The 288,358-nt window shown below is 43.7% G+C and overlaps 1 protein-coding gene and 1 long non-coding RNA gene across 3 annotated transcripts; both read right to left on the reverse strand.

Moving 5' to 3' along the window:
* Window positions 1–37,263: 37,263 nt before the first annotated feature.
* Window positions 37,264–177,114, reverse strand: LOC135253907 (cadherin-12-like). Its single transcript, XM_064333750.1, has 12 exons — window positions 176,798–177,114; window positions 111,426–111,889; window positions 93,203–93,497; window positions 82,230–82,349; window positions 78,824–78,991; window positions 76,801–76,988; window positions 65,762–66,015; window positions 57,084–57,220; window positions 51,623–51,744; window positions 45,961–46,078; window positions 44,412–44,663; window positions 37,264–38,801 (listed from the first exon to the last, which is right to left on the reverse strand). Exons 2-12 carry the CDS (start codon window positions 111,657–111,659, stop codon window positions 38,203–38,205), a joined length of 2,487 nt encoding a protein of 828 aa, XP_064189820.1. The 5' UTR covers window positions 111,660–111,889; window positions 176,798–177,114; the 3' UTR covers window positions 37,264–38,202.
* A 73,643-nt stretch (window positions 177,115–250,757) lies between these two features.
* LOC135253908 (uncharacterized) lies at window positions 250,758–254,240 on the reverse strand. 2 transcript variants are annotated; one of them, XR_010329717.1, is made up of 3 exons: window positions 253,326–254,123; window positions 252,663–253,113; window positions 250,758–251,682 (listed from the first exon to the last, which is right to left on the reverse strand). It is a non-coding gene; the product is annotated as an uncharacterized LOC135253908 (long non-coding RNA). The 2 variants fall into 2 exon arrangements; XR_010329716.1 differs by having other exon boundaries at window positions 252,663–254,240.
* Between the last annotated feature and the right edge of the window lie 34,118 nt (window positions 254,241–288,358).

The following is a 288,358-nucleotide window of genomic DNA, read 5'->3' on the forward strand; positions in this document are numbered from 1 at the left end:
TTTAAGTCAGAAGAAACAACATATATTGATTGAACCCTTTCTAATGTTTTGTTTGAAAGTCTGACAGATGCCCTTTCTCAAACATAATGGTTTCAAACATATAGACCTGACAAGTTGATTCCAGCATCCTATGAGTCACAAAAAAGGAAAGACAATAACCTCTGAGCTGTCAAAAACTTTCAAAACCAAAAATGTGTATAGAACTTCCGCTTTACTAAAAGGCTAGGCTGATGCTAGCTAGCCACGGCCGGAAGACTATCGAGGCCTAAAACATGTAGCGAAGCCTGAGGTGCCTGCAGCTACATTGCGAGTCCCTGTGTTCTAATCTGGTCAGAAATAATAAGCCCTTGCTGTCAATAAAGTTTTACCAGTTATATGTGGATAGAATGGAGTGGTGGGGTGAAGATTCAGTGGTGGGTGGGTGTCTCTATTTGTAACCTCTCATCCAATCGACCCCTTTATACTCTTCAAATATAAATACATTAATAATACCGATAATAAACAGCAAGTATTATCATTATTATTATTATTATTATTACTATTATTATTATTATTAGTAGTAGTAGTATAGTAGTAGTATTAGCAGTGGCAGCAGTAGTTGTAGTAATAGTAGTAGTAGCATCATTGTAGTCACATGGTCGTTCGTTTGTTTTTCAGGAGTCATTATCGTGTACTTGCCGATTAGGATGAGAGCTATCGGGATGCATTGAATTGGATGGGACAGCTCATTTAGATTTGTTTTACATTCCCCCAAGTGAAACAAAACAGAGGCCAAAAGTACGATGTGACTTCCTGCTGGACAGAACATTTGACAAAACGAAAAGGGTGCTATTCCACAAAAAATAAAGGACGGATTTGGCAAAGAGGTGACAGCCGGCCGCATAACTTAACAGCCCTCGTTTGACAGCAGCTGATTTTCTAAGCCACGTCAGAGTGTTAAAAGTATACTTCCACGCCACAGACGGGAACTTGAACATTGTTGTTTTTTTTTTTTTTACAGCGGCAAAAACAATTACTATTTTCAAATGCGCCTGCCATCAAATTGATGGCCTGGCCTGTTCTCGCGCTAGCTAAAAAGATTGCAATTATGCTAGCAACCTGTCTACAATCAAAGCAGTTCACTTGTGTTACCATCAGACTAATGCAATCTGGCCTGAAGCAGTTTATTTGTGTTTGTGCTTTAAATAAATAAATAAATAAATAATCTGTGAATTTCAAAGGTTTTTTTGTTTTTTGTTTTGTTAGCTGTTTTTCTTTTTTTCCATTAAATGGATGCCATTTTTGTCCTTTTTGGTGAAATGTGACTGGGAGAATAACATTAGAACAGAGGTGTCCAATCTTATCTGGAATGGGCCAGTGTGGGGGCAGGTTTTTGTTTTAGCCCAGAACTATTTAGCATTTAGCTGATGCTCTTATCCAGAGCAATTTACGCAAGCATTGTGCATTTACACTGCATCCGTTTATACAGCTGGATGTATACTGAAGCAATACAGGTGTGTCTCAAGCCTTGACAAATGATGATTAATGACTAAAAATACGTATGATATTCAAGGATTTAGTATGTTTGAAACGCTCCCCTTTCTAGTCCCAACACCCAAACTCAGTCTCACGTGTTTACCCAAAGGAACATGCAGAGAATGAGCAATCCAATGGACAGCCAGCTGCAGCTAATGCATGCAGAGAGAGTAGAGGGAGAGAGAGAGAGAGAAAACTGATACAGCAGCAACATAGAGTGCTGACTTGTATTGTTCATGCACCATGCAATGTGTGTGTGTGTGTTGAGTGTGTGTGCAATGCTCCTGTTGTGAACTAGTGTGTGTGTGTGTGTGTGTGTGTGTTGTGTGTGGAGTGTGTGTGTGTGTTGTGTGTTAGCGTGGTGTGTGTGTCGACCGTGTGTGGGGCTGCGTGCGTGCGTGTGTGGTGTGTGTGTGGTGTGCGTGTGCGCTGTAGTATGTGTGTGGTGTGCTGTGAACGAGTGTGTTGTGTGTGTGTGTGTCGTGGTGCTTGTGTTGTGTGTGTGTCGTGTGTTGGTGTGGGGTGTGGTGTGTGTGTGTGTGTGCGTGTGTGCGTGTGTTTGCGTGTGTGTGTGTGTGTGCGCGTGTGTGCGTGTGTGTGTGTGTGTTCGTGTGGGTGTGTGTGAGCATGTCTACATGTGCAGCCCCGTGGGGTGCATGACTCACTCCCTGGAACACGCATGGCGGATCAGCCGAAGCGGACTGTGGGCTAACCGCAGGCAGCCCCTCATTAGCAGCTGCGGAATGGCCTCTCCCAGGCCCTCATGCATAAAGATGCCCTGTGCGAGGAGCGCGGCTCCGATACCAACACCGCTCGCCTCTGCGCGCGGCTAGCTGCCCGGTATGCTAATTCCGTACCTGTGAGACCATCGCAGCACCCCTTCCTATTTACTGAGTGCTGTTCCTCATGTTTTACACACACCACCCCCCCCCCACCACCCAAAACCCCCCAGGAGCATTAAATTTTAATTAAAGGCAGGCCGACATAAATGGAATAGAGAAGAAATTGAGACAGAGAAGGAAAAATATTTTCAAAGTGTGTTCATCTAAGTGTGTTCATGCGTTCAGAGCGATTTCGCCAGCGTGACGGTCGCGTGAGCTTTCATTTGCGACACGTATCTGTGATGAAAGTTAAGAAAAGAGATGCGCTGTGGATGTGGTAAGGTGTTGGGAAAGCACGCGCCTTGAATGTGTATAGTTTCATAATGAACTAAAGCTATGCAGGCGGACTGATAATGTTATTGCAGACAAAATAACATTAAAATTAAAAACTGGCTCTACAAACGTTAATTCTTAAGGCTTTAATTCATAAACTGATCCCCAAGCATTCCTGAATTGCCTTTCTGTATATTTACGGGACAAAATGTTCTTTTCTCAGGAGAACATGTATTTACTGACCGTCCAGGGAATGTGTCTGCGGGTGATGGTGGTGAAACTGGCATAAAATGCATCTCATGCATGGACACCTCTTTTTTTAACATTCACAATCAGTGTGATAAGTACTGCACGCCCTTTCGTTTAAAAGCCAGAATAGTTTTCCTGAGAAACAATGACCATTATTACTCTATTTGGTAAGAAGGAATCTCTCTGACTCAAGTGAGTTCATGACACTTCTTACGATTAATCCACAGCTTTAGGGCCTTCTCTCTATGCCTGCTCTCTTTCACAGAGTTAAGCCATCTGGCTTACATTATGTGTCATACGGGAACCAGCTTGATCCAGCATTAACGGTAAAACTAAAATAGCGTGATATCTATGGAATTAAGTAAGCATTGCCCCATGGTGCATTGCAATCCGGAATTCTTTTGACGTCCGGTCAATTGAGTTATTTTCCGTGAGTGAGAGTGTGTTAAGTTCACCAAGCAATTCATTACAATTGCAAAAACCAAAACATACGATCTGCATAGATAGGGATTAACTTGAACTCCTCTGTGGAACCTGTTGTTAATTCTCAAGGCAAGAAGACTCATCTCTTCAAACTATACCTGGACTAGCTAACTATTGCCACTCTCCAGGGCATTCACAATCTGGGATCATTTTTATTATACCAGTCCCTCTACTTTCTAACTATAGCACTTTCATGTTACATGTACCTCCATCCAGCACTTATATTGTATCGTTATCTTGATGTTGTAGCTTTTCATGCAAATATTTGACTAAAAAATGTGGGCAAGCATGTGTGTGCATGTGTGTGCATGCGTGTGTTTGTGTGCGTGTGTTTTTGTGTGTGTGTGTGCATGTGTGCGAGCATGTGTGCGAAGGTGTGTGCGTGCATGTATGTGTGTGTGTGTGTGTGTGTGTGTGCGTGTGTGTGTGTGTGTGTGTGTGTGTGTGTGTGTGTATGCATGTGTGTGTGTGTGTGTGTGTGTGGGGTAAAATCATTGCTGATATTTCTGATAAATTTCCGAAGACAAGCAGAGGAAACCAAGGCTTTGCAGGGAAAAGGTAACCACGGTAACCTCCAGCACCTGCACAGTGCAATCATCCCGTCTCTCCCACTGACAGCAAAACAAGCAAGAGAGAGGCCTGCTGAGTTACAACAAAAACTTTCCGGAAGTTTCCCCCGCATCCGCGATCAGGAACTCTCTGTCCAATCCCCACCATTACGCATATTTATTTCCATTACAATGTCAAGGTCCACAGCCGGCTCTCTTCCGTCTGCATTTCAGAGCAAGAACTGCGCTACGAGGGGGGGTTTAATTTAATTCTGCGGTTCCGCCATTAAGGACACTTTAAATGAATATTTCAGCGTCTGCAGCGGGTTCTGATTACTGGATTCCAGACTAAGAACATGGCCTGAGGAGATTCTGGGAGGGATTCTAAATTACCGGGACCCACAAAATGAAACTAATATGTATATTAGACAGGCGGGGATTCTCAAAGGTACACAGGATCCCCGCTGAGGAAGGAAACTGAAATATAAATAAATAAACAGCGGGCAGGGGCCAGCTTTGATGCATTTTTATTTAATGATCGCCACTTTGGAAATCCAGCGCCCGAACACTCAGGAGCATTCATTCATCAATGGTGCTTAATTAGACACAGAAACAGTTTGCTGGTCAAAGTGAATTTATGTATGCATGCATTTGTTTATTTATTTATTCATGCGAGAGTTCTGCAGAGGCAGGCAACTGAGCCGAATCGAATCGATCTCTACGAGCCGCGCGGACCCGTCGGTCCGTTTGATGCAGAGCTGCAGAGGACATTTTGGGTCGTCTTTTATGAGCTGACCCTGGAACTTCCCCGTGGCCTTGTACAAGGCTTGGACGGATTTACTTCAGATGTGATTTCAAAGAGCTGCCGGGCCTTTAAAGAGACAGTGGAAAGAGATGCTTTTTCATAAACACGGGCCCCCATGAAAAATAAAATAAACATACGCCAGCCGAAAGAGTCTATAAAAGAACTAGATCAATAATTATACAAGAGAACTAGTAGTAGTAGTTGTTGCACACACACTCTCTCTCACACAGAAACACACGCACGCACACACACTCAAACATGCACACACACGCACGCAAATACACACACATGTACACATGTGCATGCACGTATTCAGTATTGAGAAATGCTTGTCACCAATTGTACATTTAAGAACACCAAAATGTTTCGATTTTTTTTACATTTTATTTTATATTTTATTTTAAATTCTACATTGCTCCTAGTCCTTTTACTAGACCCAATATGTGGATGCGTACCAACCCTAGTGCCAGTGGCTTCTTGATTGGATTTTGACATACTGACGCTTGGTTTTAAAACCTTATAATGAATAAAATACCCAGCTATCTTGCTGAATTAAGGATTCCGTCTTGGTGCCACTGTACATTTGTGATGATTGATGATGATGAGAAGGATGGAGGCGACGATAACAATGATGACTCATCATATTCCCGCTTTGTGAAATGCAGTTTTCCGAACAGACATGGCAGCTCTGGTGTTCCGGATGGTATTAAACTTCCAACGAGGACCCATGTTCAATCAAAAATTGTCCTTAAATTTGACTTATGAATAAAACATAACGGTATGATTTATCTCTCGCAAGCATGACTCGGCAAGCTCAGCAGCTACCAAAACTTACTTTCTAGACTGTTTGTGAAGTAAACTACAAAGTGTGCCCAACTGTGGAATTCGGTTCCAACAGAGAAGTGTCAAGAAAGGATGACACACAGGGCCATATTTTCTAAGGACTGTGTTTTTTTTTGTTTTTTTTTACAAAGAAGCCAAGAATATTTTGAAACTGACAGACTTTTTCTTTTTGTTTTTGGCTCAAATGATCACTATGTGATGCTTGGCCGTGATGCAGGATTTTTTTTTTGTTTTTCGGGTTCAAAGGTCAAACAAGTATGGTTTGATTCCAGACCTCAGTTTGACAGAGGGGGGTCCCAGCCTGACACAGTCTGACTGTGTGTGGGGGGGGGGTCTGACATTAAGCGCTATGCTGATAATTTGAGAACGAGGAGGAACATTTATTATTTTATTTTATGTCAATTTAATTTTCCAGCAAAAAATAAATGAAAACATTTTTTAAAAAATGAAAAAAAAATGCATTGTAATATTTTCCATTCTTGCTGACAAGGTTGCCAAGGAGACCTCAGAGATAACATTAGGAACTGCTGAGCAAGGGGCCCATCAGAACACAGGTGTCAAACAGGATAAATCGCAGCACAGTGAGTCACTGTTTGAGCCGCACAGGTAAATAAATTTGCTTTTCCTCCCTTTTTTTCTTTCTCATTAAAATCATTTGTTCTATTTTTAACTCCCTGAAATCCACATTTCCCCTCTGGGGAGTCTGGCACACTGGCTCCTGAGGAATTCCACTAATGTAATGAATAGAGGAAATGCATCACACTTCTCTAAACAGAATGTGATTTAAAGTGACAGCTGCATATGCAGCGATCAGATGACATAAACAAGTCAGTGAGAATATCAAATAAACATTGACAGACAGTGCCTACATTAGTTTGAATCACAAACTTGTTTTGTGGTTTTCTGTTGACTCTGCTTTCTGTAAACTTGTTTATTGCATATCGAGGGCATTTAAATTTTAGCCAGTTGTCTGCACCACACGGTTGAGCAGTATGACATTGTCAGCTTCACCACTTCATGTTTGAAAGTGTGAGTACATAAACATAGCAGACGGAAGACTGTAAACATGTTTGGCTAAGTCCTCCACACATTAGAGTGTAGATTGTTCATCAGCGGTGTCCCTATTAGGACAATACGAAAATAATGTGCAGACACGGAACGTGCACACGCAGCAGTAGGCTGTTCGTTTGTCTTATAATTCGATATTTATTATGCGTTTATCGAATGTCTCACTTCTAATTCATGCTGACATTTTTAAGGAGAAGCAATCAAACTGTTTAGACAGATAACTCCTGTTGGTAGACTCTGATTGTCTGACATTACCCGCTTGCAGAAAATAACACAATGCCCACGCCTAATTATTTTGATTGACATCTATGAACATAATTACCGCTACTCAATCTGACGCCATAACTTAGTTTAGAAAGTGCAGTAGCTCCCTGCCACATGTAATGATGGAAACATCGGCGTTCTCATTGGCTGCCCTGCTCTCCCTCAGGTAAGCAAACCCGTAACGTCCCGTGGACAGAGAAGGTTAGGCGTTCTCTATCGCTCCCTCGTTCTGATGCACTTTGAGGCCACGGGCCTGGGGTACGATGCCGTGAATTTTAAGAGGACATTTCAAGGTCGTTTCTCGGCAGCGTGGTGCATTTGCAAGCAGTGACCCACAGGACAGCGTCTGAGCCCGGGGGAGCCCTGTTCCAGGAGAGGTCAGTGTCCGTTTCTGGTTTTTGTTTTCTGCTTGGTCAGTTAGATCGGGGGGGGTTTCCAATCCGGTCGTGTCCAAAAAGAGCAGGTTTGGGTGCCGCCTGGGTGCAACACTACAACACCTGATTCAGCTGATCGACGAATCGTGGTCTTCGATCAAGACTTCAGTAATTAGAATCAGGAAAACTAAAACAAGAAAAAAAAGAGGGTGAAGGAAACGCTGCATGACATATTTAGAACACAGACGACACACACAACAAAATGAGAGAGAGAGAGAGAGAGAGAGAAAAGTTATGTTTTTTTTCTTCCTCAATCACCACAGTTTGACACAAAATAAATAAATAAAAATAAATAAAATACTTTAACTGCTGATTGGGGACACGATGCCTTTGTGTGAGAGTAAAAATGATAGAGAACTTGAAAGTACCCAGGGTATGAAGATAAATGTTTTATCTTTTCTTTTTTTTTTAGATTTCACGGAATAAATCTATTTTCAGTTAAAAGGACGTGTTTTGAAACACAATTTTTATTACCCCAGAAGCCTCTGATAAACCAAGTGAAGATTAAAGAGTGATATACTGCGCCAGCTCTGGCTGACTTACAGAACATTCGCTTTGAACAGGAACAATTTGCATTATGAAGCCCTATTTTGTTGTATGTAGCTGAAGTATGAAATGAAGGTCATAGATGTTTGTAATACGCAATATCTCAGTATGCCTTACAATGGACAACTGACTAATGTAATCAAAACATGTAATGCTGTATAATACATTTGCCTTTTTTTTCGAGAGGGATGTGGTATCAATGGCTGTTGGTTTGAAGAAAAGACATTAACTGAATGTGACTACACACAGTTTCCTCTACTTACAAGTCTGCTGACTTTGGTGGCAATGTGAAGTTGCCTTTAACGCTATTTAGAATTTTTTGCAATTTACAATTTAATCAGTCGGCAGCAGATGCTTTTTAGCAAAAGCTGCATTTAGCGTGATAAGCAAGCACCAAAAACTGGAGCAGGAGATCAAAGTTATAATCAAATGAGTGTCACCACGGAGGTGCTTCAACACCTGCAAAATTAACTCACAGGCTAAAATTGTTTTTCTGAAACACGCTGAAGTTAATCAGCTTTCTTGCTCATCTTGCATCTTGGGTGACAGCAATTTGCATATTACTCAGCAGTTGCTACCAGGGGGATCAGTTGTTTCATCCATCCATCCATCCGTCTATCTGTCCATCCATCCATTTTTTAAAATTGCTTACACCGGGTCAGGGTCGTGGGGGGCCAAGAGGTGGGGGGGGGGGCAGGGGTGCTGGAGCCTACTGTATCCCAGCGTGAATTGGGTGAAAGGCGAATTAGGTGGTTGCATCATTTATTTAATTTTGTATTTTATTTATTTATCGTGAGCGTTAACCCAGTGAAATACAATCTAGCATGACATGCATACACAGAAAGATTTTCAGTGTTAAATCAGCTCTTACAGAGTGCATAATGGTCCCGGTCTAACTCACACGTACACTGGAAGAGCTGCAGTGACGCTGGATATACTGTGTGGCTGAACAAGCGTTCATACGCACTCACACATTGAATGCACTTGCATGCGTTTCGGGAATATAACTAAATTATTTACGCATGTGAATTTTATCACCACGAATCCTGCTGATGATGCCAAGAACACTTTTCAGTGACATTTCATTCCGCAATTGGCTTTTTTCAGCTCAGAACTTGCTAATGTGTTCCGTGACGCCGCGAACTCGATGTGCGAATACATCTCTGGGAATTGCCGGTACATCTCAGTTGCTGAAACTTCAGAATGTTACTTTTTCAGAGGTAATGATGCCAGCGCTGTTTCATGGGCCTGGAGGGTGTGTGAGTGTGCTTGTGTGTGTATAAGTGATCTTGTGTGTGTGTGTGTGTGTGTGGGGGGGGGGGGGGGTTAATGATTTGTCAAATGACCGTGTGCTCTGTGTGTGCACCCTGCAGTTATTTCCATATGCTGTGACAGACAAACTGTGCACACAACGTGGGCCTCCAGGAGCCATCTCAGCCAAACTCAGCATGCATACGGTAGTCTCAAAAATTAGCTTTCCAAAATGTCAATGGGAAATATGTCTATTTAGGTCACATGTGTGGCAGTGCTTGCAATGACAGTCTTCTGGAGCTATGAATTATTGGCTGCTTTGCCTGTCTCAGTCTACGGTCTATGTCTATGGATGAGCAGGGCTTCATTATACATGTCAGATTGCATTATTTAGACAAACGTTATATTTAAAACGTATATTTAAGTTCTGAAGCCAAAAGACAAACTTGTGAACTTTTCTGTAATTGCGTTTCAAACGACCAGACCCACTTCCGTTATTCGATACCACACAATTGAAAGCAGTCGGCCTTGAAAAATGAGAAATTAAAGTTGTAAAGCAGGCTAGTGTGGCCATGTTTAAATGATAAATAATAGCCTAAAAAAAAGCAAACATTTGTTGCTTATTTGTCTTCAAACATCCTTGGTTAACTACGGTTATTCAAAAACATATAGAGGTCTGTTTTTATTTGCACACCAGACTAATGTCTTGTTTTGTTCAACAGGCAATAGCCTAATCCATTATGCTGAATAAAGCGGTTGTTAGTAGTAAATAGATTTTGGATGAGGGCAGGAGTGATTTAGGCAGCGAAGTAAAGTGGTGCGAGAATGGAATTTAATGTTGTGGTTGTGGGCAGGAGTGGGATGCAAAAAAGCAGTCCCGCACAGACATCTTCTTCTTCTTCTTCTTCTTCTTCTTCTTCTTATTATTATTATTTTATTGTCATTGTTGAAAACGGATTATTGACATAATGTGGGCATGGCATTTAATTCGCTAAAAAGATGTCTCTGTTTCCCTGGAAACAGGAAAAAAAGAGAGAAAAAACAAAAAAAGGACTGTGACACTAAATGTTTTTATTTCTATTTTTTCTTCGTATTTTATTTCGACGAAATACCCAGCACGACAAAATCCGTTTTCACCCCTGATTATCCATTCAGACCGCGGAGAGCTGGGAGTTGAGGCGAGGAGGGGGCGTAAATGAATAAATGCTTTTTTTTTTTTTTTGCAGAAAGTACACAGCGTGCGTGCGATATCGCCAGCGACTGGACGCGCGGAAATCTTCGAGAGGTTCTCCAGCTGCTTCTCGCTCGGCGCTTGATTGCCGGGCGCGGGAGTAGCGCGTGACTCCAGCGTTTGTTTTCCAATCTTCGTCTTCAGAGGGCCGCGCGGCGGCGGCGGCTGACGCCGGACCGTGATTGGTTCCCGAAAAAATCAAACGCGGTCACAGCGTTCCGCTGAACAGCGCGCGCTCTAAAATGTCCAGCGTTCGGCCAAATTTCAAACGAATAATGAATGGATTCCGTCGGAACAATTTTTTTATTTTTTTTAAAAAGAATTTTGAGGGAACAAATCTTTTCTCATTTTCTCGCAATCCAAGCAGGGATCTAATTTGCATCGTTCCCACCGCCCTGGAAACATCGAATGTCCAAAAAGAAAACAGAAATAAAATGAAATTGAATTAAACAAAACAGCATTCCATTAAACATGTTGACTCTTTCGTTCAGTTTGTGTACAAAAATTACTAAATGAATCGCCAGGCTGTAGATAAGACTTACAGACTCACAGAATAAACATTACAAACTAAGTGCAATGTTGGTTAAAGATTAAACTAAGCAAGTTTAAAACTTCAGATATACATCCACTAATCACTCATCCTGATAGAATACTGAATCTACAGAACTATGATCCGGACTAAATCTAGAAACGTTTAAAAATGGCAATACCCCAGTAACCATCTGGCCACTATTTACACATTAATTCATTTATGTCTGATACTTCCTTTTTGCAGACAGTCAGAGAGGATGTGGGATTCACGTGGTAAACATGGGCAAAGTCAGCAAAGTTATGGCAAGCCCTAAACTAGAAGTGAGGCATGATTACAGGAGATGTGGACCAGAAGTGAGGCATGATGATAAGAGATGTGGACTAGAAGTAAGGCATGATCACAGGAGATATGAACCAGAAGTGAGGCATGATCACAGGAGATATGAACCAGAAGTGAGGCATGATCACAGGAGATGTGGACTAGAAGTAAGGCATGATCACAGGAGATATGAACCAGAAGTGAGGCATGATCACAGGGGGTATGAACCAGAAGTGAGGCATGATCACAGGGGGTATGAACCAGAAGTGAGGCATGATCACAGGAGATATGGACCAGAAGTGAGGCATGATCACAGGGGGTATGAACCAGAAGTGAGGCGGCTGTACAGTCGAGTCCAGGCTCCCGGCTCTCTGGAGGAGCCCAGAGGACAATATGTCTGGGGCCTGCTGGGCTGAAGCGTGAGATGAGCGCGCGTGGTTCCGAGTCCGCGGGTCTCGTATCGGTATTTTTAGACCGGCGCAGAATGGCCGCGGCGTGGCGGACCGAAGACGCAGCTGGGCGCAGATTCCCGGGGGTGTGGGCGGGAGCGGGGGAAGGAGGCGGCTCCCAGGTCTGCACCGCGCGAGCGCAGGTGTGCGTGTGACAGAGCGAGCGTCCTGACGCGACGTGCACGCTGCTGATTGAGCCTGGGGCGTGCCCTAGCCCCCCCCGCCCGCGCTTCGTTTGGGCTGGGCCCCCATGTGTGACAGAAAAGTGTCTGCAGTCTCTCCAGTTACTCCCTCCCCTTTTCCTTCTGTCCTCCTACCTGATCCACCACAGGTTTATCCTCCTGGACAGGTTCCTCCAAAAAACAAAAAGCAAAACACTTTTCAAAAAATATGATCTATTAAATTTTTATTGAACATCCCTTGTAGTGTCTGTTTCAGCACAGTAGAATATATGGTTTGTGAGATTATGACCAGAGACTCATGTCCCATACAAGGGACAACAATTAATTGGTGGGTCCCAGGAGGGTATAGCAGTATTGACTGGAGGGTATTGCAATATTGACTGGAGGGTATTGCAGTATGGACTGGAGGGTATAGCAGTATTGACTGGAGGGTATAGCAGTATTGACTCGAGGGTATTGCAGGATTGACTCGAGGGTATTGCAGAATTGACTGGAGGGTATTGCAGTACTGAATGGAGGGTATAGCAGTATTGACTGGAGGGTATTGCAGTATTGACTGGAGGGTATTGCAGTATTGACTGGAGGGTATTGCAGTATTACTGAGGTAGCGATGATGGACTATTGCAGTATTGACTGGAGGTATTGCAGTATGACTGAGGATTGCGACTGACGAGGGTATTGCAGTATTGACTGGAGGGTATTGCAGTATTGACTGGAGGGTATTGCAGTATTGACTGGAGGGTATTGCAGTATTGACTGGAGGGTATTGCAGTATTGACTGGAGGCTATTGCAGTATTGACTGGAGGGTATTGCAGTATTGACTGGAGGGGATTGCAGACTTGACTGGAGGGTATTGCAGTATAGATGTGGTTGGTCGCAGCTCTTTATGATATTTCTGAAGCTGCGTTAGATTTGAATGATTCAGCTCTGTGTCGGCATTGGGGCCACAGAGTTTAGAGCCTGCTGGGGAGAAAATTGGGTGGGAAAAGTTCTCTGTGACTGTGTGAAACTCTGCACAGCGGGCCACATCACTGCGGAGGAGTATTTAGAGAATCTGTGAGAGAGAGGGGCGGGAGAGGGGGGGGGGGAGAGAGAGAGAGAGAGAGAGGGGAGAGAGAGAGGGAAGAGAGCGAAGACAGAGGAGAGGAGAGAGAGAGTGAGGGGGAGAGAGAGAGGGGAAGAGAGCGAAAGACAGAGGGAGAGGGAGAGAGAGAGGGGGAGAGAGGGGGCAGAGAAAGAGAGAGAGAGAAAGAGAGAGAAAGGGAGGGAGAAAGAGAGAGAGGGAAGAGGGGGAGAGAGAGGGAGGGAGAGAGAGAGGCACTGGGGTGATTAATGGGAAAATAGTGGATGAGGAAGTCTGAAAGGCAGAAAGAGAGGTAGAGTTTGAACAAGGCAAAGAAATGTAGATTCTGCAGAATAATTTTGGAATCCAGAAAGGGTGTCAAGAGGGTGGAAGGAAGCGCTAGAATGATTGAGAGAAAAAGATGAAATAGAGAGATACAGACAGATTGAGGGAGGGATAGAGAGAGGAAAAAGAGGGACGCGGAGAGAGAGGGGAAAGCGTCAGGCAGTGAATTCCCGCAGGGTGTGACAGTAAGCAGGGAGACACGGGTCCACTGGAAGAGTTGAGCTGCCATAGTAACCAAAGGTCCTGCGGAGTTCCCAGCCAATCAGCCGGCTCCTTCAGCCGGGCCAGCAGTGACTGACAGCACTTCAAGCATTCAGTGCTAATTGAGCTAAATTCTTAGAGTTTTATATAAAATATTATTTATTATTTTTTTGTAGACTTTATATTGGAGGCGACGGGGGGAAGGCTGAAGCTCTGAGCTGAGAGAGGAGCAGAGCAGGCAGGTTTTCGGAGGACGGGAGCAGAGGGGGGGGTGGGGGTGAGGGGGGGGAGGGGGTGTCAGGTGCTTCCCCCCCGCTGGGGAGGCCCGCCGTCCGGGATTCGTCAGCGCTGACAGACGAGACGCGCCGAGGGGCAGATAACTCTGATGCATGCCTGGGGCAGATAATTACTTCAGCTGCTTTACTCAAATGCAATACACCTCAAATATATTTACAGAATAAATATATAATGAAGATCTGAAAGTATATTGTTGCACTATATTGATGTTTATAGATTAAGTATGTTGGAATCAATTCAATTGAGAGTATAACCCTCCAGAGGCCAGTATAAAAAGTTTTTTTTTTCTTCCATATTAAGAACAAATCCTGTTTTTTATGTGTTGTTTATGTTGGTTGTTGAAGTGTTTAGTTTAAAATTATCTACAGGGATCTACAGAAAAACTGAACTGTATATAAAGTGAGTGTTTGCACTGTGTATTTCGGCCAATTTCTACTTTCTTGAAGCGAAAGAACTGATATATCGCACGCTCTCGAAAGGTACTGTGGAATATGTGATTTTCAGATGAAAATAACACATTCATCTGATTTTTCTCTGGGTAAATAAACCTTAGAAGATTATCATTTCCAGAGAAACTTACAAAATTGATATGGATTTATGCATTAAGCAAAGGGCATGAGGATGTTTGCACTTGACATAGAACATCTATAATTGATGTAAACATCAAACCATCAAGCTGTACGTTCCACTGAATAAGCGCATGCTAAAAATGCCAGAAGCTCATTACAAATCAATAACTAGAGCTGCCGACTCTCATTTGAGAAATACGGATATGCAGTATCGGGCCGGCAAATTCAGTGCCGTCCAATTTGCTTTCACGTCTCTGTGAAGTCAAATTGTTAGCTTCGCAGTGATTCAAAATTGACTGGGGAAGATATCGCTGCTACGTGTCGTCACCGTAGACCTTCTCAAAGGATGAAATACTGCCTCAGGTTTTCCTGTTGATTAAAGGTGACTAAATTGGGGCACCTGTGAACCATCTGATCTCCATGCACTCCAACAAGGGTGGGGGGGTGGGGGGAGGGGCATACTCGTTAAGCAGCTGCAAACTCAGGAAGCCAAAAAAAGGATTGTAAGGTCGCAAAGGCCTGGAGGTGCAATATCCTGAGGTGATGGAGTTGCCATTGTTTCACTCAACTTTTCCTCTTTCCTGCTCTATGTCACAAGGAAAGGTTTCCAATATGGCACAGCAGACAGACTTGGCCTTCTTGCCGTACGGTTTAATTTTTAGTTGGTGAAACTGCTAATGACTCACAAAATAAACTTAAAAGTCATCTCTTTCTGCGCCATCTTCATGAGCCAGAAAGACCATGGTATCTAATCGCTGTGGTTCAACCATGAGTTTAGAAAATGTTTGGGAAAAATACAATAATGTGTCATGCATTTCAAAATGATCAGTTCGGGTTATTCTGGCCCACTGAAACCCAACAGGTTCTACATTTTTAAAGAGCCACATTTTAAATGTTCCAGGTCAGTAATGCAAACACACTCAAAACTAACTGCAGACGTCTATACTATTTTCAAGAAAAGTGACACATCTGGGTTTGATGCTGACATACTGGTTTTTTATTTATTTATGTATTTATACTATATACAATATAGTATAAATGTAGTACATTGTATATATTCTATATCAAAGTAGTCAGACAGGGAAAATACATACTAACACCAGCAAAAATAGGCAAAGTAAGGAATTTGAGGATTGCAGCCCACCAGCAGTATTGTGCTCAGGTAATGTGTGTGTGTGGCAGCCCAAAGAAAATGACCTGTAATGAGAATCATCGCTGACAGCGGAATGTGGGCCAGCTCAGCTGATAAAAATAGCAGAACCTAATTTGGTTGTTGAAGGTCTCTCACCGAACATCTTCTTCTGAATTTTATTTTTTATGTCTGTTTGGACATGTTGGACTGTTTTCTAGAATATGCGAAGAAATCCTACAAGAGTAATTATTTTGGCAAAGGAAAATTACCCCTGTCTCGCATTAAATTCCTGAGAACCCCCAACTCTGAATCTGTAGACTGTAAAGCTGAAATATCATATTCATACACCTCTCTAAATACATAAAAATACATAAAGAAATAACTGCAAACCATGTCACACCGATATGTTCGAGCTGAATTTCAGACAGACATATGCAGTCGATAGCTCTCCATTTGATGTTGACGTGCTTACCCCATTTACTTGATCGAAAACTGTTCTGTGTCAAGCCATTAACCTGTCACGAATGAGATATATGTATTTGTTTATCCCTAAATCTGTATTCATATTTCTTTCCCCGTTTCCCCATTCTCTGGCATCACGCTGTTATCAGAACTGAAAATGATGGCCTCGCTATTGGAGAGAGGTGGATGTTCGTATCCTTCTCCCTGTATTTATGAGAGTGAACACCAAGGGGATAATGAACACGTTTTCCAAGATGGTCAATGGCAGCTGAATAGTGCACTTAACTTCATAATGAACAATTACCAACACTGCCTAATGTGTCCATGCCAGTGATTCAGCCTAACTACCATGCGCTATGGAGCCAATTTAGAGTAACACATCTCAGCCTGGTCAAAGGCCAGGCCAATGATTACATAGCGCACAGGGCCACTAGTTCTGTTCACTGAAGGGCAAACTCACAAGGGCAAGGCCTGACTTTTACACAGACCGTTTCACAAACTGGGCAGTGATGGCATTACATTGCACTACCATTCATTACATTACATTACATTACATTACATTACAAAGACTAATGCAGATTATCTTATCGAGAGAGACTTACAGGACTGGAGGACATCAGTATTAGTCTCCGAAATACAAAAGTGCCAGGCATCACCATAATGCATGGCTTGTGTATTCATAATCAAGGCAGGAAGTCTCTCCCAGACTCAAAACAATTGGTCAGTGCTGCTGTTACACAGCTTGTGTGTAGTCATGGTCAACAGTCAACAGTCAGTGAACAGTTAACAGTCATAGTACATTCCATCTTCACCTTGCATGCTAAAAAAAATTAGGATTATTTTACAAAAAAAGTGATTCTTTCTGTTTTGTCAAAGTGAATCAAACCATCTCTGTTGTCAAGCATTCCCTTTTCAAGTAATTTAATTTTCTTTTCTTTTTTTCTGTGTTCTTCCGTGCATAACTGCAACAATATATTATTGTTAAAATGCATTGCTCTGCAAATGCAATTGTCAAAGGCTATTTGCATAAGAGTTGGGGTCAAATTAATTTCAATAGATTCATTTCATAAAATGAAGCAATGTTCTATGGGGATTTTTTCAATCCCCATTCCCCCCCACCCCAACTGACCCCTAACTAGATTTACATAGCATGGTCTGTATGACTGATCTGTTTTTAAAACAACTCCTTTTCAAGTAGTCAAGTTCATTTAAATAGATTTATTTCATAAAACGAAATAATGTTCTATGAGGAATTTTCAATCCCTATTCTCCCTACTGACCCCTAACCAGATTTACACAGAATGTTCTGTACAACTCCTTTTATACTGAATAAAAGCCAGTAGTTCTTTACCCACTTACACACAAAGGCAGACCCTGCACTTCCCTGCATGCCTTGGGAACTAGGCAAAAACCAGCTTCTGTCCTCCTAATGAAAATTACTATGTGCATGTCTGTACCATAAAGAAATAATAATAATAACAATAATAACCATCATCATAATCATAATAATAATACATTTCATGTTTAGTTTAACAAAGTATTCATCAAAAATTAGCTGGAAATGACCCATTAAAAAAGGACCACAATGGAAATAAGCTATTAGCTTTATTATGTCTATCCTTGATAGTTTTTTATTTTAAATAATGTGTGCGAGAAGCTGGCTTCAGATGCATGTTTTTCTTTTTTTTTAAATTATCAATCAATCAATCAATCAATTACATTTGCTCACCCCCAGTTAACAACTACAGCCATATCGGTGGAGCTAGCATGTCCCCTATTGTGTGGGTGAGAAGTGGTGACATGGCTAATGAGATTTTGGTAACGAACCATGTATTCCCATCGGTATTGTGCTAGCCGGTGCCAGGGACACATTTGGTGTGAAGACAGGAAATTGCCTAGCCTGGGGTTGCCTGCCGTAATGAGCTTTGGTTTATTCAAAAGAGAGAGCAAAGAAAGCCTCCTCTGCGTGTGTTTGGCAAGACCCATCTGGTGCAAAAACCAATTTGGTATTTAATAGAATTTATAAATTTCATAAGTGTTCATTTGCTTGTTAAGACCAGGTGTTTGGGTGAGGAAAAAGAAGGATTTTTTTTGTAATCAATGTTCTGCAATCATTAAGGGTAAATAAGAAGAAAAGGAAAGGCTAGTCAGCTTTGCACTGCTTGAAGACCTTTTTGAAGGCAGTGAGAGTGGAAGTTGATCCTATGTTCTGGGGACGCTGTCCATTCTGAACCACGGAAGAACAGCAGCACCATGGACAGCGCCGGAAGATGGTATTATCATTGCACATGAAAAGTGAATACAGAAACGACGCTGAACATGAAATAAAAAGAATGAATAAACCATTTTTTTTTAAACGAAAAAAAAAAAATTAAAGAACCAGAATGACAGGTAGAAATAGCACATCGTTGACCATGCAACTCTGCACACCTCTCCTGTTGTCGGGTTGGGCGAGACTCAATTTGCCTTCACTTTCAAACTTCTTTGCTTTCTGTGAAGCCTTCATGTGAAGCTCTGTCTGCTCAAAAGGGTGACATAGCAGCTGTGTGGATGTGTCACTCTTCAAGCAAGAGTGCATTTGCGCGCAATTTGCTTAAGTGGCAAAGTCAGCCCCTTAAATAAGCAGCAGGTGTGCCTCGCACAGCGAGATCTGCGGAGGAGGAGGGGCCGTCCCAACCGGCTGAGCCCGGCGCTGCTCGCTGCACGAGCGCGTGGGAGGGACCGAGAGAAGGGCCGCCGTCTTAAATCGCTCGCTCCTTAAAGCTCGCCCCCCCGACAGCTTACCTGTAAACGTTAAAGTGTGCCATCTGCGGCAGGAAAAAAAAAAAGCCGTTGCGTTTAAATTTTGTCACAGTTCGTGGCTCCATTAATTTGCAAAGCCTGTAACCCGAATGTTTACACATGAATACCGGTTTGCGCGTATACTGTAGGCATCGGAAGCTGGTGCGTTCTTATGTAATAATGGGAGGCGAGAACCTGTATTCCAGAACACCCACTGCTTAAGATCTAAGATGATAAGACCATTCTGGGAGGTGAAATTAATGCTCAGTATTCCTATGTCATGAAGAAACAGCTCAATCTGTAAAACATCTAGGTCCGGATTACAAAATTGAGAGTTATCCCAGGGAGCGAACTAACTAAGGCTTACTCCATCTGGTTAATGTGACCATCTAAATATCCCAGGCCATGACCCCTGTATCATCTTATGAAATATCACTAGGATCCATCTGGACACTGTGACTAACAGCTATCTCAGAGCAGCTGCACTTTCGGCTGGTGAAACTATCAATATTCCCAGTGAGTAATCCAGTAATGGGGTTTCTCCCAAAATCATATTTCCCCAAGCCAGTGCACTGCTTGGTTCTCGCAGAGATGCACGCTCCGGTCGACAAGCCGTAAGAAAAGGAATGCTTCATCAAATGGCACACCCCAGGGGAGACCCCCCAGGAAAGAAGGCCTTCATCCTGATCTCTGGCTTTCCAGTCAGATAGGTATTTGTGGGTGTCCTCTCCATCGTGCTCGCCAGGAAGAGGCTTCCTGTTGGTTTGTCCCTTATTGTTGCCTCGTTGTGGGCGGCATGGTGGTGCAGTGGGTAGAAAGAAGAAAGGCTTCTGTGTGGAGTTTGCATGTTCTCCCTGTGTCCTTGTGGGTTTCCTCCGGGTACTCCGGTTTCCTCCCACAGTCCAAAGACATGCAGGTTAGGCTAACAGGAGACTCTAAATTGCCCATCGGTATGAGTGTGTGAGCGAATGTGTGTGTCCCGCGATAGATTGGCGGCCTGTCCGAGGTGTATTGCTCCGAGAGCCCAATGCATGCTGGGATAGGCTCCAGCACTCCCTGCGACCCTGCTCAGAAATAAGTGGGTATAGATCATGGATGGATGGATGTTGCCTCATTGTTTTGGAACGACAGGGAATGCTCTCTGGCCTCTGGCGCTTGTGTCGCCTGTGCTGTGCGTATCGCCTGCGCTGTGTTGATTGACTGTGCTGTGTTGAGCTGAGAAGAGCACTGTCCACTTTTTTGTCTAGGGAAGGGTAGTTTTTTTTTTTTTTTTTAAGAGGATTTCAGAGATACAGGCTTAGCTTGCATTCAAAAAAAAAAAAACGAAGAAAAAAGAAGTAAGAAATAGAGGAGGCCGCTCGCTCCAACACTGCCCCGCATCGCCCGGAGAATCGGAGGCCTCTGCCATGAAGCGCGTTTCGGGTTTGAGGGAACACTTCATTCTCCACACATTTGGGGACGGATGATTTAGGGGAGCGCGGAGGGCCGGTAGATGCAGCGTATCTGAGGCGAGGCACGGCGCCTGTTCGCTTTTCATACCCGAAAATTTACATTCCCCCCCCCCAGAAAACCGGGACGGCCCGAATCCGATAGCACTCTACGACGCTGGAGGGGATGCGGGACGCTTTCCTAAAGCCCCTCTCTGTGGGAAATTGAGTAATCTGTCTCACACCGAGTGCCTTTCGCATTGTCTCCAGGGCTGAAGTGTACACCATTCTGACTGTTCTTTTTTGTTTTTTTTTTTGGGTGAGGTAGGATTCAATTACTTTTTCTGGGAAATACAGAGCTCCTCCGGCCATCTTATTTCTATGAGCGTTGCCGTGGGAACGCCCCCCGGGTGAAGTGGGGGGTTTGCGTCTCAGTTCATAGAGGGGAACTGAGGAATGCGCTCCTAGATATGTACCTATAAACACACGTATGCATGCACACACACACACACACACACACACACACACACACGCGCGCACGCACGCACACACGCATGAACACATGTGCACACACACACACACACACACACACACACACACACACACATTCTCACAGCCAAAGCGTTCTGGACAGCCTCTCACTCTCTGCCTGCCTGTAGCAGGTGGAAGATAAGCCAGATCGGGGTGCTCCCTTCTGAGTCTTTTGGAGGTGAAGCTTGCGCCTGCGTCCACTCCGCAGACGCCGCTGAGCTCTGTCAGAGTGAGGGGTGAACTGGGGGCAGCGGAGTCTGCGCTGTGTGAGAACTGGAGCGTAACCGAAGAGGGTGAAACGGCTGCAGACACATTAATGACTAATACAGCGGCGGCCTGAGCCAGAGGGGCAAGGGGCTGTGTGCTCACAGTGCAGCTGCGGAGACACCTGCCATTAGCCCGCGATGAGCAAATTTAAAACAACCCCAGGAAAGTGTTTCATGGTAAATTTAATAAACTGAAAAATCAATTAAAAAAAAAAAAACAGAAAAAATAAAAAAACAGTAATGTAATTAAAAGCCTTGTAATTAACGCCCTTGATCTTTTTTGATGAACACTTTTGATGGGGATTATTTTGAAGCACTTTGTTTACCTTCATGATAATAGTTCCTATCCCCACTTAGATAAATTATAACTGTAGATAACTTTCTTTAAAAAAAATAAATAAAAACATTTTCACAAATTCTGTTCACACCCATTGCTTTGTCACACATCGTAAACAAATCAATTTCAACTGAAATATTTTTTTTTTCTTAATTATTAATTATTAAACTCACATAAATAAAAAACATTTTGACATAAATAAAGTAAAAAAGAACAAAAAAAACAGCACGTTCAGCAGTTTTCGTCAGCCTTGTAACAGTTTTGTTTTCTCTGTCGGTTGTTGGTCGGCATGGAATCGATTGGAAATCATAAACAGGACCATACTGTCAACAGGGAGCTGCCTTTGGACAGAAAATGGAGCGTTCTGGATCTTTGTGGTACTTTCGGTGGACAGGACGGAGGCTGACGGACATGCAATGCTTTTAGCATTTTAAAGGCCTGTAATAAACGGCTATCGAAGTTTCACATTCAAACATTTTCAAAAAGTTTTACAGAAATTGGCGAAACTCAGAGAAGCGCCGTCAATCGCGTGCGAGGCGAAGGAGCCAATCAGGCGCGAGCACAGCCCGACGCCGTCCTGACGCCTTTGAAGCAGTGCTTCCGCCGTCAACGTCTTCCTTCGGTTTGATTGGTTGTCACGTGATGATTTCTTCCCATGTGCTCATGGGATATGCGGTGCTCCATGAGTGAGCTCTCCTTTAGCGGAGTCATAGATGAGCTGACTACAAAACAGCCCCCCCCCCCCCCTTCCCACTATTCTCACCCTCCCCTCCCTACCCCTGAAAACCTTCTAGAAACTTCTGAGACGTATCACAGCTTTGCTTTCACAGAAAATCCTTCAGAACCGGGGACGATGAGGATGTCCAAAGCCGCTCAGGCTACCGTCATCTGGGGGTTGGCGACAGGGCCATCAGGGGGATCCCCCCCCCCCCCCCCCCCAACCTCTTCTCTCGAATCTCAGCACCCGCCATTGAAGACACGTGGATGATGTCTTCCTGAAAGCGCAGGGAGAAGAGAGGCAGGGGGAGGGGTCATCCACACAGCGATGAGTCCTTTCCTTCCCAGCATGCCCCCCCCCCACCCCCACACCGATTACATAAAAAAAAAATTTACAAAGCACAGCCCAATAAACAAACAAAACTGTATTGAAGGAGAGTGGCGACACCACAATCCACGATCATTTGCATTTTTTTTTCCTTTTTTTCATTTTGCAAGGCACCTTAGAGAGACAGAGAAGCTGTGAACGACATCAGACAGGATCAGCTGAGGTAGAGGCGGAGAGAGCGTGTCTCTAGCGTTACCGGCGAGAATGAGACGCCGCTAACAACGTGGGTGGGTTTTATTCCTTTTCTTCTGATTCTTCTTTTTCTTCTTCTTCTTCTTCGTCCGCCGCCCCCCCTCCACCCCCCACGTTCTGTACCTCGCACTCAAATGAAATCGTCAGAACACATTTTTGCATCTTGAATGAAAAAGCACAGACAGAGAGTCCACACTTTTTCATTTTATTGTCCGTCTTTCTTCTTTCTTTCTTTCTTCCATTCATTATTCAGTACACACTGAATCAGCCTCATTGCTCAAATACTGGCCAAACTTAAAACGGGAGTCGGCATTGAAATTTTGACTGGGCTTTTAACATTTTTAACAATAATGGAATCTGCCTGTTCACCTATTAAGAAGTACAAGATACAAATGTATCTAGAATTTTTCTTGTTTCATTTCCAATATTCGATCATTTGTCATGACTGGAAAACAAAAAAAAAAAACATTCTTTTGAAGACCAATTTCATAATAAAGTCATTACTCTGCTGCTGCACTGATCTGTATTCACTATTTTCTGTATTCATTCTGTGACAGAATGCATTTTAACCTCTCTAACCCTAAGGGATTTTTGGCCGTTTTTCACTATCTTTAGTTTTTTAACATGGTAATGAATACATTCTAAAGGTATTAATTGAATTTGTAATGAAGTAAAGAGCCTGCAAGCTGACTAATCTATGCATGTATGCCTATCAAGTTCTGCCCTGGAGAAAGCACTCATTTAGTCTTCCAGGATTATTTGTGTTCATTATTTTATGATTTTTAATGAATTTGAACAACTTATCTGACCGTTTAGGGACATTTTATTATATTATTATGTCCTTGTGCCCTGTCATCAGTGCCTAGCTGGAAATATGACCGTAAGATGAGGTATTTATTTTCGCTTTATTTCTGTTTTATGAATTTTGTCAGAGACCGTGCACAGCGCAAATACATTAACCACAGAGACGAGAGATTCTTTGTGCCATGTTTGGCTAACAGCTAAATTCAATGCGCGGTCTCTGAGCAGGTAGATTTACTGTTTCGTGAAAAAGTGTTTCCTTCAGAGAAATCACACTCGAAAGGAAGCACGTCTATTTTTAATGAGCTCCCGCACCTCACATTTGGTGGGAAGTGCTATATCTGCAACGATTTCCTGTTGTTGTCTCTCTTATGTTAAATATCCCTAAACAAAAAAATATATAAAATAAATTGCTTTTAGTTCTAAATAATTATTTTCAGAAGCAAATGCATCATCCAAAGTGTTAATTCTTGATGGTCTCAGATGCAATTGAAAAAGATATATTTCATATCTGCATAGAAGCTCTGTTTGTTTTACAGTTATACTTATAATTTTTTATCTTGGTTTTTGTTCTTGTAACATCATTAGTAATTAATGTAGACTTCTTGGAAATGTACTGCAAACTCTAAAGTGCACTCAAGTTAAATTCAGTACAAACCCAGGGCTAGCTCTTGGTCTGTGGTTACCCTCCAGTTGGCAGGGCCTGTTCTCGGCGTAGACGACAAGGGTGGTTGCCTAGCGCAGCATTAGCGGTGAGCCAAATGAGAGGAGAAAAAAATAATAATAATGTATATGATAATAATAATAATGATATGTCTGTGCCCCAGCCCTGGTCCACAATTGCTGAACCCCAGTTTGCAGTTGCACACAGGGCAGAAGAAAGGCTAGAGCCCAGCCTGCTATCATGGATACAAACATAACTGACATAACTGTTAATAGATGTAACTGTTTTGTGAGCAGCCTGTACGGTGGTTGGGTAAATGTGTTTGCTAGCTGCTAGAGCAGGTGAGAGGTCGGTCCCAACTGCAGCACATCCCTGTGAGGGGCTGCCTGAGCCCTTCAATGGCGTGGCTGTGTATCCCCCAACATTTGAAAAAGAGAAAGGCAGCACCACAAGCAGGCTGATCGTCTGCCTGCTGCAGACTGGCAGAGAGCGAGAGACTGTCCAAAAACAGAACGCTTTGGCTGGCATTCAACCAGAGAACGTGTGTGTGTCTGTCTGTGACCTGTGTGTGCATGCGTGTGTGCGTGTGTGTGAATGCGTGTGTCGGTGTGTGTGCATGCATGTGTGCGTGCATGCGTGGTGCGTGTGTCGGTGTGTGTGTTCGTGCGTGTGTGTGTGTGTGTATGGATGCGTGTGTGTGTGTTTCTGTGTGTATAGTGTGTGTGGTGGGAGTGGGCTTTATGCCTGACTAACCTAATCTCTGTATCTTGAAGACACACTAGCACACAGGATACCAACCCACCAGCCTACCAACTGGGGACTGGGGGTCCGTCTATCGAAACGACTGCAGCTGGAAAATGATGGAGGTTTTAAATACAGCTCCTGTACTCTGGCCCACATTAGTATCAGCCCACATTGTTTCCTCTCAGAACAGAGCCTGACAAGAGATTTTCTGCTTTGCTGGTCAAAACTTTTTATGCTTTTACTAAATCATGAAGGACATTTCTTCTCCTTCTACATCTTGTCCTTCTACTTCTCCTGCTTCTTCTTGTTCCTCTTCTTCTTCTTTTCCTCCTTCTTCTTCTTCATATTCCCCTTCTTCTTTTTCTTCTTCTTCTCCATTATTTAGTTATTTATATACTTGAATGACATGAATGACTTCAGTTCATATCCAGCTGTATAAATAAGTTGCATGTAACAGACCGTAAACTGTGTTAGTCCTTCTGGTTCAGACCTTCCTGAACTAACACTCCTCCTACCCCCCCCCCCCCCCCCCCAAAAACACTCCAAAGAAAGGATATATCACAGCTCGCTTTAGAACCCTCTTCAGTCCTCCTTCCAGTCTGTGGAGTGTGACTCTTTTGATGGCATTTTTCTCCACCCCTGTCCGCAATGTCACGCCGCCTGTGCAGGAAATCCACTGCCGCCACTTCTTATAGCATCAAACCATTTTCCCTGCCGGCAGGGGGGCATATTACTGACGCCCTTCTCACGCCCGTCACGCCCGTCACGCCCGTCACGCCCGCGACGCTCCGCGACGCTTTGGAAAACCCGGGATCGCAGTCTTCTGGGGAGAAAGAACGGGGGATTTAATTCACCTGCTTATTTATTTATTTTACTCGCTTTCGCGTCTCACGATTCTTGTCAGTTTCTTGAGAGATATCGGAGGTAGCACGCAGGCTAACCCCGGAAGCATGGGATTGTGGGACGTGGCAGGCTTCGGCACAAACATGTTCAGGAGACACGTGTAGACTGCCCAGATAAAAGCAGATGACTGAGTCCCTATATCTGTCGTTAGAAAATAATTTTAGAGAAGATCCACACACAGCCTTTATTACATAACAAATACATAAATGCAAATACATTTATGTTAAAACCACCCATCTGTGAAGATAAGGTGCATAACAGATACAAGCAGAGGTCTAAAAGCTTGGCTTTGAGCTGGCTGGAGAGGATCGATTGAAGAGAGAGAGAGAGGAAGAGAAACGGAAGTGACATGCGTGTCCGTGTCAGAGAGGTGTATCTGTCGGAGACTTTATACCGAAGGTGGGTGGAGATCAGAGTCTCTGTGGGTTGGGAGGGGCTGACGGGGGGGGGGGGGGGTGTCATGGAGGTGGTGATACCCTTGAAGACGGGCTTGGGGTAAAATCTATCCCGACAGAACACTGACTAGGAGTGCGAGCAGCCAGGCTGAGAGAAGCTGAATCGCAGGGAGGTCCTGGCGGGGGGGGGGTTGAACAGCAGGGGTTTGGGAAGGGTACCTTTAGCGTTAGCGCCAGCACCTGAGCTGTGTGCCAATCTAGATGCACATCATGACATATGATTTTTAAACACTGCAAAAAAAAAATTGAATAAAATACATTTTCCCAAACCTAGCATCATCTTTGCTGCCTCTTCAACAACATTACCTTCTTTGGCCTTCCTTTGTCTTCTTCAAAGGGTCTTTTTTGGCTTTTTAAAAGAAAACACTGAATCATCCCTTGCTAGTTTTAGAAGAGAAACAAAATGACTTGATGCACAATTTCCTTTGATGCTGCGGTAGCCCGACAGTGCTGGAGGAGCTGGGGCCCTGCTAGCTGGGAGCTGGCTGGATCATTATCACCTGCAGGAATGTGTGTGTGTGCCACAGGATGTGGCTGGGATGAATAACTGATGTTTGAATAAACTGAGTCTGACAGTTTAAAACTTTTTTTCTTTTCTTCCTTTGCTCAAACTACCTCCCACTCTTCTTGCACTGCAGAGCTGGCTAGACGTTGCTACTTTTGCATACCGTCTTAGAATAGCAGTCAAAAGACTGAATGATACTCAAGAAATAAATGCAGACGTATCTGCAATTGCTGGATTATTATTATTATTATTAGAGAATGTACTGAATAATTTGTCAATTTGACCATCACTAAAGACCTTCAAAAGTGCAGAGCTGTATATAGTGAAACATACTGTACATAGCAACAGTTGTCCAGTAAAACACGAATGTTCAGTCACCGCCATCGGGGACGACATTTAACAACCTGCCTCCCCACTCTGCCGACGGCCAAGTTTTCTATGTCAGTTAGAAAGGCTTTGCCGTCATAACAAGGCCACCCCATTAGCGTTAGGCCAGAGTTTCAGTACATGACACGCTCAGCAGGGAGCCATTACAGCCTGACCTGGGCAAACTTCTCCTTCCTCAATCCCTCTAACACCCCCCCCCCCCCCACCCCACCCCCCCACCCCCGTCTTACACCTGTGAGCTCCTCATTCCCTGAGAAGACTCCTTACTCATTATTTGGTTTAACCTTTTGAGGAGTATTTTTATTTTTTTTTCAGATTTCAAAGTCAGTGTTCTAAAACTCCATTGCTTTTTGATTGATACACCCGAATTAGAAGGTTCAGCTGAGAACATTCTAATCACACATTTGTGACCTCACACCTTAAAGAGTTCAGAGCGTTCCCTGTAAAAAGACAGCCTCGTCGGTGTTAAATAAATGCTTCAAGGGGGAAATGATGCAGGGTAGTGTTAGAGTTTTGTTTTATATCCATATATAGTGAATCTGTCTCACATACTGACAGATATCAGTCGCCATATACTTATGTGTGAACTCAAGTGAAATAATATGTTAATTTTAAAATGATATATTTAATTTTTTTTCTTTTGAAAGTGCCGTGAGGTAATTTAGCACAGCTGCTTCCTATAAAAGCTCAGATCACATGTGGAGAGGGGAGAAAAATGCACTTGGAGTCTGCAAAGGGATCCCACGGATCTCCAGGAGAAAGCAGCTCGCATTCAATCAGCATGTGTCCTCAGCTTTGAGTCACAGCAAAATTAAAACCTATTCGTCTCTTCAGCCAAAAACAATTATCAGCGCTCGGCAAAATGTTCGAGAAAAAAATTCATAAAATAAATAGAAACATTTGCATTCAAAATGAAGTTGCAAGCCTGCGGAGCTCGTTTAATTAACTTGTGTACTGTTACAGGAGGAAGGCCCTTGAACCTCCTCTCAGCGAGTTCAGCTCAGAAGGACGGCACTGCCGTATAAAGTGCTCGCTGTGTGAGGCCAGCGAAGACGAGGGAATCTGAACGAATTGAGCCGACTGACTGAAGGGCTTCGAATAAAAGCATGTTGAATACATACGCACGTGTTATTGTAACCTTGCTGCCTGCGCCTGGCGGTTTCTGACTTCCGGGAAACGCCCACCTCGTCATCCTCTCCACCTGTCCATCACCTTCAGGTGGATCTGCTGCCTGTGCTCTTTAGCTGAACTCCAAGGCTTTGACGGGGGGAGGGCGTCGGCTGTAATTGAGTTAGGCTACGGCCAAGCGGGTGTTCGCCCAATTTAAAATCGCATCTGAAAAACCAAAAGATGACTTCAAGGATTTGGGAGTGAAAAAAAAACAAAAAAAAAAACAGGTTGTTACGAGTTAAGCTGGACAATAATGTTCTCAGGACATCGACTGAACACATCCTGGACGCCACTATCGCAGTGCTACCACACCAGGACTGTAGAGCTCTTAAGGGATTACTTTACCGTCCATATTTACTGTGATTTTTATCCGTGCAGGGCTGCAGTCTCCGGAATACTTCACTCTCCACATTTACCGCGCTCTTATTTATCTTCTCCGACGCCTGTGGGGAGCTCATTTAAAAATAACCACCGGGGGAAAATGTTCCTGCAGGAAGCAGCATGACTTCCATGTAATTTCAGGCAACCCGCGGAAGCTGAGGCCGCGCATTGTCTATTTACGTACCGTTTAGTTAGTGCGTACTATTTATCTATTCAATCATTTGTAACTTTTCAAATATTTTCTTTTTTTTCTTTTTTTTTTTTTTTTCGCTTCCCGCCTTACTTGAGAGTTTTACGAGAGCCGGCTGATTCGCAAAATGGCCGCTCAGAGCAGCGGTTGGTACGACGAGCCCTCCCTGTGTGAGGCAGTGGTCTTTCACTGCACTATGGTGTGGCCATTCACCCCCCCCCCCCCCCCTTCAATATGGCAGCATTTGTCCAATCCCTCCCTGCCGCCCTTACAAACCCCGCTCCCCGTCTTACCAAAGCCCCACCACCACCTCCCCCCCCCAACTGAAACCAAAAACTTCAAGTTTCAAGTGTAATAAATGGTGTCGCTCATGGCCTTGTTTAAAAACAGCGCTTTGATCGTTTCAGATTTATCAACTATTATACGGCTCAAGAGCCTTTTTAAAAGGGTTCAAAATGAAAAAAACGAAGAAAGAAAAAAAAAAACATTGTTTTGGTAGTGCACCTTGCCTAAAAGAGGGTAGCTTTCAATGTTCCTCAGCTGCACAGGAATATTTATTGTTTAAAAAAGAAAGAATTTTTCAATTAATATTACGATGTAACAATAGCTATTTATTCTCAACAATAAAAGTCAAATATAAGCAATTGTAAGCGCTTGACTTCCACTGGGGTGAAGATCAATCCAAAGCCAAATTAAATGTGTTAACTGGCAAAAGCCAGCTGAGGCAATGCTTATCTTCGAGTTAATACCCTTAAGGTTCTTTTCATGGAGAGAGGGGAGATCATTGTTAGTGTTCATTGTACCTGAAGCTAAAATAATTTGTTCGATTTGTGAGGTAAGATTGAGCAGTGCCGCATACCGGATCAGCACATGAATGACTAAATCTTTTTTTGCCAGCATCCAGAGACTGTTTTTCCTGAGGTGAAAGCATTAAATTTGAAGGGAAATCGCCTTGTGCAGATGTGAGGTTTGTTTATGTATTTGATTTATTTATTTAAAATCTGGTAATGTAGTTTTGCTGATGAGGAAAACCTTTCTTCGACAAACAACGGATGGAATTTTTACGCATGCATTTGTTTGTCGATGTCCACGTGCACTTTTGCATCGTATGCAGGCGTGTTGTGGTCTTTGCATCTCCATGCTCGATTAACATGCAGAGATAAGTGCTAATCCTGTCTGTCAATCAAGGGTGCACACAGCTTAGAGCCCACGTTTTTCCTTAGTGCTGCGTTTCTCAGCGGAGTCAAAACATCGGTTTATGCGTGTGATGCCAGTGCTTGGATGGAAGGTCACAAATGGAAGCAAACACGCAGTAAAATGCTCAGTGCTAACTCAGTAACATTTATAGAGCACGTATGGTCCCTACTGGACTCACACGTACTAACCCTAACCCCTAACCCTAAACCTAATAACAACTGTCATTTCAGTTAAAATATAACTTCTATAGTTCTACAAGGGAATCCTCTTCAAGCCTTTTCTTCAACAAGTTTGTTCTCCAGTTTTCTTTAGCACTCGCCGGAAAATCTAAAGTTGAAAAACATAATCATGTTACTGTGATTTACATTATGTTTGCATAATAACAAACAGCACAGTATATTATGGCTGTATTCAATTATCATTTGCCCTTAACATCCCAATTAAGAGCATGCTAAGCGCAGTTATATTATGTACAGAAGACAAGTGTCACATAAGTCTAGAAATCATTACTTTGTATGCACACACACACAAACACAATAACACGCACATGCACACACACGCACACGCGCACACGCGCACACACACACACACCCTAACCTTGCTTGTTAAAAGCAGCAGCACTTCAGTTTAGAGTGCTCTAACATTTTAATTACTTTGGAAGGCCAGCAGCATCGCCTGCTCCCTGCTCCCTGTTAACGAGGCCCTTCCCGTTTTATTGGAAGGGGTTAGATGGCGGCGTTATGAATGTTATCCATCAGGCCGACGCTCCCGAAATGCGCTACTCTCCTCCAAACGGCTCCGTCTCCGCGGCCTGGCCAATCAGAGCCCTCCCGCCGGCCCATCGGTGATTAATGGATCGTCGGCTTGTTAAAACAACATTACGGGCGTCGTCTCCGTGTCCAAGCCTCACCTCGGATCGCAAGCCCCGTCCCGAAAACAAGGGGCACCTTCACCTCGGCGTGGGCGGCGGTCTGGCTGGAAGTGACTCACCGCTGGCCCTGCTGCACAAGCCAATCATCACACAGCTCCAGTGCCATCATGGAATATACTGCAATATACTGGAATGCAATATATATCCGAGATATTTATAACCGCTTTGCAATGTACTGGCAGATGGTTCCAGGGTGGAGTCTGTGCTGCTTCAGAGCCGATAAGGTGCAATGGTGGTCACAACTAAGGGAGTTTGAATTATTCTGCAATACTAAACAGAGATGCCTCCGAGGTGTAGCAGGTGAGAGTATTTTATGAGCTTTGTTATACTGTAGAACTGAATTATGGGATCCAGGGTGTCGTCTGAGGTTAGAGACCAGATTGGTAGGCGGTAAGAGACAGAAGAAAGAATAGTTTTTTTGAGTTTAGGTAAGCATATGAGGCTGAATAAGTAAGATAAGGCCGAACTCTTGGAGATAAAGATGTTTTGACTGAGTTGCTTTGTTGGAATCTTGATATCCGTTTTGGATGTCAGGTGAGGCCTAGGCATTCCTACTCATGAGTAACTGCCAAGGGTTTGGAGGTGAAGCCGATTGGACCCGATGCATGTGTGGAGAATGCAAGAGCATGCATTCAGTTTTCTCGATTGCTTGAAGTCAGATGATGATGTCTGAAGCAGGAGTAAACGGTGTTCATATCAGTATTTAGTTTTGAAGTGATTCGATTTGGGGTCTTATCTGAGATGTATATAACTGTGTTATCAGCAGGAGACAGTGCGAGTTTGGACAAGCATCCAGGAGATGATTAATCTATGAAAGAAAAAGTAAGGCACACAGTTTATACAGTAGTTGTATTGAATAGGTGTGTGTGTGTGTGTGTGTGTGTGTGTGTGTGTGTCAGTCCGTCTGGCTGTCTGTCTGTCTGACTGTTGTGAAAACATACATATTGAAAATAACAGTGAATCATACAAAAATATGTTGGATGTATTATTTGAAACACGGTGAACCGGAATTTTATATGATTACTGGTTTGATAATCCTTTTGTCAAACTTCTTTGCGAAACGTGTTGAAAGACTCTTCCGCTGAGATACATCCAATTATCTGCTTCTTCTGTGGCACCATCGGAAGGCTTTGTTTCCTGTGGTAAAGTAATTTTCCACATGGCCACCAGTAATGTAACACGGGAGTATTTCATAAATCGCAATTAATTTTCCGAAACAAAATTTAAACTGAATTCATGCGGAAATAAGGATGTCTGTGACTCGAACTGCGTGACGTGAATCAGTGAATCTGACTATTACAGGTCCAGCAGGCCTTTAAATCAAGACACAGCAAACAGAAAATACGCACGTACTGTATGCAGTAAAATAAACACTGATAAAGTACATGTAGTTACTGAAATATTCACATCAATACAAATATACAGATTTTTATTAGATATTGTGATGCAAATGGTAACCAATATAATTTCCTATAAATCTGAAGCATATCATAACTTACAGAAATGCGTGCTGATTTACGCAAATTTCTATGCATTTAATTTTTCAAAATGCTATTTGTCCCGACAAGCAATAATTATTTAGAACATTTTACATTTTAACCAAGTGTCATTTTCCATGTCGATGACACTTGGTGACCAAATTGCAAAGTGTCATTTTCCAATAATTATTCCGAAATGTTACATTGTATTAACCAAGTGCCAAGTGCCATTTTCCATGCATGTGAACAGTCATACTATAAGAAAGCTACATTCATGGCTTCTTCACAAGACTACAGACAAACTGTAAAAATGCATGGAAGGAAAACACAGGAAAAATTCATTGAAGAAATTAAATCGGTGCATCTAATATTGCAGTCCTAAATGAAATAATGATGCGTCAGGAGTTGTAGCACAGTAATGTTTGAGCGAGAGCATTATCAAACTACATTCTGTTGGCAGAGTGAAATAAGATTCATGCTTTAATATAAAAGCTTACTTAGGGTTTGTGAAAGAAGTGCTTATGATTGCATATCCCTGAAATTATTTTAGCATGATGAGAAAGAAAGACAAAAAAAGATTAATGGCACACGGGACACATAACAAATGAGGGGGACTCATACTATTCAGCCGAAGACAAAGACAAACTGGTGTCATTTGCACATTAGGGCATCAACTCAATCAATCAATTTACTTATTCACATATTTATTTATTTATCTATCCATCCATCCATCCATCCATTATACATACCCGCTTATCCTAGGCACGGTCGTGGGGGGTGCTGAAGCCAATCCCAGCATGCATTGGGCGAGAGGCAGGAGTACACCCTGGACAGGCCTCAATCTTTCACAGGGCACACACACACCGCTCACTCACACACTCATACCTATGGGCAATTTAGAATCTCCTGTTAGCCTACCCTGCATGTCTTTGGACTGTGGGAGGAAACCAAAGTGCCTGGAGGAAACCCACGCGGACACAGAGAGAACATGCAAACTCCACACAGAAAGGCCCCAAGCCAAGATTCAAACCCAGGACCTTCTTGCTGTGAGGCGACAGAGCATTAGACAATTGATCACTAACATCAACCCATTTCAAAAGCACTTCCAGGATTGCCTTGTTGCTTGTTTTTTTTTTTTTTTTTTTTTGGGGGGGGGGGGGGGGAATAACAACCAAATTCAATAAAGACTGATTTGTTTCATGTACATTACACAGGCTTAATCCTCAGTGTTTGGCAGCCGAAACTGCATATTCAGCTCTTTAACTCAAAAAAGAGAGAGAAAAGATTTTAAAAATCCACATTAAAGCTCCACCCCACTGTCTTCTGTGCATACGGCACTGGACCGACTTCAAAGCAAATGTAATCAACAAACTGTTAAATGAAGCAGGCCCAGCTGAGTTACAGTGCCCTTCAAACGTATGGTATGAGTGGAATTTGTTATTTTTGATTTTTGCTGTATATTTAAGGTTTAATATGAATATCATGTATGTTTTACTATTACCTAAAAAACAATTCTCACTCTACCATTAACATACTTTTGGAGGGAACTTCAAATCTACCTTGTAGCTGAGGATGTTTAACACAAAAGCTGTGCACAGGCACACACACACACAAATGTGTGCACACGTGCACCACAAAAGTCCTTGTACACTCTAACCATATACCCCAGATTGGGCACAAGCGTGGGTACATGGAGATGGTTAATATACTGTATACATAGTTCAATATAATACAGACAGCACAAGGTTTTGCCAAGGTCTTCCTCACTTAATCACTTTCTCTTTGCCATGTAAGACTTGCAGTCACACGCCAGGGTCAAATAAATAAATAAAAAATCAAAACTCAACAGGCGCAGAGCAAACAACTCCCCTCCTTCCTTTGACCTTCGTCCTCCTGGCAGGACTCCATCTTGGGTGAACGCTTCTTTTTCGAAAGGGAGCCCGTCCAGACGGAGGCCAAGAAAACTAAAGGTTCGAAAAGAAAATTAAATCAAAAATAGAGTCCAAACTAATTCTCAGTAGATGGCAGATGGTGTCTGTCAGAAATAAAATAGCACTGACAACGTTCCCTGGGCGTCCTGAGTTTTACTTCTTCCTGTTGTTTTTCTCACAGATTCTGAAGTGAAAGGCGATGGAAATTATGGGAGAAAAGGGGGTATTAATATGTGGCAACTGTTATGGCAGAATAAAAAAATTAAAATTAAAATATAAAAAAACTGCCCCCAAGCTGACAAAATAACTCTTTATTCGGTATTTGAATCTAACAGGCGGCAATTTGTGGGGATGTCTCCAGGTGCATGGCTTCAACTCATTTACAGACAGTTCTGCAACAACAGTTCTGCCTTTCAGTTACTGTACAAACTGCATGTTACTGATACACCTCAGCTTGGCCCAGAAAACAACTCACGCAACACAGAATGGGCAACGGCAGCATTCTGGAAATGAGTCATTACAAATGCAGATGGGCTGAGACGTTCGTTTGGTTGCCTGCAAAATTGATTCAGACAGAGGACATTGTGCTGAACAGCATCTGGGCCCCCCACCCCACCCTCCCCGCCCCCCACCCCGGCCCCCTCCCTCCCCTCCCCTTCAGTGAGAATGAGATCAGAAGGCCTCCCCTAAGGCTCTCATAAACATATCTCCGGATTCGGGAATTGCCGTGGAAGTGCGGCGTCTGTGGGGGGGCTCCCAGATTGAGGGAGCCCCCCTCCGAGATTGAGGGAGCTCGTGAAACACCTGTAGTGCCTTTTTCCTTTCCGCCACGGCGAGGCTGAACATCTTTAACTTCCCACCGGGCATAAACGATCCCTGTGTGTAAACACATTTTTTTTTTTTAAGTGTTGGCTTGGCTAAATAATCTCTCACGTATTTCATATGCAACATCTTAAATTTATGTAGAGAAGGGTATGAGCTATTGATGCAGGTAACCTGGTAAGCTGCAGGTCCTAAAGTCACATGGCTAGGAACTGACCAATCAGTGCTTATTGACTTCAACCCCTAGATCTTTTTCCCTGCCACTGGCACACTTGAGAACCAATGCCCAACTGCAGCAGAAGCCAGTCTGCTGAAAAAAATAAAAATAAATAAGAGAACTATGTTGAGAATGGTTATATAATGGTGAATGGTACCTTCCAGGTGGGGATTATAAAATCAAGTCCTCCCCTACCCTCGAAACCTGTCACAGCTCATACATTATGTATAATTATGGCACTGTGCGCAGAGTGACATGGTATTAACACAGTGTGGCATTGCTTGACTGCAGTGCTAATTATTCATTGTTTTTTTGTTTTTTTAGAAAAGAAAAAAAAACACCAGATTGAAAACTTACCTCTGACAGTAATAGAGAGGTTGAGAGGCAGGACACACACAGACGCACACATATATGCAAAAACACACAATTCTACAAAAAAGTTTGCTCATTTTTTTGTATTTTTGTTAATTACATCTGACAATTAAACAAACACCTATGCAAGCAGTGCATATATTATCGCCAGTGTAATATAACCGCAAATAGGCATACATTGTGGGTTGCCACAAAGTTCAAAAGTTCAAAAAGTTTTTAGTCATCAGCTGTCCCCCCCCCTCCCCCCTTGACTGACCTTGACTCTGATTCTGTTGGAATGCATGACTTGCAACAGGAATGTCACGTTCATGTTTAAAATATAGCTACGCACATCATAAACTACAGCCTCGTGTTGGCAAATAACGGACAGTGTAAATTAGCTGTGGCTGGAACCCGGGCAGGAGAAAAACGCAGGGCAGGCGCTCTGGCTGTACGTACTGGTCTGGTGTGGAAAAGAACACCGCCGTGCTCCGCGCGGGCGAACGCGAAGCTTCCTTTACCCGAACGAGAGAGAGAGACCACGTGACCTGAGCGGCTCCACGCGGCCGCGTCTTTCACCCTCACCGTCACCGATGCCGTGACGACAGACTCCGTCCTCGTGGATGACGTTTCTTGTCCGAAATTTAAATAGCCCCCGTGGCTCGCTTTGCTACTTTTTTTTTAAAATAAATAAATAAATAAATAAATACCAATACGCGTTTGTGGTTTCCCACGTCCCAGGGAAAGGCCTGGCTTCTGCAGCTGCTGTCCTGCTATGGGCTGGCTCCAGTTCCGACTGTCTGCCCCCGTTACCATTCCCGAATAATGGCCGAGCTGTCACTTCCCGGCGTGCCCGACCGTAGCGTCCCGGTTTTCGCACCGCCTGAGAGCTGTTTTTTTTATTTCTCGACCGGTCACAGCACAGTCCGTCAGAAGGATATATCGGTAGAGGAACCGCATCAACAAAACTGAGGTTAAACCATCACCCCGAAAATAGTGCGGGAGATTAACTTGGATTCTGAATCCTCAATCGCGTAATCATACGACACGTGTACGATCGAAAGAACACCAAACCTCGTTGTACCCTTGGCAGACTGATTGAGATTAAATAATGAGACATGTTAAACTGTAAGCTGTGTTGTGCTCACTTACCTGTTTGTGTTTTTTCTTTTTTTTTTTTTTTCTTTGTGCTTCCATGTCTCCCCCCTCTCAGCTTTAAAGGTGCGGGACGGATTCCGCGATGCTGTGAAGCCTGCTTCGTATGGCTCATTCAGGGTTGGTGAATATAACACATTAAAACTGACAGTGAACTTGGTTTTCATAAGACAATAAACGTGAAAGGTTTGTAATCTGAAACAGAAACTGGTGAGCATTATTTATGGAATATTATGTAAAATACTATTGCAAAAACTGACACACAAAAAGCCACTTGATTTATGGTAATGGGGGTGTGAAAGCTTAAGTGATTAATTTGTAGTGCAAAGTGTAATCAACATCACTGCAACAATCGCAGTGCATTATTTCCAAATGAGTGGCCAAAGAATTTACAGATTGGTTATTTAAGAAAAAAAAGTGTTTATTACATGACCTGAACCTCAACGTTTCCATGTTTAGCCCTAAATGTTTTTTTTTTTCAGTCTTTCCTTCTTTTCTGACAAATACAAGTCTGTACAGCTGTCCCATGCGATCAAAATGTCCTTTGCATTTGGGACAGGAATAATTACAAAAACCTCAAGTGTCTTCAAAGATAATAAACATTTAAAAACAATATATAGTGATTGAGAGAAATAGGTTGATAAATAAATGAATAAATAGCAAATAAATAAATAAATAAATAAATAAATAAATAAATAAATAAATAACTTTGGGTCCTAACAGGACCGCAACAATGTACCGGGACCACTTAATGGTGTAGAGAGACACTCTATTGCTTCTAACTCTAATTCATTCAACACATTAATCTTGGCCTTCGTCTGGGCTTCTGAAGTAAAAGGAAAAATAAATGCTGTATTGTAACGTTACAAAATCATTTTGGACAAAAATAAATGAATAAATAAATAAAGAAAAGAAAAAAGAAAAAAACAATTCAACAAACAAACAAAAACTGTTGTCTTGAGGCACTTTTAAGAATGTTAAAGAGGATTCTTGCATTTCCATGGTTTGAAGAACTTCCTGTCCTCTAGCTGTGACAAATAAAGAAGAAAATAATAGAATAATAAAAGACTCTGGAAATAATAACTGAATGGCTGGCTGGCTGTATCTTTAACTCCTTCAATTCTTCTTCTTATTCTTCTTCTTCTCATTCTCCCGCCCCGCTCTCTCGCCACAATAATTCATCTTGGCAGTGAGAAAAACAAAGTCCAAAAAATAAAAAATAAATAAAATAAAATTTAAAAAACGCTGAAACGAAATTAAACCCTGAATCGGTAAACTGATAAAAAGTGTCTTAAACACAAAAGAAGAAGTTCTCAACATCAGGTGTGTTCTACTGGTACTAAAGTTTGTTTTCAGTCGACTGAGTGTTCGACTGAGGGTCCTGCTCCCCGAATATTCCCGCCAGGGTTTTGAAACGGGGCCCCCACTCGCTGAGGTAATCGTAGTCCTCGTCGCCGTCGACGGCCGGCGACTCGATGGAGCTGAGCGACTCGGCGGCCGACCCCTCCCCCTCGTAGGCGTAGGTGGCGAGCGAGTCGTAGGGCGGGGCCGAGCCGTCCGCGTCGTTCTCCTGCAGCCGCTGCCGGATGTAGTCGCGGATGTCGCCGTTGTCCCGGGAACCGGCGGCCGCGGCGGTGGCAGCGGTGGCAGCAGTGGCGGCGGTGGCGGCAGCAGTGGCGGCGGCAGCAGCGGCGGCGGTGGTGGTGGCGGTCGCGGCCCGGGGGCAGGGCGGGGCCTCCGGTTTGACGTCCCGCCGGAACCCGCTCTCCTTGACGGCCTTGGGGTTCCGCAGCGTTCCCATGTCGAAGGCGTGCGTGTCCTCCTCCCCACCCCCCTCGTCGTCGTAGTGGATCACGTTGTCCCGCACGTCCTCCTTGGAGGTCATCAGGGTCTCCTTCTTCTTCTGTCTCCGCACGCCCACGTACAGCACCACGATCACTGCCGAGGAAGATCAATCAACCAATTAATCAACCCCCAATCAGCACCAATCAGTCAACAAACTAATCAACCAATCACCAATCACCATTTAATCAACTACCAATCACTCAATTAACAAAATATTTGGCAACCATTCACTCAGCTAACCAATCAGCCAGCCACCAGTCAGCAAATTAATGAATCAATCAAGCACCAATCACTCAATTAACCAATCAACCAACCACCAATCACTCAATTAACAAATAAATCAACCACCAATCGCTCCATTAACCAATCAATCAACTATCAATCACTCAATTAACCAATCAAACAAACCCACAAGGAAGCACAAACGGAGACACTGTCCCAGACAGACGGCCACCTACAGTTCAGTTCAGTTCAGTTCATTAACGGTCGTACAGAACTCTGTACAGAACTTTGGGAACACAAAGGACAGACGCCTCGAAGCATTCTGCAGACATTCGGGGCACAGTGCCAAGAGCAAGCCAAGGGCGACAGCAGCGATGTTCCATGGAGCTACTCACTCCCCGCCCAGGAGGCTCGGCTAATCCGTATAATCCCCAATCAATCAATCAAGCAATCTCTCTTTCTTCCTCTCGGTGCTATTTTCAGAACAAACAATATCGCTGGGAGTTATCACTGCGAGTAGGGTATGGATTACACATGTGTGTGGGGGGGACCAGAGTTTTACAGCGGGCTTAAAATATTGTTTGTTCATTTAAAGGCCATTTTTGGTTTCTGCCTCCAACCTCCACCCTGTGGACACGGTCCTTTTGAACACAGAACATCCGGTAACAACAGATACAAGCCGGTCAGCTCCTTCAAACCAACATTATCTGTTAACAGGAGACACCACAGGACTGTGAGTATAATCACTTAGGATCTACATCATCTGGCAAAGAGAGTAAAGATGCTTGTGGGCACAGCTTCTACGGTTAGGGAACCGGAGGCACCACACACCTCACACCTCTGGAACCAAAAATCGGCATAAGCACGGGTTTCCCTATCAACACACATTTACCCAGGTGGAGGTATAGAGCACATGGATGCTTTAAGGATCCAAGTTCCATGACCTGGAATTCCACTGTTTCCACAAACCTCCTTGCAACTGACATTTAATTCCTTATTCATGTGTATTTAAATTTTTTTATCCACCATAAGCAGGGCTAGAGGGAAGTGCCGTCTCACACCGTCCGTGAACACATTGTTTTAGTCAGTTCTGCGCTTGTGGGGAATGAGATGTGAGGATGCTTCTGTGTGCTTTCATCAAACTTTCACTTGCAAAATGGAGTCCTAGACTGAACCCAGACTTCACACAGAAATGTAGTGCTGAGATTAAAGTATTAAATTACACAAAGTAAAATTCCTCAATCATTCATATGTATATTTATAATAATAATATATAATATTATATATTGTAATATATAATAATAATAATAATAATAATAATAATAATAGTAATGGACTCTTTTATTATATTAATTTCCATTTTTTTCATATTTCTGTAGCAGCCTTACCAGCTGGTCATTCTTCCATTACGAAGTGTAGGCAGTTGTATTAGATGTGTTCCTATTCATACAGAGAAAGATCTGTTGACATTATTGATAATAAATATATTAGATTCACACATTGCGTGTTAAAGTCATTAAGAGGATAAGCTCTGTAAGCAAGAATCAAGGGCTTGTGTTTATTGCATTATTTTATTTGCTGGAAACCAACGCTCCATCAAATAAACTGTCACTGCGATGCCAGTAAATCGTTTCAGTAAGAGGATTTCACTCTTTGCTAGAGCACATCTTATTGGGTTCGTCTGCGCAGATCAATATATATTTGACTGGCATGTTTAACGGAAAGGTGTATTTCACAAGTTAAGGTCACACTACTGCAAGACTAATTATAGTTGTTCAAGACTTTACTGCCCTCTAGTGGCACGAGTGTGTCATTTTAGGATTGTGTCTGTCAGTATCAGAGGTGTCCTAGTGGGCTCCACCATGACTTGCAGAGCTGTGTAGTTTCTTTTCAATCAGCAATCAGCTGAGGCCTTGTTAAAGTGTGTGGCACATTTAGCCAGCCAATCACAAGCGCTAAAGCACACTGAGAAGCAGCATTCTCCTTAACAACATCTTCACATACATCGCCATATACCGATTGGATAAGAAGCCACCTGTGTGGTCCCATATAATGGATTCACATTTTTAATTACAGTGGCTTTGGACCTGGGAACTGAAGTAATGATTTAATACCCTGCTACCAAGTAACATTACATTGGTATTGCAATTAAATGTTAGTACAGTGTTAATTACATTGTAATAACACTGTAATAATCGTTGCTGCATAGTGTTGAATCTACAGTAGCGCGTGTGTTTGTTCCCCAGTCAGCTCTCTCTCTCTCTCTCTCTCTCCCTCCCTCCCTCCCTCCGTTTGTCTCCCTCTCCCTCCCCATAACTGTGCAGCTGAAACGTGTTCAGTTTAATCTCCGTGGCAACCAGTCAGGTGTCCGGCAGCTGTTGGGACAGCGGCGACTCGCTTCGCCGGCCCCGGGGGCGGCTGGCGCTCCCGCCGTGGCTTCCCGGAACATCCCGCAGACCTATTCGCCGTCCCCCTTAAAGGACAAAACAGCCGGCGGTGTGAGGGGGAGACGACGGGGCCGCTCTCTCTGTGCGCTTCGACGCCCGGGAGAAAATAAAGCCCTTCCCTTTCGCTCTCGAAAACCTGCCGTCGCCGCCACTGCTGCCACAATTTACGATGTCATTTGCCGCTCTCACCAGGACAGACTGACTGGGAGGGGGAGTAAGACTTACAGCACAGCCCGGGAGACATGCTGACCTTCTTTCTTTCTCTCTTTCTTTCTTTCTTTTTTTCATATTTGGCACCGGCACTGTCGAGACTCAGCGCCTGACCAGCTCCACACCCCTGCACCGGTACAGGGCTTTAACAGGATTAGCCACCCGGCAACCCCCTTGTTTACACACTTCCATTACTGACCTGTGCCAGAGGCTGTTTCTTTTTCATTAGTCAGGAAACCCTTCGGGTTTCAGTCAAAACGGACAACGATAGCAGAAAATCTGAGGAAATTGAAACAAAACCTCTTTACCAGCATTTCCCGCACCCTCCGTGTACGATAAACAGTCAGCTCATGAATAATTCATGAGCTGACTTTCTTAAAATGCTTAAATGTTACATTTTGTTTTTCCTTCAATGGCCTCCTCTCTTCCCCTGATGCTGTAACTGTTTTCCTTCCCTCTATCCATCCCTCAGCACTCAGCTATTTTCTTGGCTGAAGGTGAATTAATCACATGATAAATAATGCCTGCCATAAAGGTTTATTCCACCATTTTACAGTTTAACTCAATCACCCACTAAAGGGTCAGGGAATATATTTATTTATTTATTCATCTACCGAAACTGACTAAACGTTTTTTTTTGGTTTTTAAAAATTTCCTCCATTGTGAAGCACTGTGCAATAACCTGCTCGTTAAAGCTCATCCATGAAAGCAGTGATTGGCTGATTGATTCGGGATGCTCATGATTAATGCGGGGCCACAGACGGAGAGAGGAGTTCAGGAAAAGACGGCCGTCTGACGCCGAGTAATCGGCTCTCTCCTCCCGTCCTATCGGGACCCACGTTGTGGTTAAAAGAAAAATAGCCATTTGAATCGACGGAGGGCCAGACAGGAAATGATGTAATAAATGGTATTTACATCCCTTTCGGTGATGTAGGTGAGTATGGGAGGGGGAAGGCGGGTGGTTAAAGTCATGACCTTGGAGGGATAGGTTACAGTGGGAAAGGGGGGTAATGAGGCATGAGCTGACTCCATGACTCTGTGGAGGAAGGGGGGGGGGGATCTCAGTGCTCGGGCTAGAAGGCTGGTCTCTCCCAGCCTCCACATTATCAAACAGACAGTGGGGTGTCTGAGGACCTGTCTGTCGGCCTCTGGACCAACCCACAGTTCTCTGTGTGTGTGTGTGTGTGTTCGCGTGTGCGTGCACGCCTGCGTGAGTGTGCACGTGCATGTGTGTGTATATGTGAGTGTGCATGTGTGTGTTTGTGTGTGTGCACGTGAGTGCATGCCTATGTGAATGTGTGCACGTGCATGCGTGTGTATGTGTGGGTGTGCGTGTGTGTGTGAGGATCTGAGGTTCCTCTGAACTGTATGTGTGTTTGGAGGACCCTGTGAAGTGTATGAGCGTGTGTATGAGTGTATGCCTTTTCTTTCTAAAGAGGCAGATTTAGGCCTTATTGCTTGAAGCACTCAGCGAAATGACAGGACAGAGGATATGGGCCAGCACATCGCCCACGCCTCGCTTCTGGGCTGTTAAACAGCCCCTCCCACAGAAATATCTAAAAGCCACGTCTTAACGACCGCGTGACAAAACCCTCCGTAAACGCACAGCAATAATTTATTCATCATCAATATTGCACAAGCGTTCGCATTGTTACGTTTGCGTGCGTGGCTCACTCTAACGGGCCAATCCAAAATATTACGCTCAATTTGAGCGTTTGATCAGTGTTACCAGCCAGAGAGACGGACGGGAGTCCGTGTCCCTTTCTTCAGTGGTTGGCCGTGTAATAGAGACCCTGCTCGGCCTCATGGCATCAATGGTTTGCGTCGTGGCGCCTGACGACGATGTGATTACAGGGAAGGCGATGCATCGTCACGTCCGCACCCCGTACCTACGCAGCACCGAGAGTCCGCCGCTTCTCATCAGAAATAATTTAACCCTTTACAGAGCAGTCGGCATTCCCGCAGATCGCGGACGATTTTAAAGTCGAACGCTGTCCGGGCCTCTGGAATGAGGGCAGAGACAGTGATGCAGTTTTCACACTCGTGCTTTAGTATGGACGACACGTCCAGGAGCGCGACCAGCAATGGCCAGGAGCGCGATAGCAAAGTCAAAACGTGATACGTATGCTATGGCACTGTCTGGTCCCGGATGGAAGATTTCATTAGCATTGGGAGAACCAGCGGAAAATGCTAACCATGGTGAGGACCTGTCCAGGCTCTGGTCACTGGTGTCTGTTGGAGGTGACACACCTGGCAAGGTGACACCAAGGTCATGCGACCTGGGCTGTGTGCGAAACAGCCTCCTAACTACTGCGTCCGCAAAATATGTACTGTCACCTAAACACACTGCCTGTTTTTTTTTTTTTAAATATGCAATGGGCAATATGCTAAATAATGCATATTACTATAATCCATACTATTTTCCAACGGTACTGCAGAAGTGTCATAAGATGTCCCACCCTTGTAAAAAAAGGCCCCGCCTCTTCCTATCTGATTTATGAGACCTTCTGGTGTGGAGCAGAAGTATGGTTTACTTTCTTCAAAGTGAACTCCTGAGTACACTCAGTGGAAACCCCAGAAATAAGTATGTAATCCTGGGATTTTAAGTGCACTACATTTATGGAACCTTTTGCCAACTTAACAACTTCCTCATCCAGTGTACTCAACTTACATACTAAACAGTGGGCAAGTAACCTGCTTTGGACACGGCCTGGGCCAGGTCTCCGGTCTTTGTGGAACACACGACCTGGAGTTAGCCGAAAAAGCCAAAGGCGCCAAAGCGCTGGTCCCCGGAGCGCGGGAGGCGGTTTCCGCGGTTACGCACCCAGCAGGATGATGATGCAGAGGAGGATGGCGATCAGCGCCCCGGTGCTCAGGCCCACCGGGAGGAAGATGGCCTCCGCGCTGCAGGTCAGCAGGGTCCCGTCCGACTCGCACCCGCACACCCGGACGGTCAGGGTCCCCGTGCTGCTCCGCACCGGCGGGCCCCCGTCCTCGATCGCCACCGGCAGGAAGTACATCTCCTGCAGCCGCCGCCGGAACCCGCTCCGATTGGCCACGATGCCCGCCGTGTTGTCTGCACGCCATTAACACACGCGCACAAAAAAAAGAGTAAGAAGAGCAAAAGTTTTACCCACCTTGATTTTTGGGAGAAAATAAAAGAAACGAGCAGATACAGAATAATTTAACAAATTAGGTTAATTTAAAGATTTTTTTTTATTAATTTATTTTTTTATTAGACAGCACCAACCAAACAAACTATGGCGGAGAACCCAAATATCTATTCTGAATTCTTGGCTGACAGACTTCATTGCAGACAGAAAGGAATCGATAAAACAGTAACATATTCAGCTAGAATACAGGGCAGAGCCAAGGTCTTGCACTTGTTTGCAAATAAAATCGAAGTGTGATGTGCTTTGACCTCAGTCTGCCACAGGGGGGCAGTCTCACACGCCCAGCACCGTTCCCGGCAGAGCTGACCCAGAGTCACCTCAGCCATCCTCTGAGCCGGAGCTTTTACAGCATCGGCGGACTGGCCAGCGACCTTCGACTCCGGCACGTCTTTCTACGAGCGGCTGTCCCGCCTGACTCGGGAAAAGGTCCGGGAGGTTAATACTTTACAGAAGGGGTGTAAAGAAATAAATAAACAAGGAACAAAACGAAAGAAATAAATAAATCAGAGTGACAGAAAATAAATAAGATGAGTCGTGTAGAGTCTGGAGCAGGGGCATTATGGGATGTGATGAGAACTGCACACACAGCATTCTTCAGGCAAGGAATATTTACCTGCCTGGATTACCTGCTTCATAGGGCATTATTTTTATTATTATTAGTAGTATTATTATTATTATTATTATTATTATTAGCAGCAGGAGCAGTAGTAATAATAGTAGTAGTAAGAGTAGTAGCAGAAGTACTAGTAATGGCAGCAGTAGTATTAGTAGTACCAGTAGCAGTAGTACTAGTAGTAGCAGTAGTAGCAGTAGTAGCAGTAATAGCAGCTGCAGCATTTTGCATAGAAACAGACTCATGATGAATTGTACAAAAAAATGAAATATGTTACTTGTACACTTCAGAGTGGAAACAAAATGTAGGCACAGCAGTACAGTGAATGTAGGGCCTAACACCCCCTCCGCCCCTCCCCCCCCCTTCTTAGCGTGCTAACCTCAGATACACGTGTTTAAGCACGATGCTATTTCATGCATCCTGCTTTATCGGGACACGCACCCGAGCAGCACAACCTTCAGGAAACCTCTACGAGCCCCAGATGATTTTTATTTTTTTTTTTTTTTTTTTTTTTCTTCCGCCGCTATCTCTCACATTCAGCCCAGCACACGTCCGCATATCAGAGTCTTATCGGAGAAGCCACTCACTTCCAAAATCCCGGACCGTGAAATTCCTGTTCCTGACGTCTCCGGCCGCCGACTTGAAGGAGAACCTCTGCCCGGCGGAGGGGAGGTCGCGGTCGGTGGCGCTGACGGTCTGAATTACCTGCGGGGAGCACACAGATCACACGGGCGGTCAGGCCAGGTCAGCCCCGGCTGTCCCGCGAGGCTCGCACTACACCAACCAGCGCCTCTCCGCTTAAACTCGCTGTCGTTTGGGCCGTGGAGCGGGGTCGGTCCTGCTACGCTCTCAGGGAAAAAAAAAGGAGGGGTTCCTTTGGCTCATCGCCATGGTCACCGGGGAACCTTGTTTAGTTCCTTATGGAACCCTCTGTGGTAGGTGTGGAAAATGCAAAAGCTCCCAGGCTGAATCTTTTTTTTGTTTTGTCTGACAAAGAATGCTTGAACTGGACAAGGTTCGTCTGTGGAGAGGAGCCTTTTGGAACCCTTTCTTCTGGAGAACACCCTGCTGAGGAAAACGCACAGACCAGTTCTAAGTGGGTTTGACAGTGCTGGCTTTACGCTGCTCAAACCGATAATGAAAAGCTTGCTGACTTAGGCAAACTGGTAATGTGATGGTCACGCTGGTTGACTGGCGTAGTCAAACTGGTAATGAAAATTGCCGTGCTGGTTTACTGGTAATATGATGGCCATGGTAATAGATACACTCGGTCATGCTAGACCAGCAAGACCAGTTACAGCATGCTGGTCACCAGCAAAACCATATTCATTGATCTACGGTGGATTTAAAAAATCAGCATAATGTTTAAATTCACTCTGCAGATGTACTCTACAGTATATCACTGTAATTATTACAGTACCAGAAATACGACTAGCATAACTGTTTATATTATGATACTGCTTTTACTTTGTACTGTATTGATTGCAATGATTTCACAATATCCATTAATTTGTGAATCCAAAACAAGTAATTTGAACTTCTACACGGCAAAATGGGCAGTTTAAAATCAAATGTAATTGAGTGCTTTTAACTTTAATAGAGCGCATGTGTTTCCTTTTGGACCCGAATTGACTATAACAATTGATTTAACGCTACAATGTGGCTACACAGAGCCCTTCAAATACCCAGTGTACATATTGGGAAATGCATTGAAGTTGTATAATACGGAAGTAAGTCAATCTCTCTTGTTAATAGTCTGCTTTGTTCGCCAGCAAAAAATAAAGAATCCCCTCAAAACCCTTGAGTTCAAAAAGCTAAAATGAATGCAAAGCAATGAACGTGACCGCAGACAACAATAGTTCAATTTGCGAGTGTGACGACAGGAACCTACAGGTAGTTGAGGGCACTAAATTCACACAACAGTTTCCCACTCTGGAGATAACAGACATAACTCTCCCTGAACAATAATAGAGGCTGAAGGAAATGAACAGTGCGGAAGCACCGGCCGGGCCAGGAACACAAAGGGGCAGCCTCCGCACAAAGAGAAGTGCTTCGCTGTAATGAGCGGCGGTAATGTGCCGTTTCGCACGAAGCCACTCACATCGTAACGGTGTTAATCTCGGTATAATGACGGGCTTCTCGGTCGGGTATCGATTGGCAAAACCCGGGCCCGTGTTGAATGAGCTGCCGGACCCCCGGGTCAATATGTAATTGGCTGGACCCTCACCCAGAGAGGCGGGGTTTCAGCCCACAAAAGGAACATCACCAATAGAGGTGGGGTTTCTGTTGACAGGTGGAACATAACCCAGAGAGGCGGGGTTTCTGTTGACAGGTGGAACATAACCCAGAGAGGCGGGGTTTATGTTGACAGCCAATCACAATGAGATGATGCAGTGGCCAGCAGAACAGAGAGCAGAGCTGTGTGTGTCTGTCCTCTTTCAAACTGAGAGTGATGAAACAAGCCTTCTATTGGGAATTCTGCTTTTTTATTTTTTTTAATAAACAAAAGTGAATAAATGTAATTGTGCCAGAAACAGCGATAGACTGTGACAGAAACACATGACTCTTGAGTCAAACTGAGGGTTAGAGTCACAGATGTAAGTGGATGACATACAGTGGCATGTGCAGTGAGGTGTGAATGTTCTGTTTAAACAGCTGCGATGACATTATCAGATGCACACACTGGTTCCACACACAAGAATGCATAATCAGAATTTAGAGTGCGATCACTGAGTAATTATGCCCATTACAGTGTGCTCCCAAAGGAAGCACGCATGCAGTCAGCAATATGGTCATTTACAACTGTTAATCACTGTGTGTGTGAATGTATGTGTGTGTGTGTGCCTGCGTGCGTGCGTGCGTGTGTGTGCATGTATGAGTGAGTGTGTGTGCGTGCGTGTAAGTGTGCATGTATGAGTGAGTGTGTGTGTGCGTGTGTGTATGTATGAGTGAGTGTGTGTGTGCGTGTGTGCGTGCGTGTGCATGCGTGTGTGCATGCGTGTGAGCATGTGTGTGTGCGTGTGTATGTGGGTGTGTATGAATAAATATATATATTTAACTTGTATAATAAATATAAATAAATTGGAAGTTCCATATTCGTCTTCGAGCTTTCTGAGCCGTGGAAACACGCAATATAATAACGACAACATCGCCCTCTGAGCTGACACAAGCTGCGAGATTCCAGGAGGACATGTTTTATCGCCTTTCCTGGCGGAAGGAATGGTCTTTTTTTCCCCTCTCCAAGTGAACATATTTCCATAATCAATCATATGTAAATATTACCGGGCATCGGTTTCCAAAGACACCGAGGCAGGTTTTTGGGCATCAGATCTGGTCTTTCGGTAACAAATCACAAATCGATAACACGGTGCGCGTTAATGCCTCGTTATAGTTATTTATAATATCTGTAAACGCGTTAAGTGAGAAGCAGATAACGAGTATATACCGCATCGGAAACGCAGCTTCATAATTAGGGATGTTTCACGAACACGACTGCAATTGCCGAACGGGATACTGCTCTCGTGAAAGTCGAGAAAGGACCGTTAAGCTACTGAGAAAAAAAATAGAGAAATCAAAGTCGTTCACCTATAGAACGCATAGACAAAAGTGGTTAGTGAGCCCAGGCGTCTCGACTCCACTCAGTTGGGAATGACGTTCGGCGTTGTGCATAATTTCGGTTAACCCGTCTTCCACATCGTCATCATCATCACGAGGTCATGCAGCTGCTGTCATGGCAGCTACGCACCACGTGGGGCGGAGCCAAACTCCCAGAAGAGCGAAGCCCCGCCTCCTCGCTTGAGCCTTTTCAATTCATGAAAGGTTTTAACAAAGTGAACCACCAAGGGATTCTTCAGGTAATACGTAAATAGTGTATTTGTTACACAAAAGTAGTAACTTTGACGCAAAATGTGTCGAAAGTAACACAAAGGTGGGATCACAAAAAGTGATTTCACGCCCGTAACACTCTTAACATTCCGTAACATTCTTCAGGGGCATTTACATGCACATGTGAAGTTTTTTTTTTGGTTGACTCCCCCTCAAACCCCCCGCCCCCCCCAACCCCCATGACATATCACGTTACATGACGCTCCCTCTTCCATCCAGTGATACCAGTAAAATCCCCTTCTCCCTGTCAGCTAAGGTGCCCCACACTGTTGTGTGGCTTCTGTTTGACAAGAATCCGATCCCCTCTCTTGTTGGCCTCTTTAAAATTCCTCGTCACGTGGAAATGTGCCTGCTGTTCGTCCGACGTTAAACTGTTTTGAAAATGATTTTTTTATTTTTTTATTTTTATGGCAGATGAGTTAACTTGTGAGGAAAGCTCTCTGACAGAATCAGTCTTTAGAAACAAACATAGGAATAGATTTGCATTGCTTAAAGTAATTTTAAAAAGCTTGCAGCGCCTTTATCCTCCTGCAGTACCAGCATTTATAGCATTTATATGACCATGCATAACCTTCCTACGGCCATTATGACTGTGGATATGGCACCATTATGTTTAAACTGCCGCCTGCCAGCACTGGAATTTCAGATTTATTTTAATATGCGTTATAAGGGCACAATTCACCTTTGTATAGTACATGGAGGAATGAGCATTAACAATAGGATTTTCTTTTTTTTAAAATCCTGCCATCATGGGCAGTCCTCAAAAAAATGTAAGTAAATGTAACTAAATACAAAATTTTAGTCTTGGAAATAAAATAGGCCTGTCTCATCACCTGCTCGTTCGTTACCATGAAAGGGCAGAAATATCTACCTGCAGGCGGAGGATTACCGCGGTCTGAAACCGCCATTCCGTGAGACCGAGTAGCACATTAGTGACGACTCAGGCGTAACAGACACGGTCATTATTGCACAGGAGTTAGCGGGGAGAAAGAGAGAAATGAATAAATAAACGAAATGCACAAGCAGCTGGCTATCTTAAATGCATCAGTATGTAGCGCCGTCACGGTCGAGAAATCCGCAGAATCCCTCGCCAAGCGTGTTATTAGAATCCCTGACTATCTGATTTGAACCCCCCCCCACCCCCTCCCCCCCACTCCTCTGCCCCCCTCCCCTTTCGTACCCGGCGTGTACAAGGTTGATCCCGGTCCTCATGTGCAGTCACAGGAAGGGGCGGAGCTAAGGGGGCGTAAGAGGGGAAGCTTTCCTGGGTGCTAGCGAGTCCAGGGGTCCCCTAGAGGTAGAGGATTGCATGCGTGTATGGATGTGTGTGTGTGTGTGTGTGTGTGTGTGTGTGTATGTGTGTGTGTGTGTGTGTGTGTATATGTGTGTGTGCATGTGTGTGTGTGTATGTGTGTATGTGTGTGTGTGTGTATGTGTGTGTGTGTGTGTGTGTGTGTGTGTATGTGTGTGTGTGTGTGTGTGTGTGTGTGTGTGTGTATGTGTGTGGAAGGGGGATTAGAGTTACAGGGCAGTGACTGAGGGGTAATTTCTCACTCATATATTTTTTTTTTTCCCTACACAAATCATTTCTAGATCCTTCCCTGGTCACAGGGGGCTGGCAACGTTGGCCGGAGTACGCAGGGTCTGCCTGGAATGTCAAACTGTTAGCGCGCTAAGCTATGCTACGCTAATGCACCACTAGGCTAACACTATGCTATGCCTCGTGAGGCTAAGGCTACGCTAGGTTAACGCTATATCATGCGACGGTGTGCCTGTCCTGTGGCGGTTTCTCAGCAGCCCGCACTGTGAGATGCAGAGGGAACCGCTCCCCCCCTAACCCCCCCAACCCCCCCCCCCGGTGCCTCTGTGCGCTCCCAAAAGGCAAAGTGGTGACAGGAGCTCCACCGAACAGCTGCTTCCTCGGACAGGAGAGCCTGTTGATGCTAATGCCTGCAGACGTGTGTGCGCTTCTGCACCCACGCTTACGTACACAGTAGTACCAAATCCTTGTATCAAATTCTGTTCACGATCCGTCTTTCCCTCTCTCAACTCTGTGCCTTATACTCTCCCCCGTATCTCTCTCCCTCCCTCTCTCCCTCTCTCCCTCACCATATCTCTCTCTCTCTCTCTCTCTCTCTCTCTCTAGTCCCCCTTATTACTCTCACCCCCTATCTCTCTATCTCCTCTGTATCTCTCTCTCTCTCACACACACACACAGAAACACACACACACACGCACACATAGGAGGGGAGCCGGAACACGACTGTATGATATCATCAAAAGACACGGAGAGCCCATTTATAATCTGTACGTGTGAAGTCAGCCAAACAAACCGACACAGAATGCCAAAATGCAGCCACTTACCTCTCCTGCTTTAGCGTTTTCGCACACAAAGGTCTCGTACGGCACGGCAAACTCAGGGGGAAACTCGTTGACATCCAGAACGTGGACGGTGACGGCCACTTTACTGGTCAGGACGGGATTATCTGCAAGGAATAAACAAGGCAGGATCTCACCGATAACTCACAGAACCCAAACATCAATTCATACATCTTTAATATTACTGTAACGCAGGGACTTACGCTCTGACAATAAAAGAAAACTAAATGAATGACCCTGCATAAAACAGGACGAAATGGAAAAAAATATATATATATATTGGCCAAAATAAAAGATGCATAAAAGAAACAACACTGACATCATGTGGTTATACTCAGAACTGCAGTCTTCATTATTCTATTCAGTGAAAGGGGACAGTGCACTACTGGCAGACATTTTTATTTATTTAATTTCGGTATTCTTTGGCTGCATTTATTGAATCAAAATAATGTAGTTAATTATGTTGAGAGTTTCACTGTGCAGACAAATATGACCTGCAACATAACGTACGTACTTATTGCAAATTGACTGAATGGCCTGCTCTTGACATAATACGTTCTTGTGAACAAATCTCTTCCTGTTCGTAAACGTCGATGTAATCCATAAAAAGCAGAGCTCTGATGGTTAGGAATCTGGTTGGCGATGTCTGGCCTGAGAAAAGTACTCACCCCCTAAACAGTGATAGGGACACTGTCAGAGGAGGGGCAGTCCTTCACAAGGACCACTGTGACTTCTCGATTGTGACAGACTACATCCTCAATAGGTTAAACCACATGACTACATGATAGACTACATGACTACATTATAGACCACATGACTACATTATAGACCACATGACTACACGATAGGCTACATGACTACATGATCAACTACAGTACATGACATCAACTGTAGAATGGCAATAGTCGTGATGTTACATTTCTGCTCTGGAAAAAAACTGAGGCTAGAAAACAGAGAGTTTAAGTGCTGCACCACAATACTCTATCCCATTGCGCAATACATGAGTTTAGCCTCAGTTTAGCTCTTTCAAAGACCCTGCAGAACCCGACACGCAGCTCAACACTTCAGCGGTGAAGTGTGCTAACCATGGCGATTACTATGGCAACCACATTACCTGTACACTCAGGGATACTGAAGAGTTATGAATTCCTTTCAAAGTTGTACTCTGTGAAGAGCCTTTTAAGAGGCGAGTAAACGATAAAAATCCAACGACACACATGGTTTTGAAAAAAAAAAAACAACACTGCTCTGTGCAAATGCTGAAAGGCTGGTGTAAATATTAGCCTCAATATTATTGACAAATGTGTGCATGATTCATAAATAATAGACGAGTCACACATGTTCCGCACAAAACCATCAATACACGTGGTCTGACCTCGAAACCCGTGACTTGAGCAGTCAGCTATGCAGGCAAAAAACATCATATTCCATATTAATACACGCAGACATGGGGTGTGCTTGATGCGCTCTCTCCATCTCTCTCTCTCTCTCCCTTTCATTCTCTATCCCCCTCCCTTTCTCTCTCTCTCTCTCTCCCTTTCATTCGCTCTCTCTCTCTTTGTTTTTCTTCCGCTGTATTTTATAAGATTCTGTCAAGGTCCTTGGGTCTCCTGCAGTCTCAAAGACAGGTGCATTTAGCTTCCTGACACATTTTTACTGATGGTTGTAATCTGCTCTCATGACATCAAAATAAGTTGACCTTTGTGTGTGTGTGTGTGTGTGCGAGCGTGTGAGTGTGTGCGCGTGCATGTTTGAGAGAGAGAGAAAGAGAGAGCATGTGCACATAAGCTAAATATAATCTGAAATTACCATTTCATTATGCATGCACTGTCTCTTTATCCGGAACAAGAACATAAATTAGAATGCCATCTCTGCCTTCTTATTTTCTCCACTAGATGGCGTCGTGTACCCTGCAAAAATAAAGTCAGTACAAATCTGCTGCAGAAAGAACTATTAACACTGCTTTTTAGAAGTTGCTAATTATTCGTTCTTTTTTAAGACAGTTGCACAAAGTCAAAGTTAGAGGTTACAGGAGACAAATTTAGTACATTTCATGCATTTTATTCATTAGTGCATATGTATGGTAACACACGCACACGCACACACAAACGCAGTGCTTCTCTCTCTTTAGATCTTTCGCTCTTAGATTGAATCACACCTTCTTCCTCCATGTTTTATGCAGTGTATCCCTCCTTGACACAGTCAAAAAAAAACAAACGAAAAAAAAAACAACAGCTACAAAACAGGAAATCACACAGAAAAGTACACGCACAGCGCACACAATGCCACCCGCGACAGTTCCATGATAACAACAGCCCTCCTTCACCTCTATATTTAAAAAAAAAAAATTTTTTTAAAAGAGCGTGCGTCGCTGTTGAAGCACCCCGCGGTTAAGCACAGCTGGGGTATTGCTTTTTTCGGGAAAGCAGCACGGCGCGGTACGCCAGAGCACTACAGGATACTTCACATCCCTCGCCTCGGCAGAGCGACGGGCGAGGAGGCGGCACTTCACCAGCTCAGCGGCGGGGTTTTTATTATAAAAAAAACGCGGCATTCCGCCTCGCGAAAAAAAAAAATAAAGCGCAAAAAAACCGAGCAGCTAATTAAAAACTTTTCAGCGGCTCGCGTCGTCGCCTTTTTACGCCGGAACGCGCTTCAAGGGGCGTCGAGTCGAGTAACCTCTCTTCGCTTTGGATCCGTCCAGGAGCCCGCTCTCCTTTTTTTTTTGGCATGTGCGGAGGTCACGCGGGCGGCTGCGAGGAGGTAGCGGTCAGCGGCGACTGCGTTAGCTCTGAGCGGAAAGCGCAGGCTAGCCGCCGGCTACGAAAGCGCGCGCGTGTTTGCCTGAGAGTCTCGCAATCTGCCACTTGGCTGGGCTGGGTGGGATAAGAGCCGCTAACAGGCTATCAAACGCTGGTGCAGATTAGCCGACTAGCCACCTGATAGTGCCGCCCCCCCGGCCCTCCTCCTCCTGATCCACCCCCCTCCCCCCTCCCCCAGGGACCAGATCTAGCAGTAGGAACAAGCACTGCAGGCATGTAGGGACGGTCTGACACATACCTAGCACTGAGCAGCCAAGGTGAGGTTTACTCGGTCTGGTCAGAGGGGAGTAATCCTCTCTCTATTCCTGCTCAGATCATCTCTCTCTCTCTCTCTCTCTCTCTCTCTCTCTCTCTCTCTCTCAGATAAGTTCAGCTCAGTTGAACTGTGGTGTGTTTCGCTGGCAGCACAGACCAACCCTCAGAGCAGTGATGCACAGCGGAGTGTGAGCTGCAACAAAGCAATTACACTGCGCTATATAACAGGACCATACAAATACATGGAACATCAATCCACTTTTTCTCTCCATCCATCGCTTCTCTCTCTTTATGTCCGTCTCTCTCTGTCTCTTTCTCTCTCTCTCTCTCTCTGACAGATCACAGGGTTCATGAAGAAAGCATGTTTTGCATGCAACAGCCGCTGTTGCACGACTTTCGCCAATACGTCCCTCAGCACCTCTCAAAGAGATGGCTCTTTTCCAGGAGCGTGTGTTCCCGTCCCGCGGAGTTTTCTGTGGGGGGTGGGGGGGTGGGGGTGGGTGACGGGGGAACACACAAGCTGGGGAGGGACTGGGCAGGGACGGGGGGATGGACGGACTTCCAAACCGATCCGAGAGCAGGACGCGCCGCACTCTCTAACTGATCTCCGTCCTTGCCCGCGACCTTGACGTAGTGCGTAGAAACGAGCCAGCAAGGCAGTAAAGGCTCAGTGTTTAATGGTCTCATTTCACATTCCCTGCTAATTAATTTACTGCACGTGCGATTTTGATTGAGCGCCACAGAGTTAGGATGTAATGACTTCCTCAGACTATCAGTGAAAATTGTAATCAATCAGTTTTTTCTGGACACAAGCAGTGTTTTCACCATGTATTGTTGTCACACATGCTTTGAAATTCACTATAGAAACATGTGTACATAGACAGAGCGTGCTGGGATATGTTTATGGGTTACCGCCAGCAGCGTCTGCTTATTTAAATTGCACCCAAGGCCCCATTATAAATTATAAAGACAAGAAATATGTATTTAGTTATGAATGATCATTTAATATGGGATATCTAATTCATGCTCTGAATTTAAGCCTATGACTATTTTAAAATGACCCCCGGGGAGGGTAAAATGTCTTTGGAATGCCAAGCGCGCACCGTTAAAAAGGATTCCAGGTTATTTAGAATAGGAACCCAGCCGATTTAACTATGTCCAACCAGCAGCAGAGTTGTTATGTCACAACGCTTTCTTTGCTTATTTCCCCTGCACTTGCATACAAGAAAACAATGGCAATCTTTACAAGGGAAGGATATCCCATTTCACCACGGTTCTTGGACAAACAGGTACACAGGTAAGATGGAAATATCCCACGGAGGGACTTAGAAAATGAAGCTGTACCAGAGGATGTGCCTATGCAAGCACTGAGAAGCCCAGTCAGCTCTGGCATTCAGAGTACAGAGGGGCATAAGAGCTTTGCAGCCAGTATTAAACTGTAAAGCACAGTGCTAGACAGAATCTAACATCTGTAAGCACTGGGCTGACACAGTCCTATACAGCACATCACCATACTCAAACAGTGACACAAATGGTGCTGCCATCAGGTATTTCCTAGCTGGAAAGGAGAAGCAGGATTTATTTCTGAAACAAAGACCTAATTCAGAAGGCAACTCTCTTCATTTACTAAATGATATAAGCTAGGTTTTGTCTTGACCAAATCACGGTTAAGATGATGGACTGTGCAACATCAAAAGCAGACCGTAAAAAAAAAAAAATAAATGCTTGTAAAACAGAAGACAAAGAACAGTAAATAATGGCATCATCATCATAAAAAATGGTACATTTTGATATAGAATTATCACATAGGCTATTGACATAGATGGAGACAAGAATAGGGCCTTGCACTGAACCTTGGGGCACACCTTGAAAACAGTCAGAAAAAGATGAGGCAGACCCGTCAAAGTGTATTTGCTGAATTCCAGCAGAAAGGTAGTATACCACCCTGAAGCGTGACTAAATAAGAAGTACCGAGAAGCCTGTTTATCGCGATGCCAAGGTCAACTGTGTCAAATGCCTTAGACAAGTAAAAGAATAGAGCAGCACTTTTTTTTTTTTAAGAATCCAGTGGTTCAATAATACTAAAAGTGCCATATTGAAAATGGAAAAGATTGTGTGTGTCCGTGTGCATGCTTCTCTCTTTTGAAAAAAAAAAATAAAAATTTGGGAAAAAAAAGTGAAAAGAATGTGACTAAAGGATGGCCTTGGTCTGAAATGGGCTGAGATGAATTATTCTTTATGAAAAGACAATAAATAAATAAATAAATAAAATTACTCCAGTGAAAATTGGCTTGACTAATGACCTGGGTAGAATCTAACACACACAATGGCTTCTGCGTAAATCACCATTGATTTGTAGTCATACTTACTAACTTTAGTCGCTACCACGGAGATGTTGTGCTGGGCGATGCTCTCTCTGTCCAGGAGCTGATTGGTGGAAATGGTCCCCATCACAGGATCAATGCCAAAGTAGCTGTCCAAATCACTCTTCCAGTCGATAGAATACCTGACACAAAAATAGATAAATAAATAAATAAATAATGTTTTGAAAGCTTGTACATTTATACAGTGAAAGAAAGGTATATTGGGTATTGCATTCAGCTTTGGACAAATGTATTGAGTTTAATTTGGCATTGCGGTGTGGTAGATGGTAATAATTTCTTGTATCTGATTTTTCTTCTTTTTTTTTTTTTTACCTTTGGTAAATATTTATAAGACTTTTCTAAGGGGATTTCCTTTCCCCAGCCTCAATTATAAACTTTATTTGCTTTAAAACTATCTGAAACAGCTGGTGAGCAGGGAGAAACTGCATATTCAACATATCTTTTATCGGTGTTCATAAAACATGAAGTTCTACAAGTAGGCGAACTGACTGCAACACCAATCATAAGCATTTTCTATCTCCAGACATGCAGCGGTGTCAATCAATTTTGACTGTGTTCCGTTAAGAGGCACAAAAACAATATCACACCAGTCAACTTCCCAATATTAATATTTCTTACTTTAATATCTTATGACATACAGATCTGAGAGAAGGGTTTTTTTTTTAAATTTGTTTTACGGAGCAATGTGTCATTTTCTGCAACTCAGCGATTTGAAGGAATATTGCACTTGCATTCCCCTTTCGGATGTCATATCACCCTAACTCTGCATTATTAATTGGGCACGTCAATGAAATCAACTCTCCCTAAGTTACTCTGAAAGAGAAAGGGAATTTGAACCGGGAAGACTCAACATTCATATTGATATCCTTTTTTATTTTATTTGCACAATGCACTAAACTAATGCAACAGTAACACTAGAAATGCTCCGGTTCCCCTGCATTGAGAAGTAATATTTTCATAAAGGAATCTCAACTTTTCAGCATGCCAAAGCTAATGAAAAAAAAAAAAAAAAAAAAAAAACTTTTGTAAAATTTTGAACATCAGAAAGTTGGCTACTGCAGGAGTAGTTAGCTACCTAAACATGCTCCGCTCATGATCTTACTCACGGGATATTATTACATAGCTAGCGAGTAACGAGCTCAAATTTGCGCTCTACTCTCCTGGTAGCTGAAGGATGTCAGAAATTTCTTCCTGGCTCTTCTCCTTTTCTATTTGACTGTGGCACATTTCTGAAGAAACATCTACGAGAGATTGATGCTCAGTTTTCCCTCATTTTGTGCATACGTCTGTAACAGTTTGTTACAGTACTGTTCAATATCGTGCTTAATCTGCAGCAGGTATTACAGCACGGCAGGCATTCACTTTCATAGTAGACATTTATCATGTGACTTTATTTGACCAATGGGATGCCAGAAAATAGCAGTTATGACAGTCTAGAATGTCAGCAGATGTCTTACACAGTTCTGCACTCAAAATAATTTTTATATATATTTAAAAGCGAACCTGGCAAATCATGTTTCTTTCATTGCTCATTTGAAATAATCACAGTAGGAAAGCATGAAGCACACTCAAGGCAGAAGACACTCAGTCGTGATATTTACCACTACCTTTAGACAGAAAAAAGCCATGCTGAAATTAAATGGTGGGACATGTTGGCATGACGACGTGCCAATGACAGTAGTGACTACTGGCTCCAGCAGGAGATCCCAAGCTAGCTGCTGGGCCTCCTGTGTATGCAGGTTTTTTATTCCAGCCATAACTGCAAGCCCAGAATTGCAACACGCTGAGAATAGCTCATCAGACACTCTTATAAAATTGAAGAGAAGACTCTTTTAAAATTGCCTTAGTGACCCCAATCTGATCTCTGTGGTTACACAGAAGAGAAGGGCTGCATCATTGGCACAGACAAAGCACATTTTATTCAGCACATTATTCATTTACAACAAAGGGAGCAAAGTGAGAAGGCTAAGGTTAGTACTGATAAAGGCAAACACTTGTTATGCATTAACATACATTGAATGGATGGATTGTGCCTTTTTTCGTCTGATTTCTGGGTCCTGGTCACTTTGTTTACACATGCTAAATGTAAAATGCTGCAAGAAAAGAAAAACAAAACTGCAAATAGATATATTCAATATCTGCTTCAAATGACAAATTTGCACAGATTAGCCTACACTAACAAAAAAGACCAATTACCAACTCATTCACTGAATTCCATCTCCGAATTTATCTGCAAGTGTCATGGTTGTGGGTGATAACAACATTTCTTTTACATCGTGCGTCATTCTGTCGTTTATTACGGCCTTTTTTATTTGCGCATTTTCTTTAGTTATTACGGTCATTGGTTTTATCTGCGCCTTTTCTTCAGTTAATATGGTCATTACGTTTTCTTCATTTCCTTGATTGAATTATACGCGTGCAAATCTCTTTTTACAATTTGCACCTGTTGGCTTTCTATTTAAACCCCTAGCAAGCCGATAAGCTTTGCTTCAGTGTCATTTACGTTACACGAGAGCCGGTAATCTGTCAAGTGTGGTAAAGGTATAGGATCGCGAGTTTGCGGTATTGGATTGTTGTAGCTACAAAGTTAGCACAACAGTCTTTAGCTTTATGGGTTGTTGGCAACAAGTTATTGCCACAACCTAAACTCAGAATTCTTCTTTTAGGGTGTTATTTTTTCAGCCTCGGTTTGAGGTCCGTTTTCTATGAGTTACCCCCGTTTTCTACACGGGCAATTTTGTTTTATGTTCAGAAAGTTCATACTAAAGCCTTTTTTTTTTTTTTTTTTTTAAACCCAGTACGCGGGTTGTTTAGAGCTTTTCTTTGGGATACTGTCCCCTAGGAGTATTTTTCTTCTCGTTCTTTTTGCCTGTCCTTTTGTCTCTTGAGACTTGGTCGTTATACTACCTCTGGTGAATAGCTTAAAGAATCCCTGCTCAGTTGCGTTTGATCTCCCAAAACCCCCCCCACCATCACAGCAAGGACAAGACCACCAGAGGTTTTATTCTTTGAAATAACAAATGTAGCTGCTCATCCGCAGTCAGCCAATACAAATCGCAGAACATTCGGTTCGAAAACATACTTGTTTTGTAAACCCCGACTGATCAGTACGACCGCGGCCATTGAGGACTTTGGTATCAGCGCGACACCCCCACAGCACAGGCACACTACAGGCGGGCCTTGGCCCACTCAAAGATTTTAGGCAGAATGTCCCATTTCACTGAAGCAACTCCAGCTCTGATGTTCCCTTCTTCCCTCCCGTCAGCCTCTGAACCTGGGAGTCTAAAACAAGTCTGGTCCTTGCGTTCTCCCTTCAAAGAAAGTCACTTGTTTTGAAACCCTTGACGTGGTGGCACCTCAGCCACCGAATTATTCAGGGGATTTGGGAAAACCAAATTCAAAAGCATTTTTCAACACTTTTTTTTTTTTTTTTTTTTTTTTTAAACCGATAAAGTTTAGAAAAGCACTAATGAAATGTTTTCCCTGCTGAGATCGGTGAATGATACAACATGTCACGATCTGAGATGATGCGCACGTTGCAAACACTGCTGGGGGTTCGAGAAACTTTCAAGGTCACAGCAATTTTGTTTCAAGATGTCCTTTAAAATGGTGCATTCTGGTTTCCAGCTGAGGCTCTCTGAATGTGATCGATTTACTTATTTCTCTCTACTTGCTACAATCACTGACGTAGCCATTTGAAGGTTGACGCACAAGGTTTTGAACGTCTCTTCCGCAGAGTAAGACACCGGGTTCATTCCGATGGCTTGCTGTAACTCCTTGCATCTCTTCGTCTTCCTCTCGTTAGCTCCACTCAATGGAGGACGGGAGGAAGAGTTGCACGGACTACAAGGACTGAGTAATCCAGGCAACATGTTATCAGGCAAACGGGACTATTGCAGTGAACCCTTTATCTGGACCGACTCTGCTTTCATACGCTACCCAACAGGTCTATGTGGTTCTCATCCTGAAACATCCTTAAAAAAATAAAAATAAAAAAATCAGCAAAGAGGCTTCTAGCAAACAGTCCTTAAAGGGCTTCTCCAGGGAGCTGTCCTAGAACCTCTGCCTTCCGACATCTTATTTAAAATATTCACAACATCAAAAAAAAAAAAAACACTCACTGTAAGCAGAGAACCACCACCATGGCCTATGACCAGGAAAAAAAAACGAACAAACTTTATGATCACCGGTAAAGCTGTCCGGATCTCATCGCAAGGGGGCTCCTGTGTGCGAGTTTGGAGACTCAAAATGAGGACCACCCGCAGAGGCTTCTGCCAAGTCGGCCCAACCCGCCAACTCAAACCTGAGAATGCGCTGCGCAGTCAACACCATTCCATTTCTTTACCTTCGAGTCACCATGGAAACACCTTCTCACGTACGAAAAGACAGGCTGTCACTCAACAGGCAGCTGTATTAATAGATTGAGACGATTTGCGCTGCTTTTGATTGGCTGGGCTCTGGCAGGGAGCCAATCCCGTTCTCCCATGGTCCCAGTGTCCTCGGTTTCCTCAGTCTGAACTCGGATGCTCCGACTCCTAAGTTTTTATTTTTATAAGTGCTCAAGGAGAGCCGTGTGCCTTGTGTATCCTGTGATACATACTGCACTCCATCTTCCCAAGGCCTGGCTGTCAGCATTGCTGTAATACTGTTCACTAGAAACAACTGTGCATCCGTCTCCTTTGTAACGATGTACAGGGAGGGAGGGGGGGAGAGTGAGAGAGGCACCACTCAAATCAGCTCACATCCTCTATCTCTCCAAATAGGCTTCACCTTCACACAGTTGACTAACTTTTCTCTACCTTCAAAGGAATCACCACGTAACTGTACAGAGAAACTGTGTGTGGGCTAATGAGTGGACACAATGTCCAGAACCTCTGGATGCTATTTCAGCAACCGCACAGACAGACCTGGTGTTGAGAACATACCCAGTGTTGTCAGATTTGTTTGCCACTGTTTTTTATCCTTGAATAATACAAATTTTGATCACAATCAAATAAATGTATGTTCAGATGTAATCTCAACTTCATTCCTTCAAAAAAAAAAAAAACTGGAAACTAGTTCCACTTCTTACCATGTCCCTGAACTTTAAACTTGTTTTTCTCCCTTTTGTTCATGATTTTTTAAAAAGGTAAATCTGGGCAGAGTGGCTTCTAAAGGAGAGAAGTAACTGTTGAAAACTGGAGAATAAGATTTGACACGCCAAACTCTTATTTTCTTGTCTTCAGACAGCTCAGAGGCACGGTTACCTTCGGTCCATAGCCATTTAAAAGGCAGTCTTTGAAAGTAAGGAAAGAGTCTGGAAACTGACAATCGTCTTTCTTTTGGGGAGAAAGACGAGAAACCCATCATACAGACGTTGTAGTTTTCTCAGAATTCCTCCAGATTCCACCCCAATGGGCTCAGTACATGTTCGCCAGGGCAAAATGTAAAGAGATTAAAAGGTGGACATATGCAGTGACGGTGTTCCACCACTAGAGGCTGAGGGGGTGCATTAAGGGGCTGAGGGTCAATGATACAGTCTCACTCTAGTGTCATTTCCCCTTCAAATTATTCTTTAGTATTTAACACTCTTATGATTTTATTTTATTCCATGTTATTGGTATTTATCTTTGCATGCAGAATGTATTGAAACAATGCATATACAGATCCATACTAATTCAATTACACTTTCATTATCCAAAGTGCTGGACTTTTCTCCATAAGGGATTCTCCCCACATTTTAAAAACAGATTAATGCACCAGCTGTGAGCAGCAGCACAAAAATAAAAAAAATAAATAATAAATAAAATGCAGGGAACTCCAAAGCTCATCAGCCGGTGTGATTAATGTTCCTGTGCGTCAGATTTCCTTCCTTTTGACTGAAAAGCAATCTCACCTTCAGGTTGGTGTCATTCATGTCTGAATGGGACAGAGATGCAGCCTGGGGCTCTCCACTGAAGAGCACTCGAACATTTCCCCAGGAAAACAACTACACACAGAATCAGAAGGGTTTGGTTTTGACAAATGGAAAACGCATATTACTGGGTTTAATTTTAATATGTATTTATTTATTTATTTATTTATTTATTCCCCATTTCAATGGTGTTTTTGTGAATGCATTGATATGGACACGATTTAGACTCAATAGCTAAGTACAAAAGTTGTGTGTGACTTTGAGTAGGCTAACCGTAGTGATAAAACACTGCATAGGCAGAGCGCGCCGTGTGGTTTGGGCCCATCCTAAAAGCATGATTCTGTATGCATGGTAGATCCTCGGGAGCATTGTCCTGCGTGCCCAGGCTGCTACTGTATGTGTAATCGTACCCCTCAACAAAACAATGCCGACGTGAAATATTAAACACCCAAGACGAAACAAGAAAAAAATAAATAAATAAAAAAGCAGGCTTTCAAGCATATCCACGCCTGTTCCATTTTGTCGCTTTTCCTGCCATAAAATATTGATATCAAAACAATCAGTTCTTTCAAGAACTGATTTATTTTTTATTTTCTTTGTGCCTCCCGAGTGGGGAGAGTCGGCCTTCGGCTGCGTTTAACACCAGCGCGCCGGAGCTCCACAGCCTTTTTCTCACAACAAAATGCGACGATAAACACTGGTGACAGCCAACGAAACGGCGCGACAAATCGTCCAAGTGCCGCCTTTTTTTTTTTTTTTTTTTTTTCCCCGAGCGGCGCCCGGCTTCTTGTGTGAAATGCCGAAAGTCCGATCTCTCCCTCAGCTACCGTGGTGTCTGCTCCAGGCCACATTATCGCCTGTCTCTACGCGTTCACACCGCGTCGCTTTTATATTAACTACAGGCGAGCTTAATGAGAAAATTACCAACCATTTTCTACAGAAAGGCAAGGGTTAGCTTCTGTTCTTATTTCATAAATCCTTGTGTTTAAATTAGTATCATCTCATCACTAAAAAGTATTCAATGATAAAGTAAAAAAGCTGTTAACCTCACACATGCAATTATTCTTAAGGCAATAAATAAGGGTAAAAAGGTTTCCTATGTTGAAAAATTAAATACATTAATACTGGATTGAAGGCCTTTTGGGTACATTCACTCTCAAAGCAGATGTGCTAGTAAAAAACACGTCATTTTTAATAGTTCCATGTCCAGTTAAAGACAGCTCATGTTGTGCTACTTTCAACACAGTCTGTGTTTAAAAGTCTCCTTCTGTAACATACAGTGAACTGCATGTGTGTAACACAAAAGTATTAACACGTGTTGAAAGTAACACCAAAGTAGTTATACACAAAGTGTGTTGATTATTAACTCCTCCTTTGAGAGTGTTGTGTTGTATTTTGGAGCAACACGATTTGTGTAACCTAGCTAGTTCTGTACCTCTGATCCAATCAGAGAATGCCCCTGAACCTGGTCTGCTGTCCCCTTCGCACTATAATTCCAAAATGACTAACTAAAACCATGGTGTCGGCTAGGTGCTGAAAGCAGCTAATGTCAGCCAAATACATTTCACAAGCTTTAAGTCTGGGTTCATATCAAAAAATGTGAGAACAAACAAAATTTAAACTGGCAAGTTTTCAAAAAGCAAGATCTCCGGAGGCCCGCACAGGCCGTCCACATTAAAATGGCGGCCATCCGTTTGAGCGACTGCTTTCTTTAACATCGAGCTACGGGTCAGTCGAGCAGACCCCATTTCATTTACAGTGGATTTAGTCTTCAGCAGGCATTATAAAACTCCTATATAGTTCAGCCTGAAAAAATATTTCTGTGCAAAGTCTAAAGCCTCAGCAGTTGGTTGATGACTTCTTAAAGTGGCTGTGCATATTGTTGAACTGGACATAAATAGCCTGCGTGTTAGCGTTAGCATTCCGTTCAGTGCAACTCTTTTAATTACAGCTTGGCTGTGTAGATCATTGCAGGTCATCTCGGAACATCCCCCACGCGCACTCCAGTGGCTCTCTCTCTCTCTATCTCCTGCCCTCGTAGGCCCACGCGGTGGCTGCTCTTTCTTTTCAGCGTGCGAGCAAAAGGCACTCGAGGCCCAGGAAATCAGGTGAGCGGCATTAACTGCATAGTGAAGACTCTTAATTGCGCGCTCGGTAAACGATGAACACAATGGAAAAAGCAGCAGGACCGGCAGATGTCCAAGGGCGAGAGTGAGGACCTCTGGCTTTACATCAGTGCTTCAGTTTATGAAGTGAGTGGCCATTCAGCAACATAAATCAATCAATTAACTATCAGGTAGAAAATAAAGCCAGCAGTAATACTCTTCTCCAAGGGCAGGAGTTTATGAAACTGGTGCACTCCCTACAGTATATATCAGGACCGTTCAAATCTAGCCAGTGTGGCTAGTAGTGCTGGATTTTGTTTTTTCTTTATCTACCTGATAATTTATTGGTTGATTCACTGAGTGATGTCACTGATTGACCAAAGATCCCTCTCACCTGGGGGGGGGGTGTCTCATGAAGCATGATTTACTGAGGAGTTAGCTGGATAACTGCACTGGATAACATTTGAGTTTCCCTCAAATAATCACCAGGCAGTTCACACTAGAGAAAACAGGTGAGGTGAGTTAATCGCATAATCAACTGCTCTAACTGGTAAATTAAGTTTCGAGTAACACCGAAAATCAGAACACCCTGCACCCCCACCAGGACCAGGGTCGTGGGGCAAGACCGGCACGCGACTCGGAAGCAAGCGGGCCCCGGTCCTTACCGTACGTGGCTGCTCCCGGCGTCCAGGTCCTGGGCGGTGACCGCCCCGATGACCGTCCCCACCACCGTGTCCTCCAGGACGTCCATGCCGTAGGACGCCCGGCTGAAGACGGGCGGCTCGTCCACGTCCAGCACGTTGATCTTGACGGTGGCCATGTCCTTGTAGGGGCCGAAGTTGTGGAAGCGGGGGTCCAGGTGGGCGTTGGCGGCCTCCACCTTGAAGGTGTAGGCCTTCTTGGTCTCGTAGTCCAGCGGCTGGAGGAGGAAAGGAAAAGGAAAGAGAAGCAAGTCCATGGCTGAGTAAACACAGAATTATGGAATTCAGAGGCCATGACAGGAAGACTATCTATATCCATATAGCTTTTTATATAACCAATTTGAGAGTATATGGTTAGCAAATTTAAGCAAAGGTTATTCTTCTTTCTTTTTTTTTTTTTTTTTTTTTTTATAAAGGGACACCGGCTTTTACATACTGTTTTGGAAGCAATGAAAAAAGACGAGGTGTAATACTGTAATCCTCACAACTTTAATATTTGCTTACATTTTCTGTTCAGAGTACAAAAGCCCACAGGATTTACGGCTCAATCCAGGCCAAAGTGTGTTGGACACTAAAAAAAAATCCCTGACAAAGATGTATTCCTTTTAATAATCCTGTTTTTATTTTATTGTTTTTTATTTTTATTTTTTCCAAATGGGTGCAGGTTTTAGAAAGTATTTATTTGTTTATTTGCCCTTGTAAAAGATATAAACGAGGTGTAAAATGGGCTGCATCTCATGCCAAGGTGGAAGGCAGCGCAATAGCTGGTAGCCTGTAGCGGTGGCCGTGTGTTTTGCGCTGGAAGTGTTGCCTGGGGGCGTGTGATTGGCTAGCCTGCGGGTACCGGGGTTCTTCCTGTGTTAAACAGCGTCTGTTCGCTGTGGTGCTGTGAAGGGGGGGGGGGGGGAGTGTGGGACATGGCACGCGTGTGTGCTAGGTGCGTCTCAGAGGAGAGGTTTTCGTTGGGGGGGGGTGTAAGCTTGTCGTCTCGCTCCACTGACCCCCCCGGTCTCTCCGGGGGAATCTGCTTTGGCGTGCTCTCGCTGACTCACAGGCCTCGTACCCACCAGGTGTCTGTCAGCCCCACAGCCCTCTGGGAGAATTAGCATTTGGCTTGAGGTGAAGAGAGAAGCTAGCTGTACTGGGGGGTCTGGGTGGGGTTGGTGCTAACAGGAGTGCGCATGACTGCGTTTTCTGTGACGCACCTCGTTGGAGGTGGGGATGGGGGGTCCGTTTTGGGCATTGCTAACGGGTACGCTTGAGTACAAGGAGGCTGCGTTGTCTGTGACGCACCTCGTTACTGGTCTGACTCAAGCCCGCTCCCACTCAGCTCAGAGGGGCGAGTGAGTTTGACAATGACAGGAAAGAAAAAAATTTTAAAAAAGTTTAGTTATAGTTTCTGTGGGTGTCCCTTTTCAGTCGGACGTCCTTCATCTACTTGCGTCATACCGTGAGAAATATTTTTGTAAGCATTTCAATCGCTTTTAAATTGTTATTTAATCGCTTGCATATGTGTGTGTGTATGGGTTTCTGTGTGTGTGTGTGTGTGTGAGAGCGAGAGAGACACTGCTCCAGTGTGTAAATGCACTCCTCGGTCTGGCATTGATCCGGCCCGCTCCAGCCCCACAGGTGGCCCGTAATTGGCCACAGAGAGAGCGGCAGTGCGGAGCGCGGCAGGTGAGCTCCATTAGGCTTTCCATACCGAGGTTAAAACAGTGAGGGACGAGACACTGAAATGGTTTTGCATGGATTTTTCAACATTTGACCTCACCTCACACTTTAGTTTTTTTTTTTTTCTTTTTTTTTTTTCGTTCGCCAACAGATTTTGAATTTAATCTGCTGTCGCTGAACCTGCCCAACTGCGCTTGGGAAAGAAGGGAATAAAAGTAAAGCTTTTTTGGGCTCAGGGCAGATGCTAAGTGAATCCAGGCCTCTGCTTCTGACTGAAGAAAGCCAGAGGAATGGCAGTGTGTTGGGCTAGCAGCGAGGCTAATGCTACTGCTCCTCACACACATCAATGCAAGCCAAATAAATACAGACTTCACAGCTGTTATTTTCGCCAAAATATGGACCGTCTGCACAGAACACAAAGCAACGAACAAGCCCCCCCCCACCCCCTGTTGGGACTCAGCGGGGAAAATTTTAAAATAAAATAAATACAAAAATAAATGACAAAATTACACACAGCGCAACCCCATACTTCTGTGTTCCAGCCTGATAAATTGCAGCCTTTATTCACGTATTGTGGCACGCAGATGTTTCCCTTCAGAGTCGAGCATGGTGTATCGCAAGGTCACAAACAGGCCGTTGGGCATTTCCAGCGCGGTCAAATTACAGTGTTTGTAAGCGTAGTAAAGTCAGTAAAATATGGCACTGGATGTAGCTTCACCTTGCGGAAGGACAGTGACCCCAAACGTACTGCTAAAACAACTTTTCTGGGCTTGGAAGTGTTATGACTGGCCTTGTCAATCACACATCCGGAATCCAACTGAACATGTGTTTCACTTGCTGAAGAAGACAAGTCTGAGGACAAAACACCCCCAGACACAAGCAGGAACTGAAGATGGCTGCAGTACACGCCTGGCAGAGCATCACCAGGGAATATAACCAGCGTACGGTGACGTCTATGGTTAGCAGATTTCAGGCAAAATAAATTGTGAAATGATCCGAATACATATGGACTGCACTGTGTGTGTTGTATGTAAATGACACAGTCATTGTTTCTGATTTTATTTTATGTTTTTAGTAATAGCCCGCTTGTGAGAGGCCAGGCAAGCGTGCAGCAGTAAAGATGAGCAGCCCTGGAGGCTCAGAGCTGGAGGAAATGTCAGAGGAGCTCCTCACATTAGCCTGGGTCAGCCGGGCCAGGGCTGGGAAAATGTCAGGAGCTCCACTGGTCTTCATGAGCGTCTGACTGGGGCGGGGGAAGGGCGGGGGTGGGGTGGGCGCAGGGGCTGCCGTGGGTCGTCCTTTTTAATGACTTCCGTCTTAAAGCGTGGCGCGGGGAACACAAAGGGGTGACGGAGAAGGAGGAAGGGGGGCTGGGGGCATAACGAAAGGGATTCAGCTCTAATGAAGAAAGTGGATAATGTGTCGACGGTCGGGCTCAGAGGACTCCGGCTCAGATTGAAGGGCAGGGGGGGCGACTGAGGAGGGAAATAGCTGTGAGACTAGGGGTTTTGTTTTTCGTTTTTTTTTCTGTGTTAATCTCTGCTACCCTCTGCTATGGTTCCCTACCCAAAATTTACATGTAGGCTAAGTTAATGCGCTAGAATGTATAAAGCGATTAGCCCCCACCCCCCCCCCACCCAAAAAAAAAAACAAAACAAAAACTGTTCAACTTTGTTTTTTTATCACAAAACAAATCATGTTTATGAACATAGAGAATTCTGGGAAAAAGCCACCGGTTGTCCATGGCGACGGTGCGGCCCGAGCCGAGGAGCGGCCCGCCTTTCGGTCCCGCAGCCGGTCGCCAGTCGTCGGCCGGGCGACCCGGAACGCGGCGAGCTTTAAATTCCGCTCACGCGAGACGAGCGCTCTAATATGCTAATGTACAGCTTCGCTGCGCCCAGCGGAATACAGTGGAGGATAAGAACTGAGCCTCGCAGCTGAAGCCCCACACTATTACCCATAAACCCCCTCTTTATTTCTAACAGCAGTCACATGGCAGACATTACGGGTCAGAAACGTGCTGGACGTCACCTTTTTTTATTAATATCAATTATTTACTTATGTGCTGCTAGCTAACACAGAAAGCCGGATCTATTCAGAGCCTGTCTGTAAGTACAGAGACGCAGGTATTAGCGTAGCATAGAGAGAACGCGCTGGCGTGCTGAGGTGATCCATATTTATAGCTTCAACTCGGGCTGAAGGCTGCTTCTGTCTGCCATTTGGAAGCCTTTTATCGAGGCTTTTAGAGCCAGAGAACCGGCCGGGCCAAGGCCCGCCATCGCCGCTCTGGAGGTGGAAACGGGGCGATGCATTTTTAATAGGCTTTCCATTCCATTTGTCTGCGTAGAGTTCAATAACACAATGCCATACCTCAACTCTCCCCGCACCCCCTTCCCTCCACCGCCACACCCCAACGTACAGACCGGTCGCCGTTGTTACACCCGAGCCAGGTCAGCGCTGCCGTCACCGTGACTACGCCCTCTGACCCCGCTGCAGTCTCAGACACAGGTGCCTTTTGGCTTTCTGGCACATTTTTACAGCTGGTTGTAATCACTACTCAAGTGACAACAAAATTTGTCAGTTTGTAAGTGGGTGTGTGTGCATCTGCGTGTCTGTGTATGCGCTGTGTGTGTGTGGGTAGGTGGCAATCATGCAGTTTAGCTGAACCACCACGCTGCGATCTGACATTTACATTTTCCTGCGGTTCGTCCGAGTTTGCAGCAATTCCCGCCTCGCAGTAGAACCTAAAAAAACGTCAATCATTAGGTAACCGTCTACATAAACCCTATCCCGGGGGCGGTGAGGGACCCGCCCAGACACCCCCCCACAGCCGGGGGTGTGTGTGGGGAGGGAGCCGCCAGACGCCCCGTGCCAGGGTGCGAGACAGACGTGTCAGACGGGGCTCTAATGAGGGGGTTAGAGCAGGACGCGTTCTATAATGCAAAGGGACGGAGAACGCCCAGCCAGCGCAGGGGGGCGGGGTTAATGCCCGGTCCGCACTCACGCCACTGCTGGGCCCAATTACCATGGAAACGCCTCTGTCTGCTGTCTCACATGCACGTGAATGAACTGTAAAAAACTGTATTAAATTATATTATATTCTTTAATATTAATGTGCTGATTGTTCCAGATGTGAATTTTAGATGTGAGAATTTGAAACTCAAATTTATGGCTGACAAAACTAGTAACAGTTTTTAAAAAGACCTACAGAGGGCACTGTTTACTACTTTTGTCGGTGGAATCTGCCACACGACCCCTTAATCTACAGTCACTGCTCTACCACAATACCTTTGACAAAGTCTTTGTTCCCCATTACATAATCTGGTTATTACATTTCATGTGGTTGGCAGTTGCTCACTGAGACACCAAAGGTCGTGTAAGATAATATGCGGGATCCTGTTAAATTATTTAATGTGCACACAGCATGAATATGACATTTTTAATTCAGAAATATGACTGTAACCACCCAGAGGATAAAATGATCAAGTGAGGTGACAGGGCTGTCTGCTGAATATTGCACATGCGGTTATTTTCGATGTTTTAAAAAAAAATTTATTTCATTTTATATTTTTATTTTTTTTAAAGCACAGTGGGTGATCTCCTCTCTCCTCTTGATTTACTCTCAAAACAAAACCCAGCCAAAAACTCGGCGGTATTTTATGGTGCCCATTGCAGTACCATTCATAGCTTGTTTATTTTTTTCCCCACTGTGGTGTTAAACACACAGTTTTATCAGAGCAAAACAAATGTTCATGAACTCAGTGAAGACGTGCCATCTCTCACGTAATAAAGGGACCATGTCAAAGCGGCCCCTTCAACATGCGATGCCAAGAACTTTTTCGCATCAACCGTTATTATTATTATTATTATTTTCATCAAATGTGGTCCTGGTCTTTATGACCCGTCCTTGCTTAGTAAATCCGAGCAGCGAGTTCTGCAGACGCGATCCTCCGTCCTCCCGGATCACGCCACGCAGACGGACGCGATCCCCTGTCCTCCCGGCGTCGCGGGCTCGTACCCCACGCGGCCGCGCGGCATGGCGCCGGCCCGCCAGGCTTATTGCTTTTCAATTACCCGTCTCCGCCGACCCGCCGTTTACCAAACGAAAATCTTACCGGGGGGGGGGACGTGGACGTGGGGGACTGGGGGGAGGCGCTGAAAATGGTGGCGAATGCACTTGAACAAATGTAATCTGACAACGAGCTTCTTACCCCGGGAGAGCGAGAGAGAGCGAGAGAGGGAGAGGAGGACGCTTTACATTAGAACCCCTTTATTTACCCCTCTGTCAGAGAACGGACGTGTGCGACACTCTCTCTCTTCCCCGGGAATTCCTGCTGGGACCAGGGCTTATTGTTTCTTCCTCTAATCTCTTATTTTGAGGGGGGGGTGGGCTGGGGGGTGGTTTGTAAGCCAGGCCTGTCTCTCAGCAGGCCTGGTGTTATATCAGCAAGACCCCCCCCCCCACCCCCACCCCACCGAAAAACAGATGATTACCCTCCACAGCCCATTACAGCCGCTGATCCGATTATCAAATGACAGACCCCCCCCCCCCCCAACACCCCAACACATTTACTGCCCTTGGTCTATTCTGGGACTTATGGGCAGCAACCCACACACCACACACATCACACACACGTCACATCTCTCACACCACACACACACACACACACTCAGCCTTAGCGGCGGCTCTGAGCTGCAGTCCATCAGTACTGGGGAGCAGCGCTACGCGTCTTGCGCTGGTGTTATTGCAGCTTGTCGGCCACAAAGACACACAGCGGAGGAAACAGGAAGCCGGAGGGTCCCTGTGCAAATCGCTCCTGCTTTCAGCACATGAACGAACGTCCGTCCATTTTACATCACTGCTTTTCTTTTCCGTTTCCATTACAGGTCAGCTTTAAATGATCTACAGCCATTTAATGGCCTCCATGGTTCTCAGTTCTGCATATCTCCAGAGTTGGACTGGATGATGATGTCACGTCTCGTCTTGCCTACGAGACCTTGCCTCACATTACATAACATTACACTTTATTTGGCAAGGCACTTTTTTATCGAAAGCAACATTCAATATGTGCGTACCAAAGGTAACTGGAACAATGACAGAACACGTCAGATATGGTACAATTCTCATAAAGCATCAGTATCCATAGCACGAACATCGATACTAGTTCACACTGTAGGCAGTAGCTAATTCAGTAAAGTTTTGGCAAATCATAAACTAGACATGAGGCATGATTACCAGACACAAAGAGCTACAACATCAAGATGAAGGTACAAGGGCAATATGAAAGCGTTAAATTGGAGGACAAATGAATGAGAAAAGCTCAACTTGGCTAAAACTGAGACTCTACTCCCACACTGTTAAACATTTCAAGGAGGCTCTACTTAAGATAACAAGTAAACTTGTGGCCTTAAAAATATTGAGCTCGGCGAACAACAGGTGTTCAGTTCTTCGTACTTCTGCGTGAACAGTTGTACTGAAGATCCATTGTTCACCTAACTGAAGATTTTAAGGCAGCCAAGTTAGTTATTTTAAGTAAAGGCTCCCTGGAATTTTTCTACAGTGCAGCTAAATCACCTCCCCCCCCCTTGCTGGATCACCTCTCTGGGGGGCAACACAGTGGTACCCTCTTCATCTGCCAGGAAGCTCGGAGTCGACTGGACAACAAACTCCGAATACATCACAACATTTTGCCGGGTGTGCAGTTTTTTTTTCTTTTCTTTTCTTCCTGCACAACATCCTGAGAATCCGCCTGCTCTGATCTACAGCCTCCTCGGGCTCAGCCATGTCACCCCCAGCCTCCCCCCCCCCCCCAATCTCCCTCCACTGGCTGCCTATATCAGCTATCTGCTCACATATAAAATTGAACACCTAGGTGTTTGGACTAGCCTATTGGACAGCCAATGTTGGATAATGTTATAGGCACACGTGCACAAAGATGGGCTCAATCTGAGGGCATTATCTGAGACTGGTAAGCTATTTTGTTACGATACAAATTGTTGTTTGGGAGGTGAACATTACACTTATTGATTTCAAATGGGCCTCGTTGCCTGCTTGGTAATACTGCATTTTTGTACTCCTGAGAGTAACACTGACGTTCCCCACTACTGTACGTCGCTCTGGAACACATCGTCTGCCAAGTGATTGTAATAGTTGTAATGATCATTTAACTTTTATGGTATGGATAATCATATCACTTATGTTTTTTTTGTACCCTGAATACCCTAAAATTGTATTAAGTGTTGCAATTTCTACATGGTGAAACCAAAGTGTATGGAGACACACCCTTAAATAAAAGCTGAGAATGTGCACTTTAACCACATGTAAATTGTTTACAAATCTAAATTGTGGAGTACAGAGCCAAATAAAGAAAGTATTTTACCCAAACATTAAGCAGTTCACTGTATATATTTCATCTTTTATTTAGAATTATTTTATTTTTATGTATTTTTTTGAGTAACCAAGTCAGTCTGTCTGCTGTTAGTAGCCGATGTTTCTGTCTCAGGTCACTGCTCATTCAGTTGTATAAAAAAAGGACTCAATTAAACAGCGCAAATATTACTCAATGTATTCATGTATCGGTGTGTGTGGACAAAGCAGATGGAGAGGTATTCTCCTAACAGACACTTTGCAAATCACACAGGGGTGTTATTTACATGCCACACAGAAGGAAAATTAAACCAAGGGAAACCGTTAGACCTGTCAGTGAAACAACAGCTACAGCTACCGACCGGATATAATATCTCTCTCTGCCGCTGTACAAACCCGCCAGAAACGCTAACAGCCGGAGAGAAGCCCGCTTCCTCTGACATTTTTAGGTTGAGCTACAGACCGTGTGCGTGTGCACCCTCAGGGAAACGCGCTTAGCTGTTTGCATATGAAGGGGCAAGATTTTTTTTTTGGTCCAACAGCGACGAAAATAGCCCAAATTCCAAACAAAATAAATAAACAGGATCAGGGTGGGGCCGTCACCCCGTCTCTGAACATAAATAACGGCAACGGCACCGCCCCCGCCTCTCTGTTGCCGAGGCTGTCTTTCTTTCTGACTTTGAGTGCCGAATTTGTGCAAGTTTCGTATCACCCCCCCACCGCCCCCCCCTCATTTTACACCTGCTGACGCGCTGCAAATTCTCTCACGCTGGGGCTGTGGAAACGGCTCTCGGTGTTTCATTACGGGCCCTGCTTCCCCCAAAACCCAAAACGGCTTCAGTCTGTCACCCCCCCCCCCCCGCTCTTCAGTACCGCACAACGGCCCACGTGGACGTAAACAGGGTACTTGCCAAAGATTGGATTATTCAAATCTTTCCGCAGGCTGCAGTCAATATTTTCTCCAGGAAAAAATTTAAAAAAACATTTTAAGTCGTAAAAAAGGCCTTGGCTTGGGTTTTTAACTGCCGTCACCTGGGAATTTTTATTATTATTATTTTTTTCTGTACTCTTGACAGTCACAAAGGACGACCAAAGACAAGAAAAAAGTGTCTGTGCCAGTGTACTTAAACGATTCCAAAAAAGAAAAAAAAGAAAAGTAGCGTGTCACCTCTATGGCACCTGCAAGGGCATCACACATTACATTATTGTGGAGGCATTATCGGCTGTGTCACTGATGACTTAGCATCATCTTCACTTTTTCCATGAACGTTTAAGTATGAATTTAATGGCTAGGCATAGATCAGACATAACAAGGAGAGTGGCAAATGTGTACTGGGGGGTGGGATGGGAAGGAGGTTTGAGGATGAGTCCGACATTTGGCTACAGCTCCCTGATTGGCTACAGATTGACCTGCTCATCACTGTAAAATACAACTCAACTAACAAACCAGGAAACAAAATGTCACTATATGATTGAAATACAGCATTTAAAAAAAATAAATTAACTTTTTGTAAAAAAAACAGCTGGCCATTACATTTAGAAAACTTTTATTAATTAAATGATTTATACCCATAATTGTAATCTGCATAACGGTGATCCACTAATGAGGTTATTACAACTTTATTACAACTTTATAGAAGCTTATAAAGGTTGCATAATGTTCTATTTGATGTGTTCAGAGATTTGAAATGCTATTGTGTATGAAAGTTTAGCACACTCAGCTTAATTATGTTAGCTAGAAAACGCAAACTCTTCATTATTTCTGGCATTGGATGGCATTGCATTGCCTGTGCATGTTGTGACAATACCATAAATACCTTTTTTTAAGACACTGATGATTTTATATCGTAAACAGATACTGACTGTCTCTCTTGCAAAGCCTCTAATAGATGAGATCGCTGGCAAGGTGACTAACTTCATCAACACAAGTTCCACCCAAACTTGCATTAATTAGTGTTCTGTTATTTATTTATAATTCTTGTAAGCTAACGTGTCAACTTATACACTGGCCTTTTGCCAGCCACCTTAAAGTTTGTCTTCAAACTTTCCTTTCCAGTTCAACTGGCACACAGTCTTCACCGCTGCAGCACAACAGTTAGTCCGTGCTCTCAAATCACGGTCCGGTTTGTTTCGTTTCGGTAACGCCAGCGCTGTTCACGCTCCGCTACCTCTCTCACGGCAATCGGCCTGAGGGGGGGGCCGGGGGGGGGGGGCTACCTTTCTCCGCAGGTCCTCTGAAAGATCAGGCCCGGGCGGCATGCATTATTCAGGGACGCTTTTCATTTATTCATTGTTTAACGGAGACGGAGCCTTATTAAGCGAGAGAAGGGGAGCGGGCGCATTCGCCGCTCGGCGTAGCGGTGCGCACCGAGGACCGCTAACCGTTGAGAACAGAGTGGCACAGACGGCAGCGGTAAAACCCGCCGTGCGCTCGCACCGGCAAGACGGGCGGTAAGAGATGGACGGGCTATTCTCCGTGCCCGCTCAGTCTCACCCTCCCGCACTCACGCGGTTTCACTAACACGCCGGAAGCAGAAACGCGGCCTATGATGGTGGAGCTGCTGCGGCAGACTGGCGAGCTCTCCAGGGTGTATTCCTGACTCTCGCCCAATGCATGCTGGGATAGGCTCCAGCACCCCCCGCGACCCTGACTGGGATACGTGGGTTTAGGTAATAGATGGATGGATGGGATTGTAGATCCTGTACCCCAGTGAAGGGGCTCCAACCTTGAGCCGGGGCGGGGCCACGGTGTCTTCGGGTTTTTGTGGTTTCCTGTTACAGCCCATTACGGTATTGAGAAGGTGTGCAGACTCTTCACAATCAGCCACTTAAACTGATGATAAAAAAAAACAGACACTGTGGCCCTACAGAACTAGTCTGCATCTTCATGGACTCATTTTTGTTTAGGTCACATGGTTCTGTCCCTGGGTGTGCAGTGAGTCAGGGGTCAGGCGGGGTCACGTACCTTCTTCAGGACGATGACGCCCTCTTGGGTGTGCTCGTGGGTGGTGATGTCAAACATGGCGCCTCCGTCGCCCGGGACGATGCTGTACTCCACCTCGGCGTTCTTGCCCGTGTCCAGGTCGTGCGCCTTGATCCAGCCCACCGACGCTCCCACGGGAGAAGATTCCGGAACCTTCAGGTGAAATATGCCTTTCACAAAAATAAATAAATAAATAAATACAGAATAACTGTGAGCATCATGCAGGACAAAGCATGACAAATCACAGACAAAGCTTGGACAGAACACCAGCTGCGCCAGAAATACACAGACAAGTGGTTTAGGAGTCATATTTCCTGAGGTGAATAAAGGACAAACAGAAAGACATGGAAAGAGAGAAAAAGTTGGGTGGGGGGGCTGGGGGTGTTGCGCGTTGGGGCATCCTTGGAGAGGTCACCATGACGACATTCAGAATGTTGTGCACCAACCTGAGAATATCTCAAAAAAAAAAAAAAAAAGATTTGGTAATTCCCTCTTGATTTGATAATTCCCTCCTGATTTACACTTTCGTACAATTCACAGGGTGATTAAGTGGAAGTAAGGCATAATTATTCATAGGCAGTGCACTTTGGTACTGAATAAGCTAATTTTCCACTAATTCGCAAAATAAATGCTTAACCTCTTGCTATGGTGAATCAGTCTTGCTTGATTTATTTATTTATTAATTTATGTATTCGCTTTCCGTGGTTTGGCTGCCAGAACGGACAGATTGTTAGCTGTGAAAATCTGCCATTGTATTTCAGTGTGACCTTAAACAGGCTAATCAGTGATGTATTGTTGGCATATGTACTCGTTGATGAGATGACTGTCATTGCTAAAAGTAATATGCAAAAGGTTTTAAAATACACTCTGTACCTTTACTGGCGAGAACAGTCTTCAGTTATGGCTTTCCATACAACTGAAATTTCATTATTAGGGGGGTCTGTGCCTGTTCCCTCCAAAAGTTAATGACGTGAATGTAAGTAAATAACTGCTCTGAATGTTTGAAATTTCCTATTTTGAATTATGTGGCATGTTATCCTGTGATCCCTGCACAAAGGGATAGAACTCCAACCCCAAAATAGTACAGTCGTAAGAAAGCAAAACAAAAACAGACCGAAACCAAAGTGCACTTTAAAAAATAAATAAATAAATAAATAAATAAAAAAAAACAAAAACAAACAAACCAAAAAATCGAAAAGATAAAAAAAGATGTGTGTCCATTCTGCTTTGAAAGATAGTGCCTATCGGCAGACTCCGTGTCCAGTTGTTCCTGAGAGAGAGGCCGGTGGTTTCGATGGAACAAACAGATAAAAAAAGAGAAACTGACGCGTCTCCCGTGCGCGAGCTTCCAACCGCGGCTCCATCCGTTCGCCTTGTCGTCTGTTGGGAACCACCAGCGAATTTCACACCAAAGGGAAATCTTTTTTTTTTTTTTTTTTTTTTCCTGTTTTCTGTTGAAATCCTTATTTACTGCTGCTTTATAGCAGCTGCTTTCCTTTGGTGTCGCGATTAAACACTCAGCATTCTCTCAACACTTACAGTAGCATTTCAGCAATATTGAATCTGGGACAGAGAATCTTGAATTGATTTTCTTTTTTTTTTTAATTACGTGTTTCTATATTGTCCCTAAACTGTCACAAGCTAACTGTACCGCCTTGGCTAATTTAGGTTCCTTTGTTCTGGGTAACTTAAGGAAATGATGACTTACATCTTGAGGTAACGGATGGTCCGGAACTAGGCTTTAAACTTTAAAAAGATTTACGGGTTTGATTCCTAGGTGATACAGTGCAGTTGTACCTTTGTGCAAGGTGCTTACAGTAATTAACCTGAATGAAAAACTACAGGATGGTACATCTCCAGGAACAGGGTTGGGTGGCCCTGCTACCTACCTACAGACAGACAGCTTTGTGTATTCCAGGCAAGACAGTTTTGTTGGAGTAGTTTTTTGTAGGCAGTAAGTGTAATACCTGTTGAGTGTAATGAAATGCAGATAGAAAGCGCTCACTTTTGGAGAATCTGGGCGGGTTGTCGTTGACGTCGCTGAGGGTGATGTTCACGGTGGTGGTCCCCGCCAGACCCCCCAGCTGTCCTCCCATGTCTTTGGCTTGGATCAGAACCTGGTACAGCTCCTTCACCTCCCTGTCCATGTTCGGGAGCGCCGTCCGGATCACTCCTGCCAATCAAGCGCTAAATTAACCAACTGGCTGACCAACCAGCAAATCAATCAGTGAACCAATTAACATGTCCTCAATTGATCAATCAATCTGTATTGTCCATAATGGGCAATTCACTACGTTGCCATTTAAACAATAAATTACTGTCCGTACTCCAGCACGTTGAATTTATAATGAAACCATGAATATGATGTTAAAATGCAGACTGTCAGCTTGAGGGAATTTATACCCATACTGGGTGAACCATATTGGAATTGCAGCCCTTTTTCATACATACTCCTCCATTATGTCCCCCATAAACAAATTCATTTTTTAAAACAGTAAGCCATTAATTCAGGGATCTTAAAAGAGCCTCTTCATGTGGGCCGATCTAAGATCGTTCACTAGAAAGTCTGCCTTCAAAGGAATATCTCTGAAATTCTCTTTGAAAAGCTAATCAGCCGTATTGATCAACCCTCCCACCAGAGCTGGGGTCACGCTGGGGGTGAGGAAGGGGGGGGGGGGGGGGGTTTGGGTGAGAAAAGGAACAACCGAACGAGGAAAGAGAAAAGGTCAGGCTTTCCTTCCGTTTGTCGTTTAATTAGCATTCGAATGCGTGGCGCGCTCGGGCGTGGCTCACGTGGGCACGCGTGCGTTCCCTTTGCATTGGAACTCGCCCTGGTTTAAGAGCGCGCGCTAAACGAATGGACCGCGACGCAACCTGGCCTTTCTGGAGCGCTGTTCTCGTGACGGACGGATGAACGAGCGGTGGGGAGGCGTGGTGGGGGGTGTGAGGCACGTGCACCACTGGGAGCGTTTGGGGGCGGGGAGGTCCGGCGCAGGGGGAGTATTATTTGGGGAAGTCCTTTTCTCGCCGTTCCCGGCCTCGTTGCTCCTCTTGTTTGCCCGGGCTATGGGGGGGGCGGCTCAGTCTGGGCCCCGGCATGGCAAACATTTGATCTCTCTCTCATATCTCTCATCTCTCAAACAGTCGCCGCGCGGAAAATGGCACAGAGCAAGACGGATCCTCAGAATGCCGGCTTTGTTCGGCGCATGATAACACGCGCGTTCCGTTTTGATCTCCGCGGTCAGCGGTAAACTCGCGGAAACTTACCACCGGCTTTTCATCAGGGCGATATAATAAAGGGATGAAAAGAACAAAGGGATGTCATCGTCAACTATTTATTTATTTAATTATTTTAATATGCGTATGTTAACGATGATTTCCCTTTGTTCTTTGAAGGACACCACTCAACATTATGTATTCTATCATATAGAAATATGTTTGCTGCTGTTTTATTTTTGTTTTTTTTTAAATATGTAACATCCATTTATATATCACAGATCATATAAAGCAGAGCATGGTGTGTGTGCTTGTGTGTGTGTCCTGGCACATTCGCTAGCATGCTCAAATTAACATACAGGCCTTTCCGAAGTTGGCGGGAAGCCCTAAATGTGCCCGATGCTTTTTGAAAGCCTTCCAGAATGATCATCATGCACCATTCCCATGCAGCGATATCTGAGGACGGTAATCCTTGAACAGACACCCTTAATATGCATGAACAGATGTTGTATTATTTCTGCTCTTTTCAAACTTGTGCGTAGTTTGAACAGTGCAGAGAAATGCTAAAGAAAGTGCCAGTGTGTACAGACACTGCTCTGGCTCACAGAGAACACCCAGCTGTGCCACTGCTGATTGGCCCAGCCCAGATGCTCCATATCTCCAGCACAACTCTTTGAAAAGACTCTACAACATAACTTCAGATTTCTCCCAAAGTTTCAAATGTTCGTGAATGCACTACTGCTGTAAAACTATTTTTTTATTTTTTTTTAGCTTCTTCCATATCCCCTTCTAAGTTCCTAACGCTGAGCAGTTCTGCGCTTGCATTGCCCCAACAGATGCAATGCTAATTATAGCGAGGCTGTTTGATATGAGATTGCGGCATTTTACTGCGTCAGAAGATGGAGCCTGGAGTGCGGGATGTGTGCAAACAAGTGACAGCCATTGATCGGGTTTCTGAATGTCAAGGTAATCACATTCCTGTTTGGGGTGGGGGGGGGGGGGGGTGGGTGGACTGCTCGCAAGATTTAATCAGCATTGATGCCCAGTCTTGTGGCGGCGTTGCCGAATCCAATCGGCCGCGCCCGTTCGCTCGGGTCGATAGTAATGAATCACAGGGGGAAGTACCCCAGGAACAGGAGCTCGAAAAGGATGTTCCCTGAGCGCGTGCACCCAGATAAAGTACCGGATCGGGATCACGGAGTCAAGCACCGGATAATGGCAGTGCGCTAAAGACAGATTAGCAACAAGTAAAAGGCCACCTCACACCAGTCGTTCTCTTCTGCAGAGCGGTGCATTGTGGGAAGAGTGTGAGAGAACCCTCCAGGGAGGGCCAGCGTGTCGACGGGGCATCGCTGCTCGATTCAGACAAGTTATGATATCGCCGTTCGCTCGGATTACGATTTCCCCAGGCTTCTGCCACCGTGGAGAGGGACCGCAGGCGTCTGATAAAGTTTATTCCTGATTCTAAAAAAAAATAAAATAAAAAACTCTTTCCGAGAGAAACCCATTTCGGCAGGCGATTTATCTCTGGCATTCTGCGCCGATAGGACCAGCGCTACACTGCTATTGTTATACCAAACGTACAGACCTCCTGAAGCCGTGTCTCCCCCCGCCCTTAAGTGAATTGTTATGAGCAGGAATTCGATTCGAAGGTGGCTACATGAGCCATGTTCTTCCACATATTCACCTCTTCTGTCAGTGGCATTAAGATGCCAGCAGTGGCTACGCGTTTAGCGAGCTGATTCCACCTGCAAGTCCACCGTGCAGATAAAGGATCCCTGGTTCTCTCTGTGACCAGCTCACTTTGACGATCAATGATAAGGCCAAATATTGACCAAATCCAGGCCAAATGGCTCATGAAAAGTGCTGCAATTCAATTACTCAATATGTATGGAGTCATTATTCCGTCATGTTCACAAACTTTTTTTTTTTTTTTTTTTTTACTGTGTGGAGTAAAGCTTTACTTGTTTAAAGCAATTGGCGGGACAAGCTGCTACTGTTACTGCTACTGCTGCTACTACTACCACCACTACTACTAAGGTTATGGCTACTGCTAATACTACTATTATTACTGCTACTACAACTATAATGTCATACAGTAAAGTAAATTCATGTAATGTGGAGACTTTGCTTAAAGGCATCACAGACTCCCTGTTTGTGATGCCTTTGTGCTCAAGCTGCACCACGCCCGTTACCTGTCTTGGGATCGACGGAGAAGTACGGTTGCCCGTGCAGAATGCTGTACACCACCCTCGCGCTGTTCCCGTAGGTGGGGTCGTCTGCGTCCGTGGCCGTCACCTGCATCACGTAGGTACCTAAGAGAAAGAAAAAAAAAACAAAAAAACAAGGACGCGTTTAACCTTTGGGGGGGAAGAAAAAACAAGGACCCATTTAACCTTTAACCTCTGATTTTTCAGCACAGTGGGGTTTGTCTGGAAGGAAACGGTTGTGTGTAATGTCCCGTGTCGAAGGAAACCATTCCAATTCCAGGGCAAAGCAATCGAGCGCCTACCGGACCGCGATCAGGCACAGCTGCAGGCCCCACCTGCATTCTGAAATTGAGAACTGCGGCGGCAGCGCCGGCCATTCGCCGGCGATTCTCCGCTCTCTAACGCAGCTGATTCTCGCTTTTGACTCTCTCCCCTTCGGCGGGCCGCTGTAGAGCTGATCTGCACGACCGCTGATAGGCCAGCAGCTGCACCGCTGACAGGCAACTAGGGCACTTGTTAGCTGGTTTTCTTTTTCGGAGATTGGATACAGTTTTGCAGCTGCAGTTCTTCGGCACTGGAATGTTTAATCATTGCAGATACAAGGCTTCTGGTGCAATAGGTGAGATGATAAGTATGAACTCAGTCATATTTAGGGGAAACAAAGAATAGCGGTTAAATGGACAGAACATGAAAAAGATGGCGGCTCTGCTCTAGGTTTGTATTTTGAGGGGGACGGTAGGAGTGTTTTCTGAGGGAAAACATTTGCCTAATTAAAAAAAAAATAAAATAAAATAACAGCACTGCTTTTGCATATTTGGACAGAACTGAATTTTTTTTAAATTTTATTTTGGCTTTGTGTTTACACTCATCAAAGCAACCTCGTCCATTTCAAACAAGGCACACAGACAGCACTATCCTCACAGAACTTCACACACTAAGTTTTGACTCTCCGTTTAAACCAATGTTAAAGCAATATTTTTCCCTTCTCCTTTTTTCGCGCGTTATTTTGTCCGTGCCGTCCCCCCCCCATCCACCGAGAACAGAGGTGCGCTGCCGCGAAGGCCCAGCCCGGAACGGTCTGACGCACTGACTCGCGTCCCTGCGATCAGTCTTCATTTGGCTTATCGCGCATGGCGGTAAACACAGACCCCGATCGCGTAATTGCCTGTAACCGGCGGCTTCCCGCCGCCACTGGCAGATGGTTAACGAGCGTATTAAAAGGGGAGGGTGATGAAGGTCGGAGAGCCCTCCATCTTGTCAGCGGCTCTCGTTCTCTCGCGCGCGACCGTGAAATGCGTCGCCGTTTCCCCTCGGCCTTGCGTGCGGACCACGCCCGGGAAAAACTTTCGCTGCGCAGGTCGCTAACCTGCCAGGTCATGTAGTAGAGGCCAGAAACTCTGGGGGATTTTCAAGACTAGGCTTGATACGGTGTTAGATACCATCTAGTCTGTAGGTACACAGAGCACTACTTCAATTAGGAAAATGGCGAGCATCGTTGGGCTGAATGGACTGTTCTCGTCATTATAAGTTATGTTATGTTTCTTTGCATTTACAGTAGCTGACAGCTGGATATATACTGAAGCAATGCAGGTTAAGTACCGTGCTCAAGGGGTTCTACGCAATCTTAAGAGCAGAATTTAAATCACCCTAACTCCTGCCAATTAAGTTAAACAAAGGAAAGGGATCAATACTTTGTACAGTTTCCCCATTGCGCAAAAGGGTAAAACAACCGGGGAGCTAATACAGCTGATGCAATTTTCACATTTCAAAGTTACACAATAGGTGCAAATACATTACTGAGATCTTCCACCTGCTGCGTTCCATAAGTGTGACTTCTATTGGCCACAGGGGGGTTCCAACGGAAGCACATTTACTCGTCACTTCAGCCCAGAAAAAAATAATAAAACAGTGGAATTTTAATTGTGGAATATGATGGTGGTGGCAAAAAAAAATCGGAAGAAAACATAGAAATTATTTAAAACACCTCGGGGCGGCACGGTGGTGCAGTGGGTAGCACTGTCGCCTCGCAGCGAGAAGGTCCCGGGTTCAGATCTGTGTGGAGTTTCAGTGTTCTCCCCGTGTCTGTGGGTTTCCTGCGGGTTTGTTTTCTCCCAGAGTCCAAAGACATACAGGGAGGCTAATTGAAGACTCTAAATTGCCCACGAGTGTGTGTGCCCTGCGGCAGACTGGAGACCTGTCCAGGGTGTATTCCTGCCTCTCGCTCAGTGCACGCTGGGACAGGCTCCTGCGACCCTGACCAGGGGGTATAGATAAGCGGCTATAGACACAGGGTGGGTGGATTGAAACACCTCAAAAAGAAAGAAATAAAAACTTCAAAGTCCCTCCAGAAGCTGGAGAAACAAATTAGATTTTGTCTGTTGTGAAAAGACTCATTTAGCCATGCCAGAGCGGGGCAGTGGAAATCACAAAGGCAGGAAATTTCACCCCGCTAATTCGGAGGGGTGGGGGGCTGATTGTCCTCTCAGGACAGTGGGAGATTTGTGGGTAATTCTCAAAGATTTATTTTTTGACTTTTTTTTTTTTTTTTAAAGCATTATTGCTTTTAAGTTTCTTCCAGACACACACAGTAAGCAAAGTAATGAAATACCGTGTGGTGGGGTGGCGCCAAACGCCACGCTGTGTCTTCATTTCTGTCCAATTCGCCAGCAGTGAGCCAGCGAGAGAATTTCAATAGCGATAACTGTGAATTATAAGCGAGGCTCAGCCCATTGATTTTCTCTAAAATTATTGGTGCAATAAAGGAGGCTGGAACACGGGCTTGCCTTTTTTTCAGTTTTGACCACGAGTCGCTTTCCCGATTAGAACAGTTTACAGATCAATTTTAAAGGCTTTATTCAGATGTCAAAAATGCCCAATAGTGCATTGGCACATCAGTTTTGCTTCAGAACAACCAGTGACATTTTTTTTTTTTTTCTGTTGCTATTGCAGATGTTGGAAACTACTTGGACAAATGATCTGTGTATGTGTGCAGTACACTTAAAAAAGCCATCACTGAGCTTTGTACAGATATCACCAGCGAAGGGCTATGCTCAGAATGTATCCTGCATGGCTCCAGTATCGTGTATACGTAGCTTTTAATCTAAAGACACCACCATGATCAGTGTCCCTCTCACCTGTACTACAGCACCATGAGCAGTGTCCCTCTCACCTGCACTATAGCACCATGATCAGTGGCTCACCTGTACTACAGAACCATGATGAGTGTCCCTCTCACCTGCACTACAGCACCATGATCAGTGTCCCTCTCACCTGCACTACAGCACCATGATCAGTGTCCCTCTCACCTGCACTACAGCACCATGATCAGTGTCCCTCTCACCTGCACTACAGCACCATGATCAGTGTCCCTCTCACCTGCACTACAGCACCATGATCAGTGGTCCCTCTCACCTGTACTACAGCACCATGATCAGTGGTCCCTCTCACCTGTACTACAGCACCATGATCAGTGTCCCTCTCACCTGTACTACAGCACCATGATCAGTGTCCCTCTCACCTGTACTACAGAACCATGAGCAGTGTCCCTCTCACCTGTACTACAGCACCATGAGCAGTGTCCCTCTCACCTGTACTACAGCACCATGATCAGTGGCTCACATGTACTACAGAACCATGAGCACTGGTTCACCTGTACTACAGAACCATGACGAGTGTCCCTCTCACCTGTGCTACAGAACCATGATCAGTGTCCCTCTCACCTGTACTACAGCACCATGAGCAGTGTCCCTCTCACCTGTGCTACAGAACCATGATCAGTGTCCCTCTCACCTGTGCTACAGAACCATGATCAGTGTCTCACCTGTACTACAGCACCATGATCAGTGGCTCACATGTACTACAGAACCATGAGCACTGGTTCACCTGTACTACAGCACCATGAGCAGTGTCCCTCTCACCTGTGCTACAGAACCATGATCAGTGTCCCTCTCACCTGTGCTACAGAACCATGATCAGTGTCTCACCTGTACTACAGAGCCATGAGCAGTGTCCCTCTCACCTGTACCTGTAAGGCACTACCACTTTATACCTAGCAAGTGGGGATCACATTTATTTTTACTACATTTTATCTGACCTCTGCGGTTTTGATTAAGTTTAATAGTTTATAAAAGTTTGCCATTCACGACAGCCTCCAGACAAATGATTACTTTATAAACTCAGTCGTTATTACACAAATACATATAATCAGCCCGCATTTTATGAAACTACAGTGAAGAGAACACATTTTCTAAACGAGAGAAAATCACTCATCTAACAATGGATAAATCAACAATTTTTTTTTTTTTTTTGAAAGTGCATTTTTGATTTTAACAGCGGCACCGTCATTATCCAAATGCCGTCGCATAATACATGAAACTATAATGATGGAAGCCAATTGTGCAGATTAAAAAAAAAACAAAAAAAAAAACAACATTAATAGAACAGCATTCCAAATCCGCCAGTCCATAATTTTGAGGCCGGTCATTTAAATTCCGCAAACACAGCTCACGGCATGCCTTCCGCTTCCCGGAACCCCTGCGCCTCTAATGCGCTTCCTGGAAAATATCGATTTCGATACAGAGGCTTTCTCGAGTGGTCTCCCTGGCGGTGGTGTGATTCGTTTAAGAGGGGCTCATTGCACATCCACGCACTCGCACTCGACTGCTGGTGGGAGCGGCGTATTTCAGCTCCTCTCGTCGATGTCGAAGGTCCGAAACGTGAATATTTAAAGGTCACCTCTCTCTGCGCAGATGTCACGCCGATTATAGCAACATGCACAATGCACACATCCTGTAATACCCATTCGTTTATTTTCAGACGACAAACTTTTTTTTTTCTTACACTCAAAGAGCATTTTAATCAATTAGGCTACGCCCATGGGACTTCTCTTCGCCAATAAATCCCCTCCTTCAGTGGTTTATTAAGTTCACACTGCAGTTCCTGTTTTGCAGAGGCATCTGTTCTTCTGCTGAAAAAGCAGTATTATGCTCCTGATTGGCTGCTGTTTGTAATTTGAGAGGGTTCTTGGTGGCCTTCTCCCCAACCAGTCTAATTCTGCATTTCTATTCTTAGACCTGACACATTTTTTTCTCCCTCTCTCTTCTCCATTCTCAATGTATCCCATCCTCTCTCTCTCTCTCCCCCTCCCTCCCTCCCTCACTCCCTCACAGGTAAGGGGAGGGTGTCAATCTTTAAGGATTCGAGTAAATGTGGAAGGTCTTTTTTTCCCGTTATGTTTTATAAAGGAGCATCAAAAGTACAAAGCCCTGCAGCTTTTTATGGTATAGCTTAGTTCCAATGCCCTAGACAATTCCTAGGAGCCAGCAAATGCCGTTTTTATGAACTCCACTAACCTTCTTTAGAAAACATTTATTTTATCTTTCTTTCTTTGGATTTTCTTTTGGGTTAACGTTATAGTTATCTGTCTACTGGCACTTTCTTTAGTTATGATATAAATTGCCGTTGCATGTCTGTGAAAAGCTGGACGTCATGGTAACTGCACAACCGGGGGAAAAAAAAAAAAACGTAGAACGTTCAATTGACGTTGACCAGATGATCTAATGATTTAGCGTTTCATGTCTTCTTTGCCCTGAATTTTTAACCGAGGCACGGATATCCCAGTCCCGATCATGGAATTCTCGCTTTTGTGCCCCGACATCCAATGAGGTCTCTCCTTCTAGCCATGGCGGCCAAAGTAATGGACCAATGGCCAGCAGTGTAGTATAATGGGTAAGGAGCTGACCTAAAGGTCACAGGTTTGGTTCCAAGGTAGGACACTGCTGTTGTGCCCTTGAGCAAGGTACTTAACCTGCACAGCTTCAGCATATGTCCAGCTGTATAAATGGATGCAATGTAAAAAAAAAAAAAAAAAAAATTGTGTTAGTCGCTCTGGATGAGAGTGTCTGCTAAATGCCCGTGATGTAATGTAACAGTGTTTTCATACGCAACCGTGTCATGCAGTGACGTGTACTGCTTAATTAACTAAACGGGCTGAAGTTTGAATTTTTAGATGGTGCTGCAGAGCCCTTCTGTTGTACTTCTGAATTCTGGATTCCTCCAGCATATGCAGTATTCTGCCTCATAAATGAATAAACAGTTAGTTTGAAATATGAGCTGTGTATGTAAGTGGATAAGGCTCTGTGCGAAGGGAATAATTATATAAATAAACCATTTGTTTTTGTTCTTTTTTTTTTTTTGTGCGCAGAGCACTCTTATCTGCCAGCTAACACAGCTTGTGTTTATGTCTTTAGTGTATACTGTGGTGTAAGCATAATTTTTCTATCACAATACATAACAATGCTAAAAATAAATGGATTGATGTGGTGATGCCTGAACATTTATTAATAAACAAACACTTATGCTTTTTTTTTTTCCTCTTTAATCTTCTACTTTAGACCCATGCTGGCTGAAGATTCTATCTTAAACCAGCCTAAACTGGTCAAGCTAGTTGAAACTGTGTTTTCAAAACCTTTAGCAGGTCGATGGCAGCTAGTTGACCAGCTTACTCTTCGCTTATACGGCATTTACACTTTAACCAGCTTTGACCAGCCAAAAAACCAGCTATGAACAGCCACAAACCAGATATGATCAGCGAAGCCTAGCTTGGAGTCGCAGCTAGTTTTAGCTAAAATTTTTGGCAGCGTTGCTTGCTAATAATAACAAGCAAAGTGCTATCGACAGCAATCATTGTTGAGCTGAACCTCTTGTTCTCATAATTGTGTCATATGATGTTATGTTAATACTCGGTTACGGAAATGATTGAATGATTTAAGGAGGGGCGGGGATTCTATCTTGGCTTGCGGTGAGATTCCCTTTCTGACTTTGACCACTTAACATCCGTTCCATTAAAGAAGCGAGCCTCCCGCTCTGTCTGAAAATGATGCTTGACCCTGTTTTTAACCTCAGAGGAGATACAGCAGGGTGATGGATGCAACCAATGAGAGAGCCCCGTTTAACCTCAGGGACAGGAAGGGGATCCCTGGAGCCAATGAGAGAGCCTATTTAACCTGAGGGTTAGGAAGGAGATGGCTGGAGCCAATGAGAGAGCCCCGTTTAACCGAACTTATACATATGCTTGAGAGGAGAGCACTTGTTTGTCTGAACTCACCTTAACCAACAATAACTGCAAAAATGAGACCAGCTAATAGGAAAAAAAAAAACTAAAAATCACTTCAACTCTTTTCTAACTTGAGCTTCTGCAAACTTAACTTCACACCTCAGGGAAAAAAAAAAAGCAATGAATGTTCCCCTATGGAATTAGCAGCACTTTCAACACCCCCGATCCTCACTTTGAAAAGCATCGCACGGTGGATGCTGACGCTTTCTCCCAGCCAGTTTTCGGTGTCGTTGCAACCACTGCAGTCTGATCACCGTGGGACGCAATCCAAACCCAGAACGCCGAAAATCCCAAAGAAACGTAATTCAGAAACTGCTAGAGCAGTTAAAAGAATACATAAATAAATAAATAAAAACACGCTGAACTCTTTACCTATTGCAGTTGTGGCAGTGCGCCAGAGGTAACAGAAGACCCACTGTCTGTTTTCCACCGAACCACATCTGCTCTCATCGCACCTTGGCTCACCTGACAGTGAACCCTGAGCATTCATTACACACATCCTGGCCATACCTGTGCGGCGCAGAGAGCCGTGTGCTACCGTACCTCAAACCCCATCTGCCATTCAAAAGACTGGATCAGGGAAGCTGCTCAAATCTGCCCCCTGAGATTAGTACTTCCTTTCTTCACCTGACAGTTCATTGATAGATTAATGCCTCTGATTGGTGTTTGACCCTGCACCTGTGATGCAGGCTCGCGGCTTTTGTTTGGTTATTTCTTCGCCTTTTTTGTGTGGCGTTGGACGGGGAATGTCCTTTTACTTCCGTGCGCGCGGTTTTCCACCGATCCCCGCACTAGGTTCAGTCCTCCTTCTCGATTTTCTATTTGTTAATCAATTAATATTCCACCGATGTCTACAACAAGATTTTGTTTGCTAGGAACTTACTACTTTGCGGAGTCATTTGAGGGACAAGCTGAATGGCAACTCTAACACAGTTTTTGCAGTTGGATTTCTTTTCCAACCACCAATGCTTTACATCCCCCGAGCGCTGAACTATGAGAGTGTGTCATGCATGAATTTACTAGCACTACCTATTCAATATCTAATATTCTATCCTCAACCCCATCTGCTACTTAATGCACTATATCCTCAACCTCCATCTAACACCTAGTAGGGCACTTAGAACATAAACCTAAAACATAATGCTATTGCTATCCGTTGTGATAGTGATGACTTGGCATCTGTTCTATTCATTGCCTAAAGCTTTATGTATAATACTTTTTTTTTTTTTTTTAAAGTTCTGGATAAGATGCAAGTTCTGCATATGAGTGTCTGCTAAACGGCTAAATATAAAGTTAGCGTAACCCCCGAGGAGGGACGGGACGTGATTAGTGCTCTGCTCAGCATTAGAGGCAATGCCGTAATCTCTAAAATGGCTTCCGTGACCGGGGCAGAAGGCTATATGCGGCAGCTGATTTGAATGGATGTGTACACGCTGAGCGTGACTGTGCTAACTGCTGATAGCGCCGCGGAAGGTCATACGTCCTCTTAATGTGCACTTTATTGCCTGTTCAAAGCTAATGAGCGCCCATTAGCCTTATCTGAAAACAATATTAATGCGGGGCGTTTCACGGGGAGGGGATTCAAATGCGAGTGAATTAAAAACTTATCGATGTGGACTGACAAATACGCTTATTGATGTGAACTGACAAACACAGTAAGATTAGCACATTCCACATACAAACGCAGAGTGGCATTTTATTTTAATGCACAGTTTTATTCGTGTGTTTATTTAATCTTTTTGTTCTTTAATGAATATCCCTGCAGTATCCTCAGTTCATCTATAAGAAGTCCGCCAGGCAACATATGTGTCTGTCAAATTAAAATGGCGGACGGTGGACAGAATTCCGTGCCAGTGCCGACAGTGGCCATTCGCTCCACAGGGCGACACACAACGGGCGAAAAGAAGCAGCAGGTGACGCGACGCGTTTTGGGGAATCCCCGGATGTCCGTCAGTGGGGTTCCACAGTCGGGGCAGATAAATGGACATTCCAAATTAGGGTGAAAATTGGAAATGTACAGCCCCGCGATGGGTGCCAAAATGTATTATTATTTTTTTTCTTAAATGACTGTATCCGGTAAATATGAATAATATATGGAGGAAATGCAGAGGACGTGGGGGGGACTGTGAGGTGCCATGGACTATCACCCCCCCACCCCCACCCCCACATGTGGTCTTATATATCTTGTGTAAAATCTTGTATGAACAAAAGAGTTCCCAGTGAGCAGTAATAGGAGGTTAAGGGGTACGTGTTAACAGCAGGCAGAATGCGCTGATGTTAATTGGCTCGTATGTATGCCACATGTTTAAACGCTAAAGAGAGAGAGAGTGTGTGACAAAACAACATAAATAGCAATTTCCTCCATGCGAGGAACGTCATATAACACATCATAAAGATGTCAGCGCTATCTAAATGAAATCGCTATCTAAATTAGCGGCTTAATTCACACCGGCACGTTCCTGATAAACGCGCTTGCGAGCCCTTGTCGGTGTAAACACTCGCTGCATATTTCTAACCAACAGTGAAATATTTGAACGGTTAATTGTTTCAGATGTGTGTTTAGCCGATACGAGACTGCTTTTGTAAATTTGCGCATGGAGGGAGCTCTCCTCTTTCCATCACAGACTACAAGCTAGCGGGTCATTTCAATTAAACTCAGAAGGGAAGGTGGCTGTTTTCCATTGAGAACTCCCCATCCCCCACGATCCCCCAATTAGGAGTGATAGTGTTTGGAGAGGACAGCGAGGGTGGTAAAGGGTACGGACCAGGGGTAGCCCGGCTTTAATTACACTCAAACGAAACAGGCACCTTCATCCTCCTGTCTGAGCCACTCTGGTCTACACCGTCGATTGGTAGAGTCAATTACACTGCAGTTTCAGAAAGGAACAGGGCAGTGGGGGATCTACCTTAAAGATACAATGTGATTTCCTTTATTTTGTAATTTTCTATTTCATATTAGAAACATCCATCCATCCATTATCTATACCCGGGGGGTGCTGGAGCCTATCCCAGCATGCATTGGGCGAGAGGCAGGAACGCACTCTAGACAGGCTGCTAATCTATATATTAGAAAAATTATTTATTTCATTTTTTAAATTTTTTTGTTTTGCCAAAAACTAGCAAAAAGGCAGCAAAAAAAAAAAAAGGAAAACTGAAGGAAAGGCACATTGCCTCTGGTTTTCTGGCTCGTCGCAGGTGGGTCACTTCTGGGCGGTGACATGTTTTATTTCTCCGGGTCTGCTGGGAGATGTAGTGCTTTTAATCTGGTGCATAACGTGCTATTAGTGGGATCTTTTTTAAGGCTCACTCCAAGCGTGTTTTCGGATAGTCGTGCAAAGACTATTGAAGAAGACAGTAGTAGGGCAGAATATGGGCGTGGTGGACTGAGGTCTCTTTAGAAAGGTTGTGCAGTACATTAATTCTGCTTTTCAGAACACTTTTTAAATACAGAATTAAGTTATGTTTACAAAGGCAATAAACAGCCACGTGTCTCAGTCTTTAGTGGTGAAACACCAGGTTTTAAACATGTACACTCTCATACGCTACAGAAAAGACCTTGATAGAAATAAGTCTTTATGACTGATATTAATTTTGTCATATTACATAACATAAAGGTCAGCCTTGCTGCAGTGGACTACAGTCATATGAGTAGGACAACATAAATAAAACTAAAGCAGTGAATGGCAATATAGACTAATCGATGGGAGACTTCACATTTCTGAATGATTGCTTCACATAAAACATTTCTAATGCGCTGAATGGTCTAGTCTCGTCATTATGTTATGGTATGTAACTGAACTCAATAAGAAAAGGCACTAGCAGTAGTAAATAGGTGAATACTCACCCACGGGAGACATCTCCGGGACACTAGCAGTGTAAGGTCCCTCCAGGAACTTGGGCTCGTTGTCGTTGATGTCCTGGACCTTGATCACGAACTCGGACTCGGGCTCCAGGGGCACGCCCGTCTCCACGTCGACGGCCTGGGCGCGCAGCGTGTAGTAAGGCTTCTCCTCGCGGTCCAGGCTCCGGAGGGCGTGGATGTCGCCCGTCGTCTGGTCGATGGTGAAGATGGACCCCGCCCCGTCGCCCGAGAGCGTGTACTTCACCTCGCTGTCGCCCTTGTCCAGGTCCGTGTGGAGCTGCGGGACAAGAGAGGAGATCAGTGCCCGCCAACCCGCCAAATCACCCGGATTCTCAGAAAGAGCGAAGGTTCGGCGGGGTGGGGGTGTAGGGGGTTGGGGGTCATGAAGCTCACTGCGACAACCCACTAAATCAACCAGCTTCTCGCATAGAGGGAAGGTTGGGCGGGGTGGGGAGGGGCCATTAAGCTCAGTGCCCCAGCCCACCAAATCACAGGTTCTCACAGAGAGCAAAGGTTGGGTGGAGTGGGGGGTGGCGAGGTGGGGGTGGCTGAAAGCAATTTGCCAAAAAATGTTTTAGAAAGTGTCATTTCTGGTCCTTGCTATGATACGCGAGCCATTTCCGAGTTTGCTGGTATTCAGTACGAAAGCTGGAGGAATGTCTCAAAATGGCAGGATGGGCTGACTCACTCTCAGCAGTGATTGAGCGGTGAAGTTGTTGGTCTTCAAGATTATATTAAGAATGGCAAACCTCCTATTCTTAGAAAAACAGACTGTACTTGTCTGCCACCTCCTACCTACACCTATATCACACCACTGAAACGCAGCTTACACCTTTACAAAATATGAAATGCTGGATTACACTGCACTCAAAAACCTGTCACCAGTGTGTCTTTCTGGTAGTGCCTGTGTGCTATACTGGTTAGTTACCTGGACAGAGCTTGCAGGTTCAACTCCCAGCAAATGCTGCTGTGCCCTTGGGCAGGGTACTGAACCCGAATTGATTCATTAAATAGCCCACCTGCGCAAACAAACCGCAAATTAAAGAACACAAAAAGTGTACACTACGTTCGTTTCCCTGGGTCACAGTGACAGCCAGATGTTTCATTTTGAATATATATGACGACAAATTAGCATTTTGTACACATTTTGAAAATCAGACGCCGGTGTTTGACCCCCTCGGGCACAGAAGGCGTGCAACGTGATTAAGACCCGATGTGCCGTTTCCTAGTGCCGTGCGCGGGTAATTGGTCTTTGAATTACTCTGGTAGAAATGGCCATTTGCATCGTTGTGTTTCCTGTGAGCCATATGCTTGGCTATCACTGGAAAATGCTGCTGTTGCATCTGCACACTCGTAACAGCTTTGGGTGAAAGTGAGATTGTACTTTCACTGGTGACTCAGTCAAGTCTGTGGGTTAGTGTGACTATGGATGCCCTATGGAAACGGGTACTGTGAGTTTACAGGTTGCGATCGTGGAGTGGGGGGGTGGGGGTTGGACATGTGGTTGCAGTGGAGGGAGGCGGTGGGGGGGGTGTCCGATTCTTCCTGGGGCTCCAGTCAGTGTCAGGGCCTCTTGAAGCTTTCCCATCGCTCAGGAAAAAGCCCCCCAGTCCAAATCCCCCCCCCCAACAATTACACACATCACAATTACCCCATACACACCATAACTTCCCCTACAAACGCCATACCTGCCAAAAGACACCATAACTGCCCTCAGACAAAACCACTTCCCTCACACACAAGCTCCACACCTGCCCCTTATACCCGCATAACTACATATTTACCACCAATAATAACAGCTGCTTAACAGCTTTCTATTTGGTGACTGTCACCTCCCAGCAAACACCAGGAAGACACACTCTCTTATCTCCCCCCGTATTCCCCAGCACGGTTTGTTTACCCGAAACGCACCCGTCCCTGTTTGTTCTCGTCCCGGGCCCGTCGCTCATTCCCATGCAAACGTAAGCACGGCCTTGTTTTCTCCCCTTCGTTTCCATGAGAATGAGGTCGCTGCCATTTTGAGCGGGATGTTGTTTTAACACGGAATGCGTAAGTGGAGGTCCCGCTCGCCGCGCCCCCCCGCCCCCCCCGAGCGACCGCGAGCCGGCTAACTGAATTTTAGGGGGCCGACGGGATTCCGAGCACGCGCCCGCACCCTGTTTGTTCTTTACCGATATTGAATTCGACTCGCTGTTAAATAACTCTGGGAAATGAATAAACAAAGAAGCTGGCAAACGTTCCGCCCCCACACCGCATGCAGATGTGAGCCCTTCCACAGCAGAGCGCTGTGGATTATCGGGCATGTACAAAAAAATAAAAAAATAAATCCTTGATCCTGTAATGAATCTCTTTTCAAACTTGAACAGGGCCATGAAACAATTTAGAATTTTATGACTGGCTTTTACCAAGGAAATAAATATCACTTGATAAACATGAATATACGGGCCGATTCATCAAGTGCACCATCATTATCCGGGCACATTTGAGGTATGATTTGCACATTGTAATTCAGTGTGCACGGCAGTACATTACGGCCACGTCTGTCAGTGATGAGCTGCGGTCTGGCCAGCTGTTTGTTTTCAATGGTTCTTTATCGGTGGATGCATTCAAACTTTAACCAAAAATAACAAAATAAGACCAGTGCATAGAGGATGTGCACACACACACTCTTTCTCACACACACACACACACACACAGTGTCACACGCACACACTCTCACGCCCACATACACAAACACACAAATAATTCCCTGTCCCCTATTACAAGCAAAGAGCCCCAGGCAAAGGCCCATGGGAGCTGTGAAGAGCCTCTATGAAGTGTGTCTCATTGAGAGAGTGTGTGTGTGTGTAAGAGAGATATTGTGTGTGTGTGTGTGTGTGTACTGGATGGGCCTTCTCATGCCCCACCTAAAGCCACAGGATACTGGAAATGCATATATTGTACTCTGCTGATTGTCAGTCATTACGTTACATTACAGCACAACCATTTGGCAGACAATCCTATCCACAGCAACAAACAGCAGTGGAGAACATCAATGTTACTCTCAGGAATACAAAATGCAGTAGACACAGAGGTCCATTTATAATCCCTAAGTTCGATATTAACCTAACAAACAACCTTTTGTATTGTAACAAAAGTAGGTACAATTCAGACACACAACCTTTTACACAGCTATACCTACAACATTATCCAGAAGGACATCCAAGGAGAGAGAGAGAGAGAGATTGAGAGAGAGCCACAGGGAGTGTGGTTTACCATTTGTAGACACATGAATTTAGCACCCTCAGGTTACTAATGAAATCAGGATAATAAATGCACATATGAGTGGTGTTTTTATTAAAGGGAACCTCCCCTTCCTGTTCTTTGCAACACATCATAATGTCAGGCACAAGAGCTCACAGTATCATCCACATGAGTTGCAGTAATTAGATCACTCTGTTTAAAAACATTTTCATTCAACTGTTTTTGTTTAATTTGTCTTTCCTGCCTACAGTGTTATTTTTCCACACGTTCTTGTGAAATATTTCACACAGCATTTCAATGAAACAAATTCTAATTACAGTGATACTCAACCGTTATTGCGTATTGTGCATTACTGTTCCTTGTAAAACCGGTTTGATTGTTCCAAATGATTTAATGAAACAATTATTTGCCACCAAGAAAATGGCCAACCTAGATTTTGAAGAACAGTAGGGTCTCCTGGCATTTATTTGAACCTTAACATAATCAACTTATTTAGACCCAATTTCGAGATAAGCTAACTGTTTAATCAACTGCTTAATTGATTAATTAAGTACTGTGAAACCACAAAAACCCACCGGCCCTCCAGGACCTCTGCAAGGTACAAAGGTTTGGGGGCTTGGGCAGAACGGTGAGCTTAAAAATCACTTGTTTTTGTGCTCCAGACTAATTTTTTTTTTATAAGAGTGCAAAAATATCCTGTTTGTGTTTTGGTAAACCCCCTTCTCCTGGAGAATTACCACCATTTTGATTCTAAATTATACGGAATGTGCAGAGAGATTGAACAGAATGAAGCTTGATTGAGCAGAGACTGCTCTGTACGGGTTACCCCATCTCATTTCTCGTGTTTATTTTTGGATTTCCTGTTGGGATATTAACATTATACATATACGATGGCTGTTAGGTTCACTATGGAGTGGCATTTTATATTCCTTCATACTGCACACTGACTTCACTCTTGATTATAACAGGCCCCCCGGTGCCTTCTGGGTGATGTAGTACTTTTGTATTCCTAAGTGCTTCCATGTGAAGTTCCGCACTATGACGCAGAAGCTTGGACAAGCCACCAAGTGATTGCCCCCCAAACCCCCACCACTGTGTGGGGCCGTACCGTTCACCTGCAGACCGATCGACTCGGGGGAAACAGGGGTTCCCCGTTGTCGCATAAGATACAGTAAGTCACCTGTGAAGCAGTGAGCAGGGTTTGCGATAAACTGTAACTGGTCTCCGGTGAACATTCAAGTCTGCGCTTTCCTGAAATAAAGGTTGAAGAGAGAAGAAGTTTAATGAGAGTTCCTAACAAGTGCAAGTTCTTGGTTTTCTGCCAAAAATAAAAAGTATTTTTGACCTTAGTCTCTGAGGTATTGTACATCAAACACATTAAAAATTAATGAGAAGGTGTGACCTCATTAAGACACAGTTCAAATGTTGGGAAAAGTTCAATGTATAAGCTGAGAGAAAAACAAAAACAATCTTATTTTCTGCACTTGTAAAATATATGTAAAATAAGATATGAAAACAATAATTAGAAAAGCTACATAGACAATTATGTGATGTTCCAAAAAGTTTGTTTATTTATTTATTTATTTTAATGATTTATTTTTGCACCAAATGGTTCGAACCACAGCATTTACATGTAACCCTCGTTCCAATCAACTTTTGCCTTTAGCTTTGAGTGAAAATCAAAGCAGGTAGTTTTTTGTATGAACCCATTTTTTTTTTTAAATTTTTTTATGAATTCTGCATTTGTTAAGATGAGAAAGTAACTACACTTGAGATGGTCTAATTACAGCAAGTATTTGCACAGTGTAAAAAAAAAACACTTAGGATGTGTGGTTTAAACACGATAGTATATTTGTGCAAGACAGGCCGCTCAAATTCAACTGGTTTCAGGCGAAAACCAAAAGAAACGTTTTGATATCAGTGCAGCTGCACCCTTGCTACAGTGAACAGGGCTGTGTGTGAAGAGCCCTTGGGGAACTGAAAAGTGCGATACAAATCAACGTTTAAACTGGATTATTACTAATACAATGTGAAGGGTCCTCTGTGGCAAGAGTACCTATCTATATCTGTATGTATCTATATCTATATCCTTTTGTAGTGCAGGGTCTGCTGGCTTATACATAGCATTGCGGAAATTAATTATGTGGTTTTATTCACTCACAATACAGCAGAATGTCAAAAAAGTATGTATTGTACTGTAAGCATTTATGAAAGTCTTCTGAAGGCCTACTTTCTGGACATGAAGTACAGTTGTTTAACTGTTGTTTGATTGTAATCAGCAGTGAAAGTACAGGTTTGATTCAAATAATTTATTCACACAGTGGAGTTCATCAGCAGTTTTCCTTGACTTTGATTCAAAACGGACTGAAAATGAAAGTTTCGACTTCAAATGCAGTTTGGAAAGTTTACCTCCAAAATAAAAAAGTGCGTGCATTGAAAAATACAAAAATAAATAAAAAAAACAAACCGATTAAGGGGAAAGGGAAAAAAATCCAGGCTTTGGTGTAAAATGAACAGAAAATCGTAACATCTCCAATTGTCTGAATGATCTGAATAGTTTCACTTAAAAATAGATACATAAATAAATACTGCCCACACCGCTCGTTTATGTACGATATCATTCTATTACAAAGAACATTATGAAACAGAAAAAAAAAAAACAGAAATCCCCCATGAGAAATTGCAGTTCAGTTTGCCTTGGTAGATAATAATCAAATATCTCAAATGTTTCCTCGATAATTGCTCCTCTGTGTAAATGCTCAGGAATGACTCAGAACACTGGCAGGGTCCTTCAAATGTGAACTGTGATTTCCCATTGTGGGCCTGCCCGATTCATCACGCCACGGGCCAGCCTACTGACTAATCTAACTGATTGAAGAGCTCAACGCATCCAGCCTCTGTATAAAAGGGCCTAATTGGATTGGGGAGAATGGGGACGCTTGCAGTGCATGATGGGTAATGCTGAACATCACAGCAAGCTCAATATGAGCAAGCAATATACCTAGGAGAAATTCAGAATACTGCTTGTACTAATACGACACGTGTTATTATTATTATTATTATTATTATTATTTGGCCTTCCTTTTTTATCGCCCTTGTAGCCCAAGCCATGTTTACAGTAGGATATGAAAACCAAATTTACGATTTTCGGAGAGAATGCAGGCCTCTGTTTACACCTGCGTACAGAGGGTAGAAGCTTGTTTGTTTACAGCAGCAGTGCTGTTTAGTGATGTAAGAGATACTCTGACACTTCCTGGAAAAGAGGATGTCCTCATCCCACCTCCTCTCTTAAGAGGCACAAAGACCTGCCAGGCTACAGCGTAAAAAAGTCAAACGAGACGGTACAGCATTGTGTGAACTCCAAATGTATTAGAAAGCCCACATCCAATTTGAATACCAATGTCCCCAATTGAGCTGAAAATTATTCCCGAAGAAAGGGTTGAGGTGAGCATTGTCTGACTGTGCTTTCAGATATAAAGGTCCTCAGAAATGCATGGATATATTAAATCTCTAACCCTGATTCTTCTGACTAAAGCTAGAGGAGCCCAGAGGAATTTAATAAACACACACACATGCACACACACGCACACACAAACACACACACACACCGCACAATCGCAGTTTGGCCGTCCGTGGTGCTGCCCTACAGCAGCAGTTACATGTTTGTGTTCCTATCACTCAGTCCTGATGCTCAGCGAGGCCTCACAATAAAAGCAAGGCTAGTTTGCCGTCCTCATGAAGCTGATTTATTTCTGCTCTGTTATTGTGGATACTGTCAGACTCTGCTGTCTGGTGAAGACCTTGTATGTGTCAGGTCAGGGCAATACCTGCTCCACACCGCAGCGCTCAAAGCCCACAGCATGGTAATGGCTGCATCAGTCCTGTCCTGGCTGCGGGATTTGCAATGCTGACATTTTTCTGCAGTAATCGTTACAGTTTAAATGGATTTCCGATGCGTGCCGTTTATTTTACTTTTGTTCACCCACTTCCAGTTTGCACACTGTTAAATCCGATGCACCAAGCATGCACCTTTGCATGCATGCTTGTGTGTGTATGTGTGTGTGTGCGAGTGCATGCTTGTGTGTGTGTGCATTTGCATGCATCCTTGTGTGTGTATGCATTTGCATGTATGCTTGTGTGTGTACAACTAATGTAAACAAGTTCAACTGTATAGCTGGCAGCTCCAATCACATCCCGTTTTAGGATTCCATTCTCTGTACCTGTCATGCTAGGGGGAAAAAAAAAAAAAAACATTTCTCAAAACAGCTCAGAAACAAAGAGCTCCTCAGCTTGAAGAAAAATCAATGTCCCACAGGAGCTGCGGTAAATGTGCAAAATGACTGAGCGGGAGGCCTCGTCTCCGATCTCAACCAATGGCGACAGAGGGGTCAGGAGAAGGCCTGTCCCTAAGCGGAGAGGAGACAGCTACGCCCATTAGCCCCGCCTTCCAACTTACACTTATAAAAACCGGCGTTCCACTCCTCAACGGGGAGTGTTATCAAAACACTCCACTGGCGTTACAGACGGCTGAACCATGAACAAAAAATAAGCTCAGAACATTAACAACTTGGTCTAACCCCACTTTGCAAACAGATTAAATGAAAGCAAACAGAATAAAAAGACTGTCTCTGTTAAAGTTTTAGTGTGGCTTGACTTTGGTTAAGGTGGCACAGCGGTGCAGTGAACAGCACTGTCATCTCACAGAGAGACGGTACCGAATTCAAAACCCCACGAGGACCTTTTTGTGTGGAGTTTGTTATCCCCGTATCCACGAAACTCCGGTTTCCTTCCACAGTCAAAACGTGTGCAGTACGCTAGTTAGAATTGCCCAAAAGTATGAATGTGTGGGTGAATGGTGTGTGGGTCTCGCCGTGGATTGGCGACCTGTCCAGGATGTATTCCTGCCTCTCGCCCACTAATTCCATGTCTCCAAAACAAAATGACTACAGAAGAGCGGGGGTAAAGATGGTCAAATCTGTTCTCTAGTATGTCATCTGTCATGGCTGTTCTGTACACGTTCCCGAACAACATTACATCCGTGATCCTTGCCAAGCTGGAATCCGTTTAGTCGCAAGCAAGAGGATCAAGGTTAAAAATGTTTACAGTCAATCTGCGCGCGATTAAAGAACTCTAAGCGGAATCGATCGACTGCAGGGTTCGGGCGGGAGGATGTTGACGGCGGATGACAGAACAGCTGACCTGGTTCAATGTAAATCAGGCTCGCTCCCTCTCTCCTTGGCAAGCGCGGACAGATTTATCGCTTTTCCCTCAGGCCGGCACTTCAGAGACGCTCCCTTGCGTCTAAAAAACCCAGCACAATTTTCCCCACTCAAAAAAAAATTCTACAAAAGTACAAAGAAGGCAGGTATGACTATAATGCTGTAATTTCTCACATGCAGACATGGCTTACATTTTTAAAAAGGGAAAGAAAACATTTCACATTTATCCAGTTAAATGTTGAGGGGTGCTGAAACTCCTTAAAATGCAAACATTCCTAGGCCAGAGGTGTTTTAGAACTGCACTAGGACCATGTCAGATTTCTGAATTACAGAAGCCCTCGCACACTTTACTGCATCATGTCTGAATTAGTCCTCAAGTTTAGTGCTGTTCATCGCACAAAACAAGCATTTTCTTCTGCATAACACAAACTCACTGAGATTCCAAACTGAGCTAAGCTAAGGCACTTTAGCAGCAAGGTGACATTTATTTATTGCTGTAATTTCTTTCTGCAAATGCAAATATTTTTTTTCAAATTGCCACACCGTCGAAAAGTAATAGAAAGTGTCATTGCATTCGGCTGGCAAATTACTAGCCAAGTAATCTGGGTTATTTATCAGCAGATATTAATTGAGCTCAGAATATCTAGATGAATGAAAGAAGGGAGTTACCATGGGACTCTCTTACAGTACATATTATCAATCTGTGCCCATATGCTGGTGTAAAATGGCAGACAGCTCAATAAGTGAAACTGATTGGGACATTAGCGCGATGGAAATTCGCTCCATAAGCAATGCAAGGAAAAATACATTAATAAAAAGATAACGATAATAACAAAAAAAACATTACATTTAGCAGACACGGTTACCCGTGAGTGACTTACACAGATTTGTCCACCTTCTTTTGCATGCAAACCATTTGTACAGCTGACTATTTCATAAAAACAACCCTCTTTATTAAAAAGCCAGCACTTCGGAGTTATGCACCTAGTTTCTGGGGCTGCTGTGTGGTTCATTCGGCACCATGCTGAAACTCATTTGGTTAAGGTACCACGCTGTGGCTCATTCAGTTGAAGCGCCACACTGTGGCTGACTCGGTTAAAGCACCAAGCTGCGGCTCATTTGGTTAAAGGATCACACTATGGCTTATTTGGTTAAGGCACCATGCTGTGGCTACTTCGATTAAGGCACCACATGATGGTGCATGGATAGTCAGATGAAATTCAGACCGTGCCAGCTCCATACGACGATCTGCAATTGCCAAATGCATCAGCCAGGATATGGGAGAGTTCAGTTAGTTGGGAATCAGTGTTTTGTTGCTCTACAGTGACCCCTGGTGGTCGACTGGGTGCCCGAGGACTGCATGATTTGAAAGGTCTTCCTCCAACCCCTCTGTGCGTGCTTGAAAAAGAGCAGGTGAGTCATGGATGTACTCTCTCAAATCAACATTATAAAAAATAATGATAACAATAAATAAATAAAATAAGCCCAGTTCTCTAATCATTGCACATCACTGCCAACCAATAATAATAATAACAATTATTATTATTATTGAGAGTGCAGTACAGCTGGGAACAGGGTTTATTTTATTTCTTTAAAAAAAATAAAATATACGCGCATTATTGTCAACGGTGTGAGTCATAAACATTCTCAGCAAGCCGCACAGTCATTACAATCGTTAATGCCTTGCAGCTCCTAAACACGTTATAATGAGGAGGCAGAATCCTGCCAAATCCTGACACACAATTTTATGTGCAGCAGTCATTCCAAATTGATTCATGTCGGAAACGTGGAGGGCTCTAGCAGAGCCGCTGTCCTAAACGTTAAATCGAAAATTAAATTATTTGAGACATAATTTCGTGCGGGAGATTACGTCACTTCCAATTCAGTGTTAAAACGAAATTCTTAACGATGGCGTTCCATTCCAGTGTCAAGGCACACGTGCATTTAAAATGCATCTAGGTCCACAATTCAGTTCTTATTATTCAGGTAAATGCTCAAACAAAATGCTTTGCAACATAATTCCTATTGTATTCGGAAACTGTCAGACACAATCGAATTGAAACTTTATGCTAAATAAATGAATAATTTATTTGTTCGTAAGACAGGTCCTTGTGAAGAGCTTTACTTTTTTGGAAGCTTGATTTCGAGCAGAAAAATCCTACGTTCTCCTTAATTGCCCAATACAGTGCCAAAACTTAATGTTATTTGAACAGTACCGCACGTTTGCGTGTGTGGTGGGGCACAGCTACCTTTGTCAGTCATACACGCTCAAAACGTTCAGCGTTAAATCAACACTTATGAAGTACATATGGTCCCAATTAGACTCATATACTCTGTTAGAGTTGAATTAGCAATGGACGTTTTACTGTGTAGCAATAATGTGTAGGCTGTCGCAGGTGATGTAACTACCTGACACTCACTGAAAGCTCCCAAGTTGAAAAGCATGTGCCTTTAGCCAAACTGGCTAACGTGCTTTTCAACAGTGCCATTTTGCTTGATCTCTCCTGTTTCACCTTCCGTTTACAACTGAGGTATGTGACCTTTAATTGTTGAGCAATATTGTTATGCATTTGTACAATTTTATATTATGAAAAAGTATATCTAATTAATGCAAATCTGTCTTTTGGGGAACAGGGCTACAAAGTATTCTTTTTTTTCCACATAAAATGCACAAATTTGTTCTCTGTAGGAAGAACAAACAGGCCACTTGGTTAAAAAAAAAAAAAAAAACATTCTTCATTTGGTAGTCCCTCAAGGAAGAAAAGACAAAACAAACAGGATCGTTTATCTCCAACCTGACAACAGGGCTGGGAAGCCGATTCCCCAGGCAAGCTCTCTCTTTATTGCGAAGCAAGTGTAATCCTCTTCTGCTCAACAAGTGCTACTCCAGCAGCCATTTTGTGCCCTCGCCCTCTAGTGGTGAACAGGCAGCGCTGCGGTTAGCTTCCACGGTAGCCGCTCCCTCTCTCTGCGGGCAATTCAAAGAGGACCTCTGCGTTTCCTGGCCTATTCTCTCCTGTCAGAGCCAATAAATCAATCCCCTCGATCTCTCCGCGCACAGACGCTCCGTACATTAGCCGCGCCGCATTAATGGACCGTCCCGCCTGGCGTCGGATACTTCGCCGAACACGCTGACGTCATTTCCATTAGCGTAAGTGTCACGGGCGGGATCGTCTTACAGCGGGTTTCAGCCGCCGTGGACGCGAGCGATCTCGAGATCGCGTCTCGGAGACGTACGAGCCGACGCAGGCGAACCCCCGGGCATCACGATGCAGCACGCGACCACAGGCCCCTTCTGCACAGTTCCAAACGCGAGACCGTCTGGTTTTTTTATTTTCTTGGAATCGTTACCGACTGAGCGGCAACTTTATTTCTTCCCACCCCCATTATACAGTGCCTGAAACTTTCATTGTTTGGAAGTGGCAATCAATCAGCTCATAAAAGCAGCATAAAAAGGTTTTATTGCCTGAAGATGGGATCTTGCTGAAAGATGAAAGGCGCGTGGGGAGGAACGCCGTAAATCTATCTTTAATGTTGAGAAGGAGTACGCCGAGGGGCTGTGGGGGGGGGGGGGTGGAGGTTGGGGTGGGGGGGGCATTGATAAGGCAGGAAATACAGTCGGCTGTCATCTCCAAAAAAAAAAAGAAGAAAAAACAGTGTGTAAACAAGATGTTATAGAAAATGTTATCGGCCCTTCTACAAAGAAAAAAAAAAAATCAAAATAAAAATAGTATTGACTTTTATTCAAATGAATAACCTTTATGAATTCCTCTCTATTTAGCGAGCCCTTTGAGACCCACACGCCCAGCAATCACGTTGTTTCCGTCTGCAGTCCATCAGCCACCAGCGGCCCGTTAAGCCTACGGTGTTAGCCGTAGCCCAAACAGACCGCTGGTGCCCATTCAACCGGAGGAGGTGTCATGTAAATCTGTGTGATGTCATGTCCGTCAGGGGTACAATACGAGCCCCACCCTCTTACAACAGATAGAAGACAGCCCCTTGGAGCGATGCATGCTGGGAACTTGATGGACTTCTCCGGGATCTCCCAGTATCTGTGAGCGGGTGTGTGTTTCACTAAAGGGATAATCTCTGTATTGAACTGTAAGCTGATTGCACGCTGATCTGTTGCTTGCTGGAACGAGTTGTACGTTTCAATGTAATGCCATCAGATCATGATACGGACTCCACAGCCTGCTGTGGTGTCACATTGAAAGGAACCAGTCTTGATACTTGAGAGTTTGCATGCAGGGAACAGCAGTGATTCCTGAGAGAGAGCAGTGTTTTCTGGGGACAGCAGTGATTCCTGGGAAGATCAGTGATTCCTGAGAAAGAGCAGTGATTCCTGAGGAAGAGCAGTGATATCTGAGGAAGAGCAGTGATATCTGAGGAGAAGCTGGATCAGTGATTCCTGGCACGACAGCAGTGGCACAGGACAGCTGCTGCAGTCTGGATGTTGACCTCAACTGCCTGTTTAATCCTGACTGAGCAGGCCTGACTTACCACAAAGAATGGGATGACAGGGTTTAAAATGTAATTTTTTTTATTTTTTACTTTATTTATTTATGTTGCGACTACCCATTGCACCGTGTGGGAGATGGAACATGGCGGGTGATTTAATCGTAAGAGCAGAGCCTGGAGAAACTGGTCCCCAGGGCCCGATGGATCGGAATCGTGCTTTAACACGAGTCATGCGTGCTGAACACAGAGTTAGTCCCCGAAGGTGTGTTTTTATTTTTTATTTTTTTTTTATTTCTGGTTACGAGTATGCAATGCATTTTAAATAAATTGCTGTGCAAGTTTTACGATCCGTCTTAATAAATTAAGCAAATTTACCGCTGCTGTGATTCATGTCCCGGAGGGATCATCAAAATTATAGATTACGGAATGAGCGAGAGAGGCTGTATTCAAGTGAAAGAGTCACATTAAGGAAGTGTAACGGGTAATCAAGTGTGAAAATATTGACTTAAAAAAAAATCAAATATAACTTATTTTTTTCTCTCTTCTGTTTTCCGTTTGTCATTGGCAGAAAGACTGCCAACACGACTCGGATTTGGAACGAAAATACAGTATTTTATTTACAACAACAATGAATAAATTAATGCATATACAGTATATTAGCGTATGTGTATGTGTATATATATATATATATATATATATATATTAGTAAACATTAGTGATTAGTAAAAATTACATTTTTAACTATTACGACTACTACTAAAACAACTACTATAACTACTACTACTGCTGCTACTACTGCTGCTACCATCATGATTGAATTTGCATGAAGAATGCAGTGCATGCTGAAGGGAAAGCACAGGCTGTCAGGCACAGCCATACATTTGAGTTTCAAATTGCCCCCAAAATCCAGCTGAGTTTCAAACTGCCCCCAAATCCGGTAGAGCTCACGAGTAAAAAGCAACTTAATTTCCCAAAAGCCACTTCCTTCCTGGCTAGCGCGAGCCTGGGCACGGGCTATTTATTGCTCCTTTTTAAGATACTGCACACGTTGCTGTTTCCCGCCATCTCCCCTGATCTGTCACATAAGTAAACAGCCAGCGCCGCTCCGTATTAATGCGAATGGAACAAGGCCTGACTAAACGAGTGAAGAAAAAAATTCTACACTCGGTTCTCTGCTCTTGCGGCATCACTTTATTGATCAGCGGTGGTGAAGTAGTGCTGTATTCCACAGACTTCTTAAAAAAAAAAAAAAAAAAAAAAGCTTTAAGTATAATACTTAAAAGAAGTATAAATGAGTGTTGGCTGACAAAGTTAACAGGGAGCCAAACCTTGATCCCACAAGGACAATTCAGTTCTCTGCCACTGCGGTGGGTTCCCCAGATGTGTCATAATCCTCAAGTTCTTTTCATCATTGCGACCAACCGTCAAGCGTAAATGTCCTATTTCCTGAGATCTGCTCTTTAACAGAGTTTAAAAAAAAAAAAAAAAACACCCACACATCTGTGCCTGAACCAATTCTAAGTTATCTCTAAAGTACGGACAACACCAGCTATGACCTCTCAGCCTCTCTGTCAGTAGGGGATGTATTTATTTATTATTTTATTATTTTCTTCATTCTTTTAGATCCCCTTTCTGGAAGTTCCGGCTCGTTAACGTCCTCTGAGGCTGGACAAGGTTTAAAGGGAGGAACGCTCTGTCCTGAAACACCACCCGCCATAGGCTCATTATTCGCCGCTGAGCAGCAGATAGCGTCTCGGCGTGTTCGGAATCCGAGCTCCCGCCGCGACCGGGTCGCGACTGCAGGGCCACGCGCGCGCCCGTCTGATCTCTGCGGAGGCTGCGGATAGGACTCCCATGGTGCACTGCGAGTTCTGAACATACGCTGCGCCTCTCCAGGACGAAAGGCTACCGCCTTGCAGAAAGTACTTATTTTGGATTATGCCTTAAAATAGATAGCTAGATAGATAGATAAATAAATAAACAAATAAAATCACCTCGTGTGAGGATATCTACTGTTGTTTCAGCACAATAGTTTATTTATTTATTTATTTTTTTTAATAGCTGCCATCCATAGAGCAGTGTCAGAGCTACCTGTGTATCACGTATGTTCCAGTTTCAAGGCTCCTCATTGGTTGATTGCTAATTTCTGCGCCTGGATTTTGTATGGGATTACCCAGGTGAAGGCACAGCCACATTCTGTCAGAAAAAAATAATTAATAAATAAATAAATAATAAGCCAACCTGTCTGAGCCAAGGGACGAAATCAGAGGGAAAAAAAAAAAAAAAACACAACATGACTAATGAGCCTTCTGGTAGAGCGTGTCCTAGGGACTCCTCTGGTGGTTAAGATGACCGTGCCCTCGGTCTCCACGGTTACCTCTGACCCTGTCCTCCGTTGCCCTGGTCACGGTCCCCCGACGGACCTTTGGCCGGGAACACGCTGTCTGTGCCCGTTCGCAATTAAGCCCTGACCCAGCGGCTAGACTCCGCTCGTTTGGAGCCTGCCGATCTGTGGTATTTAAGGTTCTCTCACACCGGGCGCGGTGATTCACTCCACAAATGCCTCTAATGGAAATGGCAGCAAGCAATCAGTCACTTATTTTCTAGCGCAGCTTCTGTGTGGATTTGAAAAAAAAAAAAAGTATATAAAAGAGAAAGTGAGAGAAAAAAACAAGACCAGGTTAAAACCTAGTATATGGCTGGACCTAACACACGTGATCCGGCTGAAAAAAATGGTGTAACTTCCTAACTTGGCCGACCAGTGTTGTAACTTCATCAGTCAGTCACTCAGTCACAGACATTTGTGTTTGTAGGGCTGGTCCTGCCAAAAACCTGCAAATGTTGTAGGCCATTCTTAGCAACTGAAAAGACTGCAAACGGCATGACTGGCCAAAGCTGGCTTGAGCCGGCTCTGAAGCTCATCCGGGCAGCTCTGTGACAGATCTGAACAGGGCAGATTTTGTACCGTGCTGGGGCAGATCTGAACAGTGCTGTGGAAACTGTTAAAATTTTACATAATCTATATGCAATTTTATTAATTTATTTCTTTATTTTCATTTTACTTTAAAGAGATCTGACTACTATGCTACTACAGCTGCTAGCACAGTTGTCGCTCCTAGCAATGACCTTGAATAACCTTCATTTGTGAAGCTCTGTTCCACAATATACTGCGATCATATATTTCAAATATAGCGCATTATTATTAATACACTGTCAAACTGCTAAATCACACGATTCAGCGTTGATGTATTTTTTGCAGCGTTGATATAAATTTGGGCAAAATGACAAAGATCTGCAGAAGTTTCTCAGAAGAAATGCACAAGCATGAAAAAAACACTGGACTCATCTTCCATGCCACCTAACACATTTACTAACATGCAATAATGTTGGATTACACATCAATAATGTGTTTACAAAGCATTTATAATGTAAGTAGCAATGTTCTATTACACATTCATAATTGCCCTGCATTCTAAAGTGCTCCCAGAATAAATATTTAAAAAGCAAGGAGTGGAAATTGAGCAGGAAGGCCTGTCCGTTTTCTAAGAGTCATCATTTTTCTTCACTTCACTCTTCGCAAAGTCATAAATTCACAAACCGCTCGTTTTGCTGTTTATACGCCTGCTGCGCAATCAAAAAAATAAACATAGAACCGCTGGCAGGCGCCCAAAAATATATTGATTTCACCCCCTTCGCCACAAAATCCTTAATACACTCTGAAATTCGGAAAAAAAAGAAAAAAGGGAGATACGCCACGCCGGGGCGAATAAATGAAAATATTCAGGATCACAGCAGAAGGCGGCGGCTGAGGCAGGGGCGGAAAGCGGATTAGACTGGATCAGCAGCGGAGAGGAGCGGCGGAGGGCATGCGGCTCTGTCCTCCGCGCTCACGGACTCCCGCTCGGGTGGGTGGGTGGGGGGGGCGGGGGGGTCTGGGGGGTTTGGTGGGGTTGGGGGGTTACAGTGTGACCATGCTGAGACTGAGTGATTAAACATGAGAGAGACAAATCTCTGTCTCTGTCTGTCTCTCTCAAAATTAGCTTTATCATCATCGGGGGAGGCACAAGGCACTGCACTGCACTGCAAAGACAAGTTTCTCTGTAACTTTCTCCCTCTCAAATATCCCATTCAAAACAATAATAATAATCACACTGTTAATGAGGTTGTAAAAGTTTGACGTCCCTCTCTCTCTCTCTCTCTCAGTTCTGCAGGCCCAGCAGGGTCCAGTGGTATCACAGATTGGACCATGTCCTTGTCTGACTCAGCCAAGTGCAGTGAGTTCAGCCCAAATCCCCCAGTCTGTGATTATCAGCACTTTCTGTTACCTCTCCACTGCGCACACACACACACACACACACAGGTACACACACACACACACTCACATACACACACACCCACCCATACACCTACACACGTACACACACACACACACAAACACAAACTCACACACACACACACACACGTGCGGGTGGATGTGTGCCAGATGACAGGCGTGCGCCAGCATGCGACCGTGCATCATCGGACCCGCTGCCGTGACTTTAATGAGCCGTGTTCCCCAGTCAGCGACTCGAGTCTGGCCCAGATTACTTCTACATTATTCACACTTTATTAATTATCCAGGCTGACCTCAATATCTTTTAAGCGGATTTTAACATTTTTATGCCTTTTTTTGTGTGCGAAGCAGCTCAATTCATATAAGACTCAAACTTAAAATCACCTCTTTTTAAAGACTTGAGCCACTGAAAATCAGCCCAGTTTTTTAAAGGTAAAGACAAAGAAAATATATTATTTATCTACTAGAGCCAGTAACAATCTAACTCTTGTTAAAAAGATTATGACCACTCACAGCCCATCCCTTGCTGAGTCATTGATGCTCCAAGCCTAGTTATAAATACTGCTGACGATATACCATGAGTTTTCAAAGACTAAGCAGATGAAATCCACAGCTTGAGCTACTGACAATACACCATTTGCTTTGAAAGACCACAACCACAGAAGATTAACCATTGTTTAAAAGGATACAAGACCAGGATAACACACTTGTTTTGTGAAATAACTAGACTACAGCTACCAGCATGCCACTACAACCACCCATCTACCATGGGTTTTAAACACTGGAGTCACTCCGAGACAATCAAAAGCTTGAGCAACTGAGAATCTATACTTTTCTTAATAAAAAAAAGGACTATAATCACAGGGAATTCAACTCTTGTTTTGTAGAATACAGCCAATAACAATCCTTAGTACAGGTAAATAAGTGAATAATAATTTGTATAGCGCCTTACCTTGCCCACGTACTGGGGGTCGGACCCCATGTACTCCTCCAGCACAAAGAACTGGTTCCACACCCATCCTCTCTTTACCCTCTGGAAGCCCTGCGCTCCGTTCCTCCTCAGTCCCAGCATGCTTCGGGGCGGGTCCTTTCCCAGCCTGCCCTGGGGCAGGGAGTGCAGGGGAGACAGCAGGCCCCGGTCCATCAGAAAGCAGAGGAGCAGGAGCGAGCAGTTCCTCGTGAGCATTGGCAATCCGGCAGGGACAGGGGGAGGGGACCCCGAGTTAGACTTAAAAAAACAAAAAAGAAGGGGGGGGGGAGGGGGTCCCTCCCGGGGAGGGGTCGGGTCCCGGAGGCGGGGCAAAGACAGCTGCTTGGTGACGGACGGGACAGGTCCGACGCCTCAGGATCGTGGGGTTTGAGCGTAACCGTCACTGTTAGCGTTGTCTTTTTTTAAGTGCTCAAGAGGTCCATGACCTGGCAGAGAACAGGGAGAAAAAAAAAAAAAACAGAATGGATGAAATGTTCAGTATAATGAACTATACATTAAATACACAGTATTTCAGTGTAAAGTAGTCTTTTGGAGAGTACATATGGCCCCCATTGCACGTATATGTGTTCGGTTAGAGTTGAATTAACACTGGAAAGTTTATTGTGCATCCACATGTAGATGTGGCTAATTTGTGTGGGAAAAAAAAAAGATTATTTTCTTTTTTCCCCCAATTAGATGAGTACTATTAGAGTTGTCAGGCTGGATAAGCACCAGAAAACTACAACTGCAGCGGAATGCCGATAGCGCAATTCTTGGCTGCTTGCGTGTCAGTTGTAGTTTTTGCATTGACTTCTGATAAAAGAAAACCGAGAAAAAATAAGAAAAAAAAATCTGCTGAACAGAACATTACTTTTCCCGTGTGTCTGAAAAAAAAATAAAATAAAAACACCAAGTGTGGAGTTCAGTTCCTTCAAGCACACAGGTTGAAACAATACACCTAAGATGTTATTTCTGGCAACGGTTACAACTCATTGCATCATTTGCATTATTTTTGGGTACATCTAAAATAAATGTGAATACAGGTTTGGTGTCAGGTGACTAGTCGTTAAGGCCACGTGCTGAACGCTATAAAGTATACAGATTGGGAATGTACATGAATGGATCCTTAAAAGAGCTTCAGTTAGCACTTCAGAAGTACAGAAGTACGATTGAGGAGTAGCAGGGTAGTAAAAAGTCTAAGGAACTGGGCCTATAACTCAGAAGTCACAGATCCAAACTCCCTCGTGGGGCATTGCTCTTTCTACCCATGAGAAAGGTACTTAACTTGAATTGCTTTAGTAAAAAAAAAAATACAAAGTCATAAATGGGTAAGTGTGAAAAACAATAAACTCCAAGTTGCTGCTGATAAGAGTGTCTGCTAAACAAATACATGCAAATAAGGATAGTGACATTATTTACTTCAGGGCCCTGAACAAGACCGAGGGTAAAGCTCATCCTTCTCCCTTAGCTGTCGGACATCGATTAGAACTGCCTTACGGCTGTAGAGCGCAGAACGCTCTTATTACAGACCCACCTTCCCCTATATAACATTTTCTCATTTAAAGTTACTTTTCTCTGCACATTGTAGAGAGAAAAAGAGATAATGCATTTTGTAGATAATGCCAAAAACCCTTCCTCCATATTCCCACACTCAGCGAGAGGCAGAGAGAGAGAGAGAGAGAGAGAGATTAAAGAATTTACCACCAAACTTGTGATCTTATCTTAAATCTGAAACAGGTGAAGAGAAAGATGTCATCGTGCTGAGCCAGTATTTCCCACTGAGCTGTAAAGTATCTCAGATTACCCTTCGTGTAACCTGACTTAAAAAAAAACTCTTTAGATCTAAACCCTGCTTTAAGTGGTAAACCATGATTATTCTGCACTGAATAAAAGGCATTGTGTCAAAGATGTTCTGATTCTCTTCTTTCATTTGCCAAGCTTTAAAATAGTTTCCTCCAAAATTTTCTGTCCTTTTTACCCCTGCCCACATGAGATTATGATGTAACTCAAAGGGGCATGATCCAATCTTGATCTTACATCCTGTGAGGTTGGTAAGGGATGTAGGGTATCACTATTTAATCAGGGACCCCCTTATCTCCTAGTGGTCAGCCACAGGAAAACAGTGTGATGAATAGAAGCTATTACTTCTCCCACTGCCTACCCAATCACTTCAATTACAGACCTAGCTTTAAAAAAAATAAATTGCTAGTATCCCAAAACACAAAGTACATTTAAAACTAAAAAAAGCTTTTTGTTCAGCTGCAAGCTTAACTTGCCTCCAGAGCACAGTTGCACGCAAGGGCAGTGATCCCTGTCCGATTTTTTGGACCCAGACAAAATGGCAGAGCCCCCTCAACAACGGCGATGAAGACAGACTGCTGTGTCTGTTTATGACTGCGGTCCGCACCTGCTGCGCCCGCCAAAATGAACAGTAAGAGTGAGGTCACAGTTGAAAAACGCTATTCCAGAGAAATGCAGGAGCACGTCCTTTTTTTTCTTTTCTTGTCTTTTTTTTCTACTGGTAGCGGATGTGTATATATCGCATTCCCACCCTGGGTTCGGAATGTACGACTGTCCGCAACCGCAGCAGTGCACCATGGGAGAACCGGGCCGTCGGCTCGGGAGAGCAGGGGCATCGGCGGTTCTCCTCTGAAACACACGCTGTCCGGCTGCTCCTTTTCACATCACAGACCACAGCTAAGCTCTTACAGGGTGGAGTCAGAGGAAGACCTTTCATTGTTTGTGTTAGTGTTAATCAGTTTAACCTACAGGGTCCAAGTTGAACTACGCGGTTGTTCCCTGCACTTGAAACGGTACTTCTCTCTAGGGGTTTCATCATACTTGTTCCTGGTTATGGTTATAGACTTTGTTGTACGTCGTCCTGGATAAGAGCGTCTGCCAAATGCCTGTAATGTAATGTAATAATGTGTGGCTTTGATGTGCAGTCTTAGAAGCACACTTGTAGGCAAGGGGGGTGGGCTACCAGTAAAGGCAAATCTTAATGCTACAGCAGAGAATCACATTCTAAATGATTCTGTGCTTTTTCTTAGGCACTTCAAGTTTTGAGGCATTATTGATCGTCTTAAGACACATTATTTTAGAAATGACTATTCACGCCATAAATAATAAAAACCCCATTGCCATACTGTGCCTACTGCGCTTTATTGCAAATGATTACAAATAAATTAAAGACTGAGGTAAATCAATAGGCTCTTAATTTGTGAAAATGTGGACACCAAGTCTCTAAAACTCAGCATTTAGTATATAATAAATAATTCAAAGACAACATAAATGAAAACAAGCCAACCCTGCATTGTGTTAATAAGTATAAGGGTAAAAAAAATGAATTTGAAAACATGTGTTCAACTACCTTAATTGAGCAAGAGACCGGTTGTTAAATAAACAGCAAACAGTTCAGGAACCACTGGTGTAGGGGTGATTAGGTGGAAAGATGCGGAAAGCCAGTTATGCAGGAATTTGACCAAGTAACTGGGGTGAACAGCCCAATACCATAGTTCCACGAGACCATAAGGACATTAGATCATCAAACGAGTGTGAAATATTGATTAAGGCAAGCTACGTAAATGCGTGGGACTGTTGACATCATTATATAAGTGACAGACCACTGGTTATATAATCTGGAATTTGTCGAACATGTCCTGCTTATTCGTTTTTATTTTTAAAATTTTTTTTGCTAATATAAAGGGTTAAGCCCACAATGGGTTTCAAATCAAGTCCCTCGCTAGTCACACCGCACAACAAAAGACATGATTAGCCCACTGAGCTAACAATGAAGGTCTCTGGCCAAGGGAACAAACCATGTTCTTATTATTTCTCAATGGGTCGCATTGTGTAGCAGACAATCTCTCGCTAGGTCTCACGCTACAGCAAGTCTTTTCCATGCTAGCGTGACTGAGCAGAGACACGCAAACATCCTTGATATTTTTTTCTGCTTTCCGTTTAATTGCACGGTCCCCAGTCCATTAACTTGTAAGTGTTCACCGGGGAACGTATGATACAGCACTGACACATTGCAAAAAAATAAAAAAAAGCTTGTCGTATTCAGCGTGGTCTGTAATAATGTTGAGCACAGCAAGCGTGTTTGTTGGAAACCGGGAGACACAAGCTAACTCGCTGACAGAGATGATATGGAGTCGGTGTGCATCAGGGCGTGCAGCGCAGTGTCTGTGCGGGGGGGGGGGGGTTCAGACAATGGCGGGCGATTCCAGATGCCCAGGGTCAAAGGTGATGAGCGTCCTGACTTTTGCTTATTGTCTGTTCATTTCTCCTAATAGGAAGAGAGAAAGAGAGAGAGATGAATAGAGAGATGTAAGGAAGACAAATTCAGTAACTACGTGTAGAGATTATGATTGGTGATGCTGTCACTCAGCATTCTACTCTTTTTTTCTTTCCCTTCTCTCTCTCAATCTGTCTGTCCCCCTCTTCCCACACACCTCTTATCCGTCTCCCCCCTTCATTTCACATGCTCCCCCTCTTTCTCTCTCTCTCCTTCCTGTTTCTTTCACGCCCCTCCCTTCTGTCTGGCTCCCCATCCTTATTTCACACTCCCCCCACTCCTCCATCTCTCCATCTCTCTCTTCCTCTCCGTCTGAGAGGCAATGCGCCGCTGCATGCATAATTATGTATCTGTGAGGTGCGTGTCAGACCTGATAAATGGAAACCCGGGCAGGGAAATTGATTCATTCCATTTTGTGAAATCACACTGCAGCCGAGGCCGACCTAACAAGCCACCCGGTAAACACGAAAAAGAAAACCAACTTTTCTTCTACACACAGTCTTAGAGGGGGAAAAAAAAGGGTTATTTGGTTTGCCTTGACAGGGGGATCCCTTTGTAATTCTGTTGGGAACCCTCTACGGTAGATGTGAAAAGTGCAAAAGCTCCCAGATTGAAGTGTTTTACCTGCCAATGCAGAACTTTACAGGAGCCGGATTACATTACATTACATCACTGGCGTTTAGCAGACGCCTCATCTAGAGCAATTTAAACACAACTATGTATTTATTGAGTTATTTATTTACAGACCATCCATCTATACATCCGGGCAATTTGGATTACACCGTGGAATAATTTAGGTTATGTGCCTCGGTCGAGGGTACAACAGCAAGCAGCGGAGTCAAACCTGGGAAGTTGAACGGACAACCTTCCGGTTACAAGCCCAGTCCTTTTACCCATCATATTGCACTACTGCCCAGCTGTAAGCACATCTCACAGGCTCCACACGTCCGGTAAACAAACCATGACTGTGCAATCCTTTCATACAGCACCACGGGCTCATTAAAAAACACATCCTGGTTCTAAAGCAGTCAGTATTCATTTACTTCATTTTGTGAGTGTGTATATATATAATATATACACACTCCTGCCTAGTTCTACCCTGCTCTTCTTTAATTAATAAACAGCTGAGACAGCATTCTGGGAAGGGGAAGCCTCCACAACACTGTTGTCGCAGACACGGGGTTGCACTGTAGACGCAGTGTGGCAGTGCGTTGCCACGGTGACGTGACATCTGCAGAAGCTGCCTCAGAGGGGATTACCTCAGCTTTTCGCTCTTTCTCTCTGCCACGGCCCCTACCCTGTGCTCTCTCCCTCTCTCTCTTTTGCTCTCTCTCTCACTCTCTATCTTTTTCTCTTCCACTGCCCCTACCTTGTGCTCTCTCTCTCTCTCTTCCACTGCCTCTACCTCGTCCTCTCTCTCTCTATCACTCGCTCCCTCTATGTATCTATCTCCCCCTGCACCCTGTGTTGCTCTTGCTGTGTCTTTCATTCACTCTCTTGCTCTCCCCCCTCCCTCCCTCTCTCTCTCTCTCTTTCTCTGTCCCTCTCTTGCTGAGTGAGGTAATACAGAGGCAGACTGTCCCGGGACTTGGCGCACACGCATCAGACCGAAAAAAACCGCCTCGGCCCCGTCGCCTTCAGTTGAAAGCCGACGACGCTGGAAACGATGCTGGGTTTTGCCTTCAGGCATCTCAGTGCCGTTTCATTATCGAAGGCACACATTTCCCTTTCAGAGGCCGCAGCCGAGCGGAGTTTTCTCCCTCAGATCGTTCTCATGGAAGGATTAAAGCTCGCCCGTTCCCGGAAAGCTGCACTCGAACCGGCCAATTATTATCTTTAAATCAAAAGAATACCTGAGCAGCCCTGACGCATCACGCCATTTGGACCAATTAAGCCAAGTAATTGATCCGGTTAAGCAATTAAAGGACTGGATTAAACTAAATCCTGAAAAAACACAGTCGTTCTCTCCGAAGCCGTCTAGTTAAACAGCTCGAGATTAATTAGGGATGGGGGAGTGAAATAATTTAAAGCACTTAACCCAAAAGTTCCCTCAAGCACGAGAATGACCTCAGGGGTGAAAGATCGACTCAAATCAATTGGCTTTGCTCACTCAAAGCAAATCATTCCAGTTTCCACAAAAATAAATAAATAAATACATAAAATCGCAGACAGAGCAATTACCAAAAAATGGTTTCACCTCCATTTTGCTATTTAGTCTCAAGGCCACACCAGTTTATCACAAAAAAAACAAAACACTGGACATGGGACAGTAACCTGCTGCAGCTGCTGTCTTTTCTGGATCTTACAATCTTAAATCCATCCTTTATCTATACCCACTTATCAAATTCAGGGTCACAAGTGTATCCCAGCATGCACTGGGTGCAAGGCAGGAACAAGTCCTGGACAGGGTACAAGTTCATCGCAGGGTGAACACGCACACGCACACGCGCACTCTCTCTCTCTCTCACACAGACACACAGACACAACCAATTTAAAGTCTCAAATTAACCTAACCCCCTTGTCTCTGGACTGTGGAAGGAAACCAGAGTACCCCAAGGAAACCCACGCTGACACAGGGAGGATACACACAATCTCAAAATGTTTCATATACCATTCCGCCAAGGAGTACCCATCATGTCCTGATTTGACGCCGTGAAATTGATATGAAATTTATTTAGATAACGGTAAGCTCTAGTGTAGGTTCCCGCCTGTGTGTGCGTGTGCGCATCCAAGCTGGTGCTGAACAGTCGCTTTTTAACTCCTGGGAGCTGGGGGAAACAGACAGAGCGATGCTGGGATGCTGTCCTACTCATGGATTGAAATGTGTTTTTGGCCCCCTGGGGGGGGGGGAGAGGAAACACACATTACTTTTTTTTTCATACACACAATCATCCCATTTCTCTGCTGGTGGTAGGCGGCGGTGGGGGGTGGTGGGTGGGGATGAAACCATTGGAAGAGAAAAGAGAAGCTATTTCACCAGCGGTTGTAATTTCATTATCTTACATCTCATTGACATCCCATTGTCTGTAGTTAATTTTATGAGACGTGGCACACCAATGAAGCAGAGAGAGAGAGAGAGAGAGAGAACAAACTAGATAGAGTGAGTGTGAGAGCAAGAGGATGAGAGAGATAGTTTATGTACACAATTGCTTTGGCAATACTGTGCTGATGTGTCGTCAGACCAATAAAGCATATTTGAATTGAATTACAGAGAGAGAGAGAGAGAGAGACAAAGAGATAGAGAGAGATCATTCGATCAAGGTTAAACTTTTCACCCCTGCTTAATTTATTTTCCTGCTCACTATCTTAAAGTCAAAACTAATCAGCGAGGTTCCCCCGGAGATCGGGACAGGCCGCCTCTAAGGGTCGAGCGAGCAACCCCGCAGGGGCACTCCTCATTTCGGCTGAGCGTAATGGGAAACGACCGGTTTGGGTAATTCCCGAAAGCCGCGCAGCAACACAGCGAAGCTCCTGCCCGGTCTCCTCATGCATATTTAACGAGATGAGTGTTCATTAGCATGTGTCAGCAACAGCACCCCCCCCCCCCCCCCCCGGTACAGAGCCTTGACCCACGCCCCACGCGTCCGCCTCAGAGAGCATGACGGAGAGCGCCGACAACGGTCTCACCCGTCGCCACCCCATAATCAAACGAGCATATGGCGTTCCCGTTCCCCCGGTCCGAGATCAAAAACCGCCACCATCACCATCACCAGCGGAAACCTGTGAGCTGTCTGTGGGCCCGTAAACACGGAGAGAGCTAGGTACGTGAAGTTCGCCCAGGGGCAAAATAAATAAATAAATAAATAAGACGAATTAAAATATGTTGGACGCGTGTGTGAGAACAGGTGTGTTCTCGCGCAGGCCAGAACACCAGAGGAGTACGCCATTCGCAAAGTGAGAAGAATGCTCGGGATTTTATGAAGCATGCATATTCAGCGGGCTACTGTTTCAGAATCGCTGGTTCACGGTCCTCAAATGAGAAACGACGGAGATTAATCGGACAGTAATGGATATCAAATACCGAAAAGCAATTACTCACATCGCGTCCTTTTACATATTCATAAGGCAGAGGTCACAGTGTGATATCCGTTTGACCTATTTGACATTGATACATCATTGGTTGTCTGCACTGCTGGTCTGTCTGCATGCGTAATCTCTACACAAAAATGATCTGCAATAAGATAGCACACACAGTGTTGCAGTGTAGTGGTTAGGGAAGAGCGACTTACCCAACTTTTACGTGGCGTTCGTAGCGTTCAGATCTAGGGAGGGACACTGTTGTAGTACCCTTAAACAAGGAACTAATTAACGGAATTGTTTCAATAAAATACGTGTAATTGTAGTGGCTTCACAAGTCGCTCTGGACAAAAGGATACGCTAAAATGTAATATTATTTAGTTTCATTGACCGGGTTCTACAATTTTAGCCTTGAGGATCCCCCTCTTTCCAAAGTAATATTTTGGGAACAACATCATTATGTGTCCAAGAGCCCTGAAAAGAATATGGAGCATTTATACAGCGCGACATGCACAGGTGACATTCTAACGTAATGTGGCAAAAGGGGGCGAATCACCCCGCAGTAGACATCGACAGCGTCTAATTGAGAACAATTAAGAGCTCGTTATAGTCTGAGAGTTGCAATCATGTTTGGACCTACAAACGAGCATACACAAGTAGGCCCCAGGATGTGAGTCTAGAAGGCCCTGCATCCAGGCTTTAATGTGCAACCTATTGAATGACAGCCCAGTCCATTACTGTGTGCCACTCAGGTTCCAGACACACCGGTGCGATACAGTACAAACCGCAAGCATCGGTAGATAAAGTGGCTTGTTTTACGGCGTCCGGCGCATTACACAGATGGCATAAAGAGACAATGGAGGCCCGCGGCTATCACCGCGCCAACGCTACCCTGTTATTTTATCCGTCGTATTTACGGACGTGAATTACGCTCCGTTCTCTCCGCTCCGTCAATATAGACCAATAAGCTGCCCGAGTCTGTCTCTACCTGCGGAAGGGCCACACAGAAATCATCTGCAAAAATCGGCAGCTGTCACGGTAACGAGGTTAGCTCTGAGACGGTCGTTTTCAGTCTAAAGATATACGAGACACTGCATTACAAAGGCCTGCTTCTGAACCTCTCTATCAACAATGGGAAGCAAGCAGGGCCACCCTTAACCTTTTGGGAGCCCAATATGAAATCGTATTTGGGTCTCTCTGAAACAGGTGGGAGAGAGGGGCGGGGGGTGGAATTGTGACTTCAGATTTTTGGCAAGGGAGGGCGGGACTGGGGGGTATGGACTGGGGTACCTGCGGTTGCAGACTTGTGTGTTCCCTTTTGGGTCCCAAACAGAAACAGGGCCCCCTGGAAGCTTTCCCAAAACCCATCCCCCAACCCCTTGCATGGGCATCCTGTTAATTTTTTGGGAGGAAGTACTTATTGTGGGAATTAACTTGAACCCTAGCCAGCATAAGCCAATTCTACCACCAACTGTGACCTGCTAATGCAAAACCTGGCACATGGTATGAATAACAATAATATACACCATCACTGAAAATGTCCTTTTATGAGTGAATTTCAATATAAAGCAAAAAAAAAAAAAAAGCAGCGTGTTTCAGTGGGATAAGCTAAGCTGTATAGCACAGTTAGTTCGACCGTCATAAGTTGTGGAACTTTTCTATTGAGAAAACAAACTCCAGGCTTACATTTTCACCTCTTCATCCATCACCCAAATTTCAACCAGATTCAATTATAGTGTTTGGGGTTGTTGCTCATATTTGACATATTTGACAAATACCTCATTCCACAGGACCCTAGACAGCGCTGGCTTGATCTCGGTCACCTTTTGTGGCCTTGAGTTCCATTCCGCGCTCTGTATTCCATCAAGGCTTGTAAAAATGTGCACTAGGCCCCTAGAGGCGGTGTCACATTATAAAGTGTCCCCAAGAAGAAAAACAGACAAACGAACAAAAAAAAAAAAACAACAAATCAGATGACTGACCAGTTTTTGAAAAGTGCACACTCCTGTGGCGTCGGAAAGAATACGTCCACCTCAGCAACCCAGTGCCATCGGAGCACATAAATGTTATTTCACAGCTGGTTTGAAGAATGCTACTGCAGCTGGAATCGTATAGTACTGGAAAAAACGGACATTTCAGGGCTGAGCATAAGCCAACAATTCACCCTCGGTCTGCCCATCATCCCGCGCAAAGACCCACATATGTTGACTCATTCTGAATTATCTTTGTGCTTAAGTGGACATTGCACACGTTTAATTGCTTCTGTGTGTCTCTCTTCTCCTGTGAAAGGGCAGATCGTCCTCAGGAGACCTAATATAAAAGGTTAAACGTGTAGGTATCTGGCTAGTACTACTGGGCGACTCATTCTCATTCTGTTGAGGCGCTGTTCTAGAGCAAGCAACAGGCCCCACGGTCTGACATCAAATGTGGAGGGCGCCCGTGCTGTCTTTGGCTGGGGGTCTCTGGAGCCACCCTTAAATCAGTGAACGGATTAATAACCATCTTGCATTAAATAAATAAATGTTTAATTTATTTAATAATACATGTTTACGCGCAGTAAATTGTGCGTTGAGTCATTGCAGGGTGCGTGCACGTCTGAGAAGAGAAGATTGGCAGGGAGGAATAGCCCGAGAGGATGGTGTAGCGTGGCGGTATTGGGGGAAAAGGAGAGGAAGAGGAAGAACGGGGCATCTGGAGAATACGAGCATAAAGCAGAGGCAGGCAGCCGGGGGGACGTAGAGAGTAATGAAGAGTGAAATGTAACAAGCTCGTCTCTGGGCTAAATAAATAACCAGGGTGTAGTTAATGAATAAATGATGGAGGCCCGTTAAGCGTGCTGACTCTGGCGGAAGAAAACGATAGCACGTTAGCGTAGCGCAGGCAGGGCGTTGCTAGTTGCAGGGAGTGGAGACTAAGGTGTCTACCTGGTGGAAGGAAACGATGACACGTTAGCGTAGCACAGGCAGAGCATCGCTGGTTGCAGGGAGTGCACTCAGGTGTCTCCCTGGTGGAAGGAAATGATAACACGTTAGCGTAGCACAGGCAGAGCATCACTGGTTGCAGGGAGTGCACTCAGGTGGCTCCCTGTGCTACTAATAGCTCCTTTGGCCAAAACATTCAGCACTTCACCTTCATTGCTGATTCACCTTCCATGTACAGCACATACACTTTTGTCCAGTATTTTTGTGTGCTCTGGCCTTATCTTATCAATTGCTAAGTCTCGTTGTTAGCGCTGTGTTGCATCGCATTAAAGTCTCTGTGTCTAATGAGTTTAGCGAGGCAGTTACCCAGGCCTGGCAGGAAACCACTCTCCACAGAGAACTGAGTTCACAAGACAAGATGAAATGCCTTTAATGTCGATGAAATCCTACAGTTTTTTTTCCAAAGGTATTAAGGAGGTGTATTATGAAAACAGGAGGCAAGCTCATTGTTCTGCAGAAAGATTTCCACAATGCAGCAGAAGCCACTCGTTCCATTTTTCACCTTCAGAACAGCTCCACTTGTGTCAAGGCTAATCAAGTGTTGACAGTGCGGCAAGAGCTATGTGTAGGCTACGCGTTCCGATTAAATTATTTTTTATTTCTTTTATTTTTTGGCACTTAAACGCAGCGCCACAGCCTCGTTCGATAAGCGGTGCGCTTCGACGGCGGCACAATTTAGCATACCACAGCTTCCGCGCGTCCGTGCGCGAACGTCGCGGTTCTTCTGCTTAATTAAACGGAAGGCGGGAGACTCAATCAAAAAGAGGTCGCTCGTCGAGCGGACGGGCTGATACACCGCAGGACGGCGGAGGGAACTGCCCGCGTCAACTGCCAGGGAATACACACCTACGGGGGGCAGGTGTGCGCGGGGGAGAACACACCTACGTCAACGGCCGTCGGCGCGTATTCAGGCTCCCGTTCCCGAGCAACATTAGAGTCCGAGTCCTATTTGCGGTGGAGCGTCATTTCAGACATTGTGAGCTATTTTGTATTATTTCCAACGCAGAGGGCACGGTGCCGTGAGACGCAAGCAAGAGGTTGAATAAGGATTCTGCCTTTTACCACAAAAACAAGACATGCTCCTCTCAGCACCTCTTCCGAGCTTCGACTGTGCTTCTTTGCACACGGTTATGGAATAGATGCTGCAATTGTGTCGAGCGCACGCCCTAGCACAAAGCAGTCAGTCGGGACAGCCAGGGAGACTACAACGTCTGAAGGCTGCTTACTGCATTCAGAGCTGTACAGTTTGTGAACAAAAGAACAGGAAACCCTGTCTAATGTCGCGTAATCAGCCACCATTTACATTTGAGTATTCTTATTCGGAGATGTACAAAGGTTTTTAGCGTGGAAATTTAGGCAAGAGCTGCTGCCAAGGTATCAATATCTGAACTGACACAAGCAGACACTGTGTAAATCTGCAGAATAAAATTAAATTCTATAAGCTAGCCTAATAAGAGGAAAAAGCTAGGTGTGTTGTCAGAGCAACCTGTACCCACTGTGGATTAGAGTCTTAGAGTCTTTCAGTGTCTGGAATCTTACAGGAACACTGTGACATCACTCACAATCAACGAGAGAGACAATCAACGTATGATTGGGTAGACGAGAATAAAAATCGTCGTCTTGGTTGTGATTCTGGATTGTTCCATAAATGCTTGATTGTGTGCAGACCTGGTCGCTGAGAAGGAGGACGGCAGTTGAATGCTCCTCAGACCACTTCAACCACTTGTGCTCTATGGACAGAGACAGTGTCACCTTGAAGGACAGACACTATTATCTGCAGGAAAGAAATGCTTCTACGCAGAGCACAGATGATTGCTCAACGCTATTTACTGACAATTGACATTGAGCGCATCTTAATTCACCCCCCAAATAATTATAGAACCACCGTTACTCTTTGTTGTCAGAACTTTGTTCTATGCCAGTGGTTATTTGCTGTGTGTCAGTGTTTGTTACCCTGCGAGTTTAAACTGACTGCAACGGTGGATGAGGCTGAACAAGATGAGTAATTCACCGAGGGTCGCCACGGCGAGAGCACTTGACCCCCGTGCGAGGACTGTTCCTTTCAGCACGCAAGGTTTTTTTGTTAAATGGCAGCGTGCTGAACATCGCTTCATTTCAGACGACGAGCTCTTGGCGCTAACGTCCGCGAGGCTACGCTATTGAAGATAAGAGTTCATTTTTGCGCCAAACGGCACCCTCTCTTCACCGGTGAGGAAGATACTGAAGGACTCAACCAGGCTCGATTATCCGAGCATACCGATTTGCCTGTCCATAAAACGTAAAGAAAACATGACATTACAAGACGTTAGCGCCGGTTACCTCCCTTGCTGCTAACACAGGCACGTGCTATGGGATGTCCCCAGCTGTGCCTATCAAAAGAAGATGGGAGAAGAAAATAATATAATCACTACACAAACTTTTTTACAGCAAGTGAATATTGCCTTTCAGCATGCAGTGCATTCCCCGACACTGCTGAAAATGAGATTCTCAGTGATGTACTGTTTTTCCACGATGAGATTGAGATCGTGGTGTTGACAAAGAGGTATGATGTCTTGGCTCATTAATGGAGTTAAGCAGGAGTTTAATAAAGCTTTATTATTTTTCTTATGCGGCCCAGCTGGTAGTTTTAGCTGATACAATCTGCAGCAGAGCAACATCACAGAGGAAGAATAAATGTTTCTCAGTGTTTCTTTCTCAGATGAAATGGATAATTGTTGTTTATGAAGCTATTCTGTTCTGCGCCGAAGCATTTCCCAGAAGTTCAGCTCGATCGGCTTTTAAGTATTGAATCATTTCAGAACAATTGAATTAATAAAATAACTAGAATAATCTTCTTCCTTTTTTTATTCTTATAATTCCCTCTGTGTAATGCCTACTGTGAAGTGCGTACAACCTGTTTGTACATGCCACTCAAAAAAAAAAAAAAGAAAAAGAAAGATTAACACTGATTGATGGATAAGACAGATTTGATGCCGTATCCCACTGAGGGAAAAAAAAGGTGTTTATAAGTGGTTTATTGTTTCTTTCTCAGGAGAGAAAAATGGGTGAGAGGGGAGGGGGGGGGGGGGGATTTATTGAGCTTACACTCTTTATGCAAAGTCCATTTATTCAGCTGGGGTATTTACTGAAGTAATTTCAGTTAAGTGCCTTGCTCAAGGGTGCTATGGCACTGGCTCACCTGGGGTAAAAAACACCTCAGAATCGTAAAGCCTGTTCCCGAATGGCAATGCTACGTGCTACGAGCAACTTCAGGATGAAGGGAGAAAACTTACTGAGCGCCGTGTGGCACGACAAGGAACTACCGAAACGAAGGCCGATCCTTAAAAATACCTTCGCGTTATTTCATGTCAGTTTGAGACTCCGCGCGGCTGTTCTTGCAAGGTTATTTCATATCTTTTTTGCTTCGGATTCTGTTCACACCATGCTGAGCCTAAACTGAGATCTTACTCAAGAAATTTGAAAGAATATTTTTTTAAAAAAAAAGCTTGCAAGAACTACTGTGCAAACTGTCAACATTTTAAGGATGGACTTGGATTCCCAGATTTCTCTTGATTGTTTAGTTGTAGTTAATTAGCTGTGTTGCAGTGTGTCTCCCTCTTGTCAGCTTTTGCTGAGTCTTAAACTTAGTAGTGCATAACTGTGGCCTCCCTCATGCAGAATCCGTACGAGGTCAGCAATACCTAAATGCCAGGAGTACCACCAGGGGATTTTGGGTCACACTTTGGGCCCCACCATCCCAGAAGAAAATCCTGTGTTTGAATATTTTTGAGGACCCCTTGTCAGTCAGGGCCCTTAGAATCATCCTAACTCCCCCCCCCACACATAGCTCTCAGTACGTATCGCCTGTGTCTTTTCGATGAGAGGCTGAACTCCATGTGAACCTCCCCTAAAGACAGGGAAAGGCTTCGCTGTGCTGACAAAATGACCGCAGGCTACAGCAAAGGAAATGGAGGAACAGTAAGAGGAGGCTGGTATCCTTCCAGGGACTGGCCTGCATTGCGTTGCGTTGCGTTGCTTGGGGGAGGAATTCTTATGATGCAAGCACTGTGAAAAGGACTGATTAGCCAGAAGCCACCAGGCGGCCCAAAACACAATGAGGCATCGTTTCCTTTATTCTCTCGTACCCGGAGGCGGGCGGCGGACAGAACGGCGGGCATGCAGACGCGCGAGTCGCGTCGCCTGTCTGTCGAGGCTGTCGCTAACGGCGACGGAGCGCAGCGGCGCGTCGGAACACCGTGTTCTGCTCAGAGCCGCACGCGCAGGGCTCTGTGATCTCCCCCTGCCGAATGCCGTATTGACGCAAGGCCAAGAAACAAAACGCCTTTGCCCAGATTTCACCTCTTAGCAGCGCTGCGGCCCCACAAAACCGCTCAGTGCCTGGCCCGGCGGCTCCTCAGCATATACAGTAGCCTCCTGTTTCCCAAACTCCCTCCCGGGGAACCTCTGTGGATGCTGTTCTTACAGCCAGTTACTGGGTCCAGGGGAGTCCAGTCTCATCCAGAAACGGCTGGTGTGGGTTGCAGGTTTTGTGTTTTAGCCCATCCTTTTGACAGCTGATTCTACTCATCAAGGTCTTGATTGAAGACTGTGGTTTGTTAATTACAGTAGTTGAATCAGGCGTGGTAATGGATGAAAACAAAAACTGGCACCCACCTCGGCCCTTTTCAGATAGGATTGGACACCCCTGACTTGGTCATTTTTGAATATTTGAAAACAGGTGTTTAAGTACGTTAAGGACATTTTCCTAATGAGCCGCCTAAGCGTATCTGTTGCTTAATACTGTAGGTCAGTGAACAGTTATCCACTTGTTACAATTTAGGAATTGCAGTTGTGGACTTGCGGTCTCTCTGTCTTTCGCTCTGTCTTTCTCTCTGTCCTTCTCTCTGTCTTTCTCTCTGTCTTTCTCTCTGTCCCTCTCCCTCTCCCGATTCAGGAGGCATGGTCTGTGGAGAGCTTCTTTATTTGCCGCCTGCAGCATGAATTTAGATGTTCACAATTTATGGTGCTGGAGATTGGCTCGGGCCACACGTACGCATGTGCAGTGCATCAGAGCCTGCCCGAGCGACCGGCTCAACGTTCTCTGTATTTCTTTCCTGACTAATGAACTAATAAATAAAAGATATGTGTGGAAGCATTGTTACAAGATGGGCCAAAACAAAATGTTGCCGTTATGCACAGTAAAATAACTCCATCCTTGTAAAAAAATCTAAAAATAAATAAATAAATAAAACCAGTTGAAGAAAGTTCATTCATTTGTGTTGGAAAATAGTCTAAACATGTTAACCGTAGTCATTTGCAGCCATTTTAATACATAACGGGTGGCTCCACTGTGGTGGTGAATGTTTGCTCCTCTGTTATTTTACTTGCAGTTCACTGAGTAGATGCAGAAATAAAATGTGTGACGTTTTTACTGCAGATATATATTTTTTCCATTAGTAATGTTCCTTATTTGATTGCAGTCCTTCCACCCCCAAATGCATAAGTATTCATGGTGCCCTGCGAAAGCAGAGACAATAATGCTCTTCCGTGCTCCATTGGATTGATGACTCTACATCTGTCAAAACTAAAGACGCACTATTGAACGCAGTCAGCCGTGACCTAGCGTCTTTACAATCTTGTTAAATTAATTGAGCTGTTCAAATGTAAAGTGATTGAATAATAGACCTGACTGTGGAAGGAAGATGAAAAATGCAAAAGAGAGAGAGTGAAAAAAAAAAAACTGACACACGACCTGAACCAATCACTGCATTTTGTTATGAAGAACAAAGTCATTCATTGGTGCATACAATTAACTGACAAGTGAGTAGTCATAGGGAGCTGTGCAAAAGAACAAAGACACATTGCATGGCTCCCTTAAGACAGGAGTCCTGGATGGCATTGTACGTAGTCCCTATTATACATGGGGGGGGGGTCGCTTATACGTTGACCCATTGCCCGTCGTTTCGCCCTCAGGTCGTGAAGTTTGTGAAGACTGTTCTTGGTTTCCATCAGAAATGTCACCGCACTTACACGTGTAGCGGCATTTTTTTTTTTTTAAGGGTGCGTGAGAACCTGCTGTGCTTTGTTTCGTAAGACGGCACCCATTACAACGTATTGCGAGTCGAGGGACAAATGCAGACGTAGTGTCACGGGTGAACCTATGCCCAAGAGGAAGTGATCTAGTGTTTATGAATAATTATGTATTGTTGTTCAACGTGCAAGAACCTAACTAGGCTACGAGAACAATTAACGATGATTAAAATAAGAAGAGTAAGAAAACATTCAGTGGAACAGCTGGATGTAGAAGCGTGTGCTGAGAATAGCATACTTTAAATGTATATATATATGTATTTAAAAAAATGATTTTCTTCCCCCACACATTAATAATTTCCCCAGTGCCTGTGCATTATTCTGAATGCCTGATTTAAAATCCAAATGCATGTCTCCCACCCAAAACATGTCGCTGGTCGAAAAGCATTTATTAGTCCGAACTAAATTAAATCTTCCCAGTTTTAATAAATCGGCAGCACATCTTGTTCTCTGTATTGTATTTTCTCCCGGCAAAATGAATTGCTTCATTAGGCTAAGCGAAAGCTCCCATTCCCTTGTGCTTTCCCAGAAGAACCTCAGCCATGTGAATCGTAATTGTTTTAATTAGTAATGGTTTATTTCATACACTTTTTTTTCCCAGACAGTACATTCAGATATCTTGTCTTGCTGTTATTTAACAGATCCCCCCCCCTCACCACCGACACACACACACATGCATGCACGCGCACACACACATACACCTATTTTCCTATTTTGTTTTCAGGAAAATCACCCAGTGTGTCAGGAGCTTGAATAATTGCTGTTTCTCCTCTATTTATTTATAAATGAAGTCATTATTGTCATGTCTCAAGTTCTAAAATCCTATACATAATGTAAATCTAACTAGGCAATAAATAATTCACATTGTTATTGTTGCAGATGATACCTCTAGATTGACTATAGTGGTTTAAAATTCTCCAATTACGGAAGACTGATTGCATGTCCTATTCCCTGCTGTTGACCAGATGTCCACTGATCTGAGCATGTATGCATGTGTGTGCGTATGTGTGCACATGTGTCTGTGTGCCTAATAAAATATGTGGCACAACAGGCACTTCTGGAATGCCAATACATTTCTCACTTTACATGTACAGTGAAACCATCTAGTAGACTGTTGTTTTCACAGGTTAGGATCTAGCCAACATCAGCATTCATCCAAGAGAAGTGCCATAAACAGATTGGAAGATTTGCAACATGTGTAATTTATTTCCCCCATGTAACAAGCTGTCTCATTTATTTTAAGTTGTGAACATGCTAAACTGTGTCTTTTTTTTTTTTTTTTTCACTTCCAGTCTGTCAGAAGTTATAGCCTTTGAAGATTAAGTGAGGTGTCTGGAGTAATTATCGTTTCATGACTGTCATATGGTATGCACGAATCGGAGGACATTAAAACAAATCACATGATTTGAAAGTGTAAAAAGCATATGACAGTTATTACGTTTAGTTCTTTTCAAAACAGCATAAACATAATTTATATGTTCCTATTTAACTCTTTGTTCAGTAAATGCCTGATTTTAAAATGTCACTTCAGTTCCTGAGATCAAGCGTTCCTCTTAGTGGTTGAGGAACACTTTTCCATCCACATTGGACGTGTCCTCGCCACTTGACGGAAAAGGGGGTTCCAAATTATTTCTGACGTCTCCCTCTAACTACTGTGACCGGAAATGGTACTAATCACTGACACGAGTCGGATTCACGTCCTGGACTGCGATGCCTGCTGCATCAGGTTTGAGTATTCCGTACATATATCCCCTTCTCAGTTACTTAGATGCTAACATGCAAAGACAGAGTCTCAACGAGTCATTGTTTAGTCTAATCTAGCATCCATATATCCGTATAACAGATTGCATTAGACAGCTAAATTGCTTTAGACAGTGAGGGTAGAGAGAGAAAGGGAGGAATAGGGATCAATCACTGTGTCTGACTCCATTCCATGTGAATGGTGGCTACAAAACACCCTGCTATTTCTATTTTTGGTTTTTTATCTCATCCCTGAGTCTGTGGAAGATGGTTCGGATCTTTCTCGCATTCAGATCAGAAAACTCTGCATACGGACCAGAGAGAGAGAGAGAGTGTATGAAGAAAAACATGAATAATGGCGCAGTTAAATTAAATTCTCTGAGCTATTCAAAATTTTCTCCAAAACACAAAACGAGTTACTTTGAAGCAGCCAGCGCGCAAGGTTTTTTTCCCCCCTCTTCACAGTGACATATGTTACTAGAAATGACACATCTGAAGACTCCACAGCCCGTGAAAATTAACAGCCAAGTAATAGGATCAAATCACATCAGTCTGTTTGAAGATCCTCAGGCAAGGAAATGTGGCGCTTAAAAATGAACCATTTCTCTCACGTCTACAGACACAAGATGCCGAGACAAGGCTCCCGTTGCGATGTCAGATTTTAAATGAATAAATACAAAAATAAATAAATAACAGTGTTGGAATCTCCTGCTTTGAGACACGCATAGAGATTTAGAGATATAGAGATTTGTGCCTTTGTGATGACACAAAATTGAAACAAAACACAACAAAAACAAGACCAGGTTAAAACCTAGTATATGGCTGGACCTAACACACGTGATCCGGCCGACCAATGGTGTAACTTCATAACTCGGCCAACCAATGGTGTAGGTTCATTGAAAAGTGGTGCAGCGGATAGCATTAGCTCGACTGTTTCTCATTGAAAAGTGGTGCAGCGGATAGCATTAGCTCGACTGTTTCTCATTGAAAAGTGGTGCAGTGGATAGCATTAGCTCGGCTGTTTCTCATTGAAAAGTGGTGCAGCGGATAGCATTAGCTCGACTGTTTCTCATTGAAAAGTGGTGCGGCGGTTAGCATTAGCTCAGCTGTTTCTCATTGAAAAGTGGTGCAGCGGATAGCATTAGCTCGGCTGTTTCTCATTGAGAAGTGTTGCAGCGGATAGCGTTAGCTCAGCTGTTTCTCATTGAAAAGTGGTGCGGCGGTTAGCATTAGCTCAGCTGTTTCTCATTGAAAAGTGGTGCGGCGGTTAGCATTAGCTCGGCTCTTTCTCATTGGAAAGTGGTGCGGCGAACAGCATTATAAGCCTCCCAGCCGGGGCCTCTCTGTGTGCCGTTTACATAGCCTTTAGCGTGTCTGCGTGGGTTTTCCTCCGGGTTTTCCTCCCACAGTCCAGTCATGCAGGTCAGATTAATTTGAGAGTCTAAATTGCCCGTAGGTATTAGTGTGTGAGTGAATGGTCCTGCCTTTAACCGAGCGTCTGCTGGGATAGGCTCCAAACCCCATCTCCTCTTATCCATTAGATAATGGATAGATGGGTCGTTATCCATTTTAAGCAGAGTCGATCTCTTGATGAGAGGCATTGACCCCATTCCCAATGGGTGAATTTAACTGGCAATCCCTGATTATTGCTAATGAGCAAAGACAGAGTGAGTTTTCATAAACCCATTTCATTGAATGGAGCTCCTATGACCTGTCCAATAAGGCCCCGGGCTCAAGTCACTGATGTCATACATGTCTATTTAGTTACCCTGTTTGTTCATTTTAGTACAGCAAAAATGTTCGGTCATCCCATCAGGGGGTTGCAATACAGAAATGAACCATTTCATTTAAAATGTTGATTACACTAATTAGCATGAAAGTTTCATACTGAAAAAATAATTTTAAGTATTTTTCCTAGATTTTCAAACTTTAAAAAGGGTCAATTTGACCCGCAACATAACAGGAGGGTTAATAATGTAGTTCACTTTAATAAGGACACTGGTGTTCACAGCAAAACACCCTGATTGGCTCAAAACAGTTTGTGTCGGGTGGAACATGTCAGTGAACCCAGTTTGCAGTTGGTGAAGTCTCATGACCTCATCTTTAAGTATGTCTTCCTGGTGGTTCAGGTTCGCAACTGACAAGTGCGAATCACAGATCGTCTCTTATTTCACATCATTGACCCCTCGAGGTAATTTGGCCTCTGCATTTGATTTATTTTCACTGACCCTTAGTTTCTTAGGATGAGTGGCCAGCCACGGTGCAGCATCCGGGGATCAACTCCAGTTCTGAGACCAGTGCCTTGGTCAAGGGCAATGGCTGGAGTATACCTAAACTGCAAGAACATGAAAATTCCACGCAGAGAGGATGGGAGCTGGGACTCAAACCTGAAACCGCCTCCTTACGAGGCCATCGTGCCAACCACCCCTTTTTTTCCAAACGATGAATGAATCCTTGTCCATGTTTCTCGGCCAAAAAATTACACTGGAGCTCTTACAAGCCCAGCAAAGTTTCTGAGGTACTTAAAAAAGGAGTACTTTTTTTTCTTTTTCTGTGCCAGTAAAATGGACTCAGGTGCTCTCATGTGCTTCAATTTAGTTGCTCGAGCCTGTTCCAAGTATATTCCATTCCAGCAATTTGGATGTTATTTATTTATTTATTTATTTTGTAAAACTAGGCACAAAAAAAACAGCCACAGGCGCTTGATTGATGAATTGTTCATTTGCAAATCAGAGTCCCCCGAAGCAGACACTCCACGCTTTACTTCAGCCCCAGAGCCTGTGCTCCCGTGATTGGGGAACAGCGGATACAGAAAACCAATCAGGAGAGCACAATCTACCAACAAACAGCTGGATTGGCTCTCATGAATATGAACAATTCTCTAATGAATCTATGCTGATTCTGTACGCCCAGGCCTTTGCTGGAGACAAATAGATCGTTCAGTTGCATGTATTTATTCATTTCATTCCTGGGGTCAGTTTAGGTAAAGCAAACAAGACCAGGCAAATAAGCAGGTCTGGAATGACTGGGCACAGACAATGTGCAGTAAAATGTGCTGTGACTTCATGGCGGATTTGCGCAAAGTACACCCTCGTCATCTTGTCAATCATCTCTCTCTTTCTTGCCTTTTCTTGTCCCGTTTATGAATCAGGACAATGCCAATGAAGCGCATTGTGGTGCCTTGAAGATTTCTCATTTTTTTTAAATTTTATTTTACAAAATTGACTGGGAACTTTTTCGCAATCACTTTTAAAATTAATTAGCGCGCGTTCTCTTCGAGTTTTTAAGTTGTGCGCTTTCTTTTCCGCATACAACCGCATTAGTTGCTTTTGCCGAACACGATTCCTGCTTACGGTTTTCCATTAAAACAGTAATCTAAATGCAAATTTGAGCCGTCTTTCTTTAAAGCCAGGATGACACTCCGGGCACAGGATCGCGTTCTTAAGAATTCCATGTTTTTTTTTTTTTTTGTTCTTTTTTTCCCTTTTCTTTTTCTCTCTGTGTTACACAATAGTTTAATAAATAATTAGGGCTGCCCATTAAAGGAACTTTATTTAACAAATAACAATAATAATTATTATGTACACTTGCTCTAAACTGCATCCCAGGACAACTAAAGACAGACTCGAATGAATGGAAACACTTTCAACTGGAAGCTCCTTCAAATGCACACAACGGGCACCACCAGGGACAGGCAAAATGAGAGCATTGATGAAGTAACTGTGCTTGAGATCAGACATTTCGGCTCTCCGGCTATGTGTATTATGGCTGTACTGATTAACATATGAATTGGTCTGATTAATCAAGCAATGTTTCAATTCATAATCACCAACTAATTGCAGATAAAGAATTGTCATTTCAATGTGAAATTTATTTTTTGTTTAATATATAATGCAGTTGCTGTAATTTGGTAAAAAAAGAAAATTCAAAAAAAGAAGAAGGAGAAACACAAGCTAATTAACATCTACTGTAGGTCATTGTATCTGTTAGCATTACACTGGTCACTGGGATACCAACACATCAGTGGGAACTTTCATGGGTTTTCAAGTTATATGCAGAGGCAAACACGACCATGAAAAAATAAAATACTGCCTGCCTTGTTGTCAGAGCTTTCTGGACAAGGGCAGTGTGGAAAGTGTGCAGTATCACATGCAAGCAAAACACCACTTCATAGTTTTCATTTTCACAGTTAAATGAAAATGGCAATGGATAAGCAATGGACTCTAAAATGACTGCTGAACCGACTGCATACAATATCAAGCAAATTATGTCAACAGCACTGATAGAATTGAAAAGAAAAGCATTTACGAGCTCACAGTAGCAGCCTGGATTGCACAAAATGGCCGACCAATTAATATGGTTGAGGACAGCAGGCTATAAGACTATGGCTAGCACAGGATTCCATAATAGGGACCAAGGAAAAACCTTGCAGTGATAAAGGTTTGCCATGTTACTGTGGACCTGCTTTATGATTTACTAACCTCTTGCAGGTGCCTGTAATTGAATTAATTAAGGAATACTTCTGTTCATGCCAAGGGGGAGATGATAACAGGTAAGAATGCAATTAAATGAATAAAATTATAATTGCTAATTAATAAAATTAATTCATTGTGTGCTTAATCGCTAAATGAAGTCCAGCGTTAATGCTGTTGTGTCCATTTCTCACCAATGTCAGTTGTGCTGTTGGGAGTTCTGGTATTCAGATGCCTGTAGGCAGTGGTTCACTCCATAGCGGGCATTGGAGTGGAATGATTTCAAATTTCAGATAGTGTGTCCCCCCTTCCAAGCTCATCTTTAACATCGTCACCTCTAATGCGTTAGTTGTTTCCAACATAACTATTCCATTTAATTCAATTAATTACTATTTGTATAGCACTTTCACATCGATGCTTCGCAGAAGAAACAGACAGAAATATTTGGCAAAACCAGGTTGGAACCCCCTACAAGTAATCACAAATCTACCTCAGCAGAATGTTCCTTTTTACATCAAATCTGCAAGAGCAGATTTTTCTCTGTCAGAATCCATGATCCCCATGATCACTCATAGAAACCATTACAGTGGGATAAACGCTTAAAAAGTTACTTTTCTACAGCTCAACATCTTCCAATGCTGCCAGGACACCTCTGGTCATGCTTCAATTTTCAGTTTCAGTTCAATTTATATTTGTTCAGCGCGCGTCACTCGAAGGTGTACTGAGGCGTGGACGAGTTCAAATCGTTTTGCAGACCCAGAAAGCGAGTCGCTGTTCTGTCCGTTACCCACAGTCCCACTAAAAAAATAAATAAAAAATGTAAAAACAACAATGAAAAAGGAAATATTTTGAGCTGAGACTTAAAATGAGCCATTTTTTTTCCCCCAGCAGTTCTAATCTTAGCACAAAGAGAGTTCTATAATCAGTGACCATAGCAACTCAAGGATTGTCCATTTGAAAGTCCACCCCCAGTGTCTCACCGGCAATAGAAATGAATGTTCATTTGCAGTTATGGACTGCAGCTTGATGTTCCTGTTACATATATAGCTTGAGTACCTCGCCATGACACTCGTGTAGGATACACTGCAGAAGAGCTTCTGCCCCATGCCTAGACGGCAGACAGGTAGATTGATAAATAGATATGTTTTCTTGTGCTGTACATCTTGTTGTTGTTTTCGTTTCTCTCTCTCTCTCTCTCTCTCTCTCTGCAAGCCAGTGTTCTTTTTTGTTTTGTTTACCTTCTTTGACCTGAGATATACTAAAATTTCAAAAATACTACAATTAAAAAAAAAAAAAGTGATATCGCCCTGTTGATTTTAGGAAATGACAGTTTAAATCCCACATACAGGATTCAGCAGCAGGTAGCACTGTGCAATTGTGGGACCTGAGAAACAAACAGCGCATGTCCCCTGCAGGTACAACTGAACTCCCCCTCACCTGCTCGTCTCTTCCCATTCCCCCACTCACAAAACAACACAAGGCCTCACCTCATAAAAACGTGCGTGTGTTTTCGCTTTACAGACACCATTATGTGATTCCATAGTTCTGATCCCACTGCCTCGATTAAAATACTCCCAGTGATAGTTTAAAAACCTAGCCCCGCTCCAGGAGAGCCACAGGGTGCTCTGTTGTTTATCATAGTTTTTTTTTTCAGTAATTGGCCGATCAATTAAAGTACTTCTTGAGCAGTTAATCGCCTCATCTGCTAGCTAAATTTGCGTCCCAACATAATTGGGATTTTTATTGTGAAAGTAAAAACCAGGAAGCCCTGTGGCACTCCAGGACCAGTGTCTCCAGGATCACCTGCCGTATGCTAATGATTTGCTGTTTCCTGATTTTCTGCAGGATGACATGTGCATCAATCAAATCAATTGGATGCTCTGATTGGCCAGCCATTCTAATCTGCTGAGCTAGTGCTTAGGCTCTGCTGAAAAGACAGAAGTCAGTGGGATGGTCCTTATCTCATTCGCCAAGAGCAACATACTGGCCAATCATGCGCCTGCAGTTCTTCTCTGACAGCTCAGCAAAAAGTGCACTCTCTGACACAGTGTCTGGGATTCAATCAACAAATTGAATAACCATTAAATTATATTAAAAATAAAATTATATATTTTTTTATTCACAAGCACAATGACAATTTATGTGATCACTCTCGCTCGCTGACTTGCCAAAGTTATTTTGTGAAGAAGAAATTATTGGGTGAATGTGTGTTATGGACGACAACAGAGTTTAAAGCAACTGCTCTACTGTGACTTTCAATTTGCTTAGCGCTATGTAATATTACTTTGGCATAAATAACCATAAAACCTCAATGAATAGCCCGGCCATTTAATTAGGCCCTGCTGTTTGTAGAGATTGGCTGCTGTTCTAGACCATCCATAATGTTTCTCGCTAATTAAGCTACACACTTAAGCTGCACCTCACTAAAACTAGGCTCATAGTCTAAGTTTTCACAGTTATGCAAGACGACCTTATGTTCATAAGGATGACCGACAAGATGAAAGACTTAAGATGCATTTATAAAGGTAATGGCAGTCGTTGCTTTGAACCATTATTCAAATGCTGATTTAAATAAGGCTAATGACTAAACAGCTCAGATGGGAGAAGGGAAGGGGAGGCTAACAGTATGAATTCCAGGAACAAGGGGCTTGTCTACTCCACTGGATCGAGGACATTGCTTTGGGACGGCACTAAGGCTACAAGTGGGCATCCATGTCGATTAATTAAAGACACCTGACCAGGGAGGTTACGAGTCTGAATCCAGTGTCGTGCGATTGCATCGGGCACTGCTCTGTGAACAGGTAGTAAGGCATCCCATCGCAATATCTCACTTATGTAAGCCGCCCCTAGATGTGACTGTCGACTGAAAAATAAAAAAAAAGAAAGAAGAAGAAGAAACGAATGGCAAAAAGTAATCTGGCTCTCGTGTCGCTTAGACCACTTTGATATTGCACCGGGGGACCAATCGCATCGCACCGCCAGCACAGCTGTGGCTCCCCTCCGCAGCAGGGACAAAGCCGACACTGCTTAGAGAGGCACAAATCCTTCATCCTTCCCTCTTCCTGTCAGCTTGAGGCTATCAATCCTCCCGGGAGTGGAAGTAGCAGGAAGTGACACGCGGGGAGAGTTCTCCACTGATCTCTCCCGTCTGCAGTTCTGCTGCACTAGCGGAGGGGGTGGAGCCTCCCGGTGAGGGTCGGTGGTCTGACGCCTCAGATCAGCTCCTGGACAGAGTACTCTTAATCACCAAGGTGCACCGTGGGAATAAACTTGGCGAGTCAAGTCAGCTCAGCAGACAAACTCTTTCGTCTTTCGGCATGGCTGCGATTCGCAATGACTTTCTCTCTCTCTCTCTCTCTCTCTCTCTCTCCCTTTCCTGGAGTCTAAAACCCTTGAAATGCAGATGATCAGGTGCCAGCCTTGACAAATCATAACTACAGAGAGATGGCAGAGGCTCTTAGAGTTGTGTCTGGCACATGCCTTCTTTTCTCCAGGGCACTGAAATGCTCAGTTGTGTGTAATGTAAGCTGTGTGAGGCTGCCAGTGTCGTCATCTCTGCTAGGGCAAGACCCACTGGTGCATTGTGGGATGATTTTAGGTGGATTCTGAGATTACAAAGCATGTCAAAAAATAAATAAAAAGAGGAATTAACAGCACACCAGTCAACAGAGGCTGCTGAAGTTATGGTGCACATGTACTGGTGTTGAGATACATTAAAATGTTCCATTTTAATGTGAGGTGAGTCACAGAACATGTTTTCCCTATAATGATTCTAGATGATTCTTCTTCTTATTCTTCATTATTATTAAATTTATTATCATTACTATTATTTATCAATGCAACATTCCTCATTCATTGATGAATATGTGTGAAAGGATAAATCAGGGAAACATTAAACAAACGCATTGGATTTACAGGAACGGAGAGAAAGCGCAGTGCAATTAGATTATCTCCCGGCGCCCGGGTTTAATATCGTTAGGACTAACAGGGCGTTTTTCTTATTTTTATACGAACGCCAGCCATTATCTCGCACGATCTCGTTTTTTTTTTCCTGAGTCAGTTATTTGCGTATTCTCCGGGGTTTTTCCGAACGCGCTGGAAAACGCTCTGCGCTAATTGCACTAATTGTTCTGTGTTCGTTGAGCCTTGCGCTGCTATAATCCCTGACGAAGGCGCGTTGTATTCTGCCCACCGCAAGGCCCATTAGACACAGGTGATTTCCGATATGATGTACCGCTCCGCGTAACCTGTGGGCAAGTTCATCAGAGGTTGAGCACACAACCGGGCTCGTTAAGCTTTAAATATCCGGGCGCATATTAAACTTTCAGTGTGGCTTTTAATTTATTTCTGTTCTGTCTGGGACCGGACTTAGAAATCAAATAAAACGAGGGGGAGAGAGAGAACGAGGGAGAGAGAGAGAGAGACAGAGAGAGAGAGGTGTATTGTTGTGAAGATGAGAGTTTATCTTGCTGCAACAGCCAATGCTGGTCTGATCCCCCTCTACCTTTGTTTCCTGGGTAGCCTAATTGCACTTTTAATGAATTACTGTTGGTACCAGAGCCTCCTTGCTCCATTGACTGTGCCCTTTTTGTACTTAATGATCAAGTCAGGGTCAACAGAATGATTCAGAAACTCTCTCTTCTACATTCACTAGTATTTCATTATAAACTACTATACTATGTACGCTCGATCTTCCATTTTTCATGATTGGGCACCAGTGCTCTACACCCTATGTGACTGAGAATGCTACACTGAGACACACCGCCTGAATGTAATTTAAGGAATCAGACAAGATGTTTTTTTTTTTTCTTCAAATGACTATCTGAATCATATGATTTTCAAAGGAAGACAGATTGCTCCCATTTCATCAATAAGTTACTGAGCTAAAAAATAATCCATGGACACATCAAACTGTTTCTTATTTACAGTCCACAGTCTGAGCTGGACAGTCTTCGCATATGATTTCCTGTATGTTAGCTTAATATATATATATTTTTTAAATATATTAAATTATGGAAGTAATTTAATGCTGCCCTCAATTGACTCAGAAGTGCTTTTCATCACCATTTACTGAGTTCAATTTAAGTTCAATTTAATTTAAGTAGGCATTTAAGTTTGAGGCTGGAATATGTCACTATCTGACTATGACTGGGAGTCCACTGCAGCAGGGCAGAATTGGCTTCTGGGATTTTTTTTTGTAAATTTAAATGGGTTCCTTAGTGTCCCGCAAAAATCATCATCCCCCAAGTTACTGAGTAATAGCTGCCGGGTAACCTGTTCACAGCAGCGCGAGATGCCTCTCTCTCTCCCAGTCTTTGTTAGCTTGTCCGCGGCTTGATGTGTGAATGCGACGACTGGGATGCTCAGAAGAAAGCAGGGTGATGTGTTTCACCCAAGGCAATCGCTGTTCAGGCATGAACGGGACCGCGGCGAGTACACAGTAAGACTGCCAATTCCAAAATTCCAACTCGCGATGCAAGAGAGGGGGCAGCAATGGAACTTATTTCCATTCTGAAACTGGACGGTGAACTACAAAATATTCTCTCTGAACTTTTTTTAAGTCTGGTAATGAGACTTAATATCTTTTCCTTTCCTTTCCTTTTTTTTCTCAAATGGAAATTATTCACTTGCTTTTAGTTACTACTTGCTTGACGAGTGAAATGTTAGAAAATAGAAATGAGTGAAACTGTCTCACCTCATTGGCTGCATTCTGGCATCTTATTTAGCAAAAGATATTTTAAGTTTAAATATAAGATTAAAATACTTGAGATTTTTAAACTTTTTTTTTTTTTTGGGGGGGGGGGGCATACACACAAATTTTAAAATGCGCAAAGAGAAAAAATTGACCCAGTAAGAATTAGAAACACTACTTTTATTTGATGAGAGTGCTAGGGGGTGGAACAAAGAGCAAACCTAAAAAAAAAAGTACAGGTCTTCAAAGTATAGCTTATATCTGGAGAAAAAGAACAAAGCAAAGTGGCGTGAAGTGGTCACAAGCGAAGCCGAACATCCCTGCACTTGCGGGGTGGACGGGGGGTGCGGTGGGCGGGGGTGTCAAAGCGAACAGAACGTTCCCATTAGCGCAGGTAGGGCGGGGCTCGAGCGCCCTGGCGCATCTTCAAAAGCGTACCCGCCGTTGTGGCTTGAGGAGCCGTCGGCGACCCCCTGCCCTCGTTAAAACTGAGCGCCCTTGTGTCACGTAACGGCCGCTATCAACCGCTCACCACCTTTCTTTCTTTCTTTCTTTCTTTCTTTCTTTCGCTGCTTGTGTCATAACGGGGTGTTTCTCCACCCCGATCTGGCCTCGGGCCGGATGCCGTTACCAAAGACTGACCAGCCAGCGAAGAGTGGTGAGATCAAGGACAAGGGCAAAAAAAAAAAAAAAACAGATGTGCAATCGAAAGAACGCATCCAATGAGCGATCAGATCAAATACAAGACAAATAAATAAATAAATAACAGCCCACTCAGTCCATTTTTCAGCATTCTAATGAACCAACAGATTTTTTCCCCCCTTTTTAAATTTTTTTTATTTTTTTCCTCAAGGTAAGCCCCATTGAGCTTTAGACTCTGGGCGGCTATGGCGAACAAAACTTTAAATTACTTTTGCGAACTGTTACAGTCCCTCTTTCCCATTCTTTATGGTTCTCTTTCTTTAGAAGCCCATGCAATACAGAAAAAGATTCAAAGAGCATGAAGACCAAACAGCCTTCACCGCCAACACAAAGGCAAACACAAGGTTAATGTGTGAATAGAAGGCAGGAAAACTTGAATTTTGTAGTGATGTTTTAATGTACCTGTCTGAAAACCTCTAGTCTGTTGCTCCGGTTGGCATCCATACAACCAATTAGTTGTACAGAAATCGTAAAGTAATTATACTGCAATTAGCTTTTTCATTAGACAGGACTGCAGAACTACATGAGCATAAGCTAGTATAATTACAAACTTTCTAATTGGCCTCACAATTAAGCAGAGGTTAATAATGGGGAGAGTTATACTGTATGTTTTTTTAAAACCACAATATTGTATTTCATTTTTAGTTCTGAGTTCAATCATACAGAGGAAATGTAAAATCTGTGCTTACTCAAGACAGACAACAGAATGCATTGCAATGTGTAATTCCACAGAACCAAGCACATTATCATGGTTACACAGAATCCAATGTATGAAGATACAGGACAGTACAGGACAATGTATTTATTAATTAATTTAGTTTAATTTAATTTAATAAAATTGCAATAAGTAGTAAATTACCTGGTTCATCTCTCACACGCTACAGAAAACAACTATTCTGTTTGATATAACACACAAGCCTCCACTCTGCTCACAGGTCAAAGGTCAGTCCCGGCATGCCAGCGCCCCCCAGTGGACATGACTGTGCCGTGCAGACTTGAACCACTTTGCCAGAAGTAGTCAAATCGGGCCCTCGAGACCAGTAGTAGTGATGGCTTTCTTTTTGTACCTGATAGTTAATGAATGCCACTGATTGGCCAGAGATTTAACTCGTCTGGTGTACCAGGTTCAAATGAATCCTGATTAGAGGGGAAGAGTGATAGCCAGCAGTATCACTGGCCCATTAAGGGTGATATTTGAACATCCTCACCCCACAGCCACAATGACACATAGAATAAAAATAAAAAACCCTAGACTGCAGGGTGAGGGATTTACTGTTGCAACTGTGGTTTTGTTGTCTGGGGCAAATTTATAAGCAAACATTTAAAAAAAATAAAAAATAATGATAATAATAATAAATACAGGGGTAATTATTTTAAAAAGCATCTTTAAAATGCTCTCATATGCATGATGAATAAGTGATGAAAAATGTGATCTTGCAGAAAGGTTTTGTTAATAATTTATAGTAATAGATGGAGTTGCCATTTTACCTCAGTTGAGTTATGGCTTAATAGCAGTATTTATTTATTTATTTATTTATTTATTTATTTATTTATTAGTGAAATTGGGAGCATGGAACAGAACTGTTGTTAAAAAATAATAACATTTATAATTTTCCAATATACAGACACCCACTTTAAAAAATGTCAAACTTGTACTAAGTTGTGATATTGTTTTAAAACTTTATTTTTCCGTCACCTGACTCAGACCCCGGTGCACTGTAAAAGTTTGATGGGAACTCATTGCAGCACAGGTAAAATGAACAAATATCCCAGGGTGCTCTGCTGTATGCGATCTGTTTCACCAGCCATTTATCAGCTCAAATGTCTGCTGGCTGACATTTTGTTTGATTTAATGCAAATAGAGGTATTGATTTTACTGGTGTGTGCCACAAAGTTAGGGTGGAGGTAAAATTAAAATGTAAATCTACACGATGTTCCAGAGCACTTTGTTTATACTGCTGTAAACAATCTAATTCATTAATTAGTTGATGTTGACTTTCATAATCATGGTAATCCTAACATTGATTCAAATCACTGAATCAGAACAGGCAAAAACTTTTCTTTTTTTTTTCTTTCTTTTTTTCTTTATTAAAAATGCCTAAAATTTAAACAAAAAATGCCTACAGTACCTCATTTATTGATGGCTCATTATTAGGTTGCTGAAAGCTTATAAAATTAAATCACACTTAATTGGCAGCTAATGATGCACCAATAAACTGTCAGTACATGCATAGGACCTTTAACCCTTTAACCTCCGTTTGTAGCTTGTGCACGATATGTGATTAGAATGTTAAGTTAACATTCTAATGCTGATTTAACAATCACTACTAGGGTTTGAAAGAAATGGAGTTGTGTAACACTGACACTCGAAAACAAAACAAAAAAACAAACATTCCAAATAACCTACTCTTCAAAGGGACAAGCACAGTTAGAAAGTTATTTCAGAATTGTTTTGCTGTAGATTGGATGCTCCTGTATTGAAAGCATGCAGTGTTAGCGCAACATTGGCGTGCTGTTCCAAGTAGGGACCAGAGAATGATTCTCTCAGAATGTGGTTTTCCATTTTGGTCTCTAAGCACCAGGCAGGAAGTAAAGTGTCCCCCCCTTAATTGCATGCATGAAATCAATAGGCCCATAAACAGACTCCAAGAGCGAGAGCATCCCTTCTTCTTCTTCTTCTTCTTTGCGGCTGTGCGTTTAGAGCAAACATTGCACAGATCCAAAAGCTATTACTCGTATATGGAAGCAACAGCAGTCGGGCGTGCCTCCAAAATTTACCGTTGACAGTTCAATTATGATAGCAGAGCATGACGCATAGCGTTCCTTTTCAGAATTGCCGGACATTATAGATGGAGACAAGACTGAGACCGCGCAAGGTTGTGCCACATGACTAATTTTGTCCAATAAAAACAGTGGATTTGGAAGCTGCTTTACAACACATGTATGATAAATGGAGCTGTGCCCTTTGTATACTGTAGGACGGTGCTGTGCACAACTTCTGCAGCGTTGCTGATGCATAGCATCGTTCTACGATAAACAGATGGCATAGCTACTTCAACTTAAATGGGTAGCGTTCCTTTTTATGCTTTGTATCTACACGACATGTTGTTTGGCCATTTGACCACACAAGAAGCTTGTGTGTTGATGATTAGCAGACGGAGATATTGGGCAAAATTGTGATTCAGGCTTTAAATTATTTTCAGTTATACCTTTTTCATTGTAGACTTGAATCCAATTATGTAATGACTAGCGGCAGTTATGTATTTATAATCTTAAAGATGACTGTCCATTTTCAGTGTTACCGTGATCATCATCCATTAGCATAATGTGCTACAACAGTGTCACAACCAGTGACTGTCTGTCATGGTAGTCTGTGCATATATGTGCGTGTGCGTATGTGTGTGTTTGTTCTGTTTGTAGCTTTCGCATGAAATGATATCTCATACCCCTCAGTTCTACTGTCTACCATTACCGCAACCAGGAAAATACACAAAATATGTGAAAACATGTCATTGCTTTGCGCTCAAACACTCACCTGCATGCACTGAGTTACAAGACTGCAGCTTCCCAGCATGCTCTGGCTGAATCAGGTGTCAGGTACCAGCGTGGGAATGTAGGATAACAGTTGGAGAACTTGACTTACGGTACTGAAAAGTTTTTCGGCTGGAATCCCATCAGGGGTTCTCCTTTCGTACCCCTGAGAAAAGCACTTAACCCAGATCGCCTCAGTAAATATCCAGCTGTATAAACTGCTGGTAAGCACAAATGTACTCTGTGTACTGTAAGTCACTCTGGCTAATGCCTGCAATGTGCGGTTGTGTAAAACACATATTAAAAATGTCACTTGCACGCCATTCGTTACATGGAACAAATCTTCTCTACCACCCGCTTTGCAGCACAGATCCAAAATGGTGGGACGAATTAGACTGCATGGGATTTTCATCATAGTCTTCTCTGCCACTGACTTCACGACACAGATCCAAAATGGTGGACGTATCAGACTGCATAGGATTTTCACCATACGGTCTTCTCTACTGCCCACTTCATGACGAAGATTCAAAATTGTGGACAGGACAGAATGTATGGGATTTTCACCAGCAGGCTTGGAGAGGCCAAGGCTCAGCATTTCACAGAGTTACACACTTTCATAAACATCCTCTAAATGGAAAATCTATGTGTTATTGACTGAGAGCGGTTGTGCAGAGAACACATGCTCTTCTGTGTAGCGCATGGGGAAATGATAATCAATAAACCATAACCTGTAGCTCCCATCTCTATCACCCTCCTCTTTCATCTCCCAGAACCAATTTCTGATTCTCTACCTGTGGAATACAAATAATCTGTACAAACAATATGTAGGAATTTCATATCAAACATAAAATGTAAAAAAATGTCCTATAATGGATCCTCCTTTAAATCTGCTTCAGCCAATTGCAATTGACAAAGGGTGTGTTACATTAAAAAGTTCCTCTGCTAAGAATTATTAGCGTTTTCCTTGAAAAGAGCGCAAAAGGGCAGTCAAATCCCTGAAACAGCATGTGTCTTACGGTGCGTTTGTATCACAGTTTGTTGTTTACTCTCTTGTCCTCTTGTTTACTGCAGTCAGCCCTTACCATAGAGGGAGAATGCCCCTGAGCACCATTAGGGTAGGTTAGCGGAATCAGCCTGTGTTTTGACTTTACGCCCTAATGATTTTTTACACAACGGTATAATGAGCTTCTTACACCTGCTTGCACATGTCTTGGCCGGGATTGGCTGTTTGCTCATGGGTGGGCTGTTTAACTTACTCCCAAATGCTTCCAGAATAAATCTACGCCGCTGCACCCCGCACCATTTCTTTTGGGGGGGGGGGGAGCCTTTTGCTTCGTTTGCTGCTCCATGTTCCGGCCGGTTTGAAGCACTAATATCTCCTCCACATCGGGGGTTTATGAAGACAAAACATTGTCTATTTTTACAGAATCAATTTCATGGCACATTTCAGCGACAGCCCCTGCTGAACTAGATTTTTTCTTCTTTTTTTTCCCCCAAGCTTGAGATCTATTCAGCAACTACTTTAACTTTGAAATGGGCAACATTCATTATTTAGCATGTCTTGTTTTTTTGTAATGTAATTATGCAAGCCACTGCTTTTCTTTAAGGAAACAACAACAACAAAAAAAAAACAAATGAAAAAAAAAAAGCTAAGACATTAAAAAGCTGAACTAAATTTGTACACTGAACATGCTGGAGCGTTGGAACAGTGGTATAACAGATACCAGACCATGGGGCCCATCCACACACTGGAACAGAGCCTTAACAGATACCAGACCATGGGGCCCGTTCACACACTGGTACAGGGCTTTAAAAGATACCAGACCATGGGGCCCATCCACACACTGGAACATTGGTACAACTGATACCACACCATGGGGCCCGTCCACACACTGGAACAGAGCCTTAACAGATACCAGACAATGGGGTCCATCCACACATTGGAACAGCGGTTTAACTGATACCACACCATGGGGCTCATCCACACACTGGAACAGTGGTATAACTGATACCACACCATGGGGCCCATCCTCACTAACACTGGTATACTATCCAGACCTGGCCTGTCCCCACAGGAACAAGTTACGATACCACACCATGGGGCCCATCCTCACACTGGAACAGTGGTATAACTGATACCAGACCATGGGGCCCGTCCACACACAGGAACAATGTCTTAACAGATACCAGACCATGGGGCCCATCCACACACTGGAACACAGCTTTAACTGGATGAGCCACCTTTTATGCTTTTTTTCCCTCCATTTCTAAGTCATCTAGGCATCTTCCTATCACAGCGGTTCTTTGTGGCGCGCCCTATGAAAGCTATCATCGTCAGGCAAGACTGATATCAAGGTTCCCTGAGTTTGAAAGGCTGTCAGGACGTGATTGCTGAAAGAACGTCACATTTATGGACAGAATGACAGAATGGTGCATTACATCCACCCCGAAATGTCATTTCTCAAAGCCAGGATCCAAGATGGAATCTAAATGTCACCATCCACCAAAAAAAAAAAAAAAAAAACGTTAGCGGGAATGTAATTTTATTTCTTTATTTTCGCCTGCAACTTCCTGGCACCTGTTAAAATACACACAGAAGTTAAAAACAGCCTTGTTTGAGTAAATTGATAAATGTGTTTCTTGTAAGTGACACACTCTGGCTTTGGCCATCTGTGTGAACAATTGTGTGTGGAGTTTTGTACCGGAACTTTCTTACAAAGGCTGAAGACCGTCCATAAAATGGAAGGATATGAAACTTGCCCCACATATCAGTTTTCTTGAAATTCATTCGCAGTATAATTCCGTTGCCTGTTTACTTGTGTAAATACAGTCTCGCAGGAACACGCCTTTTGTGTCTGCATTCTTCTCGTGTAAATAACTGTTTCAGTGTGTTCTGGAAGATGGAGCATTCAAATTTAGGAGAAACAGCAGACTGTGTTTTTTTCTTCTCATTATACCTGAATTTATCCGTTAAATTTTGAGTTTCCGGCACTGATTACACCTTATTGTTTTACTTTGAAATAATGCGGACGAGGTTTCAAAAGGCAGAGATCTTACGACAATGTCTTATGACGCATTTGAATCACAGTCTATTCATTCAACAAGCTTCATTTAACTTTCATTTTCTTAAAAAGAAAAGAAAAAAAATATTACCGGCCATTGTTCTCAATTGTTTTTAACTCTGGCTTACTGCAGTCAGTGCTTACAATAGAGGCAGATTACCCATGAGCACCATTACCGTAGGTTAGTGGAATATGCCTGTGTTTTGATGTTATGCCCTAATGATTTGAGCACAATGGTGTAATGAGGCTCTTATACTGCATGCTTGCACATGTCGAGATTGGCCCTTTGCTCATGGGTGGGCTGTTTAGCTTATTCCCAACACTTCCAGAAGAATATTACGTTAAAATTATTTTTATGAGTACAGCAGACAGGTATACATTGCCCTCCATAATGTTTGGGATAAAGACATGTTTTGTGATGGGGGGGCAATGTATAAAAGTGTGCAGTAATTTCTACAGGGTGAAATCAATATACTGTAATACCCTTTAATAAAAGCTGAGAATGTGCACCTTAACCACATGTGAATCGTTTTATTACAAATCTAAAATTGTGCAGACAATTCATTTTTTAAGTCTAATCATAATGAAAGGTGCAATGTGCAAAAGAGATTGATGTAAGCCAGCCAAAAAGCATATTATCTCAATGAACTCACACCGCATTATATTGGAAACAAGCCCTCGTTTCCTGCTAAGTGGGCGATGTAAGCAACGAAAAAGGGACTTGCCACCTGTGCTTTTGTTTTCTCCCTTACATCCTGTCCCGTCACCTCATTGTACACCTTATTTGCAACTCTAATGAGCCAAAAACACCCATCCACCTATGAAAATATTATTTTGGTCCAGTGGAAAAAAAAAAAGTAAGAAAGAAATAAATACACATAAAATAAATAAATACATAAATAGCGCATCTACCGACACTTTCAGATCTTCACTGTCACCATGCAACACCCAATCACGCGTCAGCATCCGGTATCAAAGGTGATCCGGCGTGCCAAGGCCCTGTTTGTGACACGAAGCGCAGCTGTCAGCCGTGTTTACAGCGGTGGAATGACCCCGTTTAACCAAACGTTAAAAAAAAAGCACCAGCGCTCAGAGGAGACGAGCGGCTATCCCACGCCGGTCAGCTAGCTGACACGAGAGAAGCAAAGCAGAAGCTTTTCACCTTAGGAGAGTGTCCTGGCGTCTTCATTTTTATACAGGGACATTCTACTTTAATATAATGGGGCATCATACCGAGGAAGGGAAAAGAAGAAACTCAACTGCGGCCTCAAGCCGCAACCTCTTTAAGCAAGTCATTTATTTATTTATTTTATTATTTTAATATTTATTATATTACTATTTCCATGTAAAAAATAAAAATAAAAAATCACAAAAACCAGCAGGGACTGCGGCCCTCCAGGACTGGAGTTTGAGGCCCTTTGTTGACAGCAGGCGTGCCAAGCCGAATCCCAAGGCGGACCGCAGTGTCTGCAGGTTTTTGTGGTTTCCTTTCAATCAGCTGCCAGCTAAGGCCTTGAGAGCAAGGAGTGTGGATTCCTTAGCCAATCAATGACTTAAATGAAACACTTGTGCCGAGAACACCCCAAAAACCGGCAGACACCGAGGTCCTCCGGGACTGGAGTTTGACACCTGTGGTCTACGGGGATGAAGCTCTATTCCATGAGCCTCACTAGACAGGCGTAATTCTCCCTTTGAAACCATCGCTGGTCAGGTAGAGAGAATAGGCCCACGCGTATTGGCACTTTTCATATATCATCTAGTGGCTGCTCACTGCTGCCTTTTCACTGCTGACTTTCCTTCCTAACCTTTATTTCTTTTACTTCTTTTTCTACTTCCTGTTGTGTTTATTTATGTTCCCTTCACACCGCTGTCACTGGGATATGAAAAAAAAAAACAAATATTTCTCTTCTGCTTTATGGATTATTAGCCATTGATGGTCTTGTTATGATGCCAAAGAATAAAAAAATAAAATAAGATAAAAGTCATTTTTAAAAAGCAGGGCTCGGCTCTCTGTGGCCACGCGGTGTGTGTTAATGGATCGCCGTGTGGTTGCCAGACGACGCGATCAGGGCACGCATCAGAGTCTCCGATGCGCCAGCCTGTTGTGGTGACATCATGTGACCAAGGGCGGAATCCTTTCCCCTGCAAAACTTTCAGTTATTTTTCATCCGAAAGGAATATGGGATTCAGTTCTCGAACCTCATCCGTTAAGGCTAATGGGCCTTAACGCACTGTGGACCTTCAGCTAGATTTCCATTAATTTGTTTGACTTATTTTTTCCCCTAAAAAGAAAATCTAATTTAATTATGAGTTTAACATAATTTTACTTGACTTGACTGTCTTCCTGTGGGCAGTACTGAGGGGTAGCATCCTGGATGAATAAATGCAGTTAGTGCTGCATATTGCTCAGGAGCTGCGAATGCTGTCCACTCCAAGGCATCAGCCAGTCCACTGAAGTGCAGATGAAGGTCAGGTGACCATGCGGCCATGCCTAAAGAGCCTTCACAGGAAACACTTTTTCTTTGATGATCGTGCCAACGTTTATCTTCTCTGCTCCATTAGTTTGCATTTCCGGCTGCATCTCATCTCGGATGCCTGAGCAAATGTATTCATTTAAACTGAAAAAAGAGGTTCTGGCTTCAGGTTATCGCCTCATACGGAAAGCAAGTAAAAGGATGGTTCTGCTGGTTTTTAACACCCATTTTTGAAGTTGAGCAAGCACTGATTCAGTCGCATTCATTGGAAACTTGCCTGTCGTTTTTACACGGGACTCATTTTAATTTGTCGTACATACTGTATAATGGTGCAGCACGAATGATTATGACGAATAGGCTAGCGACCATTGAGCCACAGATGAGACATGCTGAACAACCAGCCAACTGACCTCTTCTTTATTACTTGGAACAACTTATTGTCGCAATTCTCGGAATTGAACCATTTTGAACGCAGGATTTTATTAAAGTAACATGGTTGAAGGACAAATGTAGTAGACTATGTCTAAATGTGTGTCTTTGCGCAGTGAAATAGCCTATGCATCGTGATCCTTTTCAGCAGAAAGCAGATGTACTCGAGCATTCGTTCAGTTACAATACATTTGTAAGTGAATTGCAGCTTGAATTTAGCTCCATAATGGCATTCATGAGAATGCCTCCTTTTATTAGTCTACAGTGATGTTTAGAACAAATTTGGACTCATTCAATGAATGTGTATCCTTCATTTTGAAAATACTTTTCTATGAACACATTTTATTTATTTTTATTTATTTATTTATTTTTCATGTTAAGCCACCATTTAAGCCACCATTTCTCAAGGTACACATTATCTGATAACTATGCAAAAGACGGTTTTATACTGTATAAAGTTTGCACAAATATATAGTGCTCCTTCACAATACAAAATACATTTTCAAAAAGTCCATGCTCCTACCTCTGTGCCTTGCATGCGGAATAAAACCAGGCTTGGTCCTGAGAGACTGATTCACGGCACTGAATAAAATAAAAAGCATTGCATATTTTTTTTTACATGTGAATTCACACTAAGACCCACAACGTCTGCTTTTTAAACCTTTGCACTGGCTCAATGATTCACAAGTCTGTCATGTCGCTACCGTAATGGAATAGCTAGCCTGACATAAGGGAGCAATAAATATATCTTTTAATGCAGGCTCATGGTTGGCTGTATCTTACAAGTGCTTACCAAGCAAAGCCTGCAATGAATTGTAAGATGATCGATTTAGATGCTCTAAATTGTGTTTCCACAATAATTTTATTTGCATGCGCACTGCCACACTTGCATTTGGAGGCCAGGAACACAATAATACACCAATCGCATCTGTCACTTCTCAAGTGATGACCACACACATTCATATTCACACGCTGTCTGGGTTACTGTCATTGTTGTCATCTGCCACTCAGTGTTTATATAGCACATTGCATAGCGGCCAAGTCAATCTCTCTATCGCAAAACATTGTCATTTAAACCGATCCTGCACAGTGGCAGTGCAGCGGATAACCAGGTGTCTTACCTACACTCAGAAGGCCCCCAAACTTGACCTTCAGCTCTGGCGCGTTGCTTACAATTCTAATGAGGGGTTTAGTGTTCAATCTCTCCGTGATGTCGCTGTCTGTGCACAGGGAAGACAGCCAGGTGTGTTAATCTTCGTTGAGTCGCCGAGTTCCGCAGCCAGGTTTTCAACCGACAAAGGGTAGAAAAAGGATTTCTCCGATAAAGCAACAGATGACAGGGAGACAAGCTCAGCTAACTTTGTCCACTTCTTTGAGCTGTGTGCTAGATAGCAATTCTAGTTAAACTAACTTATCTGCTTTGTTGAGCAGTTGGCAGATAGCAAGAATAGTTCAGCTAACTTGTCTACTTCTTTGAGCACTGTGGTAGGTAGCAAGAGCTTGTGTGAGAACACAGGTCAACAGACACAAAATGTCAGACTAATTAAATTTCTTCTATTGGTGGTTGCCTGCATGGCACAACTTGGTCTTTTATTGATCTTCAGAAAAGACACACGTACTGTCCTACGCCACACAGTTGTTCACATCAGATTCCAAATTGGGGGCTGTCCCGTTGCATGCTGGGAAGTGTCCGGGCTGGCTTGCCGGTATCAAGGCCACTGTCACGCTGAGGTGATCAGCAGCACGAGGCCACCGAGGGCCAGAGCTTCTTAATTAAACAGGAAGTCTTCCCTTCATTTTGGATGTTTCACCTGTTCCCCCCTGAGAGCGACTGCTTTTAGAATCCCCCTTGCATCGCAAAATTTAATAAAGGTTCCGTAAATAGGGTCCGGTTTCGGGACTCTCCAGGGTATCCGCACACTGGAGCCACACCCCCTTCCCCTGTCCCGCGACCAGTGAACACGCATGTGCCATTACTTTAAGCCCCCAAAAAGGCTTGGCGTGTGATTTCAGGGCTGTTTTAAATTTTGGAAACATTTTATAAACTACAGATGTTTATAGGGGCGTGACTTCATAACGTGTGACATCAGATCAAAAGATCACATTCAGATCACTTCTAATTAAGCTATAGCACTGTGGAAGCACACTGGAGTAAATTAATCAGGTAAGTACATGCTGATAGGCTTAGATGCGTGTCATACTCAAAGTGCATAGTCTCATTACCCCTAAATCCGGGGTGATTCCCTTTGTGTTGTTCATTCCAGGAATTTAAAAAGCAAATTCATAATTTTTTTACACAGTTTTCATTGAGTTATTTCATGTGAAGTCTGCTCAATAAATGTGAAGAGGCAAAAAAAAAAAAAAAAAAAACTGACATGATTTAGTTTCCCTCCCTCCAAGGCGGGCCCTTCCCCGCAGCGGAAGGCCTTGCCCCCGGGAGTGCCGATGCGAGTGGCAGCCGCGCGATGAGCGGGGGGGCCACCTCGCTGACAGAGGTTAGCTACATCATTAAGCTCCGCCTTCTTCTTCGCCACATTAACACCGCCTGCCTACGCCGACGCGCGCGAAGCCGCCAAGAACAGGCGCGGCCTCCTCCCCACGAGTCCGAGGAGACTGCACGAGAGCGCTTTCTGCTCTAATAGAGTATGCGCAATCCATAATGTGGATTTAAAGGTCCCCTGTCATCCTGTTTTTTTTGTTCAGCAATTTTATTATTCCACAAGGTCTGCCAAATGTGTGAATAAGGTTATTTTTTTTAGGGGAAAAAAAAAAAAAAAAAATATATATATATATATATATATATAAACCCAGTGAGTTGCTCATTCTTCGAACTGAACATTTTGTGGGAGGGGCTTGCAGGTTGTTTACTCATGCTCTGTGCTGATTGGTTAGCTGATAAAGAATGACACGAGCGCCCCTCCCATCTCCTGCCTGCACGTCCTCTCTGGGACAGTGAACAAACAAAGCTGTGGAGGAGAACCGGGTGCCTGTTCACGAATCAAGGGGCCCCATCCGGGCCTCCTGAGGGTGTCTACTGTTAGCCTATACTGGCTAGGAGATGCCTCGCACACATACAGAACAATAAAGGAACCACAACGCCAGCTCTTGCAGGAGAAGGTGGACAAAGGTTCGCATGTGTCTTCATCTTTAATACCCATAGCTGGCTCTGGTGAAACCAATGAACTTTTCCACTGTTATATTTATTGTGGGGGCAGACGGGGGTAGGGGGGCAGGGGCTGGGGGTCAAATGCCCCCCCCATATCAAACTCGCTCCTACGCCCCTGTTTAGCACTGATCATTGTGCTGTGTAATGACCATTTTTACTCTCTCAGAGTTGAAATCACTCTATGAGAGTTGATTTTACGACTGGGCATTTTGCAGTGTATGTGCACCTGAAGCCACTATCTAGGGACATTGTTTTCCTTTTTTTTTAAATAATGTGGATTGAGGTTGGGTTCATGTTTCCCTTCCTCAATATAATGCCCCAAAATACCAAGGGACACCCCTCCGTATAAAAATGGTGACACACGGAGACTCCCCTAAGGCACAATGTGCTACTCTAGTCCTCCTCAACAGCTGGCTGACTGGGAACAGGTGATATTAATGCTGGCAGAGAAGGATTTCTGGGAGGAAAGTCTTTCTGAACATCTATCCAGGGACATAAGACCCTTTTTTTATTTTATTTTCAGTTTTTATTCAGTTGAAGCCTGAATGTAAGTGGCAAGTCAAAGGATTGTTCCGTTATGGGCGATGATACCCTGACATCTTAACAACCCCTCGATGGAACAGAGTTTCCAGTCGGAAAATTGGAGGATTTATGAAAATATCCCACTCCCTACTGTGAGCCTGTGCTGCAAATGGCCTTCACGCAGACAGAGTTATGCAATTCTATTAATAGAAACAGACTAGACATATTTTGTCTCCGGGTAATGCCTCATAATGGGTTCAAACCAGCCTTAATTGGGAAGAAACGGCAGCCAACACAAATGAAAAGAAGCAGACTTTCATGCTGCACTTAGGCTAATTTGATATTATATTCAATTATCCCTGATTTAAACCGATTCTGTGCTAGATTTGTGTGACTGATAATAACCATTGAACACATTTTAGATATAACATTATATTAATTATATATATTATATACAATAAAAAAATTGTATAAGTTTTCCTGTCATTATACTATACTGGCGTATCTTGCCAGTAAGTCTAAGGAGATGCTCTACCCATGAAAAGTATATTTTACACCCTACAGCCACCCCAGAACTCAGGAGAGCCAGTGCTATTTTACACCCTCGGGCCACCAGTACTACAGAGAGCCAGTGACTATTTACCCTCAGCCAAGCCAGTACTACAGGAGAGACGTGCATTTCACCTACAGGTCACACAGTACTACAGGAGAGCCAGTGACTATTTTACACCCTACAGACCACAGCCAGTACTACAGGAGAGCCAGTGACTATTTTACACCCTACAGACCACAGCCAGTACTACAGGAGAGCACGTGACTATTTTACACCCTACAGGTCACACAGTACTACAGGAGAGCCAGTGACTATTTTACACCGTGGAGTTCACACAGTACCACAAACGAGGCAGATGCTGATATACTCTGGACAGACCACACGCATTTCTACCAGAGAGCCCCATCACAGGAATTGAGATGCTAAAGACCCTGGCATTGTTTATTAGTGACACAATTATTGTATAAATACTGCATGTGTTATTAAACTAATGCAGTGATTACACAATCAACTCTCTGCCTTACCATTGGCTGTATCTAGCCAATCCTGTCCTGCCATTGCAGATTCTGGGTCATATTCATCTAGTGACATCATCCCACCTTAAACCTGCAGTAACAATAGCCTTTTTCAACTGACTGAGTGGAGGTGTCCGTATGTTAAAGTAACAAGCATTGATTAAAACATGATTCAAATACCAATTAACAGCTTTTCAGCCGAAGGTTTACATATCACAGTCATCATCCATTGTGTTTTATGGGTTCATTATATTGTTTGGATTCAGTTGTTTTACCACAGGAATCATTTAATGTGCTAATACGATAGCAGGTTGCCTGAAATTGATATTTGCCTCAAAGGCAAATCCACTAACTTTCCATTCTGCATTTTCCACTTTTCACAATTCCATTGAAGCATTGAAAAGCTTTAGTCTAATGCTGACAGTAGCTACAAAAGGCTTATGAATACCTTTCCATTGAAAGTTTCACTTTCATTGAAATATTAGTCCATGGCTGAGTTCAAAAGTAGTCTTTAAAAATGAGAGTTTTTCAGAGGGGTTCGAAGCACAGAAAAAAAAAGAGGTATTCAAATGATTATGCAGGCATCTATGGAGACCTAGCATACCAACGAACATGTCTGTTACTGTTTATGTTACTGTGAGTTTAGTCATATGTGCAATGTGAGTCACACAGGTTCAGGTTCAGGTTCAGGTTACTTTATTTGTACCCGCAGGTAGGTTTGGTTTGCAGTAGACATCCATCTTGACACACAATTTAGAAACAACACAGACAGTAGACAAACATAATAAAAGCACTCAAGGTTCACGCACAGACCCTCCTGCTAATTCAGTTTAATCTGGACTTTGTCTAAACGGTTTAGCTGTAAAATAGAGTTCCACCCAAAGCAACTGTCACCGTTTACAGGAAAGTTATTGCACACCTTTGCAATATGACTTTGCGAAATGAGTTTTCACCGCTGGAAACATGTCACTCGTTAGCATACGTTGGTATTAAAGTAGAAATTGACGTTTGTTAAAACAGGGACAAATTGCAAGATGTATATAGTCGGAGTATTATAGTACACACACCCGATGCAGTCGCTAACGTCCGTCCATTAGGCCATGCTAAGCTTGCGGAAGGCACTGGCAGAAATGAAAGGTGAGCTCGCGCGATAATCATCATTAATCAAGCTACTCAAAATCTTGAATTACGTGCAGAGCTTATTTATTTGTCTGGGTACATGCATTAGCGCCCGGACGAGATGTCAGAACTAGAGATACGACGAGAAGATATATCGATTTAAAAACTGGAAGCGCACAGAGAGGGAGAATTCTTTCTTTCTTCAAGATCAAAGGGAAGATTCAAGGTTTTTTTCCCGTGCTGATGACAGATGTGTAGTTTTTCATATAGCGTGATTCTCGTTGCCGAACCGTGTAGAGCCAGTCTTGCTCGACTTGGCGATTTCACTTTTAAACATCAGTGAACGAAGGTGATGTTTGGCATCTGTCATCCATGTAACTCTATTTCATATAGCACCTCTCACAGACAGAGTCACAAAGTGCTTCACAAATGCTTCAGACAGAGCCACCAGAAGACAATTCAGAGTAAGAAACCGATCTTTCTGCAGACAGACATCACAAAACAGGGGACATTGGGACACTTCCCCTCCCAAAAAAAAAAAAAAGAAATTTAAAAAAATGAATGCGTGTCATGGTAGCTTTCCCATGATTGACATCTCCCTGTGGGGAAAAACAGCACTCACGGCCAAAGAGAGGTTTTTAGAATGCAAGACATCGTCATTTTATTAATAAACGCCTGTGGGTGTTGGACCCCCTGCAGTGCCAAACGCGTGACTCAAACGACTGCCGAAGAACAGAGATACCTCACCAAGAACCGCAACTCCGGCTGAGTCACCATCTTGGAAAATGCATGCAGTTAAAATAATAATAATAATCTTTATTTATAAATACACCAAGAGACAAAGCTGGCCCAACCCAATAAGCAACATAAGTGGAGTCTTAGGCCCCAGCAACTACCTGGGGGCGGGGGGGGGGGGGGGTAAACATTCCAATTAGTATTTATTATTTAGGGGGTGAATGGGTTGGGGGGCACCCAAATAAGATCTCTGATTAGGGGCCTCAGAGGCTAGAGATGGCACTGAGCAGAAAGAAAACAAAATAATTCTTGCCTAAAAGCAACTTTTTCCCACACTTGAACTTAACACTTGCCAGCACCCTTGTTAATATACTGTAGCGTCATTATTTATTTGTTTATCGGGGTTGACCGTGACTTATGCACAAAACATCAGCAGCTGATAATGTTGCCGTACTACACAGTGCAAACACATTACTCTCAGAGATATCTTCCTTTATGCTTCTAACCCTAACACACACACACACACACACACACACGCGGAAAGAAAGGAAAAAGAGAAATAACTGTAGCTTGCTGTTGAACCCCATTAAAAGCACATTATTGTGAGTAATGGTGTCCCAATCGCAATTTGACCCAGGCTGACCATAGTTATTATTTGTTTGTTGGCTGAAGTGAACATTCAGTGGATGCCCCAGAGGATTCTGGGATATGAAGCCACATTCTTCCGGTCTCAGGTAAACTATGTGTTTTGTGCTCGTTCCCCCCCCCCCCCCTTGTGGGACCAATATGGAATTAGCCAAGAAAGCCAGTAATATTCAATAGTACGATACTGTTCATAGGCCCAGGGAACAGTTCTGTGTGATTTATTAGTTCCTACCAACATTTACCAGCAGTTTGTGAGGAGAAAACCTAGTTAGCAAACTGTAAATTGTAACTGTAAATTGCAGTAGTGGATTCATACTATGCATGTAACATTTATTCATTAATAGTAATAATGAATTAGTGTCAACGACAGTGTATCAGGCTGCCAAACACAGGCATTGTCCTTTCAGAGAGTCTGTAAATGTTGTTGAGACTGTTCTATGCAGGGTGGGCCTGTCCACAGGAAATCTTGTGGCCTCATGAGAACTTTGTGTTTGCGTGTGTGTGTGTGTGTGTGTACATTTATGCGTGTGCGTGCGCATTTGTGTGTTGCTATTTGCCTGTTTCTTTATGTTGTCTTTTCATTTAATTATTATTATTATTATTATTAATTTATTTTTTTTAGTTTTATGGAGAAATTTGCATCTCATATCCATGCTGTTTTGGAAGCGAAATCATTCCGGACACCGAAACAAAAGAGAAATGATTGAAAATAAACACACCATAGAAATGCTGTCCAATGAGAAATTCTTAATTTACATTTAAATTATTGTTTCCTTTACAAAGCCTATCCGCTGACCATGATGGGCGGAGGGCATTTGAACATTGAGGGGACATCTGTTGCAAATCGTAACAAAATGAATCCACCATTGAATCCATTTTTTTTCCTTTTTTTTTGTGGTAGTATTTCCTCTTTGTTCGATTGAAAGTATACTTTGGATGCCCTCTGTCACATTGGCTACACGGCATTGTAATTATATTTAGACCCATTACCAACAACTCTTGTAGACCATGATAAATGGCAAAAGTCATTCAATTTTTTTTTTCTTTTCTTGAGCAAGTTTTTGACTGAGAAATATTGTCTGCATGTTACAGTATACTGGAACTTACAATTACTATGCTGCAATTTTAAGTTCAACTTGATGTGTTTGATTGATCTGCTCTGTTCAGTTCTGAAAAGAAAAGAAAATGAATTGAGCACTCAATATATGTAAATAGTCAGAAATTATGCATTCATTCAATTTTGTGCGAAGATCAAAAATTACAAATAAATAAAAAATAGAAAATGTCACATTGTCGAAGGTTTGAATGTGCTCATTGGTTTGTATGATTTCTGCTTTCAAGTGATGTCGGGTCGTAGTTTTCCCTGAATCCAGAATATGTCACAACACGGCCAACCGACTTGCTCGTGTGGAAGCATTGCTTAATGGTCGGACAACTGAAAGAAAATTTATGTCTTGGCCAATTTATGTCGCATTGAGAATTTATCGTGTGACATGACATGGTGTTCATGTGGAATTTTCTGGTGGGAAACTCGAAGCTCACACAGACCACAAGTCGGACATCATTTGGAAGCAGCCAAATGTGTTAGGTGTGAGTTCATAAAAAAAAATAATAATAATGAAAATAAACAGTATTCATGTGAATATTTTTCCTTGGCTGCATTGCTAGTGCAACTTATAAGTAACTGCCGTGTAACAGGGTAGTTGGATTCTTTATTATATTGTTGGATTGTTACTTTATTATACTGTTATTCCCGTTATGTTAATTGAAGGCTAGACGTTCCAGCTCTCTCTTGCTCATAACAGCAAGAAGCCCTTTTCCCTTCTGAATGACTGGACCTAATCGAATTGTGGATTCTCAATTGCTGAAACAAAGAACAGTCCTGAAATGGCACAAGTACAGCGACGGCATAAATGTCTGAGAAAAAAAAAAAAAAACCGTAATGGTTTGAAACTGCTCTGCGTGTAATAGGCAATATCCGTGTGTGGCTTTGCAACGATGCCAACATCGGACTCAAATCGCTAATTTGGTTGGCAGCCACGTCGGACGAGAAGAGACTCACCGCTTGCACATCGCCAGTCTATGCAGATGGGCGTTTTTCGCTAAAGCAATTCAGGTTAAGTGCCTTTCTCAATGGTGAAATAGCGATACTCTGCCAAGAACTTGAGCATCATCCAGATCTCTTTTTTTGTTTTGTTTTTTTTTGTCCTCCCTGCAAGTCTATGTATATATATGATCTACCTATTACCCACTTTGTCTGCATTGACAATGAAGTAAATAAATAAATAAATGAGAAAGAGCAGTGTTTACAGGAGCGGGCCCAGTTACGGTGTTGGAACCGAAGCGTGAGGATTGTGTGTCTGGGTTTTTTTTTTGACGTGGTGCCATGGAGACGGATTAGGCTGTGTCTCTGCAGAGCAGCAGGGGCGTGGCATATTGAGCTGTCCGGCCTGGCTGGAACAATTGGCTCAAAATTGTTTTCTGCCACCACTGGAACGCCCCCACCCCCCGTTTCTCTCTCTCTCTCACCACCCACCACCTCCCAGCAGGCTCACAGGCCAAGATGATGTCTGTCGAAGCAGAACACCTGGTCTTTTCCCTGGGTTCAGTCCAAACGTGGCACTGACCAGAATCACCCCAACCCCCTCCCAACCCTTGGGGTTCCACTTCATCAGGAAAAGTAAGAAGGAAAAGAGAAAGAGAGAAAGAAAGATAAATACGGCTCGCCGTACTCGTCTGGAACTTTTTACGGGTCCATCAGGAGCCGGCCGAAACACAGATTAACAAGACAAACAACCCGAGGAGCGCGGCACCAGCGCACCTGTCGGCATTACACCCCTGCCTCTGCTGAACTGTCTCTCTTCTCTCTCTCTCTCTTTCTCTCTCTCCTCTCTTCTCTCTCTCTCTCTCTCTCTCCTCTCTCTCTCTCTGTGCCCCACGTTCTCTGGAAAACAAAAGAACATGAGCTCATTTTGTGTCGTGATCGGCCTATCGGGGCTCTGTCTGAGCCTGTCATTTTCGCTAGCGAGCACAACAGGGATCCCCTAACTCCGGTACTGGAAAGCCGCACAGCTGGCTAGTTTTCAGTAACAGCCAAAACCTAGTAACCAACCAATTCAGACCCAAGGAACCGGGCGAGGTAGATGTAAAATCTGCTTTAATTGAGCAACTGTGAGATGAATGAGAATGAATCACAGCATTTCTTGCGTATCTACAGCAACAGGATTTGAGATCTATGAGCCAAAGACAATCCAGCACTGTGTCAAGCCTGCTGTTATACTGTTTTCAATTTAGTCATTTACTAAACTTTTCTTTTAGCCGAAGCGTGGTCTTGAGCACCAGGAAGCTGACGTCCTTGGGAAAAGTAATACCTTTATCTTACTACCAGTTGTTCTTCGTTAGACAGCAGGTAGCCTCTACCCAATAAACTCGCATTAAGGGCAAAACAAAAAAAAAGAAAAAAAGAAAAGACCTCAAACTGAAAACTCTCCTCCAGGTGCCTTCGGAATGTTACTTATTCGATCTTTTAAAGGGGATTAGCGGTAATCCCTCCCCCCCCCACCCCCCCCCCCTCCCTGAGTGAACCTTGATGCAGCATTACAATTTCACAGCATTGATCAGCCTTGAGGCGGAAGACCAGACTAACCGCAGCTCTCTCTACCCCGTTACAAAAGAACGCATTGACCCTTTAAGGTGCGAGATCACAAATACGCGATCACAGCGCTCTTAACCGAACATTCTAACGCTGATGTCACAGTCGCTGCTGGTAATCAGAAGCAGTGGAGTTCTAGAACACTGACTTAGAATACTGAAAAGAAAAAAAAAAAAAAAAAACGTGGGTTAGACATCCCACCCCCTTGCACCCTCCACCCCACCGTAATCGTATGGGTGACGTGCTCCATGAGGGAGTGAAGATGACCCAGCCATGGGGAGAACTCAGCGGGGAGGGGCTGGGTCCGAGAAGCAGGGTGCGTCAGAATGATTTCTGGCTCCATTCTGCTGGAGGACCGCAATGTTTTATCACCGCTTGAGTTGATGGATTCTGTGAAGCTCTGAAGCCCTCCCACCCAGGAGGTGGGAGGTCTGTTTGGGGACAGGGTGCGGCATACAAACATCGCCCTTCCCCGTCAGAGTGATTTAGGAGTACCGGGCAAGATACTGAGTAACTGCTAAATCCCCTGCCTCCCGAATAATAATACTAATAATAATAATCATAATAATAATAATAACAACAACAACTATTATTATTATTATTATTATTATTATTATTATTATTATTTCCTATATGCTGGCTGACATTTTTTACCTGTCTCTCCTGAGATAAAGGACATTTAAAAAAATAATTTATTTATTTAAAAAATAAAATAAAATAAATAAACACAATGCCTGTGTCCTTGTGCCTTTGTCTGTGATGTGTTTCCCCGGGAACACTGGAACTCTCTGCTCTCTGCTGCTCGCCTCTCGGTAATAGATTTCAGTGGAACTGAACTGTAAGTGACAGGACGCTGGTTTAATTGTGCTGCTCGCGTCGTTTGGCTTTCCTTGGCTTCGCCGCATCGGGCAGGAGCTTCGATCGCTGCACTCTGAAAGGTCACCTTTTCCAATCAATCAAATGTGTCTTTTTCATTTCTTTTTTAAATCTAATATGCTGTGGCATTTGTTTTTTTTTTTGTTGTTGTTTTTTTCGCACTGTTCTTCTGTGAGAGCTCTGCAGGAGTAGAGCCTTAAATTATTACCGGTCCAACAGATGAGCAGCGAAATGAGTGACGGACAGCCATATAAATGAAAGATAGAACACATTTCAAAGGGAGTCTTTGCAAGCAGTGATCAATAAACTTTGGTGCGATGTATTCGACTTATCTACCCAAAGAGGTTCTGACAAAATAAATAGCCGTTAATTGAGATGTGTTAGTGGGGGGAAAAAAAAACCCAATTATCATCAATGGAAGAAATTATTATATAAATTAATCCTTTCCTAATTTTAGGGGAAGTTTGGCTTTTCTTCTGGGAGATCAAAAAAACTTTGGTGACCTCAAAGAATGAAATTACACACGATTGAAAACATTCATTATATTATCACATATCAACACCAGAAGCCTCAGGATTTTCATACAGTGTGCCCGCATATAGCTATGAGAGAGAGAAAGAGAGAGACGGAGCTTTTTGGCGGTTGCAAATTGCTTTGATCTAAACTACAAGGATCAGATGCGCAAGCTTATCCACGAAATGATGTCACCACTCCCAAACGAAGTGATTCCTGGCTGAGCCTCCAGCTCACCGTTCATGAATGAAACGCAATATGCCCTCAGACCCCCTGCCCTTTGTTAACTGTCTAATGTGATCCCTTCTTGAGTAAGCCACCTGCGTGCCCAAAAGTACCGGTGGAGGTGACCGGCACCCTTGCGTCCCGTTCCCCCCAAACCCCCCCTTTTTTTTTTTCTCTGGGGTTCGCCGAGGGATCGATGCATGCGCGTGTGTCACCGTGGAGACCGCGGGAAATCCTCGGGAGACGGCCGAGGACAGACGGACCGGCGCGTCCGTGCGAAAGCGCCCGTGCACTTGACCCCCGAACGACACGAACGAGCTCGCTGCGCGTCGGCCGGGAAACGCGCGGTCGGCCTGGCGACGGCGGCCTTCGGCGTCCAGCTCTGTGCAGAGAGAGAGACGTCGGTAACGCGGGTTATAAATCACAGCACGACGCTCTATGAGTGGGCTACATGCAGTAACTCTGTCCTACATGCTACACAACATCATCACCGACAACACGTGGTCATTCAGCACTTATGAGGACAGAGACATGGGTGACGAGGGTTATAAATCACAGCACCACGTTCTATGAGTGCTCCTTCATAAGGGCCACATACAGTAACTCCTACATGCTATACAGCGTCATCACCATAAATACATAGCCATTCAGTACGTATGTCAAAAACTGAAAATAAGCACATAGTGTGTCACTTCTTAGTATGTCATGGTACTGTCACTTTCTGCATCAATGGTGATATGACACACTGTATTCCTTCTTGTAGTCACTGACATGACATTATATGAATGTTTATGTAGTGCTATTCACTGCATATGAATGGGGCTATGCAGGATCATTGCCAAAACAACAAAAAAATACTGAATAAGCTGTAAAACAAAACCGAAGACTAGATGCTTAGGAGACTGTGATTTACTGGAAAACTGGTCTTCCTGCAACTTGCTCAGTGCATGCTGGGATAGGCTCCAGCGCCCTCCCGTGACCCTGACCAGAAATAAGTGGGTATAGGCGCTTATGAGAAACATAAGGGGGTTTAATGGAGAGAACAGACCATTTATCTGCACCAGCTCACCACAGCAGTTGAGCGTTTCCAGCTATAAGTGATCAGAAATAGATCTGTCAGGTTTCTTCAGGCTAGCCGTTTGGACTGTTCACATGAGGTCTGATAACAGCAGCTTTCTATATAAAAGACCTGGCCTCCGTCTGGCATCTATCACAGTCATTTAGATCTCCCATTTTCTGTAAGGAGTCTCCATATCACTGCCCTCCTCAGCACACGGGTGAACACACACACACAAACACACGGGTACACACACACTCACAAGTACGCACATACACACACGCACAGGCACACGGGTACACACACATACACACACACACACATATGAGTGTACACATACCAACACACATGGGTATACACACACGGTTACGCACATACGCAAACACACACATACGCGCATACACACACACACATACACAGGGGCACGTATACTCACACAGAAACAAAATAGCTACAGTACCTTTTAGGTCAGCTAGACAGTCACTTAGGTCACAGCTCATTTTAACCTGATTGCTTTTCTGTTTTTTTTGTTGAGAGCCACAGGGTCTGCTGGTTTTAGTTTTCACATTAAAACAAGTTTAATTAATCAATTTATACCTAAGAAACCTGAGATGAGTTCAGTGGGTAATAAATTGCTTTAATTGATCAATTAAATGCTGAGTAACAATGGAAAGCAACAGACTCTGCGTCCCTCCTGGACCAGGGTTAGAAACGCCTGACCTGTAGCATAACAACAACCTGCTAGAACAGTCCAACAACTTTGATATCTGGTGTGTGTGTGTGTGTGTGTGTGTGTGTGTGTGTGTGTGTGTGTGTGCGTGTGTGTGTGTGAGGCTACAGTAAAATCATTCTTAAATATGATATCATCTGCATGTAATGATTAAATATGACGTTGCCTGTTTATTCACTGTATTTATGCTATAAGCCCACCAGCAAAATTAAGTGACGATGCAACTGCAGCAAGCGGCTGCACTGTTACTTGCAATCTGCTAAGTAATAATGTGGAGGGATCCAGCAGGGGTGCAGCGCACCCCCCATGACTACCAATCACGTTATTTTCCCAAAACCCCGCACAGCCGATGGCTGCCGGTCCGTCCGTCAATATTAGGGTTGGCGGGAAGCCCGGCCCGCCCCCGAAATGTCCCCTTCTCAAGCGGTTCTCCCTCCGCTTTTAATTACCCCGTGGAGCAAATTGATCCAGTCTCGCCCTCAGGCACAGAGAACTCTGCTCCGGCCACAAGTGAATGTTCCTTCTGAAGACGAATTGTAAACCATTAATATGCATGGCCTTTGATTTTCTGTTATTTCCTCATGATATTAAATATGAATTTCTGCATAAGGAAAAAAAAAAAACGATGTTTTATTTATACCGTGTGTACACAGCGATGGATTTTTTATTTTATTGTACTGTCTTTAATTATCCCTTTTATGCAAACTTTTAAATTAATAACAAGAAATGCAATAGAAGGCGTTGTGCGGATGTGTCCGATGGTCGGGCATCAAACAGAGGCTGTGCCAGTGCTGCCTCCATATTTGGGCGAATTTGGGCATGGTGGACACATTATACACTCCTTAATTTGGTCTTTCTACTTTACCAGCTAGTTTATCACCTCAACTGTTACCTGCTCAACCCATTTGATTATTTGTCCAGATGTCTGAAGCACTGGTGTAGGCATAGGTGGGCTAGGGTGGGCCAGCACTGCCTAAACAGAGCATAATGCCCCACCCATTTACCTTGGCTGAAGCTCCACACTCAATTGTGAACTCCAAACAAGGTAGTTCTGGTTCTTTTAAATAGAGAGTGATTTATGTGGGACACTTTTTATATAAATGAAACATGCACTGTACAGGGAATGCAGTTCATTGTGTACATAAATCACGCATTTGAATGTGCCAATGGGTTATGTATCTTGCATTGGTACAATGCACAAGCAAAATGCTCTAAGACTGAATAGAAAGCAGAGCTGGATTTTTTTTTGCATATTTATAAACGTAGGCGAAACTTTTTTTAATTTTTTTTCATTATGCTGGATTTAAACGACAGGCAAAACGAGCAAGGTTAATGAAGGAAGGGATTGGAGCGGATTTGAAGCGAACCGACAACCGAGCGCTTTCCTGCCGTCGCCAACGTCCCCTTGGTAACCGTTCCTGTCGCATGCCGCTGGCTCGGGTTCGCACGGCCGAGATCTGCTTTGTCCTCCACCGGCGGCGATAGGTGTAGATGTTTCGGGCGCCCGACAGCGCCTGCTTGTGTGTGGGAGGCTAGCCGCCGGGACAGCGAGCGCTAAGAACAGGAATGTGACGTTCATGTGAATGGTATTCACACAGTGGCGCAAAGGTAGCGCTGGAAACGGGAAAAGAGGTAGAAAAGATAGAAAAGGGCGGGGGGGGGGGGAGGCGGACGAGGCGGAAGGCGCTCGTTTAAGCCGCCCTTCGGGTCTTCGCTGATCCCGCTTCGTCTGCGCCGCGTCTTGCGAGAGGCCGCCTCGGCGCGGGAGCGCTTGACTGCGCGCAGAGAAAGGCGCCGGGAGCGTGGGATTGTGGGATTGAATCTGCTCTTTGGATAAAGGCGAGAATGGATTTCAGGATCAGAGCCGCCCGCGGTTGCGAGGCAGCACTAGCACACACTTTGTTTATGTGTGAGCGTGGTGTGTGTGGTAGTTGTAGGGTGTATGCATTGCAGTGTGTGTGTGTGTGTTTGTGTGTCTCTGTGTGTGGTGTGTTTGTGTGTGCATGTGTGTATGCCAGTGTGTGTGTGCATGTGTGTATGTGTCTGCCTTTGTGTGCACATATGTGTGCAGTATGTGTGTGTGTGTGCATGAGTGTGTGTGTGTGAGGGTGTGTGTATGTGTGTGTAGGTTTGTGGAATACACACGGTCTCCTCTCTTTGCAGCTCCCGTTGCCTCAGTGTGTTCATCCTTTTCTCTCTCCCTCTCGGCGGCATTCCTCTGTCACTTCACGGAGAGGAGCAGGGAGGACACGCCCTCCAGCAACTTTCTCCTTTTTAATTTGCTATTTATGTATTCATGTTTTTAAAGGGTGAAGGAAACTCATGCCTGTGAGTCTCATAGGTTCTGCTGATGCCTCCGTTATCTACCGGCAATAACGTGCCATCCCATAATCCCATTCCCGGGCTGATGTGCCTGATAGCAGCGGTGAGCCAAACTTTGTGCATACCTCTGTGCTTGTTTTCTGCTGGCTAGGTACACATCTGGGGCAAAAAAAAAAAAATAATAATTGAGAAAACTCCTTGGTGAGGGACAGTAAGAGCATACGGGGCAGTCTGTAAGAATTTGGACAGTGGCACAATTCTTTGTGTTGTTTCTGCAATCCAAGCGCACTGGATTTGAAACGAAACAATGAATACGAGGTTATAGTGAAGACAGTCGGCTTTAAGAAATATAGGCATTTCATACATACACCCCCCCTCCCCTCCATTTTAGTCCAAATCCATATGAACTGCACTGCACGTACATACATCAAAGTCTGACACTGCAGTGCGACTTAACCTGTAATTGAGAGAATAGTGTCCCAGCATGCACCGGGCCCGGTATATAAATATAAACTGCAGACAGGGCAGATGTGGCATTAATTATGGAACGCATGGCCGCTGGAGGGGACCTCGGTGACTTTGCGAGACGGCTGACTGCTGGCGATATGTGTGTGTGTGTGTGTGTGTGTGTGTGTGTGTGTGTGTGTGTGTGTGTGTGTGTGTGTGTGTGTGCGACGGCAGCTTCGGCGACCGGCTGAACTTCAGGTTGTTTCCCCAGCAACGGTGTCTGAGGTGATGTCAGCATGGACCTCTGTTGGCAGGACATCAGCAGCATTGGGTAACAAAGGAGAGGAGGGGGGGTGGAGGGGGGGGTGGGGGTGAGGAGGGGTGGATTAATTTACAGTACAAGGCAAAAGTAGCTAGCGAAGGTCAAATGAGCGCGACCACAAACTTCAAGCGGGAGTGAAAGCCAAGCCCAGTTAATCGAAAACAGCAGTGTTCCAACAACTCCGTTCGGTGACTTTACACTGGCGTTTCCATTTTATTTATTATATTATTTTTTTTTTTTCCTTCACTACCCCTTCTCTACTGAAAATGCTGTCTGTCTGTCTTCGTCAGAGCTCTCACCTGCCTGGTTCTGTGAAGCTCAGAGTGTTCTCAGGGTAGACACTGTGCTCTGTGAATCCTGCTATTTTTCACCCCTGAGTGACAGACGTCTTTCGCGCTAGCTCCTAGACACGAGCAGTCGAGCTCCGCAGCGAATCAGTACTGCACATCACCGCCGTGTCGGTCTGACCTCTGCTGCCAGTTCCCAGCCTCCATCTTAGCCAAGTGCGAGACCTACAAACAGCTTCGTTTTTTTTATGGGCCAAAACCGACAGAAACTTCAGAAAGGAGCTCTGAGTTTTGAGTTTGTGAAAGGCGTTCTCTATACACCCTCAGCTTGCTTTAGCGCTGCGGAAATCGGCCTTTTAGACGGCGCCCGCAAGCTCGTCTCTCATTGGCTCCCGGGCCGCGTGAGGCGGGCTCGCGAACCGCGGCGTGCTACAGAGGCGGCGGTTCAAAGGTCACGAAGAGCGCCGATGCAGCGCTAGCGTGACAGGGTGTTCCGATTTTGGCAGAAATGAGTGTGAAAATGAATAAAATAGATAGAAGATAAAAAGAAAGGCGATCTTCCGCGTGGGTCAGTTCCCCACTAAAGGCTGTCTGCAGAGTGGCTTTTGTGCCTCATTAATCATTGGGCTGTATGAACTTTAACTGAACCGTGCTCAGCACAAAGTGTGGACGCATAGCTCCGCATACGCACATCTCACGCACGCTCTCTCTGCACCACTTCCAGGGTCTGTCCTTTATCCTTGGACAGATGAGGCCTAACTCCCAGCCAGACCTCATCCACAGTCCTGGCCCTGTACTGCCCTGGCCCTGTACTGCCCTGGTCCTGTACTGCCCTGGCTACCGACAAGCAACTCTAGCCGTATATGAAAAAGTTTTTATTTCATATTTAATATTTATTTGTTCGTTTTCCCGGACACATCCGGCTGCTAGAGCTCGCTTACGTGACTCCCAGTTCCAGAAAAGAGCAGAAAGAAATACAACTCTGAAAAATGAGAAGAAACTCTCCCCATCTCCAGAAACCATTAAGACCTCTCCCACACCTCCAGGGTCAGTAAACTAATAGTTATTCATTGGCATGACAGAAAATCTTTCAGGCATCGCCAATGGGATTCGAGAGGTTATGTTTAAGGTTACAGGACTCAGCCAAGGATCATCAGTCGAGGCGATACGTCTCTGAGCTTTGAATACGACGGCTGAGCGGAACCATCGTCTCTTCCTCGCGCACAAAATAAAAAGCACGGCTTCAGAAGCCATTCTTAAGGCTAACTCTCCCTCCCCAAACAATCCCATTCACCTGTCTGGGTCTGTTACTCCCCGAAATAAATCTGCATTGCGAGAGGGGCCTCGCGCGCCGACGTCCCGATTGTTTGCGTTACCGGGAGCTCTGTTTGCGCCCGCCGCCGGAGATAGCGCACGTCGTCGCCGCGGCGATTAACGGGATTTAGGCGCCGCGCTCCTCACAGGAACCGCGACAAAAAAATTTCTGTTTTTGTTCAGGGTCCCGAAATATGCCGCCGTCTGTTATTTATGAAAAAAAAAAAAAATGTTAATTTTGCATAAGTTTCCAGATGGAAGAAGGTGGGAGACAGGTCATGGGGGTGGGGGGGTTTGGGGGCAGGGGGCGGGGGGGTGGCATGAGACAGCACAGTCTCCCGCTGCCTGTGTTTGTGTGCAAACAGCTCAAAAAGAGATGTTTTAATGTTTTATTGTTGCCACTGCTGATCTCTCTGGAGTAATATAAAAAAATAAATAAATAAAATAAACATGTGAGCAGACAGATAAATCAGCATACCGTATAAGTACATAATAAACAGAACCATGATGTGGACTCCTAATCCAGGAGAAGCTGAAGTAATGCTTCACAAAGGCCTGCAGATGAAAAGGGGGTGAGTGAGTGAGAGAAAGAGAGAGAGCGAAAGATAGCGCAAGTGGTAGAGCAAGAAGGATAGAGAGAGCAAGTTGTAGAGCCAGAAGGGGGGGAGGGGGGCGCAGAGAAAGAGAAAGAGACAGAGAGCAAGTGTTAGAGCCAGAGAGATAGAGGGAGGAGAGAGAGCAAGCTGTGGAGCCAGAGGGGAGAGCGAGAGAGAGAGAGAGGCAGTGAGAGAAGCAGAGAGAAAGAGAGAGAGACAGAGAGAGAGAGGCAGAGAGAAAAAAGAGAGAGAGAGAGAGAGCGAGAGAGAGAGAGAGAGAAAGGCAGATAGAGAAAGAGAGAGGCAGAGAGAGAGATGAGAGAAAGAGGCAGAGAGAGAGCAAGAGAGAGAGAGTGGCAGAAAGAGAAGGAGAGAGAGAGGAGTGTGATTGAGGCATTAGCTGTGTTCCCGGGCTCCAGCAGGAGAGGTCTGTCGCATTACTGCAGAACCGCAGCTGCAGCCGCGCTCTGCTGCTTCCGCGCAGTATCCTCCGGCTCGCAGCTCGCGCCGGCTGCAGGGCCGCAGTGTGGCGGGCCGGCCCCCGGGGGCCCCGCAGGACGCTGCGCGCGCAGCTGCGTGTGTCTGCGGCGGCCTGGCGCGGGCTTAGGGCCCGCGCAGACCGAGGGGGACGCTGCCCCCACTGTGGAACAGCAGGGGGAGAGTTCAGCCTCTTTCGGTTTCTACTGTGTGTGTGTGTGTGAGAGAGAGAGTGTGTATGTGGTGGGCAGGAGTGTTTCTGTGGGTTGTGAGTATCTGTGGGTGTTGTGGTGGTGTGAGAGATAGGTGTGTAGTGTGAAGGATGTGTTGTGGGGTGCATGTGAGAGTGTTTCTGTGTGTGTGTGTGTAAGTATCTGTGTGTGTGTGTGTGTGTCTGTGTCTGCGTGTGTGAGTGTGTCTGTAAGTGTCTGTGTGTGTGTCTGTGTATGTGAGTGTGTGTGTGTGTGTATGTGCATGTGTAAGTGTCTGTGTGTGTGTGTGTCTGTGCCTCTGTGTGTAAGTGTGTGTGAGAGTATGATTAAGTGATGTGTGAGTGGGTGGCATGAATGGGAGGTTTGACATTCAAAAAAATCCAAATGAGAAGTGAAGTGGATAGTGTCTGAAAAAGCTATTACATCCTTTACGTGTTTATCTTTGAATGAGTACAAAGCTTTAACACGTTCCCCACTAAAAAGAATACTCTGAAGGCGGCTATAATTACATTTCACAAAGTATAAAATACAAAAATACTAAAAAAAGAAAAAAAAAGAGAAAACGAGCGACCGTGTCGTTCTGAGGAAACAGGTGCAATATCTGGCTGCGACGCAGGTCCATCCATCACCCGGCCCGTTAATTTGAGCAGTTTACCGCTCCAGATGTTGGGTGTCTGGAGAGACACCTCGGGTTGGGAGGTCCAGGAAAGTGGGAGTCTGTTGTGCGATAATTCGGCTTCAGCTCTCTGTTATTGCTGAACAATGAGAACAGTGGGAAGGTACAGAGATGCATTATGGGCCATTATGCTCAATTGGGGGCGGGGGGGGGCTTTATATTGAGGTCGTCCAACATCCCTCGGGAAGATCGCTGTTCTGCTCACCAACTCAAACAGCTGGAACGGGGTTAACTCCAATAGGGTTTGTCCGTATGCTTTTTCGCAGTACGTTTTGGCATTGCATGTCCCCTTGCATGGGAGAACGGCCGCACTATTTGACCCGTTGTGTTTACACAACTTTACACGTGCCGAAAAGGTTCAGGAAAAAGTGGCTCACTCAAGGAAATGAGGCATGCATGCTTTGCTTGACATTGTGCTGGCAGATGACCCTGACTGTGCTGGGGGTGACAGTGCTGTAGCTGCTGTGCTGGGGCTGACTCTGCTGGGGGTGACAGTGCTGGGGCAGACTGTGCTGGGCCTGACTGTGCTGGGGATGACTGTGCTGGGGCTGACTGCGCTGGGGCAGACTGTGCTGTAGCTGCTGTGCTGGTGCTGACTGTGCTGGGGGTGACAGTTCTGGGGCTGACTGTGCTGGTGCTGACTGCGCTGGGCCTGACTGTGCTGCAAGCTGACTGTGCTGGGGATGACAGTGCTGGGGCAGACTGTGCTGGTGCTGACTGTGCTGGAGCTGAATGTGCTGGTGCTGACTGCGCTGGGCCTGACTGTGCTGCAAGCTGACTGTGCTGGGGATGAATGCGCTGGGGGTGACTGTGCTGGGGATGAATGCGCTGGGGCTGACTGTGCTGGGGATGAATGCGCTGGGGCTGACTGTGCTGGGGATGAATGCGCTGGGGCTGACTGTGCTGGGGGTGACTGTGCTGGAGCTGAATGTGCTGCAAGCTGACTGTGCTGGGGCTGACTGTGGCCAGTACACCAGCTGACTGGGCCTGGCCACTGCCTGTAGGTTCTCCCAGAGAGGAAGGGTTACAGTCAGTGGGACTTTCCCCCATGTCGCCCCACACAATCCCCCCTTCCAGCTTGTAGTCTGTGGAGAGATGGCTGGGGGAATGTTCCGCTCTAAATGATGCAGCAAGGACACTGACTGTGTACAGCAGGGCTTTCAAAATGTGGGGAGAAAATGAACAAAAAAGGCTTTAAAAAGATAACTAAACTTGTAAAATATTTCACTGGGGATGAAAAAGTTGAGAACAGTGAATTAAAACTAGAGACAAGCACAGATGACACACGGTATGTACGTGAGCCTCGACAGCATGCTGGATCAGCACCCAGGAGCAGCAGCACCATTAACACCCTTCTATTCACAAGGTGCAGCTAAGAATAGAACAGATGTACTCACACATGCACACACACACACACACACACACACACACACACACACACACACACACACACAGGTGAGCGCACACACACACACACACACGCACACACACGCGAGGGAGAGAAGGTCCAGCCGACTCTCTCTGGGCGGGGAGGCAGAGGAGTCGGAGACGAGCACGAGGACTCACGCATCCGGCGGCCTGCGCGTCTCGCCCGAGCTCCTCCGGGAGGCGTACCTTCCCCGGGAACAGCGGAGCGGAGCGGGCGCTCTCCGGAGTGTCGCCGGGGCGGCGATTACGAAAATAAGAGCAGGGGCGCGTCTATAAATAGGCCCCTTTTTTCCCCCCCCCGGTGCGCGCCGCGGTCGAAAAGCGCGGAGACGGCTCTCCGGCGCGCCGTCATTAAAAAGAAACGAGCGCTCGGGTCGCCGTGGCGACGCGAGGGGCGGTTTGACATTGCGTTGAAGGTTCGGCGGGACCGTCACAATCCTCGCGGCGTCTCCGTTTCTGCTGTGACGGCAGATGTCTTCGTGTCCCGACAACACTCCCCCCGATTCGCCGAGGACACGCGGCAGACAGCGTGGCTGTTTTACATACACAGGCCGGTTTTAATTACCCTGCCTGAGTTTTTATTAAAATTTTTTATTTGTTTTCTTCGTTGATATTCCTGTTCTGAGGTTAAGTGTCAGTTGGTAGTGCAACTGCGGATTCTCACCTGGGAATGGACGCCTTTTTACCTCTTATCCCGGTTCGCTCACCCATGAGCTAACACTCTCGCCCATTTTAAGCCAGTGGGTTGTTTTAAAAGGGACATCTTAAATGTAACTTCAGTTTTAAATTCCCTTCTGACCTCGTGCCCCCGAGTTCGCTCACCCGTAAGCTAACGTGCTAACGGCGGTGTTCATTTAAGCCGCCACTTCGTTTCAAAGGGGACTTTGAAAGCTCCCGTCGAATTCGAAATTCCTGCACTTCGACCGAGGCAGACACGTTTTAGAACAGCACCTCATCTGCCGCCGGCACCGCCACCCGGGGGGGGGGGGGGCTTACGCTCTAACCGAAAAGGGCGGGACGTTGTCACGGCGCCAGTCGATTAAGACACATCCCCGGCACATCTGCCCTCGGATTCGAACCCGGGAGCATTCTGGGCCGGGGGAGATAAAAAGGCTCTCTTTCAAGGTCCAGCACATCTGCATGTTCATTCCATTTCCCCTCTGTCCAAAACAAAAATAAAAATAAAAAAAAGACTAAAAAACTGATTGATTGTTAGCATACGAACACGTGGCGATCACACAGTTCCGAACAGCTCGTGTGTGCAGCCTGCGTTCCCCGTTTATCGCGCGCACAACGCTCTCGTGATGCTGCAGGCGAGGGCACGCGCGCCTCAGACGATCGCCCCGCTGGCAGAGCGGGACGGGGGCGGGAGCCACTCGGGCTTCTGAAGCCGCTTCCCGCGCGGCGTAACTCCATTACCCCGGGTCAGACGTTCCCGTGGAATTTTAATGTTCAAAGGGGGAGGGGGGAGGGAGGGAGGAACGTCACTGTCCCTTTCCCAAAGGGCCACTCATTTCATTCAGTCTCCTTCCGAGTGGATCAGAACCGAAAGACGCAGGACAATCTTGTTCTATCGTTTCTTTTTTTTTTTCTTTCTTCCTTTTCTTTTCACGGGACCGTTCACCGTTTTGCGACACGGCGCAGGCGGTCTCGCGCAGCGGAGGCGGGGTCACCTGTCTGACGGCTGCCTCGAGCATTCCGCCCTCCGTGACCGCCGTCCTTATGCTACGGCCAGCTCGCTCACGCTGATATTTCTGCGTTTCCTCCTGCCTGATCGATACCAGTGCCCACGGTCAGACACGCATGGATCCCCTGGCCCACCGATTCAAAAGTGATCAAAAGTTCGCCAAAATTGCTTTCCCACACATTTGGGTTTTCTCATATCTTTAATTGGTCTTTCGTCCAGTGGAACATCAACACGCGGTGTTTAGCGATTCAGCTGTGCAGCGAACCAAATGCAACAGCCGATTGAAAAGATGTTTTTTTCATATTAGGCACCGTAAATTAATTATTGATTTTTTTTCCTACATTGCGTGCATTGTTTGTAATTGTATGTTGATACAGTAATGGAGCCTTGCTTCATGCTCAAATGGAGCTTTGCTTTTGATGAGCTCAGTCTGCAATGTGTGATCCGCTCGCAGAGCTGTTTGTGAAAGTCTGAATTTGGGGGGGCGGGGGACGGGGGCTTGTAGGCGCTCTTCTTTGCAGACTTAACACCTTATTGGAGGATTATTTACTCTGGAAAAACCAACACAATCTCTTGCAATCGCAGAGGGGATAGTGAAAGGCATTCAGATATTAGATCTCTCTGCATCTTTAGCTTATGGATTTATTACTACATATATTTTTTACAAAAAAAAAAATATATATATTTATATTCATGTACATATTGATATAATGCATTTAAATAACTTCAGTTAGGGTGGCATGCTTCAGTTGCTTCGCTCAAAGCTGCTGTTTGGTCGTCACCCAGGCAACAGACCAAAATTCACCACACGCGCCAACCTCAGCCAATTTCACTGAGAGATCGGATCTGGCTGCTCTGGCATGAATTACGGCAACCGGGGGGTGGAGGGGGGGGGGGCGCAATCCAGAAGCAGTAAAGAACCCCACAGCCATCCATTCTTCAGCTCTGCTAAAACAAACCTGACAGTCCCTGTGGAGAGCCGGCACGGTAACACACAGAGAATAAGAACCCTCTTTGTGCAGTCTGTCAATTTTAACTGCGTGCGCACTAATCAGTTAAAACCACTTTAATTGGGCCCGGTCACCCGTGTACCGTATTTACTGTTATCCCTGCTCGAAGAATGAGAGCGTCAGCCGCAAACTGCTACTGTAGAGCATCGCAAGTAAAACGGGAGATTCCTGACCCCTGCTGTCTGTTCTGGTAACCGATGGCAACATCAGTCAAGAGAAGGGGGGACACACAGATATAATAATTTATATTTACAGAACCAAATCTTCCGTGACTCCAGATACTCACACACACATACATACATCACTTGAGGTGATCTTCAATCTGTACACTGAACTTACTGCGTGCAAGCAATGCTGAAGCTTTTTCAGCACTGAACGCCAGACTTTGATAAGGAGGAGTAATGATTAAGTTGTTCACAGACCCAGAGAAGAAGAGAAAGACAAGCCAAAGTACTCTTGAAGAAAGAGAGCCTGTTCTAGCTGTTACAAACCAGGACCAGCGATGAAGCAAATAAACTCTTCCGTCAAATGACCTCACAGTCCCAGAAGTCACAAAATAGACAGTGGAGTTTGATATCCTGACATATCGTGATATAAATCATGGTGTCTGTGTGTGTGTGTATGCGTGTGTGTGTGTGTGTCTGTGTGTGTGTGTGTGTGTGTGTGCGACAGCCTGGTTCGGACTCGTGGATCTCTCCCAATAACTCTCCGCAGTTTGTTCAATTCCCAGCCCCATGAAATCGCTCTGATGAGATAAACCCCTGGAATCGTAAAGCTGGAGGTCACATAAAGCTGTGCTTACCTTGACCGAATCCCTCTCTGGACGGACGTAATGGAAAACCAGTTTAATCCAAACGGCTAGCGACTGCAACGGGCAAACTATCCTGCGCACGAGGCTCGTGGCTCACAGCTAACAGAAGCAGCCTCTCTTCTCTCTGCTCCCTCCCTCTCTCTGGCTGCTGTACCACTTGCTCTCCCGCTCTCTCCCTGTCCTCTCTCTCTCTCTCTCTCTCTCTCTCTCACTCACTCACTCTCTCCCTGTCCTCTCTCTCTCTTTCTCTCTCCCCGTTCTATCTCTCTCACTCTCTCTCTCCCTCCTTTTCACCCTCTCTTGCTCAGTCTTTCTCCCCTGTTCTCTCTCTCTCTCTCTGTCTCTCTCCTCTGTTTTTTTTCTTCTCCTCCCGGCGCTGGGCAGAGGAGCAGGGTGAGAGCGCGGAGCCGGGCAGGAGGGGGTGGGGGCGGTGGGGGGGGTGAAGGTTCTCTCCTCCTGCAGTTCTGAAGTCTGAGCGGAGCGGTGCGTAGCGTAGCGTAGCGTGGCGTAGCGTACCGTAGCGTAGCGGAGAGGCAGGGGAATGCGCTCCCGGACTCCCCCGGCTAACCCGCGCGCTCGCTCTCCTACCTCTCGGGGACCTGTGACTGGGGAGACAGCTCCGCGGCGCAGCCCCCGCGAGTGCCGCGGTCTTCATCGGGCTGATTAACGGAGCGTCCACCCCCCCCCACCCCCCTCCCCACAGAGAGGCGAGCGCTGGGCCAGGGCTTTATGGCCACCGGGGGGCCTCTTTAATTCACAGAGACAGGGGCCCTTGGGAATGGTGCCCCTTCCAGACTAATGCATTCACAGATGTGTGTGTGTGTGTGTGTGTGGGTGTGTGCGTACGTGTGTGTGTGTCAGTGAGAGTGTGTGTGTGGTTGTGTGTGTGTGTGTGTGCGTACGTGTGTGTGTGTGTGTGTGCGTATGTGAGAGAGAGAAAGACAGACCACAGTGTTGAAATGCTGAAGGGAAAACAGGGATGGGTGAATATAAAGACTTTCCCCTGATAAGAGATATGAACCCTGGCTGTATAATATATACACACAACTCCTAACCTAACACACACACACACACACACGCGCATGCACGCACACACACATGCACGTGCAGACATGCACACACGCACACGGTAGTGTACGTATTTACAGCTACACTGTTTTTTATTTTAAAAATCCCTGGTTACTTGGTGACCTATTTTCTTTTGGAATATGCACATTTCTCCATGTTATGAATGATTACGGTTATGGCTTCCTTTTTCCCAAAATGCACTGCTGCACCCCTTCTGCTCAAAGGCTGTGGCATCTGCAGCATGCTCCTTCACACCCGTCTGTAACTTTTCAAACAGTGTGCGTGTGTGTGTGTACGTGTGTGTGTGTGTAAGAGAGAGAGAGATAATGTGTGTGCGCATACGTGCAGTGCGTCTGTGTGAGACACACATCGATCACCGGAAAGGTTACTTCATACTTGATATCATCCCACATCTGTCATGTGTGTGATCTGCTTTCAGATTTTTCTTTTTATTATTTATTTATTTTTCTCTTTATTTGTAGCTCTAAAAGATTTAAATAAATGTCCTTTCACAGCAGTATACTGTAAAAATATATGTACATTACAGTATTTTAGTGGCAATAAATAATATATTTCTCTTATATATCCCTTCATTGATACTAATTTATTTCAATATATTGCAATATATTTCATTTTCAATTCAAAAAGGAAGATGGTAAGCACACAGGTCTCAGTGTAGGTACAGTAACGACTGTCATAAGAAAATGTGTGAATACACTGTGAATATCTACAAAAATGAAATATATACATACATAGACATATTTTCATGATATTGCAAAGCTTTACAACATATGGGTAAATGGTAAATGGACTGCATTTATATAGCGCTTTTATCCAAAGCGCTTTACAATTGATGCCTCTCATTCGCCAGAGCAGTTAGGGGTTAGGTGTCTTGCTCAAGGACACTTCGACACGCCCAGGGCGGGGTTTGAACCGGCAACCCTCCGACTACCAGACAATCGGTCTTACCTCCTGAGCTATGTCTCCCCTAAATAAACACGTTGTGGTCATTTTCACATACTGCGATTGCATTGGTTAAAAATGAATATTTAAATGTACTGGTAGCTCTGAGATAGACGCACAGCTTCTTAAAGGTCGCTGATCTGATTGGAGACTGGGTTTTCGCTCAGAGAGCCAGATGTGGAGGAAACGTGGAGGCGGGCGTGCAGCACCTGACGGTGTCCAGCAGGGGGCAGGCCTGTGGAAAGAAGTGAAGGGATGAGAGAGAAGAGAGCTGCTTCACCTGCAGGTAGTAATGGCTGACAGCGGGGGTGTGATTGTTTTAGCGTTCCATAATTCCACCTGTGCCAAATTGATGCCGTTGCAGCTAAACTAACCGACAGCAGTTTAGCTGTGCATTTAAAGGCAATTATATTTTTTTATTTTTCTATTTTTTTTAAAAATAACAAACCGCCAAACAGATGGATTTGTTTTATTCTGGGTTTAAATGCACATAGTCATATCCAGGTATACGGACAGGGAGAGTGAAGCCTGTGATGTCAGAGCCTTGTGGCCTAATGCCACGCTGACTGTGTCAGAAATATTGGGGATGTCCTGGAAGCCAGCTGTCTCACACTGTAATGTAAAATGCACTTATTAGTGCCCAAATAGAACATGATTGTACTTTGAGAAAAATGTCTTCCTTAAAGAATAAAAAATGGACTCCCACTGTATCTATATTTCCTCTGTTGTTGCATATTTGATTCACTGAATGGTTTCAAATATTTAGACAAAAAGAAACTGAGTAAACACAGAATACATTAAATAATTTATTTTATTTAATGAAAAAAAAGTTTTAAAAGTGCATACCACCCATTTGAAAAAGTTCGGTCATCACAGTGAGTTGAAGCTGAAGTGTAATTGGGTTATGCAATGAGACAACGATCCAAATCAGAAAAGCAAGGCCACATCTGAATGACTGAAAAGTTTTGGAGTGGCTTAGACTTGAACCCAATAGAGATGCCGCGGAAGAACCTGAAAACGAGCCGTTCGTGCTCGAAAACCTACCAATTTTTCTGAATTAGTGGAGTGTCATTCGTGAATGATTTATTCTTTTTGAATGATTTTTTTGACGAATAAAACGAACTGACTCACCTCCATTTAACGATTCGTTCATTTGGCTCAGCTCTCAGTAAGTTGCAAACTTACCATTCGCTGAAGCTGCACCTTCTCCTATTTAACAGCTTTCACCATTGGGCTGTGTAGTAGCAATTAGCCAATGGCAGCATTGGAGCAAGTCTGCACATTCCCCTCTGACCTCTTTCATCAACAGGTTTTATCCCACAGAACTGCCGCTCACTGGATTTGTTTTGTTTTGTTTTGTTTTATCGCACCATTCTCTGCACCCAGTGTATGAAAATTAACCTCTAGAGACTGCAGTGTGTGAAAATCCCAGGATAGCCGCTGTTTCTAAGATGCTGGAGCCACCATATCTGGCACCAGCAATACACGGTCAAAGTCACTTAGATCACGTGTCTTGCCCATGGTAATGTCTGGTCAAACGACAAGCCTCCTCTTGTGTGCATGTGTCATATACCGAGTCGCTGCCACGACCGATTCACTGTGTGGTGGAGCAGGCAAATTGCCTTAACAGGCCGCTGTACCTAATAAAGTGGTACCTATGAGTGCGGATCAGAGATCGCTGTTATACTTGCCCATACTTTACTGTAGTTTCTGCACTCTGTGTCTAAGCGTGCAGACCTGCTAAATTTATCATCTTAACCCTTAACCCTTCCTGCGTGTCTTATCACATTTTAAATTGAGTCTGCACTCTGGAGCCAGAGGCTATGTTTGTGAAAAAAAAAAAAAAAAAAGAAAAAAAAAATCCCTTAGGCTTGGGAAAAGCGTATGTTAACAATGTTAGGAGCAGCTGGTGATTAAAAGTTTGTTGTGACAGACTTACCCCTGTGTGTCTAAGTAACTGGACTTTTTATGTTGCTGTCTCACCTCTTACCACACGGTTAATAGATTGCACTTCAGCTGGTTTAATCTGCAACAAAAAGAGAGACTAAATTATAATTACAAATAATCTAGGTTTGCGATCTACTTATGCCAATCTGACTGTGTGCCATTCTAAGAGTAGGTGGTGGGTCTACACAGGTGGGTCTATGTCAGTGCGGGTCACATGGTTTATCACTGCCAGTTAGTTCCTCCCAGGTACATACCAGATTCTCACAGCACTCCAGCAGCAACCAATGAGAGCAACACCTCTTCTCTGATTGGTGCTTTCTCTCCTGCCATACTTTGCGGCCTGCGAAGCGGAAAACAGTCATTGGTTTTCGTGCGATCGCGTGGGACGGCACACGTGATATTCCTGTACTGAGGTCGGATGCGCAAAGTTTAGAACACAAAGCACAGACCTTTCTTCGAGTTGTGCTTCATATATTTATTTAGAAAAATGCTTTTGTCCTTCGTGCTCACTTGATACTGCCGCTCAGATATAGATTTTTTTATTCCATTTATTTATTTTTTATATCACTTGGTGGTTTTGACTGCATACTGCTGCTATGCAAAAAATAAGAAAAAACTGTTTCTGTTAGAAAGAAACTGCACAATAATGTGAGTTCAGATGCACAGTGCAGTGGCCAGTGTTGAAAGGTTGTTTACCTAACATATTGCGTTTGTAATGAATTGTCATGAGTCTCTATGTGCAGGACAATTTCCTTTTTAGAGGTAACATAAAAGGTAGAAACATAAAATGGAAAAAAATGTCAAATTTTTAACAAAAAAAACTAAAGTCATTGTTAATGCTTTTTTTGCTTGTACCACATGCCCTAAAACCAACATGATATGCTTCCAGCACAAAACAACACCTGCATTCTGCATATGACCAATTTTACAAAGCAGCTTTGCTAAATCAAAACTGTCACGGTGTACATTACGATCGCCTTATAGTGTTGCATTTCCACAAGCTGTTGTACGCCGTCACGCCTGGTTAAGACAGATGCTATAGTAATGCTCGTGACAGGGTTATGTAGTCCATGCGGCACGCGGTTCAAGTAAAGTATCGCCGAGTTTTATCATCTTTTTTTTCGGCTCGGACTGACGGGGGGGGGGAGCGGAAAGCATCTGGTTCATAAAGGCCGTCGTCGTTTTGCGGTCAGGAGGCGCGGCGCCGTCGGTGCTCGCGGCCCGATCCAGGGAAAGGAGCCTTCGCCGAGGAGCTCACAGATGGCGCCGGCGGCAGCAGAGAACAGAGGGCTTTATGAGTTCGGGCGCTGTTTGTTTACCCTGGCACAGCCCGCGGTCGTGACGGACCGATAAATTCGGCGGCGGGTAAACACGCGCGAATTCGGCAAGACCGACGGCGGGCGGGTCGACTGCCAGGCCGTCTTTAAATACCCTCAAAAGCGCGCCCCCCCCCCCCGTATCAGGACTACGCGACGTTTTCACGGCGGTTACGAAACGGCAGCTCATTAATGCCCTCGGATTAATGCGTCGCTCCGCCGTGAACCGAGCCCTTAATGCCCACGTAGCTTCGGCAGATGAGTTTATTCATCGCGATCGCTCCCAGAGCCGCCGTCAGCGGCTTCGCAAATGGCGCCTCGCTATCGCGCTCGCCGTTTGCCTCGAGGAGGCGAACGCGTTTTCCAAATTTCGCGCAGGAGGAAATAAAAAATAAAAATTAAAAAAAAAATAGTTCCCATTAACTGGAACTAAAAAAAAAAAAAATTAAAATACATATACAAAAATGAGCTCAGTTGAACGGGGTATTTCAAGGGATAAAGATGGCTTTGTCCCCTGGAGGAGTTGGAGTTAAATGTACTTTTTACTCTAATTTATTTTCTTGCGTGTCTTTGTAACAGGCACATTGCTGTACCCAAATAAATGTTCAATTATTATTTGTGGTTGTACTCTCAGGGCTTAAAGCACGCGCCATCAAACCACCACACATTGGAGCTTAGGGTTTGAACCATGAATACTAAAAACAGTACTTTGCGCAAGATAAAGACTTTTTGCCGTTCATTTTAGACCGAGGTTGAAGCTGTTCAAAGCTTGTGAATAGGAGAGGGCATTCTAAATTCAGAGAAGAAAGGGGAATCATTTTTATTTAAAAAAAAAAAAAAAAAAAAGTCTGACAGGCAGAGGTCAAGCCACCTATTATGTAAATTGTATAAGTTACACACACCACTCTTCCTCCAGGCCTTTCACCTCTGCTCAGATGTATGACACTTGTCACATTGTGTTTATTTCCCAGCTGCCATTGTCCTTTTACTCTTTCATGAAGCAATTACCACAGACAATGTAACTTTGACCTCTCACACAGGAAGTGATGTCAAACCTTCCCTCCCAAGAACCGGCAGGCATGCCACCAGCAAGTGCCACTACCAATCTGTCTCTGGATATCACACGCGATTAGACGAATAAATATAGATATCCATAACGACTTTCACGGACAGCCGTCCCAAGGAGATGTATAATTTGAAACCCAATCAAGCACTTTATCAGACATAAATCACGCTAATTGTGATTTCAGAACCACTTATCACAGAAAAGGCAGAAAACTTAATAATGTTAGAATGATTAGGCTGGTGCCCTGTGGCTTCACATTGCAAACAGTCTCCAACTCTATAAAAGGGGAAGAAAAGACTAATGAAAGGCCATTGCAAGACAGCAGAATTATGCATGCGTTTGTGTGTGTGTGTGTGTGTGTGTGTGTGTGTGTGTGGATTGTGTATACATATATACACACTCACACTTATATTTATTTATTGTATGTATATATTTATGTACATGTGTTTGTCCTTAAGTGTGTTCTATAGCATTCTGAAAACAAATTGTTTACTTTTGCCATGATGGATATTGAGGATATGATATGGAGTAGTTATACTGTTTAACCTGCTGCACATGGTCGATATGTACACCAGACTGGCAGTTCTAGTGTTAAAAAGGTGATCAGGCTGAGCTCCTTTAAAAATAGGCCTGAACTTTTAGAGTGCCTTTCAAGGGAGCCCAGGCACCTCAGGTCCTGTGACGGCCAGCTCCACGCATCATTAAACAGGACGGAAGCTAATGGAGGCCACGAAAATGCATCTATCTGCAGGGGTCCAATGGGATTCCTCAGTACTGTACAGCGCTCTGAAGGGCAGTCCTCAGCAGTCTTAGTGCAGGGTAGGGTGTACCCCATCTCTGCACAGTCCTCAGCAGTCTTAGTGCAGGGTAGGGTGTACCCCATCTCTGCACAGTCCTCAGCAGTCTTAGTGCAGGGTAGGGTGTACCCCATCTCTGCACAGTCATCAGCAGTCTTAGTGCAGGGTAGGGTGTACCCCATCTCTGCACAGTCCTCAGCAGCCTTAATGCAGGGTATAGTAGATATCACAGTCCCCGACACTGGTGTAGTACAGTCCTGCAGAACTGAGAATGTAAGATAAATAAATAAATAAATAAAGATGAACTCGGTTAAGTGCTGAAGTGCTAAGTGCAAAATATATTCTCTCATTATGTGTTTACCATTGTACTTTCTGTCTTCAGGGTTGGCAAATTAGATCCTAGAATAAGGGACTCTGACTCATTCTTAAGGACAATGGATCAAATCAGACGAATCTTCAGTGTAGGCATGTTTAAATGTGAGGGACTAAATCAGGTCTCGTTATGGACCACTGACTCAGGTTTAGGAGTGGCTGCCTTTGGTTTGGGATTTTTGAATTCGACAGACTAAATAGTTTCTCATTGTGGCTCACTGACTCATTTTTTATCATTAAAAAATAAATAAATAAATATGGGGTTAGTCAGATCTTGTGAACTATACCTCTGACTCATTATTCTCTCTCTCTCTCTCACTCTCTCTCTCTCTTCAATGGGATGTATTGGCATGAAATAGATATAGTACAGACCAAAAACATACAAAAAAAAAAAAAAAAAAACAAGTTGTATAACAGTCGAAGCAAAACCTGGAAGCATTCCTGGGTATGGTGTATGGAAAAATAATGCACACCTCTCAGCCAATCAGAATCGAGTATTTAGCCAAGCGGTTGTATTTATAATGAAACAAATATATAATAATAATAATAATAATAATGATAGTTATAGATGGATGTACCCGGACAGTGTACCCTGCTTTTGAATATTTATTTCCCTGTTCTTTTTATCTCTCTCATTCTATCTCTTCCCCGCCTTCCTCCCTCCCCTTACGCCCGCCCACCACCCCCCCACCCACCCCACCCCCCACTTCTCTCTCTGTCATCAGCTATTTTATACTGCATTTAGTATGTGACAGGACAGGACACTCTCTCTCTTTTTCTCTCTTTCTCTCTCTCACTCTCTCTCTCTCTCTCAACCTTTCCACACATCAGGTCATTTTTATTTGCACGGTGCCTCCCTGGACGCTCTCATCGACCGACCGCCGAGATGACGTTGCGCGAGATTGTGTTTCTCTCTCTCTCTTCTCGAACAATTGAGGGTGGTTTTTTTTGTCTCTTCCCCCCAGCCCACCCCGCCACCACCACCCGATCTCCCCCCTTATTCTTTATTGATGCAAAAGGCTAAATAACCAGCATCTGAGTCAGTCAGGCAGCGGGGGGGGGGGGGGCGTGCCGTGGATGGGGGGGGTCTCCAGGGAAGGGACTCTCCTGTTGTCCGGTCTGGTGGAGGCTGTCAGAGTTTGCCATTATCAGACTCACTAATGAGACCGACACCTGGGTCCCCATTGTGCGAGATTTCTCCAGGGCAGGCCCAGGAGTGGAAAATGGAAAGCAATCATTTGAACTGAAGGCAAAGGGAAGGGAAGAGATCCACACCTACTCCACCTCTCCCCAAAAACAAACAAAAATAAAAAATAAATATATATGTTTATATTCAGAGCTCACAGCCAGAATTCTATTAGCAATATCTCCATACCTGTTAATAAAGATAAGGTGAAACAATTAAAGTATAGTTTTTATGTCTGTGTGTGCGTGTGTGTGTGTGTGTGTGAGTGCTAGTGTGTGTGTGTGTGCGTGAGTGCTAGTGTGCGTGTGTGAGTTCTAGTGTGCATGTGTGTGTGTGCGTGAGTGCTAGTGTGTGTGTGTGTGTGTGTTGTGTGTGTGAGTGCTAGTGTGCATGTGTGTGTGTGAGTGCTAGTGCATGTGTGAGTGCTAGTGTGCGTGTGTGTGTGTGCGTGAGTGCTAGTGTGCGTGTGTGTGTGTGTGTGAGTGTGTATGTGTGTGTGAGTGCTAGTGTGTGTGTGTGTGTTATGCTGCCATTGTAAGATTTCAGACCCTCGCAGGAGAACCGCGGACTCTGACGGAGCTCAGCGTCCGCCACTACTTGCGTCACTCCGCGAGAATAAATGAACGGTGTCGTAACCCAGCGGTAACTCAGCTGTGACCCAGCCGTTACCCAGCCGTAAACCCAGCACGCCACCCCAACGACCCCAAAGTGGCGAGCGCCGAAATGAGGGCAAGTGACCAGCTCCCGGGGGGGTGGGGGGGGTCAGTTAGTCACCCATCACCCCGCGCGGTATGGACAGGAGTTCGCGGCGCACGGCGCGGGACGCTAACCTAATCAGGTCAGCTCCCCGCCGGTCCGGCACGCTCATTAGGCAAATATTAGCACAGATCGCCATTCCGAAAACCCGGGCGTCCCTGCCAGACCCGGGTCGCTGCAAATCCCGTCCTCTGCAGCTCTCTCTCTCTCTCCCGCTCCGCACAATGAAGCCAATCTTGGCGGCTGCGGCATCATTTAGCGTGTTTGCCCAGGGATCACAGCGATGTAAACAAACAAGAAGGATCTGAGGATCTTCACGAAATGAATTTGTCCGACATGTTTAAACATGGCTTAGCAGTGCTTTTTTTAAATTCTGGATTATATTTTAGAAAACTGCTGGAAATTTTATTCTTTTTTTATTATAAAAAAGTGTGACCGGTAGAAAAAAAAAATACAGAAATAGGACACAAATGCCATATGAAGCATAGACTACATTTCATCCATGTTTGGTTATATTCAAAGTGATCACCCTGATATAAGATATGAATAATGCATAAGGTTAATCATCTGAATACGGTTCAACAAGGGTATGGAACCCCATTTGGGACAAAATTATGAATAATCTCTCTCTTTTTTTTTTTGCTTGAGGTAACGAGACTAGCCAGAGGCTTTAATGTTGTACTGAAGCGGATTGATAATAATAGGCAAAAGGTGCTATGAGGCGCATTTAAAGTCGGCAGGGCAACAGGTCACATGGGGAGGGGGAGGGGGGCGGATGGGGTGCATTCTGGAAATGACATTTCGAACACACAAAGCTTTATTTTATTATTGAGCCTGCGTATGTGGCTATTTCTCATGTCACACTGCATTTCAGTATCTTGGAGGGGTAGAAGAATGTTCATGCAGTACCCTCAACGTTTTACTCATATTGCCAAACGTCTGACTACATCATTGTTTCTTTCACAAATATATATTTTTGCTTGAATTGCATACTTACAGTCCTAATATTCAGTTTTGCCATTGCGATAGTGGATAATTCTTGTATTCCCTGCTAAGTGTGATAGCATTTTGTCAGTTTGATATATGGCGAAAAATATCTCATAAGCGAAACCAAATGAAACCGCTCAATATGATGCATGATTGCATTACTACAAAATAAAGAGCGCTAACAAAGTTTTCAAATAAGGCTTATGCCAGTGACAAACCCCTGCAACCTTGCCTGTTCTGAGACTTTAACCTGAACATAAATAACTGGAATTAAGGCAGGCTTCACGCTACCTTTCAGACATCATTGCAGAAAACAAGACAGTCCTGCCAAAAACACGTTTTTGTGTGTGTGTGTGTGTTAACTGAACTGCATACCAATGGCATCCTGAGAAAAAAAAAAAAAGAAGAAGGGTAAAAACAGCTGTAGCTCAGTACATTGTTATAGCTAGGCATGGTAATCAGAAAATAAGTTTCCATCACAATCTTTTGACAAAATCAGAGCAGGGCATTCCAAAAAAATGTGCATGAAGGTCCCCTATCTACCCAGAGAGCACCCAGAACATGCTTTTCCATCAGAATTTTTCATTTAGAACTGAAGATCAGGAGACTGATAAGCCTTGTATAAAAAAGGAGAATGTAATAACTAGTGAAATAGATTTTTTTTTTAAGAAAACTTTTTTAACCATTTGCAGAGTTGATTTTTTTCTAAATTTTAAGTGAGTGTTCTAGAACTCCATTGCTTTCGATTTCAGAAGTGACTGTTACATCATCATTAGAATGTTCAGCTAACGACCTTCTAATCATATATTTGAGATCTCATTTTTTACTATTTACCAGTCTGTAATAGAACTACAGGATGTGAACTCCAGGAACTGACGAAGCTTGCTGTCCTGGAGTGCATCTCTTTTATATTTTGCAACAACTGAAAGCCTCCTGTATCAAACAAATAATTCAAAGCAGGAGCATTTTTGGCCGACCGAGAAAGAAAAAAAAAAAACATTAAGTAAAATGTTTGAAACGCTCTCAAAAAGGACTGTTGCCAAATGGAGAATGTTTAATTCTCAGTTGCTTTCATATTTGTAACACATCTGTGAAGATAGACCTCACACAGAGAGAAGAATATTTTCATTTTATTTCGCAGAATGGGAGGTGGGCATAAGATATGGATGGAACAACAGTCTCACACTCTTTGGCTGAAGTGATGATGCTAGAGCTGCTTAAAATACAGCAACATAAATAGTAGCATAAATTGTACATTTATACGCACTCACACACACACACACACGCACACACATGCACATGCACGCAGGCATACACATACACACGCTCACACACACACACACACACACACGCACACACCACCAGGCTCACACACACACACGCACGCACACACACGCACGCAGGCACACACACACAAACACGCACGCATACACACACACACACACACGCACACACACACACACACACACACACACGCTCACACACGCACGCACACACACACACACACACACACCTGTGAATAAAGCTTCTCTACGCTGAAGGGAAGTGGTCTCAGGCTGTGCCTCTGATCAGATGAAGAGCACTTGAGTGACTCCTCGCGTCTCATCAGTCAGCGCAGCCAGCGGGCTGCACTCCAGCGACAGCCTCGGCCCCCGCGCTCTGCCTGTCAGTTCAGCCGCGACCGTCCACATCCACCGTGCGCTGCGCACGCTCTCTGCGGTGAGAGAGACGGCGCTCGGTCGCAACGGACCTCGGCAAAAATGCACCCAACAGTGTGTTGTTAAAGGAGGGCGATGAGCACACACTAGCAATGCCCTGCCCAAAATGCTTAGACCAGGAAATACTGGAATCTGGCCTTTCCGTGAGAGTAATACTGCCGGTTTTCTCTTCTGCCTGGCAGTCCGTAGTTCGGTAATGTCACTGGTTCAGCGGAGGTTACACGCATCTGGTGAGTCAGGTTTGAATCAGGCCCTGATTGGAGGGGAGGAGCGGGCACCAGCAGTGCCCCTGGCTCCGAGGGCCAGATTTACGCGTCCCTGGCTCAGACCTAACGAGCATCCGTGCAGCGTTCAGCGTGTGGCGCCGCCGCGTCCAGGTGCGTTTTCTCCCAGGCCAGGCAGGTGCACGGCAGCATTCTGCTGTTCTGTGAGGTCATGTGACCAGATCCAGCCATTCCCTGGCCTCACTGTGGATTTGAGCTTTACACGGTTCATACCCCTAACACCTTCAATAGACATCATGTGTCTCAGTGCAGTGGTAAGGCTGTACCCCATCTCTGCACATACACACACACACACACTCACACACAAATGCACACACACACACACACACACTCTATCACACACACATACATACTCTCTCTCACACACACACACGTATACACAGACACACATATACACTCTATCACACACACACACATACATACTCTCACACACACACATGTATACACACACACATCTCCCTCTCTCTCTCTCATACACACACACAAGGTGTTGTCTGAAAGGACAAGCATTGTGAGGACCAGCCTGAATGCTAACTAACGAACGCGTTAGCAGCGTTTTACCTTTGTGAAGGTGTCACGGCCACCCCTCCTCCCCTCCTCTAATGAAGGACTCTCTTATCGTCGCGGCTCGCCCGGCTCCCTCAGATAGGCCGATTTAGCGTCTCCCTGCCCCCGTGAAATCCATCAGCACATAATCAAAGCCCATCTCGATAAACAAAACGAAAAAAAAAAAAAAAACATAAATAATTAAAGAAGAAAAAAAGAAAAACGCAAATAGAAATAATGATCAAAATGCACCGGATTGGAGCGGAGCTGTAATTAAAATGGCCACATGTTGCTCTGGGTTTGCCAGGGGATAATCACTGCTGAGTGCAACCACACATCAATCCCCCCCCCACCACCACCTCAGTGCTGTGTGTGCCTCTAAAAGCGGTCCCCTCCCCGTCCTGGACACTTGGATGCATGCAGTCTCCAAAATCCATAACGTACAATAAATAAATAAAGAAAAATAAACTCCAGTGCTACTCACAATAAATCAACCACAACAGCATTTATATTAGTCTAGCATGGGGCGATGTGTGCTCTAATATCATACTGAGGGTTCGCGGTGTACTTTTGACGGAATGGGTTGGACGTGGCTGTTGGTCACCGCTCGCTGTAGTAAACATAATTTCATTTTCATTTTTTTTTTGCATTTATTTATTTTTTTAATTCTGCCATGCTGTGCTCATCTTGGTGCCCCGCCTCATTTCCGAGCGCCGTTCACAGAGGGCCTTCGGGCGCGCTGCTGGTCAGCCGGCGCCAATGACGCGCGGCACGGGGTCCGCGTTCTCCGTTTTCCATCTCGGGAGAGGATTAGGAGGCGGCGCGGAGCGTCCTTTTCGCCCTCAGCCACGCCGGACATCGCTGCGCGCTATCCCTGCCCCTCGTGAGCGAAGGGGCGCGTGGAACGGGCCCGCTGTTGGAAAATGGAAATTCGGTAGATGGGCGGGAGGAAGGAAGGGGGGGTGGGGGTGTCTGGAGGAGGTCACCCGACCGGTGAAGCGTTGTGTGAATATATATGGCCGACGCTGGGCTGAGGTGGGGAGCTGTGGGTGTGGAAGGGGAGGACAGGGCTGGATGGGTCTGTGTATGCAGTGAGATGGCGGACACCGCCAGTTATTGAGGTGGGGGGCGGGGGGAGGTGGGGGGGGGGGTTATGGGATGTGGCAGGAGAGATTGTGAAGTAACTGGAGAGAGGGAAGGGGGGGCGTGGATGGGAGGGACCTGGATGATCTGGGGCCCTCATTGTGATGTCATATATTTAGAAAAATGAAAGATTGTTTATTTGCTTGCTTAAACCCCTAGTGCATTCTTCCCATTATAATTCTATGACAATCTTTTTTTTTTTTTTTGGGTGGGGGTATAATTTCAGAAACAGAAACACAAAAAGCCTGCTATTCTTATAGGTCTCTATAATTCTATGACTTTGTTTCTTTATCTCTTCTTCTCTCTCTTTCTCTCTCTTCTCCCTCTCTCTCAGAGTGTTTGTGGTGAATTGTCTCCCTGACCTATATAACACCAATTTGGGTCCATTTTCTTTGCGACTGAGGCAGAAGAACAAATGGCAGAGGTGTACACCCGGTGACCCCCCCCCCCTCCCTGCCCCCATTCCCACCCCCACACCTACATACCATCACCAGGCAGTACAGCATAGATTGCTAATGGTACACTCTGCGGATTCAGAGTCAGTCAGTGCATGTGTTACTGCTGTTACTCCTCCCCACCCAACCTATAGGTCACAGCATGGAGGACACACTATATTCTGTCATTCTGCTTAGGGGGGGAAAAGAGAAAAGGAAAACAGACAAATTAAGGAATTTGAAGTGATTTGTTTGCAGTGACAGTCAAATTCTCATTTGGGTGTTTAGGAAGGCAATGAAATAAAATCATTAATATGTTAATTTAATGATGTGTTGCATTTAAATTTAACCATTCTGCAGGCACATTCATCCACATTGACTTGCGCATATTGCATATAGCAAAGCTAAAAAGAACAAGGAGAGGCCTAGAAATTTAATTAAGCCACATAAAAACCTCAGTCAATTACAATGAAATTGTTTGCCTTCTTTCTTTTAATATTTCAGCGCTCATTAGCATTTGTTCTAAGTTAGCTCATTAGCCTATCAGCAAACAAACTTCATTTATTTTGACGAGCGGCCTACATGCTTATACAATGGTAAATGTCATCTGTTCTCAGCTGGGATTGCTTGAGACCTCATAACTATCCGGTAAATTGTAGACCGTTGGCAGACCTTCCAACATCGTCACAGTTGGGGATTTTTTTTTTTTCCCAAGGTTAGTCTTCGCCAACCGGTCTAGCCAATGGGGGGGCAGATTTGGACGGTGGCACTACAGAAAGGAGACCTCCATGTTTACAGAGGTCCTGCTCTCTGGTCAGGCACTGAGATGGCGAGCGACTCCGGGCGTAGGGATGCGATATCGAGGCTGAAAGCACCCCCTAGAGAAAGAGCGTTTCACGGACGGGTTCGGCCTCCCCCCCCCCCCCCCCCCGGTCACAGCCGCCTCTGGTCGAGTTACTTTCAGCCTCCTAAATTGAATCAAATGATAACAATTTTCTCTCTCTTCCCCCCCCCTCCCCTCTGAAGAGGACTTTGTCTCTTACCAGCAGGCTGTCATTTGAGCGAATGGCCTGAGTTTCCCGATGGCAGCCGGACGGCTCAAATCCGCCATTTGACCATTTGTGCGCGTCCACTCAATGGCTGAGAGCTCAGCGCTCCACAACACGGTTGCCCACAATCCACCCTACCCACCTTCTTCTAAATTGATCCTGCGAAGCCACAGAGAGCGTCTGCTAGCCATTCTGGCGACTCAGGATTTGGAATTGACCAATCAAAGCTGCTACATTATATTATGTTACATTACAGTCATTTGATAGATTCTGGTATAGTTACTCTCAGAAACAGCCATATCACCAAAAAGGCACCAAGGCCCATTTATAATCAATACGTGTAATGTTACCTTCACAAACAACTATTTGTATTGTGACAAGAATACAAACACAAATAGTTGTTTGTGAAGGTAATATTATACCACGATTAGACGGAGAACCTACACAGCTATGACATCATCCAAAATGATCTTGAGCCCAGGCTGGTTGATTATTTTAAGGTGAAAACAAAAGCCGGTACACCGAGTAGCTCTTCAGGATCAGCGAATTCGGCAGCCCCGGTTTTCACAAAATTGGAGAGGAACTGGGGATGTTTCTGGAGTGCCACAAGCCTTCAGCGAGCCAGTGTAACCGATTCTGCAATCTTCTCATTTAATTCAATTAGAGAGTTATTATGAAAGTCGTGTTCATCTGTCAGACACCACTGCACACTGCACCTACTGCACACACAACAGTCTGCTAGACTGGCTTTCCCGGAGGTTTGCATAGCTGGATGCCATGCACCTAATGTGCCGTGCAAAATACATTTGGACATTTGGTTGTATCCCACATGCAACAGTAGGAAATATTTCACAACCAAAGACTAATGTGTTGGTCAATAAGATGATTTTTAATATGCAAAATAAATAAATAAATACATACATAAATAAGACCTTACCAAGCACATTCATTTCACTGGGGCTAGAAAAAGCTTCACTAACGCAACATACACACCGGCTTCTTTTTATAGCCAGTATGAAGATACACATTAATCCCATCGCAACAAGTTAAAGTGAGAAAATAATAATAAAATTAATAAAAATGAAAGTATATATATATATATATATATGATTTCATTTCGACAGTGCCTTTGTGTTCCCCTTCAAGTCTAACTTTTTTTTTTTCCGATTGTCAAAGGAGAGACACTTGGGAGTAGGTACTTCATAAATTTGTAATGACAGGGTGTGGTTTTATTAATTACCGCCATAAAGGCATTCTGTTAGGGAACAGCTTGCTCTTTTATTGATTCTAAATCCAGGCGACAAGCACCAAGCAGTAGCAGCAGTGAAGTTTACGCATACATATATACAGAAAAAAATTAATAAAATAAAATAAATCAGTAAAAAAATGAGATAAATTTGGTTCCAACAATGTTCAGGATGTGCAGGGTGTAAAACCATCGCTGGCTCTCCTGTAGCGCTGTCTGACGTGCACTCTCCTCCGCTGTAATGTGTGGCAGGCAGTGAATCAGGGAGCCAAGAAGAAAATCGAAAACCAAAGAGAAAAAAAAGAGAGATTATGTGCAGCATGTCGGCTGCATATGAGATCGCAGGTGACATTTAATGAAACAGGAAACACACATACACTCATCTGAAGGCTCTTATGCACTCTGAGAACAGATTGGTCTGAGTGAGTGAGTGAGTGCCTCACGTGTGATTTTCCATATTACTGAGCTCTGTTGCAGCTTTGAAAAAAATGAAATGCATTACAATGAAAGAAGAATGAACTGGATCCAATGAATAATAGCCAAATGATGAAAAGGAGCTGATTGTTGTAATCTGTTGTAAAGGGTAATTGAACAGTCAAATAAGATGATTACACTCAATTGTCCTCATCGGGTTTCTTGTCTGTGAAATGGATGCTGATTCTGTGTAGTCCGGGTGAGTGGTTGTTGTAAAGGCAGTGTCATGTCCTTTGTGGCGGCCGTGTGTGAGGTGGGGGTTTGTGTGTGTGTGTGATGTTTTGTGTGTGGGTGTGATGTGGTGTGTGTGTGTGTGTGTGCATGTTTGTTTGTTTGTGTGTGTGTGTGTGTGTGTGTGTGTGTGCATGTGCGTGTGTGTGTGTGTGAACCCTTCTGTGTCACTTGATATAGGAGTCAGAAATAGCCTTTCCCCCAAAATCCCGAGCGATGTGTGTCCAGCCAGTGATGCAGACGAATCAAAAACCAGCCTCCTTGAAATAAATCCTCTACATTCTTCAGAACCATTCTTTCTGGATAACAAGATACACACACAAAATTCATTAAAAAACAAAAACAGCTATGGTGCTACAGTTATGTATATTTATATACCTATAATGGCAATGTAGGTATTTGTATCCTGATGGGAAAGCATTCCACATGATCCCATCCATTAGCCCGTCACCAGTTTTTTTTTTTTTTTTGTGAACAGTTCTTCATTTTAAATTTTCTATAGAATTCATTCTTTTTAAAGCACGGGAAAAAGAAGACACATTTATTTTTAACTGAAAGTAAAATAATCCATTCTATTATTTATGACTTTCAAATGTGGCCAGAAAGGTTTAAGATGCTTTTAGAGAATGGAAAAAAGAAGTGTTTTCACCTTATTTTTATATGGAAGCCTGACAGTGAAATATAGTGAGTTTATAAAAATGGGATAAGTAAAGATAAAATCAATGTGTGTGAGTGTGTGTGTGTGCGTCTATGTGTGCATGAATGCGTGTATGTGTGTGTGGGTGTGTGTGTTTGAGCGTGTGTGTGTGTGTGTGTGTGTGTTTACTTATTTATCCATTCCATGCACTTACTCTTATAGGGCACTAGAGTTTACACTAAGTGCACGATGATACATGATGTGTATATTTATTTATTTATCTTATCATTTATTTGTGCTTTCATTTTTGGTTCACCGCAGCAAGTTGCTTGTTATTAGGCAGGGACCACATGGTGGAGAAAGACATAGATATCGCAAAATTAATGACCATTGTTTTGGATGGCAGTGAATTATGTTTTGAATTGCAGTGACATGTCAAGATAGGAATTGCTGGCAGTTTGTGGAAAGGTTATTATGTTGATACATTTTTTCAGATCAATCATTTCTCTGAAACAGCTTAGTTGAGAAATTACCTCGGAGATTACAGCCACAATAACAGTTGTCATTATGATAGTTTGTCAAAGGAAATTGAGCAAATGACATTTATGCGTATTGTATTACTATCATTTCCCCACATTTTATTTTCATTCCCTGAATGGATGAAATTATTTGTTGTTTCTGAGAAAAGTCAAAAATAAGTGTTCCCACTTCACATTAAATGGCCAATGCTTGTATTGTAAAAGCATTATAATTGCATATGCATGCACGGCATAACTGAGAATGAAATAAAAGGATATCGTGGCTGGCATTTTGATGTGAAAAAGTTTTCTCAGCATACTTTCCAATCAAATAATTTGCAATCAAATTGATTTTTTGTGAAGGGAAAACAAACAAACAAAAAATATATAAATGATTTGACTTTCCTTCAGATATCTGCAGCTCAAAAGCTGGTGAGTTCTAAGCTTCAAAGTCAGCTGCTGTGGCATCAGGGCAGGAGAAGTGGTTTTCTCGTTCCAAATTCCCCCGAGTCCACCCCCTCGCCCTTTACCCTCTCCCCAAACCGAACCCCCCACCCTGAGACTAATAAACTGAAACATTCTTTAAGGGGGAGGCGGGGTGGTGGATTGTGTCTGACCCCCTCTCTCGGTGATAACAGTCCTCTGGAGAGACGGGATTACGGACCAAAGTCCTGCAGGAGATCTACCGGCAGAGCTGACTGCCATCTGACACTCAGTGAAACCCTGTGCCGTGCTAAGAGATGTCCCTGATACTGACAGGAGGAAATCACACACACACTGACAGAGAGACACACACACACACACACACACACACAGGCATGTCCATACACACACCACGCACCCACGTACACACACACACACACACACACAGGCAGACAGACACACACACATACACACACAAACACATGCATATCCATACACACACCACACACCCACGCACACACACACACACACACACACACAGGCAGACAGACACACACACATATACACACAACACACACACACAGGCATGTCCATACACACACCACGCACCCACGTACACACACACACACAGGCAGACACACACACACACACATACACATGCATATCCATACACACACCACACACCACACACCCACGCACGCACACACACACACACAGGCAGACAGACACACACACAGACACAAGCACAGCTGTTGTTCGTTTATTTTTTCAAGGGCAGTGTTTAGTTCAGATCAATGAAATTATTCAAGGGTATGAATCCTCATGTATATTGAAACATTTTGGGGTGTGAGCAGAAAATGTAATTTATCACACCATTCGTTTTGAATACTAACCACACATGCTTCACCAAAAAAAAAAAAAAAAAAACACCTAAAAAATCTTCTTTTTAAAAAAAAAGATTCCTCTGGGGGAAGGCATTTGATGTTATCCGAGGGATAAGTGGTACAGATTATTTAAATAAGCGTGTCAACCAGCACAGTTTTTCATCAACACGGTAGCAAGAGTCTCATTTAAAACATAAATAGACACATTATTTTTCATATAAGAAGAGAATGAAGGCCTGTCTGGAGATGACTGGGGTCATTGCCGTTACCTTTTACTCTATTAGTTCCATTCAGTTTTGTTTAAAGGCATGTGGCTTTTTTCATACCTGGACATTTCTTAATACCCTCTATTTTCCCGTGCTGAGAAATCCCATTACCATTGTCATTACTCACGGTGAAAGATTCTTCACAGCAGCGAAATTGAATTTACTCTCTGTTCGGGGTGAACTACTACTGGGAAAATAGAGAGAGAGAAAGAGAGAGAGGGATAGAGAGAGAGAAGAGCGAGAGAGGGAGAGACAGAGAGACAGAGAGAGAGAGTGTCCTCTTTCCTCTTTTACAAGAGGGTCTCTACCTTTCCCTGGAGAGCGCAGTTCTTTCCCAGGAAGTGATAATTAAACAGCAGCTTCCAGCCTCTCTGAATTCCTCATTATGGATTTGGCCTTCCCCACAGTTCCACTCTCTTCTGCCACCTAATCAATATTTGACTCCTGTCCAAGTAAACATATACGCACTCGTTTAGATTTGTGCTTCTGATGTAACTTCTGTGAAAAGCAGGATAGTCTATGATGCAAGATTGGTTTGATACAAGGATGGTTCCGCAGGTTCAGTAACTGTCTATTCATTTATTCCATCCATCCATTATCTATACCCGTTTATCCTGGGCAGGGTCGCGGGGAGTGCTGGAGCCTATCCCAGCGTGCATTGGGCGAGAGGCAGGAGTACATCCTGGAAAGGCGGCCAATTTATCGCAAGGCACACACACCATTCACTCACCATTCACTCACACACTCATACCTATGGGCAATTTAGATTCTCCTGTTAGCCTAACCTCTATGTCTTTGGACTGTGGGAGGAAACAAAATTACCTGGAGGAAACCCACGCGGACATGGGGAGAACATGCAAACCCCACACAGAAAGGCCCAGGCCGGATTCGAACCCAGGACCTTCTTGCTGTGATGCGACGGTGCTACCCACTGCAGCACTGTGTTTATTTATCGTTATATAATACCTCAAATCTCAACATGAGCCGTATTTTACTGGTGAACTTGACTCCTAAGAAATCAGTCCCGTTGTCAGTTTGATTGTTGCAATTCTGTGATTGGCTGGTTTTTTAACCGAGAGGCCACTTGCTAAATGCGATTCTGTGTGATTCCGAGCTGTTAGTCTGACGCTGTGCACTTTGTACACCTTCCCTGTGGGGGTGCAGTCGATTTGAAGCCTAAGCTCTTCCAACCCATCAATCACTAAGTCGTGTGAGCCAATCAATACAACCGATTCCTGTCAAATCCCGCCTCCGGCTTCAACACCAGTTAGCTACCTATTCCTACTTATTAAGCCATTAAAACAGATTCATGCTCTAAAGGATACACCTCCAGACCTTGTGAAATTGACTTTTAAACAGTTGGTTTTGCATGTCGTTGCACCAAATAACAATGGGAAAAATGTGGGGGGAAGTGTAATGTTAGGAGAAATATGATTTGTTGTTTCAAGTTGATTTTAAGCTATCTCAACCCATAAAGACTGCTGCTCATTTAAACCTGCAAAACTAGGCATTAGATAGGACAGCCAGACATTGCATGGAATAAAGCACCCTATGAAACAGACTTGTTTCTAGACCAGCCGGCCTGGGTGACACTTGCACACGGTACTTAATTTCCTGGGGACGGGACATCCCCTTAAGCACAGTATTAATTATGGATGACTGGGGCCATTGCCTGCAAATTGTAATGGGAATGGAGTGAGCTCTGCTCGTGCACTTTGGGCTTCATCCTGAAACATCAATGTAAAAAAAAAATTCTATGAGGGGAGGGAAGTAATTTGATATGAAATTAAAGTCTAGCTAACGAGTGGTTGCACCAAGAGCGGGGAGATTTCACTAACGTCACCTATTATGAGTGATCGAAATGAATGCAGATGGCAGACCCTGCCTTCCATACTGAACTGAATGTATTCATAAATGGGTAAAATAAATAAATAAATAAATACATTTAAAAAATAATTATTCTGCCTTTTTCATTTAAGCAAATGTAATATAATGAGTTGAGTCTTGATGACCTTCAACTATGATATGTAAAAAAATGAGATGTTACATAATATTATATTTCAAAGCTATGCTAATTGCATCATTTAATTTAACCCCCTAAGAGAATTAGTTAAATTGAAAGTATTACACCAGCACTTAAGGGGTTTGACTGCACAAATGGAGAATAATTGTAAATTGTAAAAAATGAAATTACCCCAGTCTTGGTGTAACCACTCCTAGTTAGACTTTCATAATTTCATATCAAAAGAAGCATAGAAATAACTTTTAAAAGTATGATAATGATACATTTTAGCACAAGATATATCATTAAAAAAATATTACATCAATATATTATTATTATGATTTTTTTTTGGTTTTCCAACTGAGCACAAACATTTAAAATATATATTTTATTTATTGTTTTGAAGCAGTCATAAGCCAACATGCATTTGGATTTGACATTACAGGAAGATATAAGACACAATCTTTTCTTGATGTACAAATGCTAATTCTAGCCGAAGGTTACAAGTAAAAAAAAAAAGGACACACACACACACACACACACACAAAACCTTTACCCTTTCAAAAAAGGCTTCCATTTTGAGTTGCTCCATCATCGCCTATGCCTGTGTGTTTTTGGTGGTATAGTCGTTTCCAGATAAGGATGGGTTATAGCTAGGGTTAGGATTAGGGTTAAGATTCAGATTACAGCTAGGGTTAGGAATAAGGTTATAGCTAGGGTAAGGTTTAGAGTTACAGCTAAGGTTAAGGTTAATGTTACAGCTAGGGTTAGGGGTAGGGTTACAGCTAGGGTTAGCGTTATGTGAGATAATAGTAGTGTGATTGCCAAAGGCAATAGTAATGTGATTTCCAAAGTCAACCACACTAAGTTAAATTAATTTTTTGCTCTGGATGCAGGTGACTCATTAAGTTCACTGAATATTTTCTGAGGCATAGTTGCTAATGGCAAGGATACAGTCTGATCAAACACTTCTTGTTCAACCGTTATTGACTTTAAGTGTTTCCTGTAGTAACAGTGTATGTTGACATTGTTTCACTTTTTTGAATAGATTGTGTTTTCAAACTCTCAATAACATTGCCTGTGTTACAGTGCTGTGCATTTATGACTGTCTCAATGGGATGGTCCAGTGTTAGAAGGTTTCTGACCCTGAGAAAGAGAGAGACTAAATTTGTGTTATGAGTCACTGGTCCTATTTACCAGATCTGACTCACCCCATATTTATTAAAAAAAACAAAAGAGCCAGTAAGCCAAAATGAGACCCAAAATTAGTCTGTCAAATTTTTAAAGTCCAAACAACGGGATAACAACGGCGTAACTCAATCTGATTTAGTCTGTGGCATTTAAAAATGCCCAAACTGAAAATGAGTCTTATTCCATCCATTGTTTTAGAAAACAATGAAATAAAAAAAGGAAGTTTAGCCATAAATTATTCAGACGTTGCCTAGAAACGAATGTAAGAAATTGCCGTAACCCCAGTCCAATGAGTCCAACGAAAGAGAGCGGCGTTTCCCACCACATAAATTTGGATAGGCGTGGATCACATGACCCCCTTCAGCCAACCCCTTCGATCTCCTGATGGCACATGCCAACGGGAACGTGCACACAGTCCATTAATGGCCAGGGAGAATAACAGTTTACCTTCCTGTACACTTTCAATGAGCCCCTCTGATCTCCGGCCACTCTAGAAATAGTGGAGTGGATGCAACGCAGGATAATAATAAGGTTGTGGAGAGCGCTCTGTCAAAGGTTGAGTGTGTGGAGTTGAACATCTTTGTCCGCAGAGAATTTTTGCTCACAGGGAGACCAGTTGGGGGGGTGAAAAAAAAAAAAAAAAAAAAACAGATCAAAAGAGATGTGCTGGAAGTCACAATGGCTCGGATAGTAAGGCATTCCACTTCCATTCCATTTACTATGACTCACACATATCTGAATTACATTTTTCACTCCCCTAACCTTCATTCTACCACAGAGATTCCTATTTGATTTCACAACGCAAGGTCTTCACATGACAGCCCTTTCAGTTGAATCTGCTACAGAGAAAGAGAACGTACTCTGCCTTGTTGCAAATAAAATCAATCATTTTTTTTTTCTTTTATAGTCTCATTAGAAATGAACTGAGGGATGTACATACTGTGCTTCTTTCTTTTTTTTTTGCATATCACTGCTCTCAGTTTAACAAGTTTCTACTTGCTAGATGTAAGTACACATATTCTAAAAGAAGAAGAAGAGGAAGAAAAAGAACAAGGAAAATAATAATAATTATAATAAACCAACCATTTTGAAAAATGTATTTTTGGAAAGCCACTTTTGATCTTGGCAGCGATTGATCCGGGAAAAAAATACGGCTCAGATATTTCGCTCACAAACACCTTTTTTTTTTTTTTTTAAATGAAAGAAAGAAAATGAAAGAAGGAAAAAACATCCCTTTTGTGAGATGCCACGATGTTCAAATGCAGCCAGTGGGGCCGATAAACGCTGAGCTGGGGCGTCGTCCTTCGGATTACGTCTGTTACACAAAGACTGGCAGCGTGCCCTCCTCTCCATCCCTTCCCCGTGAGCGGCCATTATCGCCATGTCACAGGCCTGGGGATTAGACAACTGCCGCTGACCTCGCGTGTTCTACAGCACATTATACATGGATGCATGGATAGGGCTGTCCTCTGCAAGCCCTGCCAATCCAAATCCTAGGTCACAACCACACAAAGCATACATTCCAAAAGTCATTGTTAACCATACCGTATGCAAGACCTTGGTGCATCACGCTGATGCAAATGCAGTGATTTGTTAACAGTGATATGCTATGTAAGATTTATCAAAAACCACGATATCACTCAGTGATTTAGTTTAGTCCTCCAGGAATAATTCCTGGACATGAAATTATTTATGAAGGCATATCCATTCCAGCTTCGTAATGTTACTTTGTCCTGCTTACGCATTATTAATAAAGGTGTTACAATGTGGTAATAAAGATATTCTAAGCCCATAAAAATGGATTTAGGACTGTTATAAACTGTTCTTGTGATGTGCCGCAAAAAAATAAAATTAAATAAATAACGTGTTCTCTCCCTGGGGGGTGGTTTCTGTCCATGGTGAAACACATTAACTGTGTTAGAGAGCTTCACAGCAGGATGTACTACACTGTGGAAACTTCTAGATCAGTTCTATTCACTTCCTGTAGCAATGGCCAGTGCAGAGTGAAAACTAGCACGTGATCCATCAGCAGGCCTTCACGAGTTACCCAGATCTCCATGGTATAGCCTACTTAATTCGGATGCAGACTTTGAAATTTGAATCTTATTCTTAATGAAACCGGCCTCAAACCTTCACCCTGAAACCTTCACAATGAGACATGTTCCTCCTGTTCTGGGTACTCCCAACATTAATGCTTCAGGTAATTTAAGGTCAGCACTGCTTCCGGGACAATTCCAACTTTTAAGACTCCAACAGTTTCAAGGCATTAGTCAGTTGGGGTCAATTATATTTCACTCCAGGACATGAATTGTAATCCAGTTGAAAAACGGAGAAATCCATCCGGGCCATTTTGTCCCTAATTCATGAATTTGACTATTGTGGAGACTAATACCTTCCTTCAGGGCGTCTCACTCCTAACCTCAGTTTTGGGAGTGCTTTTTCATTATCCTATAAATTCAGCCTGTCAGCGCCATCACCAGTCCTCATCTTTCAATCAAATAATTATTTATGAAGCTCTGGCAATGTGCTGTCAAACGCTCAAACGGAAAGTCCCGGAGAGTGTGAGTAAAACCGATTTACTATGCAGGACAGAAGTTACAATTAATAAATAGAAGCAGCAAACTAACTTTCTATTTCATTTATTTATTTATTTATCATTTTTAATTAATTTTCATTTCATTCATTTCAAAGAAGGCTCTGAAATCATACTGATTTCTCCCACGAAAAATGTGTGCTTGTGAATTGTGTGTTTGAGCTCAATAAGCTTTAACTGGTTTCAGCTTTTGCATCTCAAAGCACGAGTCATTTTCCTCTGGGATTCTGGCTCAAATCTACTTACTGAAAATAACAGAGATAACACCGTTTTCAGCATTCTTTGCAAAAAAAAGGAAAAGGTCTAGGTTCAGCACCCACCCTTTTGCTTGGGGGCAAATAGGTCTATTGCCCACTGTTATGCTTCCCCATTATAAAAGCCCCGGCTGAAATGAAGTGAACGCATCGTTTTTCTGGAAATAACGGTCAGCTGTACGCTCTTGAGTCCCCTGGTCTATAAAATCTGACGCATCTGTGAGCAATCTTCCCCCTTACCCTTATCTCCAAATAGCAGCCCGATGGAATCTTCGGATCAATAAACCCAGCTTTATGATCTATAAATGGTGCATAGGTTCTCCCACCGCGTCAACGGACCCCGCAGATTAAATGTAAATGGAAATTGACTGTAGCAGTTATACGTTCTGGAAGGACAACATTTTCTTTTTTAAAAATTTTATTTACGTACTTACATTCAGTGAACATGAGCATTGCTGGATAGAATTGCTGGGCTCGTTCACACAATGCTCTAACAATGCTTTAATGGATACCAGACCACGGGGCCCATCCACACACTGGAACAGGACCTTAATAGATACCAGACCACAGGGCCCATCCACACACTGGAACAGTGCCTTAACAGATACCAGACCACGGGGCCCATCCACACACTGGAACAGGACCTTAACAGATACCAGATCACGGGGCCCATCCACACACTGGAACAGGACCTTAACAGATACCAGACCACGGGGCCCATCCACACACTGGAACAGAGGTTTAACAGATACCAGACCACGGGGCCCATCCACACCCTGGAACAGTGCCTTAACAGATACCAGACCATGGGGCCCATCCACACACTGGAACAGTGCCTTAACAGATACCAGACCATGGGGCCCATCCACACACTGGAACAGTGCCTTAACAGATACCAGACCATGGGGCCCATCCACACACTGGAACAGTGCCTTAACAGATACCAGACCATGGGGCCCATCCACACACTGGAACAGTGCCTTAACAGATACCAGACTCTGGGGCTCATCCACGTATTGGAAGACCATCCACTGGCCAGCATTCTTAATACCCAAGTTGTCAGTAGAAATTAATGCGGCAGATGGCACTGTATGTAATAAAATAGATCATTTATAAAGTATACACAGAGACTACAAATAACTTTATGCAGTAACTAAGCATGGAATTAAATACATTTTGATTCCGAATTAGCAAGAGAGCGTAAAGCAAATATTTTCTCTATTTTGCAGCTAAAGACAGAACAGCAGGTGCCTATTTATTTTAAATGCCTTTGGCACATTCTATTGTGAATTCAGATTTTCTGCTTAATGTCAACCTTTTTGTTATTATTATTCATCTTTAGATCGTGGAAAATAACAAAGGATTCACTTCTCCTGTCACGGTCCCATAAAAGAAATTCAGTACCTTTGTAAAGGCTGTGACACATCTGTTCGGAAAAGTTATTTTCATGATTTCCGTTGGGCTGAACAGACCTGGCAACGTATCTGCAGAAAAGCAACGAACAGTGAATCAAACCACACAGGTGTTATGCTAGTAGAGAGCTAAAGAGTACTTCTATGCGGGCAGCATCCCAGTTACGACAAAACGTTCTCACAATGTTGCCGCAATGTAAGTGGCGATGTCGTAACACTGAGAAAACATTCCAGTAACATTGCGAGAACATTTGGCGCTAGCTGGGGTTATGCAGTATTCACAGGTCTGGCAGCAAAGGTGCTTTATTATCAACTGCTAAAAATAGCATGTTGGTCTTCTGGCTGTTCCTCCAATGGGAGGGAGAGCCTGACATTATGGAGCAGCAACTCACGTATCTTCAGTTGAACTGAAGATTGCTGTTAGCTGCTTCAGTATCTTTGCCACCCATCAAACAACCCTACCCCCCCCCCCCCCCACACACACACAAACCAGTCCAACTCCATAAACATAGTGAGGATATTGTAGTACTGTGATTGCTGAGGTCCAGGTTGTGCTGAGCATAACCTGATTGTAATTATGACCATTTGCAAGATCAAAAGCTATGAAATTGCCTCACCGTCTGGAATCAGTACTTCTGATTTACTGCGCTTGTGCTGAAAGAAAGGCAAAACAAAAACACAATAAAAGAGGTCATGCCTTTGCTCTCTTACTTTTTTTTGTTAAAGAGTTTTGTGAGTTTGGCTCGAAATCTGAGAAAGGAGAATGACTCATGCAGGCTACACCGTTTCGGTGCTGCAGAGTGAAAACAAAACGAAGACACAAAGCACTGGCGCTGCAGTAAGAGAGAGCGGCTCTACCGTCCGATGTGTCGTGATTACATCATTGTCTAAAAGGAACACGCCAATGTGAGCGAGGCGAGATAACAACAGGGCGGGCTCAAAGTTAAATCCGAGCGTGTTTGACAAGAAACAAGCGCGGCTGTGTTATTTCATAACCCAAGGTTCCGTTCCCTCGCGACGCGTCCTCGCCGCACGTGCGGCTGAAGTAGGATGCGCATTTTCATACCCGCTCCAGGTGACGTCCGTCACCGGGAGGCCTGTAAATCCCACAATGCAACAGCGCAGCAGCCTCGCAATGTCTCTGTGTATCATTTTAACTGCGCGGTGTCTGTTGCCTCCTGGAGGGGGAACGATTGTTTGCCATTGAAAGTGCCCTAGGATGCGGAGTTTTATCACACTCTGTTTTGACAGTATGTGGGAAAAAGTAAGTAAGTTAGTAAGCAAGTAAGCAAATATGCAAGTAAACAGGCAGACAGTAAAGTGAGTAGACAGATAGACACAGGCAGACAGGCAGACAGGCAGACAGATAGAACGTAAAATCCCAATAATCTTGGATAAGGGAATGCACTAAGCAAATGATTGGTGCTAGCTGTGTAACTCTTTCACATGAACACAGAGCAGAGGCTTTGTGACAGTAAAGTACCCTTGCCCGTTACGTTTCTTCACCAGGTTGTAGCGATTTGAGTCGTTCGAACAGTGAGAAAAGCTTCAAAGCCTCCGCACAAAACTCTCCTCACACAGCAATCTTCACATGTCAGAAGATTCAGATAGTTCTCCCTGGTTTGGGTTGACAGATTTGAAAGCAGGCTTAGTCAATATTGATGGTTTAAGATAAGCAAAGAAACGGACAGACATGCACACAGATTGACGCCCACCCACACTGAAACAGGCACATACTTGCACATACACACACACACACAGTTTTGGTTTCAGCAAATGCAACTATTTTCAGTCTGAACTTTAAATGAACCCATACAATAATCTCCGTGTTCACTGATTCATTGATATTCCTCCCTCCTTCTGAAAATATCAATAATGAGACAGGGCAATGCCTTATGTTAAGTTTCTGTACATTGACATTCATTCATACATAAATAAAACATTATGATTTGCCTCTGCTATTAGCACTAATTGATTGTTTTGAAACACACATTTACCATTAATTAGGCGGTTTAACAGTGCCTGTCCTACAGTTGCCTTGATGATACCCAGCCAGTATACAATATTTGTAATATCATTTAAAGCTAAAATTTTTTAGGACTTCTTTTCCAATATCTGTTTTCCATATCGAAGCACAGTATGTAAGTTTGATGTTTTAGCTCCGTACTCCAACATATTGGATTTGATAAATATGAGGTTAAAGCCTGGATTGTCAGCTTTAGTTTTAGAGTATTTACATCCATGTCAGGTGAACCGTTCATGAGTGTGTATATAGAGAGAAAAACAATATACATTTCTTGATATATATACTGTTAAATGCAAATGTTCTGAGACACTTGTGTCAAATCGGTTGTTTTTCCTTAGTACCAATCAAATTTGCATTTTCAAATCTATCAATGACCACGAGGCAAAACTGAGGCAAAAATAAATTCACAATGCATTTATTTCATGCATTGGTTGCAAAATTAAAATACATTTTCATTTATTTATTTTTTGATAAATTTATGAACTACTGGCTGACCCAATGAAACTTTAAATGAAATAATTTCCCAAGAACTTTGCAATGACCTTGCTACTCCAGTGGGATTGGTTACAAAACGGAATACCAATATTTAAACAGTCAAACTGGGATGATCAGGCAATGCACTGCGCCATTGCTTTTGACTTCCTTTCCTTACACAACTTCAAAAAGTGCACTTTCCTTCACCCTGACAATCCATTGATCACACGTTTCCACGGGGAAGATGAAGGGGGTGTCAACCAGCAGCTTCTTCATAGATATTCTGTACTGTACATGCATAGACACAGGCACATGTTCACACATGTACACACACACAAACACAGGCACACACACAAACATGCACACACACACACACATGCACACAGGCACATGCACACACACACACACACACACACACACACAAACACGAGCACACCCACACACACCCATACACACACACACACACACGCACGCACACTTGCACACACAAACTCAAATGTAAGCATATGCTTTATATAACATTAAAATGATAGCGTTTCTGGTTATTTATTTATTTAAATCGACATTCTCATCTGAGTGAGTATATGTTTTATATCAATGCTATTGATAATGAGGTTTGTATGTAATATCTTGGGCCACTTTCAAGATGCATATTGATATTGATAAAAATGAACATTCATGCAGTTATGCAATTTTTAATTTAACTATTATTGATATTCTTTTAGATCATATAAATTAACATATTAATCATAATCTGTGGCCATGTCTCCATTCAAATATTTAATGATATCACAGCAATATCATTTCTAACCCACAAAAGAAAAAATAGAAAATATCAGAGTCTGCCATCTGCATAGGGAACATCGTTTTGACAGCAACAATGGATGTTTCACTGCATTGGACCACAGGGCTAATTGCTGGAGACTCATTCTGGCAATAAAAGAATATTCCTTTGAGTCAAAGATCACTTTCAAACCAAATTTTTCCTCCACAATAATTAGCTGCGAAACCTCACAAAAGCTTCTGAGGGGAATTTGAGAAGCCTTAACAACAGCAGGATCTTTGTTACGCTGTAGTCTTTGATCTGCTGTACAGGTCCGTGCCTTTGCTTCCGGGTATGCAGTCCGGACAGTGGAAACAATGCAGCTTTGCCCTTCGTCCATACACCTTTTAATATGACCACCTATTTTATTCTTCTTCTTCTTTTTATTTTGAATATGAGCTTGTTATTCTGTCAAAAACTGGAGGGCAGGCTAAAAATAAGAGGCCAGCGCGATGGTGGTTTAATAACAAATTTCTGGGAAGCTTGTTCAGAGCGGCGTGGTACATTACATGAGCAGAACCGCCTATAATCAATTTTCACGTCCAGCGGATCGATAGTTCATGCCAACGGAGGCTGTAAAATACGAGACATCCAAGGGCATGGATGTAATGAAGGAGGTCTGGGTTTTAAAAAAATTTTTTTTTAATTTTTTTCTGCCTCGTGCTCGTTAGATAACGAGGTCTTTTGGGGGAGCCCCCTGGAGAGGCTTTGCCAGCACCGGGTCAAGGCCCCGGTCTCTGGAACCAGCCGGACTTTCCGGGGTGCTTAATTGAGCGTGAAAATGTAGATATGCGGACGCTTGTGTGCGCGCGCCTGTGTGTGTGTGTGTCCCTCATTTGCTCATTAAAGCCAAGCGGAAATAAATAAATAAATAAATAAGTAAATGCTCTTCCCTTTGCAGGGGACACCTGGGGACACCTTCCAGCTAGATCCGGTCCTGTTTTTTTGCGTAGACACTTTTTCGATTTGTAAGCGCCGTGGTGTCGGGGCTGAAGACGTCGCAGAGTTTGTCGATAGAGCCGGTAACAGGGAAAAAAAAGCGAAGGTTTTGCGATGAAAATTGTGCTGTTCTGTGTCCCAGGGTCAGGCTAACTGACCCCAGAGCATCGACCAGCAGGCTTATTGTACTGAAATAACCCAACCATGGCAAACATCTGAGACCGCGACGTTGTGATGATGACGATGATGGTGATTATTATTCATATTATTATAACCTCTGTTACTCAGACAAGTGTTTTAGTGTGGCTGTCTGTAAAAAGTATTTCACTTTCCGTTACAGGGGTCGATATTTTTTGTTTGACGTTTTCCCAAGTAATCGTCATGCAAATTTGAGTTGTTGAAGTGATTTTGAACGCAAAATACTTTATTTCCAAGTGCACATTAGCTGAGCCTGTGATACTGCTCCATGATTACACGACAAAAGGCATTTAATTTCCTGTTGTCAGATATCTTGCGGTGTGAAATTTAACCCTTACACTCCATAAGTACAGGTGAGGAGGAAGCTGTGTCATTCAACTTCACACTGTTACACACTTAATAACACAAATAACACAGAAAGGTCAAAGCAGAATGGATCAATATTCTGTTTAGATTGATTTCTGAAACACTAAATACATTTTTAATATGGTTCCTCTTTAATATGCTATGCGCTGTATATGTATGTTAACACATGGCACACACATACCCACACATACAGACACACACACATATGCAAACACACACACACATTAATTTATCTGCTTTGATGGGTGTATACAGCCATGCTATGCAACATTGCTCATTGCTTGAAATGATCTAATTATGACCTTGATGCAGAAAGCTTTTCCGAATATGGTGCATCTGCTTCTGTCAGCAGTTGAAGGCTGGTCACCCTCACTTTGCCCTGACCTCTGTCACAAACTCTGTCCCTGTGTAATCTTCTGTTCGACTGTTGTACTGTCCTGAAGTTCTGGACGTCGCACCGACCAAAAAATAAATAAATAAAAAAGTTTGCAATGTCAAGGCAAAGCTTTGTGAATTATGAAGTAAGAGCATGTGTGCGAGACAGAGAGAGAGAGAGAGAGAGAGAGAGAGAGAGAGAGGCAGTGAGAGAGAATTTAAATCCCCTACATCACAAGACAATTGCAGAGTCGCCATTCTATTTAGATGTTTTAAAGACAGCTGCCATTGAATCACAATGTGAAAATTCCATAGTTCCATAAGTGTGCTGAACAAGGTCCATTTAGGGACTTTCTTCTGCAGCCCTCTATTGTCACTTGACATTTCTGGAATGTGGTAAATATTTATCACTTGGCATACGCATGCCACAAAGGAACTAATGAACATTGGCCTCATTGGTTTCTGTTACAGACAGTTAGCTTAAATTAATTTTTAACTCCACCTAAAACAAAGCCTTGCACATTGTTTCTTAAAACAACGAATCACAATCAATCACAATGCCATCGCAGAAATGGAAACCATAATCATCTTTTAATCAACTGATGGCACATTGGTCTCTCCTTGCTAGTCCCACAGTTTCAGTCTTGCAACATTCCAATTCTGAAATTTCATTGGATTTCCACTGGTTTAGCTAATCAACAGAAATAACCAGCTATCTTTACCGGCAGTGACCAAAAAAAGTAAATGTCAAATTCATTGATTTATTTATTTGTTTATATTTAATATCCTGTTTGACAGGCTTCTCTCGGGCCAGGATGAACAGTGCAGTTAGCTGATCCTGTGGTTGCTTGCCTGTTTAGCTTTGAATTCCCAATAAATGAGTCACATTCCCAGACCACGCATCGCTTGTCCCACTGTTGCTCGTTGTCGCTGATGTCATTCCCTCAGAGTTCTATTATGACATCCCCTTAGACCAGGGCTGGCCAAGTCCGGTCCTGGCGGGCCGGTGTCTATGCAGGTTTTTGTTTCCGCCAATTACCCTGGCAAAATGAGCTAATTGGCTGTGCACAAAAAAAAAAAAAAAACACTGGTTCACTCATTAGATTAGATCGCAGTAAAACATTTTATACAGGGAAACAAGTCTTCGGCTGTCATTCATGGGCTTATCACAGTTTTTAGCCGAAATGTCAGATGGTGTAAATGTTAGGGCTAATTAAATAATTCAGGCCAGAAGTTGGCATGAAAACCAGGAATGGATACGAACCGCTTTGGCCACCTCTGCCTGAGACACTGTTGCTGCCTTGGTTACTGACGCTTCTGCTCAGCAAGCCCCAACATTTGTCCCTGTTTCAGGCTAACTAGGGTCTCCTCTTACAACCATGTAAACAACGGTTGTGGACAAGGCCTATGTTACATTTCTACCACCATGCATGCTGGGATTGTATTTGCTTTATCAGTGCATGGACTACACCTGCACAGCTCTGCTTCGCGTGTACTTCAGTCCCGCTGTGACTCAGGTGTGCTCACGTATCGCTTATTACCTGTACCTGTTCACCTTGGTCCCGTCATCAGCCCTCTGTCGTTTGGCCTATCAAGACAGAAAATACAAGGGGACACCCTAATCGCAAGTAAATTCAAACTGCTGAATGTACTGCTGAGTTATTCCTAAATGGCTCACCAAAAAATAAATTGATTTCACTATGTGCTGGCACCATGGATGCGCAACTCAAGATTATGCAGAACATTAGTGTTTAGGAAGCAGATGTAAAAATGCATCTTCAGCATTACATTGACTGACATGCAATCTCTACAAGTAATTAAACCAATTCCAGTTGCCTCCTGCAGAGGCTTATCCCAAGTGGAAATGACATCATAAACACCATGCATGCAGATGACTCAGGTGCGTTGCTAGGAGATTAAGAAGAAGACCATTTTGATTGAGATAATGATATAATTTTCTCACAGCTGGTCATAACTGTTCATTAAGATTATAATGAGTTTAATGTCTTCATTTCTGTTGTATAACTATACTTTAAAAAAAAAAAAATCAGGAGCCAAGAAAAAAAGTCATTTTTTTCTTGGACAATTATCTTTACATACAGTACACATAATGCATTCCATCAATAACTAAATAATTCTAATAAAATAAATAAATATGTAATTAATGATTCACTTGTCTGGCTGTGATTGCATGTTTAATTAAGTGTAAATGCAAATCAGAATATGTGCACAGTGATCTTATTGACTGTGATCGCCTCTATTCTCATATCACCACACAGTCCTTAATTTTACTGATTATTTAATTTATTCATTGATCAACATTTACTAATGTAAATAATGGACATGCTATGTGACAAGTGAAGCACTGATAAGGAGCTAATTCACAGTTGAGAAAAAAATTAACCTCAGGGTTTAAGACAAATATATTCTCCTGGTGATTATGCACCAATAACAGTAACAACCACGACAACAATTTGGCCATGCAAGTTGAGGGGGCTTATTCCAGCACTGAAGAAGAAGAAGAAGAAGAAGAAAGGGAAGGAAGATGGGACTACAGTGAGCACATGATCACCAAAACTGGATGACTGAAGAGCTTAAAGAATTAAAAAAAAAAAAAAAAACTGGCCAAATGAATCTTAATTTTCGTTGTGACCTGCAATTGGTAGCGTCAGAATCCATGGATCCATCCCGCCGTGTTTCAATGGTGCTGGATATTTAGTGAAGAATTTCGGGTGAAGTGCCTTGCTTAACGGGACACTGGCAGTGCCCTACCTGGGAATGAAACCTGTGACCTTTACTGTACGTGACATGCCCAGTTCCCTAACCTTTATGCCACACTGTTGTCATTCTTTACTGCGATTAATTACAGGAAACTCCTGCAGTCTACAGGAACCCCCTGGAGTCGGGAAGCAGAGAAGATGGATGACAGGCCTAGTCCGAATAACTGGCGGGTTTGTACAATATGTGCCTGTAGCTTATTTGTATCCCACAATGCAAAGCGCTTGCTTTAATCAAAAATTAAATTTGTCCATGATCCCGCACGTCTAAAAGACAGAGAATGTAAAACTCTGTTTGTCCATTTTTTTTTTTATGGAGCAAAAAAAACTATTTGGCTAATGTGAAAAAAAGAAAAAAAAAGAAAGAAAGAAAGAAAAAAAAAAACCATGACTCATTGTCAATAAATGCTGGTGGAGATGGCAGCATCAGCACATTCACATGCATATGCTATATTAAAAAGTGCAGTCCCGCTGGCTCGCTCCATTACTGGAGCTGCAGCACACAGCGCTGTGGTGGGTGTCCTCGTGGGGCCGTAGATATTGAGCTCACATACTGAAGCCAGCGGTGGGAGTTTTCTTTTTCTTTTCTTTTCTTTTTTTGCAGGGAGAGCTGCAGAGGGCCTTGGCCAACGCTGAGGCATAAAAGCATCGACTTACTGCTCGTCCCTCTGCTAGCAGCAAGACGGGTAAGGGACACCTACATGCTTCTCTCTCTCTCTCTCTCATTTCCAGGAAACTAATATTAGCCACTGAAGCCTGGGACATTCCCCTTTTCCCACATGCTGGCTTTTCATTTATTTTATTATTTTATTTGTTTATTTTTTATATATATACCTGCATATTTTACGAAAGCTTCCTTGAGTTCACGTCCTTTCCTTTTCTTTCTGAGATTTTCTGTCATGTGAGTGTGACTGTAAGGCCGTACGCTGTTGAGTTTTTTTTCATTTTTTTTTTCATTTTATTTATTCATTTATTTTCTGTTTTTTTTTTTTTTTTTACTTTCTACTTTTCTCTCTTTCCCTCTCGCTGAGATGCGCAGATTCTGACAATGGGCCCGAAGAAGACCGAGAAAAAAATTGAAAAAAAGCCATTCAGGCTCCTGGAAGGGAACCGCTGGACAGATGACAATTCCCCAGACGTCATCCCCGGCGTAGTCTGGGAATGCCCAGCAGCTGTGCCACTGCCTACCTACGGAAGCACAGGGTATCCCAGCAACTCCCCGCCTTCGGGAAGCGTGTTTTCATTTCTACAAGCCAGGTTTCTTTTGTTTGTGTGAAATTGGACAAATAGAGAGAAGATGCACCGAGGTAAAAAAAATAAAAAAATAAATAAATAAAAATCAAGCCAAGTAATTAATTTTTTTGGCCTAACCACTCGCACTTGCAGTAATAACTTCTCGCCGATCCATGAATATTCAGCGCGTCCATCTCGGCTCCGCGCTCGGCCATTAAAACGCCATCGGTCAGCGTGATAGGCCTTCCTTCCTGCACCGCGGCCGCGCGTATTGAGCCAATTTGTAAGCGCCGGAAACGAAGTGCGTGCGGAAGGACGGCGAAGCCAAGCCAGGGGGCTAAATGCACACGAGTTAACGGCGGCTACAAGGACGGCGCTAACAGCAGGCACAAGGCCGAGGGGGCTGCTGCTGGTAAACTGCCTAATCCCCCCCTCCCAACACACACACACTTCAGCTATTCTTTCACCTAGGAGGGGGTGTCTTCCACTCAAACTCATACACACACACACACATGCACACAAACATACACACACACACGCATGCACATAAACATACACACAGACACACGCATGCACACAACACACATGCACGCACACACATAAAATCACGCATGCACACAAACGCATACACACGCAGGCATGCACACAAACATACACACACATGCACACGCACCCATGCGTGTACACACACATACACACACAAGCATACACACGCATAAACGCATGCGCACACACACATATACAAGTACGCACACACAAATACACACGCGCACACACACGCACGCACACACACACCCACACACGCAAACAAACAAGGCAAACACAAACCAGTGACATTTGCACAGACGCCTACAATGCCTATCTAAAAATAAACAAAGGCGTGTGCGTACAAACAAGTGCATCTATTAATCAGCGAGTCATCCTAAATTAAACATAAATGCATAAATAACTCAGATCAAAAGCATGCAAGGTGAGCTGGGAGTTTTATTTGGACGAGCGCTTCAAACGATTGCCTGATACTGGCTGTCTATTTCAAGCTTTATTTTTTTTTTAACTTTGTTTTTCCACTATGCACGCAGTTCATAGGATGCACACACACTGATTATAAATGGGCCTTCTGTGGCTTCTTGGCGATATCAAACTGTTTTATCTCTGAGAGCAACGCTGATGTTTTCCGCTTTTGTTGGCCACTCTAAGAGCTTCCGCTAAGTGATTGTAATGTAATGTAACATAATGCTGCTAATCGTTAGCACGCCTGGTCTTGGGGCGAGGGTAATGCAGGCCCGGGGGCACTGAGCCTACTCCAAAAATATCAAAAAGGTAACAAGGGCAAGCCTGCCGTTGTGCGGCCTATTTTGTATTTATCAGGAGACAGCGCACGTAATTACAGATGTGCCACATTTAGTCAAAAGACTCATTTTCTGCCGTAGTCCCTGGGCAGCGTGATAACAAAGAAGAAGAAGAAAGAGGAAAAAAAAAACATTTAAATAACAAGGCAGACAAAAATACACCGTGTGCAAAAATGGAAACACGCAACTGGGCCCCTAAGTAAGCCCAGAGTACTATACATAAAAGCACACACATATTGTATTGGGACCATTACAGTAGAGTGGGCAGCAGGTACTGTATACAAACACATATACTGTATATATATATATAGTTAGACAGATAGATATACAGTTAGCTTATACACCATTTAGCTGTATTATTAATGTTGCTATGTATAAATGAGCTCCACTCACTGACGGCACACTCAGTGAGGCCACTCTGCTCCCAGACATCCTGTCTGTGGACTGGATCTCGCATTTCTATGCAGCACCTAAGCTCAGGTCTGTGAGTTGTTTACTGAACGCAGTCAATCATATTGCGGATTTGGTGGGTGGAGTGATGTGTGGAGTTTTAGTGGAGGTCAGTGGACCCGAGTCAAATAAGGTTTTTTGAAATAATAACCTTGCGATATGAGGGGAAGGCTTCATGAACCTCGTAATGAAATTGCAATGAGAAACTTTCTTTTTTTTTTGTGTCAGTTTCCACGGTAGAACCAAATAACAAAAAAGAGTGAGTCACTCATAACAACATAATAACTCCATAACAACAAAATTGTGTGCCATGAAATATCATTGTCCTCTTTACTACCTTTAGATATTTTTTTGAAATTTATTTTTTGTAGATTTCTGACAGTGTTACGATGAAGAGCTATTCTATTCTCCCCAATACACAGAACCAAATACTGATATATGATCTGTATTTCTTTGTTAGATCCATGGAGTTTTATTTTATTTTTTTGTGCCTAAAGGATTTTCACGGTTACAATTGCAAACAGCTCTTGACCCAGGCCAGGCAGTCAAGGGTGTGGCCTGAAGACCTGAAGGCTATTGTGGGCCTTCCTCTTCCACCTGGTTCTGGTGCGGCATTCTACAGAATTGCATGAGGTGAGAATCAGTGTCCATGAACATCTAAGGTGCTGCAGAAATCTACTGGCAATGGAAACCAATGGAGTTCTAGAACACCGCTAACAAAAAAAATGTACTCTTCAAGGGGTTAATTTGCAACAATCCCTTCCTGTAATCCCAGTAAGACGCTGGGTGTTAGAACTAACCTCTTGCAAGGGTGGAGCACATCCTCCTGAAGTCCCAGTAAACGCCGTCGGCTTGAATTAGCCCTGGTTCAGGCGACGTGGCACGTCCGAACGCTGCCCAGCGAGCTCGGCTATCGTGCTAAAACCGCACGCGCGTCGTTACTCCGCAGCGACATTGCCTTCCTAGCGTAAGCGCCTTAAGACAGGGGGGCGACGCGGCGATAAGACCGGCCCCGCCCGGAACGCGCAGGACGCCGCGACGACGGCGCTCTGCTAATCGCACACAGAGGGCTGTCTGTCGCCAAAGTGAGGCAACGGGAGCGGAGCGGGACCCACGGCGGCCGACCGAGGCTCCTCTACTTCCCTCTCTCTCTTCCCGCTCTGAGAATAATATGACGGCAGCCCTCAGTATTAGTAAATACACACACGCACACACACACGTGTACGCGTATGCACACTCTCACACACACACACACACACACAGAGCGCTGTCATGCACGACCCCGACACCACACGCACACACACATCGCGTATGCCACTCTCTCACACCACCTAAAATGAGCGCTCGTATGACACTACACACACACACACACACGTGTACGCGTATGCACACTCTCTCTCACACACACACACACACACACTCACACTCGCTCACAATCATAAGGATTTGGACACTTATATTCACATGCACACTCACACTCACTCACAATCATAAGGGTATGGACACTCACTCACTCTTTCACACACACACAAACACACACTCACGCATAAGGGTTTTGGCTCTGTACTCCAGCACATTGAGTTTAAAATAAAACAACAGATATGAGGTCACCTTTAATGTGAGGGTATTTACATCCATATTGATTTTCCTGTGTAGGAATTCCACAGTATATACAGCACAGAATGAATAAATAATGACAAAGTACAAATTGGTTATGTGTTATTTGTCACATGAGGTTAAATTTATATACTGTCAGGACTTGGTGGGGACTACATGAAAATTATGTATGTGCTTAATATGTAAAACCATATAATTGATATTACTGATACCTTTTTTACAGAAAAAAAGAAAGAAAAAGAAAAAAAAAAACCTGTAATTGATTTATTATATTCACAAGCCCTAACATGCAGTTAATGATATGATTGAGACAAGGCTGTCGCTGTTATCTCAGTCGACATTGTGAGGGGGGGAAAGACGGCATATTAATGGCAGTTAGAGCTTTGCCGGGGACAGGGAACGAATATGAATGACACAAAGTTCCATTATGACAGGAACCCGGCTTGTCATATCGGTGCAAGGGTGGCAGGTTAACAGGACTCTTTTGATCTCCATGTCGGCCCTCTTGCATTCCTGATCGTGTGGAAGAACTGCGGGCATTTTAACTTCGGGAGGAAATGTACATTTTTGTATTTGCTCCTGTCAGCAGCTTCTGTTAAACGGTCAAAGGCCAGGCCCGGTTGCATATTTATATCCTGAGGCAGAGGATTAAAACATGAAGAAAATAATAAATTGAATTATAACATTTTTTAAGACGTATTAATACAGCAGGCGCTTTCTCCTTACATAGTCAACATTTTCCAAAAGGAAAGCAGTTTAAAATATCCTTAGAAACAAATTATATTTTTAAACATTTTGCAATCTCAGAATGCTAACCACGCACTTGTGATCTTATACTTTAACGCGATAAAAAGTCAAGCCACATGCTTGCGAGTTTTGGCCAAAGGCGTTTCTCAGGGGCAAAGGCTCTGTTAAACAATTGATGAGGTCACACACGTAAGATGATCTGTTGCTTAACACAGCCCTTGCTCAGAGTAAACATGTGAGCATGTGGCAAAAAAAAAAAAACTCGAGGAAATTTATATAGAATTGTTTCTTTATTAATGGTATGCCACGTTTTTGAATGATATGAGTATCTTCAGAGGCTGATTACCTAGTTGAATTTCGGGAAGCACACTTTTTTTTTTCCTTTTATCGAGTAAGAAAACCTGTTTTGATCCACACCAGCTAACAAACTACCTGTGGCATTTCTTCTGTTCCTGACACATTCCTCATCTTGGACTCTTGGTTATTTCTTCCTTGAGGCGATGTAGTTAGCTGGTAGCCTGAGCAGCAGGAGGTCCCAGACGCCCCACGGATCTACAGCATCATGCGCTTCACGTTCGTCGAGCTGTTCTATTCGGCTGATGATGTCACACGCCGGGGAGGGGTGACATCGAGTGCCCCGAAACCATCGTGTCCTCCCCCCCCAAATACACACTAATAAAAAACAGACACGCACAATATAAATGAGGGTCCGGGCAGACAATCCATATCCCACCACGGGGGAATCTTTGACTCTTTTGACAGAGCTCCCTGGGAATAATCATGGTCCCCCTTCAGTTCTGATGTAGCCTTCGATCCCTCTGAAAATCGAGTGTGAGGCGTTGCGTTTGTAGACGCTCCCTGCTTCCCAGAGTTCCATAATGGCTGACCTTTAAATCCTGACATCAGTTTTTTATTTTTTTATTTTTGAGTATGCACTGTTGTTCACGGTGCCGTTAAGCTGGCATTAGTCATTTATTTATTTATTTGCGTTAAATGCTGATTTATACGTCCCTGATCACGGAAGAACTGCATAAATAATTGAATTATGAAGGATGCATCCCACCCAAGGACACACGCACGGTCTTGTCAGTAACCAGGCCAGGACTGTTTATTAGAGAAGTGCACTCACTTGATTAAAAAATGATTTAGTCGAGCATCGGGGGTTGAAAGACACTTTGCTTGCTTCATTATTTTTTATGTCAGCGAGCTAGTGAGAATAAATATATTTAGGCACTTTTTTTTCTTTTCTTTTTTTTGCATTAAGGAGAAAAGTCTCTGGATCAGCGCCGGGGGGATCAGCATCAAATCAAACGGGCGGGCGGGACAGTCAATAACAGGGCGGCTTTAAGGGATGCCGCGAATGAAATAAGTTTGTTAAGACTGAGGGTGCTTGGGAGATTACCTCATGCAGGGCATGGCGCTTTCTGGACCAGTGACAGCTTAAGCCCTGCATAAGGAACATGTCCTCCGCCACATATCGGCAGGGCTGAAGATGACTTTTTTAATATTTATATTTTTTAAACTCCCTGCTTTTAAGATGTATTAATTATAAATATAGAACTACGAGCCATGTATTTATGTGCGGCAGAGAGAGAATCAACTTAAATGATGAGGTACTGCATCCTTGAGTGCTTGAGTGTTGTCAGCCTGTGTGTTGAGCTTTGGCTGAATAATACTGTAGTCAAATGAGGTAATAATATCAGCGTGTTGAGTCTTGGCTGAATAATATTATAGCTAAATAAGGTGATATTATTTACTGCTTGACGCCTGCTCTAAATGAGAAGGGTTGGGGCCCTGTGGAGGTCTGGTCTCCTTTCTCATACCCTCACAGAACCTCTACCCTGCTGTCCGGGTAAGAATCCAAATGCAACAAATTTTTCAGTAGTGAATCAATTCCAAATGTAGTAGATTTTACTGCGATAGACTATGGTTGATCAAAAGCTGAAAAAATCTGACTAGATACATGCCCTTTGAATTCTCTGCCCTCTTTGAATGCCCCAGGGGTTTACTGCAAGATTCAGTAGATTCAAAATAAAAGGTACAATAAAATAAAATATAGGTGTGTGAAGAAACAGAAATAAGCTCAGACGATCCACAGCATCCTGGTTTAGAAACCACAGGGGAAGTTTGGCCATTTTAGCTGCGCTTAAAGAAGGGCAAGTTGTCGGTCTGTACTCGATGGCCACGTCGGTTTCTTTTCTGTATCGCAGCCAGACTGACAGGAGGAAGTCATCCATTTTGTTTGTTTGTTTGCTTGGTTCCCATTACAGTGATGGAGACCCTGAATCTGAGTTTTTTATTTTATTTTTTTTATTTATTCCCTGCACAGGCAATTGATCAGCTTTAATGCATCATGAGAAAGCAAGAGGATCCTTAGGGTACTTTGTACACAGGTGTTCTGTCAGCAGTGCCAAAAAAGGTATTAGACGACGGGAATGGATGCTGTCTCTCTCTCTCTCACTCTCTCTCTGTATTTCTCTCTCTGTAAACACACACACACACACACCCACACCCACACACACACACACACACACAAAGTCAGTGGGGCGGGTGGATCTGCTCGTCTAGCACTGTTACTAAATAATAAATGAATCCGTGTCAAATGCAAATGTGTCAGCGTGTGTTTTATTGCGCACAACAAATTGCTATTGTTCCATTTCCAAATTCCGGGCCCGTAGTGCTATTCAGGATGTTAATGACAAGGTTGTCGCTAACTGCTAAATATAGGTTCCAATTATGAGCACATTACCGCTATAATCACAGTGCACGGGCAAACAGTGCGTCAATAAAATGTTTTCTCATTACGCCCATAACAATGGGCTTTATCACAAAAGCGGGCCGCGTAGCTACGGTCAAGGTTCTCCAGACAAAATCAAGGGGGAAGGCTCGGGATAAAATGTACCTTGCATTACAGTTTCCGCATGCGCTGATATGAACCGCAAGGCCGCAGAGATCCACAAAAAAAGCGGTCGTTTTAACATTGGCGACAGGCGTCTGCCCGCCAGGGATTCGCAAACCGGCGCTGTGGCGGGCCCTCGGGTGCAAGGAAGGTCGAGGAGACGCGGGCCAGACGAGGACCAGCCGCTAAGAGAATGCTAAATTACTGGGGACTAGCGGACCGACATGGTGTCGATTTGCGAACTGCGGGTGGGTAGGTAGCTACAGTAGCGCTGAGGAATGTCCCATTCAGGGGCACATAGCTCAGGTGACGATGTCGGGAGTGGGAGGGTTGCGTAAACCGCCTGGCATGTCGAAGGTCGAGCAAGACCTAACCTAATGCTCTGAATGAAGGCACTGTAGCCTTGGATAAGCGCTTGATAAGCTCTATATAATGCAGTCCATCTACCATTCAGTGAGGGTTCAACCATCACCGCTTGTACTGGATAGGCGAGCAGTGGCCTTGTTGCACGGAGGGAGAATTCCTGAGGAAACTAAGTTGTGGCTGGAGTTGGTGTTGTAGGGCCAGTAGGGGGCGATCTTCTTGTCTATAAACCCATGCTCCGGCAGTGATAGACACTTGCAGAAGCTTTAGAGAATGTTAACTCTTTGCTCGTGTAGTTATACACTGAGGCCCTGCGCAAAGTGTAGGGGGTTACCTGCTGTGTGCTGGCTAAATTCCCAGCATATTTATTCCCTATTTTTTTATTTTTTGGCAAAAATAAATAAATAATTAAATAAAAATGTTCCTTCCCTCTCTACCTCAGCTGACATGTGGTGAGCACTCCGGCGCAAAATGGCTGCCGTGCATCACTCAGGTGGGTGACACACATTGGTGGTGTTTGAGGACAGTTTCCCTTTCATCACCGTAAAACACTTTATGTGTGAAACCGACGCAAGGCAAGGTATAAATGCAAAGGCTTTGCTATAAATAAAATGTGGGTCACGAGCCAGCGCTTCTTCTAAATAAGGTAAATAAGCAAAAGGGAGACAAAGGAAGCTATTGTGTGCTACACGAGGGCTCAGTAAATACACGGCACTCCTTCACTTTGGCCTCGCCGTCCCCCATTTTGTGATCATCGGCGGTCTGGCCAGCTGTGGCTGCATCACGCGGCGCTGCCCTCGTTTGGACCGCACGGCTGCAGGCTCATTAGTGGCAGAGCTTTTTAAAATTTAATGCGCAGCTGAGTAAGCAAATGTCTGCAGATTCGCTCCGTCTTCTTTCTTTCTTTTTTTTTTCTGCTTCACTTAAGTTTCTGTGACTTTCCACTCGGAAATTAATCTAGAAAACAACACAAACACACACACACACAAAACACAATCTCTCTCTCTCTCTCTCTCTCTCTCTGTTATTTACAGTATTGACCCTTTTCACGCATGGCTTCAGAAACGCGTATAAAACACATTTCTGAGTTTAATGATTGAGTTCACTGCTGAGGGATTCTCAGCATACGGAAAAATAAAGTAAAAAACGGGGGACATGAGCCGATTTTAGAACGAGCGCAGAACCGAACAACTGATCTGCAATCAATGCTTCAGCTTTAACAAAATGCCCATCTGTCAGATCTATTGAGTATACATTTATCAAGGCCGATGCACAACAATAACTTCTTCAAAAGCAAGACATGAGCTGGAGCACACAGATGGGCCATATCCCGAAAACCCACGCAGTCGGATTAGTCTAAAAGGTTTGATGAGCTGGGTCGATATGCTCATTCAGGTTAATGGTAATAATTACCTTCCACTAATAATTCACATTATTGGACAGGCTGATGAAAGCATGCAAACTCACTGCTGCTGTGCAGGTCCATTAGAACATCTTCAAAATGGCATAGAAGCTGTTCATGCATGTGGAGTGATCCAACCATCCCTACTCTTTCTCTTTTATTGATGTTTAGTTATTTAGCCTAGCTTTAATCGGAAGTATTGAAAAGCTGTGTTCTCTTATACTGTCTATAGGAGCGCAGTGAGAGATGAAAAATAGGAAATCATATCAAATATAATGAGAGAGTTGTGTTCAAAACAAACCTTCAGGCCTCAGGAGATCACACAAGTGTGGCTACCTGCTGTTTCATTTTTATTTTAATATTTTTTTTATATTTATGTTGCCATGGTGAAGTGCAAATTGAAGCATCTAAAGTGTGGCTTAACGCAATCCCGCAGATCAATTCCGGTTTCTCGTCTAACGCCGTCTTCCCCTTCATTTTGCAAATTACCTCGTTCTGCTGGTGTCTCTGAGAGAGACTACTCTGTTCACTAACACATATAAAACAAGTCACTTCAGAGCTCTCTTTGTTTCGCACAAGCGCACTTGAATTCCCTTCTGTGCTTGAATTCCAAGTGCGATCCATTGGATGTACTGTACGTTTTTGCAAGAGCTCTCAGTTTGCATACGACTGAGCTGAAATTCAGAGAGTAGTCTCATTGTTGACGCTTATAGTTGTTGTTTTTTTTTGTTTTGTTTTGTTTGTGAGAAGACAATACATGTGTTAATTTGTGTTTTCATCCAAAGATTTTAACTTTCATTTCCGAGTTGCTCTTTTTTATTTGGAGCGGTAGGCTGCTGTACAGTCAAACAGAGCTGTGTTTCTATGCTGTAAACAGCAGAAAGAAAGCTAACACATTAGAGACCGAGATCTAGCATGATTTTTATTTGATCCACATCTCAAGTACATCGCAATTTTCTTTTCACACAATGACTCCCCCCCACCCCTTCACTATATTTCATTTTGACATGTTATAAGGTCCAGTTAAAATACATTTAAATGGGATTCCTTTTTTCTTCCTCTATCAATACTGAATACTATGTATATATTATTATTTGTATATATATATATATATATATATATTTAAGTGTCCAGAAAAAGCAAAAGGACAGTCCTCAGTGAACACCATGTATACTAGAATACCAAACGTATGTGGACACCTGACATCCAACATCTTATCCAAAAATATTAGCATTAATATGGAGTTGATCCACCTTTTGATGCTATAACAACCTCCACTCTTGTGGGAAGGCTTTATACTAGATGTTGGAGCATTGCGGCGGGGATTTCTTTCCAATTCAGCCAGAGGAGCATTAGTGAGGTCGGACACTGATTGGGCGATTAGGCCTGGCTCGCAGCTGGCTTTCCAATTGATCCCAGAGGTGTTGGATGGGGTTGAGGTCAGGGCTCTGTGCAGGCCATTCATTCTCTGTGCAGACATCTAGAGTCTGGCTTTTTGTCACTGGGTAACAGACAAACTCTTGGCCAGAGAGAGACACATATTGGCTACAGCTATAAGAAACCGAGCGCAGCGTATGCTAATGTAGTGTTTCACCTTGGACAGTCCAAAAACATCAGATTCACTACCACTTGTGCTTTGAGCTGTTGTTTCCAAACTGCAGAATTTGATCAGAATAACTTCTTCTGATCAGACTACAAAGCAGCCTGAGAAAGAGCTTTCAAAACAGAACAATCAAGGCAATCATTCCACAACACTCATTAAATTCCATTCATTCATCTGCGCCTCGCCAATTATTTTACATTACATTACATTTGGCCGATTCTTGTATCCAAAGCAACATAGAATAAGAGCATACCGAAGGTCGTTGGAACAACAACAGAAATTATTTTAAATTTGGCAAATGGTCCCAGCAACGTGCAAAATCTGCAGCGTTAAAAAAAGAGTTCTACTGTTCACATTGTCAGCGGTGCCTTTGGAAGATGTTTTTTATTTTTATTTTATTTTTTTACAAGCGTTGCTAAGGAATTCTGGACTTTGCACTGCAGATGATGGTTTGGCATCATTGCATTTGCGTTCCGTCCTTCCAGATGATTTATATCCGGTGGTCTGATTCAGTTTGTGGGTTTGAAAAGAGACCTGAAGCAATAGATTGACCACTTCACAGGGAGTGAAATTGCAATGTTACCCCCCCAAAAAAAGAAAAGAAAAATGCTAATGCCTTTGCTAATGTTATCCAACAGTGCAGAACCTTACCTCTGAAATGAATAGACGGCAGAAGTCTTATATCAAGTCCAATATATCACATTTAGATAATAGCTGGCAGTGTGTCCTCTGTGCCGTCTTTAACCTGGAAAGCACTATCTCTGGGGCGACAAATTTGCAGCCTTGACTTTCGAAACGGCGACCCAGGATTTATGACTCCACTCAGTCGATGGCATTATGGCGTATGCGTTTGATACAGGTAAGTGGCATTGGTCCTCTTTTTTTTTGTCACAAACGCCATTGTCCTTCATATATAACCTCATGAGTCAAACTCATCAGACTGCTGAATGCTCTCAATTTGAAAGCTTCAACCCCCCCTACCCCCCCATCTGTATATCATGGCAACGTCAGCACTGGCGGTCGCTCATTTTTCTAACGGACCGGCGTTGTTAAAAAAGGATCGTAGAACGCGCATCGACACAAAAAAGGTCGCGGCAGAGCAATGCTAACACAAGCGACTCACTTCAACTTTATCGCACGCGCGGTAAAATCGGTCAGCGGTAAACTAAGTCTAGCAGAGTGCATATGAGTCTAACGGAATAAAATGTGCGCAAAAATGCCACCATTAAATATTTTACAGCGCAGGTGCAGGAGTTTATGGGACAGAATTGATATGAGTTCAACAGCGAGTTCATATGAGTCTTCCAGGAATCATATACACACCCTCCGTGTAAAATGTAGAATTTCAAAGTCGACGTTACACTGATCATTTTACTGAGCTCATCTCCAGAGCAAGTCCAACTAAACCTGTGTTTATATGAGTCCAATTGGGAGTTCGTATGAGTCCAGAGGCGATCAAATGTACCATCTCAAAGTAAAATGTAGTTTTTACTACAATGGTCCTGGGAATCCACCATTTTTTGTGACATCATCCTCCTGTCAATTATTAATAAAGGTTGTTTAAAAAAAATAAAAACTCCAGAGAGTCCATTGTCTAACCCGGTTAGGGTCAACGCCTATCCCAGCATGCATTGGGCAAGAGGCATCAATACACCCTGGCCAGGTTGCCAGTCCATCGCAGGACATTCACTCACACACTCATACGTAGGGACTCTCCAGTTTAGCCTGGCCTGCAAGTACTTGGGACCGTGGGTGGAAACCGAACGCACGGATTCGAACCGAGGACCTTCTGGCCGCCGCCGCGCCGCCCCGAGAGAACCCGGCGAAATGACGGAACGCTCGCGGCCGCTCTCAGGCTTCGGGCGGGTGCGCAGCGGCTCTCTGCAGCCTCGTCTGCGCCGTGACAGAACGCCGCGAGGCAAACGAATCACTGAAGCCTCAGGGGCTTATTTTCAACACGCGGCATCTTGCATTGCTGAGCGTGCGTGTGCACTGACACCATCCAGGAGCATCGCTGAGCGTGCGTGTGCACTGACACCATCCAGGAGCATCGCTGAGTGCGCGTGTGCACTGACACCATCCAGGAGCATCGCTGAGCGCGCGTGTGCACTGACACCATCCAGGAGCATCGCTGAGCGCGCGTGTGCACTGACACCATCCAGGAGCATCTCTGAGCGCGCGTGTGCACTGACACCATCCAGGAGCATCGCTGAGCGCGCGTGTGCACTGACACCATCCAGGAGCATCGCTGAGCGTGCGTGTGCACTGACACCATCCAGGAGCATCGCTGAGCGCGCGTGTGCACTGACACCATCCAGGAGCATCGCTGAGCGTGCGTGTGCACTGACACCATCCAGGAGCATAGCTGAGCGTGCGTGTGCACTGACACCATCCAGGAGCATAGCTGAGCGTGCGTGTGCACTGACACCATCCAGGAGCGGGACACAGGCTGACACTTGTTTGCAAGCAGCTGTTGGTTATTTCAATATTTATCATCCTGAATCTTTTTTTAATCCTTTTTTTTTTTCTTCTTCTTGCCATCGGTGCACGTATGTTGTTCCAGGAATCCTCAGGAGATTCAGTCAATCAGAAGCCAGGAAGATCATTCGCTGGCTGAATGTCGTTGGCTGTGTGTAACAATCGATATATTATTATTTTTGATATTACAGACGTGCAGATTAAGCCACATTCTGCAAATTTCCAGGACTGGAATTTACACACACCACACACACACACACACACCTAAGAGTATACACTGTATTCTTTTAAAACCAATGAATATTTCAGTTTTGATTTCATATCTCTAATGGAATTGACAAGATGTCTCAGGCAAACCATAAATTAGTCTCACAATGAAACTCTTTGATTCTGCAAGAGAACAGCACTTTAAGGGAGACTGCAAGTTAATTACCCAAACCACTATGGAGAGTAAAATACCACATATCAGATTATGATAATGTACAGTGTATGTAGTACTCCTACAAAATAAAAAAATAAAAAATAGAAAGTGATTATACAGTATTTCAAGTTGAAGGAACATCAATATTTATTTAGCAAAACACCAGGAATTAACTATTTGCATTCCCCAAAATCAATGTGTTCCCTCATTTGTCCAAATGTTCAAACCAAATCAAATATTGAATATGGTATGTAACAAAGCCTGTCCAGCACATCTAATAGATACTCCACTAATGTTTTATTAACCTGAAAATTATTTCATAGCAAACTAAACATTTTTAACAGCTGGAAATATGGTCTTTGGGTCATATATTATTATTTGTTTATTGGAGATTATCAGGTGGAGTGCCCAGCTAAAGCATGCACTCCTCACTGTACTTCTAAACGTAACATCTAGCAGGTGGGTGTCAAACTGAATCTCAAGAGGGCTGTGGTGTCGGCAGGCTTTTGTGGTTTCCTTTCAATCGGCTGCCAATTACGGCCTTGAGAACAAGGTGTGCGGATTCCTTAGCCAATCAATAACTTAAATAGGGGGCGGCATTATCTCAGGAGTTAGAGCGGTCGCCTGGCAACTGAATTGTTGTCCGTTCGATCCCTGGCCTTCTAGGTGTGTCAAAGTATCCTTGAGAAAAAAAAAGGGGAGAAAACAATGCTGGCACTGCTTCTTCATTCTTAAATTCATTTGCATTTGCATTATTTTGTTTCAAAGAAGACCCCGTATATTTATGCAGGAAAGCCATTCATTACATGCATTCTATGTACAGATAGCTATCGTAAAAACACATTTTCACTGCAAAAGCCAGCATCCCCTTTCTTACTAACTACATTTTTCAGTTGTGGAACAATGTTTTGTGAAGAGACAATTGTTAGCTATCTGTCAAGATAGTAAGCTGCCAAAACAGCTTATCTCATAGAACAAAGAAAGAAAGTAGACATAGCTAGCAAGCTGGCTGGGAGGTCACAATCTCATCTAAGACTTTGCTGAATTCATTATTATAATCTTGACAATTACCTTGATGGGACAATGATGGGCCAATTTACCTCTACTCCTTTGTGATGTCATCATTTGAGGTCTTAGCATCACTTGAATTTTTTTTTGAATTTTTTGTCAGGTTTTAGCTCAAAATGGATAAGGATGGGTTGCAAACAGGGGAAGCCAGATTTGAGATCAGAACACCTTACCCAAGTCGCTTCATGAACTGCATGAGTTCTGCTCTAATTTACAAAATGTAGATGTTATCGTATCGTGCTGCCTGACTGTTTACACCTTCTATGGGATATCTCTGTACATTGGTGGAGATTAAGGGGTTGTGAAGGAGGGGGTGGGCGGGGTGGGTTGTGTGGGGGGTTGCTGGAAAACGTAGGCCCCTAGCGCCACCCCCCACCCCTGGTGACATGAACAACCCCCCCCCCCCAACGCCACAAATCCACCCCCCTCCCCAGAGGCTTGTAAATGAAACTCCGCCTATGGCCATTAGCTTCTTAATAATTGACTTTAGTTTCTTCTTCAGCGGTGTTTATGATGTCTGAAGACTACAGACAGACGGCAATGAGCAGATTATTTTATATTATATACGATGTGTTTTCATAATTTGCAAAATTACTTCTTTGGGGTAATTCTTCCACTACTTAAAGTAATGCAAAACCTTTTTTTTCACTCTCTTTTTATGAATCTCTTAAAGGTTAATTATTGTGGAAGTTGTTTAATATCATGGCCAATCGGTCTAATTTATTGGTGTAATATAAAATGAGGAGTAGGAGTTATCGATGGGGCTTCTGACTATTACTTTAATTCATGGTTAGGGGAAAGTGAGACTGCCACAGGTAATTATGTCTGCTTTTCAAGGGCACTTTCTCGAAGTTAACTTTTTTTGCGAGATGTATATATTTTACCATTTATGTTTATTTTGTTTCAGAGCGTGGATTTCAATCAATATATTACGTTCCTTTTCAAAAATGATGAAATATAATTCCACGGGCGTGCTGGGAACAGCCTGCTCGAAGTGCACAAGGGGGGGGGGGTCTGCTCTAGAAAAACATGGCGTTTTTGGTGCCCGTTCCCATCGTGAGAAGCCAACCCCCCCCACCCCAGGGTGAACTGCAGCAATGACAAGTCACAAAAAGCATCACCGCGTTTGCTTTAAGACGGTATCGGGCCACCTTCACCAAGAACGTTCTGTAATTCATTGGCTTTTTGTTAAATACGCTGTCTTCAAATGTTCTATTTCATGCCCACAAAATAAAAATTTGAATAATAATGTTTTTATGCGTGAAGCCTTTCTTAGTGCAAAACATTCTAAATGGCTTCAGAGACACAAAAGTAAAAGCAGTGGTGTTTCTGCCAGCAGATTATTTCATGACATCACAGGCATTTAGCAGATACTCTTAACCAAAGCGACTTACACAACTTCTATATTTGCACAGTGTCCATTAGGGCCGGGGCATTTTACGATTTTCTCTAAACGATCACAAGCTGATTTGTCCTTGCATTTGCTCAAATTTTTATTTTTATTTTTATTGTTTGTTTATTTTACTTAATTTTTTTTTTTTGTTACACTGGCAGATCTACTTAAAAACCTCACAGAGGATTTTCTCACTAATGTACTTGAGTAAACAGTCCCACTCCTAGTGATCCATTTATGCAGCTGGATGTACACTTGCTCAAGGGTACAACAGTTGTGTCCTTCTTGGGTATTGAACCTGCAACCTTGAGGTTACAAGCCCAATACCTTACCCATTATATTACTGTCCTCTGGTAAGCAGTTTTTTTTTTTTCAGGGTGTTTAATTGAAGCAAGTGGCACACACCTTTTCATTATTTTTTACAATGAGATAAAAGTGGGGGTGTTAGACGGATGAGGTCGAGGAGAGAGCTACCCACTGTAAACCTTGCGTGGGTGTTGAGTTTTAATTAATTTATTTTATGATGATGGATACGCAAAGCTTCACCCTCCATATTTCAAGTGCCCATTGAGCTGAGTGAGCCGAATCAGTCAATGAAACAAGGCGTGACAGTGCCTAGGAGGAGGAATACTATCGGCTGATGTGGCAATCGGAGATTATTAATACCTGATTATTGTAGCTAATAGATTGTTTATGGAGGCATGGCGGTGTAGTGTATAGAACTGTTGCCTTGCAGCAAGAAGGTGCTGAGTTTGAATCCCTTTCTGTGTGGAGTGTCTGTGTGGGGCTTCCTCCGGGCACTTTGGTTTTCTCCCATAGTTCAAAGACATGTTGGTTGAGTGTGTGAGTGAATGGTGTGGGTAGCCCTGTGATGGATTGGTGACCTGTCCAGTATTCCTGCCTCTCACCCACTGCATGCTGGGATAGGTTCCAGCTCCAGCCCCTCCCACCCCCCACGACCCTGACCAGAAATAAGCAGTGGATGGATGGATCATTTAGTTGTCAGGGAATTACTTCATGGCTTCAGAGGGGCAGTTACATCAGCTGACACGTTTCGGCTTTGTCCTGGATATTAGTTATGAGGCTGAGGGGAAGAACCAATCAAAAACTGCACGGCAAGCTTTAGCCATCACGGATAATCACTGGGAATGGATGCGAGCAAAAGTAATCAGTCATAAGTAATTGATTATACTCTGGTCTCGTGTTGAATGGTCTAAAAATGTCTGTCCTTATTATTAGAAACTTGAATTGGGAAAGAATGCTGCGATGTGTGATGTAATGCGCATTTCAATTCTTAACTCGACTACCCCCCCAACCGCCCCCCCCACCCCCCCCACCCCCCTACCCCCAGAATGAGTCCGTATCTAATGAGTTGGCCTTGGAAGTAATTATCTTATCAATCTCATTAACACCGACGCCTCTTCTTTTCAACTGCCGTTGCCCACTGAACTGTTGTACACTTATCTGCGAGCTTCAGAGCAGGTGACAGGAAGTGTGATTTAGCCGGTAATTTTACGGTGCGTTCCTCCGAGGCGGCAGGTTTCATTTTCCCGGAGACACGTCGAGAAGCCGTTGACGTTAATGAAACGGGGAATAAATTCACCAGGGGGGTGGGGGGGGGGGGGACAAATTATGACTCCGAAAAAAAAGGTTAGCCCGCTTCCTTTCTTCCTTACGCCGGACTCCGCCCACCAGCCACGGTCGCCGCGGCGACCCCCCCATCACCTCCTGAAAAAAAAAAACGATCCCTAATAAGTGCAGACATGTAAATTTAATAAATAATAATAATAATAACGACAGGGGCAGTGTGTTGCGGAGGAGCGAGCATCTTTACCGGGGCCTGACAGATAGCCCAATTAACCTTATTTACAGCGTTTCTCCCCCGTCCGCTAACGAGATCCGCTGGGCTTTTCCGAGCGGCGGGATGGAGGAGACAGTCCTCGGCTTTTCCCTTCATTTGTCAGACAATTAATGGGGCCCCCGTGAGCTCGCCGGGCCCGTGTCTGTGCCATCTGTGGGCGAACCAGACCACGTTCCGGGACCGACTCCTTCCCGCCGTGGAAAAAAAAAAAAATTGACGGCGCTGTTATTCTCTCTTATCGGTGTTTGCCTACGCGATGCGTGTTATGACTGTGTGCCTACGCAAGTGCACGCCCAAACACGCGCGCTTCAAGCCTGCACGCATGCAAGCTTGGGTACGTATATGCATACACACACAGAGTATTATGACTAGACACATACACACACGTACACACGCACACACACCACACACACACAAACAAAAATACACAAGCACACACACACACATTCCTCAAAAAGGAATCTGCCCCCCCTCAGGCCTTGCTTTTCATAATGGCTTGAAGTTAAATACCATTTGGCCTGCGCATATTCAGGTAATCGATAAGAGTGTGTGGATGACATAATAGCATTGAGCCTCTTCAGATTCAAAGCATTTTAGCTCAGGTACTTGAAAATCCAGGGGGAATCCCACCAATGTCTCAGAATATTTATTTATTTATTTATTTATTTATTATTTTTACTTCTTTATTTATTTATTCCTGCTTGCTATCATCTCTAAAGGGAAAGAAAAAAAATGCATTTTAGCTTTGAAGGTGTTTCGTTCTTGACGTCCTTCTGTGGGACGTCTGCTTTGATGTGCAGAGTCTATTCAGGGCACTATTGCGGCTCTCTCTGCTCCCAATTGGCTAGGAACAAAGATTTCTGATTGGTGGTTTGAGGCTGGGAATGGGGTATTCTGATTGGAGGTACATGGCTGGGAATTGGGTATTCTGATTGGAGTTTTGTGGCTGGGAATGGGGTATTCCGATTGGAGTTTTGTGTCTGGGAATGGGGACTTCTGATTGGGGATTTGTGGCCGGGAGTAGGGTATTCTCAGTTGAAGGTAAGTAGGGAAGATGGAAAGAAAGTCAAGCAAGTCCAATGTATGCATGTACCCAGTGTCTGCCATTTGCAGTGATCTTTGTTCCTGGTCCTAGAGAGCCACAGGGTCTGCAGGTTTTTGTTCTTGCCTTATACATCAACTACAAATTCCAGGAATTCCCAAGAAACCAGGCGAGGCAAGTTAGCTGTGAAATCAACGGTTTTAATTGGTCAATTGCGTGCCGTGAAACTACAAAAACCAGCAGACCCTTTGCTAGTGCAAGTCATTGTTTTGTGTAAATTTCAGCGAGACTCTGTGTTATGTGTCATCACAGGCACAGACATGTCCCCCTGGTACTTTTTTTGAAAAAAAGGCTGTGGTTGTTGTCCCCAGAACTTCTCCAAAGTGATAAAGATGATAAGGCGATGAGTGAAATGGCAATAGGACCAGACGGAGCAATCCATCTCCTCCAAGTGTGCTAATTGATGCTTATGTTCCCACCGAGGTGTGAACAGGCAGAACAGTCTTTCATGAGAAGTGGTGTCATACAGGGACTGGGCATCTAACAGTATGGCCAGGAAAGCCATATACTGTACCTCAAAAGATTCATTTAGATTAACATGAGTGAATTTGACCGTAGTGATTTTTTTTTTAGTTTTTGTTTTTGTGCCTTAGTGTTAACAGTTACCACAGTGATTACCAACCCTGTTCCTGGAGCTCTACTGTCTTGTAGGTTTTCATTTCAACCCTAAGTTGAGTGAGGTGTACTTTGTTAGGGTTGGTGTAAAGCCAAACAGGATAGTAGATCTCCAGGAACAGAGTTGGGAATTGCTGAGTTACCAGTTACCATTGGCCTGCCAGGTTTTGTGTGATACCAAAATCAGATTTGTCGTTGTTCCGAAACAAGTGTACCCCGCCACTCCCCCCCCCCCACCCACACACATTTGGAAGCAAAGTTGGTGCCAAATGAGTGGTATGGACAGGACAAAGCTTGCCAGCGACGGCATATTCAAAATGAATGAGGAACCGCAGTGCGGTTGGGTACAGCTTGGAGCTTTAGCTAATGATTTAACGTCAGCGCTGACAATAAAGCTTTCACCATTGCATTCATCAAAAGTTACGACGCAGATGTGAGCAGATGCAAGTTGCGTTTTTTTTTTTTTTTTTTTTAGTTAGTTAGTTTCATGGATGTGTGGGTTATTTTCCCTGCAGTACAGATCCCTCCCATCCATACTGTGGGCACTGGGCCTGCTATTAATTGATTAGCAGATGGTTTTTAATTGCACTTGGCTGTAGTATTTCAATTTAACACTACACTGAGTATTGTTCAAAGACACAGTTCTTCTGTCAGGTCACGCTAGTTTTCTTTCTTGGTTTCTTTCTTACATTTTTCACACTCTCTCACAGTTTAGTTTCTTTATTCATTTACTATTATTATTATTATTGAAATCTGAACAGATACCTGACCGGCATATCTGTGATAGATCTTCTCAAGTGTATGCTGGGGAGGGATGGGTCTCTGCTGGGGAGGGATGGGTCTCTGCTGGGGAGGGATGGGTCACTGCTGGGGAGGGATGGGTCACTGCTAGGGAGGGATGGGTCTCTGCTGGGGAGGGATGGGTGACTGCTGGGGAGGGATGGGTCACTGCTGGGGAGGGATTGGTCACTGCTGGGGAGGGATGGGTGACTGCTGGGGAGGGATTGGTCACTGCTGGGGAGGGATGGGTCTCTGCTGGGGAGGGATGGGTCACTGCTAGGGAGGGATGGGTCTCTGCTGGGGAGGGATGGGTCACTGCTAGGGAGGGATGGGTCTCTGCTGGGGAGGGATGGGTCACTGCTGGGGAGGGAATGGTCTTCGCTGGGCAGGGAATGGCAGCTCGCGGCTCAGGGCTGGGGTGGGTGCGTTTGCTCCGCTCTCTTCGCTGCCTTGGGCTCCACCAGGCTCCGCCGCTGAGGTGAAGAATCACGGAGTGTTCCAGAACCGCAAACGTCCTTCACAGGTCTGAACCACCATCATTATCAGAGACGAGGGGTAGATGGAGAGAGAGTGAGAGAGAGAGAGAGAGAGATTGAGTGAGTGAGAGAAAGAGAGAGAGAGTAAGTGCGAGTGAGAGGTTTGGAGAGAGAGAGAGAAAGAGTGCTAAGGAGAAGACTGGGAGGGATCAGAAATAAAGAAGGCGCATAAAGAAAAGAAAAAAACAAATAAGGACAACACTATTAGCCTCATGTGATGAAGTCTAATGCAGAGGAACGGATGCTTTTGTTTGTTGATAATAAATTAATTGTACTGAGGCGCAAACACAGTATGCCAGCTCATCCGGCTTATTCAGTCAGCCGCTCTGTCTGGGCAGTCTCTGTGATTTTGCGTGTGTGTGTCTTTTCCATCAACCTTTTATTTCACAGCCTTACTTAAGTCACTTCATTCTCTGTGTGTCTGCTAGAGTTCCTGACTGAACCAGGTCAGCAGACTCCAGACCATATGACATGCTGGCCAGACTCTTCTTTATTTATTTATTTAAATTTTTTATGAAATCAGACTAAAGTGCCAGACTTTACAGCAGAGGCTCACGCCACTTAATTCTGGCTTGAGCACTGCCCCTGTACACTGTCATGAGACGCTTCGACTGAAGGGCACACATTATCAAGCTATCTGAGCCAGTGGTGGGCAAGGAACATCACATCTGTTCCTTGATTTTGTGCCAAATTCTGCTCTTGATTATTTAATCAGATCAGTCGTTTATGCAACATGACATTTCACCGACATGTCTTCACAAACTTACGCACGACAGCTGAAGATATTTATTTATCATGTCCCGTGTATGGTATGTTTTACTCTTGCACAGGCCTATGAGTGAACCAATGTTAGCGTAAATAGCCAATTAGTTAACTGAGCCATTAATTACGCATACAGACTTGTGTACACAGACTTGCACACACAGACTAGCGCACACAGACTTGTACACACAGACTTGTGTACACAGACGTGCACACACAGACTAGCACACACAGACTTGTGTACACAGACTTGCACACACAGACTAGCACACACAGACTTGTACACACAGACTTGCACACACAGACTTGTATACACAGACTAGCACACACAGACTTGTGTACACAGACTTGTACACACAGACTTGTGTACACAGACTTGCACACACAGACTTGTACACACAGACTTGTGTACACAGACGTGCACACACAGACTAGCACACACAGACTTGTGTACACAGACTTGCACACACAGACTTGTACACACAGACTTGTGTACACAGACTTGTACACACAGACTTGTGTACACAGACTTGCACACACAGACTTGTACACACAGACTTGTGTACACAGACGTGCACACACAGACTAGCACACACAGACTTGTGTACACAGACTTGCACACACAGACTTGTACACACAGACTTGTGTACACAGACTAGCACACACAGACTTGTACACACAGACTAGCACACACAGACTAGCACACACAGACTAGCACACACAGACTTGTGTACACAGACTTGCACACACAGACTTGTACACACAGACTTGTGTACACAGACTTGTACACACAGACTTGTGTACACAGACTTGCACACACAGACTTGTACACACAGACTTGTGTACACAGACGTGCACACACAGACTAGCACACACAGACTTGTGTACACAGACTTGCACACACAGACTTGTACACACAGACTTGTGTACACACAGAGGAACACAGTCGCACACCCCCTGCTGGAAGCAGTCTGCGGCACGCTGGAAAGGATCGCGCGTTGCCTTCGGCTGGCTCGCCTGTGCCGTAAGTCGATAGCGAGCGCCGCTTTCATAACATCTAAAAGCCTCTGTTTGTCTGACAGCGCAAGTCCGTCGGGAGATTCCCGGTGAGGGGAACGTTCTGAGGAGAAACCGTCGCTTCCTTTGTTGACCTCATATCTGGTGGGCCTTCACAGAGGGAACGTGATACGGGGTGCGGGTGGGGGGTGATTGGGGGTGACAGCCTGGTCCCCGTGCGCCTGGCACGGGACCGTTGTCTGTCTGTCAGTTGGTCACCGTAGGAGACAACTTGCAGAGCCTCCCCGATTAACAGGATCCAGGATTTTAATTGGCAGCTCAATCATCTTCTCATAGCGCAACGATGCTATCTACGTAAACCTCCTTAAACGCAACGCACACGCTTCTGATAATCGAGACGGCCATCTTCTGCGACTTCTATTCAAGCAGTAAAACTCAGCGGTGCCGATCCTGTCGCCTGCCCCGCTGTCTGCGGTCCGTCGTTCAGGAGAGATTCTCTCGCGCCTCTCTCTTCTCTAAACGAGGGCGCCGACGCTCTCTCAGGCCCCGGGTCTTAAACGTGTGACTCGGGATCAGCTCTGTCCCAGCAGAATTACGGACCGCGGCAGACCCACGTGCTGGAATCCACTCCTTGCATTAATGGTTGGCAAGGAGTCCAGTACGCACCACAGCGCCAGTAAAAAATGTTTCGCTTGTAGAAAAGCCTTATTGCTGTCGTGCACTTAGATCAAAGTAGGGCAGACAGACAGGCAATCAGTTTTCAAAGCAGGGCCCCTGTGTCTAATTTGTAACTGAACCACTCTTATATGGAAAGGTGCTCAATTATAATTTTGTTTTTTTTTATTTTTCTTTTGTTCATTATTATTTCATTATTTATTTATTTATTTTTAACACAGGGTTAGAAATTGCAGGCCTACATGGACTAACAAGCTGGATGGAAAGAGTTTCAAATGTTCTTGACTTGGAATAATAGCAATAATAACTGGAACTTTGAAATGTACTTGACTCTAAATAATACCGAAACCGATTGGTGAAACTTTTAAATGAGACTTTTGCAAGTACCCAATCTTCAAAAGAGCAAAGGACAAATTTGTATTAAATAAATAATAAAAACTAAAATAATAAAATAAAATAATGTTTAAAGAATGTGAAGACTCATATAGTATTTTCTTTAGATAACAGCATGAGCTGAACAAGATTCTGATAAACTACCTTTCTCGGTTTGAAACCATACAGATACAACGTCTCATAAACAACGAAGGACAAATAAAATGCATAATGAGGAATTCAGAGAGGTAGGAACCTGCTGTTTAATTATCATGTCCTGTTGAAGAACAGGGGAACAGAGCTCTCTAGGGAAGGACAGAGATCCTTTTGAATAGGAGGAAATTGGGCATTCTCTCTCTCTTTCTTTCTTTCTCTCTCTCTGCTCTCTCTTGCTTTTTTCTGCTCTGTCTCTGGTCTCTCCAGACCCTCTCTTTAGACGGTTTATACCCCTATCAACCATCTATCAATCTCTCTCTCTTTGTTCCTCTGTCTAACCCCTCCCTGTCTATGTCTGCCTCTGTACCACTCTCTTCAACCCACCCCCCTATCTGTCTCATTATGTAGGACAGGCTGCCTTACATTGTTATGGACATAGGATGGAGCAGTTTTTTGCAGAAAGTGAAACTTGTGAAACGCATGTGGGGCTCGTGCCACGGTGTGAATGAAAAGAACACGCCTGTAAAGCAGCTCTTCCATTCTGCCTCCTTTGCTGTAGGACAGCGTTGCCCTGCTGGGTAATTGTGCGGAAAAGAGAATAGGTCAGGCCATGAGCTTCTCTCCACTTCCTGCTCTAGAGAATACAGTCTTTAAAAGGGGGATGTCCAATTTATTTGTTTTTTTTTAAAAGCACCATTCCCTTTTATTATACCTGTAAACATACTGTGTCTGTGTTTGTGTGTGGGTGTTTGGGTGTGTTTGCGCGTGTGTGTGTGGGTGTGCGGGTGTGAATGCACGCGTGTGTGTATGTACGTGTGTGTATATGTGTGCATGTGTGAGTGTGTCCCTATGTGTCCTTACGAGTGAGTTTCAGAGAGAATGTAATGTGTTATGCTCTTGCTGTGTTAAAAGCATATAGATAAAATGTTGAGAGCCTCTGGCCAAAATTGCCTGCAAGAAAACACAATCGATTTCTCCATCTCTTCATACGATCTTTAAAAGAAGAAATGAAGTGTTTTGTGTTGCTTCTGGACTAGATACGGAGTGAGCAGTTTTAACAGTTCTTAGCAACTCTTTGTAAAAGCTTGTATCATTTTATATGGATTGCATATTATTTTCACTTCATTTATTTTTTAGATTACTTTGTTAATGGAAATTCCAAAAAAAACAAAAGAACAAAACAATAGCTTATTTATTTATTTATTTATTTATGTGCATGCTTGTTCTTAGATCACACATTCCTAAAAGATAGTTGTCTTCTGCCTCTGATGCAACCCCTCATCTTGCTGGTCTTCTCCTGTTCATCAGCTGGACCCTTCTGATGAAATTATTTCCTCAAAATGGAGGACACGGGCAGGGCTGAGCATGGAAATGCCCCTGCAGGATTCCCTGAATCTGACAGAGGTGACTGAGCTAATTCAGCCCCTTCTATCAGAAGTGACCGGGGTTCCTGAGCATATCCTTAACCGCTTCATTTTCATGCACGGTACATCGGGTCAAATCCGATTCTGCACCGCCTGGCTCTTTACACTCTCATTTGTTCCCCTCATGCATATTAATAGGTTGAAATCAACGCTATGGTTTCGAGTGAGGATAATTTTACAGCCGTTTCGCTTTGCTGCTATGCAAGTAGACCCTAGCCCTAATTATAACCCCTTACCCTTGCCTTGATAACTCTAAAAGCCTCTGTCAGATGTGTTCTGTGAAATCTGGGATGTAAAATTTAAGTGCCAGACTCAGACAAGACGGTGAACAAGGTAGTTTCGGTGATTTTTTTGCATCTCTCTTTTCATTTTACATTCAAATCCAAATGTCTGGGAAAATAAAACTGAACAGATTTTCTAATCGTTAAAAAAAATTGATCCCGTGACATGCATTACAAGAAAGTGGCTCGACGCTATTCGATTGCCCAGAATATGCTTGCTAAAGCCGCACATTAAATGTCTTCCTTTGGCTCATGTCTGTGTGAACCTGGCCTGTGGGCTTGTGGTGTGAAAAGAAGAAGTCGGTGACATCATGTGCCTCAGGGGCTTGTACCTTGCAGCATACTGTAAGCATGGCTGGACATGACTGGGGATTCTAAATCGGTGTCCGCTAAGTGTCCAGTACGCTTGGTGCGTTTCGTGCTAAAGGCCTCTCTCCCTAATGTTGTGTACCTACAGCGCTGCTGGTCATGGTTGGCCGCTCACCTGGGTCGGGTTTGATTGCAGACGTTGGGGTGCATCGTTGCATCAAGATCTATTTTTGCATGCCGCACCACCCAGCGGTACCTTCACCACACTGGCACCATCCAGATTTGATACCACACTGCGGGATTCATCCGCGTACTGAAACTGTGCCTTAACAGGATGCGCCACCCAAGAAGCACCAAACATGGTCTTTTTTTTCCCTCTGTTTTTATTCTTCTACTGCCTCTCCACAGACCGTTTGAGAGGGAAAATCACAACACACTTTCACTTCAGTTGCATATAATCAAACTGACAGCGCGCTAGTTGAAACAAATGTAAAGGCGAGTGCTCTGCTTGCTCTCACTACGGATGCTGATGTAAACCTTCTGGCTAAATACCTCTCCTCTCCGTGCCGTGTATCTACTGCGCATTTTTAAACCGCGATAGAGGGACGAACAGTGACAGTTCCTCACCTGTTCACTTTGAACTTAACCGATGTATTTTTACATCTCTTGAGCTCAGCACGAGGCTGTGGATGATTTGGATGGTGCACGTGGAAAGGGAATTTACATATGGCCAGAGAGTTCCTGTCATCTCTGCATTCTATAGTCAACCGACCTGTTTCTTGCCATTTGTAGGTACATCCCACTTTTTGTAGCCTTTTGTTGGAAATTCATATGGCAGTGGTTAAGCTTTTGTCGTACACAGGTTTGGACTCAATTATAATATTTCATCAATGTTTATTATTAAAATAATTAATTTCATGTCAAATGTTGACCTAGAAAAAAAGGAGAAAAAAAGAAGAAAACCCCAGACCTGTATTTGTGAATATGTATTTTTTGTAAAGTCCTTTTATGTATATAAATCAGTGGCAGAAATTCTCTAGCAATGCCCGCATTCTGTTATTCTTATGGCGTTTTAATGTATATCTAGAGCACAGTGTATTACGGTGATGTATTTTATTTTATTTTTTCAAATAACATTAAACGTGGAGCTTAATGGTTTAATTATGCTGATTATGGGATATGGTACAGTAAGCGACTGGAATATGAAAAGTTATTACCTTTCTTTTTTTTTTTTTACTGCATCGTGTTCTTCAACAATGCACATAATTACATCTGCCGTTTATCAGATTACTGTTGTGGAGAACACACTATGGTGTTAAATTAATGGAAGAGAACTGGCAGTTGAAACCACCATTCAGTTCTAAAACGGAAATGGGTTACACAGACAAGGCTACACATCAAAGACAACAATTTCCCAGCCCACGAATGATTACAAATAAATATAATATTGGAACATTAACTCACAGCTGCAGAAAAACAAATAAATAGTAATAAAATCATTTTTTATTCAAAACATATTTTGCTCTATTTTATAGTGTAACTTCATGGTTGTTAGTTTAACATTTTCCTGCAATACAACATAATGTACAGACGTCTATTACTTAATATTTGTTTAAAACATACAGACTTTCATGATTCATTACAGACATTTCTTATAGTGAATGGTATAGTAATTATCAGTGCATAGCATAGCAAGTATAAACAATGAAGTAATGAAATATTCTCAAATTAAAGTCATATCCATACAACCGCACAGCACGATTTTGCATGAGTGTTATGGAAAAACACATTATCCAGTGACAGAATACACTGGGTTCCAGTTGGACCAATATAAACTTTGTGAGTGAGTGAGTGAGTGAGTGAATGAATGAATGAATGAATGAACGAACAAACGAATGAGAACAATCACGCTGTGGGGTCTTATCACAGATTCCCTGGTCTTACTAGTTTGTTGTCGTTTTCGTACCTGCAAACCAACGCTCTTTTCTTTGGCTTTCTGTTAAGCTGCAGGGCAGGGAGAAGCCTCACGCACGACCTGCATGCTTTAGCTTCCCCTCCCGCTCCCCGTAGACACCCCCTCTTCGTGACAGCGTTCGGCAGGTGCACGCACGCCCCCCCCGCAGAGCCTTCTGTCCATGGGTTAAGTGCTTCTGCGCATCTCCGAGAGGAACGCATAAATCATTCGGAGACCCCGGCATCATTCTGCGCGATTGAGCCGAAATGCCTTCCGTGAAAGCCCAACCGGGTTGGGAAACCAGCCAAACGACGGCAACCGAGCAGCTACCCATTCGGGGGGATTAGGAACAAAATGTCAGAACCAGGTTCTCAAATGTATTCAAGTTTATGTGTACGGAGTGCCGAAAAATCCTTTCAGAAACATTGACATGCCATCGCGATCTTAAGCTGTCAGGCTGTCATACAGAATGTATAACAACATTATTCACAATTCATATTATTCATATGTAAGTGCATATTCAATAGTGTATACTTTTGTAAAGAAAATAAAAAAAATATTTTCACACAAGCTTTAAGGACCCCTGCAAAGGAATGCCATTGTCCTGAAAATAAGGCATATTTTTTGTAAAAAAGATTCATCTTAGCCAGAATGAATAAGGAAAGGGCCATCTATCGCAATGCATGTTGCCACATATCCATTTTCTGTCCTATCATTCTTTGTTTTGTGATTACCTCAATGCAGCTTCCACATACTATAACTGGTGCTTTGTATAGCACTTTGAGGGGAAGTTCTGTTTTCAAACTTAATTTATCAATGTTTAAATGACAGTTTTGGGCTTTCTGAGATCTTTATGGGGATCACACATGCGGCTGTGATATTTGTAACACTTTATTTAGAATATAGCCCGTCATAATCTGTTGTTTTCCAACACTATGCCCATCTTGCACTTAACTGTCAGCAGTGCAGTGTCAGTAGTAACATTCTTAGGGAGTTAGGCTCTTAAAATCAGAGATTGCAGGTTTGATTCCCAGGTGCAACAGTACTCTTGTTCCAGTAAATAAACTAGAAATGTAAACGAGTAAATTCAGAAAACATCTTAGAGCTCTATAAATAGTTTCTATGTAGAGTAAATAAATAAACACGCTTTGTGGATAAGGTCATCCCCTAAATGCTTGATGCTATGCTTAATTCAGTAATGTGGCATAATAACTGGCCGGTTTTTCTCACGAGCTGCTTCTGGAATCTTCCTTTTTCACCTTAACTCAAAAACAGCTAAGGGCCATCTTAGCTTACTCTTTCTTATCACTATGGAGAAAAATAAATAAAATTAAATAAATACAAAAACATAGACTCATTTTTATTTCATTTTTTTTGGCACCGTTGCCCTCTTCATGCAAAATTTAGCAGGTTCCATTGGTAGCCTCGAAGATACATAAACATTAAGCGGAAAACAAAAGCTGAATGGAGTTCAATAAATCTAGAGCAAACTCAGTGCAGTTTGCTTGCTTTTGCCGGAGCCCTTGATTAGACCAGCATGCATGCAGCCCATTTCTGCAGCTGGGTACTCGTTGAGAGCTTTGTATTCGGCGTATTTGCGGAATGCTAGTAGCCATGGCCTTCTCAGGATTCCACACATTGCCTGCTTCGGTTTCTCCTGTCACTTACGGGTGAGGGAGCTAATACAAACAGCTAGCAGTTTTTGGCTTCAAATAACACACTTAATTAACGAAGCAAGCAAGCAAGCAAGCACTGGCTTACGTTTTGGCGGCAAAGCAGCATTGTAACAGACGACATCACGTTGGCCGGCCGGCCATTTTGAAATCAACTTTGGCAATGCTTCGGTGTGGGCGGATCTTAAAGTCAGTTGTTTTCAGGGGCGTAGAGTGGTGTGTGTGAGTACTATCGCGTCTTATGTAATGGTTCTGTCTGCTCAGCCGTGTACAAAAGGCTAAGTGAAGGCAGTAAAAAAGGCTTTTAGGTTTGGTTATGTGCAGCAGACTACTTTTCTTGACGTTCCCAGGTGGTTAGCAATCACCTCCCTATCTTGAGAAGGGTACTACTTTGCATCATTATATTATATTTAGCATTTTTTATGACAAAGCACTATTATTACCTCTAGGTGGACAATTTCCAAGCCACATCTAAACGTGAGCAAAAAACTTTACAAGCTAGTGAGCTGGCATCATAAAATCTGATAGCCTTTTCAGTACTTTAACTTTTACAGTATGATTATTATTTACATTATGTTTGCTCATATAAATGCATTGGCTCATGCTCTATGCTTACACGTACACCAATGCTAGGTACATATTTTCACAAAGATACTGCTGAAAGTGGCCCTAATAAGTACCAAAACATAAATCTAATTTTTTTCTTCCTTGTGATCCCTTGATAATTGTATGAATGGATGCAAATGTGTGCAAATCAAATGTTTTCAACAACTAATCAGTTTTTTTTATTTTTTTAAATCATGTTTTATTTATGTATTTATTTGTTGTTTGCCATTTCCTTTAAATATGGTCTACTCGGCAGCACAATTCAACCAAAGCTTGGATAATTCTTTATTTTCCAATCTTTGGATTCACTTCAAACAGGCAAATTATCACTACTTTCTGTGAGTGCTGTGGCATGCTGTTTGTTTTGAAGGATTACTGTCTTGTGAAGCATGTTGAGAAACCAGAGAAAAGCTAATGAGACAAGAATAATTGATAGTCTGGTTCCTAATTATTATTATTATTATTATTATTTTATTAAGATTGCTTTTGAACCAAGGAAGAATTCTGAATAGTGTTCCAAACAAATAAGACTTCAGCAAAGTGAAGGTCATTTTGCAATATGCAGTGAGCTTACTCTTTATGCTCTCTCCTTTATTCTTTCCCATTTTAAATTAATAATAAGAATAAGAATACAGCCCACTATATAGTTGCTAGGTGTAGCTGTAGAGCTTAACACTTGTTTTCCTCCTGACCCCATTAGAAGTGAAAGGCAAGGGGCAATGTTCCTCCTCTTGTCAGACGTATGCACACTTCTGAGGTCCTTTATTTTGAAGACCTCGTCTGTACAGCACGTTCTTCTGTTGTTCTGAGGACATCTTTAGCATTGTTGGGACTTTTCTTTTCCTTTTTTTTTTGGTTCATGTTTCAGGACATCGTGTTAGCTCTTCAAACAGAGGGCACAATACGTATGAACATGCAGTACATTTAATCAACTTTTTTCTTTCTTTTTCTTTCAAATTCAGAAATATATGTTTTATCTGTTTTATTTGTTATGCGCGCACAAACACACACACACACACACACGCATTATTACTGAATGATATTTGAATATAACATGTCCTAAGTTATTACACCAGAGAATAGATCTGAATGCAAAAACATAAGCAAGCATATATACAGTGAAGTACGGAGTGTTAAATCAACTCTAGAGTACATTTCACTCTCCTAGTGTACATTTGTAGATGAAGTATACACGATCCCTACTAGTCTGTTTAACTCTTGTTGGAGTTGAGTCAACACTGAACACAGACACTGGATGTGGGTAGGCCTGCGATCACGGCACAGCCTGCTCAAGGTGACCCCCTCAGTTCACGCCGCACACCGTGATCCTCAGCGATCAAAGCGTATTACTCTCTTCAGCCTGACCCTTTCATCTCCCTCCTTTATGTGTTCATTTATTTATTTATTTATTTTCTTTCACGGAGGATATTTACAGCACATGTCCAGTAAATCTCGAGCCTCTTATTTACGGTCTGTCACTCTCTGTTACTAATGTCATGGCTGGAGGGGTGAGGAGGGAGGGGGATAGGTGTGGGGGGAGGTGGGGGGGGAGGGAGGGGATGCTCACAGGGTCCAGTGAGCCGTTTCAGGAGGGCTGAGCAGGCTAACCGCTTCACATTAACCACATTTTAATCACACGCGCGTAAAGAGAGCGTTAAGAGGAGCTGCCTCCTTCACTGCCTGAACAGACCACGTCTATAGGAGCTAGGTTCCCTTCCCTCTCACATTTCAATTATAATTATTTATCCTGTGGAATATTGCCTTCCACATGTTCTATTTATGACTACTGCACCTGTTTTATTTATTTATTTATTTATCATAAAAGAATAATGAAGCTACCGACCTCTTCTTCAACCAGTTATGATGTTATGACTTTTATGAACAACATTTTACAAATCCGAACTGATTTCTAACTTCCCTTTTGTTTGCAGGTGTTGTTTATTTGTTCATTTGTGTACATAGGGTATGTATGTATATACATACTGTATGTGTGCATCCATGTATGCATGTACGTATGTATGTATGTATTATTATTATTATTATTATTATTATTATTATTATGATGCAAGGCATCCACAAAGTTCACACCGACCATTTTTTTTATGACATGCTCCATTATGAATTGCACAAGTTCACAAATGTGCTATCACAAATACACCAATATGTCACGTTCTTCGTTCATTTCTTTCATTCTTGATTTCCTTTCTTTTGTCTATCATCAAAAAAAATATATCTATATTTTATTTTATTTATTTAAGACATCACATTCTCCGAATGCCTCAATCCGTCTTTCCTGTCTGCCATCCATTAGCGCTAAGTGACCTCTTTAGAGAGCAGGATGCAGTGATGTATGGCCCATTGCATTAGGCTGAAGGAGCCTTGAGGTCGCAGGTGGGGGGACATTACGGGGTGAGCGCTCATCGCGTAATGGGCCGCTCTTGGAATTCTGGGACGGTCGGCGCGCACAGAAATGCTACATTTTCAATGAGACGCACCGCAGGCCCCCCCCCACGGACCCCTGGGAGAGAGGACCTTGATGGGAGACCGTTTGTGTGTGCGTGTGTGTGTGTGTGTGTGTGTGTGTGTGTGCGCGCATGTGTGTGTGAGTGTGACTGCATGTGTTTGTGTGTATATATGTGTATATGCGTGTGTGTGTGTGTGTGTGCGTGCATGTTTGTGCATGTGTGCGTATGTGTGTACGTATGTGCATGCATGTGTGCATGTATGTTTACGCGTGTGTGTGTGTGTGTATGTGTGCATGTGTGTGTACATGTGTGCGTGTGTGATGCATTAAGTATATTAGATGGGTGCATTTAATTTGGGACACCTTTTATGAGGGCACTTACCATCTTTCCCCCCATACATTATTTATCCCCCTTTGTCAGGGTGCAAAGTGGTCTCAGTTAAAGGGTGGCAATATCTAAATGGGTCCTGTAGCACAACTCCTCCCGCTCGCTTTAGCACACGACAACGTGTCACTTTGGATTTCGTTACCACGAAGCGGCACATTATAATATCAGCCCCAGAATTTTTATTATTTCCTTTTCTTTCTTTTCTTTTTTTTTTTAAACAGCCTTACTGAAACATCACCGATGATATGTATTACATTAAACATACATTGCCTACGCGAAGTATTGCCTTAAGACATTACCTATGATAAGTACTGCATTAAAAACATCACTTATGGTATGTATTACTGAAAAACATCATTGATGATATGCATTACATGAAACCCACATTACCGATGGTATGTATTACATTAATAGCATTGCTTATGCTATTTATTACTTTAAAAGCATTACCTATGATACACAAACTTCATGCTAATACACCACGGTTTTAACACATAAATGTGGAAACTGTATATATATTAAATATTAAATAAATTAATCTGCACTTATCAAAAGCAATGATTTGCTACACCATCAAAAAGATAATCAATATTTTCATAAATTTCACTGAAATATGTGATGATATGAAAGATACTTTCCGGAATAAAATTTGCCATGCACTACTATTTTAGTGTTACAGATGAAATGAGCGTCAGAGGAGATCAAATATTTAACGAGCTGCCCATAAATATTTTATGCACATATGTGGCATGTCATATTGATTAATTTTTTTACTTTTTTTTTTTTTTTTGAAGGAACCCTTCTCAAAATTAAACACGAGTAGGCGTCCATGAAGTTATGTGCTGTCAATCAAGCCCGTTATAGGTGGGAAGAGCTTTTGCTGAGATCATGCATTTATCCCTAACCACATTAACCTTATTAATCAAGTCATCGCAGCCACCTGATTCAAATACTACATTTCAATTCATTAATAATATACAATATTTATCACCTTTAATGTATAAATACCGCTATAACTTACTTTTCACAAAGAAACTGATATTTATTGTGAGCTTTTAAGATGTATTAAGTCTTGACCATGTTTCAGCACAGAGCTTGCATTGTGCTTTCCTCAGCACTTTTGTGTGTTTGGATCTGCTCATTGGACACTGTTACAAATTGCTCTATTGATGTTATAATAAATTACTTGCAGCAGTGTTGGCAAGAAGCTACTGTATTCTCTGTTTTGCATTTAGAATCCTGGAATATAGGACTGTGTTCCTTACAGCAATGGCTGCATTAATACTTAAACTCTATTGTTCTAAGGCTTCTAGTACACAATTCTGGATTTTCAGTTTACTGTGAGTTCTACTTTGATGCTTACAGTATATTTCAGACTTCTAAAGACTGAGACTGGAATGTGGCTATCCCCAGTAATGACATAGCAACAATAACAACGACAATGACATACACTAAACAGTGACAGGTCAAGCTTCCTGTGAACATCAAGTGACTGTGGATCTACATCAAACCCAGCAAGACCTGTAGCATCTTCTCCACTGCTAAGGGCAGTCGAGCAGTCCAAATGTTCTACATTGATGAAGGGCCAATACCAACAGCCTTGTGGATACCAGTCAGTACCCTAGGATGGTGGTGCAACGGGAGCCTCAAGGACACTTAGCAGGTGCTGTGACTGTCAAAAGGCTCATCGTCCGCAGAAACATCGACGGCACCTACCTTCTAGGGAGGCTAAGGCTCTGGTGCTTCCAATGTGGATGACCGCCAGGCCCAGAGGAAAAAACATCCAGTCCCTCTCGGAAGCAGCCAAAAATGTTTTTATAAGAGGCTATGTTCTTCAGGTATGAATAGTCATTTTTATAAAATCGAGCGCATTTTGTGGTCACAAACTCTGGCTAGCTTCTTGCTAGCTAGCTGGTAGTGGTTGTCACTCACTCTGTTGATGTGCTTGCTTTGTAGAGAAGAAGGGGAAGGGGGTGTGAATCATGGGGGCCATTTCCTGACCATCTTTGAGTCACATTTTACAAATACAGCCGGAAATATTAAAAGTGAAGTGTTTATTTTCATCCAATTTTAGATGGAATTTTTTTTTTACAGGCATTTCGCCCTGATCCCTTGTTAATACTCGACCCTGAAAGTCATACATCAGTCCAGAGACTTAATGACCTCCCAGCTTGAAAAATCAGAGCGATTATTTTGATGAAGTTCAGAGGTGACGCCACTGGGGCGTAATGATGGGGCTGTGCTGCCACTGAAGTGTGTTCTGGTGGGGATTACTTCTGTGATGCTTGGCTTTTTTTTTTTTTTTATCTAAAAAAGGCTTGCATAATAACTAATATTAAGCCTTATTAACTGAGATTAGGCATTCATGCTTCGACATTTGACAACCACTTTACCTCTGTGACTGTGTGTGTGTGTGTGTGTGTGTGTGTGTGTGCACTTTTAACCCTACAATCTGTTGAATCCAATGTTATGTGTATCATCCTATTAGCAAGCACTTACCAAGATGGGTCTTGATCTATTGTGATATCAGCTGAATTTAAAGAGTTTTCAACTGGGCTGCCTGTAAGCTGGTTCAAGCACGTTAAAGTGCACTCTGATGCGTACAGATAGACCTAAAAGAGCAGTATGACAAGGCCTCTCTGACCCACTTTAGAGATTACCACTATTGTTTTAGTGCAATACACACATTCAAAAAAATATATATAACCTTTCAGACTCTGTGGGTTGGGTATGCAACAAAAAAAAGAATAAGAAAGGAGCCATTTAATCAGCACATCACTCTCTAGCGACCCCTGCTGGATAGATTTGGCACAGTAGCCAAGGCAGCACAAAGTGAATTCCTCATGACTTATATGTGTGTGCTTGGCTTGTGACACAAGGCCTTCATTACGGATCCGGCAGGTGAAGTGATTTCCCCACGACTCACTTAAGTGTGTGCTTGGCTTGTGACACAAGGCCTCCATTACGGATCCAGGGCACAAAGGTACCGCTCTGCCTTTGTTCAAAACACGATAATGCTTCACTCAAATTGCTTCAGTTAAATATCAAACAACATTTATATTGTTTGTAATTTAACCACGGTGCTCTGAGCCGAAACAACTGTTGATCAACTTGATGAGCTCTTCTAAGCACGTGAAGCCATGGTGAAGAATGGTCCGGTGACAGCAACGTCATTAGCAGGGACACAGTTTCCTTTTTTTGCGGAGGTGGATGTTTTTTTAATGGTTAGAAGTAGACGGCAAAATACAAACTCGCACATTAAATCATAGGGCTGGTTTTGTCTGAAAGCCGGCCAGGAATTTAAAACAATATTACTTGCATTTGCATAAACTTAATGTCTACATGAGCTGAACTCTTCTGCCTGTGTCTGTATTTAAATGACATGCCTATTAATTTATACGGATAGTGGAGTAGCACTGGAGTGGGGTGCACAGAATCCCTATATCTTGCTGTCATCACCTGGCACAGATGCAGACGGGCAATTATAGCTGTGAACATTAGCAAAGGTAAGAAACAGTGAAAAACTTTCGCTAAGTGTTGCAAAACACCGCCCAGAACAGATTCGTAGGGCAAATTCTGATGATTAAGCTGCATCCATTTAAAAATACAACCAAAAGTAAATCATGAAGACTGAAAATAAACACCAATGTCCTGGCTATTCATTACAGAACCAGAAAAAAAACACTGAGTCCCCAAACGAGAAATAAACAAATAATAAAATAATACAAATAAATGGTTTAACACAGTATTCTAAGACATCAGAATTAATTACCCTCACGACAACAGTGTCTTGACAGAAGAGGAAGCTCTTACCATTAGTGCCCCCTTGCCCCCCAGCAGGAGGTCAATTCGATTATCACCCCCTTCTGTCGTGGACCAGCTTGGTGGAACACCTGGGATTCAGGGGGCTGATGGTCCCCCACACCCTACCCCCTCCCTCACTCCACACACTAATGGCACTGTTCTGGTGGGTCTTCCCAATCCCCCCCCCCCAACAACCCACAGGGGAAAAGTAGCAGCGACAGGCGACAAAAAACACAGACGTGTAAGTAATGGAAAAGTGCATTAAAAATTAACCGCACAACTTCTTCTGCGTCCCGTCTGTTTGTGTGTGATGCTGCCGATGGTCATGTGCTCCACGGTCACGTTAAGACAAAGGCATCATAAGAGCTGGCTCTGAGAAGCAACACTGACTCAATGTGCAAGACAACATGCTTTTAGTTATTTATTTACTTGCTTTTTTAATGCAGTAGTTTGATATTATTTTTTATTTTGTTTCATTGGGGCATAAAAATGAGGTAGCACGCTTGTATCATCCATCACCACGGGGAAGGACAAATAATTCAGAAAAAAAAAACTTGACTACAGGGGTTGCAGACCTGCTCAAATCGGGAGATGGCAACACACAAATAAATAAATTCAATTAAAAACAAAGGAACCACTTTATCCGGCAAAATTGTTTCCCTGCCAGGCCTAAGGCATTGGATTATTTTCTTTTTTTTTTTTTTAATTCTGTCCTTATTTCATTATGGTCCTCAGTTATCTAGCAAACCCCCATGGGCATACATTCACAGACCCCCCTGCTGAGCGGGCCCCCTGCTGGTACCGCTGTCCCATCCGTATCCTGCCCCCCCCCCCCCCCCCATCCCCACCCCATCCCCAAACCATCCCTCCCCTTCCCCCCGGTCCCCTGTGCCTCTCCAGCGCTGGCTAAAGCTGGCAAAGCTTAAAAACATCTGTTCCTGGTACACCTCATCCCCCCGCTAATCCCGCCCACCTCGTGGCCCGTGTCTCCGCGCAGACCGCCTCTTCCTCTTCCTCTTCCTCCTCCTCTTCCTGGCTGTGGTCTCCCTTTCTCCCCATGGCTGGAGTCTCTGCTAAGTCTCTGCTCCCGTCCTTAAAGAGATTAAATAGCCCTTTTCCATGGAGCTGTCGCTTAGCAGCTTCGGTCCCTGCTCTCACCTGTTCAGCCCGCACCCGAACAACCTGCAGGCTGTGGTTGGAAATGCAAACCTCGGTGTAATCCGGTCTAACCGTTCCTCCAGGGGCAGGGGGTCCTCAAACTCCAGGCCCAGGAGGCCCGCGGGCAGAGCCAGGTTCTTGTGAATTCCTTTCTTATCAGCCAGCCAATGTATGCCTGGGAAACACAGTGTCTAGACTCGTTAGCCGTTCAGCGACTTCAAGTATGCACTCAAGTGCAGGAACACGTCAAAAACCAGCAGGCACAGCGGCCTTCCAGAATTTGGGTTTGAGATTCCTGCTGCAAGGGTATGAATTCCATTTAATTTAAAATAATGTTTTTTTCATGCCACACGGGGCAGTTTGCCTGGATAAAACAATATGGCTAGAGTAGATATAAAATGTCATCATGTGTTTAAATTGATTAAATACACAATTAGACATGAAATCAAATGTATGATTAGATCAGATTACATATATAATTAAATGTACAATTAGATATATAATTGAACACTCTGATTTTAAAACATGCAGTTGGCTCATTTAAAATGGAGCTGATAGTATCATCTGCAAATGCATTTTCCATGAGGAGTCATGGCAGGGGTATTTGGATTGACTCATGAAATAGGCAGAGAGTTAAACAACTTAAATTAATTGCTTTATTCAACGTGCATTTTAACACGACTGAATCAGGGCCTTCGCCACTTTCGTTCTGGAAGATGATGAAAGAGCAGGACAGACGTGTTGTTTACCACATGTACCGTACCACACTGCTCTAAAAGGAAGGCCTTTTGAGAGCAGTGTGGTTTGTCCTTACAATACATAAAAAGTATATATTTTAAAAAGTCACACAAACTTAGCGGAAAATAATTTGAACCATTCCTCTTTAAATTCAAAGGAAGTACATTGAGGCGAGCCCTACAATAGTACAAAAAAAGTAAATATTTTTAAATAGATAGATAGGTAGGGTAGACAGACAGACAGACAGACTTGACTGTGGGTGGTTTTCCACTCCCCGCGACATCCTCAATTAGCTGTGCAGTCCTTTCCGCCGACTCGCTGCCCAATCAGACGGGACACGGAGAGGACAGGGGTGATTAGGTTCCCCAGCGTTTGAATAAGGCACTTCGGTGTCCTCCTTCCCGGAACTGATCTCACCTGTCTGCCCCATTATTTTCTGAGTTCCGCCACCCGGTCGCCGATCTTTTGATTTTCCTCTCGCACCTACAGGCGCCCTGTCGCACGGCCTCCTTTCATGTCCTTCTGACTCGGCGTCCAATTTCCCTTCTTTATTTTACTTTATTCCGTTTTTTTTTTTTGTCATCTACATTGTCACGGATGACACGGAGCCTGGCTGGATTTCATCACAGAGTGTTTGAGGTTTCCATGAGAACGTTTCAAAGCGAGCGCTTCGTTACACTTGGAGCAGAATGTAAATGTACAAATTACCTTAAATAAAGTGAAGTTTCAGAACCCTCAGGGGGTGTATGAAAGGGGGGCGGGGGGCACTCATGTCCTGGAAATGGTCACTCCAGCGACAGTCTGGAGGCCCATTTGGTCAAATCGTAATTAGACACCGTGACGTTTTTTTTTTTCAAGCGAAGCATGACTGCAATCAGTGGGGGGAAAAAAAAGAGGAGCGTAACCAATTCATTACATTACTTATGCAAAAAGGCTAATCACATCGTCAAAGCGAAACGGTTTAGCGTTGTTCACAATTAGGGAAGGGAGAACCCTGTGCGCGTTAAGGCTAAACCCCGTTGCCACGGCGCCTGGAATTAACACAACCATTGACCCGGCCCACTAAATGCAGAAACTAACCTCAGTGTGAATGGGAGAAATGCGGAAGGGAAGGTATTCTGTGACGGAGCGTGCGCTTTGAACAACCGCTTCTATTTAACCGGGAGGTCCCGTGAGAGTAAAAATCTCCTTTTCGGTAGAGACCCGGCAGAGATAGCGAAACATAAAATAGGAAAACACAAAAGTCCCATGTCAAAGAGACGCGCGCTGGCTCACCGAACCAGAGAGAGCACTTGTACAGAGTCAATTAGCACAACCCGCTGAACGCAGCCTCCCACAATCAAAAACAATTACTCTCTTCAATCACACGACTGTGAAGAGGAGATTTAAAATTGCCCAGGGACAACACTGCCTCCAGTTTAAACCTCTTTTGTTAGTTATTCCACGTACAATGTGCATTATAAGAAAATGCGGTTTAGTTTTTTTTTTTTTTTTCTTCTTCCAAAAACTGTGAATAACTTAAGAACATTAAAAAGCACCCACTTAGTGTCAAGATTAAATGGATTAACACCTAGCCTTGGGAAAAGAGTAAGATTGGAATCTCTCTCTCTCACACACACACACACACACACCCACGTGAACACACACAGACAGACACACACACACACAGTGGTTTCGTTTGCAGAAGGTTTATCAAAACTATCGCACGTATCATCCAAAATATCCTCCCCTCGGTCCTCAAATCGCAACGCATTGGCCTTGTGGCAATTACAGCCGCGATAATCAAAGGCATTGCTTCCGTGTTGCATTGTCTTTGTGTAGGCAATCAGCTCCACAATGAAATGCCTCCTCTCACAGAGCTCTGTAAATAACACAGACTCATTTGCATAGGCCTTTGTGAATTAGTCAGAATGCTTAATGAATCTTGTTCGCACAACCTCCTCGTCAGTTTTGCCCAGATGTGTCGTGAACATGTTTGCGTACGACAGATGGAGTTAAAAAAACATGTTTCAGAGCTGTGAGATGTGCAGCTCGGCAATTTTTAATGAAAATCTTATTTTAATTCAACTCTGACACTCCTGTGTACACTGCATGAATACCCTGTTGCAGGTTATTTATTATTTTCATTTATTTATTGTTATTATTATTGATATATATATTTTTCTTTTCCAGGAGTTGCGGTTGTAAAGAAGCTACAGTCATTTGTGCAGACTTTGCAGCTGTTGATTATAAATAATTTCCCAAAATAAATTTGGAAATGGTCTATAATCAGATTAGAGGGATACACGGCATGCTATACTAGTGTGGACTGATGAGTATGATTATGCATACTATAAAAAGACACTGGCTCATTTCAATTATCATCATTAACAAGGAATAATAATGTAGCAGGAGAACACACACCTTTGATTGGGGGTGTGTTTGATCACAAGAGCTCAACTTATGTGAATAATTAGAAAATACTGTTTGTCAACGCATGTCATTTATTCATGCATTGTTGAAACAATACGGAAGTATTGTTTAAAAATGGAACTGTATTATAATTTTCTCTAACATGAATGTCCTTGAACTTTAAACTTCACATTATTTGATTGATAGTGACCTGTCTGTCCATAAGATGAACTGTCTGAACAGTCCCTGGCTCAGGGGCGTCAAACCTTATCTGAAAAGGGCCAGTGTGGTGTAGGTTTTTATTTTAGCTCAGCACTACAACACCTGATTCAACTAATGAACTAATCATGGTCTTCAATCAAGACGTTGGTAAGTAGAATCAGGTGTTTTAATGCTTGCTATAACAAAAACCTGCACCCACACCGGCCCTTTTCAGATAAGATTGGACACCTGTGCTCTTAACTGGTCACCTGTTGAGTTTGAATCAGGGGCAGAGCTAGCCTGTCATCCATATGGGTGCCAGCATTGATAAGAACGAGTTCACTTTAAAGATACAATACATTTCAATGTCAAACTCGTAAATTGATTAAAAAATACATATTATGTGTGTTGTAACACAAATGATCGACAGTGTTACTTGTCAGCATTCATTGAAATATGGCGTTCATGAATTAGGCCTAGGTTAGTGTCTTTGTTTGGGTTCCCAGGGGACCCCCAACGGCTGCTCATACAGGTGCGTTGCAGCCCCCACTAATTCCACTACCGGGTCGCATCCTTCAGAAGGGTGTGGTCACGTGGGCTGCTGTGGATGTTGTTTTGGTTGTGCACTGACGCTTAGAGGACTTGTTTGGCAATTCCTTGTTAAGAGGTTTCTCTTCAAAAGCAAGAAGAAAAAAAAAAGAAAAAAGTCTGGTCGGTTTAGGTTTCTCCCTGAAACCCACTTTTGCTTATTGAAGCTGACACTCAGTCGAATACTGAATCATCGGCGTTGTGACCCACGAAATAAGCTGGTGCTGGTGCAGAAATCACTGTGATTTGCCATTAGGGACTTCGCTTAGTAACCAGACTGTTGTTTTTATCTGGGTCAAGAAGTCAGAGGGAGAGGCAGCTGAAGCCCAAAGCCGGATAAAGAGACGAGTTTCCTGTGTGATCCGAGTCATTTATCATCCTTACCATCCTGCGCTGACCGCTTCCGTTTTAAACATGAAGTCCAACGCACATCCAGTCTGTTAGTCGCATTGAACTGGCAGTTGATGATGTCACACATGACTGACTGTGCACATTCTCAACAGTCGGGGAGGAGTCACTTTTCTCCTGGCCTGAGTGGGGATAATAATCTAAGGATATGACAGCAAGGATGTCACAGCACCAGAAGAAAACAAAGGACCTACACTAAACACAGAGCAACTTTAATAGCACAAATAGTGCAACGGGAATGGTGATCAATCAACACCTGGCTATACTTGCTGGGTACCTTAACAGACCCCGGAATATAGCCAGAAATAATTCATCAATCGGCATCACCATTTTTCTTTATCTTATTACCGAAGTACGATATGTCGTTACCTCTGCTCTGTTTTATTCCAGTAAGGTGACATTCAGTTGTCTTATTCATATTTATCCCTGCAAGACAAACAGACGTATTGACAGATATCCACCAATCACTGTCTGTGTTCCTCAATTTGTTACCAATATATTGTGTGATTGGAGGAGGAGCACTCTCTGTGCTATCTTCTTTTTTTTTTTTTACTATCACTGATTACTATGCACACACACAAACACACACACACACATGCGTGGAAGCTCACAATACCTCTGCTACGGAGTACATCATAGACTGCAGCTTAGAAATAATTTACAGGGTCAGAAAAGTTCAAATGTTGATAAAAAAAACTAGCATATTACATATGTGTATTTATAGTATGCTCCATATTGACCATTAAATAGCTATGATATGATAATTGTGATGCCAGTTAATATGGCAACGCTGGTTGTTAGTAACATTGGACTGCACCTTTTTTTTATGCACTGTACTACTAGCCTGCACTTTTTTTCCAGAGTTGGATGTTGGGAAAAAAAATAAAAATAAATAAATCCAACCAGACAAGTTAGAAAAGATATATTACATTTTGGACAACCTATAAGGACAAATGAGAGAACTCTAAGCTGAGAAAATGGAGGTCAAAACTGCAACTTTTTTCCCCGAGTAGCTGCAGGGCTTAGGGTGTGGAACACCATTACAGCTGAGGAGAGTTCAGGGGACCTTTCACCTGATGTGTACAGGATCCGTAACACATAAAGCTGACACCTTTCACACACACACACACACACACACACACACACGCATGCACACACTAATTTCACACTCACACACACATGCAGCCACACAGACACAAACCCACACACATCAACACACACAGGCGCATGCACACACATTTCACACACTCACACGCACATACACAGTCACACACACACACACACATTGTATTTGAAAAGAAACAATGTATAGATCCAATTTCAGACTGTGAGATTTAATTTGAGGGTATTTACATTCATATACTGTGTTCCAGGTATAATTACCACCTTTTTTTATACAAAGCCCCCATATTGCTATTCATTGTTTTATTTAAAATCATGAATATCACGGGCAGCTCCAATCAAACCTTCAGTGTTATCAGAGTTTTACTGCAGGAAATTGTTAGCCATCCAGTCCTTAATGTCAATAAAACAATGGAGTAACAGCCAATTATTTTAACTGGCTTGAAAGAGAGGTACAATTGTCTGTCATCTACATAACAGTGAAATGACATGCCTGTAAATACAATGATAATTTCCCCAAAGGAAGCATATGTAATACAAACAGAATGAGACCCAGGGCTGAGCCTTGGGGCACACCGCATGACAGACCAGCAGATATTGGCACATGATTACCAACAGATACCAAAAAGCTCCTAATTGAAAGGTATGAGAAAACCAATCAAGTTTAATATACATCTGTGATCAGAATAAAAATATGTATTCAATGCAAAGAGAGTCAAAATCCAACCTTAAAGTGAAAACCAGAGCCTAAATGTGTCCTCCATTTTATATAGGACCTGAAACCTGTTGTAGGACTCAGTGATACTCAAAAACTCAGAGGAAAAACAGTTTGTCAATATAAATGATGAAATCTCCAACAATAAGTAATTTATCTAGCTTTGGACAAAAAATAGAAAATCAGAAAACTCCAGTCCAGGCGGACGGTGGATTAAGATATAATAGAAAGGATTTAACTGCCTGACCTTAAATCATCTGTGGCTCAAACGATGGGAACAACCCCTGTGCTCACCGAGCGGCAGACAAAATGGCTCCTGACCACATAATTGAGGCCTCCACCCTGCCCTTATAGTCTGAGCTTACTGATGAAGCTTCAGCCACCTGGGCACAGGACAATTAGAGGTGTGTATTCCGTGCACCTCTGCTAAGTTTCATTCAGAAGCTATAAAAATCCAAAAGCGCCATCCAAAGAAAGAAAGAAGGAAGGTATTGAGCACAAATAATTGATTAGAGATGGACTGAACAATAATAATCACCAAACTAAAAGAACTTTCGACACTGGTTGGAGAGGCTCGTACTAAGTTCACTCCATGTGCTAGCACCTGTTGCACAGGGGAAAAAGATGATTGGCTCAGTGTGTGTCTCAGGGATACACTCATAGTAAAAGAAAAAAGTAAAACAATTGCTCTCTTAAATAAAAGAGCCACAATTGCTTTCCCATATTCTTATCAGAGATCCATTATTTATTTATTTATTTATTGATATATTTATTTTATATGTGTTACCTATTTGCATAGAGGAACAAGTAGTATTCCAGACTTAGGTTTTCCTCATTTATTATTATTTGTTTATTTTTGTAATGTCTTATGGGAAGCTGACAGGTGCCCTTCTCCTGCCCCTCTGGTTCTGTTCACTTGCATAAGAGGCCCATAATCCTTTTTTTAGTGGCACTTTCCAGGGACGTTATCCATTCTTACACGGAGCAGAAAGAACGGGATAAATAGGATCGGCAGGCTGAGGAGCGGTCTATCTTCTCTAATTGAGGGCCTTTAAGATGTGACCAGGTTTATCTCTGAACAATGATTACAACACGACGGCCACTAATCCCTCAGCTTTGCAATATTGCTTTAAGAGGTTAAGAAGATGAATGTTCATTCCCTTTAATCCTAGCTGTGATTTATCACTAGTGCTGAAATAACCCCCCCCCCCCCCCAACTCTCACACACACACACACACACACACACACAGATACAAACACACTCGCAAGCATACACACACACACACACACACACATTTTCTCTCTCATTCCAATCCTTCACCACTGCAGAATTGCTCACCCCCCCCCCTCCCCCCCCACCGTCGCTTTAAATTGCAAAGGCATCTCAAAGTTAATTAGAGGCTTTTGTACGGCAATCATGTCGCCTCCGCACCTTTGCAGCATCTCAGTTACGTCTATGGTAACACATTTGTCACGGGCTTTATCTCAGTCACCTATTCCTCACGGGCGTCCAGGTTGTGTCTCGGAACCATTGGCTGCATGTGATGAAGATCCTATGGTGTTCCTTTAGCGGTCGCACCATCCAAATATGTAAAGATCCCCCCCCCCGTCAGTGCTCTATTTTCCCCCTTTCGAACAGATTAGGAAAGCTGATTTATTGGAGGTTGTGGGGAAGCGGGTATATATCCATCCTCTGACATCTTGGCCCTGCCTACAAGCTGAAGAACTTAATCTCGCATTCTCAAAAGCACACAACTTTGATGAATGGGTGCAAATCTTATCGTGCTTTTTATTTATTTATTTCTATATATATATATATATATATTTTAGCACTGAAGTTGAATCAGCTTTGGTGATATTTGGTATGATAACATCTTTTCCATTTACCGTACATAAATGTTCACATTTCGCCTCAGAAAAAATAAAAATAAAAATACTGTGGATAGAAGACTGTGGAGCAGACATTACTTTTTTTTTTTTTTTTGAAGATATTATGTTTGTTTATTTTAAGTGCCATTAATATTTCATACAGACGAATCGGTATTGGAAGGCAGTCACTTCATGTTTCAGTGCATGAGTGGCTCAATGTATTAGCTGTCGTTACATATTCATTCTTGAATGATTGCCAAAAAAAAAAAACCAGGTCAAACTATATATGGCTGACTAACACATTGATCGCCGACCATGGTCTCATCACTCCAAGACATCGGTTCGTCTGGGCCGCTGTTGTCTTGTCATCTAAGACCAATCTATATTAGCATTTACAGTTCTGTCCGTTGTTCCACAACGGCATTTGACGGATGTTCCTTCGAAACTCTCTCAATTAATTATTTTCCTATTTTAATATTTTTGACATCTATGAAACAGCAATGAAATGATAAAACTCATTCTGGCCAGGACAGATTGAATCACTATGCATGAATGCCCTTGAACGTCCTTGAACGTCCTTTGAACGTCTTTGAACGAGCTCAGCTCGACTTCCAAGAGTGGTCACCCTCCCCTCGGCGTCCGGGTTACAGCACGGCATCAGGGAGGCAGAACGCGATTGGTCTGTGGTCTGAGGACCGGGCCCCTCCCGTCCCTGGCAACAAGAGGCAGCCAAAATAATTTCCACTTAATCCACAAAGCTCTTTATCAGCACCTGCCGAAAATTACCTGGCCTGGGACACCTGGAGTTCAAACACTCTGAGGCTGAGGGACTCCCGCTCTGGGATCCGCTGGTGCCAGTCATGTCCAAGGAATTAACAAAAAAAAAAAAACAACAAACAAACAAATAAATAAATTTAGCATTTCCCTCCATCTCATTACTAAAGGCCCTAGGTCACCAGCGTACAAATCAATCTTTCAGAGCACATGGCAGCTGAGTTAAGGGCCAATTAGCTCGTGCTTCGCTGATATGGGTAACACGCTGATTTGCTGTCTGATATCAAGACAGGTTCTGTTTCTGTAATGGGGCAGGGCAGTGCAGCACTTTTGAATTGGCGGGGGTGGGGGGTAGGTGGTGCTTTTGATGTTGTGCCTACAGTATTTGATATTCTCTTGGTGCCTTGATGTCTCCTAAACCTTCTGTGAGGCTGAAATGCCTTGTCCTTGGTCATTATCTCCTCAGGTCACCCTTTGAATTCACCTGGTTACCATCTCTATGCAGATGCCGGCCCTGGGAATGGAAGTTCTTTATTTCGTTCCATTTTGTTGCAGCAGCTCAGCAGTAACAATGCTGAGCTTTCTGTTTACAGGGCAAAGCTTCCGATTTAGAAAGCAGTATTGCGGGCTCTGCCCAAGTTCACTTTTGCTTGCTATGCCGAAATCCGTTTTTAAGCTAAATCCTTAGCCGCTGCATTTAAAGCTTACATTATGCCGTCTAGTAGCACTGAGAGCTGTGTCTGACTTGGTTATGAACACAAACTAGCTACTTCTCACTAAAAATATCTGCTTGGAAATTATATTCATTTATTTATTTATATATTTTGGTTCCACTACACTATGGTTAGCATAACCTGTGCTTGATTTGCTTTAATAACAAGTCAGAAGGAGTATAAACCTTCAGGTTTTCAAGCCCAGTTCCCTATCCATTATACTACACTGTCCACTCTGTGCTTGCATATATACACTTTCACATTAATATGTGAACGGCACAGTGGGGTGGAGAAGTCAGTTCAAAATGGCTGAGTACAAAGCCAAAAGAGATTCAGAGATTCAGAAATGACACAGTGGAGATAGATTTTTATTTATTTATTAACTTATACTTCTTTCTATTATTAAGATTAACACGGGGTCCCGCTCCATTAAATCATGTCATTCCCACATCAGAGTGACTTTGCCACATAAAATGAACGTATTAATGACACTCATCGTATAAATCTCCTTTTGCCAGGGTCATGGAGAGCAGAGCCATGTTTGCACTGCTGACAGATCTGCAAGCATATGAACAGCTCTAATCAAGCACAAGTTCAAACGCTCTGCAAACTGAGCTATCCCAAAGGGCAGGCAGGATGACAGGCACTGAAAGTTTAATAAATCTGTCCTTTTTTTCAGACCATACGGTCACAATTTGTGATTTATTAGTGCGTCGCTCTGATTTATCAAACACACGAGGAAGAGTTATTTAACTTTTCTTGAGAACTGTGACACTGTGAACATGTTCCGGTTCAGTCCAAATGCAGACGAAAGTAGTCCATCGTGATTCATGTTTATTTGCATGGCTGCCATACCCCTTAGTTCCACATCATATGATCGTAAAAGCTCAAACAAACACACTGAAATCACAAAACGTTGATGGCTATCGCTAAGTTTTTCAAGTGCTCCGGCACAGTGTGATGGCCCTTGAAACGCAAACTGTTTTTCGTTGTTATTTATTTTAATTTTATTTTTACATATTTGCAGTGCTGAAATAAACGAATAAACAAATGCACACATAATAGATAAATAAAATTTAAAGTTCCAACGTTGTGAGCTAAATGCAGGGAGCAGAAAAAAAATACGAAAGTTATTTTCTTATTTCTCTGTGCTGATTTAGCATAAAGTAATGAGAAGGAAAGGCCATATTCACTTTCAGCCAATAAACATAATCATTATTCATAACAAGCATTAGTCCCATTGCTCATATAGCCAGTTGTACAATGAGCACCAATATTCCTACTGCCATCATATTTCCAGCCTCATCATTCATCATATTTGCCATTGCCATTATGATAAAGTAATAATTTATTTTCTCAAATATGTGGAATATCAGTGCAGATATAGCAAAAAATAGATTTGCAAAGCAGGCATTGATCATCATAAAAAATGTATCATTTAGCATATTCATTTTCCATATTGCTTTTTGGCCAGCTGAATGTTTTTTTTTTGGTCGTCAAATAGATATAAACTGCAAGGTATGCCACACAAGTGTAGGTATAATGGTATGCATGCCTTGCCCACACACACACACACACACACACACAAGTGCATGTGCACAGATTTAGTTCTATTTTCAGGAAATACTTCATAAATACACTTCATTTGATAATCATTCATGATGAAGTTAAAGGCCAGTCATTGTTTGTTTTAGGGTTTTTTTCCTCATGATTAAATGGTCGAGTTCAGCAATCAACAAGTTCACCTCTGACTGTTTTCATTTCTGCATCAGTCGAAGTGCTTGTTGATTGAGCCTTTGCATAATTCTTTAAATTGACCACAGCAAGGACGCGTGCCTACAACTGCAGAGAGTGAGACCGTTTGCTTTTAAACTACATATTTCCACAATAGTGCAAACTCCCCAGGAAGGTGGATCTAAGCAAAAAAAAAAAAAAAAGGTTGATTATTCCACTGATGAACTGGCTGAGCACTGCAGGCCGGGCTGAGCTCTTTCCCCATCTGGTCATCGGTACTTACCGGAGAGCTGCCGGACTCCTTCACGAAACTGACAGCCCGTGGCCTCTGGTTCCGTGTGCCTCGGCCTCTCCTGCGCTCCGATTGGCCGGCTCTGTCCCCCGCTCAGGTTCCGCAATTATAGCCGCATCCCCACAGCCAGGCCCGGCCACGGTACGCAGTGCCAGACTGCCAATAACGGTGAACGGGCCTGGCACATATTCTCCCAGGGACGGGATTTGCCTTCACGAACCCACCGGATAGGTGGAGGAAAATGAAGACTGCAAATGTGTTACGGACCTGCCAGTAGACCATGCAGAGCCCACGTGGCGAAACCAGGGCAGCTAGGATTTGACGATTATTTTCATTGCTCACACTTGCCTTTTGAAATAAGATTGCTTTCTAATAACGATAACACTGTTCAATTCCCCCCCCCCCCCCCCCTTCAAGTCAGGGACACCTGTGAACCTGTAGATCAGTCCTGTAGGGTATGGGATTGCCCGACCTTGCAAGTATCTCAGGTGAAATGTCTTCAGTATTGCACAGCTGCAGATGGGACCTGATTTAAAAAAAAACTGAATTCATCATTTCTCATCTCCCAAACATGATATGAAGAAAGAAGCATCGAGTTTACTTGTCACCGGATTGGTCGGATCGTTGATAGATACTTGCTGATCATACAATAAATAAATAAAATGGGTTAAGACCAATGATGAGTTAAAAGGGAAGGTTTCCGGCTTGTCTATTTTCAGCTCACCAACTGCCACTGTTCATCGTCCATTCAGCTTCGCTGTTGCCCCCGGGGAGATTTCTGTCTAAATACCCCCCCAGGGAGATTTCCCTTGTCACTCTCAAGCTAAGCTTGTTTACATGAGGAATTTAAGCTTGGGGGAATGCTGTGAAGTGCATCATGACAACTGTTTAGCGAAATGCACAACACAAAAACATTTCTGATTTGATGTTGTTCAAAAAACGGATGTTGTTTGCCCGGTTTAAGGAGGATTTAACGCGGCCAGGGTTCCTCGCTGTTTGTGATCAAAAGAGATTTTCACCCAAAATAGCTATTGTCAGAGGCATAAGTCCCTTCTCTTCAGAAAGGGAATGAACTGCAATGTAGCATTGTGTGGTTGAGTCCATCAGACCACTGAGAAAGCTGCAGCTTCTGCACTCATTGTTTGGAAGTGGGTGGCATAAAGGTAACTGTAAACTGGGGAGAAAAAACAATGGACTAAATCCTGTCAGACCAAAGAAAAAATGTAATCCCATACAAGCAGGCATTTTTCCCACTGACATCTGAGAATCTAGGAAATTTTAAAAAAGGAAGGAAAAAAAAAGAGATAAAAATGCATTCACAAAACTGATTGAATTCATCAAATCTGTTCATTTCGCTCTTATCAAAATACAGTCAGTCGATCGCATTTTCTTATAAATCAGCGCAAGGCACTGGGGAATAGAAAAGTGAGTTGGTATCTCAGATATTTAAAACTGTCTCCGAAAGTTTAAATAATGTTGTATTTTTTTAACACAGGAATAGAACACTACTGGTCTAAGATAATGTGTCCAAGTGTATGCAGGCTACCACAGACACCGTACATGCATTATGAAGTAGCTCAGTGCTGCTAAGTGCTCAAGGACATGCAAATCCACAGACAGAAGCCTATGCAGTCATTCTTTTAAATGTGTATATTATAATGTTCTATACTGAATTACATAAATAGGTGCATTAAACAGTCTCAGTGCTATAGCTGAAGAGGGCCAAGGAGGAAAATCAGACTGTAAAAAAATTAATTAATCAAAGAAAGTTTTGTAAGTTGGAATTTAAGTCATGATTGTTTGGAAAGTGAAAGTGAGTTTGATATTGCTCATAACCAATCAGCAGTGTATCGGTTTTGTGGGGAGGCTAATCTAAAGTGAACGTGAAGTCTTCATGAAAATATCCTGTAAATATTCATTACAGAACAGACATGACGTGAAAGGTTTTTATTTTCCAGTTTTGATCTGAAAAAAACTAAACATTTGGAAAAAGTAAGTATACATCATGGGTCTCAAACTCTAGTCTTTGAGGACCACAGTGTCTGCAGGATTTTGTGGTTTCCTTTCATTCGCAGGCCTCGGGAACAAGGTGCATGGACGCTTCAGCCAATAAATGACTTTAATGAAGCACTTACGTTTTGAGACGCATCGAACATTAGCAGACACTGCAGCCCTCCAGGATTTCAGAATGAGATCCCTGGAACACATCTTTATCTTTATTATCTTTTTAATGAACACATTAAAACTAAATAAAATAAAACAGAAATGCGAGTCTGCGGGGGAAAAGAAGATCTCACCTGGTTAGAGTGGAATTAATTGAGGGCAGCAAAAGGAATATTGTTAAAAGAAACAATGGAGCAGTTGCGAGTCAGGGGCTTTGACACAGAGAGACGGGATGGGAAAGGGGCCACACTGCCTGGATGGGACAAACCCCTCAGTGTGCTTCCCTAACTGTCAAAGCCGGGAGGACCCAGCACCCCCCCTCCCCCCAAAAAATAATAAAAATAAAATGAACTGTACTTCCAGCACCTCAGGCGGTGTCATTTTGAGAACGGCAGAGTCTGGTTTCCCTTTCCGCCTCGTCCTGCCTGCTGGAGGGTTAACAGGGCTGCGGAGGGGACGTGGGTGGCGAAGAAGTCCTGGGGAAGATGCTGTGTGCGGTTTTCAAGTCAGAGGTTGGTTATTAAAGACCTCGACTGCTGTGTGTGGAAGAAAAAAAAAGCCAGAGTCAGCATCTGCTCTTCAAACCCCAGCCGCCCCCCCCCCCCCAGCCAGTGTCAACATCTGCTTCCTCAAACCAGCCCCCCCCTACAAACTTTTACTCAGAAAGTAGTTGAGCAGTTGGACAGTAAAGTTACAAATTACAGCCCTCCTCCTTCATCGTTTTAACATGGACTCATGAAAAAGAGTAATGAGTCCCTGCAAGAACAGGTGTGTGTGTGTGCGTGCGTGCGTGTGTGTGCATGTGTGTGCGTGCATGTGCATGTGTCTGTGTGTGTGAGAGAAATGCAATCAGTAGCTCTTGGTAGGGTCACCCATGGCGGTAAGGTCGAGGAGGAGGCTCCAGACAAAGCACAATCCTCAGTGGCGGAACTGCCAGAGGATGACGGCAGTCACAACAGCAATGAAGACAGATGAACGGCTGCAGCAGAGGGTGGTCCCCAATCATCACGGGCTCCGTGCCATCCTGGCCGTCCTCTGTCAAGGATTGTGTGGTGGCTGCAGGCGCTTCAGTCCCCTGACAATAAAAAATCGCATGCAGGCGTCCTCCCAAAAGGTGAATCAGACCGTTTTGACATCCTGGCTAAAGTCCTGTGGTGACCTGGAAGTGGTGACGGGAGCAGGACGGCGAGGTCTGGAAGCTCCTAGCCACAACCTGGCACACAGGCAGCGGGTGTTTGATTCATGTCATTAAGCTCTTGGACTGAGACAGATCGAGTTTTTCGGCAGCTGCACCCACAACTGAGCAGTTCTATTTAGGATCTGCTCTTAGATGCACACACACACACACACACACACACACACACACACCCACACCCAAGTAGGGGAAGAGGCTAGAAAAGGTATCCTAAACATAGCCTGCCTCAGCAATCCTGTCAGGACCACCGCACCCAGAGGGATCACCACTACGCTGTCAGAAACAATTGTTTTTTGTAGACCGGAATGTGCAAACCTTATGGTCCAGTGATCAATCCGGAAGGCGAACTACAATAATCGCCAGGGAGCTAAGGAGATTTTGGATCGATATTGCTGACGGAGGCCAGCTAAGGGAGGAGAAAAGTGGAAATGCTTGCTTCTGGAAGGGAAAACCAGCTAAGGAACTAAGGATCCATGGAGTGTGGTTTGCCATTAAGAACAGCCTCATCAGCCACCTCTATGATCTCCCTGTGGGCAACAATGAGTGCCTAATAACCATCTGCCTGATGCGTGTGAGTAGTCAGATAGTCACTGTTGTGAGTGCCCAGGTTCCAACACTTGATGTACATGATGAAGTTAAAGAGATCTCTGCTGACCTCGACAAGGTACTCACCAGAATCCCCAAGGAGGACAGGAGCACAATATCCAAATGATATTGAAACACACTGGGTCTGGTTTAAGTCCATCATCATTGAGCACCTTCGGCTTCAAAACCAAGAAACACCATGACTGATTTGATGAGAACAACTCTGAAATCCAGCAGCTCATCGATATCAAGCGGAAAACATTTAATGCCTGGCAGACTGACATCAAGTGCGAGGCTAAGAGAACTTCTGATGCCAAAATGAAGGCTGTTACTTATCAGAAGGTGAGGGATTTGACCCTCAGAAACCTGGACCACGTACAAAAACAGCTGAGATCGACTGGCCACGTCATCCTCATGCCTGACTCCTGCCTGCCAAGACAGGTCCTGTACTTTCAGCTTCACGCTGGCCGACAGACCCCAGGGCGTCAGAAGAAGTGGTACAAGGACAATATCAAGGTGAACGTCAGAAAGTGCCACATAGACCTTACCACCCGGGAGAGCACATAAAAAGACTAGGGGGACCAGGAGAACAGTTGTCTGTAGAGGGATGCCACTTTATAACAATGACCTCCAACATGCTACAGATGTCAAGCGTAGACTCAGAAAGGAGAGATATTCCAAGAAGGCCCAAACAATTACCACCACCACTCACCCTACTCTCACCCCTGCCCACACTGCACCATAATATGTGGCTCCATGCTCAACCTTTTTTACCCACTGGAAAACCCACAAGGTCATCCAAGAGAGTAAGATTTTCATCCAAAAGGAGGAAAATCTTACTCAGTAATCGCTGATGATGGTGGTGCGTGTGTGTACGTGTTTGTGACTGTGTGTGTGTGTGCGTGTGTGTTTGTGAGAGCATGTAGGTGTGTGTGTGTGTATGTGTGGAGGGGTTGGGGGGGGGGGGTTGGTCTCTGGTGGAATAATAGTCATACTCTACTCTCTGTCTCTAATTTAGTCCCCGTCCTATCAGAGAGTAAATTAAGAAGTGAAGTGGGATGGAACAGAACAGGACAGAATTGAAAGGCGGGAACTGAGCGATGTTTGCGGCGGCATCCTGCGTAACGGCTCATTGGCCTGTTCTTCCAATTACCTCATTAAAAGAGGGAACAAACACGGGACATTAGTGTGACAGTCATAAAATGGCCGTGCACTCTTTTGCCCGCACAGATAACTAAACATTTATGCTCCCCGAGGTAAAAGCAGGTGCAGTTCTGCATATTTGATTGCCTGTAGTACCTGCTTCTGAGTTCCTGTGCGCCTACCGCTTCATTATAACAATGATGTGTAAATAATATGTAAAAATAAAACATTAAAAATCACACACTCGCACACATTTTTTTTCAATTATGGGAATTAGTATCAATGTAAACAATGTCCTTTTTATTTTTATATTTTATTTCTTTCTTTCAATCACAGTTAGTCACAGTTCTTCAAACCTTCATCATCCCCACCGGCATACAACTAGCTTAAAGGGGGGGGGGGGTGAATAAATCTGCGGTGGCACATTTGCATCCCTGTGCTATAGCAGAAGTTTCCCATGATGCCCTGCCCAGCCTCACTGACAGATTGTACCGTTTCATAAGGGAATACAGCCCACATGGTACTACAGGAGAGCCAGTGACTATTTTACACCATACAGCCCACACAATATTACAGGAGAACCAGTGGCTATTTTACTATACTGGCCAGTATGGCAGGAATCACAGGAGAGGCATATCACTTACTGACAATAAATCACTGTTATCCTGTATGTACTTGGTTCATTTTCTGGAGGAACTACTACTGTAATACCCACAAGAACCATGATTGGCTGAAACACACCCAACAGCGGCTGAGTTATTAGGCCAACTGTGAGCTGCTGTGGATGGAATCAGGGTCTTAACTGGCTAGAATAATTGCCTGTGGTGAGTGCCTTCTGCTAACAGTGACACTTGCGAATTCCTTTTTATCATTTTCAGTGGTTGCATCTTGTTGTCATTAAAGCTAGTCTTCCATGTCTGTCCTTTTTTAACAGAAGTAAATGCTGCAATTAAGGGACGCAGCTCTACCTCAGTGTAATCTTTATTTTCTTCTTTTTTCTTTTGATATGTCAATGGCGATTTTGTGATGTACTACTATTACTATTATTACTAATATTACATTTGATATTTGATCATTTTATAAGGATATCTTGACGACTGGCCGTTTCTCTGATCGTTACATTATGTCCTAGAGCAGGATTTGCAAAAACACAGAGAAAAAAAAGAAAAAAAAAAGATTTACAATGCCAGGTTGCCTGTTAAAGGAAATTTAGCAAATGGTGCTAATCCATCGCAACATGACTTATGACTGCAGAACAGTGATAACTCGAAACTCCTTTATCTCTTTTCCATGGATACTGGAAGGACGCACGTATTATGTCATTTCGACTTAAAAACAGCGTGACACAGTGTTGTTGTTGTCTCCGTGGAGACGCGTCTAATGAGAACTTTTCTCCTTTGATCTCTGGCAATATGAGCCACAAGGACATGTGGTACCGTCCCCGGAAATTGACAGGAAAAGCCGACAAGAGATGTCGCTGCGCAAAATTCAAACCGATAATCGATAGCCTCGGAAAAGAGCCTTTTCATTTCCTCGGCCAAGGCGATGTCACAACACAACGGTTTTTTTTTTTTGGTTTTTTTTTGCGCTGACCTTCACGTTGAAGAAAAGAGATAAACACTCGTCATCCCAACAATCATGGGAGATTCAGCCGAGAAAAAAAAAAATAAAACAAGAACTGAAGAGAAAAGTTGGGGAAACGGTGAGTAACTTTCACACAGAGGCAAAAACGTGCCTGAACACATTCATTTACAAAACGAGTGACGTTTTTTCTAAACGCTCCCAGGCACGTGCTCGTCTTTTGAAAATAACATTCATTTTCACATTTAAAAATGTTGAAGTAACACCCCCCCCTTTCACCTGTGAGCACAACTGAGATCTTGAGATGAACAGCACTATATAAAAACAATTCATTGCAAGAATACATTTAGCACTTGTATACGCATATTTCACATCTAGAATCGCTCTTATCATTTGAATCCTTCTACTTTGTTCCCGTAGCGCTTTCATGTTACACACGTACCTCCATTTTGTATCTCCGTATTATTATCTTGATGTTGCATCTCATCATTTCTCCTAGTTTGACTTGCCTTAACTTTCTGACCTAGCCTAGGCATACTGTGCCGACTGGACTTAATGTGTCCATGGCTATGAATAACTGTTACACAATGAGTATTGTACCTTATCGTACCTGTATTTTGTAGCTGTTCCAATTACTTTCAATATGCGCTTATTGTACATTGCTTTGGATAAAAGTGCCTACCAAATAAATGTAATGTAACAGATAAGATGTGATACATAGTCAACAGGTGTTAGAGTACAAGAGTATTAGAAGGCGTGTTTCTTTATGCAGTTCATATACTTTGTACAGTGACATGTATTTTTGGGAGAAAAAAATACTTGAGCAGTCTTATTATTACATAAGAATATAATTGTATTTGCTTTCTCAGGCGTACATAATGCATCAATTTATTTCTACGATATGCAGTATATTACATTGTGTAATGTTCTGTTCACCTTCTTTGAATCATCTGTATGCAGAAAGGAACATCCAATAAGCGCACGAGTCTCTTAAGACAGGAGAGTCGGCCAGAACACCCTCATTTTGGGAGCGCTTCTGAGACACAGTGGGGCTCCAGATAGACCCGCTATTTCTCTCCCTTTCTTCTGACAGCAAGTGAGCGCTCCGTGTGTGTTTTTTTTGGGTGTGGGGGGGGTGGGGGGGGATTAGTCCAGCCAACGGGATAGCTGGACTTCAATTCTGAGCCACAGGAAGAAGAAAAAAAACTACAAACATGGCAGCGAGGCACGGTAGGTAAGAACAGATGTTCCCACACAGTAAAAAGAAATTATTCAAATAAATAAATACAAATATATATATTTTTTTTAAAACGTTATGCACAAATTCAGTTTTATTTAGATTTACTAGAAATGAGAATAAATAAGTAAATAAATAAATAAATATCTTCTCTTTGCAAAAAATAATTTCACAAAGGATTGGAGTGAAGGCTCATGGGAGCTGCCAATCATTCCCAGTACAGGGCACAGGATATAAATGCTGCCACTCCTGGAACCAACAATGCCATGCGTGCTATTTCCAACAAAGCCTTATAAAAATACTTTTTTTTAAAAAAAAAGCTTCTGTTATTCTGCACATTCTTTTTTTATTTATTTTTTAATTCATGTCCCATCCTGTGATCTGTCATCAGCGTGCACATTTATGCATGAGCTCCAGACTGTGTGAGGTCATCAGTGGCGTGTAAAGTGTTGTCCTGTCACACGCGGTGCACTGCTGATCATGCATTATTCATCGCTGGGCGAGGACGCATGTCTTGTGGTTAACATGGCGCACAACATGTGCATTCACTGCATGCAGTACTCAAATTACTCTCTCTCTCTCTCTCTCTGCCACCTCTCTATCTCCCTCCTTTTTTCTCTCTCACTCTCTCACTCTGTCACCTATTTTTCTCTCTTTCTCTCTATCACCCCTTTCTCTTTCTCACTCTGCCACCTCTCTCTCTCTCTCTCTCTCTATTCAATGCAATGCAGTAATGCTATTATGACATGACTGAAAATAACATTATTGGCACATAAATTAACAATAAAGCAATGGAATAAGGTGTAAGAACTACAGATTAATTTGCATTTGCTAAGTGGTGATAAAAGGTGAATATAAATCAAGAATGGAAAAAGAAGAATGATGGTAAATACATATAAAATAATAACAGTGACATCATAGAGTCTCTCTCTTGCTCTCTCTCCCTCTCACACACACACACACACACACCATTGACCTCGCACCCAGAGATGATTGACCCTGTACTTTGTATAGCTTAAATTTTTTTTAAGTTACTTTGCTTGCACACACACTTCATTCTCAAGTGTGTGCCATTCAAACAGTCACAGTCACGAGCAGACAGAGCCCCCAAACACAGACCCAGGGGTGCAGCACAGAATTCTGGGCTCTATACATAAGCAGTCTCTGTGGGGCCCCCTTCCTCTCTTGATCCATGTCTCTCGAACATCATTCCAGGCTTTTCGAGGGCCCTCCCCCCATTCGGGCCCTGGGTAGTCAGTCCCACTCCCCCCCCCCACTACGACGCCCCTGCACAGACCACACCCCCACCCCCGCTACCGCCCCATCCGGTCCGTAATGGCACATGATTTGGGGGGGGAGGGGTGCAGGCTGACGCCATTCAGGGCGACTCATCATAGATCCAGGAAGATGGCCCATGATCGCGTTTCTAAGGGCTCTCCCTTTGAGCTCCGCCCCAGGCGTGACCCCCGCCGCAGCCAGGGCGGGACGTTCAGACTCCGTGACGGGCGGGGCCGTTTGTCTGCCGTGGCGTTCCTGTGGGGGGGGGGGGGGGGCTTTTCCTTAAGCTCCGCGATCCCATATTCCCTCATTCAGACTCACTGAATGGGTACAGAATCCCTTTTTTTTTTTTTTTTTTTTTTAAGAATGATGGGCCTGGCCAAAATAATTATGTAACAATCCAGTTTAGCTGAAGGAACCCTTTATCAGCGCACTGTATATTGACAGCGTTGACATACTTTCTTAACAAAAATAAATAAATAAATAAGTAGACCGACTTATATTAGTGGCCTTCACTATAGTTCAGCCGTGGAGCACTTTGGAGAGCTATGAATGCAAGAAATGAAACATTCAAAGATGGAGGTCAAATGAACAGAGGAGCGTATAAAGAAGTTGTTTGAGGTCCTGGAATTGTGCAGCATGATTGATGGAAGACGCAAACAAAATGTCAGAAGAAGAAAAAAAAAAAGTGGAACACTAAAACATGCCACTGGACTGCTCTGTTTCACAAACTCAGCAGGAAAATGTATTGTGTTTTTTAAAAATGTATTTATTTTAAAATAAATACTATTGGGGGAGCTCAGCAAGCCACCAAAAATCTTGCCCTGAGCAGGTGACCCCGCAAAACGGTGTCAATTTTAGAATTCCGACTCTCTCTCCCTCTTTCCCCACAGCGTCATCGCACAACTGTCTCTTCTGCAAAAAAAAAAAAAAAAAAAATACACAGAAGCGGTTCACGCACTCCGGTCAACAGAATACAGATTCACACTCTGAAACCGTACGCCTGCCTCCGGACCAGCGTTTCAGGAGAAGCGTTTTCATTGGACCGCGGCCTCTCGGGTGGGCGGACCCTCAGTTCCCACAGGTGAGCGCGGAGTTACGCAACCGGAGAGTCAACCGGATTCCAGTGCTTTTGATATCTGTGAATTGGGCTTTGAAGTTCCTCGGGACACAAGCTTTTTTCCTGCCGCTCTCTCTCTCTCTCTCTCTCCCGGTTCCAGCTCTCTTTGAGGAAATCTGGCACCGTGACGACAAGCCGGAAAGGAGGAACACTCTGTTTCATAGAAAGCAGGGCTTTCAGATGTCAGACCTATCGCAGCATTGCCTTGATGTGCGTCTGTGGGCTTTTGAATGTGATTTCATGTCATTTTAAATCAGTATAAATCCATTATGCAACAAAGAGGCATTCCAGAATGTCAGCATTAAAGCATAACTGATTCAAAAAGGTAAGCCAGCACTACTACTACTACTACAGTACTACTACTACTTGTATTACTAATATTACTACTAATGATACTACTACAGCACTACAACTACTACTACTACAATGAGAGACCATGTATTGTCAGGGTAGTCTCAAGATTCAAGATTTACAGTGAATCTAATTTGAATGTTTAGCTGTAATGTAATAAACAGAACTGCAGTCTCAGGAAAGTCCAGAAATAAAAAAAATGTGATATTGAGTATCAGTTTCACACAAAACTGTATCTGCGATCTACGCCTTTTACATGTGGCTTCAAGATTTAAATCTTTTTTTTTTTCAGTCTTTCTCAGATTTTCATGCTTCTTGCTTTGATGCCAGACAGCAGTAAACAGGGTTCGTTAGCGTCTTGTCTAATTAGAGCTCAGCCACCGCTCTGTAATTAGAACACGAGGCACATGCCTCGGATCTCTCCGCTTTCATCAAAAGGAACTCGCCTTCAATTAAAATACGAAGTACTGCGCAATTTCCCTCAGTTTACCTTCTCGACTCTTGTTGCAACACATAAATAAATAAATAAATAAATAAATAAAACTTTCCTTTATCTTCAAAGCATTTTCCAATGTACTTAAGGTGCCTAAGGTTTGACTGACTTTGACGGCCTGGATCCAGTGAATATGCATCCTTAACTAAAAAGGCATAATACTCAGGAGTAAGACCGATTGTCTGCGTAAGTTGCTTTCAAACGCCCTGTTCGAATGTCCTTGAGCAAGAACCTAAGCCTACTTACTGCTGCGATGAGAGCACAGTGCGCTGGATAAAAGGCATATTGCATCCATTTTTTTAAAGTGTGGTGAGCACGTTCAATTTGTGCTGTGCAGGGTGTGTGATATCGTAGATCCCGAAGACCAAATACGTGAGAATAAAGCTATGACAATAAAAGACTCGATAAGTAAATACATAAATAATGAATGGAAGCTGCAGTACAGGAAGAAATTAGCTCAGCATGCTCAAAGGCAGAAACCTGGAGTTTTGAAGACCAGGCTTGATGCTGCTCTCGATACTGTCTGGTTTTTAGGTAAAGTGAGCTCTAGGTACCCATTAGTGGTAGGAAAATGGCGAGCATTGGGCAGAATGGCCTGTTCTCGTCATTACGCTGTTTTGTGAAATGCTTGCTCCCCAATTCCAATGTATATCAGGGACGGGGGGGGGGACGGGGGGGGGCAGAGGCCATAGAACACTATCTCTGACAAAATGTGTCTCTCTAACTACCTTCTTTTCATTTGCATGCTGTTTTTTTTGGGGCTCATAATCAACATGGTAATCTGTGGGAACACATTCATATTCTATGAGCCGACAGTATGTCCTTACTTCACTGCGGAGCACAAAAAAGGCAAAAAATATATAAATAAATAATTAAATAAAAATAACAATAAAAACTAAACGATATGGGGGGAAAACAAAGGAAGGAAGCTTATTCATATGTCCAGAGTTGAGGTCACAGCTCAGATTCAGAACTGTGACCTCAGGTCCTGGACCCTGCGCTCTGGCCACTGCGCTGTGTTGTGCTGCGTGTTTCCGTGGTGACCGCTCCCCGGTGGGGTTCGGAGGTTAACGAGGGGGCGCGCGACATCACCTCCTGGTTCCAGGAACGGTCGTGCCCTGCGGACGAAAAACACAATCACGGCAAAACAGGCCCGAACCGGGCAGCTCCCCCGAGAATTTCACTTCAGAGTTCCGTATGAGAGCCGTGGCAGGGCACCCGGACTCCCCATTCTTAGTATGGTGACTTTTGATTTGCTTATCCTCCAATACAGCGCCCTCTGCAACTGGACATTCACTCATATCCCTAACGAGTGATGGTTCCCCAAATGCAGAGGCAATTAATTTTATTCAAATTTTGTTTCATAGCAAAATAACAGCCCGTTATATTTTTTTACGGATGGACTGAGTCACAGTTGATAAAAAACCAATGACTGAAAGCCAAACACCCTGAGCAGAAAGGCAGCCCATAGGGTGAGCTTTTCTGCAAGAGCACGCAGGCAGGTCACAGGGTGAACTATCACATTTTTAATGGCAATGGCAGCCCACTGAACAGCTGTGTTATTGCGTGTTAGCAGTGCGATGCATCTCGAGAGCTCTGAGCTCAAGGGCCCGCATGCCTTCCATCCATTTCCCGCTATGACTACTTCTACGAACGCTATGACCTCTCCTGCTGCACAGAAACAGTGTAAAATCAGCCCTGACAGAGTACTTTAACTCTTATACACTGCAGCTGACCTCTACCGACCTCAGAAAAGCTCTGCTAGTGTTGATCTACTGCTGAGAACTCTGTTCTGTAATGTAGCTACTGCTACTGCTACTACCGCTGCTGCTGCTGCTACTACTGGTACTACTACTGGTGCTACTGCTACTACTACTACTACTGCTAGTGCTACTGCTACTACTGCCACAACTACTACAACTACTGCTACTACTACTTCTGCTACTGCTACTACTACTACTACTACTACTAATAATAATAATAATAATAATAATAATAATACTTGTGTGTGTATGTGTTTGTGTCTGTGTGTTTGTGTGCACATGCATCCATGTGTGTTTTCAAGATTTACTCGCCATTGACCCCACAAGCTAGTGTACAATGCATAAGTTTACAAAGATGGATTGAAGAACAACAGGTGATAATCACAATAGATTTTCTTTTCTTCCATACTTCTGAATTGTAACTGGAAAATAAAGAAATAAATAGGTAAGTAAAAATAGGAACACATTTCTCACATGGATTTACGGCCTGATCTGGGTCTCAGTTAAGATCCGCTCGTCTCTCGCTTGATTAATTGAGATGCCGATACAAATCAAAGCATAATTAATGAAGAGAGAATGTGCGTGCTCCTTGTGTGTCACCGTAGGTGTTCCATCTTCAGGTTCTGCTTCTTTTTCTTCTGCATTTTTCTCACCTATAATTGCCGCCTTGTTAATCCAATCAAAACCGGGGATTTTGTAGTCGTTCTAAATATCCCAGGTGTACTTTTCTACTTATCTTATGTATTTCCCTTCCAACGATGTTTATTTATTTGTTTGTTTGTTTGACTGTTTGTTCCACTTTAGGGACACTGTTTTTTTTTTTTTTTTACAACTTTATTCAGTCAATAAAATGGTGGGTTTCACATCTCACTTTACAGGGCTGCATAAACCTGCACATCTTTTAAGATCAGCACCTCAGATGGCGCCATCTGTAAACAGAAAACATTTTAATATGCACCACAAAAAAAAAAGTGTCAACCCTCCTCCCCCTTGGGTAAATCACCTTTATTTAGCTCGGGAAGAGTAATATTTCTTACCCGTTTCATTCTCATTTTTCTCATAAATGCGCTACGCTCAGTCACCAGCCACCAGCTCAAGCACCCCGCTATTAATTCAAGAAAATGTCCCCCAAAATGTGTCCTGAATCAAGCCCCTGCTGCCTGAGACACCACAATCCAGGCCATGAGCTTGAGCAGGTGTGAGTCAAAGGGAAATACTCCTCGGATGCACCGACCACGTCGGAACCACAGCGTCGTTCACAACATGTTTAGAAATGGCACATTTTACATCCGAGGGTTACACTGTTAGTTTCTGTGTTCATGAAAGCATGGCTAGTTTATGTCATATTGTATTAATATAGACTAGTACATGTCTATACTAATATACATATAAGTTTTCAATTGTAAGCGAACTTTTTGAGCGAAAGCTATAGCGAACGTTGCACTTAAACTCAGTTGTCTATGCACAACTTCTTTAAACTCACTGTTTTTGACACTTTTTTTTTTGGCGCTAACACATACAGGTTGGTTTTGCTAGCAACCATATTTGAAGTTGAGAAAGTGCTGATCGGGCAGGATAGCGCAGTGAACAGAACTGTCGTTTCCCAGCGAGAAGGTACGGAATTTGAATTCCAACCGGCATCCTTTCGGCACAGAGTCCGCGTGCTCTCCCCATATCCGACCGGGTTTCGCACCGGGTACTCCAGTTTCCTCCCACAGCCCAAAGACATGCAGGTCGACTAATTGGAGACTGTAAATGCCTACTGCCGGTAGGTATGAGTGGGTGAGTGAATGGTGTGTGGGTCCTGCAATGGATTGGCAACCTGTCCAGGGTAAATTCCTGCCTCCCGCCCACTGCATGCCGGGATAGGCTCCAGCACCCCCCGTGACCCTGCCTACAGTAGGAATCAGCAGGTTGGATATTAGATGAATGGAGAACATGCTGATTCAACATCAATTGGAAGCTTGTCTGATATTTTACATTTTTATTTGGAATACAGATAATGGAGCAGGAGAAATATTGATTAAAAAAGGACCATTAGGCCACTGATGATACTGATTGAAAGATCAGCAAAAAGGAAGTCTTACATCTTACATATTTCTTAAAACAATGTACTGTCTCAATGCATAGAATTGTCTCATGTGCTGTTGTAAGATGTTACCTTCTGTCAAAGTACTTGTCATTTTTTTTTATAATTCACAGACACAGCTGTGTTTTGCTAAATAGAAATTGTATGTGTGAGAGTGTAGTCAATCAATTCCTTGAACTTTTTTTGAGTGTTTATAATTTGCAGAGGACATTCATTGACATAACCTTAGTAACACAATTGTAACAATGTTTGTACTGTAGCACAGATTGGTAATTGAAAAAATTACCATAATTAACTTGGCAAACCATTTTCCTTAATTTGTTAGTCAACGTTAAGAGAAAATGCCGAAAGAATCCAAGCCCAAACAAAGCTACATTTATAAAGCTAGCCAAATACTACCAGAATTACAATGACAACTTGTCAGTTTTTTTTAAGCTTATCTGCAATTGCAGATATAAAGACCCTTGTGTATGTATTCTCTGTTGGTGAACTGTCTATGTATGTCATTTTGCCAACAGCTGTTGGCATCTTGAGTGTAAAGGACAATTTGCGGAGAAGGGCAAATGAACTAATTATATTCCGTGCACATTCTGCCTCAGTCAATGGCAAATGCTCGCACTACCAAAAGTGGCAAGGCTGCCTGTTCTCATACTGGCGACTTTCAGCAAAACCTGACACATTGTATTTTGCTGAAGCTGGTGGCAGTAGCCCCTAAAAAGGCACGTCATTCACAGACACCGCCTTCACACTCTGTAAAATCTTCACTTTGTCCATCACCGAAGAAGATTTTAAGGACCTTGAAAGTTCCCCGGGAGAGAAAATCAGGTTAACTCGTCTTCGGGGATGTGGGGGGGGGGGAACCGAACCGCACCACACAAAGTACATTGTGTGGGTAGAGCTATAGAAAAAAAAGAAAAGAAAAAAAAACGTCAGCTAGGCTGCCATCCTGGCGCTGATGGAAGCCGTGTAAAAGCAATCAGACAAAATGGCGTTTCATATTTTCTTTAACCTGGGGATAGCGAATGGGGAACAGTTGCCCTCAGGCGGCGTTTAATCGCTGAAGGACAGCGGCTATAAAACGACAATTCGGACCCGCCGTACGTCCGGTTTCCGACCTCAGCCATCGGCTGCCCTGCCGCGACGGCTCGATTTTGCCGCTGTCTTGCTCAGAGGTATCTTTTTTTTTTTCTTCTTCTTCTTTTTTTCGTCCGGTTTAGAGTGAAAAATAATATAAATCCGTCCGGTCTCGAGCCGCGATGGCTGCCTCTCAGAGTTGATGCGAGGACGATTGACAGGTTCCCGCCCCTCCCATTGAGAGCGCTCTTGAGTGGTATTTGAGTGGTATTTCCAACAGTCACTGCTGACAGCCCAGCGTACCGCCACTGGAAAAGAGGATTCAGAAATAGCCTTTTCTCCTGTCTGTGGAAGCTGAAGGTGCATCCCCTGCAATGAAATACACAGGATTGTGATGGTTTAGAAGGGCCACAATTCATCTTCATGGAAAAAATAGAATCTCTCCCTTTGACCTTTAAGAGAAGTGGATTTGGCCCCATTTATAATACCTGTGTGACATGTGCAGCTTCTGAACCCTCCACACACACACACACACACACACGCACACACACACGCACACACACACAGCATACCTACACACACATCACATATAATATGCACATTATCTTTTGCACATTCCTTAGTCAAAAAGGCTAAGCTCTCGTTTTTCGACAAAGGCACATTTGCATTTGTACAATGCATTTAAAAAAGAAATATCAAGCAAGGTACGGAACGAAAAAGATCATCGCAAACGTCTCGGCAAAACACGTCCGGCCCATAAATCAACTTAGACCTGAGGGGGAAAAAAAAAAAAAAGTATCACAATACTTTTTTTGAGGCTCCTGTCATTTCAGATTTCCCACAGCCAACTGCCACAGATTTCCAACTGCCACAGCCAACTCAAATTCGAATGCCTCAGTAAGTGCCTATTATGCTCTCGCCATGAACTAATCAAGTACTTTGCTGCATTATCCCAGCTGGTGGCAAATTCAGCTGCCTCGCACCTTTCAAAGAATAAAAACCTGCCTACTTCCCCCCTGAAAGGAACATGTGGGGGCATATAATGGCTCTGAATATGCATTTCCTGTCAATCCGCTACGCCGAACGCGCAATCCTAAAAATACGCGTTCGCCGCAGACTTTATTATTCATTGTTTGCACCGTGCCCAAATTGCGGCTCGTGTCGGGGCGGGCGCTCGGGGGTGTGCTTTTTGGGAAACAAGTGTCTGAGCTCATTTTGACCAGTCACGCTTAGCAGAGCGAAGAAACTCCTTAATAACGTTCCCAGAAAATGGCATGCATAAGCATGAGATCTATTTTCATCAGCTCCGACAGAACAAGCTAACTAAAGTAGGTTTTTTTTATTTTTAAACACTTCAAATCAGTCGACTGAATTTTTTTTTTGCATTCCAGTGCAATAAAAAGTTTTACTTTCTTTTTGCTTCATAACATAACAATTGACCTAAAATAAATGTGAAAAGTGTGATTTGTTTTAGGTAAGCAGTTTTTATTTGATCTTCTTTCATGACCACATTTGTATCTTTAAAAAAAGCACGATTCCAGATATTCCACAGATTCCAGTTTAATGTTGTTTTCAGGTTCATTTTTCCATTGGCATGTTGTGCACAGTGCTTTGCGTTCCCCCAGTTTGTGTGTGCTGTTATATGCAGTGCAGGTGTGCCCCATCATCACTGTGCTCTCTGTGAATTTCGGTGGGCACTGACAAGCACCTGTTCTCCAATGAGGTGCATTCTGTCTCCCCACCCCACCCCCCCAAGAACACCCCCCACGATTTCATGGTTCTTCAGCCATTTTCGACTTGTGTAGACCGTACTCGTTTGTCTCAGTGTAAAATTATGGAAATAGAGATGTGAGGTTTATGTTATAGCTGCGCTTTCAAAGGGTGTACAACATTAACACCAAACTGGTGTTGTTTGGGACACATGTGAACTGCCATTGCCGAGGACTAGCAACTTTCACACTCTCTCTCACTTCCTCTCTCTCTCCCTCTCATTCTCTCCCTCCCATCTCAGCTAGCCTGACCGGCGAAAAATGCACCTGTGGTGGCAGAGGAGTACCTGCTGACTAAAACTACCCACCCCCCCCACCCCGGTAGAATATCACCTCTGGATCGCACTGAGGATTTGAGTTCAGATTGTAAGGCGAGGCTTCAAGGGTCAGCCACCTTGCAGCCCACCGTCTTCCCCATTTCCTGTCACTCCTCTGCCATCCCTCCTAAAACTGCGCGCATCATTTTTCTTATTATTAGTTTTGTATTTCACCCCCCCCCCCCCTTCCCCTCCCCCCTCAGGTTATCAGTGCTTTCCATATGGCTGTTCCTGCAGATATTCCTATCTCTCCCCCAGGGCTGTTTCCCTAATCTCTCCATCTTCATTTCCTCAACTTTATTTCTTCAGTGACCGCCTATTCCCCCGCGTGTTATTTCCCTGGCCCTTCTGCAGCGGAGGGGTGATAACTAATGACATTGGATTAACCGAAGGATGAAAAAAAAAAAGGGAATAAGACAGCGTATTATACCCGAGACTGGATATCGTGGAAATGCCTGCCCTGTCTTTACCTGCGGTGGAGAGCATACTTAACACGAAACGAAACGAAAAAGGGGAACGTGAAGTGGTGTTTGATCTCAGTGCTGCTCAAACACATTAGCTTTGACCAGAGCTCACATCGATGGGTTGGGTGTTGTGTGTGATATCAAATAGGTGAATAGGATAGCATCCAGTGCACACACATGGGCGTTCAGAGACTCCGTTGTGATTTTCTATGTGGGTTCAGTCTGGGTGGACACCCAGAGGTAGATCCTGGTAGGAGTTGTTCCAATTTGGTCTGAAATGTTGACTCCATAAAAACTGTAATTTCAGGATTATTTATTTATTTGGTTTACTGGAAAATGTCTCAATGTGATGTTTTCTGATGTGTGGAAATGTAAATGTAAAGTTCCCCAGAGGTCTAACTCAGATAATTCACAAAAAATATGTTTTTAACATGGAAAATAATGTGAAACTTCATTACTTGGATTTGCTTCTCTCAAATTTACCATCAGCAGAACTCAACAAAGGCCATACAGTACAAACACCACATGGCAAGCAGATTGGCTTCTCCTAAATGCACACCTTCAAATTTATCATAATGATACCAATTGCAGGAGACATCGTATAAATAAAGTTTGAATTATACGTTTTGTTATTTCCTTGTCCTGATGATGACCGTGTTAAGGATCGGACTTTTCAATCAACTTTTTATCCCTCAGTATCCATAGCAACAGTTTCATGGCAGACTGAAGGTTCCAGACCGAAAACTCCGCGATGAGGTCATTATCCCCCTGTTCTGGGGCGGAGTGCCGGGGGGCACCCCGTTATCTGCGACCGATTGGTACCAGCGACTCCGCGAACCGGCGGGCGGGCGGTGGCCGGAAAAAAAATCGAGGCGAAAATAATAACAGCGGCCCCCGCAGTACCTGGAGCGTCGGTCCTGAGTGAGGTCGGCCGCACGCTGTCCTTATGACAAGAATCTAATCTCTCCCCGCCACCCGCCCGTGACACCGAGCCTCCGATAACACCCCCGCCTGCATCATAAACACCGGGGGCGCCGGGGGTGAAGTGGGAACTCGCGTTGGAGGCACACAATTTTGGGGAGGGGGCCTGGGGGGGGGGCTGGGGGAGGGGTGAGGGTAGACCCTCTCCTCTCACGCTTAGCGTCAGCAGGGTCAAGCGCCGTCTGGTCTGCTTTTGCCAGGCGTAGGCTTCTGCCTGGCACAGGGCTGGATCACCATTAGTCACTCATTTGGAGGTGATTCTGTGGTTTCCATACTGGCCATAGTTTCCTTCAGAATGCATTCCTCTTGCCATTGCTGCTACTACTACCTAATGCTACTACTACTGCTACTGCTACTACTGCAGTACTACTACTACTACTGCCACTGCTACTACTACTGCTAGTAGCCTTGGTAGTAGCAGCGCCAGTAATAGTCGTAATGGCAGTAGCTTGATCCCAAATGCTGTATTTGCATAGTACTTAACCACTCAACCCAAATCATGGGTACAGTTGGGTACACATTAAGTCCAGTTCACACAGTAAGCATAGGTTAGGTCAGAAAGTAAGGGAAAGTCAAACTGGGAGGCATGACGACGTAATACAACATAAAGCAAAGTGATTATGCGGTGCTGACTCACCACAGTCGGGCATAATTACCTCATTAAACCCGCAATAATACTGTGACCCATTCTTTGTATTTAATTTTGCCCTGAAAGGATACCTTGATGTAGAAATAGCTAAGGCTACACGGATTAAAAATAATTATGCCCATGGATTAGATCAGAATTGGAAAGCCCTTGCAAAATGGCAATTATAATGTACCATGTACAATACCACAGACATGGTCAAAAATATGTTCTGAAAATCCAAAAGTAGAAAAGGCTTTTTTTTTTCTCTCCCAGAAGAAACCAATCACCATCTCACGTCACCTCAATGTGAATTTAAGCCTCATATGTCCAATTCTTACATTACATTTTTTTTCTATTTTTTATTCTTTTTCCTGAATTATGCATGACAGAATATGAACTGTCTGGCTTAAAAATAATTTAAAAAAAAAAAAAAAAACATTAACAAAATCTCAGTCTTAAAAATGAAATGTCAGCAGGTCCCAGAGTTATAGCACTGCACACAATGGTGGAGTAACTTGAGCGTGAGGACAAATTCGAATGAATCAATTAGTATCAGTGTTCTGATACTAAATTTATAACTTTTCAAAAATTAAACTGGACTTAATTTGCAAGGATGACAGCATAACAAAATGTGTGCTTTACAGCTTTGTTTTTTGTTCTTTTAAAACTGTAACATTTTTTAAATTATTTTTTACTTCTTTCCCGCAATGCGTCGTACCGTATGTCCGTCAGGTCGTTGGATGTGCGGTCTCTCTCTTTCCTGACCTGCGTTCACAGGAATTTGTGGTCGTGCCGACCGTCCGCTGGACAACAGGGCAATTACTGAGACAGTGGTTCTGCGCCAGTCTTCACACAAGACATTCACTCCTGTTCCCACCCGGGACCCATTACCCTGACAACGCACCCTACCATGTCCTGCTTATTTCACAGCACGTTTCTGGGCTGTTTCAGAGAAGACCGGACAGCAGCCATTTCTGATTTTGGTGATTCTCTCGTGTTGGGAAGGTTGAAGACGAGTCGGGCAGCAGCATTTTGGATCATTTGGAGTGGTTGTATGGCACAAGCTGGCAGGCTTGCAAGCAGGGAGTTGCAGTAGTCAAGATGGAAGGTCACCATAGCCTGGACAAGTAGCTGGGTGGAGTGCGTATTCAGGTGTGGTTGAATCCTCCTGAAGTTGTACAGGAGGAATCTGCAGGCCCGTGTTGTTGCCCTGATGGATGATGCTGCAGGGGGTGGTGGGGGTGGCGGATTATTTGGAGAGACAATGTATCTCGGATGCAGTGCCTTGTAAGAAAGGCCCCATCGCTGGCTTCCATTTATTGTTTGTTCTGAGTCATAAAAAGAAAAGCACAGGGGGAGAAAAGGTTTTTGTTTTATTTGTTGTTTTTTCTGTGTGTGTAAAAAGAGGCATTAAGCATCACCCAGACCTTCATGACAGAGTGCAGGCAGTGCTGAATGCCACTTCAGCGCTGTCTATGGTCTATCTATACAGCCTAGAATATCATGAACAATAAATCGTAAGGATATTTTAATGGATGCACAGAATTACTTTTTGAACTCGCAAAGATACAAGACTAGTATGCTGCAGGATCAATGGAACGGACAATGTATTTCCTGTTGGATGACTTCACTTAACCCTTTAACGTGCGAGGTCACAAATATGTGATTAGAATGTACAGAACTGAGAATTCTAATACTGGTCTAACAGTCGCTGCTCGTATCTGAGGGCAGTGGATTTGCGGAACACAGACTCAGAGTTTAGAAACAATAACAATAAAATACAAACTACACTTCAAAGGGTTAAACGGTAGCCTGGCATCAGCACTATTCAACACACTGCAACGATGTAATAAATGCACTAAATACATGAGTCTGCAGTCATATCAAAGCACTTATTTGAGTGTTTAATGTCTGGTTTTTACAATTTTCTTTCATAATATTACACTTCAAATTCAATATTTTTCAATTCAGTTTTGCAATTCAATTTAATTTGTGTAGTGCTAATGAGCACTATAATCATCAGGCTTTCTAATATTACTCAATTATATTTTTATTTTCACAGAAAGAAAAGTGCTCTCTGTCTCACCCACACACACAAACACATACAAACACCCCTAGTGAGTACTTGCAGATGTCTTTTGCCCCTCACACACACACACACATGCCCACGCATACTCACGCACACATGAACAAGCACGCAAGCACACACACACAAACACATGCACACGCACACAATCACACACACATGCACATGTACACACACACACACCCACACCCACACACACACGCTCACCCACACACACACACACGCACACACACGCACACACACACACACACACACACGTACACACACACACACACGCACACACACGCACACACACACACACACACACACGCACACACACACACACACACACACACACACACACACACACACACACACACACGCTCCGGGTGAGCGCTGGTGCATGTCCCGCAGAGTCTCCCAGCGCGTTAAGAAGCCGCGGGTCAGCCGTGCCAGAGGTCTGCCTGCGTCGGCCGGCAGCTGGACGTCTCCCCCCTTCCCAAGGTGCCAGCTGCCATTTTGACGCTCGCCCACCATATTTCCTCAGCCTCTATTCCTCAGCGGGGTTCCCTCCCCCATGGTTTATTCATGGGCTCCTCGGCCCGCCCCCCACCGGCGCCCCGCTCCAGGACCGAGATCGCGCGGCTGGCAATCACTCTGGGAAGCGGGGCAGCCGCGCCATCTCAGAAACGAGCGCAATCAGCGCCACACAAACCACGCGAAAAAAAAGCGCAGGAGCGCCGCCACTGGTCCCCGCGGCTCCCCAGCACCGCCATTACTTATTCACGCTTCCGCTGCTTTCCGGCACACACACCGAAACAGATACGGAGGTTTAAAACTCTGTGTGGCCCGGTGCCGTGCAGTGAAGCTTGGAGGTGATACCTTTCAACCACCGCCACCAGGGGGCGGGCTGGAGTTAGTGAAGTGGTGCGGAAAGTGCATTCCCGCAGTTGGCCAGCAGGGGCACCGAGAGCAGGTTGGGACTGTACCAATCGGGAGGCGTTGCCCCGTTTGCCAGCTGCTCTCTGTGTGTGGTATCGCAGCCAGCTGCTGCCTCTGGCTGCCGCTGTGGGTTTCAATATTAAAGCCATAAAGCCAGGCAGAGTCACTGGAATGAGAATATGAATGTATCTGTGATAAAAATAAAAAAAATATGAATTGTTTTCCAATTCATAGTTCTGAAAAAAACAAAACATCAGTTCAACGATGGAAGAAAAAGTTTTCAACAAGTATCACCAACCGACCACCTGGGGATGAAAAGCCTCTGACTCCGCTCTGTGCAAGCTTGGCTTAGTGGCATGAAACAAAGCAGTTGACAACAGCACGTGTAATGGTGGAGAACTGTGAACGTCTACAGTCGTCCGATTTGGCGGTGGAGTTCAGCCATGAACACGGCTGCGGTTGCAGATGATCACCCATTCAGAATCGGGTTGGGAATTTGACATGATCAACCCCACGTTGGATGCCAAATTTATTATTTTTTTAAATGAATTTTTTTTTAAAAAGGACAGCAATGCCATGAGTGACTGGCCGTCTCAAAGCAGAGATTTCTTAATTACGCGCATCTCTGTGGAAATTACAGCCTCCTCAATGCAAACAGGCTAACGGAAACAGGCTAACAATCCATTACGAAGCCTGGGGACGATCCGGGGAGCGGAGGAGGGTCGAGCTAGCCTCCTGGGCCCTCATTAGAAAACAGGCAGGTCACTCCGCCAGCTTGGGGGGGGGGGTGTGCCATAAAGAGGCATCTGGCACCTGCAACGGCCTGCTTTATTGGCGTCATATTTAACATGGCGAAAGGGGTGACAGGGCTCCGTTTCTGCTGATTCAGAACCACGGCTGAACGAGGGAGCGGTAAAATAGCGGTGTTAGTAACCGTGCGTTCCCTGCATGCTCTCTTGAAAATGCTTATTTTGAGATGAAGAAGCCATCTGGATCAGAATGGATCACGGTCAGGTCATGTCAGACACACGCACACGCACACGCACAAACACATACACACACGCACTCACGTATATGAAAACGAGGGGTGGGGGGGTACTGGAAGATATTTCTATATATTGTGTGTGTGTGTGTGTGGGTGTACCTTATTGAACCTGTGTTTTGTAGTTGTCCAATGACCATGATATGCACTGTTGTATGTCGTTTCGGATAAAAGCTTCTGCTAAATAAATGTAATGTAAATGTAACGGATGTGTGTGTGTGTGTGTGTGTGTGTGCGTGTGTATGTTGTGCGCATATGCATGCATGTGTTTGACAGATTTTAATTAATTTTAATCCATAAGCTTTGTAATTTCCACGTTGTGCTAATTCTCATCTTGGCAGCCACATAATAATGATATGGATGTGCTTAGCTTCGCCAACATGTCACTGTTGAAATGAGAGTGAATGAGATATTTAAAGTTTAAAGAGTTTAAATTGTCAACAGGGTGCTCCTATGATGTCTAATGAGAAAGAAAACTTTTTTTCCCCCTTCTCCAGAGGAATATGCTAATTCTTCTAATTGGCTTGCGTGTACAGGACAGCACACAGCAAAACAAATCTTAATTAATTACTTCAATAATGCAATTGTGTCTCTGAAATTGCCACGGATGTCCACAATGGAATTAAGCAATCTTCTGATAAATTATTAATTCAATTTCTTCCGGATGAAAGAAGCCTTGTATGGAATTAATAGTGAAGTTTAAAATGAAATTAATATGCAGATTAGTTGCTAACGGTAAAGACTGAATACATTACGTGTTCCCTGCAAAATAATTTAAGGAATATACATTAGCATCATGATAGAGATTAATACATAATAACATCAGTTTTATTGTTTTGATTGACAGCAAACTGGATGTACATCAATGGACAAGACAGATCAAAAGTAACTTTGACAACAGAATGCAGTGATAATTATGGTAATGAAAAAAACACGCAATTTAATTTGGATCCTTGTTGTTATCTGTGGGGGTGACAGAGTGACATGAAGACATTGGTTGACACCATAACTGCAACAATTGCTATT

This window comes from Anguilla rostrata, chromosome 4 (assembly GCF_018555375.3).
Source record: "Anguilla rostrata isolate EN2019 chromosome 4, ASM1855537v3, whole genome shotgun sequence".
In the NCBI taxonomy this organism is placed as follows: Eukaryota; Metazoa; Chordata; class Actinopteri; order Anguilliformes; family Anguillidae; genus Anguilla; species Anguilla rostrata.

Coding starts and splice junctions, on each gene's coding strand:
- LOC135253907 (XM_064333750.1), bottom strand. CDS start 111,659: ATGCTCACGAGGAACTGCTCGCTCCTGCTCCTCTGCTTTCTGATGGAC. Junction 66,016..76,800: donor GCGTCATCGTCCTGAAGAAG/GTACGTGACCCC, acceptor TTCCTCCTCCAG/CCGCTGGACTACGAGACCAA. Junction 44,664..45,960: donor CACGGTCCGGGATTTTGGAA/GTGAGTGGCTTC, acceptor AATGGCGTGCAG/ACAACACGGCGGGCATCGTG.